A 225606-nucleotide genomic window follows, 5' to 3' on the forward strand; every position below is an offset into this window, starting at 1 on the left:
GATGAGCCACATTTATTTTGAGGACAGTGGATCAAAGGTCAGGTTGGTGGTAACCTTACGCTAAAAATCGGTTTCCGATCAACATCTGAAGAACGCTATAGTCCAAACTTTGAAGGCAGGCAGGTCTTGACCAGCAGATGAACCCTCTTGTTTTTGAGGTCATTGGACAAATGTCAAGTTCTTTGTGGTCGTAAGCTAAAAGTACACAAATAGTTCACATCAACAAACTGAAAAAGGCTTAGGACTAGAGACCTCGAACTTGGAAGAGGTCCCTCAAACATGACCAGCATTCTAACTATTTTGTCGTCAGCTGGTCAAATGTCAAGTTCGTAGTGACCTTCAGCTGAAAATTCGATTCCCCTCCATAAATAAAGAATGTTTGAATCCAGGTATCTCAAACTTGGTATGCTTGTGAGCTGCAACTGCTTCCTTAAAGTCGTGTTTCAAAAACATTCGCGGCGTATCTAATGCTTTGATCAAAATTGGTCGTGTTGCATTATTGAATGTAAGCCTCTTCTCGAAAAAGCTTTTTATTATAAACACAGTGAGATTCTTTTGGTTCCATATTTGCTTTAGAAATACCCCTTCATGATTAATTGGACGATGATGCTTACTTGTTATTGAATGTAAGCCTCTTCTCGAAAAAGCTTTTTATTATAAACACAGTGAGATTCTTTTGGTTCCATATTTGCTTTAGAAATACCCCTTCATGATTAATTGGACGATGATGCTTACTTGTCACCAGAGGGGTAATAACTCCGCACTAAAGTGTTTTAATAGCCTTTTTCAGCAGAATACATTATGACAAGACCACACTATGATATAGCTGAGCACTTGCCAGATATTTCATAACGCCTACATGATCAAATAGGCGCCGGATGGACTAAAGTGTAACAAAAATAAGTATGCTTTTCTGAACACTTGATTGGTTTTAGCTAAAGAACTTTAGCGAACATGTTATATATTACCTTTTGGGACTTGTTCGCCGAAGAGAACGCCGAATTCAAACCCAACCAGAATTCGTGACATTTATATGTTCATGTCACGCTGTCATTTCACTTGTATGCATTGTACCGAAAAAACTAACCATATTATCGGGTAAATGAAATAAAATGTAGTTCACAAACACATTTTCTAAACCAGAAAACGCTTAATAGGTGTTTTACCTTTATAATAAATCCGATTATAAACAGTCCTTAATTAGGTCATACTTATGTTCAAATTTAATCAAGTGATAACAAGATTTTCAGAAAATACCCACGTGACCTACATTTGATCTCACAAATGTAAAGTTGATTTTACTGTTATTTTTAAATCATGAATGATAAGAAATCTAACAGATAACAATTTTGGAATAGATTAATTGTTTTTATCAATTAATATTTATTTTCAACCTACTGCAATTGGTTTCAACTAAATGAACAATGTGAAGCCGATGCTAAAATTAAAACCAATCGTCGACATCATGATGGCCATGTGATTGCCGAGTCATTTAATTGGATCATCGTAGTCAGTCGATTCTGGTTGACTTTGGTATGGGGGTTAACATAAAAATTATCTACATTAAAGTTATGGAAGCCAGAACTAGATTGGTTTTGCGTTGGCTTAGAAGGCTTTAGTTAAACGCTAATTACACCATGATTTTTCTTGACCATGGGTTTACAACGCTTACATTTCTTGGAATCTTGGTGGAATTAAATTGAGAGATTTAGCCGGAAACTTTTCGAGCCTGCTATTACAACATCTGAACATTGCGATCACTGTACTGGCATCATTATCCAGCTAATGTTGACACTGGATGGTTATTTGGCAAAATGGTCATTCTAGGGTGGACTGGACACCGATACGTTTTCTTTAGATAGACTTTCTCCAAAAACAGTTTGTAAATGTAAGGCGTTTGTAACAAATTTATTAATGACACAAACATTTTCCAAATGTACCAATTGTACATTCTAAAGAAAAACGTAATAAAACCATTCATGGTGTCTGTTATACACAACATGTTGCATTAACAGACATTATAAACATGGTATAAGGATCGCTTTTTAAAATTGTTTATTCTAAGGTAGGAAAATATATCAAAGTAATTTGATTGAAATACAATTATTATAATTAATTGAGCAAAATTGTCATTTATAGTAAAACAATCTAAACAGATAATGTCCAGATTTCATTTGAAATATTTATTTCATTTCTGTTTTGTTTTAGATTTCATTTGTAACAACTTCTTTTGTTTTTATATTTTGATTTTTAGCTACGTGAATTATACCTTATTGTCATCAAACTTTCAGAAAATAATTCTAAAAATCTGCTTTTAAAAAACCCAATTTCAACTAAAACGAAAATACGTGTCACAAAATCCATGAACAAAAATGCAGAGTTTCTGTAAAACACAACAAGTATACATATATAATTATTATTTTAACCCCGACTGCTTTCTTCATGACGTAGTGTCTAATCAAGAATCAGAAAACAGTTCATAATTAAACCAATAGCTAGTTTCTTTCTATTAGATTCGTCCTACTTGCGGAGCTGGAAGACAACTCAAATACGGTTTGATTCAAATTTAATAAAATTTGAAGAAAACAATTCAAAAACATGTTGCTTCTTAAAATTATTGACTGAATTTATTGTTATTCTTCTTAAAACTGTACAATTAACCTTTTTATCATATTTGAGGTGAACACGTATGTTTTCGCTTAATATCGCAATAAAATTCATATGTTTTTAACCTGTTTTCATTTGTAATGGCTTACTGCTCTCCCTACTCTACAGTTTGATATTTGATAACGTAAAGCTACGTAAACTACATCCAAAAAGCATCTCACTCACTGAAAACATTTCTGTTACATTTTAAAACAAATATGTCAATAGAAAATACAATATCCAAGGCTACATATTAGGTAAGGTGGTGTTTAAGCATCTACAATTAGTATTTACTTAAAATAATGAAAAACACTTACTGTCAATATTGAATGTAGAAAACTACCATCGGTATTATTGTAAAGTGCATTCTAATATTGGTATTTCCGATCAATAATGATGAAAGTCGGTGTTAAAACAATAGTCTGACCTTGAGTTTATTGGAAAACCTTCAAATATATACAATACAGAGCTGAACACCGTATCAGTCAAGGCAATTTTTGCTATTTTTTTCTACCAGAAAATTTCAGACACGGGTTGATTATATAAAGCAATTTAAAACAATATTGTTTAAACAAGTATTTCTAGAAGAAATTTCAACAGAATGAAACCACCTTTTATTTTGAAATCAAGGGATAACGTAAAATAAATGCTTTATCTCATCAACACCACAACGGACAAATGGCAGATAATAGCAAACAAAAAATTGTTCGATAGACTTTGTACATACAGAAACAATTTTTTTTTATACATTTATATATAAATTTAGGAAAACATAAAACTCCCGCTATAGATAAACAATTTTTATTTGTCGTATGTTTAATCCTTTAGATTAGTTATTTATCATTATTATAATTATATAACAATATATATTATTATTATTTTTGTTGTTGTTGTTATTATTATTATTATTATTATTATTATTATTATTATTATTATTATTATTATTATTATTATAGTAGTAGTAGTAGTAGTAGTAGTAGTAGTAGTAGTAGTAGTAGTAGTAGTATATTTTTTTTATTTTTTTATTTATTATTATAATTATTTTATTTTTTTTATTATTTATTTTTATTTTCATTATCATTACTTGTATTACTATTCTTATTGTCTGGCTCGTAGCCTGATTTTCTACTTATTTGTCTACGACCATGTCAAGTTCCAGATGACGCTCAGTGTTGGTATTGATACGTAACAGTTTAGAATTTTCATTAGCAGCTTTAGAACATGATCGATTATTATCTTTGTATGATTTGTACATAACATAACGTTTCAGGGTAAAACTGTTATATTTGCACCATCAATACTTCATTGTACATTCTACTGTACGTGAATAGGAGAAGGTCTTTTATTGTTTCCTCGCTCTAGTGAAAACAAGGACCGGGGACAGAGTATCGGAATTATCTGGAAGACCTAAAATATGGGACTTTGGCCTCCGATAGCAGCACGGTAGGCGAGTGTCGGATCACCGCCGCCTGGCTTCATAACGGAGCATTACTGAGTTACGTGTACTGTGACTGCTCGCTGGATTGTTATATCCCACGGGAAATAAAGAACAACACTGACATCGACACTGAAACGGATATATAGAACATCAAGTGCATTGGTATGTATACTGTTCGATGTAAGAGGATAATAGGTGAACTTTATACAAAGCTGAAAGTGTAAGTTATGATTGTACACTTAAAATAAACATGCGTTCGTAGACTATTCCATATTGTAGAATAATACTATGTAAAGTATTTTATATAGGGTTTTTAGCTTTGTTTTCTTGGCAAACACTTAGCCTAAAGCAATTCTCTCTGGATGTTTGTTTTGCTATGACATTCATGACTTACCCACTGTCTGTTGTTTTCTCAATTAATCAAGAGTGTTCATCGCTCGGGAAAAAAATGTTTTCATTTATTAATCGGTAATCTAGAAACTACGTGAGAACTTTGTTAAGCTCGATCAAACATTTCTGGTAACTTGGACTTCTAGCTTTGTAGTAATGAAACAGTGTTTGCTGCCGTAATTTTCATACAATAGCATAACATTGAAAGAACTGCTCCCTTAATAAAGATAGCTGTATTCCTGCAAGACTGTTAAAAAATGTAAGGACGCTTAGCCACTAACCGGAATCGTTCAAGGAAGGTGACTTTAATTCGTTGCATGTGCTTGACTTATACTAAATTAATCAGTGATTCGTATTGCTTGGTGTAATAGTATAGAAAAGTCGCTGCAACTAGTATTAATAAGTGGTCAGCATAATATTGTGTCCAATGAGAATGCAGTATGTTTCAAATTGGCCAATACATTTATTTCTGTAATAAGCATTCAGCCGCTATTGACTGTAATGAGATGAAGCGGTAGGTTTTAACAGTGTAAGTTGGTAGTTTACAAAATATCATGTAGACCACTAAATAGTTAAAGAGTGTTAGTATGTTCTTACAACATCGCATCAAGCCATTTATTTGTGTACGTATGTACTAATAACCTTTTACCATTACTAAATGTTTCTTTCTGTAACAGGGATGAAAACGAGCTTTCTTAATATAAAAAACGGCATTAACGAAAAAGAATAGATAAAAAAATCGAAAATCCGTGCGCTAGTCGTAGTAATTTCCATCTCCTAAAAATAGGAAACTGTTTTTTCCTAATTCATTCAAAAAATTTATATTTTTTCTACAAAAAATATTTAGCGTTCAACCAAACCTTATTATTTAAGCATTAAACGAACTACAATGGACACAATGGTCATTTTCATCCATTGCGCTGTCTCGGTTTGGCCTCTTGTGATTGTCTACCTATCCTCGTCTTTCATGTTCCAATAACAGATTCAATTCATATTCTGATAAATACTTTATGATACGGCTCCGATGACGTAAAAAGAAAAAAACCGTCGATAAAAGAATTCTGTAATATATACCCACACTAATCGGGGCTGTTAAATGGTATGAGGATGGATGAGAAAGTTGCCATATAATGAAGTATTGACTCTTATTTCACACGTTTTTATATAATCAATAGTTATGTGTAATTGGTATGTTAACCCCAAATAAACAGCTACACAGAACTGTCAAAATTTATTTAGATTATTTTTCCATGCAGTTTTACAAGGCCTAAAAAACATTACTCGTGTGCCCAAAGACGCTTTACACAGACCTGCAGGATAAGTGTCTCTCACTTAAGCGTCGTTTGTTAACGGTTTTGTTCCTATCCCTCTCGCATCGCAGCGTAAATCCTGCAAGCAGGGAGCCAAAATAGCAAGCTCTTTTTTAAAACGAAAGGATGGTGTTAAAAAAATGAATGTTGATTATTTTGTCACCTTTTTCCAGACTTGCACTTTTTCGTGCTCTTGTGCTTGAGGATATTTTGTTTCAATGATTCAATCTGTGTGAAACGTTGCCCGTTATGGTACGAAGCTTGCCCTTCTGGTGGTTACATATTTCAATACGCAAAGCATAGAAAACTTACGTAACCCCTACCACTACGAGTGCTTGGAAAGGTTGCCAAACAGTTAGACATGTGCTTCAAGCCACTGTACTTGAATTAGAGCAAGAAGTCCAGTTTTCAGGGCATTGAATCACTATAGAGTATGGTCACACCACCAAACTGTAGTCCATGTTGGCTTGCATATAAATTGTATATCTTCGAAAAGGATGACCAGTAATCTGATCGAAGCATCGTGATCATGTAATAACCAAGGTCTTTAGCGGACACACGGAAAGGGCAACTTCCGAGCAGCTGTAATACAGGAAAAAGACTAGAGCAGGTAGAGCAGGCAATAGCACAGAACATCTAGAGGGCTAAACCACTTACCTTACACACACTGTAACACCCTTCTTCTTACCTTACACACACTGTAACACCCTTCTACTTACCTTACACACACTGTAACACCCTTCTACTTACCGTACACACACTGTAACACTCTTCTACTTACCTTACACACACTGTAACACTCTTCTACTTACCTGACACAGACTGCAACACTCTTCTACTTACCTTACACACACTGTAACACCCTTTTACTTACCTTACACACACTGAAACACCCTTCTACTTACATTACACACACACTGTAAGGCCCTTCTACTTCCTTACACACACTGTAACACTCTACTTACCTTAGACACACTGTAACACCATTCTACTTACCTACGACACACTGTGACACCCTTCTACTTACCTTAGACACACATTGTAACACCCTTCTACTTTCATTACACATACTGTAACACTCCTACTTACCTTACACACACTGTAACACCCTTCTACTTACCTTAGACACACTGTAACACCCTTATACTTACCTTACGCACACTGTAACACCCTTACTTACCTTACACACACTGTAACACCCTTACTTACCTTAGACACACTGTAACACCCTTACTTACCTTACACACACTGTAACACCCTTCCTTACCTTACACACACTGTAACACCCTTATACTTACCTTACACACACTGTAACACCCTTACTTACCTTACACACACTGTAACAACCTTACTTACCTTACACACACTGTAACAACCTCACTTACCTTACACACACTGTAACACCCTTATACTTACCTTACACACACTGTAACACCCTTACTTACCTTACACACACTGTAACACCCTTACTTACCTTACACACACTGTAACACCCTTACTTACCTTACACACACTGTAACACCCTTACTTACCTTAGACACACTGTAACACCCTTACTTACCTTAGACACGCTGTAACACCCTTACTTACCTTACACACACTGTAACACCCTTATACTTACCTTACACACACTGTAACACCCTTACTTACCTTACACACACTGTAACAACCTTACTTACCTTACACACACTGTAACACCCTTACTTACCTTACACACACTGTAACAACCTTACTTACCTTACACACACTGTAACACCCTTACTTACCTTACACACACTGTAACAACCTTACTTACCTTACACACACTGTAACACCCTTATACTTACCTTACGCACACTGTAACACCCTTATACTTACCTTACACACACTGTAACACCCTTACTTACCTTACACACACTGTAACACCCTTACTTACCTTACACACACTGTAACACCCTTACTTACCTTACACATACTGTAACACCCTTATACTTACCTTACACACACTGTAACACTCCTACTTACCTTACACACACTGTAACACCCTTCTACTTACCTTAGACACACTGTAACACCCTTATACTTACCTTACGCACACTGTAACACCCTTACTTACCTTACACACACTGTAACACCCTTACTTACCTTAGACACACTGTAACAACCTTACTTACCTTAGACACACTGTAACACCCTTACTTACCTTACACACACTGTAACACCCTTATACTTACCTTACACACACTGTAACACTCCTACTTACCTTACACACACTGTAACACCCTTCTACTTACCTTAGACACACTGTAACACCCTTATACTTACCTTACGCACACTGTAACACCCTTACTTACCTTACACACACTGTAACACCCTTACTTACCTTACACACACTGTAACACCCTTCTACTTACCTTAGACACACTGTAACACCCTTACTTACCTTACACACACTGTAACACCCTTCTACTTACCTTAGACACACTGTAACACCCTTACTTACCTTACACACACTGTAACACCCTTACTTACCTTACACACACTGTAACACCCTTACTTACCTTACACACACTGTAACACCCTTATACTTACCTTACACACACTGTAACACCCTTACTTACCTTAGACACACTGTAACACCCTTACTTACCTTAGACACACTGTAACACCCTTACTTACCTTACACACACTGTAACACCCTTACTTACCTTAGACACACTGTAACACCCTTACTTACCTTACACACACTGTAACACCCTTCTACTTACCTTAGACACACTGTAACACCCTTACTTACCTTACACACACTGTAACACCCTTCTACTTACCTTAGACACACTGTAACACCCTTACTTACCTTACACACACTGTAACACCCTTACTTACCTTACACACACTGTAACACCCTTACTTACCTTACACACACTGTAACACCCTTACTTACCTTACACACACTGTAACACCCTTACTTACCTTAGACACACTGTAACACCCTTACTTACCTTACGCACACTGTAACACCCTTACTTACCTTAGACACACTGTAACACCCTTACTTACCTTAGACACACTGTAACACCCTTATACTTACCTTACGCACACTGTAACACCCTTACTTACCTTACGCACACTGTAACACCCTTACTTACCTTACACACACTGTAACACCCTTCTACTTACCTTAGACACACTGTAACACCCTTACTTACCTTACACACACTGTAACACCCTTACTTACCTTACACACACTGTAACACCCTTCTACTTACCTTAGACACACTGTAACACCCTTACTTACCTTACACACACTGTAACACCCTTACTTACCTTAAACACACTGTAACACCCTTACTTACCTTACACACACTGTAACACCCTTACTTACCTTACACACACTGTAACACCCTTACTTACCTTACACACACTGTAACACCCTTATACTTACCTTACACACACTGTAACACCCTTCTACTTACCTTACACACACTGTAACACCCTTACTTACCTTACACACACTGTAACACCCTTACTTACCTTACACACACTGTAACACCCTTACTTACCTTAGACACACTGTAACACTCTTCTACTTACCTTACACACACTGTAACACCCTTACTTACCTTACACACACTGTAACACCCTTACTTACCTTACACACACTGTAACACCCTTCTACTTACCTTAGACACACTGTAACACCCTTATACTTACCTTACGCACACTGTAACACCCTTACTTACCTTACACACACTGTAACAACCTTACTTACCTTACACACACTGTAACACCCTTATACTTACCTTACGCACACTGTAACACCCTTACTTACCTTAGACACACTGTAACAACCTTACTTACCTTAGACACACTGTAACACCCTTATACTTACCTTACACACACTGTAACAACCTTACTTACCTTAGACACACTGTAACACCCTTATACTTACCTTACGCACACTGTAACACCCTTACTTACCTTACACACACTGTAACACCCTTACTTACCTTAGACACACTGTAACACCCTTACTTACCTTACACACACTGTAACACCCTTACTTACCTTAGACACACTGTAACACCCTTATACTTACCTTACACACACTGTAACACCCTTACTTACCTTACACACACTGTAACACCCTTCTACTTACCTTAGACACACTGTAACACCCTTACTTACCTTACACACACTGTAACACCCTTATACTTACCTTACACACACTGTAACACCCTTACTTACCTTAGACACACTGTAACACCCTTATACTTACCTTACACACACTGTAACACCCTTACTTACCTTACACACACTGTAACACCCTTACTTACCTTACACACACTGTAACACCCTTACTTACCTTACACACACTGTAACACCCTTACTTACCTTACACACACTGTAACACCCTTACTTACCTTAAACACACTGTAACACCCTTACTTACCTTACACACACTGTAACACCCTTATACTTACCTTACACACACTGTAACACCCTTACTTACCTTACACACACTGTAACACCCTTATACTTACCTTACACACACTGTAACACCCTTACTTACCTTACACACACTGTAACACCCTTCTACTTACCTTACACACACTGTAACACCCTTATACTTACCTTACACACACTGTAACACCCTTACTTACCTTACACACACTGTAACACCCTTACTTACCTTACACACACTGTAACACCCTTCTACTTACCTTACACACACTGTAACACCCTTACTTACCTTACACACACTGTAACACCCTTATACTTACCTTACACACACTGTAACACCCTTACTTACCTTAGACACACTGTAACACCCTTATACTTACCTTACACACACTGTAACACCCTTACTTACCTTACACACACTGTAACAACCTTCTACTTACCTTACACACACTGTTACACCCATCTTCTTACCTTAGACACACACTAACACCCTTACGCTCCTTAAACGCCGACTAAATAGAATTCTAATTTAAAAACACAAACACGATCAAGTAAACTAATCAAACACGAACCAAGATTAAGATATTCTGGATTGCAGTTTATGTGGACAGTGACACGTTTAACTGTAGCATTGCATGATGACTGCGAACTACTTTGTATGCCTCAAGTTACGGGCCATAATAACTTCGATCTGCTGTGGCAATGTAGCATTGATAATTACTAAGCGAACTCAGTGTGGCAAAGCAGGCTACAATCACTTTAAAATCATCTGATGTTCTTTTGCAAGCAAATGTTTTTCGCTTGCATGGCCTAATCAATTGCCCATGTTGTACTGAATAGTTAATGAAAGCACTTGAAGTGCAAACATGCTGTAACATTGTCAAATAGTTTTTTTTTAAATTTACTGTTGCCACGTACATGTTAGCAGCATATGAAATACATTTTTTCGTTGCATATTTCAATATACTCGTGCATATCACGATATTTTCTTGCGTTTCTCTAGAACAAACTGTCCATCATATGCCCAATTTGTAAAATATGCCTGTGAGTATACATGATTTCTATTATAAATCTTTCCAATATGAATACCTAAAATAGCCTTTCAAAACGTTTGTGGTTATTATCCTATTCAGTGTTTCTTCAGCAAGTAAATATTGAATCTCAAATGTCATATTATATTTTTATTGCTACCATACTTGTAAAAGTATAGAAACACAGTGATTTTAATGATAAGATTTAAAGTCGACGTAAGTGAAGCAGGATGGTGCAGAGTTGCCGTGATATTTGCCATCCTGGAACTAGTTTACGCCGGAATAACATAGCATGTGTTTCCGGTCCAGGTAGAAACATCCAACCAGAGGGTACTTGCGAAAACAGTAATGTATGTTGCCCGTGACTCGGATTAGTTCATTCATATTTCTTGTATACCTTGATATATACATTTGTGTAACAGGCACGTGGAAAAACCATTTCGCCTTATAACGCGTGCAGCAATGTAGTGTGATGTCATATGTAACGCGTACTAACTTGGCGTCAAAAGGTTACTCTGAAATCGCGTTTTTAAAGATTATTATATACTCATTTTGCGATTCAGTTTCTTATTGAAATATAAGTTCGGTCGCGCTCTATTGAAATGTCTTACTTAACTTTCCATGATAGATACAGTAAAAGAAATGAGAAGTCTTGCATTGTTAAACATGACTCATCTAGCCCATAGGGGTTGCTAGATATAATCTTCCGACACGGACAAATTTACCGGGAAAGCGTGTTTTGTTTGCAAGAATCTGCTAGTAGTCATTCACACCTATCTCATTTTGAATGTGCACCAGCTATAAATTGACAAAAAAAATATGGAAACACAGGTGGTTGTTAAGGATTGGACCACGACATATGATGTTATGGTCCACACACAGAATGGTGACTTTGTATACGGTACTCCCTGTTATATATAACACCGTTACGAACCTTCGTAAGGAAATGCTTATTGCGAATAAAGCTTTCCTGATGACATTTTTTACGTTTTGGAATGATTAAATCTAGCAGTTAGAAAATGAAACTAAGGGGACATAATCGGGTGCAATGAATACCCATATACCTAGTCAGACTTGACGTTGTGATACAGGACTAGTAAAACACTGTCGTTGGAAAATCCGTTTGTTTTGCTTGTCGTTTACGCCCACTGATTATACTTCACAAAGTTATATTAATCTGAAACATCTTGTCCCTTTATATATCAACCACTATAATATACGCTGGAAATGCTCCGATATATAACCGAACTAATAGAAACGCAAATAACTCGCTAGAAGCGTGGTTTCTTACATCCAGATGCCATATCCCGTATTTTAGTAGGCTATAACTTAATTATGTTCACAAGGCGTCAAAGGACAGAACCTTTAGAAGTGTTATAATACACGTGGATGTCTGAATTGATTGGAAGGTAAATCTCTCACCAAGCAAATAGACAGGACACCAAATTTCTCTGTAAATAAAGTTGTGTCTTCATTTTGCATCATGGTCGTTGACGATTGAAAGGAATTATTTAGCCAGTTTCATTCAGTCAGTGATTGATAAGTGTAACATTCTACAAGTAAAGCGTGTCGTTTGATATATTTTGGTGCCCAATGCATAAACCATGCCTTTAAAAAGTGTTCCATTTATGAAATGTTGCGGCCTGGCAATTTTCTCTTTCATTCAAACTTTTTATTAAGCATTTTTATCAGTAGAATAAAGCGTTATACCATATTGTAGCCGTGTCATGGCTCTTGTCCATGTCGCTTCCTTTGTACGGTCAATGTTGGTACAAAACTCGTACATACCGTACAGAGCAATCGGAGTTTTATTTCCAAGCAGCTACAGGATGGCAAACAGAAACAATCAGACAGTTGACACCGGATATGGATTAACTTGTTTGTCCATGACTCTTTAAACACTAAACCCAGTGTGAAATCGTTTTCCAATTTAGAACTGTAAAACCCGTACAATGCAACGTAGTGGAAGATTTATGCTTGCGATGTTTCTAGATACCCACTTCTTTCTGTTTTGAATATCTAGACGAAGCGGGGGAGTGCTCTCGAATGCAATTACATTACATGTGACGTCACCAGCCGCTCGATCGCCGTATCTTTCCTTTGAAACCAGGGGCGACACATTGAACACGACAGAGACGCCGAAAAAGCTCTTCAAAGGTGAAGAATGCCAATACATGCCTGGAAATATGTCCATGACGTTGTTTGTTGTATCTTTGGGGTATATGGCAAATGGGAGCTATTTTGGTGTTAAACAAATGAAAATACCCTTTGAACTGGCAATGCAATTTCGTCTCTTTCACGGTATATAGATAAAAGATAAGCAAGTCGGACGGATATCAAAATCACACGCGTCTTATGGTATCTCAGGAGTGACGGTGAATATCAACGAAATGGGCGTTTCGATTTGAGTGTTAAACATTGACACATATAATACAGAAAATAACAACTTACACAACCTTTGGTAACTGTGTTGACTGCTGTTACAGAGATAACCAATAAATAATGAATAAAATCACACAATCATCTTATATGTTGGTCTTTGCTTAACACGTTTATAACTATTTTTAAGAGATAACGTTTGACAATGAAATGTAAACCATAAATACAGATAGCAGGGTATGGCAGTTCCAATTTACAGTCCCTGTAAGAGATATTTAAATTCATATAACTCATAATAGTCATATTGTATCGTATTTTAGATAACTTTTGAGCAAAGATTCTAGTCTTAACACATACATTTATAATAACAGGCCAATTTAGAACCGCTTTTCTTTAATACTTTTATCGTTTGATTATAGCTTTGTGAGTTTCTGTAAACACATTTCTTTATTTTCAATTAAATAGGTGGCTCCGCATTTGCAATAACTAAATGCGAGGTAATAATCAATACCTCCGCGAAATAGATGCAATATTGGTGATGAATGCGCTCATTTAAGCTTTAAATCTTCTACAACACAACACTATTTCCTGAGGAGATTTCGTTGTTTAAAGGAAAATGCATCGTTACAAAATAAACCTTCATATGAACAAACAAATGGTTTTACAAACTTAAAAAAAAAACAAATAATAATAATAATAATAATAATAATAAAAAAAAAAAAAAATAATAAAAAAAAAAAAAAAAAAAAAATAATAATAATAATAATAATAATAATAATAATAATAATGATAATAAAAATAATAATAATAATAATAAAAAATAATAATAATAATAAAAATAATGATAGTAATAATGTAAAATTGTTTCTAAGCCCGTTCATTTGGTCTAACTTAGAACATATATCGTATATCTATTATATTTAGAGAGTTATTTAACATTCCTTTCTGTTTTATACCAAAATCGCCCGCTCTTATAACTTCAAGACTGTTTTAAGTCTTAAATTGACTAATGAAATCATGGTGTCAACGACAAGTTATTCTTTACTTTAAAAAAAAAGTTAGAACAGTTTAACATAGTAGTATCACATACACAAACTGTTCTATCTCAATTAGAACATTATGATAATCACTGAACTTAACGATTGCGTGACATGTCTGGTCATTTTCGTTTTTATAAAAGTAAATATTCTTAAAAAAAAGCGTGCTAATGACTTTTTATGTATCATCGAAACATTGTATTTTATATGATCTGTAAAAAAAATGGTGAAATTACGTTTACAATAAAAAAGGTATAACAACGTTAAACTATAAACTCAATTTTCTCAAAACACTAACAGATGCAGTTAGTACAGTCTGGAACAGTCTGGACAATGTGTTTATAATCAGATTGCAAATGTACATTGTCATGGATTTTATAAACATTCAATGTATGTATCGCTTTTAGCCCCAAGTGTTCCTCGATTGTGTCACCAATTTCCAATTGCTCTACCATCAAGGGCATCTAGGAGCAGACCTCACTCGTAAAACAGCCATAGAAAGTTCATGTGTACCTGAATGATGACGTTGTGGTTCTGCAAGTTATAGTGCCGGAAAGGACGATATTTCTATGGCAGATACCTCTATTGAACTATAATCAGACTTGCTAAAAATACAAGCAGATAATTATCCAGTTACTCAAAGAAGAATACAAAACACACATAATCCAGTAACTGGTATTAACCAGCGACCCAGGTTGCAGAACATATTCTGCATAGCAAAACCATAAAGCCCGTCGAAACAACCTAAAACATAATCATAAATGATGTGAACAACATCGCGGTTTCCATAAATAGCGTTTAAGAAGGTGAAAAATGACGTAATATAAGTGAACCCATTTACAAAGTGATTCGGTAGCGTCTAACAGCGATCTAGCATTGCTCTGGGTCGGTTATTTCCTCTCCGAACGTAGCTAACAGGTCTTACTGGAAGCTAAAGAGTCTGTTCTAGCACCAGGGTCAGTCATTGGCTTCCTGATGTTTTTTTTCCATCTCATCATCAAGTCTCCTTGCTGATGACAGCTTCCTCTACATGAAAACATACTCCAGAGAGGAATTGCGTGCTATACAATTAGGCGTTGATAAGACTTACTCAAGTCATTCAACCACTTAGAAAGCAAAGGTGATTTTATCAGCACAATGACTGCATCCAGCACAAGGCAAGATGGTCAGAGGATTTACTTGGAAGATATTGATGGGACGCGTACGTACACCAAATTGCCACTTGCTCTTCACATCCATTACCCACTGTTGAATCAGCTACCGGCAACCCTTTCCTACAGTTAATGCAACACCATAACTGTTTTACTTTGAGCAATTTTAAATGTGTTGCATGGACATTCTATCTTGTTATCCGCTTTGTTATCTTTTCCAAGTATTATGTTCCATGTCTAAACATCATACAGTCTCGTCAAAATGTATTCCTTACATGTCAGCATGATATGGTTCAATAAACAATATGGTCGTGTCAAGATATCTTGTCTCATCTTTGGTACCTCTGTGATTTGTAAGTTCAAAAACTACTCTATTTTTTCCCATCACCATGCTAATCTCTTTATTTGTCATGATGTTTCGTCAAACTATCATGTTGTTTTCTTGAGAATTTTTTTTTATATGTATTATTAAACAGTGTATTTCCTTTCTAAAATCTTAGTATTCTATGACAGACAAATACGATCTAGTCCACAATCAGAATGTCGCTAGACCCAACAATAAAGTGCACATGAACTGCATCTGATTGGGCTTTATAATATTACGTATCCTTAAAAAAATATGACAAGAAAATGACGGTTCATCTTGTTTATATTTGAGAGCTAGAATTCGTCCAAGATGAGCTGTCGATGTCCCTCCGCGACTTCTTCTAAAAATATAAATAGGAATCTAGAAGCCGAAAGAGGTGGGATGGAGGGATTTATCCTCATTATTAAAAGAAGATGCTCAGTGCGGGTCATCCCCGGTTGCATGAGGACCGACCAGGCCCGGTTCGGGTCATCCCCGGTTACATGAGGACCGACCAGGCTCGGTTCGGGTCATCTTCATTTACAAAGGGACCGACCAAACGCTGTGTGTGTTACCTTGGTTCGGTTGCAACGTTTCTGGAAATATCTTTGTGATTCCACCCTTTGAAGTCAAACTTCCACGATTAAAATGTATGGATTTTATCAACAATGGAATGAAAAAAAGATGGCAAATACATCTCTTAGTAAGGAAATCTCCATTAACGATAGCGTGTACACGGAAAATACGGAATTTATCAAGAATTAAATAGAATTTTTTTATTTGTTAAATTACCTCCCTTTGAAAGGAAACCTCCATGCAGTTAAATTTACGATACTTGAAACATTTTTGTTGTTTCTGACTAATATGTTTTTCTTTGTTTTTCTTTAACCACACAGTTAGAATGAATTAGCATTAATCTTTCATAAAGTTACAGTGTGCCATTGTCCAGTTTAGCAGCAATAATCATGAGCGTCCCGGGAAAGCATCTAAAAATACTTATTTAATCATTTACTATGTTTCAAACAATACTAATTTAAAATAACATTTTAAGGATACACAAAGTTAGAACATAATCAATAATAATTTTCTTTCTTAAAGTAGGTGATACTAGTCCAAATAACTGTACGTTGACAGATTATTTTTATGATTTTTGATATGGCAAATCCGGATTGGAAGAATCCCATATTACGCGTCTATTATTTTAGACTAGTTATGATACATGAGAGGTAAATAGGTGATATATGCACAAAACAAAATAAATCTCGACAGAAGTGAGAAGGAATCTTATTAGCTTACAGGGGCGTTCCCCTGTATTCATATGGATTCATAATTGTGCGAGGGGGTTTTGGGGGCATGCCCCCTCGGAAAATTTTGAAAACCATGGTGCATTCTTGGCGTTCTGAGGTTCTTTGCTATTTAGTACTGGAAAATGCACAGTTTTAGAATTATATAGTCAATTGCACACACTGCAACTTTGGCTGATCTCTTTTGATTGTTTTTGTCAGAATCATGTAGATTTAGCTGCATACCTGCTTATAGGCAGCTAAGCGCCTGGCTTATGGTATGCCTTGCTTTTGTAAATATTGGCAGAATGTTTCACAAAGGTTTTAGTGGAGTGTAAACCCACGCCAGTAAAGTCAATAAGAAATTTTAAAAAAAGACATGTTTTCGCCACTACTAAGGCCACCAGGAAATGTGATTGATATTTTGACCTTTTAACAAAACATTAATATCATCACATGATAATTTCAATCAATTGATTGAGCAACAACAAAGCTGTAAGTAAGTGACCATTAGCATTATGAACGCTGATGAAAATTGTGGTCTTCAAAAAAGATATTTGTTCAAATATCAACATTTGCTGCAGGGCTTCATCTTTTGGTATCTTAGTAATATATCACTCCTAATGATTTGCCACAATTTATATAGTCATACAAAAAAAAGTGCTTTTACATATACATGAGCGAGTCGCTTTAAACATATGGACTCTTTTAATAGGGTCCTTTGAAGTAGACTGTCACTATCACGTGTTATATGCCTCACCCCTATGGCCACACCCCCTCGATCATTTTCTAAAAAGGCAAAACCATTCCAAGGCTTATAAATAAGTGCTGATAATTAATATAAACGGGGACCCAGATAACAAGAATAGGGGGCGTGGCCATAGCCTATAGTGTGTGGCATAACAACAAACCCCGGCCTCTGTGGTCAGTTTGTGGTCAGTTTGTCCAGTGTGGATTGATTATAGGATATTTTTGTGAGAATAAACTATTTTTTGGATGCATTTATCAGTGGATACACACTGGTATTTATGTTCATTGCAAGCTTTTCATTATTCGTTGTTTTAAGTAATTTATTACATAAGAAGTATAAGTTTTTGGTTCCACTGGAAATAAGTTCTGTGTAAGCTTTCATGACATCAGTATAATTATAATGCTGCTTTTTGTCTTAATAATTGAAAAGTTTTTCATAAAATAGTACCACTATATTTCAGAGCGTGGGAGGAGTGCATATGTAAGCCAGAGAGCGGAAGACCGGTATGTCCCAGACGAGATATGCCTCCTATTCTGACCTGACAAACCCCACCCTTAAACATGCCATCAACCGGAACTGTCTCTCCACAATTCACCTTGCCTCCCTCGGTAAGCATTTTAAAATGTTTCTGCAAAAAATTCTGTCTTTAAGTCTTCTTTTCTGCAGCTCTCACAAAAAAAATGCATTTATCTTCTACGTCTAGAAGTATTTAAACAAAGTTACCGATAACATTCATATTGTTAAAATGTCTGTAAAAGTTAGAACATAAGGTGAAAAATAAATCTGTATGATTTAAAAGGGCAGAGCGAGCAAAATAGTTTCGCTTTCCTTCTCCATTATGATTTAACAAAATATTTCTAAACTGACTCAGATTAACACCATTTCAGCAAGAGGGGGACCAATAATGATGTCATGTTTGTAAAGGTGTTAAAATTCAATTCTTAAATTATTCTAAATGCCAGTACTTGTATGGAAGGCCAATAGGTAGTAAATGTAGGTTATAATCTAAGTAAAGGATAAAATCTTGCCTTTGAAGTCATTGTCTTTGAGCTGCTTTAGTAAGGAGATTGAAATAAAATTACTAGGATGCACTTCAACAGCTTACAATGCCTCAATACTATCAGGAATATTACATGATAATTACTGCATGGCTCACACTAAATCTGAAACAGGCTGTTTGCTTGAATATTGGTTAATATTGGAAAATATCAACATTAATTCTGAAAGAAACTGTTAAATATATTAATCTCAAATGTTAAATGTTGATTTAGCACATACATGCATGTTTCTGCCATTCCATAATACAGAATCCATTTAAATCGGCTAGCATGTAAAAATCTAAAATAAATGTTTTTGAATAAGAGATTGATTCAAATTGGTTTCGGACACATTATAGATGTACCTCAACGGAACAAATTTAAATCATAATTTTAATTTTAGCATCCCAATTCCCTCAATTAAGTAAAAAAGTTGAGCTCCAAGAACTTTCAACATTTTTTTATTGTTCTCTGATTCAATGTATGAAAACAGTCTATATCATGAAACAATGTTCAGGATTAATCACTTTTTTCTTGCACTTATGCTGTATGAACGCAATAGCGCAATCGAGAAAATTCCATGAAGCACTTATTGATCATTTGCTCCTTGCCCTACTTGCATTTACATTTTAAGCTATATTTTGTAATGTCATATATGGTAAAATGGTCAAATGGTGTCTCACTAATCCAATTGGAGCACAATATTGAAATATATAAATGACATCATATAACTCCTTGCATGTTATACAATTGAGTGTTAACTGTACATTGTCAGCCAATCAGGGGCGCTAGATTTTTAAGATGATTCGTTTCTTATTTATGAAGAAACGTTACTCTTCAGGATTAAGTAAATTGCTATTACTGCGCATGCGCATATAGGCTGCCCTCTCTTTGCATAAGCAAAGGCGCAATTTCAGTGTCAATGCTGATTTAAATGACGTCACAATATATTGAATTGATTGATAAGTCTTTTTGACAGGCACACGGCTTAATTTTAAAGCCGATTCAATTTGGGTTGGACTAGCACTAAGTCGGTTAGAATTTATTAAGTAATTTCTTTGTGAATAAGAAACCATGGTCCCTTCACTGGGCTCCGCTTCCTTAGGGTAATTGTAAATAAATTTAGATACACTTGACAGTATGAATGATACAGTCTGGTTTTGGAGACAAAAGTACAAGTGCCATGTACATGTAGGTATAGGCTGACTAACAATTTATGTGCTGATGGAGTGTTGAAGAACAAAGTATAGGAACTGTATAATGTCAATGTTATCTCTTAAAAGTGGGTTTAATTGAAGCCAACAGCCAATATCTGTTAGGCTTTCATTTATCATTTTGTCTCTGTTTAACTTTGACATTATCTTTTCTACCGGATTAATTGTTTGAAATACAATTGGATTTTTTGCTGTTATTTAATTCTTTTAAAGAGCCATTTGAAGGGAGCATTGAAGTTTGTGTATCAGTGAGTATATACCACATGATAAATTACGTCATATATGATATGTCCGAAGGCAACATTATTTGCTTAACATGAAGACTTAAAACCAAGATAATTTTTGTTTTTCTGCACCATTTTAAATTAAATAATTGGCAGTCTATGCCGCTTAAATAGCCTCGCCTTTGTTTCATTACCAGAGTTTGATTAGGTGATTATTTCCTCAAACCTTTCAACAAACCTGTTTCCAAACTAGTTTTTAAAGTGCTCCATTAGGCGGCCGTTTTGTGAAAAGGTGTGTCAAAGTGTTTTCAGAAACTAGACTCTGAATCAAACTCTGGTAAAAGACTGAAAGTGGTGCTCTGTAAGCGGTGTTGACTGTGCTATATTTCATTTAGAATGGTGAAGAAATAGTAAAGTTATCTTTGTTTAAAGTCTTCATTTAAAGCAAAATATTGCCTTATATATTCCGACGTAGCAGTTTTGATGTGATTTATCACGTGGTATACACACACTGTGTATGTATAGTCAGTATAATTATTAATTAATTAATACATTTCGATTGAAAATATAAGTCGAAATTAAAGAAATCTATTTTTATGAGATTTGAAAGTAGTAAATGATTATGTGAAAACATGTGTAGATTACCACATGAATAATATATTAAAACAAAAAGAATTTCAAATTTAAAAGTAATTGATTTCTATGAATATTCTGATGATTGTGCACAGTTGTGGTAATAATTTTAGTATAAATTTCCATTTATACAGACTTGTAAAATATAAATTAATATTGATATTTCATAATGTTTTCTTTTAACATTAAAACTACATAATGTGATATTGAAAAAAAAGTAATAAGACATTTTATAGGAGAAGGGTGGAGTGTGACTGCTACCCAGATTTCCAATGGATCCAACACCACGTTTCATTGTCATGTCGACCATTCTGCAGAAGTAATTAGCGAAGTTTACAGAAATCAATTTTGTCTGATCATTCCCGCTTAGGTCTTCTTGGTGACATTGATCCAGATCAAAGATTTCATGAGCTCAAGTCAATAAGGCGTATTTATTAGAGTACACTGTACTCTAAACAACATTCCAGAGAACTATTTGAGTGAAAACAAATTGTTTAAACATTTATAACATTTTCATGTCTCAAATTTTCATTTTTGTTACAATTTTGTCAAATATTTACTTGGCATTTAAGCTGCTTCGGAAAATTAGAGCAGAGTGAAAATAATAAACCTAAAAATAAGAAAGCTTAAAATGTACTTGATATATGAAATATATTAAATATGGCTTATTATTCATGTCGTTGGTACATTAAAGTATATGTTCTCAATCCCTGTTTTTATGTACAAATAGTTTGTATATAAGCTGAAGTTCTCATTTTGTGTAAGAATATTGAAGATGACAATTGAAGGTTAAGCGCCTACGGAGCTGGAGGTCATGGGTTCGATCCCTGGCTGCGTCACACCAAAAGACGTTAAAAGTTGGTACAAGTAGCTCACTTGCCTGGCGCTTGGCATTTAAAGGGTAGTGCTTGGAAAAGTGGTGTACTCAGTACTGGTTTAACCCAGGAAAGTTGTACCCTGTGTATCAGTGCTTTACACTGAGCACGTAAAAGAACCAAGGGGTCTCTCCTCGAAAAAGAGCTAGGGTGTAACACCCGGACTTCCTTGTAACCCACCACTGTCTTTTCAGTGTGCTGTCCCTTCAGTAAAAACAAAGGACCTCTTTGGAAATAAGTGCTTGCACTTTCACAGGCTATCCTTGACCGTATGGTCTAAATAAATACATACATGCAACAAGAAGCACGTAACGTTAGGGGTAACTGTTATTATTTAGGATTTGGTTTACTTGTTAGTGTAGAAAATGGGCACTTTATATCTTTTTTAGGCATATACCAAAGTGAAAAAAACCCTGTTTATTGCAGTGTAAGATTGCGATTTCTCCCTCATCAGATAAGTGGATCCAATAATTTAACCATGCTAGAAATTCTTATCTCGCCCATGGGCGAAGTAAAATGCCCGTATGGAACTCCTTTTTAATGGTCACCACATTGTAATTACCTCCCTTGTTGAAGACTGTCGTCTGTAGCATCATGGAAACCGTGTCTTGTGGCAATATTTAGAACGCTAATTAATTATTTCTCGCTTCAAATGTCACCAAAAAACAGTTTTCACGCAACTTTCAAGAAATAATGCTTTGAACACTCTCCTTAGAACTATTTAAAGACCTGTTTTACTATTAACATAACCTGAATCGCTGCGCGCATATCCATGACAACCATAAATTATCGCATATTTAACGCAATTATTTACACTAAGCACAAAAGAGTTCCAGCAAAAAAAACATTTTTACTTAATTTTGTTTAACTGAGGTGGGAGAAAAAGCATCTACCATAGCTGCTCGTGTAAGATAGGTTCATCCCGACCCTCGCACAGGGTGTTCTGCGGAAACTCGGTAAACCTCGTTTCCACCCTACGCTTGGGTTGGAATGAACCTGTCTTACATGAGCGGCTATGGTAGATACTTATAACATTTAACCTCGTGAACACCAAAAGTAAATATTTCACTTGATCTTACAATTCAACAATCAATTATCCTCTGTATGTATTCATTTAATATGTATGAAGCTGGTGTGAATGTTTTGCAGTGCATCTGAAAGTCAATCATGTTCTATTGCCAAACAGTTAGTCACTGATATAATGATAAACATCCATAGTTTTCATTAAGCATTACATAGAACTATTCCCTGAGAAAAGGATATTATGCACAGATATTTTCTGCGTACTGTTGTTTAATGGAAGCCCATCAAAATTCACTGAAAATATAAACAATGTGTAAATTGATTTTTAAGAAGATATGCCTATATCAAGAGTGCTTTTACATATCCTAAAACTCTAGCAATCTGTTTCTCCCATTATGTCCCATGGCCAACTGAGCAAAAACAGAAAAGCGTTGCCATACAATTGTGGGGATCTTGTTTTTAGCATTTATATTTTAGAAAAAATTGGATAATTATCTATTAACTTTGTGCCATGCACTTTTGGGACAATTCCAGAACTAGGGATGAAAAATAAGGTCTTAAAAGATCTTACATCATAGCATTTCTTTGCATTATGAGTGAGCTATTGCACTTAGCTGAGAAAGCATCTAATCTCATCTTGATTGCATCACTGATTTATTAGGCTTTAATACCCTAACACCATGCAACTTTATGTTTCCCTGATCATTATAGCCTGACAATTTATCAGACACACAAAATAAATGACTGTGAGCAGAAACCAACTTCCCAGGGCAGCCAGAAGAGGCTGAAGCCAAATATTGACAGAAATGTTTCTGTTAGGAGTCACTATTAAACTTGGAAAGATTTACTGTAATGGTTTCCAAATTTCATTTGTTAAAAGAATGTTTTGTTTTATGATCCTTAGTTGTTAAAAGTTGATAATACTGCTCTACAAGGCCAATATAAATTAATTGCTAGATCTTCATCCAAAATATTTTTGCAGTAGGGGGTGACAGGGGGTGACATTTTTTTCTTTCTTTCTTACTTATTTTAGATGACTGTTTCACCATTGAATATGGATGTTTTCATGCTCTTTCTTATTGCAAAAGGGACCATAATATATAAGATGGTAACATTTCTCCTTTTTTACACATGAATGTTATTCATAGACACCTACATATGAACAAACACAATTTCTGACAGTACTGGACAGATACGCAAATACAGACCCTACTTCATTATTTTTACTCGAGTCAATAAAATTAAAGTGGTGACAGAAAAAAGAGGGGGCTGGCGAGTGAAATCTAGCAATTCGATGTTCTAAAAAGTGTCTGATTTTACAAACAGTTTTATCACTTTTAATCTAATAAAAAATAGAACCTAGCGTGGTGTTTTGTGTGAAGCTTCCAGCTAGTAAATGGGGGATAATGAGACTGATGGTGCTATAGTTAACAGCTCTGAAGAAACTTCACAACATTATGTATATCATAGGTGCAATTATTATTGGCATCCAAATCATAATTCAGTCACACTGCATTACATGTTCTGAATTTGTCTATGAAAATAATGTTTTCTGGGAGGGCAGAAGACTCCCCACTGGTAATCAATAGCAGCTACTTTTCTCGGTTCTTGTCAACTGCGTTATCACATATGCTTCGGTCTCATCAATTATTAATCCAACTATTGTAGCTTTCGCCACCAGCCATTTAACTGTATGACATAATGTTTTATAGGCAGCATCCTGCAGGGAACCTCTCTCAAATTGGTAACAATTTGGCAAAAATTGTTTTTGTACAGGGCATATGATCCTTTTCGGAAAAAAAATGCATTGACATTATACCCGTTATATTTGTATTAAAGTCAAGTACATTGTATATACATACTTAAATTCGTTAAATATTTCAAGGTCAGTTAGATTATATAAAGCTTCTCTAGAAAGAAAGTTAATTATTAGTCTTTGAATCGTTGGCATATGCGATTCCGTCAACTGGCAATCATATGAACTGTGCAAGATATTTCAATGAAAGTGTACCTTTGTTGACAACAATTGTACATGAGAAGCAAATGATCACATTACTCTGTCCAAATTTTTCAATAAATCACACCCAACATCAACTGAGGATGAGGGAGTGGTGTTGGAATCAGCAGGTGGGGATCTTACTGAAAAAAAGGGCAGCATTGTTGGAATCATCAGTTGGTGATCTTACTGAGAAAAGGGCAGCATTGGTGGAATCAGCAGGTGGGGATCTTACTGAGAAAAGGGCATTATTAATTGTTGGAATCAGCAGTTGGTGATCTAACTGAGAAAAGGGCAGCATTGTTGGAATCAGCAGTTGGTGATTTTACTGAGAAAAGGGCAGCATTGTTGGAATCAGCAGTTGGTGACCTTACTGGAGAAAGGGCAGCATTGTTGGAATCAGAAGTTGGTGATCTAACCAAGAATAAGGAAGCAGTGTTGGAATCAGCAGTTGGTGATCTAACCTAGAATAAGGAAGCAGTGTTGGAATCAGAAGTTGGTGATCTTACTGAGAAAAGGGCAGCATTGTTGGAATCAGCAGTTGGTCATCTAACCAAGAAAAAGGAAGCATTGTTGAAATCAGCAGTTGGTGATCTAACCAAGAAAAAGGAAGCATTGTTGAAATCAGCAGTTGGTGACCTTACTGAGAAAAAGGAAGCAGTGTTGGATTCAGCAGTTGGTGATCTTCCTGACAAAAAAAATGAATTCTTGGAATCAGCAGATAGTGACCTTACTGAGAAAAAGGAAGCAGTGTTGGAATCAGCAGTGAATGATTCTCTTGCTACTGGTTTCAATGTTATGCCTGATTTTCTTAGTTTATGATCATGTTTGTAGTTATGATAATATTTTACTTAATAATATTGGCCTCTTTCATGAACTTGAGTGCCATTTCCATTGATCCACTGATAAATTATTATTAAATAAAACATAGAAACCGAAAGAATGTAATTAGAATTGTTTTAAAAAAAGTAATAAAATATATTGTGCTTGGATTCTAGAATAAACTTCATTGTATCAATCAGGCTTTCCAAGTTGAGCAGCTGAAGAACATATGTTTAAACTGTAAGCATAAGTTTCATAGGTAGAAAAAACTCCTTGGCGTTTATCCCGGTAATTTGATTTTGTAAGAAAATAATTTATTACCAGTTTATAATGTCTTACTGTTAAACTGTTTATTGCAATAATGAAATTCTTTAGTCATAAAAAGTACTAGTGTTTAATTACCTTTTATTACCATGTTTATGTTGCTTTTTGTAGAATGAATCATAGAAGAAGACATAGTGGAGGAGCAAGGCTGATGGTTAAGGCAATCAGTGTGAACAGTCAAATAACACACATTTTTTCAACTTTTTCTTCTTTTAGTCTATATGTAAGATTTGTTTATCTCAGTACATGTGTACATTAAATTGCCATTGTCGATAGATTGGTTCGCAGTAGCACACTATTTGTTAGGAAAGACATGGACCACATGATTATAATTTGGTTCACATATGTCAGTGACATGCATTGCTCCATTCCTTGTTGTTTGTAACTGCAGGAATGTCAGTGAGTATGACAGTACAGAGGAACAATTACGTCACTCACCTGGCAGTCACTTAACTGGTGCAGATTATCTTGGTTCTAGAACAAGACTTACCTGTCAGCAAGAGAAAAATTTACTCAATGAAACTTGGATAACCAAATACAGGGCCAAATCCGGAGTTTGATGTTAGAGGAGGCACACAACAAGACGGCGGTTATTTAAATATGTGTTTGATAGACGAATTTACTCAATGAAATTTGGATATTCAGATTCATTGACAGATAAAGAATTTGACATTAGAGGAGAAGCACTTAAGTTTATTGGTGTGTAAAGTACATTTTAGTGGTGCCTCTCTTCCACAGAAATCAAAAATGAGATACCAAAGTGGTAAAGGGGTTTAAGGGATCTCCCCAAGAAAAATTAGGAGATTTTTAGTCTGAAAATGTGCATTCCAGTGTACTTAATGCTTATTACATTTATATGTACATGCATGCTTGGGTTTGTGTGCTTGTGTGTGGTATGTGTGTGTGCGTGTGTGTGTGTGTGTGTGTGCGTGTGTGTGATAATACAATCATTTTTTCAACAGTATGTTAAGCTTGGTGACTTCAGGTTGCACTACTCTCTGTGTCAACCACTTGTTCCACTGTTAACACATTCCCTGCTGCCACTCTTCCAATTTCCAGTACTTTATTACAACAGCTATTTTTTGTGTGCAGGTTGTAATAACAATAAGTTTGCATTGAGCATTTGACATGGAAACATAAATCAAGAAGAAAATAACACTTCCTTTGAGTGTTTTTTACCAGTAAATGTTTGAGGTTACCTTACGTAAGGACTTTTTAAGAGGTTTTTATGTGCATATTTGACTGTTGGTAATCATTATGTAAGTGTTCGACAATAATGAGGTTGTTATTTGTTACAAAAGAATATGTTGCAATTAGCCTTCATCCTTCTTTCATTAAGGTTCAAGCTCAGTTCAGGTACTGTTCTACTCAGGGGATAGCATATGGCAGATTTCACAAAAAAGGCAATTATTTGGCCCATTTGCTTTCATTTATTGTTATTGCATGTCAACGTCATATATACAGCAATTGCCTTTCCCAACCCAATAAGAACACCTAATAGAAGTGATTTGTATTAAAATAATGAAAATATTGTGTTAAATAAGGTAAAAAAATGTAAAAATATGCCGATATTTAGGACAAAAAAGACAGAAAATCTTCCCGGTACCAATATACCACTTTTTTGAGGATGCTTTTCAGTAACATCTGGTAAGTATTTTATTCTTGTCTGTTGAATAATGTTTGCAAGAAATGTTAATTAAAACAATAATATATCTAAAATGATTGCATTTCGTTCGTAATATACTTAAATTTTCGGTAATTGCGCATGGTGATAACGTTACGGTAATCTGTCCTCGAATTGTTGTGTAACATTAGCAGACATGATCCACTGCTAACTGTTTTAAGCCTAAACACACCTTTATTAAATCACTGAAAACAAAGACTACGTGTCGGATAAAAACAGTATTGCATGTAACAAGAAATTGGTCATTCCCGATCATAAAGTTTTTTAGGTCTAAAAATGTGTTAATGTTACTCAAAATCGATTCTGTCCCATTTTAGCATGACGATAGCACCTTTTCTATTCGTGAATAATTTTCACCGACTGAGGGTTAACATCCGGGTAGCGATTACTTTTATATTGGACTGGTTCACAGTTGACATTGAAATGATAAAAATAGTGGTGAATACCGTTGATAAAAACTTAATCCAAGTTTGGCTCATTCTGTCCTTCGATGTAACGTTAACATTATGTCACGCTAGCATTAAGACAAGTGCTTAATAAAGCAAGAAAATCGTTGAAATTTGATGACTTTCCCAGAGTCAATTATTCAAACATAACAATGTCGTCTGTAAACTATCGTTTGTAAGTATTCATTCATTAGGTACGTAGTTTATATTGAATTCATACGGCTTTCGTGTTTGATATCGTTATTTATTGGACAGAATTAAGAATTTTTGTGATTATCAATTGACCGTGTTTATCAATCATTTATATAGTTTGTTTTATACTGCATCAAGCTCAAACAGTCTGTGGTAGGTCTGTATTTTAATTTGTTGTGAAACATTTTGTCCAACTGCTAATGTGACATACTGCTAATGTTACTCATTCTGTTTTGTGGTAACACTAGCACATACTCACAATTAGCAATTTATAATATATATGTTTAATATCAAAGGTAATGATAATTGCACCATACTAGAGACATTTATATTAACACAACAAAACATTTATGTTTATAGCTTATCTGATCTGATATAAAAAGAAAACCTATGTTTGCAGAAAACATTTTCTGTCTTGTTGTCCAATTAGGGTTTGTTTCAATAAATTTATTTGAGAAAAACGAAACAATCTTTATTTTTTGTCTGTACAATCTGTTTTATAGATAAATGAACCATTTAGTGCAAGACAAAGTACTTCTTTGGATCAAAATATTAAAAAAAAACAAGTTTTTACCGGCAATATTGTAACACTAGCACAAATGGTATGGTGATACAAAATTCTTTTTTTTTATAAAAATGCATGAATAAATCATTGCAAATGTTCTAAAATATGATAGATAAGAAATTGCTGTAAAAGATTATGTTGAAATTACAAATCTGCAATAAATTTTAAAAATCAATATTCGCCGGGAACTTTTTGGTCACCAAAACGTGAAATCTGCCATATGTATTAATGACCAACAATACATGCATGTCAATGTTTTGTCAACAATTTTATATTTTCCCCACCACATTCATATACCTTAGTCAACATAAATAGACACTCGTCAGTCTTTTTTAAGATTTAAGATTTAAAAGACTCTTACATAAATACTCACTGCCGATAATTCAGTGTTGAATGCAGCACTGTAAATTTAAGTACCGCCATAGTTACAATATCAGAAGCTGTTCAAAGTTAGAATTAATATCACTTGTCTTACCCTTTGGCTAAATGGTTCTTCAGGAAAAAAACATTAAAAATTAAAATCAAAATCTAGTATTAAATAGGTGCTAGTCTGACAGTGCCTTCCTGTTATGAAGTTCACTCTACATGGTGTAAACGATGAACACATGTTTGAAAAAGGTCTTTTTTATAACAAACTGTATTTATAATTATGTTTATCTGTATCTGAAAATAATTTATTACTGTTTGTGAAATTGATATTAAACTTATTTATGACTGAATATTGTAGGCATAGCTTTTACAGTCGAGAATTGTCACAATACAGGGAAACATAAAAATGGCCAAATTATCAGTTTCTCTGCCCGCCCATTATTGTGGCTATCATGTACTTTATTATCCAGTTTGGTCATAAACTTGTTTAATCATGATACCTATTGTAATGCTACAACTAATAAATCTTTCTTTCTATTTTGGAAACATGAACATTATAAATTTCAGAAACGGAATTGCCTTACAATTTTTGTCTGGTATAGGACAATTATCTGCAAAATTATGGATGATAAAATGAAGTAATGTTTGAGTTAATTGTTCCGCCAGGGATTTTCCTAGCTTCTTGGACATGATAATTAAATAACAGATCTGATTTAGGTATGATTCTGTCAGTTATAGACCCCTTATTGGCTTGTATTGAGGCCTGGAGATTTATTTTATTATCAGACATTGAGAGAGTTTCAGAAAGTTCTTGTTACTGCTCACTACGTCCAGACGTCACGAATGTTTAAAAAAAGTTCCAGTCATTCAATCTGAAAGCCTCGAAATTTTGTCAGTATGAATTTAACGTTGTTATTCTTTAACTGACTCGTAATAAAAACTGTAATTGGTCCATTTTGAGACAATGTGTATTTCTCAGACCATACCTGTAACTGTTGAGCATGTTCCAAAATATAAGATCGGAGTTTGGAACATTTGAAAATACCATAAAAACCTGCCAATTCTTATCGCCAAAGTTCGGAATTAAATTTTTTAGCGTTTCAAAATGTCGTTCAATATCCAGTGGTAACTTTGTAAACGTACTGCAAAGGGAGGTATACATTGCTTGATGTTTGTCTAGTGCGGTACACATTCTGACATCTTGGCTTTACCAAATATGACATCAGGATACGTAGTAAACAAAAAGTTATCTGATAAAACTAGTGAGGAAAATGCAGTTTTTAAAAAAAAAAGTCAATTATTCTCACTTATAAGCATTGTTTAATAATTGATGAATATTGCATCTTCATTATTGTTTTTACCTACAGTTTCCGCAATGTCTACTCGCCATTTAACATGTGTTATGCACCAGTCAATTGTAACCACGGCCCCCCCAGGTCAGGGGAATAATGGGGACTTTGCCAGCCAAGCCCGGGTAAAATCTTCACCCTGCGGGGACGATCTGCTGGTAAAATCCCTGCCAAATGCCCCTGCACCCCAGGGATCCTAGATGAGGCCCATTCCCTGCTATTTTTGACGTGAAAACAAAACCACCGCATGCACCCCGCACTGCGGGGCCTGGAAGGTAAAAACACGGCCCATTTCCCCGGCTATCCTCGGTATACCCCCAGACCTGAGGTGGTTGCAATTGACTGGTGCATTAATTGGTACTAAAATTATCAATTTTACTTGGATCCTGCAGACCAGCCAATAACACATAATGTCTTTATGAGTGTACAGACTATATTGAATATTAGTTCTCATTTCTTTGATCTGACATTCACTGAAATCATTTCCAACATTAGTGAAACAAGTAATTTCCCCCTTGTCAGGAAAAGTGACAAAAATCGGGAAGGCTTTATCAACATTCTTTGATGGTATTTATGTCAAGTTCCTGTATACTATATTGGAATATCTTATTCATTTGATAATGCAATCAAGAAACATGTCGAAGGCGTAGAGCTTCCTAGGCTTGTGAGGCTCCAATTATTAATCTGATATTAAATTTCTTCCTGCTAATGGAACCTAATATTCTTCTTCACCATCTTATATCTCAATAAAATTTTGATCTAATTACATTGACAGTTTTGTCATGAAGTAAATTAGTTTGTTCCTGCTTAACCTGCATCTTAAATACTGAAATACATTTCTATGACTTTCAAGTTGTTTCCGCATGCATTATACATTTCATGTTATTTTTAAATTCAAATTACTGGTAAACTTTGAGTTGTAGCAAATTGAAAGTCATCCCAATTTACCAGTGTTATTTTTGTGTATTACAGTGGCGGAATTTGCGGAAGAGATGGCCAGTGCCTACGACAATTTTGCAAGGGAAGTACAGAGAGTTGTGGGACAGTTTCGCGAGAGAAGCCATCACCTGAAGACCGAATGGTAACTTGATTCTATCGTTTGCTTCTTTCAGCTTTAGTTCTAAAATAAGAATATCAGATACAAAATTGGAGACTTGCATTTTAATGCAATTATCAACTAAGCCATCTTTCCGCAAATGTGACTTTCATCAGCTTAAAGGACAGTGATGATCGATTGTCTCTCCATAAATACAATGTCTGTTTTTTCTGAATAAATACATTGTGGAAGAGACATCCTTTGCGAGCAGAAAATACTCTCCAAGTCTCTGTTTGAGACTGTTTATAGACAATAACGATGATTGGAAGTCTGTCAAAAACCATTTCACTCGCTTAATAAGGCTGTATTCTATATCCATTAAGCTCAAAAATATGTATTTGAATGATCCTGGACCAGAAAAATACAATATAATCTGGTAATTGAAAATATAATATAGACAATGTAATATTTAACTGAAATTTCTAGGTTCAATGTACTTTGAAATTGCAATGGTTTCCATTTTAGTGTTTGGTGTTAATTTACCGGCATGTAATATGTCAGACTGATTGTAACCCAGCATTTTTTCTCCCATCTATCCTGACAGAGAGTATTGGGGATGCAGAATTATTTCCTGATTTTCATCAAAACCAATTGTTATTTAGAGGTTGCTAGGACACACAAAATGTTTTCACAGGAAATGGAAGCAAACTCATTGAATAATTGATGTGGCCAAGAAAGCCATGGTATTTTCATATTTCTTGGCTTAATGTTTGTTATTTTCTTTGTGAAATTGTTTTGTTAAGTCTTCACCTTTACTCCAGGAACAGTTATAATACTCCACAGAAATTTCTACCTATTAGAGTACCATATATAAAGTTATAATACTCCACATTAATTTTTTCTTATAAGTGTATAATATCTTGACCTTTTCTTGATTGATATAATTATAATGGCAAACGAGAATGAATTTTAAATTTATTGAGATATGAATGGAAAAGAATGAAAAAGTGAGGTAAAAAGTTTATCAGATGGATGTTTAAAATCTATCTTATATTTCAAATAACAATTTTTTAACATGACATGCCTTATTAACAATATTCCATATCGTTTTTAAATTATTAATATGTTCCTTCAAATATTGAACAGAATATATAATGAATTGAGCTAACGAAGTGTCTGTGAATATGCCTGTTTCTCTTTCTCAACCAAGCACCCATGAAATAAAAGCACAATTTACTTTGAACATAGAATTTTGTAGAATAATCAAGGGCATTTTGCAATTTCTTTCATTATGACAAACTTAACTATGGGCATTCATGATTATACCCCCACAAACGAAGTTTGAGGGGGTATATAGGAGTGAGCTTGTCTGTCAGTCTGTCTGTTGGTCGGTCTGTCTGTCCGTCGGTCTGTCGGTTTTCATGGTTTCCGGACTTATACCCCCACAAACCAAGTTTGAGGGGGTATACAGGAGTGAGCTTGTCGGTCGGTCGGTCAGTCGGTCGGTCGGTCTGTATGTCGGTCGTTCTGTCGGTTTTCATGGTTTCCGGACGATAACTCATGAAAGGCTAGACAGATTTGAAAAATTTTTGGTACACAGGTGTAACATCAGAAGATACAGGTCAAGTTCGATATTGTGGCTGGTGGGGCCAAGGTCAAGGTCACTGTTACTAAAAATAGAAAAACGGTTTCCGGACGATAACTCATGAAAGGCTTGACAGATTTGAAAATTTTTTGGTACACAGGTGTAACATCAGAAGATACAGGTCAAGTTCGATATTGGGGCTGGTGGGGCCAAGGTCAAGGTCACTGTTACTTAAAAAAGAAAAACGGTTTCAGGGCGATAACTCATGAAAGGCTTGACAGATTTGGAAATATTTTTGGTACACATGTGTAACATCAGAAGATACAGGTCAAGTTCGATATTGGGACTGGTGGGGCCAAGGTCAAGGTCACTGTTATTAAAAATAGAAAAACAGTTTCCGGACGATAACTCATGAAAGGCTTGACAGATTTGAAAATATTTTGGTACACAGGTGTAACATCAGAAGATACAGGTCAAGTTCGATATTGGGGCTGGTGGGGCCAAGGTCAAGGTCACTGTTACTAAAAATAGAAAAACGGTTTCTGGACGATAACTCATGAAAGGCTTAACGGATTTGAACAATTTTTGGTACACAGGTGTAACATCAGAAGATACAGATCAAGTTCGATATTGGGGCTGGTGGGGTCAAGGTCACTGTTACTTAAAATAGAAAAATGGTTTCCGGACAATAACTCATGAAAAGCTTGACAGATTTGAACATTTTTTGGTACACAGGTGTAACATCAGAAGATACAGGTCAAGTTCGATATTGGGGCTGGTGGGGCCTAGGTCAAGGTCACTGTTACTAAAAATAGAAAAATGGTTTCTGCTTCATAACTTTAATTGGGCATGAGATATTGTGATGAAACTTGCTGTATAGGCAGCCTCTGTGAAGACAATGCTTGTGATTGAAAATGGGGCCAGTGGAGTAAAGGTTTTTGTGCACTGTTACGAAAATAGAAAAACGGTTTCCGGACAAACAATACATGCATGATAAAAGAAGATGCAGTGTGCAGTTACCTTGGAGTTATGGCCTCTTTTCAAAGGAATGGTTTACCATTCCTGTGTCCAGGCGGCATTTTGGGGTATTCATCACTCCTGTGACAGCTCTAGTTTAAATAAAATCCAATAACTGATTTCATTTTTTGTTACTTTTTTACACAGGTTTCTGAAGCTGAAAATGTGTCAATTAAATGAATTTTGAATAAAAATACTATTATAACTGTCTTGTTCACTTTTTCCAATGATTTTATTTATATGTCAGACTAAAAACTGAAATTGGGAGACCCAGGTACTGAAAAGAGAAGTCTGAAGAGGGCGCCTTTTAAGGACTCTGTTTCTAGTATGTTAATTGAAACTGAAAAGGTAAAACTTCTAGCCCTATGTTTCAGGTATGTGGACACTCCATCCACCATCTACAATGCCTGGGAGAACCTTGTCAAGGAGACAGAGACAGATGCACAGGTAAACACAGCAATATGCAGCGGCCACTAAATTGCAGTAGTTAAAATTGAAACGTCACATTTAATGTAGCTTGCATCAGTACTAAATACCATATTATACTATGTATAGAAAACACTTTTTTACCCCAGAATGTTGGTGAAAATTTGCTTGCGTCATATCTTATGTATTAGGTTGTTTTTTGCTACTCATAAAAACTTGATGTGAGACAAGCGCTTTAAACGGATCGAGTTATAACGGCAATGAAAAATCGGCGTATACGGTAAATATCAATTAAACCTTGTTCATGATTTTAAAGTTTCGATCTGTTACAAAATATTTTGTCGTATGTTACCGTTTTAAAATAATAATAAAGGAATGTGCATACCGCAAAGTAGCATTATTGTCACTATCAAAGCTTTTGAAATGTGATAAGGTGTGAAAACCGCCCGCTGTCTGTCATTTGAAAAACATCAATAGAACCAACTATAGCGATGGTATGGTTGTTTGTTTGCACTTTTCCACATGTTTTAATACTTAGCTGAGGGTGTTGACATTTTGAGAACATTCACACATGCTATAAGACTGATATCATTTTTCTTTACGAAATACCATCAGATTGACGATGAAGGTGAATTGGAGAAAAGCATCATCAAGATGACAGAATATTTGTTTTTTTACCTGTGCTTTTATTTGTGCTACTGTTACTTTTCGTGCGCATTGTGTCTTATAGCATGTATAAATTAACATAAAATAAACAAAGAAACACAAATTTGTTTGCTATAAACTTTAATATCGCATGGTTTATATTGACCTTTGCCATTTTCATGATCCCAAAAAATAAATTGTCTAAACAAATATGAAGCATACTGGGCTTACCGAAATACATTAAATCACCGAAATACGAACATACATACGGAATTACACAAGAAAGATATTGAAATAGGCCTAATATTCAAACAAATTTATTGTTTTTGATTTAATTAATATATGTTAAACATGCCTCACCAACCTAAATTTTTCAGTTCCGATTTTGACATTTTTCGGCTGCATCCTATCTTATGTATTTAGGGTTTTTACCCTTTTTCTCACCATTTTTTTGCCTGCCTCCTATCTATGCTATTGTCCTATACATAGTATAATACGGTATTGATGTTATCAGTGCAGGCTTGCTCAGTTAATAAGAGTTCCTGACATGCAAGCAGACGGTCCCTGGTTTGATGAACTGACCAGTGACAAAACACTTCTAAACAGCATCTTAATTTCAAATTGCATCTATTCCTCAATCAACAATTTTCGCACTGTTTAATATCACAGGAAGAAAGTGGTATGCTTTTGTCTTGCTATTAAACTAATATATAGAAACTGTATTTTATAACAAAACAATGCAACATTTTAAAGCACATTTTTTAAAATGTGATACCATTACAAACTATTGCACTAGGTTAAAAATAGGTGTTTGTGTAATATTATTATTATTATTATTATTAATATTATTATTATTATTATTATTATACCAGATTTGTTGAGCACCCTTTTCATAAAAAATACGTTCAAGGGCGCTTTACAATTAAACATGTGACATATTGCAGATATGTGGAAATCACAAAAAATGACATATTTTAACATATTAAACCAATTCAAGTGAAACTCATATGTTGTAAAAACACACACACATAAAGTGTCTTAAAATGCTATATTCAATAAAATAAGCATAAAAAAGTAAAATAAGAATAAGAAATCTACAACATGAAACCAAATATATATATATATATATATATATATATATATATACATATATAGTTACTGTAGTTCTGTATCGTAAAAATAAGTAGGGATAAAAACAGTCACAGTTGTTATCTATACGTTGTAGGAAGTTTTGAAAAGTTGTGTATTGAGAGCTCTTTTGAATGAATTAAGTGATGATTCTTTTCTGAGAGTGTCCGGGAGAGACTTTCATAGTTTTGCGGCAACAACTTTGAAACTCCTATCACCGTAAGAGACCGGTCATTATTTTTGTGGCACAAGGGTGGTTGCTGCACTTGCTGATCTCAGGTTTCTAGTTGGCACGTAAACCTCTACTAAGTCGCTCATGTAAACCGGCGACTGACCATGCAAGGTCTTGAAAGTTTGAATGATAATTTCATATTTAATTCTATCTTGTATTTGAAGCCAGTGAAGATCTTTAAGGATTGGTGTTATGTGTTCAAAACGGCTTGTTTTCGTTATGATACGTGCAGCTGTGTTTTGAACAGTTTGCAGTTTGTTTGTTGTTGATTTCGGCACGCCATACAAAAAAATCTAACCGTGATGTCACAAGCTAGTTTATGAGAGTCTTGGTGGCATCAGCGGTCAAATATGGCCGAATGTGACCAATCTGGGGTATCTGACCATAGCATGTTCGAGTCACCGAATTAACATGCTGGTCCATGTGCATGTTTGAATCAAGCGTAACACCAAGGTTTCGAACAGTTTTTGATGGTTTTATGCTCAAATCGCCAATTTCCAGTTCTAGATTTTCAACAAGTTTTGAGTGTTTTTGACTTGAAAAAAGAATTAATTCAGTTTTGTCTGCATTCAATTTTAACATGTTTGAATTCATCCATGATATGATTTCTTTTAGGCATTGTTCAACTCGCTCGATTGTGACTACCTATGATGCTAGGTCAGTTGGTTTAAAAGATAGATAGAGTTGGGAGTCATCTGCATAAAAATGGTGGTTTTGACGATGGTTTTTACAGATAGACCCGACCGGCTTGGTGTACATCGTGTAGAATTTTGGGCCCAGTACTGATCCTTGAGGAACACTGAATTTCATAAGGACCGGTTCAGAGAGTGTGTCGTCGATGCATACCGTTTGGAAGCGGTCTGTTTGGTATGATGCGACCCATTGACGAGGTTTATCTGCATACATGCCATAACCCCCGGTGGGGGGAAAAATCCCCCGGAATTTCGATCCATCCCCCGGTCTCCCGGCGGGAGAAAAAAATCCCCCGGAATTTAAAAAAAAAAAAAGTAATAATTTTTTTTTTGTAGAAATTTTACATCAGGCAGTAATGACAAAGTAAGTGAAACCACAGTATGTGAGTGAAACTGAATGTAAAGAAACAACTCCACAAGGGTGAAATGCCAAAAGGAAACTTTTACAACATATGATCAATTAATTTGTAGTAATTATCAAAGGCAAAGAAATATTAATATTTTGGAAGGAAGAAATTAATAATATTTATTCTATTCTCTTATTGTCTGAAAGTCATCAAGCTGATAGAATTAAGTACAATTTTTTAAAAGACTTTGGAGGAAGGTAAATTTAATTTAATTGTCTCGAAAACATATTTTTCCAATGACATATTTTGTTCTGCAAGTGCATTACAGTATAACATGACAGTGTATCATAAGAATATGATAAATCATGACATAAAATAATTCTGTATAATGAAAAAGTTAAGAGGTTTTCAAAGCAAACTATATGTGAATACATTTTTTCGTACTTGCATCTAAAAATACCTTAAAATTTCGTCAACTTAGACCTGTTAAAAAAATCCCCCTGAATACAATCAAAATCCCCCTGAATTTTCAGCCTTTTGAACAAATCCCCCTGAATGGTCTCCAGAAAATATGGCATGTATGTATCTGCAAATCCAAAGTCAGATTCGAGTCTTTGAAGAAGGGTGTTATGGTCAATGGTGTCAAATGCAGCCGACAGGTCCAGCATCACGAGTACTGTAACATCACCTGTGTCTAATGATTCGAGAATGTCGTTTTGAACTTTTACCAATGCCGTTTCAGTTGAATGAAATTTCCTGTATGCTGACTGGTTTATTTCATGTAATTGATTGTTTGTCAAATGTTCCTCAATTCTTCTGTTTACCACTTTTTCGAGGATTTTTGAGAGATATGGCAAATTTGATACTAGTCTGTAGTTCTTGAGTATGTTTTTGTCAAGACTAGGCTTTTTTAACAATGGCCTTATTCGTGATGCTTTAAATGATTTAGGCACGATTGAACTTTGTAGTGAGCTGTTAACATTTTTCAGCAAAATTGGTAGAAGTTTGTTTATACACAATTTCAAGAGCCATGTAGGAAGAGGGTCTAGTTCACAAGACTTGTTAGCCGACTGTTGAACAAGCTTTTTCACCTCCTCCTCTGTTGCTGGAATGAAATTATCCATTCGCGCAATATCAGGAACTTCTGTGCGTCTATCTTCTGGTACTGATTCACTCTGATGCTGAGATGAAATCCTGTGCTAGAACTTCTTGTTTCTTACCCGGTGGAAGTGCAACTTCGCTTGGGCCATTCAATAAATGTTTCGTTAATTTGAACAAACTTTTTTGGTCCCGTTCACTTGATTCTACTTTCTCTGAGTAATAATCAATTCTTGCCTTTTTTAACATTTTGTTAACGATTGCGCATTGGTTCCTATACATTAAATGGTCAACATTAAGTCTTGAAATCTGCCATTTACGTTCTCGCTTACGCTTCACATGTTTGGCACCGTGAAGCTCCTCCGTGAACCAGGGACAAGATGGTCTCAAAGTGATGGTTTTTAAACACAATGGCACGTGATTGTCTATTATAGCTGAAAGTTCACTATTGTATGATGAGACAAGAGTGTCTGCATCTGACATGCTCTGAGACAATTTCAAAAGATCGGATGATAGAATATCAGCTTTGAATGAATCAACGTCAATCGACCGAAGTTTCCTGTATGTTACAGTTTTCTTTACCGGAGGGGGCTTCGCAGCAAGCGCATTGAACATTACTGCGAAATGATCCTTAGCTATTTTGCCAGAGCTATCTGATAATCCAGGATCAGTCACTACGAATGCAGATACTATGTTTTCAATGTCTCTGGTGATGACCACGTCTAAGCTATGACCGTGGACGTGGGTTGGCCCTTTCACATGTTGATACATGCCACAGGATTGAAGCATACTGTTAAATTTGATAGTGTCGCAATCAGAAAGATTGTCCAAATGAAAATTCAGATCGCCGGTGATAATGACACTGTTGTCAATTGTGGCAAATTTTGATAAGAAATCTGGCCATTCGGTAATTTGATATGACCTGAGATTTTGGTTGTTAACTGCTCTTTGTCTATGTCCATGTGCTGTCCTTTAAGAACTGATCACTTCCCTAAAATCAGAAGGTCACAATATGGGTTTTATATTCAACCTCTCCGTAAACATGTTGTTAGTTGATGGTATTTTTATTCAGCTTCCTTTTGGCCAAAGCTGAAAGCTTAAAGGATCACACTTGATCTTCTGTTTCTTGTGTAAAAACCAGCACTTGTGTTCATTTTGAGAAGCCAAGTGAACCTGCCTTTTGTTTGAGTTGATCAAACCCACATACCTTGGGTGAGAGGTGGACACATATACCACCAGCACAACTAACAGAAGTGGACAAATATACCACCAGCACAACTGATAGATGAGGACACACCAGCACTACAAACAGAAGTGGACACTTATACCAACAGCACAATTAGCAGAGATGGACACATCACCACCAGCACAACTAACAGAAGTGGACACATATACCACCAGCACAACTAACAGATGAGGACACATATACCCCCAGCACAACTAACAGAGGTTGACACATATACCATCAGAACAGCAAACAGAGGTGGACTCATATACCACCAGAATAACTTACAGAGGTGGACACATATACCACCAGAACAACTAACAGAGGTGGACACATATACCACCAGAATAACTTACAGAGGTGGACACATATACCACCAGAACAACAAACAGAGGTGGACACATATACCACCAGAATAACTTACAGAGGTGGACACATATACCACCCGCACAACTAACAGAGGTGGACACATATACCACCCGCACAACTAACAGAGGTGGACACATATACCACCAGAATAACTTACAGAGGTGGACACATATACCACCAGAACAACAAACAGAGGTGGACACATATACCACCAGAATAACTAACAGAGGTGGACACATATACCACCAGAAAAACTTACAGAGGTGGACACATATACCACCAGAACAACTAACAGGAGGCGGACACATATACCACCAGAATAACTTACCTCGGTGGACACATATACCACCAGAACAACTTACAGAGGTGGACACATATACCACCAGAATAACTTACAGAGGTGGACACATATACCACCAGAACAACTAACAGAGGTGGACACATATACCACCAGAACAACTAACAGGAGGCGGACGCATATACCACCAGAACAACAAACAGAGGTGGACACATATACCACCAGAATAACTAACAGAGGTGGACACATATACCACCAGAACAACTAACAGAGGTGGACACATATACCACCAGAACAACTAACAGGAGGCGGACACATATACCACCAGAACAACTTACCTCTGTGGACACATATACCACCAGAACAACTAACAGGAGGCGGACACATATACCACCAGAACAACTTACCTCTGTGGACACATATACCACCAGAACAACTAACAGAGGTGGATACATATACCACCAGAACAACTTACAGGAGGCGGACACATATACCACCAGAACAACTTACAGGAGGCGGACACATATACCACCAGAACAACTTACCTCTGTGGACACATATACCACCAGAACAACTAACAGGAGGCGGACACATATACCACCAGAACAACTTACAGAGGTGGACACATATACCACCAGAACAACTAACAGGAGGCGGACACATATACCACCAGAACAACTAACCTCTGTGGACACATATACCACCAGAATAACTAACAGAGGTGGACACATATACCACCAGAACAACTTACAGAGGTGGACACATATACCACCAGAACAACTAACAGGAGGCGGACACATATACCACCAGAACAACTTACCTCTGTGGACACATATACCACCAGAACATTTTACAGAGGTGAAACATTTACCACCAGAACAACTAACAAAGGCAGACACATATACCACCAGAACAACTAACAGAGGTGGACACATATACCACCAGAACAACTAACAAAGGCAGACACATATACTACTGGAACAACAAACAGAGGTGGACACATATACTGCTAGAACAACAAACAGAGGTGGACACATATACCACCAGAACAACTAACAGAGGTGGACACATATACCACCAGAACAACTAACAGGAGGCGGACACATATACCACCAAAACAACTTACAGAGGTGGACACATATACCACCAGAACATTTTACAGAGGTGGACACATTTACCACCAGAACTACTAACAAAGGCAGACACATATACTACTGGAACAACAAACAGAGGTGGACACATATACTGCTAGAACAACAAACAGAGGTGGACATACATACCACCAAAACAACTAACAGAGGTGAACACATATACCACCAGAACAACTAAGATTGGTGGACACATATACCACCAAAAAACTAATAGAGGTGGACACATATACCACCAAAACAACTTACAGAGGTGGACACATATACCACCAGAACAACTAACAGAGGTGGACACATAAACCACCAGAACAACTAACAGAGGTGGACACATATACCACCAGAACAACAAACAGAGGTGGACACATATACCACCAGAACAACTAACAGAGGTGGACACATATACCACCAGAACAACTAACAGGAGGTGGACACATATACAACCAGAACAACTAACAAAGGTGACACATATTCCTCAAGAACAACAAACAGAGGTGAACACATATACCACCAGAACAACTAACAGGAGGCGGACGCATATACCACCAGAACAACTTATAGAGGTGGACAGACATACCACCAGAACAACTAACAGGAGGCGGACACATATACCACCAGAACAACTTCAGAGGTGGACACATATACCACCAGAACAACTAACAGAGGTGGACACATATACCACCAGAATAACTTACAGAGGTTGACACATATACCACCAGAACAACTTACAGAGGTGAACACATATACCACCAGAACAACTAACAGAGGTTGACACATATACCATCAGAACAGCAAACAGAGGTGGACACATATACCACCCGCACAACTAACAGAGGTGGACACATAAACCACCAGAACAACTAACAGAGGTGGACACATATACCATCAGAACAGCAAACAGAGGTGGACATACATACCACCAAAACAACTAACAGAGGTGGACACATATACCACCAGAACAACTAACAGGAGGTGGACACATATACAACCAGAACAACTAACAAAGGTGACACATATTCCTCAAGAACAACAAACAGAGGTGAACACATATACCACCAGAATAACTTACAGAGGTGGACACATATACCACCCGCACAACTAACAGAGGTGGACACATATACCACCCGCACAACTAACAGAGGTGGACACATATACCACCAGAATAACTTACAGAGGTGGACACATATACCACCAGAACAACAAACAGAGGTGGACACATATACCACCAGAATAACTAACAGAGGTGGACACATATACCACCAGAAAAACTTACAGAGGTGGACACATATACCACCAGAACAACTAACAGGAGGCGGACACATATACCACCAGAATAACTTACCTCGGTGGACACATATACCACCAGAACAACTTACAGAGGTGGACACATATACCACCAGAATAACTTACAGAGGTGGACACATATACCACCAGAACAACTAACAGAGGTGGACACATATACCACCAGAACAACTAACAGGAGGCGGACGCATATACCACCAGAACAACAAACAGAGGTGGACACATATACCACCAGAATAACTAACAGAGGTGGACACATATACCACCAGAACAACTAACAGAGGTGGACACATATACCACCAGAACAACTAACAGGAGGCGGACACATATACCACCAGAACAACTTACCTCTGTGGACACATATACCACCAGAACAACTAACAGGAGGCGGACACATATACCACCAGAACAACTTACCTCTGTGGACACATATACCACCAGAACAACTAACAGAGGTGGATACATATACCACCAGAACAACTTACAGGAGGCGGACACATATACCACCAGAACAACTTACAGGAGGCGGACACATATACCACCAGAACAACTTACCTCTGTGGACACATATACCACCAGAACAACTAACAGGAGGCGGACACATATACCACCAGAACAACTAACAGAGGTGGACACATATACCACCAGAACAACTAACAGGAGGCGGACACATATACCACCAGAACAACTTACCTCTGTGGACACATATACCACCAGAATAACTAACAGAGGTGGACACATATACCACCAGAACAACTTACAGAGGTGGACACATATACCACCAGAACAACTAACAGGAGGCGGACACATATACCACCAGAACAACTTACCTCTGTGGACACATATACCACCAGAACATTTTACAGAGGTGAAACATTTACCACCAGAACAACTTACAGAGGTGAAACATATACCACCAGAACAACTAACAGAGGTGGATACATTTACCACCAGAACTACTAACAAAGGCAGACACATATACTACTGGAACAACAAACAGAGGTGGACACATATACTGCTAGAACAACAAACAGAGGTGGACACATATACCACCAGAACAACTAACAGTGGTGGACACATATACCACCAGAACAACTAACAGGAGGCGGACACATATACCACCAAAACAACTTACAGAGGTGGACACATATACCACCAGAACATTTTACAGAGGTGGACACATTTACCACCAGAACTACTAACAAAGGCAGACACATATACTACTGGAACAACAAACAGAGGTGGACACATATACTGCTAGAACAACAAACAGAGGTGGACATACATACCACCAAAACAACTAACAGAGGTGAACACATATACCACCAGAACAACTAAGATTGGTGGACACATATACCACCAAAAAACTAATAGAGGTGGACACATATACCACCAAAACAACTTACAGAGGTGGACACATATACCACCAGAACAACTAACAGAGGTGGACACATAAACCACCAGAACAACTAACAGAGGTGGACACATATACCATCAGAACAACAAACAGAGGTGGACATACATACCACCAAAACAACTAACAGAGGTGGACACATATACCACCAGAACAACTAACAGGAGGTGGACACATATACAACCAGAACAACTAACAAAGGTGACACATATTCCTCAAGAACAACAAACAGAGGTGAACACATATACCACCAGAACAACTAACAGGAGGCGGACGCATATACCACCAGAACAACTTATAGAGGTGGACAGACATACCACCAGAACAACTAACAGGAGGCGGACACATATACCACCAGAACAACTTCAGAGGTGGACACATATACCACCAGAACAACTAACAGAGGTGGACACATATACCACCAGAATAACTTACAGAGGTTGACACATATACCACCAGAACAACTTACAGAGGTGAACACATATACCACCAGAACAACTAACAGAGGTTGACACATATACCATCAGAACAGCAAACAGAGGTGGACACATATACCACCCGCACAACTAACAGAGGTGGACACATAAACCACCAGAACAACTAACAGAGGTGGACACATATACCATCAGAACAGCAAACAGAGGTGGACATACATACCACCAAAACAACTAACAGAGGTGGACACATATACCACCAGAACAACTAACAGGAGGTGGACACATATACAACCAGAACAACTAACAAAGGTGACACATATTCCTCAAGAACAACAAACAGAGGTGAACACATATACCACCAGAACAACTAACAGGAGGCGGACGCATATACCACCAGAACAACTTATAGAGGTGGACAGACATACCACCAGAACAACTAACAGGAGGCGGACACATATACCACCAGAACAACTTACAGAGGTGGACATGTATATACCCCCAGAACAACTAACAAAGGTGGACACATATACCACGGAAACAACTAACAAGAGGTGAACACATATACCACGGAAACAACTAACAGAGGTGTTCATACATAACATCAAAAAAACTAACAGGTGGACACATATACCACCAGAATAACTTACAGAGGTGGACACATATACCACCAGAACAACTAACAGAGGTGGACACATATACCACCAGAATAACTTACAAAGGTGGACACATATACCACCAGAACAACTTACAAAGGTGGACACATATACCACCAGAACAACTAACAGAGGTTGACAGACATACCACCAGATCAAATAACAGGAGGCGGACACATATACCACCAACACAACTAACTGAAGTAGACACATATTCCACCAGCACTACTAACAGAGGTGGACACATATACCCCCAGAACAACTAACAAAACACATATACCACCGGAACAACTTACAGAGGTGGACACCTATACCACCAGAACAACTTACAGAGGTGGACACATATACCACCAGAACAACTAACAGAGGTTGACAGACATACCACCAGATCAAATAACAGGAGGCGGACACATATACCACCAACACAACTAACTGAAGTAGACACATATTCCACCAGCACTACTAACAGAGGTGGACACATATACCCCCAGAACAACTAACAAAACACATATACCACCGGAACAACTTACAGAGGTGGACACCTATACCACCAGAACAACTTACAGAGGTGGACACATATACCACCAGAACAACTTACAGGAGGCTGACACATATACCACCAGAACAACTTACAGGAGGCTGACACATATACCACCAGAACAACTTACAGGAGGCTGACACATATACCACCAGAACAACTTACAGAGGTGGACACATATACCACCAGAACAACTTACAGAGGTGGACACATATACCACCAGAACAACTTACAGAGGTGGACACCTATACCAGCAGAACAACAAACAGAGGTGGACACATATACCACCAGAACAACTTATAGGAGGCTGACACATATACCACCAGAACAACTTACAGAGGTGGACACCTATACCACCAGAACAACTTACAGGAGGCTGACACATATACCACCAGAACAACTTACAGAGGTGGACACCTATACCACCAGAACAACTTACAGGAGGCTGACACATATACCACCAGAACAACTTACAGAGGTGGACACCTATACCACCAGAACAACTTACAGGAGGTGGACACCTATACCACCAGAACAACTTACAGGAGGCTGACACATATACCACCAGAACAACTTACAGAGGTGGATACATTTACCACCAGAACAACTTACAGGAGGCTGACACATATACCACCAGAACAACTTACAGAGGTGGACACCTATACCACCAGAACAACTTACAGAGGTGGACACCTATACCACCAGAACAACTTACAAAGGTGGACACATATACCACCAGAACAACTTACAGAGGTGGACACCTATACCACCAGAACAACTTACAGGAGGCTGACACATATACCACCAGAACAACTTACAGAGGTGGACACATATACCACCAGAACAACTTACAGGAGGCTGACACATATACCACCAGAACAACTTACAGAGGTGGACACCTATACCAGCAGAACAACAAACAGAGGTGGACACACCGGAACAACTAACAGAGATGGACACATATACCACCAGAACAACAAACAGAGGTGGACACATATACCACGAGAAAAACTAACAAAGGTGACACATATAACACCAGAACAACTAACAGAGATGACACATAAACCACCAGAACTACCAACAGAGGCAGACACATATACTATGAGAAAAACTAACAGAGGTGGACACATAGACCACTAGAACAACTTATAGAGGTGGACACATATACCACCAGAACAACTTACAGAGGTGACACCAAGTTTACAGTTGACCTCAGGGGTATTTAGTTAACAGTTGACCTTAGGAATACCAAGGGGACCTCAGGGATTCCAACAATTGACACTAGGGGCATGAAATAACTTCAGGGCGACCAAGTTAACAGTTGACCTCAAAAGTGCCAATTTGACTTCAAAGATGCCCAGTTAAAAGTCACAGGGGTACAGAGTAAACAGTTGGCCTCAAGGTGACCAACTTAACAGTTGACCACAGAAATGCCAAGTTGACGACAATAATACCAATTTAACAGTTGATCACAGGGGTACAAAGTTAACAGTTAACATCAGTGGTACAATTTAAACAGTTGACATTAGGGGTACCAAGTAAATTAGTTGACCACAGGGAGACCAAGTTAATGGTTGGCCTTAGAGGTACCATGTTAAAAGTTCTCAGGGATACCTTGTTGACCTCAGGGTACAAGATTGATATCTGGACACTCTTTTTCTCATTCATTTTAACATGGAAACAGATTGTCACTTAAATACTAGAATGTTACATAATCAGCTACTGTAAATTACTAGGCTGTGTGAAAGCTGATGTACTGTTTCCATTTGCTTTAATCACTCCGTCAGTCTGGGTTAGATCCCACCTGATATTATGTGTCACAATCACTGGAATTAGGCATTACCATATTGATTTGGACAATTGCAAGGTTCCACAAGCAAGACACTATTAGAAAACAAATTTCAATGCCTCCAAAAAAGTCCAACAAAAATTATCCTTTACTAGTTGGTTTAAAGTTTTCTTACTGAATCTACTGGTCCTTTTATTGATATTACGTAAACAACAACAAAGACTTGCATACTGGCAGACAATCTGTGGTAATTGTATTTATTGCATATTTGCTTCCCACAACTTTTGGCTGCTATCATAGATTCTCATTTTCAAAGTGATAGTGTTTGCTGGCTGCAGTTTTGTTTTCTAAAGACTTCTATTTCTCCGAAATTAACCCTGCTGGCACTTAGCAGTCTGCTTTCCATAGAATTCTAAAAGCTGTTAAACAGTTGTGTGGATTTGATGTTTGATCATAATTACAATGAGGTTTTGTAGTTTATTTTAGGGAGTAATTAAAAAATGATAAATTTAACTTGTATTTACCTAAAGCCAATCATTTAGCATGATAAAATAGGGCCTTAAAACAATATTTTTGTTTTATTTAAGGAAGCTGAATGCTGAAAATGTCGTGATGATTTCTTTAAAATTTGGAATGGTATGTGCTTACAACCAATGACCATTGAGTGCAAATTTTGACTGCTAAATTTGATGTCTCACAAAACCTCACAGAGAAAGAACTTGATTGAAACAACACACAAAATGATGGTACTGGCTTCCATTGTGAGATCTAGTTTTTATCCTAAAATTGAACTATTATTGAACATAAATGTAGAACATTTTGATGATTCATTTAAAAAAACAAAAACAATTAATACGTTTGAAAGGACAGTAAAACAGTTTTCTGAATATGTTGTAACATTAAAGAACTTGGTTACTTTGGAAATATTGGTAACATCATTGCTATAGATCCATAAGAAAATCATGCGACAATACCTTTCCGTTCAAATAAAGAAGTTTCTAAGCAATAATGATACATGAAAAAAATCTAACCAATTTATACCAATTGTTAGTATTATGTTCAAAGACCAAAAATCACGCTTGGTTTTAATTAAGCCTCAACATGCAAAGCTAAATGTTTGTTGGCAATTATTTCTCCTCATTTCTACTCACATGTAAAATGCCCTGTTTAGGTGCATCAACATGGAAAGGCATAGGAAATTGTTCTAAATTTGGATGTCTCACAGAAACAAGTCCTCTGTTCATCCTCTTGTCAATACACTTTCTCAAAATCTCCGGTTGTTCCGGATATAATGTTTTTCAAAGGAAATGTATCAGGAGTGTTTCCTTTTTTATAAGAATTTTGTTAAATATAACATTATTTCCTTTGTTTTGACCTGCTTCTCTACATTTAAGGCTCACCTTGATGCCAGTGGTCTCCTGGTGAAGAATGTCAGTGAGCCTCTAAAGGAAGTGGCCAAGTACAAGATGAGCCAGGCACAGAAACTGCAAGCATTCCGTGAAAACTTTGAAGACATTCTTCACCAGTCAGAACTACAGCTTCAGGAGGTAGGTGTGAATGATGGCCCTGGAATATACAAGTACAGGAGGTAGGTGTTGATGATGGCCTGGAATATACAAGTACAGGAGGTAGGTGTTGATGATGATCTGGAATATACAAGTACAGGAGTTAGGTGTTGATGATGGCCTGGAATATACAAGTACAGGAGGTTGGTGTTGATGATGATCTGGAATATACAAGTACATGAGGTAGGTGTTGATGATGGCCTGGAATATACAAGTACAGGAGGTTGGTGTTGATGATGATCTGGAATATACAAGTACAGGAGGTAGGTGTTGATAATGGCCTGGAATATACAAGTACAGGAGGTTGGTGTTGATGATGGCCTGGAATATACAAGTACAGGAGGTTGGTGTTGATGATGGCCTGGAATATACAAGTACAGGAGGTAGGTGTTGATGATGACCGTGGAAAATACAAGTACAGGAGGTAGATGTTGATGATGACCGTGGAATATACAAGTGCAGGAGGTTGGTGTTGATGATGGTCTGGGAATATACAAGTGCAGGAGGTAGGTGTTGATGATGACCGTGGAATATACAAGTACAGGAGGTAGGTGTTGATGATGGTCTGGGAATATACAAGTTCAGGAGGTAGGTGTTGATGATGACCGTGGAAAATACAAGTACAGGAGGTAGATGTTGATGATGACCGTGGAATATACAAGTGCAGGAGGTTGGTGTTGATGATGGCCCTGGAATATACAAGTACAGGAGTTAGGTTTTGATGATGGTCCTGGAAAATACAAGTACAGGAGGTTGGTGTTGATGATGGTCTTGGAATATATAAGTTCAGGAGGTTGGTGTTGATGATGACCGTGGAAAATACAAGTACAGGAGGTAGGTGTAGATGATGACCGTGGAATATACAAGTGCAGGAGGTTGGTGTTGATGATGGCCCTGGAATATACAAGTACAGGAGTTAGGTGTTGATGATGGTCCTGGAAAATAAAAGTACAGGAGGTAGGTGTTGATGATGACCATGGAAAATACAAGTACAAGAGGTTGGTGTTGTTGATGGTCTTGGAATATACAAGTACAGGAGGTAGGTGTTGATGATGGTCTTGGAATATACAAGTAGAGGAGGTAGGTGTTGATGATGGCCTGGAATATACAAGTAGAGGAGGTAGGTGTTGTTGATGGTCTTGGAATATACAAGTACAGGAGGTTGGTGTTGATAATGGCCTGGAATATACAAGTAAAGGAGGTAGGTGTTGATGATGGCTTGGAATATACAAGTCACGAAGTTGGTGTTGATGATGGCCTGGAATATACAAGTACAGGAGGTAGGTGTTGTTGATGGTCCTTGAATATGCAAGTACAGGAGGTAGGTGTTATTGATGGTCCTTGAATATGCAAGTACAGGAGGTAGGTGTTGTTGATGGTCCTTGATTATGCAAGTGCAGGAGGTAGGTGTTGATGATGGTCTGGAATATACAAGTACAGGAGGTAGGTGTTGATGATGGTCCTGGAATATACAAGTACAGGAGGTAGGTGTTGATGATGGCCCTGGAATATACAAGTACAGGAGGTAGGTGTTGATGATGGTCTGGAATATACAAGTACAGGAGGTAGGTGTTGATGATGGCCTGGAATATACAAGTACAGGAGGTAGGTGTTGATGATGGCCTGGAATATACAAGTCACGAAGTTGGTGTTGATGATGGCCTGGAATATACAAGTACAGGAGGTAGGTGTTGATGATGGCACTGGAATATACAAGGACAGGAGGTAGATGTTGATGATGGCCCTGGAATATTCAAGTACAGGAGGTAGGTGTTGATGATGGCCCTGGAATATTCAAGTACAGGAGGTAGGTGTTGATGATGGCCTGGAATATACAAGTGCAGGAGGTAGGTGTTGATGATGGCCTGGAAAATACAAGTACAAGAGGTAGGTGTTGTTGATGGTCTTGGAATATACAAGTACAGGAGGAAGGTGTTGATGATGTTCCTGGAATATACAAGTACAGGAGGTAGGTGTATTTGATGGCCTGGAATATACAAGTACAGGAGGTTGGTGTTGATGATGGCCTGAAATATACAAGTACAGGAGGTAGGTCAGCATAACACAAAAACCATCATGTTTTGTTGAAGTAGTGTTGCGTTTCAAACTCGACCATATGACAATTAGAATGCACAAACATTTCTAGCAGGAAGCTGTCAATGTAAATGATTTACTCAGGGTGAAATTCCCATGCCAGACACACAATAGTGACTTACTTATTTATAGTGTTTGATTTTAAGGCTGTCAATAACTCCATTTTTAGTATATATATAGTAGTGTTTTATTACTGTTATTTGTCCAGAGAATATTTGTAGTTTACTGAGACAAGTGTTGCACAATATCGTATATCATGTCTCGAGTGTTGACTGTCACCAATGTCAGGTCTAGTTAGAAAGCTGTTGAAGGAAATATTCTGTGAAGCATTAATTTTCTCTAGATATATATATATGGAAAATTTTATTATATCTTTCAAAATCGAATATTTTAGTCAGCAAAACATCTATCAAGTGTTCAGGTTAAACAAATATAACATTTTATGTACATATTGACTTCTAGTAAATTTATTGGAAGTCTAAGGTTTCCACTTTCTTTACATATCTTTGTCACAATACATTCTCCTAGCAGGTTTAATATTTCATGATCCATTTTTCCAACCTTTAGATGGCTTCATGTTACTTACAGAAAGAGCAAACCTACATGGATGCGTATGGGTCATTCAAAAATTGTGGCAGCCTTGACAACCGGGAAGGCTTCCGACATGAGTTCCATAATTGCCATAACGAATACATTCTGCAACTACGGGCTTCCAACAGAACCATTGATGACTTTCAAATAACCATTCCACAAGTTTTAGAGGTATAAAATGTGAAATACCAGTGATACCTTTAAACAATCAGCTTCAATTAACATTAGTTTTGCCTCTTTTTTTTAAGCAATGTAAATAAAATATAATAATGTGAATTGATCAGTGCATTTATAATTCATTAATATATTATTTCAATTATTCATGTACATGGGACGTTTGGCCTATAAAATTTATATGGAAATATATGGAAATTATTATACAAGTTTTTTCGATTGATGAAATAAAGCTATAACTTACTAATGGTCTTGCCACAGCAGAGCTTTATATGATGTATTGTACCATTGTTATAATTTTAATCAGATTTTCGGGAGAATAACTGCATACTACCTTCAGTGAAATTCAGAAGGCTTCATGTTTCTCAGATAATGCTGTCAGTTTCTCAGATAATGCTGTCACAGATATTGGAAACTGACATGTTTTTCATAAACCTTGAACAACTCTGTCACAAAAAGATATCACTTTAACATTGCTTTCATTTACATAAATATCATAAATATTCTGTTGCATTTATCTGGTATAAGACTTGTGTGATACATTTTTCATGAATATTTTTAGCTCAAAATCAGCTATCAATTGTTCAGCTGGCATTTAAATCTTGTGAACTGGAGAATTTTATCCTTACCATAAATTGGTTGAGAAAGTTAACCAGAATCCATGTGTGATAAAATAGTTTATGTAAGGGTGAAATGTGACATGTATGTTTCTGAGAATAAATCTAACATCATTGTGGTCTACTGAGCTACAAAACTTAATTTCTGCCACCAATGTTTCATCTTAATTTGGAAAAAAATACACAAATGTAAATATTAGACCTGAGGCTTTGTGATTCACTAAATTTGATTTTATTAAGTGGGTATTAAGTTGTTTTTTTCCATGAAACAGCTCCCATTTGTCTGCTGTGGATTTATTTACTTCAAAATTCCATGTGAAGTTGGAAATAAAGGATACATTTTAATTAAAATGCAATGTTCCCTTGACATTTGGAGTGATGAATTTAGGCTGTATCTGTGTAAGATTTCATTAGAAACAATATCTATTTCCTATTCTATGAGGTAATATAAGCATAGTGCATCAGGACACACGATACCAATAAATCCTGTTGTTTTGTATTGTCTACCGTCACAAACGTTAAGAAACAATACTGTGAATTACTCTCTCCCTGAAGGCCAATTTCTTATAAAGCGTACCCAAAGTTCCCTTTTTCTCATTGCATTTTCATTATAAACATTTAAATTGGAGTATCTTAGTTTTGCAAATTGAACATCTGTCTGAACTGTATTTGTATCCAGTACTTGGAAAATTATTAAATAATTCAAAATACTGTAGTTGTATGAATTTATAAATAGATTGTTTTTAAAGATTTTCTTGTATGAATTGAATGACTAGTCTGCGGAAGGGACGAAATATACAGACTTTTCTTTAAAATACAGCTTGACCAAAGTTAATGAACTAGTTTTACAACCAATAAAACTTGCAATAAAAACAAACCAAAATTTATGATATCAGGACAGCGCTGTCTATCACAGGTTATTACAAACAATGTCATTATCAGAGAAGCCTATGTACATTGGACAATACTAAGAAATTGGAGAATTGAGTTGTTGTTGGCTTTTAAAGTACAGCAGAACTAAGGGCAGACAGGGGAGTTTGATCTAACTCAATACTGTTTGTGAATCACTTAGCAAAAAATACTGTCAATCAATTAAACAAAGCCTGATTGCAGTGCAATTTTGTACTGGAGAGACAGTCAATTTGTTCTGCCCCGACTGCTGCTTTGAACAGTAAGTTTAGGCACTTCAAAGAGCTTTGTTTGTCACTGCCTTGTTGTACTTGCAGTGTAATTTAAGGCTGTTTTAATTGGTTGGTTGAAGTGAAACCCATGCAAACTGAACATGGATGCTTTGCAGGGCTATAAGCCCGCCTCTTCAGTAATTAGTTCCTGATGATACCAAATTCCTGATGGTGGCAGTCAATTTCTTTGATATGTGATGGTGATTGACATGCTATATATATTGCACCTCAAATTTACTTGACAGATTCAGGCGGATGTAAAGCAATAATCATTTAATGCTTTAAAATTTTGAAATGTTCATTTGCAAACCGTGGTAATACAACAAATTAAATTTTGAATATGTAACATCACAGCACAACAAAATCTTTTATCAACACAAAAGCCATCAAAAGGACCTTGGGAATGTTAAAAAAATCAGCAGCTTTACATTCCAATAATCTAAAGGCTATTATACTAAATTACTTACACATCTAAAATCCTCCAGATAAAAGCTTTAGTAAGAAAAAGATGTAATTATGCATGCTCTTTAGAACATGTTTGTCTGTCCTGAAGTCTGCTGAATTAAAGGGAAATTAGGTTTAAAATGTTTCTGTCCCCAAGGGAAGAATTTTTTTGAACAACGATCCATGATCTAATTACTATTCTGTTCTCTTTTTCTTATGTCATGTCTCTTTTTTCAGCCAAGTCTTTTTTCTATTGATTTTGACATTTACCCTATTCTTGCAATTCCTGTAATTGGGAAAGGATGTAAAAGACCACAAAATTTGTCTCTAATTACAACTTTACTGTGTGGCCTGTTAAATGAGATCTCTGAAGTTGATAAGATGAAGGTGCTTAACCTACAAGACCTCATTTCTTGGTGAGTTGTTTAAAATAAAAAAAACGCAGATTCCAAAGTCTCTGATCAGTTTTTACATTGTTTTATAGTTTGTAATATTTCATAGAAATTATCAAGTGTGGTGCCCTTGTACGACAGGGTAAACCAGAGTGTAGTGCCCTTGTTTGGTAGGGTAAACCAGACTGTGGTACCATTGTATGGTAGGGTGAAGCAGAGTGTGGTGTCCTTGTATGGTAGGGTTAACCAGAGTTTGGTGCCCTTGTATGGTAGGGTAAACCAGAGTATGGTGTCCTTGTATGTTAGGGTAAACCAGTGTGGTACCCTTGTATGGTAGGGTTAACCAGAGTATGGTGCCCTAGCTTGTATGGTAGGTTAGACCAGAGTTTGGTGCCCTTCTATGGTAGGGTGAAGCAGAGTGTGGTGTCCTTGTATGGTAGGGTAAAGCAGAGTGTGGTGTCCTTGTATGGTAGGGTAAAGCAGAGTGTGGTGTCCTTGTATGGTAGGGTGAAGCAGAGTGTGGTGCCCTTGTATGGTAGGGTAAAGCAGAGTGTGGTGTCCTTGTATGATAGGGTGAAACAGAGTGTTGTGTCCTTGTATGGTAGGGTAAAGCAGAGTGCGGTGTCCTTGAATGGTAGGGGGAAGCAGAGTGCGGTGCCCTTGTATGGTAGGGTAAAGCAGAGTGCGGTGTCCTTGTATGGTAGGGTAAAGCAGAGTGTGGTGTCCTTGTATGGTAGGGTGAAGCAGAGTGTGGTGTCCTTGTATGGTAGGGTGAAGCAGAGTGTGGTGTCCTTGTATGGTAGGGTGAAGCAGAGTGTGGTGCCCTTGTATGGTAGGGTGAAGCAGAGTGTGGTGCCCTTGTATGGTAGGGTGAAGCAGAGTGTGGTGTCCTTGTATGGTAGGGTGAAGCAGAGTGTGGTGTCCTTGTATGGTAGGGTGAAGCAGAGTGTGGTGTCCTTGTATGGTAGGGTGAAGCAGAGTGTGGTGCCCTTGTATGGTAGGGTGAAGCAGAGTGTGGTGTCCTTGTATGGTAGGGTGAAGCAGAGTGTGGTGTCCTTGTATGGTAGGGTGAAGCAGAGTGTGGTGTCCTTGTATGGTAGGGTGAAGCAGAGTGTGGTGTCCTTGTATGGGAGGGTAAAGCTGAGTGTGGTGTCCTTGTATGGTAGGGGGAAGCAGAGTGTGATGCCCTTGTATGGTAGGGTGAAGCAGAGTGTGGTGTCCTTGTATGGTAGGGTGAAGCAGAGTGTGGTGCCCTTGTATGGTAGGGTGAAGCAGAGTGTGGTGTCCTTGTATGTTAGGGTGAAGCAGAGTGTGGTGTCCTTGTATGGTAGGGTGAAGCAGAGTGTGGTGTCCTTGTATGGTAGGGTAAAGCAGAGTGTGGTGTCCTTGTATGGTAGGGTGAAGCAGAGTGTGGTGTCCTTGTATGGTAGGGTGAAGCAGAGTGTGGTGCCCTTGTATGGTAGGGTGAAGCAGAGTGTGGTGTCCTTGTATGGTAGGGTGAAGCAGAGTGTGGTGTCCTTGTATGGTAGGGTGAAGCAGAGTGTGGTGTCCTTGTATGGTAGGGTGAAGCAGAGTGTGGTGTCCTTGTAAGGTAGGGTGAAGCAGAGTGTGGTGTCCTTGTATGGTAGGGTAAAGCTGAGTGTGGTGTCCTTGTATGGTAGGGTGAAACAGAGTGTGGTGTCCTTGTATGGTAGGGTAAAGCAGAGTGTGATGCCCTTGTATGGTAGGGTAAAGCAGAGTGTGGTGTCCTTGTATGGTAGGGTAAAGCAGAGTGTGGTGTCCTTGTATGGTAGGGTGAAGCAGAGTGTGGTGTCCTTGTATGGTAGGGTGAAGCAGAGTGTGGTGCTCTTGTATGGTAGGGTAAAACAGAGTGTGGTGTCCTTGTATGGTAGGGTAAACCAGAGTGTGGTACCATTGTATGATAGGGTGAAGCAGAGTGTGGTGTCCTTGTATGGTAGGGTGAAGCAGAGTGTAGTGCCATTGTATGGTAGGGTGAAGCAGAGTGTGGTGTCATTGTATGGTAGGGTAAAGCAGAGTGTGGTGCCCTTGTATGGTAGGGTGAAGCAGAGTGTGGTGTACTTGTATGGTAGGGTAAAGCAGAGTGTGGTGCCCTTGTATGGTAGGGTAAAACAGAGTGTGGTGCCCTTGTATGGTAGGGTGAAGCAGAGTGTGGTGCCCTTGTATGGTAGGGTAAAGCAGAGTGTGGTGTCCTTGTATGGTAGGGTAAAGCAGAGTGTGGTGCCCTTGTATGGTAGGGTAAAGCAGAGTGTGGTGCCCTTGTATGGTAGGGTAAAGCAGAATATTGTGCCATTGTTTGGAAGGGTGAAGCAGAGTGTGGTGCCCTTGTATGGTAGGGTAAAGCAGAGTGTGGTGCCCTTGTATGGTAGGGTGAAGCAGAGTGTGATGCCCTTGTATGGTAGGGTAAAACAGAGTGTGGTGCCCTTGTGTGGTAGGGTAAAGCAGAGTGTGGTGCCCTTGTGTAGTAGGGTAAAGCAGAAGGTGGTGCACTTGTGTGGTATGGTAAAGCAGAGTGTGGTGCCCTTGTATGGTAGGGTGAAGCAGAGTGTGGTGTCCTTGTATGGTAGGGTAAAGCAGAGTGTGGTGTCATTGTATGGTAGGGTAAAGCAGAGTGTGGTGCCCTTGTATGGTAGGGTAAAGCAGAATATTGTGCCATTGTTTGGAAGGGTGAAGCAGAGTGTGGTGCCCTTGTATGGTAGGGTAAAGCAGAGTGTGGTGCCCTTGTGTGGTAGGGTGAAGCAGACTGTGGTGTCCTTGTATGGTAGGGTAAAACAGAGTGTGGTGCCCTTGTGTGGTAGGGTAAAGCAGAGTGTGGTGCCCTTGTGTGGTAGGGTAAAGCAGAGTGTGGTGCCCTTGTGTGGTAGGGTAAAGCAGACTGTGGTGCCCTTGTATGGTAGGGTAAACTAGAGTTTGGTGCCCTTGTATGGAAGGGTAAACCAGAGTATGGTGCCCTTGTGTGGTAGAGTAAACCAGAGTGTGGTGCCCTTGTATGGTAGGGTAAACCAGAGTACCAAAAACAAAACTCAGTGAAACATTAATAAACTCAATCATTATACATGCAGGGTGAGAATTAAGCCCATGGCCCCTTAGTGAGAAAGTTGTGTTCTTACCACATTGCTAACTGCACAATTATACTTGATGTATCATAATATAAAAAAAAAAATTATTAGACTTTATGTGAGGAAGGGGGAGGTACTGAACATCTACTAAAGCTCATGGCATTCATTCATGTAATTCTTCCACCATTGCCAAACCGGTAAGACTCGGGTCTTACGTAGGTCTTCATCATTGCCATTGCATCCATACTCATAGGAGAATTACTTCTTCAGACCTTAAACTACCAACCTTGGCCCATGTTGTAGATCATGATTTTGTTTGACTGGGTTGACTAAGGTCCAATATTAGTTTTGGTCACTATAAAATCCATTATCGCTTTGAAAGTGATAGAATGGCAGTGAATAAAAATGCTTTAGCAAATAGGTTTTTGATAATATTCAGAAGTAGTGAATGTATTAAATAGATATGGAGAGGACTGTGGCATACATGTGCCATCATATATATGACATAATGGTCACAATTATTCTGTCAACAATACTAGTGACAGTTATTTATTGAAGTGCTAGCTTTTTATAGTCAGAGCGCATGGAAGTTGTTACCAGAAATGGCTCAAATCAATAATGCATTGATTGTCATTACTTAACTTATGATATTGTTATGTGATCTCTGCCAAATAGGTCTTCATCACTTCTGATGGTATTGTACTATGATGCCCTTCACAAAGGCCCTTCCTTATTGGTGGCCATCACTTCTAATGGTATTGTTCTGTGATCCCTTTACAAAGGCTCTTCCGCATTGGTGGTCATCACTTCTAATGATATTGTTCTATGATCCCTCCACAAAGGCCCTTCCCGATTGGTGGCCATCACTTCTAATGGTATTGTACTATGATCCCTTTACAAAGGCTCTTCAGCATTGGTGGTCATCACTTCTAATGATATTGTTCTATGATCCCTCCACAAAGGCCCTTCTCGATTGGTGGCCATCACTTCTAATGGTATTGTACTATGATCCTCTCAACAAAGGCCCTTCCCCATTAGTGGTCATCACTTCTAATGGTATTGTACTATACCCCTTTACAATGGTCCTTACCCATTGGTGGTCAACACTTCTAATTGTATTGTTATATGATCCCTTCCCAAAGGCATTCCCTAGTGGTGGCCATCACTTCTAATTGTATTGTACTATGATCCCCTTCCCAAAGGCATTCCCTAGTGGTGGCCATCACATCTAATGGTATTGTACTATGATCCCCTTCTCAAAGGCCCTTCCCCATTGGTGGTCATCACTTCTAATGGTATTGTTCTATGATCCCCTTCTCAAAGGCCCTTCCCCATTGGTGGCCATCACTTCTAATTGTATTGTATTATGATCCCCTTCCCAAAGGCATTCCCTAGTGGTGGCCATCACTTCTAATGGTATTTTACTATGATCCTCTTCCCAAAGGCCCTTCCTCATTGGTGGTCATCACTTCGGATGTTATTGTACTATGATGCCTTCCCAAAGGTACTTCCTCATTGGTGGTCATCACTTCTGATGTTATTGTACTATGATCCCCTTCCAAAAGGCCCTTCCCCATTGGTGGTCAACACTTCTAATTGTATTGTTATATGATCCCTTCCCAAAGGCATTCCTTAGTGGTGGCCATCACTTCTAATTGTATTGTACTATGATCCCCTTCCCAAAGGCATTCCCTAGTGGTGGCCATCACATCTAATGGTATTGTACTATGATCCCCTTCTCAAAGGCCCTTCCCCATTGGTGGTCATCACTTCTAATGGTATTGTTCTATGATCCCCTTCTCAAAGGCCCTTCCCCATTGGTGGCCATCACTTCTAATTGTATTGTACTATGATCCCCTTCCCAAAGGCATTCCCTAGTGGTGGCCATCACTTCTAATGGTATTTTACTATGATCCTCTTCCCAAAGGCCCTTCCCCATTGGTGGTCAACACTTCTAATTGTATTGTTATATGATCCCTTCCCAAAGGCATTCCTTAAGGGTGGCCATCACTTCTAATTGTATTGTACTATGATCCCCTTCCCAAAGGCATTCCCTAGTGGTGGCCATCACTTCTAATTGTATTGTACTATGATCCCCTTCCCAAAGGCATTCCTAGTGGTGGCCATCACTTCTAATTGTATTGCACTATGATCCCCTTCCCAAAGGCCCTTCCTCATTGGTGGTCATCACTTCTAATGGTATTGTTCAACGATTCCTTCACAAAGGCCCTTCCCCATTGGTGGCCATCACTTCTAATGGTATTGTTCTACGATCCCTTCACAAAAGCCCTTCCCCATATGGGTGGCCATCACTTCTAATGGTATTGTTCTATGATCCCTTCACAAAGGCCCTTCCCCATTGGTGGTCATCACTTCTAATAGTATTGTTCTATGATCACTTCACAAAGGCCCTTCCCCATATGGGTGGCTATCACATCTAATGGTATTGTTCTATGATCCCTTCACAAAGGCTCTTCCCCATTGGTTTTCATCACTTCTAATGATATTGTACTATGATCCTCTCCACAAAGGCCTTTTCCCATTGGTGGCCATCACTTCTAATGGTATTGTTCTATGATCACTTCACAAAGGCCCTTCCTCATTGGTGGTCATCACTTCTAATAGTATTGTTCTATGATCACTTCACAAAGGCCCTTCCCCATATGGGTGGCTATCACATCTAATGGTATTGTTCTACGATCCCTTCACAAAGGCTCTTCCCCATTGGTTTTCATCACTTCTAATGGTATTGTACTATGATCCTCTCCACAAAGGCCCTTCCCCATTGGTTTTCATCATTTCTAATGGTATTGTACTATGATCCTCTCCACAAAGGCTCTTCCCCATTGGTTTTCATCACTTCTAATGGTATTGTACTATGATCCTCTCCACAAAGGCCCTTCCCCATTGGTTTTCATCATTTCTAATGGTATTGTACTATGATCCTCTCCACAAAGGCTCTTCCCCATTGGTTTTCATCACTTCTAATGGTATTGTACTATGATCCTCTCCACAAAGGCCTTTTCCCATTGGTTGTCATTACTGCAAATGGTTTCATACCAAGAGTTGTAGTATAAAGTCTCTTTGTCACGTGGAAAATAGTTATTTTCTCTCTATGCTTGCATCTAATTACAATTTCCCTTTGCTTCATTTTTCTCAGTTCATATGGGTTTCCTTATAGGCAATAGACAGAAGTTGTTTGATAGTATCAGCTCTCTTAACTAGGGATGTAATTTGTTTGATCTCAGGATAGAAAACTCTGTGATCACCATTTAGTTCAGACAAAGGTTATTATCAGCTCATTTTTTACACAGAATAGAACCAAAAGCAATTCATCATATTAAGCACTGGAAAATGAAGAATTTGCAATGTATTATCAAACAAGAAATCATAAAAGCCACAAAACTAATGAAGCTTTGGCTTTGTGAAACTTATTGTTTCATATTTGTAATATCTTTATGAATAATGCCGATAAGGCGGCTATAAATTAATTATTAGATTTTCATCCCGGCCCACCCCCTCTTTTCACCGCCACCCCATAAGTTTTATTGGCTCTAATAGAAACATTGAACTGGGCTCTGTATTTGTGTATCGATCTGGTACTGTCAGGGAACAGCATTTATCCATACTATTTGGGGTCAATGTTAACATTCACCTGTTAAAAAAAGGAGAAGTGTAATGATGGTGTTCATGGCTTGTCTAGAAAAGCATTCATATGGTGCTTAGTGCAATAAGAAAGGCATAAACACATATTCAATGTTGAAAGAGTCATCTAAGAAAAATAAAATGTCACCCCCGCCATGATTTAAAAAATCAGATGAAAATTTAGCAATTAATTTAAATTGGCCTAATGAACAACAATCTTTCAGTGTATGTTTACTTAAAGGAAATGATGACAGCAAAAAATCAGATGAAAATTTAGCAATTAATTTAAATTGGCCTAATGAACAACAATTTTTCACTGTATGTTTGCTTAAAGGAAATGATGACAGCAAATTATGATATTTCAAACTTGAAAATATCAGTTTCCTTAAATTCAGTTTCCTGTGAAATGCCAACATCGGTAATGCCAATACATTATTAAATTTTTGCGCTAGGTTAACAGTAATCATATCTATTTTAAGAACCTTGTGGGCAAATAACCAAGTAATAAAATAGCAAGCCCAGGAAAAAGGTAAAGGTGATTTAACATTTAGTTTTCATCCCAATGATAAATAAACAATATTATGAACGGGATGGACCAATTGTATTATATAATTTAACATTTGCCATTTGAATGTCTGCCTGCCTGGTCATGTTTGTCTGTCTGTGTATTTGTCTGTGTGTTTGTTTGTTTATTTGTATGTCTGTCTGTCCGTTCAGATTTCCTGCAATTCATCCTTATAACTCCCTATGGGGTTTGAGATTCAGAAGTAATTCACAGCTGTTTTTGCTACCTAGCTTACTTTGATATTTCATTGGTAAACTTTGGCTTACCTTCCTTATTTCACAACTAGGGAAATGGGAAGGTGAAAAAAAGAGTTCCAATAAAATTTAAGGTCATGAGGAACTGTTCAGAATGTTTGTTTACTTTCAGGAGTTGGATGAGATATGTATAGACACCAGTAACACAGTAAATGTTGCCATTGAGAGTCACTCCCTCCTGCTCTTAACAAAGGTAAGAAAGACAATGTCAAACAGTGAACTGCAGTCACTCACATGGTGAATAATGCCACCAAGAGTCACATTAGCCTGCGCCTAACCAGGGTAAGGGTAGCAACCTCACATGGTGAATAATGCCATCAAGAGTCTCTTCTGCCTGCTCCTAACCAAGGTAAGGGAAGCAACCTCACATTGTGAATTATTTCATAAAGAGTCTCTTCTGCCTGCTCCTAACCAAGGTAAGGGAAGCAACCTCACATGGTGAATGATTTCATAGAGTCTCTTCTGCCTGCTCCTAACTAAGGTAAGTGAAGCAACCTCAAATGGTGAATGATTTCATAAAGAGTCTCTTCTGCCTGCTCCTCACCAAGGTAAGTGAAGCAACCTCACATGGTGAATGATTTCATTTTATAAAGAGTCTCTTCTGCCTGCTCCTAACCAAGGTAAGGGAAGCAACCTCACATGGTGAATAATGCCATCAAGAGTCTCTTCTGCCTGCTCCTAACCAAGGTAAGGGAAGCAACCTCACATGGTGAATAATGCCACCAAGAGTCACATTAGCCTGCTCCTAACCAAGGTAAGGGAAGCAACCTCACATGGTGAATAATGCCATCAAGAGTTTCTTCCGCCTGCTCCTAACCAAGGTAAGGGAAGCAACCTCACATGGTGAATAATGCCAACAAGAGTCACATTAGCCTGCCCCTAACCAGGGTAAGGGTAGCAACCTCACATGGTGAATAATGCCATCAAGAGTCTCTTCTGCCTGCTCCTAACCAAGGTAAGGGAAGCAACCTCACATGGTGAATGATTTCATAAAGAGTCTCTTCTGCCTGCTCCTAACCAAGGTAAGGGAAGCAACCTCACATGGTGAATAATACCAACAAGAGTCAAACTTGTATGGCAAATGTTGCCATCAGGAGGTAAGGGAGGCAAACTTACATGGTGAATGTTGCCATTTGGAGGAAAGGGAGGCAAACTCACATGGTGAATGTTGCCATTTGGAGGAAAGGGAGGCAAACTTGCATGGTAAATGTTTCCATCAGAAGGGAAGGGAGGCAAACTTGCATAGTGAATGTTGCCATCAGGAGGTAAGGGAGGCAAACTCGCATAGTGAATGTTGCCATCAGGAGGAAAGGGAGGTAAACTCGCATGATGAATGTTGCCATCAAGAGGTAAAGGAGGCAAACTTGTATGGCGAATGTTGCCATCAGGAGGTAAGGGAGGCAAACTTGCGTGGTGAATGTTGCCATTCGGAGGAAAGGGAGGCAATCTCGCATGGTGAATGTTGCCATCAGGAGGAAAAGGAGGCTAACTTGCATGGTGAATGATTCCATCAGGAGGTAAGGGAGGCAAATTTGCCTGGTGAATGTTGCCATCAGGATGTAAGGGAGGCAAACTCAAATAGTAAATGTTGCCATCAAGAGGTAAGGGAGGCTAACTTGCATGGTGAATGATTCCATCCGGAGTTAAGGGAGGCAAACTTGCATGGTGAATGTTGCCATCAGGAGGTAAGGGAGGCAAACTCACATAGTAAATGTTGCCATCAGGAGGTAAGGGAGGCAAACTTGCATAGTGAATGTTGCCATCAGGAGGTAAGGGAGGCAAACTCGCATGGTGAATGTTGCCATCAGGAGTCAAGGAAGGTAAACTCGCATGATGAATGTTGCCATCAGGAGGTAAGGGAGGCAAACTCACATATTAAATGTTGCCATCAGGAGGTAAGGGAGGCTAACTTGCATGGTAAAAGTTTCCATCAGGAGGTAAGGGAGGTAATCTCGCATGGTGAATGATTCCATCAGGAGGTAAGGGAGGCAAACTTGCATAGTGAATGATTCCATCAAGAGGTAAGAGAGGAAGACTATGCATAGTGAATGTTGCCATCAAGAGGTACGGGAGGCAAATAAGGCATAGTAAAAGTTGCCATCAAGAGGTAAGGGAGGCAAACTTGCATAGTGAATGATTCCATCAAGAGGTAAGGGAGTCAAACAGGCATAGTAAATGTTGCCATCAAGAGGTAAGGGAGGCAAACTCACATAGTGAATGATTCCACCAAGAGGCTAGGTGGGCAAACTCCCATAGTGAATGATTCCATCAAGATGAAAGAGAGGCAAACTCTTAAAGTAAATGTTGCCATCAAGAGGTAAGGGAGGCAAACAGGCATAGTAAATGTTGCCATCAAGAGGTTAAGGGAGGCAAACTAGGCATAGTGCAAGTTGCCATCAAGAGTTAAGGGAGGCAAACTTGCATAGTGAATGATTCCATCAAGAGGTAAGGGAGGCAAACAGGCATAGTAAATGTTGCCATCAATAGGTAAAGGAGGCAAACTCGCATAGTGAATGATTCCATCAAGAGTTAAGGGAGGCAAACTAGGCATAGTGAAAGTTGCCATCAAGAGTTAAGGGAGGCAAACTTGCATAGTGAATGATTCCATCAAGAGGTAAGTGAGGCAAACAGGCATAGTAAATGTTGCCATCAATAGGTAAGGTGGGCAAACTCGCATAGTGAATGATTCCATCAAGAGTTAAGGGAGGTAAACTTGCAAAGTGAATGATTCCATCAAGAGGTAAGGGAGGCAAACTCACATAGTGAATGATTCCATCAAGAGTTAAGGGAGGTAAACTTGCAAAGTGAATGATTCCATCAAGAGGTAAGGGAGGCAAACTCACATAGTGAATGATTCCATCAAGAGGTAAGGGAGGCAAACTCACATAGTGAATGATTCCATCAAGAGGTAAGGGAGGCAAACTCGCATGGTGAATGATTCCATCAAGAGGTAAGGGAGGCAAACTCACATAGTGAATGATTCCATCTAGAGGTAAGGGAGGCAAACTCACATAGTGAATAATTCCTTCAAGAGGTAAGGGAGGTAAACTCCTATAGTGAATGATTCCATCAAGAGTTAAGGGAGGTAAACTTGCAAAGTGAATGATTCCATCAAGAGGTAAGGGAGGCAAACTCACATAGTGAATGATTCCATCAAGAGGTAAGGGAGGCAAACTCACATAGTGAATGATTCCATCAAGAGGTAAGGGAGGCAAACTCGCATGGTGAATGATTCCATCAAGAGGTAAGGGAGGCAAACTCACATAGTGAATGATTCCATCTAGAGGTAAGGGAGGCAAACTCACATAGTGAATAATTCCTTCAAGAGGTAAGGGAGGCAAACTCGCATAGTGAATAATTCCTTCAAGAGGTGGTGAATGTATTCGCATAGTAAATGATTCCATCAAGAGTTAAGGGAGGTAAACTTGCAAAGTGAATGATTCCATCAAGAGGTACGGGAGGTAAACTCCTATAGTGAATGATTCCATCAAGAGGTAAGGGAGGCAAACTCCCATAGTGAATGATTCCATCAAGAGGTAAGGGAGGTAAACTCGCATAGTGAATAATTCCTTCAAGAGGTAAGGGAGGTAAACTTGCATAGTGAATGATTCCATCATGAGGTAAGGGAGTTAAACTCCCATAGTGAATGATTCCATCAAGAGGTAAGGGAGGTAAACTCGCATAGTGAATGATTCTATCAAGATGAAAGGTAGGCAAACTTGTATAGTGAATGATTCCATCAAGAGGTAAGGGAGGCAAACTCGCATAGTTGATTCCATCAAGAGGTATGGGAGGCAAACTCGCATGGTGAATTATTCCATCGCATAGTGAATGATTCCATCAAGAGGTAAGGGAGGCAAACTCACATAGTGAATGATTCCATCAAGAGGTAAGGGAGGCAAACTCACATAGTGAATGATTCCATCAAGAGGTAAGGGAGGCAAACTCACATAGTGAATGATTCCATCAAGAGGTAAGGGAGGCAAACTCACATAGTGAATGATTCCATCAAGAGGTAAGGGAGGCAAACTCGCATGGTGAATGATTCCATCAAGAGGTAAGGGAGGCAAACTCACATAGTGAATGATTCCATCTAGAGGTAAGGGAGGCAAACTCACATAGTGAATAATTCCTTCAAGAGGTAAGGGAGGCAAACTCGCATAGTGAATAATTCCTTCAAGAGGTAAGGGAGGCAAACTCGCATAGTGAATGTTGCCATCAGGAGGTAAGGGAGGCAAACTCGCATAGTGAATGTGACCACCAAGAGGTAAAGGGAGTCAAACTCGCATAGTGAATGATTCCATCAAGAGTCAATTCATCATTCTCCTGTCCAAGGTAAGTGAGGCAATCAATGTTAGTGAATTGACTCACTTGCTTCAAAAGGCACATGTTTGCTACCAAGTATAAGGAGACAACCTAACTTGAGCAGATTCAATCCCTATGTTTGTATTTGCTTCCCTTACACAAGCTCCGAAACCTGTTGTAGAATATATACTTAAGCTCTATTTAACAGGGTTCAGGACATATGTGAACGTTTGATTTTTGCTTAAATATTATATTTTATCTATGGAATAAAAGAAAAAAAAAATGTTCATTGACAAACATATTGTTATATTTCTAGATTTATTAAGTAAACATGGACCAAGGCATACTCCTTTTTGCACTGTTGTACAAATCAATTTTGGTCCCCCTGAAATGGTCAATGTTAAAATCTCAAGATCAGTTATAATAAATAAAAGGCTTTAGGATGTATATACATGTAACTATTAAAAGTTTGAAGTTTTAAGTAAACCAACTGAATGTTCAAGAACTCCTAGGGCAACCCTCCCCTCCCACCCTGTATAATTGTGTCACCATAACATATTGAGACCAATCTAATGAAAAGACCTTCATAGCTTGCTCATGTGTATGTGCTCACATGTCAAAATGCTACAGGCACGTCCTAGATGGTTAAGTGTTTATTTGTTGGAAACAAAGCAGTTTTTTTTAAATAAAGTTTTGTCTATAAAACATATAAAAAAGGCACAATGAAATGAAACTGTTTGAAATTATATTGTTTTCTCCCACTTACTGTTGCAAATTGTATGTGATCCATTATTCACTGTTGTAGTAATGATTAAAGATTGAATTTTTGAACACTTAAGTATTTTATATCAACTTGTGTAATTATCAATTTCTTGCAATCTTTTCTTTAGCAATTATTGTATTATAAAATAAAGAATGCCTGAATTACCATTTCATCTCTTTTTCTTCAATTTAGAAAAGTTTCAAACATTACAATTACAGTGTTGTTGTTATTATAGCAGTAATTTATTTACTGCTAATTTATATAAAATTTAAATTGTGTGTTTTTGCTGTTTGAAATTATTTTATTTTCTAAATTCAATTATTTTAATGATTATGGTATTCTTTTATTAACATTCAACATATTAACATGTCTGCAGATGATGATTCAATTACTAGAGATAATATCTCTTCAAAATTTCAAAGTGGAAACAGATATGATTCGATGAGAATCACCTTAGATTGTTGTAAAATAAATAAGTAACTTAATTAATATTAAAGTATGCTCAAGTTGTATTACGCTGTACTACTTAAAAGAAATGTGACTGTTTTTCACCGTTATCAAATTAACATTCTTACGCAAATATTGTTCCAACTAAAAAAATATAATCCTCATATTAGGAAGGCAGTAATTTGATTTTGATGAGAAACATTACAATAACAAAATCGCAGAGAAAAATCTGACTTCAAGCAGTGCTTATGATTTGGAAGCCAGACAGAATAAGATGGTTATATTTCATTGTTTCAGGCAAATGAGCAGCAGCGTCGACTGGAAAATATGCTCAAGATGTGCCGACAGGTGAACCCAATGTTGGACATCTCATACTTTGTTAAGGCGGTGAACATTGAAGGTGCCACTGCTACTCTACAACGACATAAGTTCTGTCCAGCCGACCCAGCTTCCAACATTGCAGAGGTATACATTGCCCTAGATCCATGTAGCACAGAAGTCTTTGTGTAAATTAAAGACAATATGACAGCTACTTTTGCATGAACTTGTTATTTGTTATTATTCACAATTTTACACTGCATTTAGGCAGGTAATAAAGCTTCATATAAAAAATATGCAGTTCCATAGACATATCTAAATAGAACAGAAAATTAACTTCAAGATTGATTTATCTTATGCGCAGAAACCCTTGCTGGTAATAATTTATGTTATCACCTATGATTTACTTACAATTGATAAACATTCATTCAGGTTAGTTTTTCTAAGTGTATTTTCTACCTAACCTTTCTGATACATTGTCATTTTTATAGGTCATGCCTATTCAGACAAGGTCATAAGGTCAAACATTAAGGAGTTTGCAGTCTTCATCAAATTTGGTCAGAGTGTTTACCTCTTGTTTTGCAATATCTGAAGTCCATACGATTGTGTAAAACTGTTGTTTTTTGTTTGGTCAAAGTTAGCCAAATTGTTTATTGATTGGTCAATATTTATCCAATCATCCCAGCAGGCACACAACGTTGTATTAATGTTGAAATTTAGTTGAATATTGGTCACATCGTTGATCAACAATATTTCAACGTTGAAACAACGTTGAAGCTTCAACGTTGAAAAATTGTCGACATTTTGACGTTGAAACAACGTTGAAATACGGTCGATACCTCAACATTGAGGATGGTTGAAAAATGGTTGTCATATTGATGTTGTCATGACATTCGAATATAGATCGATATTCTGTTCTGATTATATTATTAATATCTGTCATGTGTTTCCGTTCCGGATAGAAAAATCCGACCCGAGGGCACCTGCGTTTCAATTTTTTATTGAGGGCCATTCATGCTTGACGAGTAGACTTCTTTTTTTAGGCTGAATGGCCATCTACCTCAATACAGAGTTACCCCGATTGGAAAGTTTGAAACGAGTTGCGCCCCTAGCGTATTGCGTAGTTCCGGTCAGTTTTCAAAAAATATCGATTGTGCAGATCATCAGTAACAGCAGAGCTTTAAAATTATCGTAAATTCCATAAGTTCAAGCTAACTACGAGTGGGAAGTGACAGTCGGTTCAATTCGAGTAAGTACGTTTGGTATTTATTTACAAAATGTCAGAAAATTATGTTTTTGAACGAATTATTTGTTGAAATTCATGCATTTCGGATACGACGGGATTTCGGATACGATTTCCATTGTTCAAATTATGGCGAAAAATGTTCAAATCAAGCGGTGATCTTGCATTGTTATTAACAATACTCTTCTTTGCATCTATTATTTTTATAAAGGATGGTTTATTTACATTTATTGTTTTAATCTTTTACATTTCAGCATGGATGAAGAAGAGGTGGATCATCGCATTGTTGATGGGGCAGTTTTTACCATTAACATGTACATACTGTATAAATGTAATCCAAACAAAACTGTGTTCTTTATAGTTTTCACCTTACCTTAACCCTTCAGTGGTTTAACTGCAACGTCTATTTAATGTTGAAACTGCAACTCTGGTTCAACCTCATTTCAACGTTGTTTCAACCTCATTTCAACGTTGTTTCAATGTTTAAACCGCAACGTTGTTTCAACGTTGAAATCGCAACGTCAATACATCTTTCAAATACAACCATATTTCAACCTTTTCTCAACGTTGAAGGATGACTGTTGTTTCAACATTGCTTCAACGTTGTTGTGCCTGCTGGGACTACTTACTAACCAATCATATCATTTAAATGTGAAAACTAGATAACCTGTGGACAACTCATCCAAATGTTATTGGATTCCAGTGCAAAACAATCTAAATCTCTAACGCTTGCACTGTTTAGCTATCAAACATCATATTTTGTATTTGTGCAAATAATCTATGGTAATAAAGAAAAGAAGCAAACCCATAAAATCAAACAAACGATGTAAAACATCAGGCAGGTTTTTGCACAGGCTGCCTAGGCTTAATTCATCACACATAATCTATGTAAAAACTTCAAATGATCTATATATTTTCATTTATCAGGACCAGTTGATAAGTTGGAGGTTTTTTTCTGATGGCAATGCCTACATTTTTTTCTGCATAATTTAGTAGGTGCAATTTAGAATGTAGGTTGCTGTTTGATTGTTGGTTGAGGTCAGTTCATGTCATATTATTATGTCCCTATGCCTTACCTTAATTCTTTTTGACAGTTGAATCTAGGTGTAATACCATTGCTATAGCTGAATTAGTGTTAGATACAAGATACAAGATAATTTATTCCACGTCAGATATACATAAATTACATCACTAGCTCTCAGAGCTATTTTCCGACAAAATGCAAATCAAATAACATATTGATAATGCAACACAGAGCCTGGAAGATAATACACAAATGCATTCAAATATGATTAGAGTTTAATTAATAAGTATTAGCATTTAAGACATAATAATTATATCATATTAAATGATTATAAATACATCAACTTTAAATGTATAAAACATGATACACATTGTCTGATTTAAATATTGAAAACATAGTTTGAACTTAAACCCCAAAACGCAAATAATATTGATACAAAAGCAGATTTAAAAAGATAAAGTACAAAAAGCAGCGCAAAACATGTGGTATTGTAGACATATCAAAGGAAAATGTGACAAATGAAAAGGAAAATGCACTTGTAGAATACTAAGCAAAACAACATTAAATTTTTACCAGTCTAAGAAACAAATTAAAACTACTTAAGAATAAAGATACATATTGCACAAAATGTTAATTCTACAAGAAATGCAACTGATATAATTATAACAAAATACATTAAAGTGATAAAGATGAGCATCAAATGTAAAACACTAGTGGCTTATAAAACTAAGTACAGAGTTATTTAAAACGACACATGGAAGGAACCCTTGCATTTTGGTCCTAACCAGGTGGTATCATTCATTGTGGCACAACCATTGTAGTCATTGAAATCTTTCTGTACGACATATCTGTAAAATGAAACTTGGTATCCATATATAACAAGATTTTTCATTCCTGCTTAAATGTACTATGAGTTATGCCCCTTGCTTCATTGAGGAAATTTACTGGCAGGATTTTTTCAGAATCAATACTGTATCTTTTTTTCTAATCAAGTTTTATATGACTTGCTATGTTCTGTTATGTATTCATCATGCAAGTATTCCTATTACAAAATGAAAATAAAAACAGAACTGAAAACAATACACTGACAATATGAGAACTTCACTTCTATTTTATAGAAGACAATAACTATAATTTGCTTTGAGCAACAATAAAATGCTGCATTCCTGTATAGAATGGAAATACTAAGACATTTAGTGCTTTCAATCACGATGACTGACGTCACTGGTGCGTTTTACAATATGTTTTTCTTTGAAAATAAATCTAGCCACGATGTCTATACCATTTAAAATCGGAAGAGATTTATTTGATGCTTCCTCATGCTGACTTATTTTCAAGTTTTTCTAATTGGTTATTTAATAAAATCAGCAGTATATAAATTTACTTGGCTGTAAAAATGATGACAACTACTTGGCAGCCATTCCAGCAAGCCTGATTGAAAATCATCCACATCTAAGAAGTCAGACACATAAATGAACACCATTTCAAATTGTCTGTTACATTATGTCGAGAGATAAAAAAAGAAAAGTACTAGTTTATCAGAGCGGAAAAAAACTCCTACACAAGTTCATTTAGTAGATGGTAATTTCTGTCCATTTTAATTAGCAGACCTTAGAGATAACCTGAGGGAAGATTAAAAGCACCGAAAAATTGATTATTTGCACTTACAGTTTCTGCAGGATGATTAACTACAAACTTTTTTTTGTTTCTCAGCCAAACATTTGGAGACTAACTGTTTAATGGGAAATAGGTTATTGTAACAATATGTGTCTCCCTATATGATGGCAGTGCACAAGGTTGATCATAATTGAAGTGTTTTTACATGTACATACTTTCATCTCTTAATCCCTAGTATATTCTGCAGAGAAAAATTGACATTCATTTGGCATGTGGATGATGTCAGTGTTGTTGTTTTTTCCTGTCTTCTGATTGGACAAACATGATGTCATTTGACCAATTGTAAATGACGTTTAAACCATCTACTATTCCTTTTCTCATGTGTGAAATGCCATTAACAGATTTCTGTCATTAATTTTATACATTTTTTTGTAATCTTAAATTAATAACAGACAGAAAAAATGTCAATATAAAGACTGATTTTTTATGCGCTTTTGTAATATGTATATCTAAATGAACACTTAGGCACAATTTTGCAATTTCCCAAGCAACACTTAAGTGATTCGTGGATTTACAAAAGAGATCATCTGAGTTACTGTTCGATTTTAATGAAAACAAGAACAGATTATAATCTCTTATTTATATAGCAGGATTCTGTGAAGAACCACCTGATCATCGACCGTGTTACAGAGGTGGTGTTACGAGAGCGACGAGCCGCCCTGCAGCGGGAGGCGCTAGAACTCACCTCATACATGCAGCAGAACCAGGACGTCACGTATTCCCTAGTCAACATGTGCCAAAGGTGCGGTATATAAACATGGTTGTGTCTCCTTTCTAAGTCGATAAAGGGACTTATTTTTTTATTTCTATGAAACCCAATATAATAAAGGTGATTAGATTGAGATATTGTATAGCATTTTAGAATTTCTTCACAAATATTTAAAAGATAAAAGAATACAAACTTTATCTTCTAATTTGGTAATGATACTTTAATATTAACAACAATGATTTTACTGCTTAATACTAACATTTTTTATCCTTGATATGTTTTTTTAGTATACGGTAATTGAAAGATCTAATGAGAAGGAGTTCACTAAGGAGTTCACTAAGAGTTGAGGGGAAGGCATAGAAGTCAATTAAGGAGTTCACTAGTTGTTAAGGGGATGGCAATAAGTTTACTAAGGAGTTCACTAGGTGTTGAGGGGATGGCAAGGGAGTTCATTAGGGAGTTCACTAGGTGTTGAGGGAATGGCAAGGAAGTTAACTCAGGAGTTCACTAGGCGTTGAGTGGATGACAAGGGAGTTCACTAGGGAGTTCACTAGGTGTTGAGGGAATGGCAAGGGTTTTAACTAAGGAGTTCACTAGGTGTTGAGGGGATGGCAAGGAAGTTCACTAGGGAGTTCACTTGGTGTTGAGGGAATGGCAAGGGAGTTAAATAAGGAGTTCACTTGGTGTTGAGGGAATGGGAAGGGAGTTCTTTAGGTGTTGAGGGAATGGCAAGGGAGTTAACTAAGGAGTTCACTAGGTGTTGAATGGATGACAAGGGAGTTTACTAAGGAGTTCACTAGGTGTTGAGGTGATGGCAAGGGAGTTAACTAAGGAGTTCACTAGGTATTGAGGGAATGGCAAGGGAGCTCACTAGGAAGTTCACTTGGTGTTGAGGGAATGGCAAGGGAGTTAACTAAGGAGTTCATTAGGTGTTGAGTGGATGACAAGGGAGTTCACTAGGTGTCGAGGGAATGGCAAGGGAGTTAACTAATGAGTTCACTAGGTGTTGAGTGGATGACAAGGGAGTTTACTAAGGAGTGCACTAGGTGTTGAGAGGATGGCAAGGGAGTTAACTAAGGAGTTCACTAGGTATTGAGGGAATGGCAAGGGAGTTAACTAAGGGGTTCACTAGGTTTTAAAGGGATGGCAGTGGGATTCTCTAGGAAGTTTACTAGGTGTTGACAGGATGGCTAGAAGTTCACTAAGGAACTCAGTAGGTGTTGATAGGATGAACTTAGGAGTTCACCAGGTGTTAAGGGGATTGCAAGAAGCTCACTTGGGAGTTCACCAGGTGTTAAGGGGATTGCAAGAAGCTCACTTAGGAGTTCACCAGGTGTTAAGGGGATTACAAGAAGCACACTTAGGAGTTCACCAGGTGTTAAGGGGATTGCAAGAAGCTCACTTAGGAGTTCACCAGGTGTTGAGGGGGTGGCAAGAGGTTAACTAAGGAGTTCACTAGGTGTTGAGGGGATGGCAAGAAGCACACTTAGGAGTTCACCAGGTGTTGAGGGGATGGCAAGAAGTTAACTAAGGAGTTCACTAGGTGTTGAGGGGATGGCAAGAAGTTAACTAAGGAGTTCACTAGGTGTTGAGGGGATTGCAAGAAGCACACTTAGGAGTTCACTAGGTGTTGAGGGGATGGCAAGAAGTTAACTTAGGAGTTCACTAAGTGTTGAGGGGATGGCAAGAAGTTCACCAAGGAGTTCATTAGGTGTTGAGAGGTTGGCAAGAAGTTAACTCAGGAGTTCACTAAGTGTTGAGGGGATGGCAAGAAGTTCACCAAGGAGTTCACTAGGTGTTGACATGACTGCAAGAAGTTCACTAAGGAGTGTACAAGGCAAGGAGTTAACTAAGAATTCAGTAATATATTCATCTCTAAGCATAATACCTGGGCATTTGTTGGAGAGGTCTTAGTACAAAAATATGTGAACAAATTAGCCAAAAGGTCTTAGAAATACCATCTGGTTCAAATGAACCGGGATCTGAATTGAATAAAAGAAGACTGTTAAAGTATGAAAGTTGCAGAAAATATTCCCACATGAAGAATCAAAAGAGAACCATTCAATATGAAAAACAAGATGAATTTATGAGTAAAATTGTAGACCAACAGTTATAATTATCATATGTGAAAGAAATGGAATCTTTACAGTTAGTTAATGAGGATTAAATTAAAGTGCAATAAAGTTTGTAGCTAAATAAAGAAATGGAAGGTGGTACAACAATATTGTGCAAAGCCCTCAAATAGTAATGGCAGGCGGCAGTCAGATATGAATGACTTACTAATAAGTAACTTGAGAGTGAAGTGAGAGCAATTCACCATTTGATGGGAAACTTGTGTTGGAAATGAATTGAAACAGGCAGAAATGCATGAAAACAAGTCGTAAACATGGTTGTCCTAGAACATTCACAACAGAGTTGATACAACCCAGAAAGAGTCATATGATTGCAAGAAAATCAACAGTGATAAGTGTAAAACCAGAGAAGAACTATTTTGAGATTCCTTACCCCACTTCCCCTCATAACAATGTTCCATATGTGACACAAAATCAACCCTTTGATAGACATGGTATAATGGTAGGGGCACTGCTCAAAATGTTTGTGGTGCCAATAAATGTCAGTAAACATAAACAACAAAAAATAGATTCCACAAATCTGCACCAATTAAAAGTTTTAGAGATCTGGTTGAGGTTCTGAAAAAACACTATCTGGCCTATATTAGCAAGGCGTGGTTACAACATTGAAATCACGTGGAAGTATACATGTAGGAATATGGTGATAACAATTCTGAAAGATATATTGAATATATAAGAGCTACTCTGTAGTTAAGCACAAAGTCATAAAAATTGAGATGAATGGTGCCTTGATATTTCTTTTAAAGCTGCACTCTCACAGATTGACAGTTTGATATTTTTTAGTTTTTGTCTCAGAATCAGTGGAAAACAGCAGAAAAACTCCTTTCTTCCTAAAGTGTTAGGAACGTTTTCAGCCATAATATATCAATTTTTGAATGTAAATATGAAAAACTGAAATCTGATCTTTTGTCGGCAATCTTGTATCACTGCATGGTTTCCAGACATTTACACAAAAATTGGCTCATTCCAAGACAGAAAATTAAAAATGTTGTCAAAACGGTCAATCTGTTAGAGGGCAGCTTTAAGAAATTGATACATTTCCAGAAGGCTTTTTGCTGACTTAAGATGCATAATACAGAAGAAACATACCATTTGTCTGCCATTTCCAGGGAATTGGCTGACAATTTTGCTTATTAATGAATGTCATACATATTTTCTAGCTTTTCATTTGCAGATTTAGATATGATAAAGTACCTGTCTACTACTGGTCTAATTGTGAAAAGGTCATGCCTGCAGAGGATTGTCATTTTATCATCAGAGGACAAGCTACAGTTTGATATTGGCAGCGAATATGACTTTGGTTTTGAATGAAAAGTACAAGGTTCCAGTTAAATACTTCACAGGCGAACTTTTGTATTTGTTTTTCTTTCTAAAGTAATAAAAAAAAGTAATAGGTTTTCCTTTTAGTATTTGTTGGTGAATATCATATCTTGAAACAGATCCCCCACTTTAAAATAGTACTTGAAACAGACTTAGTGGTAGTTGACTGGTAATATTATTGTGAGAAAGTCTGTGGAATAATTTGTCTGCTTGGCCTTCAAAGAAGACTTCATTTATATTTATTGCAAATTCATATCTAGTGCTGTACTGTTATTGAACACTAGCATATATTACTTTGCACTATCTCTGAAACAAGATGACATTAAAGTTCACCTACATAATTGCAGAAATTTTCACCAATCAAAAAGCATTTCGCCTTCATGAATTTTATATTTTAGGTCATACATAATTTTCAGGGGAATTCAAAGGCTCCTTTTTAATCATTTGATGATTTGATTAGTGTTTGTTGAGAAATGATCCCACTGTGTCTGAAAGCTTTATGCTATAAAATTGATTCCATGAAGCTGTTTTTGAATCTAATCCTCTTTTTTTAATAGAAAATAATTGAAGTTTAGCATGTTTAAATGATGTCAACATTAAAGTTTATTTCTGAACATTTTCATTGCCCATTTAAACAAACAATTTGTCAGTTTGGATCTATTTATTTATGTTTACTGTAGACATATATTATGCATCTTAATGAGATTTTAATTGCACAAATTTACTTATATATTATTTGACAGCTTTGCTAACATAAATGATATTGAATTTACAGATAATTCAAAATAATTTGCATGTCTCTATTTTTTTATTCATTGATTTTTGTTTATTATTCTAACGTATAACTTATGGTTTGGTTATCTACTTCCCATTAGGGTAATGAAGTTAAGAATTACCATATTTCTTGTGCTAATGTGGTTTAACAAAGAACTGCTTTCAAACAAAAAGTGATTGCGCCCATTTACCAACAGTTAATGTTGTTGTTTTGTTGTAATACTAATAGCAAAACCCACCTTATTGCGTAACCAGCCAGAGTTTTGATGTAATCATGATCTTACCACAGACATAATAGGATAATGCCATTTCCATTAAAACGGCTTGCTCAGTGGGTTTATGTAACATAAAACTATGTATTTTATTTGTTTCTTCATCAATATGCACACATGATTTGGCAGTCGTCAACAGATCAGCCCACTACAAGTCTCATTCCCTGAATTGCTTGACATTCTGATGTGGGCAACAAATGCTATCTTGGCCTGTATTATTTTGTTAGAATGATATTTGCCTCAATGGAAAGAAGCAGAAAAGCGTTCTGTTATTATAACTCAATCAGAAGCTAAATGTCTAGATGAATGGAATCAAGGAATATTACTTCTAGTCAGATTCATTTGATTTATAATATGTATCATGGGGGAATAAAAAACTAAGTCAACAAAGTCAGTGTGGTAAAATATAGAATTCATGTCTGAGCATGCATGACTGAAGACTATGTAAAATTGAACCATTTTTTTCTGAGGGACGTCATCTAAACACCTAATTTGATGTTTGAAGCTCATATGTTTCCGAATCTGGGAAAAGGGGGGCACATCATCTGAAAAATTGACCCCTCTTAGCCAAAACCATGACCCGCACATGTATAGCCTTTACCTGAAAGGTAAAATATTTTGTCAGGCCTAGCAGAATGGTTATACTGTATTCATAGTCTACAAGACATTAGTCTAGGTACCTGTTCATGTTCAGTTAAGTGAATAATTTAATAAAAAAGGGTATGATATTAAACATCTTATAGTTCCATTTTAACTACAAAAATCCAGACATACTTGTCATTCTTTCTAATTAAGGACTGGACTTGATGTCACATGTTATAAGGCATACCAATGGTAGATTTAACTTGCATTTATATTCAACATTTTGAGGAAAGTGCAGTTTTTTCTTAGGTTTGTATTGGGCCAGAAATCAAATAATGGCCACAACTGGTGCCTAGCAAAAACTCATTTGCAACTTGAATAATGATAAATGTCTCTCTTAATTGTAGATGCATCTGTAGGCTTCCACTCCAATTTTGTTGTTTAAACAAAAGCATTCTTGTAATTCCTCAAGAAATAACACTTTATGATATAATTATATGTGTATTATAATAGCAATAATTTTACTCGCTTTACAGTGGATTTTTTTTTATATCAAATCCAAGTTAACATGACTGTATTAAATTTGCTGAAGGGCAATAACCATGTTTTCATTTGTTTATAGGGTTATTAATATTCAAATCTGGACAGCTTGGTGTCATTTGGACAGAAATTCAAAAGAAATTGATTAGAAATAGTCAAACATAATAAATTAAAAACTTTTTGATGTAAAAGGGAAATTTTCAAACATATCACAGAAATTATGTGAGAGAGAACAGATATCAAACAAATATCACAGAAATTATGTTAGAGGGAACAATTATATCAAACAAATATCACAGAAATTATCTAAGAGGGAACAGATATCAAACAAATATCACAGAAATTATCTAAGAGGGATCAAATATCAAACAAATATCATGGAAATCATGTTGGAGGGAATATATATCAAACAAATATCACAAAAATCATGTTAGAGGGAACATATATCAAACAAATATCACAGAAATCATTTTTGAGGGAACATGTATCAAACAAATGTCACAGAAATCATGTTAGATGAGGAACAAATATCAACAAAATATCACATATCATTTGAGAGGAAACAGATATCAAACAAGTATCAAAGAAATAGTAGTGTGCTATTTAATTATTTCACAGGCATTTGTTCTGAGCTCACCATCAAAGAGGCCTAATTACTTTGCCTTTGTTCCACTTATGAAAATATCTTTCACATTTTCTCAGAAATAAATTTATTAATGTAATTGTTTCTTCCAAGTATTAATTAATTTTTACTTCTGTATATTTGCCAGACTGCATTTTCTTCATTCTGCCAAACAATTACTACCCTAAGTTTCAATACATATTTATGATATTTTAATGAATCAGGAAATAACATTAGTTCAAATGAGCATTGGGGCATTGTATGGAATCATAACATATATTCTAACAAAATTAATGGGTTAAGACATATATTTGTAACTTAGGTAAAAAATGTCTGATCATTTGTTTGTGGAACAAAAACAGCACCAGACTAAAATTTAGAGTTTGTTGTTGTGCTGACTTTATCATTTATCAGATATAGGGGTTACTTTACCTTAAAATAAAGCTCTTGCCTTGCAACATAATGTGACATTTTCTTTACTTTAATATAAAGCTCTTGCCTTGCAACAAATTGAGATTTTTGTTATACCTTTGCTCCACCTTAAAATATTACTCTCGCCTTTCAACATAATGTGACCTTTTTCCACCCAAAAATATAACTCTTGCCTTGCAACATAATGTGACCTTTTCTCCAGCCTAAAAATGACTCTTGCCTAGCAACATAATGTGACCTTTGCTCCACCTTAAAAGATAACTCTTGCTTTGCAACATAATGTGACCTTTTCTCCACCCTAAAACATAACTCTTGCCTTGCAACATAATGTGACCTTTGCTCCACCTTGAAATATAATTCTTGCTTTGCAACATAATGTGACCTTTTCTCCACCCTAAAATATAACTCTTGCCTTGCAATATAATGTGACCTTTTCTCCACCTTACATTATACCTCTTCCGTTGCAACATAATGCAACCTTTGTTTCACTTACAAACATTTAGCTCTGGCCTTGCAACATACTGTGATTTATGCATTACCTAAAATATAACTCTTGTCTTGCAACATAATGTCACCTTAAAATATATCTCTTGCTTTACAACATAAGGTACCATTTGCTTTATTTAAAAATCTAGCTCTTGCCTTGCAACTTTGATTTGACCTTTGGTTTACCTAAAAATTAAGCTCTTGTCTTGCAACATAATGTGACATTTCCTTTACCTAAAAATATAGCCCTTTCCTTGCAACTTAATGTGACCTTTGCTGCACCTTGAAATATACCTTTTGCTTTGCAACAAAATGTGACCTTTGCTTTACCTTAAGATATAGTTTTTCCCTTTCAATAAAATGTGACCTTTCCTTGATGTGAAAATAAAGCTTTTGTAACCTTGCAACATGATATGACTTTTGTTTCACCTAAGATATAGCTCTTCCCTTGCAGCATAATGTTACCTTTGTTTTGCTTTAAAGCTGCACTCTCACAGATATACCATTTTTACAACTTTTTAATTTTTTGTCTTAGAAAGAGCAAATTTTTGCATAAATATCTACAAACCAGTGATATAAGACTGCTGACAAAAAGTCAGATCATAGATTTTCATATTTCCGTTCGAAAATTAATGTTTTTTGGCTTAAACCATTACTAACGGTTTAAGAAAAATGCATAAAACAAACTTTTGAACTTAAATATAAAAATATGCGATCTGATCTTTTGTCAGCAGTCTAATATATCACTGGTTTCCATGGATTTTCGCAAAAATTGGCTCGTTCCAAGACAAAAAAATAAAAAAAGTTGTCAAAGCTTGCAATCTGTGAGAGTGCAGCTTTAAGGTAGCACATCCCTAATGGGCACCATTTCAAACTATGTTCGATCAGCTTGATAATTTCTTAATGTGTATCATTTCCTGGATTCAAAAACAAAATTGAAAAGAAATTTATCGTCAAATAACAATTTTATTTTAATTTGAATTACCCTACCCCCATTTCAGAATTGTCTATAAAAACAACTTCACCCGAGAGACAAGAAAAATCCTTTATTTCATTTATTTTTCAACATTTGGTTAACAAGAAATATATTTGCTTTCAGAAATAATACATTATTGATCACATCACCAACAAATATAATCATACTGTACTGCAATAGCCATATGGTATTTCACTTTTAACATACTGTTTTGACTGCATAAAATTTGAATGTTTAAAAGCAAAATCAATAAGTTCTATAAATACTCATGACCTGTTCTTTATTAATAATTATCTCTAATCTTTTGAGAAAATTATGCCAAAAAATTTACCGTCTCATTTAAACAAAAAAATAAAGTTTGTAATTCCCGCCACCTATTTCAGCCATGCCTGCAAGTCATAAAATCTTCACGGAAGCTAATATGTATATGTAGAAATGTATTTAATTACTTTTTAATGAAAATACTATATTAACTTCTGTGAAAAATGTTAGCTAATCATACATGCCATATTCCTGAGAGGCTTCCCAGGGGATTTTGGTCTGAATTCCTGGGGATTTTGATATTACACCAGGGGATTTTTACGCAGCGAAATTTTGCACAATATCTACAGTTATGATATAAGAATAAATACAGAAACACACTCTAATTTCAATAATTTTTGGACTAAGTCATCATGGTACTTCATGGATTTTCACACTCATAATATTATAGATGCTTTCCACTGTCAACCTTGAACTTAAGTTTTCAAAAAAAAAAGAAATAATGTTTTTATTCCAGGGGACATAGATCCCCTGGCGGGAGACAGGGGGATGAGTCGGAATTCAGGCGGACCCCCCCCCCCGCCGGGAGATATGGCATGTATGGCTAACGAAAACAAAAAAAAATAAAAAAAATAAAAAAAATTGTGCTTCTGGCTGGATTCGAACCACTAACTTGAAACCCTCAAAAGATCTGTAGTCCTGTGCTTAACAACATACGCTAGCTAAAGCATTTAAATTTCAGAGTTTCAAGTGTAGGTTTTCATTAGGGGTGTGCTACCTTAAAATGACATTTACAAAGGTTGCTTTACCTTTAAATGTAGTTGTTCTTTCACTTCAAAACTTCTCTGTAGATTTACATTTGATGTTTGCTGTTGCTATGCATATATCAGAATGAAGTTACTTTACCCCAAAAGTTGTTTGTCAGATACCCCGATACACTACTGTGCTATGCTTCATTGTGTACTGTGGACGATTTGGCTAAAAAAATAAATAAAAAAATAATGAGTTAGTTTTATTGGTTCCGCAAGGTACCATTGCAAAAATACGTACATACACTCATACTAATGTTTTCCAGCTTATTATTGCAGTATCATTTGAAGGGTTTATGCATAGCAACTGAGTATATAAAGCTTATTTAAAAAACAAGAATCCCCCAAGTCGGATGTGTCACTTGACAAATTATTTACTGTCAACATATAGCTGTTATATTGGCATTTTATTACGGTTCTTGTGCACTGCACTTGCCCTCAATGAGATCTATCTACCTATTAAGTTTCAGGTTGAAACCTCTCATAGTATACGATATCTGCCCCTGACAAAATTTAAGCTTGAAAAATAACAAAGGGCAATAACTCTTATCATATAGATGCAAGAGTTACGGTTCTTGTGCACTGCACTTGCCCTCAATGCGATCTATCTAGCTATGATGTTTCAAGTTGATACCTCTTATATTCTTCAAGATATGCCCTGGACAAATCTTTAAGCATGTAAATTAACAAAGTGCAATTATTCTAAAACTAAGAAAGCAAGAGTTACTTTTTTGTGCACTGCACTTGCCCTCCATGAGATCTATCTACATTTGAAGGTTCAAGTTGATAACTCTTATATTCTACAAGATATGCCCCGGACAAAACTTGAAGCATGAAAGTTAACAAAGGGCAATTACTCTAAAAATATGAAAGCAAGAGTAACAGTTCTTGTGCACTGCACTTGCCCTCATTGAGATCTATCTACATATGAAATTTCAAGTTGATACCACTAATAGTTTAAGAGATATGCCCCGGACAAGTGAAAACGGGGTGTGGACGCCTTAAAATGTAGCATTTGCTCAACCCAAAAGTATAGCATTAGATCTATCTCAAAATGTAGCATTTGCTTTCCTTTATATGATAGCTTATGCCTTATCTCAAAGTATAGCATTTGCTCTATCTCCAAATGTAGCATTTGCTTTCCTTTATATGATAACTTATGCCTTATCTCAAAGTATAGCATTTGCTCTATCTCAAAATGTAGCATTTGCTTTCCTTTATATGATAACTTATGCCTTATCTCAAAGTATAGCATTTGCTCTATCTCAAAATGTAGCATTTGCTTTCCTTTATATGATAACTTATGCCTTATCTCAAAGTATAGCATTTGCTCTATCTCAAAATGTAGCATTTGCTCCATGTACCTTATAAGGAAGCATTTGCGCTACTTAAAATATAGCGTTTGCTGCTTAAAAAGTAGCTGTTGTTCTACCTTAAAATATAGCTTTTGCTCTACCTCAAAATTTAGCATTTGCTCTACCTCAAAATGAAGTGTTTGCTCTCCCTTAAAATATTTAGCATTTGCTCTACCTCAAAATGTGGCATTTGCTTAATCTCAAAATGTAGCTTTTGTTAACACAAAGTTTAGCTGTTGCTGTACCTCAAAATGAAGATGTTAATATAATGTTAATGTGTCTATTGATATTCCGAATATTACGGTTTTAATTTTGGTTTGAAGTAGAGGTACTCATTGGGATAACTTTTTTGCTATGAGCTGAAGTTTAAAGCCATTACTAAAAGAACAGCTTTTAATATTCTTAGATATTTCCACTGAAGTATTCTGCATTGTAGTGGAGTACTGCAACAGTGTGTATTAGTCATCCAGGTACAGCTTGCAGCCTCTGAAACTAGTGTCAGCCAGTGGCTTATCAATGTAATGATTTGCAGGCTCTTGGCATTCATATCAGTTTGGTGAAAACATATTTTACTTTTCTTGATTGTTCTTTCCAGCAAAAAGACACAGAACTTTAAGCACTAAGTCTTGAGAAGAGGCTATAACACATTCAGCACTGGTGTAATATAACACGACATTGATGTCATTTCATCCTACATGTCAAGCTTTTACAGAAAATAAAATAAAATCTTCATTTTGGGCGACAAATGTGGCATTAATTGATAGAACAAATTTCAACAAATTATAAAACTGATTTAGGACTTGTTTTAACTCTTCATTATTAACAAGCTGCGTAATTGTTTTTTATTAAATTGAAACACTGTAAAATAGCATATTTATTGGTATGTTCCTTGATGAAGGGTTATGACTATAACCTGGCTGATACACCAGGACTGACCATAGAACACTAATCAATTTTTGGTTCATAAAATGGAAAGTGTTCATAAACTCCAAAAGGGATGAAATTTAACGGCTTGTTAAAAATGAGCTCACGTATACACATTTTATTTTTTTACTCGTTAAACTGTGTTGCGAATAAAATGCTTAAATATTAAGTTGAACGTTTGCTCATTTGTCTGCAAATGTTTATCATAATATACTTTTGTCGAGTACAATTAATAAGAAAGTGGCCCTGTGACAAGTCTGATATGTCTGCTTCCTCACCCCCTCCCCCTTAATGTACAATTAAAAAATTATAAATGCGTGAGGTGAAGGTTTTATTGCACTGTGTTAAAGATTTACTTATTCCTAAATATTTACCTGTCTCCTTTATATTTTACTTAATGTCAGATAATTTTGTTTTGAGGGTAGATTAGTTCAAGTAATTATTTTTCTACCTAAACATTTCTTGTGTTATAAAAATTATTCTTGCAAAATGAATCAGTCATTTAGATGTGATTAGTTTTCATATTGATTCAATAGAACCATGATTCTATTGAATTGACAATAGAAAATAAAGTTCCAAGAGAAAGTAATTGCATGAAGGCAGGATCAACTGGAATGATTTCAGTCATCTGGGAATATTTGGCTTCATCCTGCAGGCTACATTATCTGTCAATGTTGCAATCACTGGAACTCAACCAAGTGAGTGGGAAGAAAGTCGAAATGCAAAACATTTTAATAAGACAGGTAGTTCTTGCACTGAAGTGCACAGTTGAAAATCGCTTCTTACAGCAGATTAATGTATTGCACACCGGGAATGATAAGATCTAAATCTGATATCATATACAAATTTCTGGAATTGTCTGAAAAACCTGTTATATATTTATCTGATACATTGAAAAGTGATTATATGATTCTTGAAATATCTGGTATCATTGTGAATAATGGACAGATTCTCACTTCTAAATCTCTAAAAGTAAATGGAAATATTTGCACCCCTGTCTAAAGCAGCTTATTTATAACAATGTTAAAATACCTGCAAATGAATAATGAAAACAAAGAACATCTAAATATTGAAGTCAATCTTCTTGGACTATTTAAGGCTACCATGTGAATAGGAAATAAATCAACTAATATTAAAATCTCATGTCATTTGAAGCTTCTGTTCTTTTAGAAAAACAGAGATCTAACCTAGCAATTTTTCTGACAATACCGTGCCAGAACCTTTCTTGTTTTCTTTCTGATAGTAAATGAACCATACAGCTTATAGAAAAAGATTCTTAATTACCTCTTGTACCATGCAAACTCTTGATAGAGGTTACACAGATAAGTTTAAAAAAAGAAAGTTTAGTAGTTGTTCTATTGCAGATTAAGATATAATGTAAGATATTGGTGGTGAAGAGAACAATAGTGGGCTGTGTTCCAGTGGAGGCTTGTTGACTGTGGGATACAGCTGCATGGCATTACCTTCAGTATAATTGGAGCTTCTCTAGTGATATTGGGCTTTATTTTGGATATATTGTTTAAGACTCATGAAGACTCTGTAGAGATATTGTGGTGTCTGTGCATGTGTCAGATCCTCTTCAATAGCAGTTATTGCAAGCATAAACTTGTGGCATTCATTAATTGCCGGAGAAGAAATTGGAAGAAATCGGCAGAGAAATGTGCAGGTGCTTAGTGCGATGTTGCAGTTCCATAGAAAGTGCAGGCAACCTATGAGAGATGACTGTAAAGCAGCCTAATTATTCTCAGAGCATCAAAATACTGTCGCAACTGTAACATGATCTAATTATTACGTCTAGCTGATACCAATGGGCTTGGGCTTGTTGACTTCACCTTTGAAGTATTGAGATTTGACTTTACTGGTGACAGTGAGACAAAATATTTAGAGAAATGTTAAATGAGGATGTATTGATATTACAAAGTTGTCACCTCTGATTGAGACTTGTTTAAGGAAAATAAATTTTACCAAAAAAGTGAACACAAAGATTTATTTCTTGGAAAATTTGATTTACATGTGTTTGAATGTAACCTATACTTATGACAAGGAAGTGAAAGTGATTTCATATTGTTTCATTACAATGCCCCTCTCAGAAAGTTCCCCTGGGTCGGATAGGAGACAGAATATAGATGAAATTGGTGGAGGGCTGATGAAAAAACCATCCAGCAAATCAAGCTTTAAAAAACTGTCTAAACAACCAAACGTGGAAAATGAAAAAAGACGAGAAATGTTGAAACAAGAAAGTAAAGACAGTGGTATAGTGACAGAAATGGCTGTTAGGCCAAAAGATGCCCAAAAGGAATACCAAAGGTCAGAAACTTCCACCTCCATCAAAAACAGACGTAGCCTCAAATCAAAGAACCAAAGTGCTAAGATTAAGAGATCCCAAAGTGTGAAAGAAAAGCGTGTGGTGAAAGAAGGAGACCTGGGAAAGGAGAGATCACATGATGACCTGGAGGTAATGTCATTCTTTACCATTCTTTCCTTGTTTTCAGGAATCTAGCCAACCACTTGTATGCCAAAGTGTATGAAACCCAAGAAGACCTTTGTCGGAAAAGGAATGAAATACGGGTAGCTAATCTGCAGTTGGGGGCAGTCCGAGCACAAGTAAGGTTTTGTCTATTAGGGCCTAATGTAAAAAAGGTCACAGTCCATTTGTCTGTCGCTCCATTTTTTTTTACGTTGTTGTTTTTTTGTCACTGTAAGACCGTTAAAGATATTAATTTAAAACTTGATAAGTTTTAGCACATTATCAATATGGTCTTTTATTACAAGTTTGTAACTCAAACTGATAGGGCTCCATTTTGAGCCTGGTGGGGCTTCTTATGCCTGGTGGGGCTCCATTTGTGCCTGGTGGGCTCCATTTGTGCCTGATGGGGATCCATTAGTGCCTGGTGGGGGTCCATTTGTGCCTGGTGTGGGTCCATTTGTGCCTGGTGGGGCTCCATTTGTGCCTGGTGGGGCTCCATTTGTGCCTGGTGGGGCTCCATTTGTGCCTTGTGTGGCTCCATTTATGCCTTGTGGGGCTCCATTTGTGCCTTTTAATGCTCAATTTGTGCCTTGTGGGTCTCAATGTGTGCCTTGTGGGGCTTCATTTGTGCCTTGTGGAGCGTCAGTTGTGCCTGGTGTGGCTCCATTTATGCCTTGCTGGGCTCTATTTGTTCCTGGTGGTGCTTCATTTGTGCCTGATGTTGGCTCCAATTGTTCCTGTTGGGCTCCACATATGCCTGGTGGGGCTCCATTTGTGCCTTGTGGGGCTCCAGTTGTGCCTTGTGGGGCTCCAGTTGTGCCTTGTGGGGCTCCATTTGTGCCTTGTGGGGCTCCATTTGTGCCTTGTGGGGCTCCAGTTGTGCCTTGTGGGGCTCCATTTGTGCCTTGTGGGGCTCCAGTTGTGCCTTGTGGGGCTCCAGTTGTGCCTTGTGGGGCTCCATTTGTGCCTTGTGGGGCTCCAGTTGTGCCTTGTGGGGCTCCAGTTGTGCCTTGTGGGGCTCCATTTGTGCCTTGTGGGGCTCCAGTTGTGCCTTGTGGGGCTCCAGTTGTGCCTTGTGGGGCTCCATTTGTGCCTGGTGGGGCTCCATTTGTGCCTTGTGGGGCTCCATTTGTGCCTTGTGGGGCTCCATTTGTGCCTTGTGGGGCTCCATTTGTGCCTTGTGGGGCTCCATTTGTGCCTTGTGGGGCTCCATTTGTGCCTTGTGGGGCTTCAGTTGTGCCTTGTGGGGCTCCAGTTGTGCCTTGTGGGGCTCCATTTGTGCCTTGTGGGGCTCCAGTTGTGCCTTGTGGGGCTCCATTTGTGCCTTGTGGGGCTCCAGTTGTGCCTTGTGGGGCTCCATTTGTGCCTTGTGGAGCGTCAGTTGTGCCTTGTGGGGCTCCAGTTGTGCCTTGTGGGGCTCCATTTGTGCCTGGTGGTGCTTCATTTGTGCCTGATGTGGGCTCCATTTGTTCCTGGTGGGCTCCACATATGCCAGGTGGGGCTCCATTTGTGCCTGGTGGGCTCCTCATATGCCAGGTGGGGCTCCGTTTGTGCCTGATGGGCTCCACATATGCCAGGTGGGGCTCCGCGTGTGCCTGGCGGGCTCCACATATGCCTTGTGGGGCTCCATTTGTGCCTGGTCGGGCTCCATTTGAACCTGATGTCGGCTCATGATGTGACTGCTTTGTTGAACTCTATGCTGTAGTATGAAGGACTAATGTCATGCACTATTTAAGAACTATATTAACGTTTTACAAGCTTTACCCAACCCAATGTCTTGGTTATGTCCAACTCTGTCATCTTGAATTTCTCATTATGTTAAACTTTCTTATGGCCCCTTATTTTTACCTTTTTTATATAAAACAAATCCATTTATGTTGATTTCTTTTAAACAAAATTTTTGCTATATCAAGAGTTATAATTAAATTTCACACAATCTTTTCATCCCTTATGTGGAAATGAAAAGATGCCAAATTTAAATGATATACTTTTAACTAGTGCACGTGTCAAGAATAATAAACTTAATAATAAATAAGTGGTTAGTTCAAGTAAGTTAAAACAAAAAGTTCTTTAATTGTAAATTATTAAGGAACAGGGGTATGTTGAAAAAGCGTGAAACAGAAATAGTGATTTTATGGTTATGTAGAAAATAGGGAGATTTTACAGACTGTCACAATTCCGTTATGGGCTATGCTTTTGTTATTGCAAAATATAAATGCATATATTTATCAATATAATTGCTGTAAATAAATTTTTTATTCGATTTTTTCAATAAAAACTTTGCTATTCAAACAACAAAAAAATATGTCAAGACCAGTGCATTGTTGGATTGAGATGTATACTGTGGTCCATTTTCCGATATATTCAATAATCATTTCTCAAGGTCCCTTTGACTTGCTATGAAATCAGTCTGTCCTATATTCATCCCAATTTTAACTCAAACCATGTGATGTTAATCATATAATCATAAAGTTATATGATATAATAATGCTTTAATGTAATTAAACTTCCCTTACAAATTAAAACAAAAATTAATGTTGAAATCTTAGAATTATTTCGGCAAAATATACAATTTGATTGCATTTCTGTCAGCGGTAGAGAGAAAATCCGAATTTATTTCTTCTTATTTCCATAAAGAAGAGTAAACAGATAGAAGTGTAGGTTTTAAAGAAATGATAATTTAAGACAGAATCATGACTCTAGTGTGAGGAAAAATCCCCCCACTCCTTCCTTCGTTCAGGGAAATATATTCAATAGAAATATATTGTAGCCAACTACTTCAGAGGTTTTATACCCAGTATAGCTCATACTTTTGTTTTTGGTTGGAAAATATTAGACTAATCTGGCTTATCTGTTGTGTTTTTTGTGGCTATTAAAATTGTCCTTCTTTGTGTCCTGTTACAACTTCAAAATTGGCAGTAACTATGATTTAGGGTTAACATATTTACACTTTGTACACATTAGTCACAGATGAGTTATGCTTCTGGCAAAAATGAAAGTGGCCATATAAGTGTATTGTATTTCTTGTGGTTTATTCATTTCAGATTTTTTATTAAATAAAGGTATGTGTTAATTTTCTGCTGATGTTTTTGGTTATGGAAAAGAAATAACTTGAGATAAGCCTTTTCAATCATAAACTTGAAAAATTGTGATCTTAGTGACATTGATACATTATTATTTAATTATTTTTTTATGCATATTATGTTTTGTCAACAAACTGTTAAACATGAGATTGGCAATAAACAATTCTGTTTGTCTGTCTTACAAAACAGATCAATGAAACTATTTGTTTATTTGGTCATAATTATGACATGCATTTTTAGCTCATCGGTTTTTCAAAGGAAAAAATATGAGAAATAATGTGATGGCATTGCATTGTCAGTGATGGCAGCATTCAAAGTCTTTAACCATTGCCATTACTCAAATATCGTTAGATATTCACAAGAAACCAGTAAAACACATGTTGCCACTATAATACACAGTGTGTTAAGCAGAGTACATAACTTTAATAGTTGTTCAGCTATCACCAGGCCCTTTTTGTCAGAAAAAGTAGCAGACAAGCGATTAGGCGTCGGGTTGCGGTGCCATTTCTTTTACTGTTGTATAAATACTCTGATTTGTTTGTATGAGAAAATTGCCAAAAATTGGCAATTATTATCATTCAAACCTGTCAGACAATTTTATATAGACTAAAAACATTCCCTCTTATATAGTGGTATATTGGTGTTGTTATATTGGTGTTATTTTCATGAATAAATCATCACCAGGAACCAGAAGTGTCCATGACCAGACAAATTACTGGCAAGCAAATAACAAAGAAAATATTCCAATTAGCACCCAGCCAGTAAGTTAACTAGATCTAGTGAACTACATCTATTTCTAGTTTGTTATTTTTAGATGTTTTCTTGGACATTCCGAAGAGTTCCATCAATATTTTGGCAATTTGGTATAATGGTCAGCTTGTTTAGTCTCAGATCTTGTTTTGTCAGTATGTTGGTAACAAAAGTCTATGAGATAGGGGCATACTTGAACAAAATTTCAAGTCTGAAATACTTGGCCTGTCTTTTAAAAGCCTAAAAGGTGAAGAAGTATATTGAAACCCTGAAGATCCTGCGTTTCATAATTATTTTCTTTTAGGAGCCTGCGATTCTTTCTCTTCACAATGTTCACATTTGTTCAGTTAAGCTTCGTCCCTTATTCATCTGTCTGTAAGTTTATCAAACCATATATGTCTCTCTACTTGTCATACTTAATGTCCCAAAATGAAGCATCCCTTAATGATACACAAGAATACATTTACATAAGCTTTTCTGACTGTCCAGAGACAGACATTATAATCACCACTGACTTTGCATACAGGGGAAGCTTGTCCTCAACTCAATCATGCTTAATGACATCTAAGAAATCTTTTGGTTGGTTCCACATACATACATGAGGAATTGGCTTCCATGCATTAAACACATAATTTAAAAGAAAGAAAGTCAAAGTATTGTAGCGCATTCAGGTGTCATTGGCATTCAGGTGTCAATTTGCGTTGGCGTTCAGGTGTCATTGGCATGGGGTTCAGGTGTAATTGGCTTTTGCGTTCAGGTGTCATTGACGTTGGCGTTGAGGTGTCATTGGCATTGGCGTTCAGGTGTAATTGGCATTCAGGTGTCATTGGCATTGGCGTTCAGATGTCGTTAGCATTGGCTTTCAGGTGTCATTGGCGTTTGCGTTCAGGTGTCATTGGCATTTGCGTTCAGGTGTCATTTGCGTTGGCGTTAAGGTGTCATTGTTGTTGGTGGCATTTGCATTCAGGTATCATTGGCATTCAGGTATCATTGGCATTCAGGTGTCATTTGCATTCAGGTATCATTGGCATTCAGGTATCATTGGTATTCAGGTATCATTGGCATTCAGGTGTCATTTGCATTCAGGTATCATTGGCATTCAGGTATCATTGGCATTCAGGTATCATTGGCATTCAGGTATCATTGGCATTCAGGTATCATTGGCATTCAGGTGTCATTGGCATTGGTGTTCAGATGTCATTGGCATTGGCATTCAGGTGTCATTGGCGTTTGCGTTCAGGTGTCATTGGCATTTGCGTTCAGGTGTCATTTGCTTTGGCGTTAAGGTGTCATTGTTGTTGGTGGCATTTGCATTCAGGTATCATTGGCATTCAGGTGTCATTTGCATTCAGGTGTCATTGGCATTCAGGTATCATTTGCATTCAGGTATCATTGGCATTCAGGTGTCATTTGCATTCAGGTATCATTTGCATTCAGGTGTCGTTGGCATTCAGGTGTCATTTGCATTCAGGTATCATTTGCATTCAGATATCATTGGCATTCAGGTGTCATTTGCATTCAGGTATCATTGACATTCAGGTGTCATTTGCATTCAGGTATCATTGGCATTCAGGTGGCATTTGCATTCAGGTGGCATTGGCGTTCAGGTGGCATTGGGGTTGGCAGTCAGTTGGCATTTGCATTCAGGTATTATTGGCATTCAGGTGGCATTTGCATTCAGGTATCATTGGCATTCAGGTGGCATTTGCATTCAGGTGGCATTGGCGTTCAGGTGGCATTTACGTTCAGATGTCATTGGTGTTCAGGTGTCATTGGCGGTCAGGTGGCATTGGAGTTCAGGTGGCATTGGCGGTCAGGTGGCATTTACGTTCAGGTGTCATTGGCGGTCAGGTGGCATTGGAGTTCAGGTGTCATTGGCGGTTAGATGGCATTGGAGTTCAGGTGGCATTGACGGTCAGGCGTCATTGGCGGTCAGGTGTCATTAGCGTTCAGGTGTCATTAGCGATCAGGTGGCATTTACGTTCAGGTGTCATTGGCGTTCAGGTGGCATTTACGTTCAGGAGTCATTGGCGGTCAGGTTTCATTGGCGGTCAGGTGGCATTGGAGTTCAGGTGGCATTGGCGTTCAGGTGGCATTTACTTTCAGGTGGCATTGGAGTTCAGGTGTCATTGGCGGTTAGATGGCTTTGGCGGTTAGATGGCTTTGGAGTTCAGGTGGCATTGGCGGTCAAGTGTCATTGGCGGTCAGGTGTCATTAGCGTTCAGGTGTCATTGGCGATCAGGTGGCATTTACGTTCTGGTGTCATTGGCGTACAGGTGGCATTTACGTTCAGGAGTCATTGGCGGTCAGGTTTCATTGGCGGTCAGGTGGCATTTACGTTCAGGTGTCATTGGCGTTCAGGTGTCATTTACGTTCAGGAGTCATTGGTGTTCAGGTGTCATTGGCGGTCAGGTGGCATTTACGTTCAGATGTCATTGGCGTTCAGATGTCATTGGCGTTCAGGTGTCATTGGGGTCGGCATTCAGGTGGCCTTTATGTTCAGGTGTAATTGGCGGTCAGGTGTCATTACGTTCAGGTGTCATTGGGGTCGGCATTCAGGTGGCCTTTATGTTCAGGTGTTATTGGCGGTCAGGTGTCATTACGTTCAGGTGTCATTTACATTCAGGCGTCATTTGCGTCTAGGTGTCATTTACGTTTAGGTGTTATTGGCATCCAGGTGTCATTGGGGTTGGCCTTCAGGTGGCATTGGGGTCGGCATTCAGGTGTCATTGGCATTGTTATCATTGGCTTCAATTGAATAATGTACGTATTCAATATTTATAACTTATGAAGCATAGTTGTATTGAGTGTAGAAGCTTATTAGACTATCTGCGCATGCGCGCAGATAGTCTTAAGACCACAAACTCCAAAGAACTACTTCTATTTATGTCATTTTAACCCATTTTTTTGTCTCAATGCGCTCTATGTTTAGCAGAATGACGTCGAAACCATACAAATGGATTTGTCGTGTTGCAGTCCAAGTATGAGTTTTTGCTTGTTTGGCTATTTCCACACTTTTATTATGTATCCTGGCGTTTTATTTTTAGCAGAATAAAATTATAACTATTTTTAGATCGTTATATTTATCATATTAATGAGGGTCAAGATAATGGAGGCTTTGGTAGGAAGATAACATATCGATATTCACTCTGAGTTTAGACCATGATGTTTCAGAAATGATTACCAACTGCAAGTGTCCCATCGCCTGCAGGATTTGTTATTATAACCTGACGTGACCCTGAAGCACGCTTATTTGTAATGGTGCTTTTTTATTTGACTTTTATGAGATAAGAAACAAAAATAATTGTCTAAGTGTTAAAATAGTTGTATCTCAGGGATACGTCGACTGAAGTGACAACCTGTGCATTTTGAATGGAATTATTGAAGTTGTTTGTAAAAAAATGATTTTCCCTAAACAAAACGTGTATGTTAATAAAAGGAAATGATATATATATATATATGATGTATTGTATTTTCCTATCGTATGATATCTAATTAAAGCAACGAAAAGCCTTTAGAAACGATTGAAATGGGGCATGCATTGTAACACTTAATAAATGGGGATGGGGGATTACGACGATTGAAGTGACATTTACAATAAGAAAATTAACACAAGACGCCATAAAGATATATATATGTTTGTTTCATCGCCCAGTGTGGGCACAAGCGCTTTCGGCACATTTTTCACTTTTATTTATGTGCCCTTCACCCATTCCCATAGTTCAAATAAAATTTGCAACTCTCACATATTTGCCCGCAGATAGTCTTTCAGTGCCTCGCGCTTTGATTTTCAGATTAGTTGTAGCCATTTATTGGAAGGCAGGGTTGACTAGCTTGTAGGATTACGGAGATGACATTAGACAAATTCATTTCCAACCTGTTGTTGATGATATTTTATTACTTTGGCATTGTTTTGGAACAATGGGCAATAATGTATTCTACATTATGCTTAAGACCTCTGGCATCCTATCAAAAGAAAGGGATATTAACACATTTATTACTAAACTAACCCAGATTAATGGATATCTTTATATCATACTAATTGTTTCTGGAAGTTACAGTATATTTCCAATGTAATGATTGCTGTTTGATGTAACTGCCCCACTTGTAGGAACATCCAGTGGATCACTCTCTTATCATGGTCATTTCATCACTTACTGCCATTCCCTGGGTGTGTATCTAGACCAGATTTGAATTGCATGCAGGGTTGGTCTGCTAGTTGGGTTCGGTGGCATGCTCACTCTGCAATTCTTTCTAATGCAGTATGAGCCTCAGTGCATTATAAGTTTTAATGAAAAACAAAATCAAGCAAACGTTTTAAATACATTTTGAGATTTTATAGAAATACCTTTTTTGAAAATCATGCCCTGCAGGCCTGGGCCTAAAGTGAATTATGTCTGAGCCCAGATTTGCCTCAAACCTAACCCTATTTGACTGTTCTCATGTCACTTGATATCAATCAGTTGGTAGGAATGTGTAGCTTAATATTGTCCTGATGTCATGTGTTTTTTGGCAAAGGGTTAATGTTTTAAGTCTTGTTAGGAAAGAAGTTCCCCCAAGAAAGGATCCTTTAGTTCTGGCAAAGGGTAAATGGTCTATAGGTTTTGTTTGAAATAAAGGATCCTCAGAAATGGATCCATTAGTTCTGGCAAAGGGTAAAATGGTCTAGGTATTGTTAGGAATGAAGCACCCAAGACCTGCAGAGCTTGAACCCGATCTCCAGCAGGGTAGTTCCATAACTTTCAATTACCAGATTCCTCTTCTGTGTTTTTAGTTAGTCTGCTGTTATTATGGTTTTATGGGTAATAATAAGTGTGGTAATAGCTGTGAGATATTGCTGGTTCCTGGACAGGTTGCTGGGATGGTAAGTGCCGGGCTGCCATGTTATTATAACCTTTCAAGCAAGCTGCTTTGATCCCCACTCTAGATGGAACCAATGGGGAGATTGAACTAGAGGAAGAAAATAACTGGTATCTGAAGGGGGATGATTGTCATTTTATGCAATCAATCATATCGAACAGTTCAATATTATATTAAATCAAATTATTTCCTTTGATGTTAGTCATACTTCTGTTCCTGTATAGAAATATTTTGACTGTGATGCTCTAACCTTATCCTAAGCATTCAATTTGAAATCAATTATTTTCCTGTTAATATTAATCATCTTCATTGGCAAATATGAGCAGTTAATTGAAACCGACAAACTTTTCATTATACCAGTGTAGGTCAAAATTTGTTTTGTAGGCATATGCATTAGATATAAAGAAATTTAGGACTACATTGAGTTTCCTCAGGTAAAATATTAATCACCATTAATCATAATGCCCCATGCTGGAAATACATCATTGTGATGAGCCTTCAGGATGGAAGCTTGTACTTGCATACAGAGCTACCAGATAATCGCCTCCTAGTGAAATGGAAGAACCAATTAAAAACCAGTTTTATAAAGATTGTCATAAAGCACAAATATTTGTAGAAGTTCTCAAAAGAAATCTTCCATACTTCCATAAATATATATGATGTGTAAACAATGTATCTGTGATTAACATTTTAGAGGGACGTCTTTTTCCTTTAACTTCATAATACAATGCAATCTATAGGGACACACCCACAAAACATTAGACCACAACAGGCTAACGCCATTCCGGCAATGCAAGCCTCATTAACTCCAAAAAGAGTTAAGATATTGTCATGTGTTTGTGTCATCATCAATGTAAATGACGTAGCTTTCCAAATGTAGGGATATGATTTGTCTCCAGGAACCAAATTCTCTAACTGGTTGCTTTTGGTTGCGACTTTATGTTTTGTTTAATAGTATTGGCACTTCAGCTTCATATTTAAAGTAAGGGGACCCCTAATAAGGATTTATATGAAGTCAATTTTGCATCTACGGAAGGGTGCTTCACCCCCTTTGACCTCGATTGGGGGCTTAAAGCACCGCCCAAACTCATCGCCAAAATGATTTGTAATCACACCTGTGCTTTAGCATCATGTCAAAATTCTAATTGGTCATAACATTAATTCACATGAAATTTTGTACATGTTTATAATGATAATGTGCACATATGAATGAAGTTCCATCTTTATGGCTGTGATAGTTTTTGAGTTTTGTCCCTTGGTCAAGTGAGAGAGAAAATACATTGTCATCCATCTTCTTGCAATTTTATGTTACATATTTGATGAATTATATGAATATAATGATAAAAAATGACCATTGATATCATGACTTATATATTTTACTGTTAGAAGGTAACTTGTTTACTGTAAATGATGACATTGCTTCAGTCTTAACTTTGAAATGGACAAAATACCGGGCCTTTCACACATGAAGAAAATGTGTGTGTTATCAACACGAGGTTGTTTATGCCAAAAATATATATATACTTCATTATTGTTTCTTCACCAAACTTGACTGGCATTAATTTATCTCCACTTGCCTTAATTATTATTTATTGACCACTTTATGTTTGTTTTATAACTTCCTGAGGTGTATCATATCTGATATGTTGCCATAGTTCAGCATTGAGCTCATCTAATATCCAAGTAAAAACAATTATTCTGTTTTATGTAATATTAATGATACTAAGAGCCATTTTCGTCATCATTATAGCAAGTTAAGAACGTGTTTTTGATAGTTTTCAACATATAAATTATTTTGTTATCATTGGTGTTATAAGTTTTATAGAGTCGAAGGAATTCAGTGCTTTTCATATGTGCCAGAAAGTCATGAATTTTGAAATATTTGTTTGTATGATTTGAAGTAGGTTTTGCCATCATGATTGAGAACAGCCAGCCTTCGGATTGTCCTTGACAGTGAAAAAAGTGCAATAAAACATATATTTTAACCATACTGTTATGTAATAATGTGATTTTACTGATGTCATAGAACATAAAAAAACCAGAGTACCAGCACCAAGTGGGAACACACTCCATCCATCTGTACTACACAACACTAAGCAGCCTCATAATCTATGAGACATGGTAATTGATTCAGACACCTAGAAATGTTCCTAAATAAAAGATCTGTCAGTGTGATTGGCTGTAAGATGGAGCTTATCAGCATGGATGACAGTTTCATGCCCACGTCTTGGACAGTAGTCAAAGCGCTCCACTCCGGTTGCATCCAAGTATTATGCAAAGGTGATGCTTGATATGAAGGTTTTGCAGAATTCATTTTGTGTCCATCTGACGTTGAAATGAAAAATACTTCTGCCTTTCCTCTTCCTATTGTTATTCTATTAAAACAGATTGATTTTCAGTCTTTCAATCACTGCAAAAAGATAGAAAAGAGACCATTAACAGAAATATCACTCAAATTTGAAGATGATTATTATCCCCAAGGAACATGAACATTCTAACAACACTAGTCTTGAGGTTTGTCTTAGAGTAAAAATCTTGTGAAGTTTCTGAAATGTTGACCTGGTGTGGAAGTTCACTAAATGGCAGCAAATAGTTGTTTTTAGCACCCAGCAGGCATTAAAACATTAAAGAATTGACTTGATTGTGTATGAACCAAATAGCTGTGATAAAATACAGTGGAAGCTTTCAGGAAAACTCTCCAGAGTTCAATTTGCAGGTCGATGGTTTTGTACTTATCTTTTTCTATCATCCATCTTCTCTTTATTAAGTGTTTGATGAATTGTTGATGGAAGCTGTGATTGGCAAAGAGTGTTTTCACCTGGGATTTGTGTCAGCAATTCAGGTTCAGCTTTCTCATTACAAAGGCCAGCTGGACATACAAGTGTCTCATGACGTGTTGGTTAACTATTCTGTTGCTTCCTCTTGCGTCAATTCACCTGGTGATGAGAGAACATCACTCCTACCTGCAATCAACATCACATCCTCCTTGATGAAGCATAATTCGGTTAGTCTGCCAAAATTTAATTGTTTTGTTTACATAGAATTAGTACAGTTTGATGAATGGATGTAGTTTTGTCCATTTGATATGCATTTGTATTTTGAAGAGAAAAAAATCCAGGTATAGTTATCACCAGGTAATAGTTTCAAATTCTCATGTTTGCAATGATGATAACAAATTCATAAAACATTAGTTCCACCTCTGATTATAAAATATGAATTGAATTATGCCTGCCATCTTTATCAACTGGCCACTTTGACATCCAAGTGTATCACATTATAGATAGATCAGGACTTTTTAGCACAGAGTGGCCGTTGTTGTTGTGACACAGAGAAGCAAATTGGTTGTTACAAGTTTAAGGCTTTCTGATTATTGTTGTGCAAATATATGTTAGCTTCAAGCCAGTTTTCCATGCGCATGCTGTCTCTATTGACAGCTGTCCCAATACATTAAAATCTGACCAGTTAAGTACTTCCTAGTCTATTCCTTGTGGCTGTGTCCAATTGCACATCAATTCCAGTGCTTTGCCTGAAAAATAAGTAGAAATAATGGGAAAAGGTCTATTTTATGAATAACGAAAGAACTAAATAAACTTTTTCATAAAGCTTAGTTTAACATACAGACAATTAATTACTTCGATCTTAATTATCTGATGCTATTTCTGCATTAAATTATGATTTGCTGTATTCATGCATTGCGGACACATGGAGTTGTTGTGTTTCTGTTTTAAAACATGGATGCAGACGAGGGATGCCGATCAGGAAAGCAGACAGTGTGCACATGGAATATCAATCTAAAGAATATATTATGCAGCAAAAACAACTGAACAAGTCTACAATACAAGAGTCAACAACACATTTGTCATGTGACTTCCAGAACACGTTGACATTCCCTCAGTAATGTCTTAGAAGAGCTGGTAATGTATACCGTAAATGACTGGGTATAAGACGATAGGGTGTATTAGACGCAGGGAATAAAATCTGTGAAAAATCCGAGAAAAAAACTTTTAATCTATGTTTTTGGTTAAAAGACGCATAGAAAAAATGTCAAAATCGTCCGGCATTTTCAGCCACCATGTTTGTTGACAGTGACAAAAAAAAAAAAATTCGTGAAAATGGCGATGGTTATCTTTAAAACCATACAACCATACTGTCGAGAATGAAAAGTTATGTTATGCAAAAAATATTTTGACAGTGCCCAACTTTGCTTTTTTATATGTAAGTTTGATTATTGTTTAATTCAATTTATTATTCAAAATAATATTGAATACCGTAATTCACAAGAGTTCGGACACCATAAATTAATTATTTTTTTCGCTCTCCGAATACATAGAAAATTATCATTTTTACATTTTATTTACATGTTTGCTTAACCTGCCTTTTTTCTTCATGTTTGCTTTTTACCACTTATTAATTTATCCGTAGTAATCAATGGTCATAAACTTATTTTTTACGCCTATAAGTGTAAATCCTTCATGAAGTTAATTAAAACACCATTTTATACATGCACTGAATTGAATAAACACATTCTATCGGCTTCAGATCAAAGAGTCACACTGTGTGACGTCACATAACTTACAGTTATACCCACGAGGATCTCGTGGAGAGCATGGACATTGCTATGCAGGATTAATGTATAACTGTACGATTATTGATTCTTACAGTCTATAAGTGAGGTACAAGTTTAAAAGCTTATTGGCAGATCGTTTTACAAACATGCCATGTCGATGTTTTCTTAATCCCTTGATTGCCCATGTTGTTTGTTTAATCCTCAAATAAATATATCACACTTCCTTTTCAACAGGCAATAAATCGTTTAGGATGGGTAGTAACTAATTAAATTGTCTCAGTGGTGTATACGGTTAGGTAATCTAGCCAGGCATTGTAAAGATAAAAATCAATAATCTTCGTCTGTGAAACTTGGTAACTATAAAAGTTATGATTGATGTCCTTTGGGTGCCCGAAAATTAGGTACGCAAAATAAATTATTTTGGGAAATAATTATGGGTGTCCAAATATTTAGAGTGTCCGAACTCTTAGGTGAATTACGGTAACTTTAATCGAAAAAAAAATTTGTTGAAATTATAAACGTCTTACGATATACCGTATCCCGATCTTCTACTGCCGTTTTAACCCGTATATACTCGATCAATATGACGCGAGTAACATCCCTTTCTACATAAATCTAAACAAACTCTCGGCTTGAAATTGACCTCAGAAAAAAAGTTCAAAAAATTGTTACTGGGTATTATACGCAGGCATTTTTTTGCATCAAAATCTGAGGAAAAAAAGTGCGTCTAATACCCAGTCATTTACGGTACTTAATTATGGTACATAGTGAATGGTTTTTTAAGTCAGTGTCATCATGGTGTGAGGGCTAGGCATGGTATCACAGGCATGGTAGGTGTGCTTTCCTCATTTGCAAAACAATAATTACAGCTACTGGAGTGGCTAATTACAGCTAAAAATGTAAAGGTGTATCAATTAGTTTTACCAGGAAACATTCTGTTCTGAACGAAATTAAATCTTGTGTCTTGTAACTTCTCATTGTTTCTGAACTGTATCATTCTCCAGTAGACAATTCAGCATAATTATATAGGCCAATGGCATATTTTATTCTTGTCCCTCATTACATAGTGAACAGGATGGAAACTATGGTAAAGTCAAGGCTTCTCATTCTCTGATCGAGTTTGGAAGTGTTGCTTTTTTAATTTTGATATATGGCATATATTTTATTGGATTCATACCTAATCTATGCTTGTTGTGCAAGATACTTTTTTATGTATGAAAGTTAAACAGATAGTTTTAACTCACTCCAACTTGTTCTGGCAGCCATTTTAACTGTCTTAAGTTTGTTGTTTTTGCAATGCACCAATAGCCATTCACTGGTAGCCGTGCACCAATATCATTATGCACCAATAACCATGCACCTTATTAATCTAATAACTTAAATTTAGGAGTTGAAATTGAATGGCTTGATTGGACCGTAAAAATAATTGACCACTACCCTGAATGGAATGAGGCAGCTCTAAGGATAAGGATAAGATTTATATTGAATGTGGCCCAATGGTCAGTATTCAATATTGATCTTATCCTTATCCTTGGACATGCCACAGTAATTCCACTCAGCCTATTGGTCAACTAAATATACAAGGCCAATCAAAACACTCGGACTCTAATCTTATATTTAAGTTTAATCTAAGTTGATTATTGAATACAGCCACCTCCAGACCAGTGTGCAACATGGTGCAGTAATTATAGATCCAGTTAACTGGAACTAAGGTTCAGTTAATTGGAACTAACATTGAATGTTATACTATTCAAGTAAATTAATTGTTGTTGCTCTTTTTAATGAGCTTTATAAAAAAATACCACACATCTACCGAGTTTGCTGAGGTGCTCTAGGTCAGAAATCTTTTCGTATATTCGTATAAGTGGGTATGCCTACAGTCTATGTTACATTTCTTCTGTTGAAAAGTGTTTGGTCTAGGGTTTGATGTGATTTTAAAAATCGAAATGTTGGCACTTTGATGCAGCAAATTTCCCAATCATCAGCAAATGGCTTCTCTCCAAGAGCTGCTTGCAGCCTGTACCAGATGCTACTTCTTCAGTTGAACTCATTAGAAAACACTAAATCTAATCAGAACTCTGTGGCTATGCATTAGGTGTTTAAATGTGATAGTATTTCCTGCTGTTTCATTTTATTGAAACTGGGTTGGAAAATATAAAGATTAATTGAGTTTTGAAAATCAATGACATTCCTGTGATAAATAAATTACATTAAGGGTTTCAATGGTGCATGTGTTAATTGTCAAAGTGAAGAACATTCGTGACTTGTGTGCACATTTATTTACAATTACCTTATTCCCATACAGCATTATTTTTGCTTCTGCGACTCAGCAGCATGAGGTAACTTAAGCCAATAGCTGTAAGAAGGTATATTTTATCAAGTCTGCAAGGGATCACTACAGAAACTTTCACAACATCACACTGGTGCCCACCTGTAGGAAGTTACATCGCCTGGGATTATTGTGCTGCACATGGTTAAAACATACATGGTAATTAGTGGTTGAACATGGTTGAAATATACATGTGTTATTCTAGACTACACATGTTTGTAACATACTTTGTTAGCTTCCTTTTAAAAACAGGTGTTGGTTGCTAAGGTGTTGTGGGTTTCATCACTTCTTTCATGGCATGCATACCAAGGCTGGTCTCCTTATGTCTCTGATCACAGTTTCTTTGCTTTGGCACTGCTGCCTTTGTTCCTTGTCATGGTTTGCTGAGCATCTGGATTTGCGTGTCTCCTCTACTCCCTGGTCATTGTGTGCTTGGGCTTTAGCTGGCTCTGATACAATTTTGTATGTTCCTCAATAAGTTTTTTTTTTCAGGCCTCTGGCTCTGATGCTATTTTGTATGTTCCAAGCTATGGTACTCTGAGCCTTGATTTGCTTGTCTCCTCTTGTACCTGCGCTCATGGTTTGCTTGGCCTCTGACCCTGATGCTATTTTGTTTGTTCCAGGCCATGGTTTGCTTGGCCTCTGGATTTGCTTGTCTCCTCTTGTCCGTGGTCATGGTTAACTTGGTGTCTGGCTTTGCTGCTATTGTCTCTGATCATGATCATGGATTTCATGGCCTCTGCTGCTATTGATCTGTGTCATGGTCTGCTTGGCTCTGCTGCTATGGGTCCTTGTTATGGTTTTGCTTGGCCTCAAGCTTTGTTGCTATTATTCCTGGTCATGGTTTGTTCAGCCCTTTGCTATTGTCTAGCTCTGCTGCTGATGTATTTAATAAGGTTTGCTGGACCTCTGGCTCTGCTGCTATTGTCTCTGGTCATGGTTTGCTTGGCCTCTGACTCTGCTGCTATTGTCTCTGATCATGGTTTGCTAGGCCTCAGGCTCTGCTGCTGTTGTCTCTGATCATGGTTTGCTAGGCCTCAGGCTCTGCTACTATTGGCTCTGATCATAGTTTGTTGGACCTCTGACTCTGCTGATTTTGTCTCTTATCATGATTTACTGGGTCTGTGGCTCTGCTGCTTTTGACTCTGCTTATAGTTTTTTGGACCTCTGGCTCTGCTGGTTTTGGCTCTGGTTGTGGTTTGCTGAACCTTTCGATCTGTTGCTTTTTTCTGATCAATGTTTGTTGGGCTGTTGGCTCTGCTGCTATTGGCTATGATCATACGTTGTTGGACATCTGGCTCTGCTGGTATTGGCTCTGATCATGGTTTACTGGGTCTATGACTCTGCTGCTATTGGCTATGATTATAGTTTGTTGGACATCTGGCTCTGCTGCTTTTGGCTCTGATCATGGTTTACTGGGTCTGTGGCACTGCTGGTATTGGCTCTGATCATAGTTTACTGGGTCTGTGGCTCTCCTGCTATTGGCTCTGCTTATAGTTTTTTGAACCTCAGGTTCTGCTGCTTTTGGCTCTGATTGTGGTTATCTGAACCTTTGGATTTGTTGCTTTTTTCTCTGATCATTGTTTGTTGGGCCGTTGGCTCTGCTGCTATTGGCTCTAATCATGGTTTACTGGGTCTGTGGCTCTGCTGCTATTGGTTCTAATCATGGTTTGCTGGGTCTGATGCTCTGCTGCTTTTGGCTCTGGTCATGGTTTGCTGGGTCTGTGGCTCTGCTGCTATTGGCTCTGGTCATGGTTTGCTGGACCTCTGACTCTGCTGCTATTGGCTCTGATCATGGTTTGCTGGACCTCTGACTTTGCTGCTATTGGCTCTAATCATGGTTTGCTGGACCTCTGACTATGCTGCTATTGGCTCTGGTCATGGTTTGCTGGACCTCTGACTCTGCTGCTATTGGCTCTGATCATGGTTGGCTGGGTCTGTGGCTCTGCTGCTATTGGCTCTGATCATGGTTTACTGGGTCTGTGGCTCTGCTGCTATTGGTTCTAATCATGGTTTGCTGGGTCTGATGCTCTGCTGCTATTGGCTCTGGTCATGGTTTGCTGGGTCTGTGGCTCTGCTGCTATTGGCTCTGATCATGGTTTGCTGGACCTCTGACTTTGCTGCTATTGGCTCTGATCATGGTTTGCTTGACCTCTGACTTTGCTGCTTTTGGCTCTAATCTTGGTTTGCTGGACCTCTGACTATGCTGCTATTGGCTCTAATCATGGTTTGCTGGACCTCGGACTCTGCTGCTATTGGCTCTGGTCATGGTTTGCTGGGTCTGTGGCTCTGCTGCTATTGACTCTTATCATGGTTTGCTGGGTCTGTGGCTCTGCTGCTATTGGTTCTAATCATGGTTTGCTGGGTCTGATGCTCTGCTGCTATTGGCTCTGGTCATGGTTTGCTGGGTCTGTGGCTCTGCTGCTATTGGCTCTAATCATGGTTTGCTGGACCTCTGACTTTGCTGCTATTGGCACTCAGATTAAGATTAACACCAAAAATCACTAGTGAGGCTCATATAACTGGTGCGAAAAAAAAAAAAAATGAATTTCTAAATATATAGACAATTTGCATTCGTTTCAAAAGTTGAACATGTCTAAATCAAACATGCGAAATTTCAACCATGAATATTTTCTCTGTTGAATGTTATGGTTTCTTATATATAACCACCACTTTATTAAATAAAATATCAAAATACATACGTGATAACTACACTGTTTTAAAGTATACAGTTGTTTTTAAACAGTGGTGTAAATGAATGTCCCAAACTTATTCAGGGGGATAGATAAAATGTACCTGTATCGAAACTAAGTATTGATTTCGCCCAAAATTGATATATTTTCCTGGCAACATTATTCAAACAAACACGATAAATTGAAACCAACTTTTATTATACCCCCACAAACAAAGTTTGAGGGGGTATATAGGAGTGAGCTTGTCGGTCGGTCGGTCTGTCTGTCGGTTGGTCGGTCTGTCGGTTTTCATGGTTTCCGGACGATAACTCATGAAAGGCTTGACAGATTTGAAAAAATTTTGGTACACAGGTGTTACATCAGAAGATACAGGTCAAGTTCGATATTGGGGCTGGTGGGGCCAAGGTCATGGTCACTGTTACTAAAAATAGAAAAACGGTTTCCGGATGATAACTCATGAAAGGCTTGACAGATTTGAACAATTTTTGGTACTCAGGTGTAACATCAGAAGATTCAGGTCAAGTTCGATATTGGAGCTGGTGGGGCCAAAGTCAAGGTCACTGTTACTAAAAATAGAAAAACTGTTTCCGGACGATAACTCATTAAAGGCTGGACAGATTTTAACAATTTTTGGTACACAGGTGTAACTTCAGAAGATACTGGTCAAGTTCGATATTGGGGCTGGTGGGGCCAAGGTCAAGGTCACTGTTACTAAAAATAGAAAAATGGTTTCCGGACGATAACTCATGAAAGGCTAGACAGATTTGAACAATTTTTGGTACACAGGTGTAACATCAGAAGATACAGTTTGGTACACAGGTGTAACATCAGAAGATAAAGGTCAAGTTTGATATTGGGGCTGGTGGGGCCAAGGTCAAGGTCACTGTTACTAAAAATAGAAAAACGGTTTCCGGATGATAACTCATGAAAGGCTTGACAGATTTGAAAAAATTTTGGTACACAGGTGTAACATCAGAAGATACAGGTCAAGTTTGATATTGGGGCTGGTGGGGCCAAAGTCAAGGTCACTGTTACTAAAAATAGAAAAACGGTTTCACGACGATAAATCATGAAAGGCTTGACAGATTTGAACAATTTTTGGTACACAGGTGTAACATCAGAAGATACAGGTCAAGTTCGATATTGGGGCTGGTGGGGCCAAGGTCAAGGTCACTGTTACTAAAAATAGAAAAACGGTTTCCGGACGATAACTCATGAAAGGCTAGACAGATTTGAACAATTTTTGGTACACAGGTGTAACATCAGAAGATACAGGTCAAGTTCGATATTGGGGCTGGTGGGGCCAAGGTCAAGGTCACTGTTACTAAAAATAGAAAAACTGTTTCCGGACGATAACTCATGAAAGGCTAGTTTTTCTTGTCAGCAGTGTAACTTCTAAATTACTCAAGAGATTTAAATAAAACAATACATGCATGATAAAAGAAGATGCAGTGTGCAGTAACCTTGGAGTTATGGCCTCTTTTCAAAGGAATGGTTTGCCATTCCTGTGTCCAGGCGGCATTTGGGGGTATTCGTCACTCCTGTGACAGCTCTAGTTTGAAATATTTTAACCTAATGCAAAGAACAGTTTTGTTTCATACATTTATAATTCACCATCAACAACATTTTTATTTCTTAAGGAGAAGGTCAACTTATTTTTATATTTATTTTAATACCGTTATTTATATATTATCAATTATTCATTAAATATAGGACAAATCATGACATTCGTATACATGTAACTTGATGGTATCGCTTTAAGTATAGTAAGTATACGTAGGATATGCTTCTATATAACGTATATTAATATTAATGTGTAAAAATAGTTCTATGAGTATGTAATCGTGTATAAAATTGTACTGAAATTTGCATATGTCTTAAAATTCTTATAGGATGTACAGACGCCTAACACTAGGTTAAATCAGACATTCGAAGATGGTTTAAGAAAACTATCATGATACTAATTCACATCATGTTTATTGCAGACACAGTTTTGGTACATATGCAACAGGACTAAAACTTTAAGTTATCTGTGAATGGAGTTTGTTTAGTGTAACGTATGTATCGCTTTACATATATAGGGCATTGTCAACTTTTTAAACATTCATGAATTAAACGCAGTTACATTTATATGTTCAAAACATTATCTAATAGTTAAAGAATAAACATCAAACAAGCAAAAACATCCATAAAGTACACTTAACACATGTTCCAACGGGTGATAGTAACGTAAGTATCACCAACAGTAAATCATCAGCCTTACATCTTCTGAGATTGAAACAATACTTCGATGTTTTCTTTCTCATCAGGATTCAATTTAAAGAGCCGCATTGACTTTCCAGATGGCTGTAGTGTTTTCACTTCGCACAAGATGTCATCAGCATCGCACCAGACACAATCTTTTGTTTGAGGCCACTTGAACATCTGTTTGGCATTTTCCATGAAATTTATTTGAACGTCCCCGTCATCACCATCTTTGGCTTCAATTTTTCCAATGTACCACGCTTTTTCATACACCGCTGCCACAAAACTACCAACTTCTATATCATTTAGCACGGACATGTTCGCTTTGTTTGAATCAACTGCTCTGTAGAAATCTCTGCAACTCTTTCACAACTGCAATCACTTTAAACCTGTTCATTTTGGTTTTGTTGAAGTACATGGTGTCAAACTGTTAGTTCCCATATCAGTAATGCATTTGAACTCTTCCCTCTTCCATGTGTCACAATACGACCCAGATATACATACTTGGCAGTAGCATGATGTTTCTCTTGTCATAATCACATCAGCATCGCCAGAAGCGCCTACTGCGTGAAGTTTCATTGTGCCCTTCAGTGGTTTGGTTTTGATCAAGTTCATTTCATCATGCTTTCGTTTGGTCTCTTGCATGTTCACATACAGAAACTTCACCGACATACTGGAGTTCTTTCCCCATTTGTAAAAATCTTCGGCATTATGTATCTGAACATGACCTTGTCTTATGGCCATGTCCGCCATTCTCTTTGTAGTTCCACCAAGGCCGTCGCATGGTCCTTTTCCATGGCCCACCTCAAAATAGTTCCACCGCTTCCAAAGTGTAATGTGTTTGGTGTTTAGCCAGCGTGTAGAAGATGTAACGATCTAGAAATGCATGTACAGTGCTGGAACTATGCGCCATCTCATCACTGATGACAACATAACTTTTATGTTTCAACTCTCCATTTTCTTTGTAATATGCTACTGCTGGATGAATGGTCACCATTGTCTGAATCCAGTACGCCGTTTGTACTTCATTTAAAGACCTGCAACTATAGTTTTCTGCAAAATCCATTTGCAGCATAATTTCGTTTTCTGGAAGCTTTTCCTTCAACAACCTAACTTGCTGGTATTGTTGTCTAACTTGTTGAACATGCTGTTCAAACACGTCAGTATGTTTCTTTAGATCTTGTCTGAACTTTTGAACCTCTTCTTCCTTTTCAATGATTTTCATCTTTGTCTTTCCATTTCCAATATCAACCTTTTGCCATACACGGTATAACATTTTATCAGGCAGACTTTGCAAAAGCTGATCCATATCATCTTTGTGTAAAAGAAGGTTTTCTGGGTTTTCACTGATACGTACACCTACTTTTCTCAATGACTGCACTTTCAACGCCATGTTCTGACTTAGTGATTTAGCCATTCTGAAATGAGAAAAACAGATAACGTAGGTATCGATACATACGTTACTGCACAGTTACGTTTTTATCATCATCATGATTGATAAAGGTGATGATGCTTTGCTATGCAACCATAAACAAATCAATGCAAATAATATAAAATATATGATCTGATTATGCATAAAGGATAACGGCTTGTGGATATAAGTTACAACCTTATCAAAACAACAATTACCACAAACGACCAATAGGAGATGTGAAGAAAGGTACTAACTTAATATAAAACGTAATTTGAAGACACCTTCCATATTTATTTACCTTTTATATACTAAACATGCTGTTCAAATAATAGTATTAACATATAACGATTGCCACTATCAAAATCGGCTTTTAATTTAAAGCGATACATACGTTACTCGTGGTATATCAGCTATATCTACACTCGTGTACATATGCATGTATATTTTACAATTTGATTTAAAAATATGAAGCATATTCATATTTAAAAATAATAACACATGACAATTTACAACTAAGTGACAAAATTTACGTACCTTAAATGAAGCGTACAAATGCCCGAAATTGAATTTGTTTCAAATGTCTTCAGAGTGTTAAATCCTTCATCAAAATTTAAAAATGGCGGCATAAACAACTGTGTTCCAAGTAATGCATACGTCAATGATGACGTAGCCTGATGAGGAAGTTGATTTCGGATAGAGTTTAGTATTGTATGTATCGATCACGTTTGTATCATATCTATGTTTGATAGTCATAAATAGTTTGGTTTTGTAAATATTTCATACCTATGGAGTAATCAGCTATCAAAATATGACAACACTCTTCAAATTAAAGACATTTTAAAATTGTTACATTGATTTTATGATAGGTTAACGTATGTATCGCGCTGTTCTATACGCTATAGGGTTAGGTTTTCAAAACTGATATATTGTTAAAGATATACCAAATTTCGCAACCAAAATTACTCTAGAGGGAAGATAAATGCTTTAATATTATACGAGCCAACGAATCTTCAATGTTAGTTAGTTAGTTACACAGTGCAATAACGTGATATTAAACGATAGCATAACGTATGTATCAAGATTGCAGCGACATCCTCGTAAACAACGCCCAATGCCAAATGATACTGAATAATTCTGTATTTATATCTGAACACAAAAGAACTTGTCATGTTTAAGTTCTTAAAAGAATCTCATTGTGTTGCCTTTTGGTGAATTTTAAATACAGAAATGTTTTTTATGTACAAATACTTTTATTGCGACAGTAACGTACGTATCGTTTACGGGAGTTTAAAGTGTTGCAATTCAGTAATGGACAGAGCTATCAGGTAAAAACTTGGAATGAAAGCCCAGCCGGCTTATTTCTATATGATAAAAAAAGCATAACCAGTATTTTTAAAACTGGTTAAGAAGATGTTAGGGAGCGACATACATATGCGCCTCACTAGTGATTTAAGGTGTTAAGAAACATTACAATACAAAAGTTTTGTTATTGTGATAGCCTTTGTGCTGTCGTCTTTGCCATACAAAGACTTACCCTTGGCCATAATACAAACCATTCGAGATGTTTAATAGCAACTTTATGCACATGTATAGAAAGGCCCATAACTGTGGATTTTATTTGTTTTTAATTATGTCCTTGTTAATTATGAACTGAAAAAAGGAGTTTTGGCATTTGTTCCATGGTGCTCTTGTTTAACTCTTGACTAAAGGGTCATTAGTACAATTCTAGCCCAGAGTTTGCTTGGTGATTTGAATTTGTTACTAGACAGAAATTCACATGTCACTTAAGAGAAATTCACATGTCACTTAAGATAACCTCCTTCCCAGTTTCCAGACATTATCAGCTCTAATATCTTAGAAATATACTGTGGTTGTATAGCTTAATTGTGTTATTCATAAATGTCAAATAAATTGTTTTAATCATTAAAAATCATACTGGTATTTCCTTGTATGATAATGTTTTTTTCTATTTTAATATGGAATATATCAGTTGACTACTCTTGAAATGCTGATTGGGTGTCTTTATTTATGTTGATTGGGAGCAAATACCTGATAAAACTGGTCTGGTTTTGGTATTTTTGCTATTTTATGTTCAGGTATTAAACCATCAGGCTCCTGTGGCAAAACGTGCCTTGTAAAAAAGCCTGCTGATGATAAATACACTTGCTGATATGTTTGTTTTATTTTACACTTGTGTGAATGAAATGAATAAGAAAATAATCAAAAAGTGAATTTGCTAGTTTATGAAGCCAAATTAAATCGCGTGTTCCTTACAGTACAATATACTATTGTTCTGTTGTTATTGTTGTTTATGTTTTGGAGACTCCTGAGAAAAAAATGACTGAGAATTTGTGGTTTATAAACATGTGGTTGACATTATATCCATGTGCCAATTTATGTCGTATATTTAGAAACCGATACAAGTGTTACAGGTATTGCAATAATTGTGAGTCTGTGGGCTGACAAAGTGTCTTTTTGTTTGTCTATTTTGCCAGACAAAGACATTCCTGTCAGGAAATGACAATGTTCCCCAGTCTGAAGGTAAAACCTGCTGGTTTTGTAGTACTTTTACATGTTGATGTAATCATTGGCATATTGGTTGTGGCAATAAGAAGTGTCATCAATACGCATGCTGTCTGTTAACATACTATATGTCATAATTGTATTAAATGGCATAATTATTACAAACCTTATGCCACATATAAATGATGATCTCAATACTCTCTTAATGTCTATTTGGTGTTGTGGGCCAATGACAATTGAGGATTTACCCTATTTACTACAACTCCATATCATGTACAATAAACCAACCCAACAAAATAGTATGAAGCAATGATATATGCAAATTAACATTCATTTGACCATGTCTGATGTGCAACAGTAAGCCGGGCTACTGCTTGCATGTATGCAGGTCCAGCAGATCCAGGATGATGCAGATGCTGTGAATCTGTGAATTCTGAAACATCAATGGAGGAGGGCCCTTAAGTGTAGCTTTGGGTTTGACCATGGCTGGATGAGGGAATGGGTTTGCAGCTGGTCACAAACATTGGCTCATGCCTGAGGTGCAGTATAAGGACCCTGCCAGTTTTTCCAATTACCTCCGAGTGCCACCCGTTATGTTCAACAAGCTCCTAGACAGGCTGTGTATTACAATCACCAATAGAGACACATGGAGACATTGTTTTTATAGGTAGTGCAAATCAACTGGCCGTCTGCCCAGTGTGAGCGCCGTGAAAGCTCAGTGCACATGTCGTACGAGCGCTGTAACAACTCGATGCATGCAGTGAACGCGCTGTGAGAGCGCCATTATCATGCACTTTCAGGGGTTATCCTATAAGTCATCAACATTAAAAAAAAATCCCATATGCCATGAAATTTGAATCTGCTTCCTTAATCCCTTAACGAAGGAGACTGTACTTCTAATGTTTAACAATATATTTCACATAGATCTTGTTCTTTCACTATCAAATCATTATTTATGGTTTAGAAGTTTACACTAACTCAGTGTATAATTGTGCTTCATCAAAAGTTCTGAAACCAACTGTATAGTTGCAGGGTATTTGGGAGAGCAGACAAGTGAGTCGTCTAGGGTGTATTGCCCTTCTATGTCTGGGGACCAGCTGGCTTAGCATTCTGATCTTGGCACTGTCCAAGCTAAATATTTTCACAGAGCATTGATTGCATGGTCATTCTGGGAAATGTGCAAACCATTGCAAATTAAAACAGAGTTTTGGAAAGTATGCTGATATTTAGAAAGTTCCATGGAACAAAGAATAATGATTTTCAGGTCCCTTGCCTTTCTTGATAGAATTGCTTGTATTGGATATTTGTCATTGCAAAGTTTCAATCAATGTAATTGAAATAGGTAATGTATATCTAAGGTATGTAATAGAAAGAATATTGATATAAAACAGAATTCTGACACCTGAATGCATTGAAATAAAACAAATATTGTTCAATACAAAGCCAGGTTTTTTATCTATTAGTTTTCTGAAATATAACATAAGCAAATCCATATTGAGCTGTTTGAATTGTTAAAGGTTCCCTTTTTGTCCTGCGAAATGATTTTTGCCATTTTCTTCATGTTTGTTGCATCTTCGTACATTCTTTGAACTATTTTATTGGATATTTCTTCACATTTCACAGTATTTGACAATCAATGTACTTTAGTTAAAATAGAATATTAAAAGAGGTTTCTTATGACATGGTGTTGCATAAAATAAGTTCACTGTCACTGTGTTCAGAGGTAAACTGATCGGAGACAATTATACGGACCTCTCCCAAGGGAAAAAACACCAATTTTTGCGCTAATTATATATCAGTGAGGAATATAATGTTTGTTTTATACACACCATCTTACGTATGAAGATGTAGACAGAAGGAAAGTAGCGGGAGTAATTATGTAGGCGCAAGTTTGGTTTTTATATCACCTTCAGGTGTCTCCACTTGGAATGGCACACAATAGCAAGGGATTTAGTACTTTCGACCAGGTTGGTGGCTTCATATTTTGTCACAACAGTTGTTAGAAGCTGTTGTTCATTTCATCTTGGAATCTGGATGTGTAAAGAATTTCGATTTTTTATTAGTTTTTATATTGAAACTTCAATATTAATACTCAAAAGCAAAGTTACAAAACTGATTTCGGAACATTATAGTGTTATGAAATAGTAAATATCTTTGTAGATCATATGGACGATTACAACAATGTGTATGTTGAATTTTGTTTTATTTTATGATTGGGTTTAGTACCGTAAATTCACATGATGAAAACTAGATGGTAGTTATTATGATAACTCTCAATGTATGATGTATTCCAGAAACGTTGACAGGCATAGTATGCAGTTGTTACTTTCAGGACAGGATATGTCTCATACCAAGAATATAATATATATCAAGTCTAAGTTAGTTGTAATGCCCCTAAAGATGAATATAGAAGGTGCTGTCTGTCCGTCTCTATGTTAATTTAGTCACTCTTAATCAAATTTCAATTAAACTTCACAGAATCGGAGAGCAACATCAGAAGGTGTATGGTGAATTGATTCATGTTTTCAATCTATTCACCACATAAGGTCATGGTTGCACTAAGTAGTTGATAAAGCCCTAAAGTGATTTCATAGCAATGAATTGTGTCTCAGTTGTAACAGTATTACAATTGTGTTAATATTAATCAGAATTTGATTAAACTTCATAGAATTGTAAAGGTACATGAATAATATCGGACAATTAATGGCCCCTGACCAACTAAAGTTTGGCTTTAATACCGTTCAAGTTATTGCCTCTGAATAATTGAGACTTTGGCTTTAATACAGGAAAAGTAAAGTCTGACTATCTGAGACTTTGGCTTAATTTGACAAGTTATGGCCCCTGATTAACTGAGACTTTGGTTCAAATGCCAGATGAGTTATGGCCACTGACTATGTGAGACTTTAGCTTAAAAAGTTATGACCCCCTGACTCACTAAGAGAAATTGACAAAATATCAGGCATCAGCTTTCAGTGTATGCTCATAATAAACCATTCTGTCAGAGATTTATTAACTGGATTGTTCTGCAGTTTGGTTTTATTGTTCGTCTTTAAGAAAAATAAGGTGACTATTCTACCCGCCCTGGAGTTGGTGTCCCTTTATGGTTTTATAGGAAGTTGCCATTTTAACTTATAACTCCAAAACCCTTCATTCAATTCACATGATACTTCACACAGTTGTTCAGATGCAACACACAATGAGGTTGCATAACTCCATCATATCCTAAATATAAACTATGGCCCTTGATTGACTTAGGAGTTTTTATTCTAAATACAAATTATGGCTCCTGATTGAATTAGGAACTTTAAGGTGCAAGTTTTAGGGCAAGCGAGATTTTCACTTAAAACTTCTATACTCTATATTCGATTGACTTAATACTCAACACATTTGTTAATGGCCATCACACAATTAGGTTACATAAAACCATATTATCTTAAATACAGAGCTTAAATGCTATTCATCCAATGGCCTTCATTCTTTACACAGAACACCATATTACCCCTTTGTACAAATTATGTCCCTTGATTGATTTTTTCTTTTATTTTTATTGCTTTTGACAGGCACATTTTCATATTTTTAACCTGGTTTTCACAAAGTGGAACATAGTTATTAGAGTTGATGTATGTCATGTTCGGGCAGGCTGGCAGGAGGGTGATGTCAAACTCACATATCAATATTTTTTAGTTCAGTTTGAATTATAGAGACCAAACTTGGTATATAGGAAGAGTTTATGGAGACCTTTCAATGGATTGCCTTTGGGGCCCCGAGAGTCTTGGTCAAGGACAAGGTCACTGTTACTAACGATAGAAAAATGGTAAGTTAAGTACTTAAAAACTTAAGTTATGGTTGACATTTTGTGACCAAACTTGGTACATGTATATAGGAAGACATTATGGAGACCTTTCATGGGATTGCATTTGGGGCCCCTAGGGTCAGGTTTGCTGTTACTTAAAATAAAAAAAACGGTTGGTATTGCAATCAAACTTGGTTTTTAGAAAGAGTTAATGAACATCTTTCATGCAATTGCATTTTGGCCCTTAGGGTCAAGGTCATTGTCACTGTTTCTAAAAATAGAAAACTGTTTGATACTGAAAAACTTTAGTTAGGGTTAGGGTTGACATATTGTGACAAAATGTGGAAGGAGTTTATGGAGGACTTCCATGGAATTATATTTAGGGCCACTTATGTCAAACTCAAGGTCACCGTCTCTTTGAATAGAAGAAAAACAGTAGAAACTGAATCTCACAATGAAGGCTGAAGTTCTTCTGTCAATTATTGATAACCTCTTTTTGTGGCAATTTGCGCGCTCGCCTTTGCAGCGTTTCTTGTTTACTTTTTAATTTGATCTGAATTCATTTCCAAGACATTAAGCGGCATGTAGTTGGGTGTACTGTTTTGTTATATTCAGAGGGTATAATTGCAAGGTATTGATTGCAGTGTTGTCTTGTTTCATCTATCTTATAACTGGACTCATCATCTGTTTAAAGCAGCATGTTTTGTATTGTTATCAATTGTGAGAGACTATAGATCAAATGTAACTATGTAGAAACCCATGATATAGCAGTTGTAATCCAGGTATCACTCGCAGGCTTCAGCAATCACCTAGGCTGTTCTGTTCTGGTTGCCTACTGGTTCATATCCCATATCAGTTGGTAGTTCACATACCTTTACTGCTTATGATTCAGACACCCTGACATTTGCTGGTTCATATCCTTAGACAACTGGTGGTTCACATGTCTTGATGACTGGTAGTTCACATGACATGACAGCTGACTGCTCACATGACATGACAGCTGACTGTTCACATGCCATGGCAAATGGCATTTCACATGCCATGACAGTTGGCGGTTCTCATGCCACAGCTGACTCTTCACATGACATGACAGCTGACTGTTCTAATGCCACAGCTGACTGTTCACATGTCACAGCTGACTGTTCACACAACATGACAGCTGACTTTTCACATGCCATGACAGCCGACTGTTCACATGCCATGGCAATTGGAGGTTCATGACAGTTGGCGGTTCACATGCCATGACAGTTGGTGGTTCACATGCCATGACAGTTGGCGGTTCACATGCCTTGACAACTGGTGACTAACATGCCCTGACAAGTGGTGGTACACATGCCATGACAGCTGGCTGTTCATATGCCTTGACAAGTGGTGGTACACATGCAATGACAGCTGGCTGTTCACATGCCTTGACAAGTGGTGGTACACATGCCATGACAGCTGGCTGTTCACATGCCTTGACAAGTGGTGGTACACATGCCATGACAGCTGGCTGTTCACATGCCTTGACAAGTGGTGGTACACATGCCATGAAAGTTGGCGGTTCACATGCCTTGACAACTGGTGACTAACATGCCCTGACAAGTAGTGGTACACATGCCATGACAGTTGGTGGTTCACATGCCATGACAGTTTGTGGTTCACATGCCTTGACAACTGGTTACTTACATGCCATGACAAGTGGTGGTTCACATGCCATGACAGTTTGTGGTTCACATGCCTTGACAATTGGTGACTAACATACCCTGACAAGTGGTGGTACACATGCCATGACAGTTGGTGGTTCACATGTCATGACAGTTTGTGGTTCACATGCCTTGACAACTGGTGACTTACATGCCCTGACAAGTGGTGGTTCACATGCCATGACAGCTGGCTGTTCACATGCCTTGACAAGTGGTGGTACACATGCCATGACAGCTGGCTGTTCACATGCCTTGACAAGTGGTGGTACACATGCCATGACAGCTAGCTGTTTACATGCCTTGACAAGTGGTGGTACACATGCCATGACAGTTGGCGGTTCACAAGCCTTGACAACTGGTGACTAACATGCCCTGACAAGTGGTGGTACACATGCCATGACAGTTGGTGGTTCACATGCCATGACAGTTTGTGGTTCACATGCCTTGACAACTGGTGACTTACATGCCATGACAAGTGGTGGTTCACATGCCATGACAGTTTGTGGTTCACATGCCTTGACAATTGGTGACTAACATACCCTGACAAGTGGTGGTACACATGCCATGACAGATGGCTGTTCACATGCCTTGACAATTGGTGACTAACATGCCTTGACAACTGGTGACTAACATGCCCTGACAACTGGTGACTTACATGCCCTGACAAGTGGTGGTTCACATGCCATGACAGCTGGCTGTTCACATGCCTTGACAATTGGTGACTAACATGCCCTGACAAGTGGTGGTTTACATGCCAAAACAGTTGACGGTTCACATGCCTTGACAACTGGTGGCTAACATGCCATGACAGTTGGCGGTTCACATGCCTTGACAACTGGTGACTTACATGCCCTGACAAGTGGTGGTTCACATGCTATGACAGTTGGCTGTTCACATGCCTTGACAATTGGTGACTTACATGCCCTGACAAGTGGTGGTTCATATGCCATGACAGTTGGCTGTTCACATGTCTTGACAATTGGTGACTTACATGCCCTGACAAGTGGTGGTTCATATGTCATGACAGTTGGTGGTTTACATGCCATGACAGCTGGCTGTTCACATGCCTTGACAATTGGTGACTTACATGCCCTGACAAGTGGTGGTTCATATGCCATGACAGTTGGTGGTTCACATGCCATGACAGTTGGCGGTTTACATGCCTTGACAATTGGTGACTTTCATGCCCTGACAAGTGGTGGTTCACATGCCATGACAGTTGGCTGTTCACACGCCTTGACAATTGGTGACTAAAATGCCCTGACAACTGGTGACTAACATGCCATGACAGTTGGCTGTTCACACGCCTTGACAATTGGTGACTAAAATGCCCTGACAACTGGTGACTAACATGCCATGACAGTTGGCCGTTCACATGCCTTGACAACTGGTGACTTACATGCCCTGACAAGTGGCGGTTCACATGCCATGACAAGTGGTGGTTCACATGCCACAACAAGTAGTGGTTCACATGCCCTGACAAGTGGTGGTTCACATGCCATGACAAGTGGTGGTTCACATGCCCTGACAAGTGGTGGTTCACATGCCACAACAAGTAGTGGTTCACATGCCCTGACAAGTGGTGGTTCACATGCCTTGACAACTAGTGGTTTACATGCCATGACAACTGGTGGTTCACATGCCTTGACAAAAAGTGGTGGTTCACATGCCATGACAAGTGGTGGTTCACATGCCATGACAACTAGTGGTTCACATGCCCTGACAAGTGGTGGTTCACATGCCATGATAAGTAGTGGTTCACATGCCATGACAAGTGGTGGTTCACATGCCATGTCAAGTGGTGGTTCACATGCCCTAACAAGTGGTGGTTCACATGCCATGACAACTAGTGGTTCACATGCCATGACAACTAGTGGTTCACATGCCATGACAACTGGTGGTTCACATGTCATGACAACTGGTGGTTCACATGCCATGACAAGTAGTGGTTCACATGCCATGACAAGTGGTGGTTCACATGCCATGACAAGTAGTGGTTCAAATGCCATGACAAGTGGCGGTTCACATGCCATGACAAGTGGTGGTTCACATGCCATGACAAGTGGTGGTTCACATGCCATGCCAACTGGTGGTTCACATGCCACTACAACTAGTGGTTCACATGCCATGACAACTGGTGGTTCACATGCCATGACAAGTGGTGGTTCACATGCCACAACAAGTGGTGGTTCACATGCCATGACAAGTGGTGGTTCACATGCCATGACAACTAGTGGTTCACATGCCATGACAACTGGTGGTTCACATGCCATGACAAGTGGTGGTTCACATGCCCTGACAAGTGGTTGTTCACATGCCACAACAAGTGGTGGTTCACATGCCCGAACAAGTAGTGGTTCACATGCCATGACAAGTGGTGGTTCACATGCCCTGACAACTGGTGCTTCACATGCCACAACAAGTAGTGGTTCACATGCCATGACAAGTAGTGGTTCACATGCCATGACAAGTGGTGGTTCACATGCCCTGACAAGTGGTGGTTCATATGCCACAACAAGTAGTGGTTCACATGCCATGACAAGTGAATGTTTCCATGACAAGTGATTGTTTCCATGCCATGACAGCTGACAGTTCACATATATTGATAGCTGATGGTTTACATATCATGAAAGGCGTCAGTTCACATGCCACTACAGCTGGCTGTTCACATATCTTGACAGCTGATGAAGTGGTTTAACTGTCCTTACAGTTGGTGATTTGTATGTTATAACAGTAAGTGGTTCATATATTCTTATAGGGGGTAGTTCACATGTTATGAAAGTAAGTGGTTCACATATTCTGACAGCTGGTAGTTCACATGTTCTGACAGATGGTGGTTTACATGTCCTGACAGATGGTGTTTCACATGTCCTGACAGCTGGTGGTGCACATATAGCAGTTTACTGCCATGACAGGTTCACAGGTCATGGCAGTTGTTGGTTCACTTGCCATAATAGTTAGTGGTTCACATGCCATGACAGTTGGTGGTTCACATATTCTGACAGCTGGTGGATCACATACAATGACAGTTGGTGCTCGTATTAGGACAGTTTGTAGTTCACATATCCAGACAGCTGGTGATGCTAATAATATGACAGTTTGTAGTTCACATATCCAGACAGTTGGTGGGGCTCATATTAGGACAATTTGTAGTTCACATATCCAGACAGTTGGTGAGGCTCTATTGAGGACAGTTTGTGGTTCACATATCCAGACAGTTGGTGAGGCTAATATTAGGACAGTTTGTAGTTCACATATCCAGACAGCTGGTGAGGCACATATTAGGACAGTTTGTAGTTCACATATCTTGACAGCTGGTGAGGCACATATTAGGACAGTTTGTAGTTCACATATCTTGACAGCTGGTGAGGCACATATTAGGACAGTTTGTAGTTCACATATCCAGACAGTTGGTGAGGCTAATATAAGGACAGTTTGTAGTTCAAATATCTTGACAGTTGGTGAGGCTAATATAAGGACAGTTTGTAGTTCAAATATCCAGACAGTTGGTGGGGCTCATATTAGGACAGTTTGTAGTTCACATATCTTGACAGTTGGTGGGGCTCATATAAGGACAGTTTGTAGTTCACATATCTTGACAGTTGGTGAGGCACATATAAGGACAGTTTGTAGTTCACATATCTTGACAGTTGGTGGGGCTCATATAAGGACAGTTTGTAGTTCACATATCTTGACAGTTGGTGGGGCTCATATTAGGACAGTTTGTAGTTCACATATCCAGACAGTTGGTGGGGCTCATATTAGGACAGTTTGTAGTTCACATATCTTGACAGTTGGTGGGGCTCATATAAGGACAATTTGTAGTTCACATATCTTGACAGCTGGTGAGGCACATATTAGGACAGTTTGTAGTTCACATATCCAGACAGTTGGTGAGGCTAATATAAGGACAGTTTGTAGTTCAAATATCTTGACAGTTGGTGAGGCTAATATAAGGACAGTTTGTAGTTCAAATATCCAGACAGTTGGTGGGGCTCATATTAGGACAGTTTGTAGTTCACATATCTTGACAGTTGGTGGGGCTCATATAAGGACAGTTTGTAGTTCACATATCCAGACAGGTGGTGGGGCTCATATTAGGACAGTTTGTAGTTCACATATCCAGACAGTTGGTGGGGCTCATATTAGGACAGTTTGTAGTTCACATATCCAGACAGTTGGTGGGGCACATATTAGGACAGTTTGTAGTTCAAATATCTTGACAGTTGGTGGGGCTCATATTAGGACAGTTTGTAGTTCACATATCTTGACAGCTGGTGAGGCACATATTAGGACAGTTTGTAGTTCACATATCCAGACAGTTGGTGAGGCTAATATAAGGACAGTTTGTAGTTCAAATATCTTGACAGTTGGTGAGGCACATATTAGGACAGTTTGTAGTTCACATATCTTGACAGTTGGTGGGGCTCATATTAGGACAGTTTGTAGTTCACATATCCAGACAGTTGGTGGGGCTCATATAAGGACAGTTTGTAGTTCACATATCCAGACAGTTGGTGAGGCTAATATTAGGACAGTTTGTAGTTCAAATATCCAGACAGTTGATGGGGCTCATATTAGGACAGTTTGTAGTTCAAATATCCAGACAGTTGGTGGGGCTCATATAAGGACAGTTTGTAGTTCACATATCCAGACAGTTGGTGGGGCTCATATTAGGACAGTTTGTAGTTCACATATCCAGACAGTTGGTGGGGCACATATTAGGACAGTTTGTAGTTCACATATCTTGACAGTTGGTGGGGCTCATATTAGGACAGTTTGTAGTTCACATATCCAGACAGTTGGTGAGGCACATATTAGGACAGTTTGTAGTTCACATATCTTGACAGTTGGTGGGGCTCATATAAGGACAGTTTGTAGTTCACATATCCAGACAGTTGGTGGGGCTCATATTAGGACAGTTTGTAGTTCACATATCCAGACAGTTGGTAGGGCACATATTAGGACAGTTTGTAGTTCACATATCTTGACAGTTGGTGGGGCTCATATTAGGACAGTTTGTAGTTCACATATCTTGACAGCTGGTGAGGCACATATTAGGATAGTTTGTAGTTCACATATCCAGACAGTTGGTGAGGCTAATATAAGGATAGTTTGTAGTTCAAATATCTTGACAGTTGGTGAGGCACATATTAGGACAGTTTGTAGTTCACATATCTTGACAGTTGGTGGGGCTCATATAAGGACAGTTTGTAGTTCACATATCCAGACAGTTGGTGGGGCTCATATTAGGACAGTTTGTAGTTCACATATCCAGACAGTTGGTGGGGCTCATATTAGGACAGTTTGTAGTTCACATATCCAGACAGTTGGTAGGGCACATATTAGGACAGTTTGTAGTTCACATATCTTGCCAGTTGGTGGGGCTCATATTAGGACAGTTTGTAGTTCTCATATCCAGACAGTTGGTGAGGCTAATATAAGGACAGTTTGTAGTTTAAATATCTTGACATCTGGTGAGGCACATATTAGGACAGATTGTAGTTCAAATATCAAGACAGTTGGTGAGGCACGTATTAGGACAGTTTGTAGTTCACATATCTTGACAGTTGGTGAGGCACGTATTAGGACAGTTTGTAGTTCACATATCTTGACAGCTGGTTAGGCACATATTAGGACAGTTTGTAAATCAAATATCCAGACAGTTGGTGGGGCTCATAAAAGGACAGTTTGTAAATCAAATATCCAGACAGTTGATGGGGCTCATATTAGGACAGTTTTTAGTTCACTTATCCAGACAGTTGGTGAGGCTAATTTAAGGACAGTTTGTAGTTCAAATATCCAGACAGTTGGTGGGGCTAATATAAGGACAGTTTGTAGTTCAAATATCCAGACAGTTCGTGGGGCTCATATTAGGACAGTTTGTAGTTCAAATATCCAGACAGTTGGTGAGGCTAATATGAGGACAGTTTGTAGTTCAAATATCCATACAGTTGGTGAGGCTAATATATGGGCAGTTTGTAGTTCAAATATCCAGACAGTTGGTGGGGCTCATATTAGGACAGTTTGTAGTTCAAATATCCAGACAGGTGGTGGGGCTCATATTAGGACAGTTTGTAGTTCACATATCCAGACAGTTGGTGGGTCTCATATTAGGACAGTTTGTAGTTCAAATATCCAGACAGTTGATGGGGCTCATATAAGGACAGTTTGTAGTTCACATATCCAGACAGTTGGTGAGGCTAATATTAGGACAGTTTGTAGTTCAAATATCCAGACAGTTGGTGGGGCTCATATTAGGACAGTTTGTAGTTCAAATATCCAGACAGTTGGTGAGGCTAATATAAGGACAGTTTGTAGTTCAAATATCCAGACAGTTGGTGGGGCTCATATGAGGACAGTTTGTAGTTCAAATATCCAGACAGTTGGTGAGGCTAATATAAGGACAGTTTGTAGTTCAAATATCCAGACATTTGGTGGGGCTCATATTAGGACAGTTTGTAGTTCACATATCCAGACAGTTGGTGGGGCTCATATTAGGACAGTTTGTAGTTCAAATATCCAGACAGTTGGTGAGGCTTATATAAGGACAGTTTGTAGTTCACATATCCAGACAGTTGGTGGGGCTAATATAAGGACAGTTTGTATACAAATATTCAGACAGTTGGTGGGGCTCATATTAGAACAGTTTGTAGTTCACATATCCAGACAGTTGGTGGGGCTCATATTAGGACAGTTTGTATACAAATATTCAGACAGTTGGTGGGGCTCATATTAGGACAGTTTGTAGTTCACATATCCAGACAGTTGGTGAGGCTAATATAAGGACAGTTTGTAGTTGAAATATCCAGACAGTTGGTGGGGCTCATATTAAGACAGTTTGTAGTTCACATATCCAGACAGGTGGTGAGGCTAATATAAGGACAGTTTGTAGTTGAAATATCCGGACAGTTGGTGGGGCTCATATTAGGACAGTTTGTAGTTCACATATCCAGACAGGTGGTGAGGCTCATATTAGGACATTTTGTAGTTCACATATCCAGACAGGTGGTGAGGCTAATATAAGGACAGTTTGTAGTTGAAATATCCGGACAGTTGGTGGGGCTCATATTAGGACAGTTTGTAGTTCACATATCCAGACAGGTGGTGAGGCTCATAGTAGCACAATTTGTATTGTTCACATATCTTGACAGTTGGTGGTTTACATGTCAGAACTGCTGGTTGTTCAAAATTTAATGCTTTAGTAGCTGGTGGTTCACATCTTATGATAGTTGGTTGTGTTTATGTCTTTATAGCTTTTTGCTCATATGACCTGACAGTTGGTTGTTCATATGACATAACAGTCAAGACAGTTGGTTATATTCACATGCCATGACAGTCAAACACAGTTTGTGGTTCTCATACCTTGATATGACATATTGCAGTTCATGTACTGTAGCAGTTTGAGCTTCACCAACCCAGGCAGCTGGTGGTTCATGATGTAAATGGTTCCTTTCATTCATACTTAAGATATTGCTTTAATGACAGCACATACTACTAACATGATTATGTCATAGTTAGTGAGAAGATGAGTTGAACAAGCTTTTTAAGTAATATTTGCTTCAAGGTTAAAATTTAGCTGACCTACAATATTAATTATGTTTGTTTTTCTTTTTCCCTGATGGAACTTGTATGTGGATTCATGTAGCTTTTCCCTCAGTAGGTTCCATAATTTAGACGATATTACAGTCAGAACCTTGCGGTAACAATGCAACATAATTGTCATTTACTCTCACTATTTGAAGTTCTAGAGATCTAGAGAAAAATGTTGTATGTTGTCATACAGGTGATTCAGTCTACTGATTTACCTGTGAGTTGATTATGGCTTAGAGCAGGGTGACACAGCTTGTTTCTGGCACAGCCTTTGGCAATTCTATGGTGTGGAAATAAACATTCCTTAATTTAATTAATGAAAGTTTGTACACATTTTCCATGCAGTGTTTATACTTGTATTACAGTTGAGAATTCTTCCTTCCTAAAATTTACTCAGAAGCGCCAAAAACCCACAATTCCAATGACAGGCACGCAGCGCAACGTAACAAAAAGATGTCCACCTTACAGACTGATCTAGTAACTGTGTATCTTTCAAAGCAAATTCACAAAATAAAACATTAAAAGGTTTGAATATTAAACTAAAATGATACTGCCATGAGTTTGTCAGAAACTTGAAAACTCTCAATTTTGACAACCTATTAATTTTGATGAATTCCTGCCCTGTTAATTTAAGAAATATAACATTTGTGGCCTCGTTTCTTCTCAAAACCTTGTAATGTATGTTGCAACCATCCATGGTGATAATGTTAGGTATAGCTGTGCTGTGTTATTGAGCATCAAGCAAGTGTTCTGGATCAGGCTCCATAGGACACTTTAACAGTTTTCACATTAACAGCTAAACATAGGTTTGAGAGGCCTGGGAAAGTCATCAGGGACACCCACTTGTGGTGCCTCTACCTGGCAGTCTCCGGACCTGCCGCTGATCCCATCCCAGATATTGTCAACCTCTCAGCCTTCTTATAAGTAACTGCTCTAACAGATCATGTATTTTCTGCTTACCTAAAAGTGTTGTTATATGTTGCACTGCTGTATTAGTTCGGTTGTACTTTGCTGTTACAGAGTATGTGAACTTGGAAACACATTAAAGACAGTGAATTTCTAGCTTAAAGGTGCTAAATTATATACAATGCCCATCACAATCATGTATGTGATTTTAAAAGTACAAATATAATAACAATGTTTCTTGAAATCTTGATGCCCTTGTTTTAATTAAAGCAACTATGGAAGCATTAAGTGGACATCAAAATGTCCTATTTTATTTTATCAATTTTGTTTTATTTACAATTTGTATGTTGAAAAACTATGCAAAATGCAGGTGTATGTGTGCAATTTTTTTATTTATACACTGAGGACAATATTCTTTGGCATAATTGTGTTTTTAGACGAAAAGTTTAATTAAAAGAATTGGATAGTTCCTAAATGTTTCCATACAATTAAAAGGAAATGAAAAAATATTCAACTCATTATCTATGGCATGGTTTCTGGAAAAGCTTTTTTGAAAGCATTTAAAAGTATTTTTGTTTGACACAATGCAATACCTGAAAACTCACTCAAACCAACTACTTATGAACATGAAAACACCATGTTTTTTTACTATAAAATATGTAAAAAGACATATTTTCTCACATTGCTGTATGCTAGTGGAACAAACATGTGAACAACAGTCTTTGGAGTTTGCAGTTTATGTATATGTAATCATTCTTAAGAACAATGCCATAAATATTCGGTTTGAATGCACTTTCGATGACTTGCACTTTTCCTATTAATTTCTCTGTCTTTGTATAGCTTCATAATGGCTGAAAATTATACTATGAATTTGTTCTTTATTTTGTCAGTGTCATGTTTCATATCTTAATGTTACCTATTTATGTTTTGTACTTGCAGATAGAGTTGTTAACGCCAAAGCAGAATGGTGCTGTTGAGGATGACCAGGAGAAGAAGAACCCCTCGACAATCCGCGGCATGTGGAAGAAGGCATTCAAAACACTGAAGAGCTCCCCGTCAGTAGAAAAACTGGTATGTTTTTCACAGTGGAATTCTCATCATTTTGTAATGCATGATTGTGTAGAGAGCTTGGAATTTTGTCTTTAGTTTTGATCTGTTAGTTTAAGCTTGTTAACAGGCAGCATTATAGAATGGCCTTGGTATTGTGTTGCTGTGGATGTTGGTGTCAAGTAAAAAATGATGACCGTTACTTGCTGACAGTTGTACAGTTTCAATTAAAACTTGATTCAAAAGTATGCATTGACATTGCTCATATACGGTCGAACTCCGTTGGCCCAAACTCACAGGGACTTCCAAAAATACCTTGAGGCTCGGAAAATACAAGCCAAACAGGAATGATAACCTTCATAAGAAAGAAACCGGACCTTTAAATCTAGTTTGAGCCTAAGAGGAAATCGAGCCAAGCCAGTTGGAGCCGATGGGGCTCGACTGTCTGTGTGGAAAAAATAAATTATTTGCGGTAGATTCTAACTGTTTTTAGATGTCATTGAGTTCTGAAATAGATGTCCACCCAGTGATTGTTGATTTTTTGTAAAAAGTGTTCATTTCATAAAATATTGGAATTGTTTTCAAATTTTTCAAATTATGCTTATCTTTCTAAATTAAGATGCTGTTTGTCAATAGTGACTATATGATGTGGGAAATCAATATGTACATTCACTCAGGCATACTTACCTTGTAGGTAGACTCGGTAGAAAAGTGTTTTGCTATGTGAAGCTGAGCAATTTCATGAGAATTTTTTATTTAATTACTTTTTTATGCGATTAAATGTTTAGTAAACGAAAGAATGTAGCTGATTGTTTCAAACAAAAGAACTGCATTAGTGCAAGATTTAGTGTTTCCCAGCAAAGAAATGAAGTGGTAAGAAATTGGTCCTATTAGTAAACTGCATGGTCTTTCAAATTACCATATTAATTACATATATTGGACTACTGTCAGTTGCATGTCTAATATGACATTTGTGTCTTTTCCAGACTTTCTGGCTTCTTAAAATTGGCAGATTATTTTCTGTTATGAGTTACAAAACAATATTGGACATGTGACTTTCAGAGTGAAGTTGTTAGCAGTGTGTGTGCACGCTGTTTCTTGGATCTTTGTGTTTTATGTTTTAATATATGTGAAATTATTATGTAAGGCAATTAAACTTCATAAATTATTATAATTGAGACAAAATGGATAGTTTTAACAAAAGTGTCTGCTCGGTACATGTTAGCCAAGAAGATGATGCAGAAAATTATCTGGCATGTTCGTCAAGTTTTGATGAGGAAAATGATGATAATGGGATGCTCTACTTACACCCTGCCAGGCGGGATTTCAGGACCAATAGTTGGTCGGACGGGCATGTATTAGACAAGAAAATGTTGTCACCTATTGTTGAACGCAGAACTAGAACTCACTCCGACAGCAGTTTGGAAGCACTTCAGCCAAAGTCAAACCTTAAATATATGGACACTGGTCATCAGCTAAAATCAAATCTTCAAGATATGTCAGAAATGGGAAGCAGTCATTGTGATGATCTTGAAAAGGCATCTAAACCTTCTGGAATGTCAACCTCCAATATTGAGAGAATGATGCGGGATCTTTTCATTAAAAAGACCCCAGATGAAAATGTTTTTCATGGAATTGATCCTATGGAGTTGGAAAAGAAAATATTGTCAGTATGTACTAACCAGAGGCTTTCCAAGCTTCATATAAGGTCCCAGTCAGACAGTGGAGAAAACGGAAGATTTGGAAGCATCAAAAATGTTTTCTATCCACTAGTCTCCAAGCTAAAACCTACCTCCAGTGGGTCCAAGCTTCAAAAATACTGCCGTTCGTCAGGACAGATCGACAGAACTAGAACATTCAGTGATGAGTTAAGTAATGTAAAGATGGTTATAGATGATGTTTCAGATGAAGAAGATGAATGGAATGATGTTTGTTATGCTCCAAGAGTTGATAAACAGATAAAGGAAAGGAGAAAACTAGACTTTAGGAGAAACAGTTCTCCAGAGGCCTTGCCTTTGTTTGATCATTTCAAAAGTCTCATTGGAAAAGGCCAGAATCAGATCATAAGTGGTAGTGATAAGCTTGAAAGAAAGAAAACTACTAGGTTATCCAACTCATCCAGTAAAGATAAGGGTTTATCATCCCCATGGGGTTCCAAGAAAGGCAGCAGGAAAAGCAGCATGGCTTCACCATTTGGGTCAGAGAAAGGCACACCAAAGTTAAGCCCCAAGTTAAGCAGGGAGAATAGTCTCCAGTCACCAAGCTCCAAAAAGTCTTTTTTTTACTTGGAATCTCCTTTTGGGTCACGTAAAAGTACTCCAAAACTACGGAGAAAAAGCAGTGTTAGTTCAACAGGTGTACTGAGAAAAGACGTTTTAGACCTGAAAAGAGCTGAAAGTTTGAATTCGTTTTATTCTAGGATAGGTTTGTCTAAGTCTGAATATGATAGTAACAACAGTTCACCTCTGTGTAAAACCAGACAGGCAATGCCAAAGGTAACAAGCATGCCTTTGTTGATTTATTCAAGGAAAGGTACAAAATTAGAACAGGAAAGTGATACCCTAAAACTGAAGAGATCAAGCACACCAAAACTGAAGAGGAGGCGATGTCGGTCAATGGAGGATAGGCGGAATGATAAAAAATCAGCGGCAAGCGGAGAACGAAATTCGTCAAGAAGTAAAAGCACAGTCAGAACAAATAGAAATGCATCAGCATCAGTAGAAAGAAGACAAAGAGTTCCGAATAACCGAAGACAAAGGATTTTATCTGATGATTATGAGAGAGAGCCCAGAAAAAAGACGGCTTTTGTCCGAAGTGTAAGTGAGTCTGCTGTGATAGGACCTGGCAGTGCACATCATTTACATGGCAACAAGCAACACCCACAGCGGAGGAGAAGCAGGAAGGACCTCTTTGAGGTCAGTACTGAGGAGCAGACAAAAAAGGTGGAACGATGGCTCAACCAAATCTCAATCTTTGTAGGTATTCCTGTCAGTTCTCCCGATAATGGTGTTAATGTTTTGTTTGTAGTTGATGTGTGATGTGCTAAGGTTAATTGTCATTAGAATGTAAGTCATGCCGAGGGTTAAGTATTATTGCCTAATAAGAATCTGAAGAGTGTATATCACAATATTTTACTTGTATGTCTTGATTAATAAAACAATATATTTTTGATTGCCAAGTCTTGTGTATAGTGATAAATTGACGTTCATATAGGGGTTATGAATTCATTGTTTATTTCAGTATTGCCCTCTAATTGGATTAGCGCGATATAATTAAGCCATTTGTTTACAACTTTATAATTATTGGCTACTGTTTCATTTATACAAGCATATGTTGTTGATGACCTTTCTTCAACAATTAATACTCAGCTGCAGAATATTTCACTTACTGTGAATCATTTATATTTGTTGGCATGAAATTTCGTGGTTTGCCGAAAAATTACTCGTGGGTACTTGAATTCGTGGTTTTTCAATTTTGAAAAAAAAAATAAAAGCTGCGATCATTCTAGATCGTCTGCATTATCTCCACGCGCTGGTCCGTGATTTCCGTCTTCTACGTCACTCGGTTTATGACACTCACTAAAGTGCAGTACGACATGTCTATTTGTGCATATACCCATGTCAATTATTGATTTAATTGGAAATTAAGGTCATAAAAGAAGATGTACACTGATCATAAATACAGATAGGTGAAGCCATTGAATGCCAACTAAGAATTTTGCAAACTGTGAAAACACCGAGAAGGTCAATAATTTTGAGTAAACAATCCCTAAAGATTGCTGATGTCTTCAATTTCAGTCACTTTTGAATATCATCTCATTTCAATATTTATTAACGTGTTTTTGTTTAATAAATATATTGAACACGTTGTTTTGTGCATTGTCACATTAGGTGCTCAGTAACCTCCAATGTCATTGATTAATTATTTCATTAAAGAAAAAAATCGAGAACCGACACTCATCACTCACATCTTGTAAACTTGGAGATTTTCATGGACAGCACATGTTTAGGCACATGCTTCAGTCATTTGGTTCATAAAAACACATTAAAATGATTTGGTTAATTATTTGTTAAAGGCTGATATAATATATTAACAAAACAATGATGGTCAGATATGCAGTGAGACGGATATTTACGCTGTATACTGTATACATGTACATAACATGGCAATTGAAAAAGCCAATAAAGGGTTTATATTTCGTGGGATCTTGAATTCGTGGATCACCTAACCCACGAAAACCACAAACATTAATGCCCCACGAACATTAATGATTTCACAGTATTCTAAATTGTGATGAACATTACTGTTTAAAATGTTTATATAAAGATTGATGTAATTTTTTCATGTGTTCATGCTGTATGAACGCAGGGGGGCACGGTAGCAACACACTAAAAAATATTATCAATTTTTCAATATTTGAAATAAAAAAATGTATATTCTATGGTAATTAAGTTATCATCACCTTTATGCTTTCTTTTTTAATGACCTGAAAAATAAAAACATTAGTAAATGCATTCATTTGTCCTTGTTTTCTTTGCAATTTTGTAATGTTTTGACTCTAATTAAAGATGTAAGCATGACCATAATCATTAAAATGTTCCACTGTTTTACTAAAATATACAGTATATGTAGTATTATTCTATACTTAATTTATACGTCGAATCATAGACGCTTTTTTGAACCATGTGACCGTACAATATATTTCCGTATTTGGACTCAATTGCGTACAAAAATCCCATATTTTTTCCATATTGTACAAATTATACATCCCATGTTAAACCTTTGATAAAGACTGAAACCCGTGAAAAGGTTCTGAATGAAAATCCGAATCAACAGGCGCTGTTGATAAAGCGTTACGAAAAAGCTTCTGTTATTATCAGATCAATATTGTCGTTTGTAAACACGGATATTTTTATTAGCATTATTATTATTATCATTATTATTATTATTATTATTATTATTATTATAATTAATATGTTTATTATTATTATTATTATTTGGAATCGAACACAGCTGGGAAATCCATATTGGACGAGCCGCTTTCCAAGCTGTGTACACATACAAATAAATATCCGTATTGTACAGAACAATGTAAAAATAACCATACATAAGGTCTATAACACCAATTAAGAAATATTTCACACCACTGAGGTTCATAATTATGGCATTATAAGGAATGGCTAGCCCTTATAATACCATATGACCAGGTGTGTTATATTTCTTATATCAAACATTTTATATAACCATTCAATATTCTTAAAGCACTTTGATATGTTTAATTGATGGGGGATTGGGGGGAGGGGGGGGGGCTAACTTACACTAGCTGGTAATTTTACACTGGTGGGTCATCTTGCACTAGGGGACCATCTTAAACTAGGGGGGACATCTTACACTAGCAGGTAATCTTACACTGGTGGGTCATCTAACACCAGGGGACCATCTTAAACTAGGGCGCCCATCTTACACTAGCAGGTAATCTTACACTGGTGGGTCATCTTACACTAGGGAACCATCTTAAACTAAGGGGCCATCTTAAACTTGGGGGCCATCTTACACTCGGGGGAGCCATCTTACTCAAGGGGTGCGATCATACACTTGCAGGTCATCTTACACTAGGGGGGAAGGATCATACTTTTGCAGGCAATCTTACACTAGCGGGCCATATTACACAAGCAGGTCAGCTTACACTAGGGGGTTGATCTTACACGAGGGGGTCATCTTACACTAGGGGGACCATCTTACGCTAGCAGGCAATCTTACATTTCGGGGGCCATCTTACACCAGAAGGGCCATCTTACACTTGTGGTCCATACAACACTAGCAGGTTATTTTACACAAGGGGTCATCTTACACTAGCAAGTCATCTTATACTAGGAAACCATCTTACACTATTACAATAGCAGGTCATTTTACACCTGCGGGTCTATTTACACAAGCAGGTCATCTTACACTAACAGGTCATATTACACTAGCAGGTCATCTTACACAAGGGGGTCAACTTACACTAGTGGATCATATTGCACTATAACAGTTCATATTACACTAGCGGGTAATCTTTCACTAGCACGTCATATCACACAAGGAGGTCCTCTTCCACTAGCGGTTCATATTGCACAAGCAGGTCATATTGCACCAGTAGGTCATATTACACTAGGGGGTCATCTTACACTCATTGGTCTATTACACTAGCAGGTCATCTTTCACTAGCGGGTCATATTGTACTAGCAGGTCATCTTACACTAAGGGGTCATATTACACTAGCAGGTCTTCTTACACTAGCGTGTCATATTGCACTAGCAGGTCATAATACATAAGCAGGTCATCTGACACTAGGGGGTCATCTTACACTAGCGGGTCATATTGCACTAGCGAGTCATATTACACATGCAGGTCATCTTACACTTAGGGCCCATCTTACACTAGGGGCTATCTTACACTAGCAGGCCATCTTACACTAGGGTATCATCTCACACAAGTAAGCCATGTTACACTAGAGGACCACCTTACACTCAAGTGGGCCATCCTTTACTTGGGGGCCTTCTTACACTAGGTGGATATCTAATAAAGACTTTTAAAGTGAATATATCTGAGTTATGTTATAATATTGGTTTATAAACGTAAAATTTGAGATGGACACATTATGCATTAGTAATATACACAATAATAAGGATATATCCTTTTCCTGCTTACTTGTAACATGCTGATATATTAACATCATATGAATAAATACTGTTTAATCCAAAAGGAGAAACTGAACCAGAAAAGAATCAAGCCAAATTATGGAAATCGACCATCAATCACCATCGTGGATTATGATAATCCTCCTCGAGAGAATGCTAAGAAAATCTGGAAACGAGTCTTCAATGTTGTCTCTGCAATCAATGGACTGAACAAATTGGTTCTTGAATTTATTTAAACCCCTATAAATATAGCCGTCTTGTAACAATTATAATAAGTGTTGGTGATGCCACAGTTGGGAAATTCACGTCATGATGTAAACTGTTCACATCATTCTTCTGTCTTCTAAGTGCAAAAAAAGACTTCAATACATATACAGACACTTTTGACATTATCCTTCACGTCATTTCTTGATTATCGTAATTTATAACTCACATTGTCACTTTGTATAAATATGTTCTTCATGTTCACTACTACAAAAATCATATTGAATTGAGAACATACATAGTCTACTGGTATTAGTATGGTGTAATGCTCAAAAGACTTCAATAGAATACTTACTTTGACATAGTTATTAGAAATAAATCATACAAAAGGTTACAATTTAATAGCCAGGCATTCTATTTTGGTAAAAGAAAAAATAAACAAAATTCTTCGAAAAAGATGCATCTATATTGTGCAAAATCATGTTTCAGTCTATTTTATCCTCTGAATACCTGTACCAAAACTGTTGTCTGTTTCTCTATTGCAGTCAAAGAAGAGCAGTTTCAGCAAGAAGAAGCAGAACTCGAAGGAGGCGGACGATGAGGTGGAGCAGGTCAATGGTGAGTGCAGAGTGGTCTGGAAATGGGATAACTATTTTAGAATTCAAGGAGTGCATGTTAGACTGTGCTTACTATTGGACTAGCTACAATCAGGCAGGCGCATCTAGTATCTTATCTTAATTTTGAATGGAAATTTATGATATATTTACTGGTTTGAAGTTTAAAGTTTAACTTTTCTCAGGCTCCATTTTGTTGAGCCCTTTGTGGTGCGCCATAGTTGTCACAATGCCAGCTGTGTGTATTTGCGTCCATGGGTGCGTTAGTCCATATTACTAAACCTTGTCCGTGCTGTATCATGACCATGCATGATGGGATTTTCAAACTTGCTGTGAAGGTTCACCATGATGAGGCTGCCTGTTGCTCACATGACCCAGGTCTTTACCCTTAAACGTTAAGGTCACATTTACAGGTCAAAAGTTGAAATGAGTACTCTTGATAGGGCTGTACCTTGTCTAGGCCCCCTCTTAACCAAGCTTTCTAAGAAACTTGACATGATTGCTTATGAAGATGAAGTGGCTTGTCGCATACAAGTCCCAGGTTTGTACCGTGAAAGGTCAAGGTTATACTAATAGGGGCTGTACTCCGTATGATGAAATAGCGGAAAAAAGAAGAAAATTGTCGAAAACTGTCATAAACTTGGTATCGATGTGTACAATGTATTGAAACTTACTAACTGAAGTACCACATTGTTTACCTTTAATTTATTTTTCGCATTTTTTTTATATTATTTTTCCATTAAAAAAGATTACTAGGTATGACTACCTAGTAGAATTCACTCCTTATGTTTGATTGGCTAGTCGATGTTATCATGATATTACCAAGTTAGGTATATAGCTGAAATATTCCAACGTTAAGGGTAAGCCTTCGTATCACAGTGGATATAACACTGGACTTCAATTTTGGCGACCCCGGTGGGAACCCAGTCTCCGACTCTATTTTTTTTTTACATTTTGGTATTATTATTTTTTTGATTTTGCCATTTTTTGTTACAATTATGATATCAAAGAGTAAAACATTTTATTAAATAATTGTCCTGAGATTCATTACAGAAAAAAATAATTTTTAGTGCCAATCTGGTGTACAGTCCCTTTAGAGGTTAAATGTCATAATGAGTACTGTTGATAGGACAGGTCTGGACTGAACCTTGTCCGGGCTGTATCTTTAGCATGCATTTTAGTACTTTCAAAGGACATGCAATGGAAGTGCACCATAGTAAGCTGTATTGTCACAGGAACCACATATTGATCAACTCCATGTAATTCTGTATTGCAATAACATGAAAGTGTCTGTGTCAAAAGCTTTTTCAACAGGCTTGCCATGTGGTCATTTTGGCTCCTAGTTTAGGTTTCCAATAAAATTAGGCCCATTATGTGGAATCATGTTTCATTTGCAAACTTATAACTTTATTTTGGTTGATTGTCTATGCAGGCCCAGTGGACCCTGTGTACAGCTTGTTAAAGTGTGCGGCAGACCTGCCTCGCTCAGGCGGGAAATCTCCATGCCTAGTGCACCCTCACTGCAGTGGTCAACACACCCCTGGATACTCACGCTACCCAAGCGGAGGGGACAGTTCTGGAAACACATCAAAAACCTCCAGCCCTTCATCGTCAGGTAAGTCGATCTAGAAAGGGAATCAATGTTTTTAACTTCAAATAATTGAAAACGTTTTGTAATTTAAGCCTTGACAAAGGCACCTTTTAATGAATATAAAATGATATATTTTGTTGTAGTACTGTATTAGTATTGTAAAATGTACTTGAGTCTTCTGTAAATTGTATTATTGTATGACAACAGTAACTGTATATTTATTGTCCAATTATAACATATAGTGTATAATTGCAATTTTTCGGACATGTATATGGCTTTATCTCGCTCTTTTATCTCTAAAGTTTTCTTGCTTGTAGAATCTTTTATGAATAAAATATTGTAACACATTTTTATGATCCTAATATGGTTTTTTGATACACAATATTGTCTGTGCTCCTTTTTCTTACAAATTTAAAATTGTATTGCTTCAAAAGTGTTGTCATTGTTCATTGTGTATCGCGTTTGTGATTGTTACCCTGCTCTTTGTGTAGAATAGTGTTTTCAAATTTCACAAGTGTTTTGCACTTTTTGTCTTACACTATTCTTTCCCTCACATAAGCATTTAGGATTACACAATTTCAGATGTGCTCCATATAGTCCTTCACTCTAAAATATCATAAAAGAAGCAGATTTCATAACAATATCAAAGACTTTCGACAATTGATTGAATCATAAACTGTTTCAGCATTTTATCTTGGAAGAAATTTGGTTTGCACCTGTCCATTGCGTGGCTCAGTCAATGACCAAAGCCCCAGCCATTTCTCCTTTGAGCTTGCCGAGCAGGCCCCCGTGACCAATGAACAGCACACCACAGCATGCTGCAATGCTTCTGGGCCTCACAGTCATCATATCAATATAAATCTAGACAAAATATACAGTCGCATTCAGAGAACCTCGCCTCTAAGTTCCCCGGTGCAGCAGGATGATGAGGCCCCATCGTTCAAGGGAAACATGCGCAGTGAGAGTGTGCTTTCATCATAAACACTCGCTTACTCGCTGCCTGGCGCACAATCTGTTGCTGACTAAACTGTTAATCTATTTATTTGTTTGACAGATAAAAGGTTGTACATAGTTGTTATACTTTGTCTGTGGTGGACTTTCTCCCAAACAAAAAATTTGAACTGTGATAAAATGATATTTAGTTGTGTCCTCAGTTATTATTCCTTTTGATTGTTGAGTTTGATAATGGAATATTTAAACAATATAAGATGTCACAAAATTTTGGATCAAAATTTTGTTGCAGTGCTTTCAAATGAGTTAATTTACCACCGGAGATACATGTTTCTGCGGTAACAGCATGGTGTTCCCACTTTTCCTCCATCATTGGATTGTTCCCAGACCCATCTCAAAATTTCTATTTCTCATGCTATTTTTTATCTCTGGAACCCAGAACACATTTCCATGATCCCTCCAACAATCTTTATTTCTTTTGTTTATCATAAAATTGCTTTCTTACTATTTTAATGGAATTTTGAAAAATAAATTGCAAGGAATTCTGTCTTATTTCTGTTCTGATTTTTGACCATGAGTGTGCTTGGTTTATATGCTCCACAGTTTCCTTCCTTCAACTAACATCATCTACTAACGTGATTGTACTTGTTGGATATTTGCCGCCAGTCACCCGCCACTCTCTGATTGTAGATCCCCCTGGCAGATCGGAGCCCCCCATCTCCCCATCAAATCCTGGACACGACTTCAAGAGAGTCTACAAACTCACAAGCCCTCCGACAAAGAAGGCTTTTGCACCATTTGACACTGTGCCGCCTCTATAGGCGAACATTTTCAAAACATTTTACCTTTGTTGCAGTAACCCTTCGTTATTCTGCTTGATGTTCAGAGAGTCTCTGTTATAAGTTTTTCATTGTTCATGTATGCCCTCCTGGTTTTAGAAAATAGTGCTCATTATAGTATAACTTCTTGTTGCGATGAAAAATATATACAACATGACTTCCCTGCATACAGGTTGGACTTTCATGAAAACACAGTGGTTGCCTTTAATGATTTCTAGTTGCTGTTCCTTGATATGCATGTTAAGCATGTACATTTTAAACTCCTTTGTTTTGGTACAGTGATATGCTTTGTTTTCTGATATTGACCACACTTTTGGAGCTGATATATCCATGTACCATAAGAAGTTGAAAAACATTTAATGTGACAATAAAAGATGCGGCCTTACTTTAGTTTTTTACCATTTTAAGATTGTAAGTGTGCAAGCGAGTTTTTTTTAATTCCCATGTAACAGCTCAGGATGAGTGAAGAGTGGTCTAACCTCTGACTGTCATGAGCAACCATCTTTGCTTTCTAGGCCAGCAGCCACCAGCTAAACCAGAGAAAGACACCAAGAAGGGGAAAACCAAGGCTGTCAAATAACACCATGTCTTGATTTGTGTTCACATATTTATGCATCTAAGTGTGAGTTCATTTCCGGTGGTGAATTACTGCAGTAAGTCAGTCTCAATTACAACATTGATCCCATAACAGTGTACCTGCAAGGAAGCTGGCCCGTATGTTGCCTTAAACAGCGACATTGATGCATGATGTTGAAGGTCGTGAATGGTGTACATGTAGTGGAACAGAGACTGTGTTTATAGAGTAATGGACCTTCACACTGTTTTGGACACTTAGAAACAAACTTGTTTTTTACTTTCTGGTAGTGTTTGATATGTTTTATAAGACTATAAACTCTGTACATTTAGTATTGAATTCAAACATGTTCTTTCTTACTAAAGTAAGAAAATTAATAACCGTAAGTGTTACAGATATAGATTTGGTTATTTTGTACCTCTTCACAGAAATAGTGCACATCGAAATCATTTTCACATTTATATTGATATAGCTCAAGTCTGTTTCTTAGATATTGCATTATATTTGTAATGTTATCATCATTGCGACATCTACCAACTGCTCCAACCCATTCCCTGGTTAACCCCCACATATTCCATGTTGTGAAGAATGGTACACTGTACCTCGCAGAATAAATGAGAAGTTTACATCATTATTGGTCTCATGTTTTATGCCCATGACCATTTCTATCCATCTGTGTAGATGCTTAATGCTCGTTTCTTACCCTGTGATTATTTTTATAGACATTAGTATCTTATCCTTAAAAGATTGTTAATATAGAAGTGACTGTAATATTTACACCAGTGAAAGGACAGCTTTGCTCTCATGCATGTGAAGATTCAGACCAATGAAAGGGAAGTAAGATATCACAAGTATCATTTTAATCTGAACACAGTGGGGGAGGGGGGGGGTCTGAACATTAAAATTTGCTAGCAACTTTAAGATGAAATTAAAGAGATTATATTCCTGTTTTGTGAATATTTTCAATTGAATAATATAATCTATATTAAAACAGAATTGGACCCCAAACACAATATCTTGGTATGAAAAAGATGGTTTATTCTTACAAAATATTATTTTATCTGTTCTGTCTATTTTTTAAACATTCTTGTTCATTTCTAGACAAAATTTGAGTTCCCCAATTTTAGCAAAAATGATCAGAAAGGCCCCAGTCCCATTACAAAAAAAAACAGTGGTGCAAGTTTGTATTTAATTGTTATTTACTCAGAAGCAGCATTGACAACATAACATTTGCCAGAAAGTGTTTTGTTAAGATGTAATTGAAGAGAATATGCTTGTGTTTCATGAATAGTTTCAATTGAAATTACAAGTTATAAATAATTTCTATAACACAGCAATCTGTCTTCTGTAAGTCTGAACTAGTATTTTATACAGGTGATTGCTTGTTAATGCTCTATTGGCAGATAGTAATTTTAGCATGATATTTGTGAGATATTTTTCTTGTTAATGCTCTTATGGCCACATTTTGTACACACACTATGAGTTACAAGCAGTTGATTTTGATGAAATGCTGTCAACAACATTAAATTAAGCAATGCCATACTCCATAATGTTCAGCAAAGTTTGTTAAATATGGAACTGGCAACAAAAATGGCCAACATTTTGTAAACAATATAGAGGCCACATTTTCTACCCAATCTTTCTAACTTTGTCAGAATGTTTGTCTTCATGTACTCTATGCCAAGCTTGAGTTATAGTCATGTCCAATCAAAAAGTAGGTCACAAACAAATGTGAAAACACAAGAAATGGTGCATCATTGCCCTCTTGTTTTGCCAATGTTCTCTAATTTGTTTTGTACCTCCTTAAGAAAATCTTATGTTTATTTAACAGTGTTATGGAATTATGTGTAAGTTCTGTTAAACGAAGTAAAGTAATTTTGTGAGCGATGACTTCATTTTTCGACTTTAAATAGGAGATTGAGTTTATTTAAGTGTTGAGTTCATGTAGGTGTATATTCCTTGTGATGTTGAATACCACTGTCCATGTTCTTGAGCCATACTCTTCACTCAAAGCTAATGGCCTTATAATGCTTGTGATTTTTTTTCTTCAAAATAATGTCCCAAATGAATTGCATTGTTTATATCATGTTTTTACAGACTTGCTGAGCTTTCATTTGTTGCTATCATTATCATTCACATTCAGTCTCATAGTATTATTTTGTTAAACATGTTGTTGTTGTTGTTGTTTTATTTCTTTACATATTAATTGATGTTTAAGTGTGTTGTCCTTTATTGACACATGTATCTATGATGAATAAAATGGAATTTCAGCAAACGGCTTTTCTCCTTTATACACTGTATTTTTGCCATCAAAGATACAGTTGCTGTTTATTCATCTATTGGTGATCTTACATGATATATATATGAAAATTACTCTAACTTTTCTTCTATATTTCGAGATCTATTTCAACTAGAAAGATTGAATGTTCTGTTGACAAATTGCATGTTTGTATGGTTATAGCTGGCTTCCGTCTCCATAGCTCGAGTATTTCACTCTCTGCATTGGTAAAGCCAATGTTATTAACACCTGTTTCAAATGTAATCATAATTGTAGTAGCAGTAAGATGATATCATTTGATAGTCAAAGCATGTGAGCATGTGTGTATGTTTGTTAGATATATCTTCCTAACAGCCTTTAGATATGGGTAGATTTGTTTCCTGAACACATTTTGCACCCTTTCACAAAAAGGCTTGATTTCGCAGAGAAAGTGGAAAACATGTTGCAAAACTATTTGTTTGTGTTTTAAAAACTTTTGTTTTTTTATGCATTATTGAAAATAAAATAAATGCTTTTGTTCTTTATTTGATAACATTGTATTATCTGCGACTAAGGCCAAGCAATTCATGTATACACACACTGCAGTCTTTTCTGCTTATACAATAGCTGCAAGTTTCCCTTACGTTTCTTTTTCTTTTCTTTTTTGTTTATTTGCGTATTAGTTGATTATTTTGCACTTTTTTAACAGTTTCACATAGCCCCAAAACTCGACGAAAGAAGCTGAACGCTCGCATGAAAAGTTTTTCCTTGGACACCCCGGATCCCCCAAAACAGCTCTTGGCAATTGACGAAACAACCAAGAAAAAGAGCAGCTCTTTCACTAACACATGTTTTGGAGGTAACAAAGGTTTTGTTTGTGTAAATGTATCTCACATCATGATCTCCATGCACAAAAGTCCTAATAACCCCAAAGCCCTCAACCTCATACGAAAGGCTGTTCCAAGACCAGTTTACCAGTCTTGTACAGTGGTACAATTATGCCTGTACTTCCTAACCATGCATGGAACTCAGTTATATTCCCAAAGCCAAGCATAATGATAGTTATTGCAAGTTTTAGAGGGGTAGTTGTTATGTTGTTGTGGCATGGTTAAGAAGGAAAATATGTGTTCATTGGTGATTGTACAGTGGTAAGTGAATGTACAGTGGTAAGTGTACAGTGGTAAGATAATGTACAATGTGAGCGTACAGTGGTAAGAGAATGTACAATGTGAGTGTACAGTGGTAAATGAATGCACAGCGGTAGGTGTACAGTGACAGTGATAATTGAGTGTTAGAAATGTTGTACAGATATTGCATGACCACTAATATTAACTAGAAGTCCTTAGAGTTGAAAATGTGCTCCAACAGCCATACCAAGGTAAGCTCACTTTGAAAAATATGTAAAAAATTAAAATTCTAATAACTGAAATAACCCATAACTTAAAAAAAATTGAATGCACATTTTTTAGTACACATTTTGTTCACATTATCACAACACAGTTTATTCTAAAAACACCGTACAGATATGAAATACTGCTTGTAGTGAAATGTAGCTTGTAGGTTAGCACTGAAAACCACTAAATGAACTCAATACTTTCATATAATGCCCTTAACATTATGTTGTTTGTCCTTTCTTGTAGGCAAGGAGAGCCCCGAAGACCGTTTGTCATACTCTGCATCAACCCTTCGGAAAAAGTTTGCCCTGGCCAAGGCAAGCTCTCTCGAGATGGAGGAGAAGAAGACCCGCAGCTTCTCCCCATCACCCAAATGTTCACCGGTATGGCTATTACAATTGGTGTCAATTCTATTTGGTTGATAAATTTTACATTGCCCAGTGTTGATATTTTTGATTACCTAGTGAAGCATGTTGTTCAAATTGTTCATTTTGATATGTTTTCATTACCTTGTAAGACCGCTTCATTACCAGTTAAATCTCTTGTTGATAATTTTCTGTTGCAAAGTATTAAAATGTCTCTCACCAATGTACAAAGCTGACATGTTGGCAAAGCTGGCGTCTTACCTATGGAAATCTGATGTACTGGTTTAAAGGGTGAAGAGTCAAATTATATCAATCACAATTGCACTCTATTTTAAATGGGAAAGGTATGTGTTGTCTGAGAAAAATTATGCAATTTTGTTGGAGATTATGTACACATTAAGTTGGGCGCTACATCTTTGTAAAAATGTTTGTTTTACTTCCAGAAATCTCAACGAAAAGATATTAAGAATTTGTATGTAGCATTATACAACTTTAAAGCCAAGGAGAAGGATGATATTGATCTGAGGTACTTATTATTTGTTATTTTATCTTAAGTGTATTCATCCCATGGTGTGCATTCATTTTTTTATAAGCCAAGTTCAAAAGCAATAATTGTCAATGATTGACAGTTGGCAGATTTCACGTTTTGGTGACCAAAAAGTTCCCGGCGAATATTGATTTTTAAAATTTATTGCAGATTTGTGATTTCAACATAATCTTTTACAGCAATTTCTTATCTATCATATTTTAGAACATTTGCAATGATTTATTCATGCATTTTTATAAAAAAAAGAATTTTGTATCGCCATACCATTTGTGCTAGTGTTACAATATTGCCGGTAAAAACTTGTTATGCCCCCTTTTGAAAAAAGTGGGGTATATTGTTTTGCACATGTCGGTCGGTCGGTCGGTCGGTCGGTCGGTCGGTCGGTCTGTCTGTCTGTCGGTCGGTCGGTCGGAATACCAAATGGTTTCCGATCAATAACTTGAGAACGCTTTGACCGAGGGACCTCATACTTGGTATGTGTATTGGTCATCACCAGCAGATGAACCCTATTGATTTTGAGGTCAGTGGGTCAAAGGTCAAGGTCAGTGTGACCTTTACATGAAAAACGGTTTCCGATCAATAACTTGAGAACGCTTTGACCCAGGAACCTCATACTTGGTAGGTGTATTGGTCATGACCAGCAGATGAACCCTATTGATTTTGAGGTCAGTGGGTCAAAGGTCAAGGTCAGTGTGACCTTAACATGAAAAACGGTTTCCGATCAATAACTTGAGAACGCTTTGACCCAGGGACCTCATACTAGGTAGGCTTATTGGTCATGACCAGCAGATGAACCCTATTGATTTTGAGGTCAGTGGGTCAAAGGTCAAGGTCAGTGTGACCTTTACATGAAAAACGGTTTCCGATCAATAACTTGAGAACGCTTTGACCCAGGAACCTCATACTTGGTAGGTGTATTGGTCATGACCAGCAGATGAACCCTATTGATTTTGAGGTCAAAGGTCAAGGTCAGTGTGACCTTAACATGAAAAACGGTTTCCGATCAATAACTTGAGAACGCTTTGACCCAGGGACCTCATACTAGGTAGGCTTATTGGTCATGACCAGCAGATGAACCCTATTGATTTTGAGGTCAGTGGGTCAAAGGTCAAGGTCAGTGTGACTGTAAGCTGAAAAAAGGTTTTCTGATTGTCCATATTTTATTTTCTTATATAGTAGACAGTAGAAATTTATATGTCACTAAATGCATGAGTTGAAGTATCAGTTTTCAGTGAACATCTAGTTTAATTATGCCCCCCTTCGAAGCAGAGGGGTTATATAATTGCTTTGCACATGTCGGTCGGTCTGTTGGAAGACCAAAGCTTGTCCGAGTGATAACTCAACAATTCCCGGACCTATGGTCATCAAACTTGACATGAAGATTAGGTATGACCAGTAGATGACCTGCCTCATATGCATCCAATGACAAATCAGCTGTCATTTCAGTCCATGCATATTTCATTCAATTGTCCAAATATTTCTGGCAACTTGGCGCTCAGGGGGCATAATGTTTGACAAACATCTCTTGTTTTTAATATTTTGATCCAAAGAAGTATTTTGTCTTGCACTAAATGGTTCATTTATCTATAAAACAGATTGTACTGACAAAAAATAAAAATTGTTTCGTTTTTCTCAAATAAATTTATTGAAACAAACCCTAATTGGACAACAAGACAGAAAATGTTTTCTGCAAACATAGGTTTTCTTTTTATATCAGATCAGATAAGCTATAAACATAAATGTTTTGTTGTGGTAATATAAATGTCTCTAGTATGGTGCAATTATCATTACCTTTGATATTAAACATATATATTATAAATTGCTAATTGCGAGTATGTGCTAGTGTTACCACAAAACAGAATGAGTAACATTAGCAGTATGTCACATTAGCAGTTGGACAGAATGTTTCACAACAAATTAAATACAGACCTACCACAGACTGTTTGAGCTTGATACAGTATAAAACAAACTATATAAATGATTGATAAACACGGTCAATTGATAATCACAAAAATTCTTAATTCTGTCCAATAAATAACGATATCAAACACAAAAGCAGTATGAATTCAATATAAACTACGTACCTAATGAATGAATACTTACAAACGATAGTTTACAGACGACATTGTTATGTTCGAATAATTAACTCTGGGAAAGTCATCAAATTTCAACGATTTTCTTGCTTTATTAAGCGCTTGTCTTAATGCTAGCGTGACATAATGTTAACGTTACATCGAAGGACAGAATAAGCCAAACTTGGATTAAGTTTTTATCAACGGTATTCACCACTATTTTTATCATTTCAATGTCAACTGTGAACCAGTCCAATATAAAAGTAATCGCTACCCGGATGTTATCCCTCAGTCGGTGTAAATTATTCACGAATAGAAAAGGTGCTATCGTCATGCTAAAATGGGACAGAATCGATTTTGAGTAACATTAACACATTTTTAGACCTAAAAAACTTTATGATCGGGAATGACCAATTTCTTGTTACATGCAATACTGTTTTTATCCGACACGTAGTCTTTGTTTTCAGTGATTTAATAAAGGTGTGTTTAGGCTTAAAACAGTTAGCAGTGGATCACGTCTGCTAATGTTACACAACAATTCGAGGACAGATTACCGTAACGTTATCACCATGCGCAATTACCGAAAATTTAAGTATATTACGAACGAAATGCAATCATTTTAGATATATTATTGTTTTAATTAACATTTCTTGCAAACATTATTCAACAGACAAGAATAAAATACTTACCAGATGTTACTGAAAAGCATCCTCAAAAAAGTGGTATATTGGTACCGGGAAGATTTTCTGTCTTTTTTGTCCTAAATATCGGCATATTTTTACATTTTTTTACCTTATTTAACACAATATTTTCATTATTTTAATACAAATCACTTCTATTAGGTGTTCTTATTGGGTTGGGAAAGGCAATTGCTGTATATATGACGTTGACATGCAATAACAATAAATGAAAGCAAATGGGCCAAATAATTGCCTTTTTTGTGAAATCTGCCAGTTGCAAAATCTACTGTAAAAGAAGCTCCTGATGATACACTGCAGATTTCAAAATGCTCTCATGTTTTTTTAATTAGAACATTGGATCTTACAGAGTCATTAAACATACTTAAAATATATAATTGTAATGGATGGGAACATTGTATCTTGGAGATAGAGTTCCCATATTGAAATCACAATGAAAAAATAATGTATGATGTTGGATGTGATTGAGTTTTATATGTTAATGATGATGTCTAAAACATAGTCATCATTTTACAGACTTAAAATACTTGTATGTCTTCGATATCACAAACACAATACTTTATACATGCATAATTTGCAGTATATCTGTATACATGTATCCAATGTCCTTGTGATTGTTACAGAGCTGGCTGGAGGGTGTCTGTCACTGACAGCTCGAAGAAGGACTGGTGGAAGGTATGTCCTATGTATGAAGCCTGGCCTTGTATGGCATGTATATGACATGCACAGTAGCAGGCCTATTTCCAATGCAATCCTAACTTTCTGCCAAGAATGGCAAAATATCTGTTTTCATGATGATAGGAATACATGTAAAGATTATTAGAATGTTCTGCATGTGAAAATGGAGTTTCAGGAGGTGTCCTTGGTTATGTTTACGACAGTGCGACTGTGTATAAAATAAGTAATTTATCTATGTATGTGTTATGAATTCTATTTAAAGGGACTATACACCAAATTGGCACCAAACGAAGTTTGTTTCTGTAACCAATCTCAGGACAATTATTTAATAAAATGTTTTACTCTTTGATATCATGATTGTAATTTTTTTTTACCAAAATGTAAACATAAAATCGAGTCAAAATTGCAGTCCAGTGTTGTATCCACTGTGCTACTAAGGTTAACACTTAACATCTGGAATATTTAAGCTATATACCTAACTTGGTAATATCACGTGATAACATCGACTAGCCAATCACGCACAAGAATGAATTATTGGTATACATACCTAGTAATCTTTTTTAATGGAAAATACGAAAAAACTGGTGTATAGCCCCTTTAATTTGTCGACTAACAAAGAAAATAAAAATTCTGTGTAATGTAATCCACTATGATGATGTGTTGCAGGGCAAGTGTCGTGGGCGTAGTGGGTATTTCCCGGCGACATACGTGATCCCACTCCAGCCTGACCAGCGGGTGTTCCAGGTCCAGCAAGCTCTTAACCTCAGCGATGGCCAGTTTTCCATCAAGTTCCACAAAGACCAGGTAATGACCAACTCCTATTTCTGGGGCTAGTTGCATGCATCTACGGACAGCTATAAGCTGAGACCACAAAATGGCAATAGCATATTGAGCAACAAGCTGTGAGTGAAGTTAACCAACAATAATGACCTATGAAGGATTGATCATGCTTCCCTGAACGTGATTTTTACTTATCATTTTTACTTATCATTTTAACTTATCATTTTAACTTATCATTTTAAGTAATCTGTCCCACAGATAAGCTTGTACTCTGATAGCTCCATTAACCGTAATGTAAAAATGTTGATGTCTGATGACACCCATATACCGGTAATGTTGTTATCATTTGAAAGGTATTTGCCTGCTTATACTAAATGTAATAAATGACCTGAATACATCAAACATAAAACTAGAACAGTTTGTATATTTGCTCTTTTATTCAATTGAAATCAGGCTTAAAATTACGTGTCTAGCAGCCGAGAAAATGTTTATATTATAATAATTTGGATAAATGTTTAATATGATCTTTTTATCTTGATATTTTTATCATTCTATCATAAAAGTTTGGTTCTAGATTGTGGTATTGATTGTTTCAGATAGTGCTGCAGGTTGGTGAGGAGGTTGACGGGATGGTCCTGGTGCGGGCTGCAAACAACAGGCAGGCCCTCTGTCCCTACATCTACCTCCAAGAGTTGTGACACACCTAGTGACTTTCCCCTTTGACAACGTTCATTTGCTAGTCCCCTTGTTACCTACAGGGGAATAATTAATGACCTAAGGAGTACCACTGAGGCACTGACTATTGTGACTTGTGTGTGATCCACATTCACCACCTTGATGTACCCATGCACAGCGTTATTTCATATTGAAATAAGACTTAATATGTGGACAATCATTGTGAACACTTAGAACTTTGTTGATGCGCGTACTTCCCAGAATGTGACCTACAATCTCCAGCCACCTTGCCTACATGTAGTTGTAATATACATGATACACGTACCAGTGGTCAAAATTGACAAATTGACAAGTACAATAAGATCATTGTCGAACTCCTTGCTAACTATTTAAATTGCGTCTACACTGAAAATCTTTATGTTATATCACTGGTAAAGTTTTTTTGATTATGACTATGCACTAAAATGTTGATTAAACTATTTTCAAATTGTTATGATTACAATTCATTTTGCAATACAAAATATTCCATCATTAATCCAGGTAAAGTTTATACTGATATTTGATTTGTTATAATCCATTTCTACATTAAAATGAAGAAGTGATATATGTAGAATATATTCTGCAGTACAATAATGTCTTAATTAATCCAGTATACCTCCCCATATTGTCTTAACTATGCTAGATGTGCAGAAGTTTGGCGGTTTACCTTGATCAGTTTTATTTAACATACCATTCAATTATCTGTTATTTGGAAAACAGTTGGCAATCTGGAAAAAATGCAATCTAAATACAATGTTCACTTTCTGTTTTGCAAGAGGTAATCCATTTGTTGTGAAAATGTCTGTAAGTATCATTGGTACCAAGTATTTTTGATTGTCTGCCAAATATTGTTTTCTCGATTGTTTCAGATGCTTCAGGGATTTTAGAAATTATGAAGCACATTTTAAGAATGCCTTTTCCAATAGTAATGGGTGTGTGTTTGTTATCTTCAATTTCATTTCTAATTATTCAAAATAATTCTGATGGTCCATTTTATGTAATTGCTATGACAACAACAGCTCCATCATTGGTTATGTGATGTTATGCAAAACTTTACAGGCGTTGGCTTCAAGTCAGTGTGCAAGAAATTATACAAAATTTACCATTGTTTTCTTTGTTTGATGGCTCATCATGATTTTCTTAATTTTGTTCAGAATAGCCTTTTCTATCTTTGGCTATATGATTATTAATCATTAGTGGATTAATCATTAGTGGAATGAAGTGAATGCCCCTTGTATAGAACTTGTATCATGCGTATGGCTAAGTCAGTGCATAATTACATGTATAACTTAATGTTATTATTGTTGGCTTCTGTTGAGCCATTTGTACAAGGTATTCCTTGGTAAACAGCACTTAAATGTAGACTTTTAGGTTATGGATGGATGGAGAACTATTTTTGATTTGTCTGTGATGTGAATATATTGTCAATAAGTAATTGTGTGTTGTATGCAGAATACCAGTACCTGCGTGTTGTATACAGAATACCAGTACCTGCGTGTTGTATACAGAATACCAGTACCTGTGTGTTGTATACAGAATATCAGTACCTGTGTGTTTTTTGGAGAATACTATTACCTGTGTATTGTATACAGAATACCAGTACCTGTGTATTGTATGCAGAATACCAGTACCTGTGTGTTGTATACAGAATATCAGTACCTGTGTGTTGTTTGGAGAATACTATTACCTGTGTATTGTATGCAGAATACCAGTACCTGTGTATTGTATGCAGAATACCAGTACCTGTGTATTGTATGCAGAATACCAGTGCCTGTGTATTGTATGCAGAATACCAGTACCCATTTGTTTTATGCAGAATACCAGTACTGGTGTGTTGTATGCAAAATACCAGTATCTGTGTATTGTATGTAGAATACCACTACCTGTGTGTTGTATGCAGAATACCAGTACCGTAGTGTATTGTATGCAGAATACCAGTACCGTAGTGTATTGTATGCAGAATACCAGTACCTGTGTGTTGTATGCAGAATACCAATACAGGTGTGTTGTATGCAGAATACCAGTACCTGTGTGTTGTATGCAGAATACCAGTACCTGTGTGTTGTATGCAGAATACCAGTAACGTAGTGTATTGTATGCAGAATACCAGTACATGTGTATTGTATGCAGAATACCAGTGCGTGTGTATTGTATGCAGAATACCAGTACCTGTGTGTTGTATGCAGAATACCAGTACGTGTGTATTGTATGCAGAATACCAGTGCGTGTGTATTGTATGCAGAATACCAGTACCGGTGTGTTGTATGCAGAATACCAGTACGTGTGTATTGTATGCAGAATACCAGTGCGTGTGTATTGTATGCAGAATACCAGTGCCTGTGTATTGTATGCAGAATACCAGTACCCATTTGTTTTATGCAGAATACCAGTACTGGTGTGTTGTATGCAAAATACCAGTATCTGTGTATTGTATGTAGAATACCAGTACCTGTGTGTTGTATGCAGAATACCAGTACCGTAGTGTATTGTATGCAGAATACCAGTACCGTAGTGTATTGTATGCAGAATACCAGTATCTGTGTGTTGTATGCAGAATACCAATACAGGTGTGTTGTATGCAGAATACCACTACCTGTGTGTTGTATGCAGAATACCAGTACCTGTGTGTTGTATGCAGAATACCAGTACGGTAGTGTATTGTATGCAGAATACCAGTACATGTGTATTGTATGCAGAATACCAGTGCGTGTGTATTGTATGCAGAATACCAGTACCTGTGTGTTGTATGCAGAATACCAGTACGTGTGTATTGTATGCAGAATACCAGTACCGTAGTGTATTGTATGCAGAATACCAGTACCTGTGTGTTGTATGCAGAATACCAATACAGGTGTGTTGTATGCAGAATACCAGTACCTGTGTGTTGTATGCAGAATACCAGTACCTGTGTGTTGTATGCAGAATACCAGTACCTGTGTGTTGTATGCAGAATACCAGTACCTGTGTGTTGTATGCAGAATACCAGTGCGTGTGTATTGTATGCAGAATACCAGTACGGTGTGTTGTATGCAGAATACCAGTACTGGTGTGTTGTATGCAGAATACCAGTACCTGTGTGTTGTATGTAGAATACCAGTACGTGTGTGTTGTATGTAGAATACCAGTACCTGTGTGTTGTATGTAGAATACCAATACCTGTGTGTTCTATGTAGAATACCAGTACGTGTGTGTTGTATGTAGAATACCAGTACGTGTGTATTGTATGCAGAATACCAGTACCGGTGTGTTGTATGCAGAATACCAGTACCTGTGTGTTGTATGTAGAATACCAGTACCTGTGTATTGTATGTAGAATACCAGTACCTGTGTATTGTATGTAGAATACCAGTACGTGTGTATTGTATGCAGAATACCAGTACCGGTGTGTTGTATGCAGAATACCAGTACGTGTGTATTGTATGCAGAATACCAGTACCGGTGTATTGTATGCAGAATACCAGTACCTGTGTGTTGTATGCAGAATACCAGTACCTGTGTGTTGTATGTAGAATACCAGTACCTGTGTGTTGTATGTAGAATACCAGTACCTGTGTGTTGTATGCAGAATACCAATACCTGTGTGTTGTATGCAGAATACCAGTATGTGTGTATTGTATGTAGAATACCAGTACCTGTGTGTTGTATGCAGAATACCAGTACCTGTGTGTTGTATGTAGAATACCAATACCGGTGTGATTTAATTATGCAGAATACCAGTACCTGTGTGTTGTATGCAGAATACCAATACCTGTGTGTTGTATGCGGAATACCAGTATGTGTGGATTGTATGCAGAATACCAGTACCTGTGTGTTGTATGCGGAATACACGTACCATTGTGTTGTATGCAGGATACACTTACCATTGTGTTGTATGCGGAATACCAGTACCTGTGTATGTATGCAGAATATAAGTACCAGTGTGTTGTATGCGGAATACACGTACCATTGTGTTGTATGCGGAATACCAGTACTTGTGTATTGTATGCGGAATAAACGTACCATTGTGTTATAGTTATGTTTGCTCTCTATCACTTACTAGTATAAGCACACATGTGTACATACATTGTTTATTGTTTGTATATGGTTACATGTTGGTCAGATGACTGTTTGTAGCTGACTATGTGATTAAACCGTTTTTGTTACACTGTGTCATCATTTCTTCCTTCCGCTGCATTCGAGTCGAGTCGGTTGGGTAGAGAACCAGCGTTCCTCAAACGTCAAAGAATATCTACTGTGCGCTGTGTGTGACGGGTGAAGGCGTCTGCGTGTGCGTGTATGTGTATGTTACAACTTGGCCAAACATTAAAACATTGTCAAAGAAAAAGACTAACCAACACGTTTTAGGAGAAGAAGTATTTCATCAACCGATTTCATGCTGTGGACATGCATACTCTGATGTGTGCAAACCCTGCATAGTTCCTGTGTAGGATCTAATTAACCAACTACAAATGAAACTAATTTTGGTTGCAACTTGGTCTTCATCGGATTGGACAAGGCCTCTAGTTGTCTTGTACCGCAACAATTCAAGACTAGAACTATCACAAAATGTGATGAATACACCCGCACGTTCGACATACATTGTATGTTGGAAATTCTGCATTGAAGAAATCAAGTCGAACGTAAACGAGCCAAAATATTGTCAATAATGTAGAGGCATGAGAAAGATTGGAACATATTGGTTTTGTTATGTGACCCAAACTATCACCGGTAAGCTTTGTATAGCAAAACATACTAAGTTCAGAAGGTTGCTATGACCTTGACCTCGTATAAACACGGTTTCCTTGTGCACGACACGACCCCAAGGTGGACACTCCTGCCAAATTATTTGAAAATCCGACATTGTGTAATAAAAATACGGATCAGACACGAATTATTATCAGTAAGGCTTACATTGTATATAGCAAAATATACTAAGTTCAAAAGGTTGCCTCGACCTCGCAGATAGGGAAGCCGGTCTTAAGGGCGACATTTCCTCGTACATACGATGGTTATCACTCCTGCCAAATGATTAAAATCGAATCAAGATGGCAAAATGTATTACCCGGAACTATTAACAGTTAGGCTATATATAGCAAAACATATTAAGTTCAGGTTGCTGTGACCTTCACGTTGAAGGTTGGACAAGAGTCTTGTGTGCAACACGTCCTCGTTTATAGTTAACAATGCTGCCAATAATTTTTAAACCCGCCCATGAACGAGAAAGATATGGACTGGAGATTACTATGTTCAGAAGGTTGATGTGACCTTGAAGGTAGGGACATGGGTCTTGTGCGCTACACATGCTAATCCTATGGTGGACACTTCTGCTAAATAATTTTAAGATTCGGCCATGAATAGGAAAGATGTGTATCGGGCCAAAACGGGACGGACTGATGAAATATACCAAATCCAGCAGGTTTCTCTGACCTTGAACTTGAAGGTAGGGACACGGATCTTGTGCGCGGCGCATCCTCCTGCTATGGCGGTCACCTCTGTCAAATGATTTTAAGATCAAACCATGACTGTAAAAGATGTGGACCGGACAGAAACGGGACGGCTTGACAAACCATAGCCAAGTTCAGAAGGCTTGTGGGACCTTGAAATTTAAATTAGGGACACGGGTCTTGTGCGCGACATATCTTCATGCTATGGTGGTCACTTCTGCTAAATAATTTCAAAATCCAACATAATATAGCAAAGACTGACGGACGGACGGCTGTTATGACGAGCGTAATTCCTATATAGCCCCCTCCCCCTCTTTTTACTTTGTGAACCGGGAGTATGATAAGGATAATGTAATAATAATTTGTCTCTAGTCCAATGCTCTAAAGGAGTTTTTTTGCAGTTGTCAACTTGAAACATTCATTGAGATGGGGTTTCGTCTTACCTTCAAAAATAATCAGGGGAATTCGTATGATCGGGTTTATCATCATTTAATAATAAAAGTATTCAGATTGGTTCATTCACAAGGTGATGTGTAAATGATACAGTAAGAAAACAAATTAAATTTATTCTTTTAATTGTTTTGGTAAAAATAAAACATTGAGCAATAAATGTACAGTGAAATATAACAAAAATACATTTTGTATAAGTAAATATACATGGAAATATACAGAATGCCATTTTTGAAGTTTAAACAAAAAGACCTTGTGCTCCTAAACTTCTCTAAAATATTTAGAAACAGGCCATCTAGCCCGCGTCATCTTGCCACGTTCCGACGTCTCTCTCCATATTTCATTGCAGATCTGGTCAGATTGAGCTATGATTATGGTCGATGCCTTCCAAGACGCCAAGCCCACGTCGGACAAATGTCGAACTTTGTTTTGATTTCTAATGACTAGGACTAAAATACTACAGTCTGGTCCAATTTAAGGGTTCGAGCTACACGGGCCATCTGCAACATTTTGTTACGACTATAATGCAGGTAAGTAACAATAAGGTCGGCGATGGATAGTTTGAATGATTTGTTGGAGCTCGAACTGCCATTACAACGTATGGCTCATTGTAGTGAACTCCTGTTGCCTCGACCACGTCGTCAAGCTGGCCATCGGTCACTCCGGGATCGCCGTTATATGTGTAGTAGTAGTCTAGTGGCACCATTATGGCCTTGTGTTCTGAAAAAGCGAAGACCTTTTGTACATTGGTGAATTCGCGGTGTCAATAACACTAGGCTGGTAAATAAGTGAAAGTGTTGTGGAATAATAATCTGCATTATATGTACATGTACATGTTTTTATTCAAGCATTTTTAATGTTGGTTGTACATAGTTTTCTCAATGCGCCAATCAATTCACGCTATTGAAGTGTTTTGCTGTGACTTCATGTACTTGAATGTACTCACTGTTAAAGCAGTTGATATATTCCATAACCGGTTCGATTTCAGCCCGGAGAAGTAGTTTGAAAAATAGCCTAGCCTTCCCGGGGCAATAGGCCCTCAAATTCCGGTCAATACACCCAGACAACTCCCGGAACACACTGAAACAATTTGACAGGTATATGAATGCTATTGATCTGTGGCTTTGTGCATATAGCTGTAGAACAGGTCAAATGGTGGCAAACTACAAGAAAAAATATATCGTCTTCCATGGGTTTTTTTCAAGAAAAATGAGGTTAATGTTGTCGGGATCGATCCACAAATAGAATATAATGTTGAATTAAAACAAAGATAAAGACTATACGACTGTTGCGACGTACAGGCATCTATGTGGGTTTCTCTGGTGCATACTGTGGTTGAACCGGAGCATGCAATCGTCGTACGCTTCCGGGTATAACGACTGCCGACACGACGAGTAGTCCACGAACTCTGTGGGAGGTAATCAAGTCGGGGTTAATTTTGGTCAGTTCATAGCAGGGCATTTATTTTGACCTACGTCTTAATTTAAAGTAGAATCAAATGTAAACATATATTAACATGTCTCTGTTGGCCTGTTCGTTGTTTTGTTTCTTGTTTGAAGCCAAACGTGGTGTTTGCTTTTGACTTAGTGTCGGCGGGTATAAAGTAAGTGAGATCATTATGATTCCAGTCGTTTCTGTTGTGATGCGTGTAGTCTGGAAAGCCTTCACCGACAAACGTTATAAATAAAGAATTTTATGCTCTAATTGAATTTTGTGATTTAATCCTCCGACTGGCCGTTGACACATATATACAACATTTGATCAAATATATCATGGATTTGATTGGATTAAACCATTTATTACGTGCCGGCTAGACGTTTGGGCCCATTCTGCCCAAGTGATACTTAGGGTCGTACCTTTCCTGTGTTTACAGAGGAGTTGGAGCATGAGGTGGAAGCCGTCCCAGGACGTCCGGATATTGTCGCACATGCCGCTCACCCGTCGCTTCACACACTGATCAAGCCGCTCAACGCCCCGTCCATCGTCTGACCTGCATTTACAATCTTTGTTATTTGAAAAATACTAATAGGTGCTTTGACAATGTTCCCGACCATCGAATACACCTTGTGCAAATATTCGTCCCCCTACGACCGTCAGCGAAGTCATATACATTACCCGCGCACCCGCGTTATGTTGTTATCAATAGTACGATGTGGCGTATCAATGCTCCTCCTTCAATCACTTTTAAAATATAATTTTACAAAAAGAACTAAGTGTCAGTCGTAAAAATGAAACGTAGGGGGATATTGAATGGCTTTGACATTTAAAAGCAGACTGAATACAAACAAGGGCCATTGTAAAGTAAATAACCCATTCAGAATGACTAACACGGAAGTCTTTCACGTCATCCAATGGGGCCGAGGACACCGGACACTATATATATATATATATATCTGTTCAAAGTTTCTGTTTTACAATGTTCATTTTTTAAGCGATATATACACTTTTTGGTAACATTATCTGTATTCATACCCAAACGAGTAATTAGTATTTTTGTAAAAAAAAAAAATATTTTGCATGTATGCAACAACCTCAATTGGTTTTGAAGGCGCACAATACAGGTTGATGCCAAAACTAGGCTTAATATTGTTGAATTATCATGTTCAACTCATTTGACTTTAATGATCAAAACAAAACAAAAAAGGACATGATGAAAAAATATTACCGATATGTTGACATTAAATAAATGATAAAGGCTAACTTTTTATCTCTACACAAATCATATGGTTTTTATTAGTTGTTGTTTTATATCATTATGGTCAAATATGTTTGAAATGATAATGCATTGAAAAAAAATCATCATTCTATACAGAGGGCCTTTAAATAATTCAAACACACCGTAAATGGAAATAATCTCAATTTTCATAAAAATACACAGCTGTATGGAATAAAACACAAATGTACATTAATTGAAGAGTTAATATCATTAAAGTGTCTATATTTTTATATAGGGATGTAAATAGAAGCTAAACCGAATAATTTGATTGTAAGCCCCAGTTATCAAAAAATAAAAATGTTTTATGTTAAGATAAAACATTGTTAAGGTTTTTTTATTAATAGGTACGTGGCCACAAATTTTCCAATTGAAAAAGCGCAAAACTTCGCTAATACGTTTTTTAATCTGTACACATCATTTTTTTTTGTTCTAATCATTAAAGTCCCCCTTCAACTAGTTAAATGCGTAGTTATGAAGAAGACCATGAACAGAATTCTGGATGAAAAATATCTATACCGAGCTACTAAATAACATAAAACTAGAAAAACTTGGAAAAGAGAAGCGATGCTCTTTTCTTCGTGCTTCAGATACTGCTACAACAAATACTGCTGCTACAACAACTAGTGTTGCTAAAACAACTACTAAAAGTGCTTCTTGAAGCGCAAATGATTATAAAAAATTTATCATTATTATTATAATTATCATTATATATCGATATTATCCTCATCATCATCATCATCATAATCATCATCATCATCAGCAGCAGCAGCAGCAGCAGCAGCAGCAGCAGCAGCAGCAGCAGCAGCAGCATCATCATCATCATCATCAGCAGCAGCAGCAGCAGCAGCAGCAGCAGGAGCAGCAGCAGCAGCAGCATCATCATCATCATCATCATATCATCATCATCATCGTTTTTATTATTATCATTATTATTATTATTATTATTATTATTATTATTATTATTTATTTATTTTTTTATTACTAAAATTAAATATTAGAATTGTAATTATTATTATTAACATCATTATCAGTACCATTATTATTATTATTATTATTATTATTATTATTATAATAATTATTATTATTATTATAATAATTATTATTATTATTATCATTATTCTATTTTATTATTATTATTATTATTATTATTATTATTATTATTATTATTATTATTAATATTATTTATTTATTTATTTTATTTATTTTATTATCGATTTTAATAGTGATGATATATCAGTCATAAATTAAATATATCCGTAAAGAATTTAATCAACCAATCAATAATTTAATAAACTTATCAATCAACTTATATATCAATCAATCAATCAATCAATCAATCAATCAATCAATCAATCAATCAATCAATCAATCAATCAATCAATCAATCAATCAATCAATCCATCAATTAGTCAATCAATCAACCAATCGATCGATCAATCAATCAATCAATCAATCAATCAATCAATCAATCAATCAATAAGACTTCAATAGCTTACAAACAAATATCGTCGACTAGTTGCGGGTTCCTAAGGAAGGCGGATGGTTGTTTCTTGTTTTCCCGAACCAATGCCCACTGGTCAATACAGGAATGATAGTGGATCAGGTTTGACTGCATGTCACAGGCACACCGGACCATGGTCACCAGGATCGAACAAATACCTGTACACATACAGTTTACATTGCATTCTAAATGTATAAAATGTGAGAAGAGAAAAATATGGAAATATTTTCGACTCAGTATAAACAAAAAAGTATATAGTATATATATACTAATACATTGCCATATTCTTTACTAACACATTCTTTTTAAGGTAAACAAAAATATAATATGCAAAAAATATAATATGCAAAATAAACAACAGTACCTGAGCATTTCAAAACTTTCCATATTCCATATCATTTAATAAATACACCTTAATGGACTTCAAATCTTCGAGTGACAATAATAGATTGCAAAATACGTTTTTATAAAAAGAGTACTTACAACAAAGTGCTAAAATAGCCATGATGAAATATTCAAACTCCTCTGATAGATTTTTATGGAAACACTGATGAAGATGTCAATGGGTCCTTACTTTTAAAGGGGCGCAATATTTACACTTGAGCTAAGTATGTCGAGGAGTGACATCCTGATCTTTTGTTTTGGGGCGTTCACTTTTCAACTATACATACTGAGTATCTGGCGCGTATGGATAAACTTTGTTTAGGCCTTTCGTAAACAAACTAAATGTTCTTTAAAGAACTAATTACCCTTAAATTGCCAAGGTCGTGCCATGAAAGACTCAACTAGCGTCTGTTTTTGTTTCACTTGTGATCCCATCCGGGTAGGGCTTTCACGATCTAATAGTTCGCATTACACTCTTTATGGTGAGGTTGTTTGGCTTGCTCAATGAGTGCCACTGATAATGGTGCAAAGTACTAATACACTATACTTATTATAATAGTCTGAAGAATGCGTGATACAGGCGATGTTGTTGGGTGTAATGCTAATACGCGGTGTTTCTAGGAAATGTCATACAAATTTAAAGATGCACTTTTACACCCAAATAAGATTTACCACAATTAATACAATTGTTTTAAAGTGACTCGCTCATGGTTTGTAAAATGTACTTTTTTTATTACGAAATTAAGTGTAACAAATCATAAGGAGTGTTCAAACAAAAATACCAAAATGTTGATATTTGCTCAAATATCGTCTTAGAAGACCACAATTTTCATTGGCGTTTATATACGATTGAAAATTGATTACGGCTGTGGTGTTGCGTGATTGGTTGATTGGCATTATCACGTGATGTTATCAAGAGGTCAACATATCAACCACTTATGTTAATGTGCCGGTGGCCGTGTGGACTAACCGGCTCTGTCCTAATTAATGTGTTCTTGACTGTACCAGCGTAGGTTCAAACCCCACTAAAAAAAATATGCTATTACTGTTTTTTTCTGCAATTTCGATATGATAGAGTCAAATAATGATAAAATAAGTGTGTTCAGCTGCATTACCAGGAAAACGTTTTTCGGTCCACAAACATCAAAAAAGATTGACAAAGGTTAAATACAATGGTTCTAATGAAGGATACAGAGTTTAATTTGATAGAGAGGTGACGAAACCCTTATGAGTTGATAGTAGATCACAGTAAATCTTTAAGCACTCACCTATCATTAAATATTCTTGCGTTTTCAGCTATTAAATACACGGTTACAATCTTTTTATCAGTGATTAATATTTTGCCATAAATACATTATTTAGTTAGTAGTTAAAGGTTTATTACTTAAAATTCATGTTTGGTTTACATGTGCATGTATTGATTTTGAATATGAGTGTCATTTTAAACCTTAGCTCCATCGAGTATTGACTGCTACCCACGGGTGTATGCTAGTTAACAAGGACCATTATCTTTCCGACTCTAAAATGGGAAAGATGGACACATTTTTTTAAACGTAGAAATAAGTTATTTTGTTAAGTTTTTCTCCTCTGCTTCCATTGCAACAGGCTTGACAGATTTCGTGGTAATGTTATTTTTCAGATAAAACTAGGCAAAACGCCATAATGTCTTCGTTCTGACGCCAGCGACAAAACAATTTGTCGTTTTAGAGAAACTGCTTGAAATAATCAACTAGATCTAGCTAATGTTGAAATTGGTATAATGTCTAAGTAGCTTTCGGCTTTCAAAACTATTTTGCATTTACAGAATACGAATAATTGTACACTCGGTTCACCCGAATACGTACAGACAGTATTTACAGATTTTATTACGCATCTCGAAATGGGGGTGTGTCAAATACTGCTCTGATTTCTTACAATGAATTGTTTGGTGTGTAAATAAATACACAAAGGACTCTCAACGATAACTTCCGAATATCCTTTCGCGTGAAGATGGTTGTACCTTATTCTTAAATGATAATCTCTTATCAAATCAGCCCAGTCAAAAAAACGCTTCTGAAATAATGACATCTTCAAATACTGTGTCCCTTAATTTAACGGTCAAGTGGGGGTGATCAACAACTTTATTTACATTTCTAAGTACTTTCTATTTCCATAGCAATTCGGTAATGAACGTGGACTGAGTCGGAGCATTTCTCCCCTCGCCACAAGATTCTGGAAATGTTTATGGAATTCTGCAAATGTTCTTTAGTATAGAGAGAAACAGTTTTTTTAGTCAAACTATTTAGAAGTATTGCTTTTATAGTCTATTGCAAGAAAGAGAATCAACGTAATGGCCAAAAAAAATGCAATTACAAAAGCATTGGTTAAATTGGTTTCAGTATGCATGCAGTTTTCGCTGATGCATGCAAACCATATGTGTTATTAGGTAAAGAATCGGCTCGATAAATATTTAAACATTTTCAGTTTAAATTTGGTTGCAAAAACAACAACAATATTTCTAAACTATTAACATCCAGATAATCATATAAAAGGCTAGTATTGAGGGGAAACGGTTGAAGGTGTAGGGTGTTTTCCATCTGTCACCAGAGCTAATCGCTGGTCCACACATGTCACGGTAGACCCCTCTGGTCGTACAAGCTGGTACAATCATATTCTGGCCAAGCAACCGTCCTTGCTTACACTCACTGTTGAATCTGGTTTGAGTTTTACATTTGCAGTATTTGAAGCGCTCTGCTGCCTCGTTAAACATTGCCCCTGAAAGAGCTTGTAATCACGTGTTAAACCAAATTGCACTTTGAATTTTATTGAGTTGAAAAAGATGCACGATTGGTTTAAAAAAAAAATATTATTGTTGTTTTTAAGTATAGTATCAACTTAACAACAACCTATTTTATATGATAAAGAAGAATGAGGGATCAATTAAGGTACCCCCACATCTCAACGCCCTCCCCACCTCCCCAACCAAAGGGAAAAAAACAAGACAGAAATACGCTTACGGAACATTTATTTCCATAATGTAAGCATTTTTAACAATTAACTGTTGTGCCAGTGTCGGTGTGACCATTACACTTTTGATGAACGCCATGCGGTCATATACTTTGCATATAGTAATTATGTAATTTCAATGCTCATTTTGCACGCGGGTTACCGTCGCCCATCATTGCATTCTTGTAGAACATCGCACATTGTGCTGAATTGCCGCGCGGGCATACACGATATAATACTACTAAAATAACAAAACTAATAATAACTATCCATAGCAGCTGTTGTAGCACTGTCATGGAAAGGTCACCGTGAAAACTATTTAATGAATTAGGAGATTCCTAGTGACTGAGTTGCCAGTACGTTCACCTCTGGCTTCTACTGAGTCAAAACGTAAGTACGAGTATATGTTCACGTTCACGTATCTTGATTCTATTTAATATTTGAATTAATGTTAAGCATAACAAAACCACCTGGTTACACAATTAGTGTCATATGGGGGTGTTTAGGATTTTTACAGGATTTGCTGGAAATGGCTGCTCGTGTGATCCGCGTTTTGGCTGTCTTCGCTGCGCTGACGGCCGCCGTGCTGGCGGGAGACGAGTCATGGACATTCGACAAAGGTGAGTAGGGCCGGAAAGGTCATGGTGTTGAAATATAGCGTGTGCTCTGAATGGAATTGTCCTAATAAAAAAATATATGTTTTTGTTATGAGCAAGCTAAATGTTGGTTGAATAACATCTCGAGTGTTCATAACATTATACAGACATGCTCGTAGAGTAGATTATGTTAGTAACAATATGTTATGCCTGTTAAAATTGAGTTATTTTAATATTTTTTGAATGAAGGGAAATATGAACAGGCAGTAGCAAACAATGATGCTCGTACATTCAAGCACAAATCGTTCAACTTCATGTTTGTAACTAACTGAAGTACCGGCTCTATAAAGAGTGGTCTGCTATCGTTTCCAAATGCTTGTGAAAGAATGAACAATATTCAATAGTGAGTTGTTTTTATTTCTGATGACGAAAAACGGTTGTTACAAGTATTTACAGTGGGCACCATTTTTTTTATATCTTACCTAAAAAAGAAAAATGCATGTCGATGTGTTTTAACAGTTGACCCCTACTGCATGACGGCCCCGCCCACACGTGCGGCTCCGTGCAACCCGCGGACCATCTGGACGTTTGATGGCGACAACAGGCAGTGCGTAGAGACGACAGGCTGCTTCATGGAAGGCGGCCCGGAGTACAACGAGTTTCCCTCGAAGCAGGGCTGCCAGAGGTGGTGTGCAATGGTCTACGAGAAATAACAAGCTGTCTAACGTGCCTTTATGTACCGCTGTTTACATGAAAAGCGAAACTATTATAGTGTTACACTTCTTTTACAGAAATTAAATGTGTACATCGAAAAAGTGTGTTGTTATATGTCCAAAGCAATAAATGACAAAGAGAAGAATATATTTTTTAAATAATTCGTTATATAATTTTATATATTATTCTATTATAGATATACTCGAAAATGTCCGACTGGTTATCATCGGTGCATATAAAGCATGACCTGAAACACTATGTGGGGATTTGTTAGATTATCCGAAAAAATATATCGTACAAATTGTGTTTACCGACTAAAATGGTTGCATTTAAAGACTTAATGTCAGTGTTGGAAATAAAAAAGGTCCAACACTCAACAGTCACCTGAAGTTGGCATAGAGTGTACGTGATATTGAACTATGACAGAAAATACGCACATAATATATACTATCGTACATGCAAGGGAAGTATGTTTTCTGAATTATGTATACTGAATACAAATAAATCAGTATTATGAGTAGGATAGTTATTGGTCAAAGATTCATCAATACTCAAATACCCGAACTTCAAACAACTGTGCCACCGTATCATTTAGGTTGACCTTTCATGCGTTATCATGATACATTTACCTCTATCTTCACTGTAAAGTAAAGGTACTTTCGGTTTAAACTAGGATGTGTTATCAAGTCATATGACTTTTCAAAATACTGATTTAGTTGCATGTTTACAATCAAATAGATTAACAAATAACCAAATGTGATGGCTCGAACACTGTGGTCGTAGTATGGGGAATTGCTGTGGCACCGAGGTTTGTCAATCTTTAATTTATTGTGTCTTAATTTGTTTTATGCGAGCCAATGTGTGCTATAGAAAGTACTGATATTAATATTGAATACTAGCATACGGTTTCTTCTATATCTCAATTTGTATATATATATATATATATATATATATATATATATATATATATATTTCCTGCGTGCGCAAGGTATGTAGAACGTGGCTCATATGTGTATTACTTTGTCATGACTTCTTGCAGGAGGAGCAGAAGCCGCTCTTGGTTTCCGGTCGCGTTGGTGTGCGGTCAGGGACGCTCTCGCAGCCTCCGGCCGGTCCCGTGCTCGCCCAGCCCGCCCCTATTATCGCAAGAAGTCCCGGCCCTACATCCGCCAGGCTGCACAATCCAATCAAACAGAAGGACTTTGGTGTGGAACTGTTTCTCAAATGTTTATTGAATTCATCAGTTTTGTTGTCTAAGCAACAGCGTTCATTGAACAATACCAAAGAAATATTCTTCAATAGTTAATTTTATATTAGTGTAATTGTTCAAGTCATTCCTGCATTTTGTGGTAAATACAGAGTCTGTATATACTTGCAATGTAATGTTCGTGAGTATGAATCAAGTACATGGGATGGATAGAATAATTAGCATTAGATTGATAATTTGGGAGCGATACACTGAAAATCCGTGTTTGGTTGACCTATGTGTTATTAATCTTGCTCCAGAGAAGTCTATACAGCTGATAGCCACGGTGCAGCTGCTGTCACTTCCGCTCACCTCCCTCGACAAGACTTTCCAGGTTTGTAATACTTGTGTAGATAAAAAAAGAAAAGAATTTGATCAGTCATGTTGATCTACTATCTTCAAACAAAAACGATAAAGTAAATGTATGTACATGTGGCTCATTTCCTCATAGCCATAAACATTAATAGGCCATGCTTAGTTTAATATGGTGATTAATCTATGGCCAGGATCTAGGCCGGCTGTACAACGAAGTTGTGGGTAACTTCCGGTCACTTGAGGAGGAGATACGCAAGTTCAAGGAATATTTCCTGGAGGAAACTTCCGGTATCCCCGTGCTCGAGGAGTGTGTGGCGCATCTCGTCAACCGAGTCGGTATACACGTGTAATTTTCTGCATTCATATTTTGTTGAAACATTGTTAAATTTCCACAATGGACCATTAATTCAATGTAGGGACGTATCATATCTTTACATCTAATCTGTTGTGTACATGTTTGAACAGGTACGGCCAAAATAACAGTTGAGCGGAGATCGAAAACGTTTATAGAGATAACTTATGACAAAGAGGACATTTCGAAAAACTGCAAAGGAGAGGCGGATCAGTCACTGCGGCCACTTGAACACTTCTCGCGTGCGTGTCGTCACATCCGGGAGGTCCTGGAACATGCACCGCAGGTGGAGCGGAACGTAAAGATCATCCTGGCGGACGAGGACCGGCAGGGAAAGGATATTATGAAATCAGAGCTGTCTGCGGACGCCATGCAGCGCGCCACTCACGATTTCCACGAGAACGTGTCCAAACTGCGGGTCGTGGCAGCCGGCACCGACACCATCAGGAGAGACGTGGAGAAAAAGTTTAAGGAGTTTGCTAATGCCAGCAAGGGATTCTTCAAGGAGGAATCATAGAAAGCTGTTTAGTTCTGTACTATATTTTGTAAATGCTGCTGCTCTTTGTGATTAAAATTCTTTCATTTCGCTGGTGTCATCGACAGTCCTCTGTACAGTCATACGTCGAGAAAAGTGTTGGAGAAAGGGTGGCACATATTTTTAGAAACATTTTTGGGGGGCAACAAAGGACACTTGTGATTCTCTGCCTTCTGTTGAAAGATATGTAGATTTTTTTTTTGTCAAATTGTTTTCTTTCAGTATTGTTTCCAAAAGAATGAGTCAAAGAATTGGGTGCTGTGTTGTTTGCATAATGGGACTTCGCCATTTAATAAATTGTTTGTATAAATGTATCTGTGTTTAATTCTCAACCAAGTTGTTGAAACAACATTTTGAGTTTCTCGTAAACAAAAGTCATATCCATTATAAACATCATCCCCTGCCATGTGATCACCATTATAGTCCTATCCCATGGTCACCATTATAGTCCTATCCCCTGCCATGTGATCACCATTATAGTCCTATCCCCTGCCATGTGATCACCATTATAGTCCTATCCCCTGCCATGTGATCACCATTATAGTCATATCCCCTGCCATGTGATCACCATTATAGTCCTATCCCCTGTCATGTGATCACCATTATAGTCCTATCCCCTGTCATGCGATCACCATTATAGTCCTATCCCCTGCCATGCGATCACCATTATAGCCCTATCCCCTGCCATGTGATCACCATTATATTCCTATCCCCTGCCATGTGATCACCATTATATTCCTATCCCCTGTCATGTGATCACCATTTTAGTCCTATCCCCTGTCATGTGATCACCATTATGGTCCTATCCCCTGTCATGTGATCACCATTATATTCCCATCCCCTGTCATGTGATCACCATTATAGTCCTATCCCCTGTCACGTGATCACCATTATAGTCCTATCCCCTGCCACGTGATCATTATAGTCCTATCCCCTGTCATGTGATCACCATTATATTCCTATCCCGTGTCACGTGATTACCATTATATTCATATCCCGTCACGTGATCATTATAGTCCTATCCCCTGTCATGTGATCACCATTATATTCCTATCCCCTGTCATGTGATCACCATTATATTCCTATCCCCTGTCACGTGATCACCATTATATTCCTATCCCCTGCCACGTGATCATTATAGTCCTATCAATAGAGCATGTGCTTACCTCCCTAACATACATGTTATTACAACTACAAAGTCCCTTCAGATTTAAGGCGCACGATATAGGTTGATGCTAAAAATGTGGTTAAATTTGAATGAGTTTTTGTGTTTAACTAATTTAACTTTAATGATAAAAAAAAAAAAACGCACATGATTTAGGTACAGAAAAAAAATACTATCGGTGGTTGTTTTTGTTTTTAAATAATAGCTACATGGCCACATATTTCCCAGTTAAAATAGTACCAATATATGGCTAATATTTTTTTTTTTATCTGTACCTTAATCATAGGCATTTTCTATTTGTTTTAGTCATTAAAGAGTTTAACATGATACTGCTAATGCATTAAAATAAAAAAATAAAACATTTGTTTTGCATCCACCTATTGTGAGCCTTGAATACTCTAGAACAACAATATTCTTATATGGCAACACAGCCTGTCTGTGTTTATATTATGTTTATTTACAAAAGAATTAAAAACAAATATAGAAGTCCTACACAGCATGGTAACTTTAATTTACAATCAACAATATGAAAGTCCTAACCACCTTGGTAGAGAACATAAACATACTATTAGCAAAAAACAGCTTCAAGTCACAATTTTTTTTCTTTCATTATCTGAAACTCTCTATCACATCAGAAACCATAAAGATTAACAATCATTTACACAAGATAATACAGTAAATGAGTAAATTATCTGCACATTTACATTGGAGAGCCTGACATGATAGTTCAAAACAATACAAAACACTCATAACAATTTCAAACAATAGTATGTTGTATGTACACTTTCTGTTTGTATGTCTCATAAATAAAAGATAATGTCCACCATTTAAATCCTCATTATGTGCTTGTCCACCATAAAAATCTTCATTCCGAGCATATCCGAAGTGTATTAGCAGTAAACAGTGTTCACAATTCAGGTGAAATACCCATTCATGCCACTATCAGTTTAGTCATGTGAGAGGTGAATCAGCCTCAGCTCTTTGTGGACACGTCTCTTGACCGATACGGAATGCCCTTGTTTTTTAAGTTGCGTACAATACCAGGTGGAAGCCTGCCAGTCACAGATAATGCATAGCAGCCTTTTGTGAATCTCTCTGAAATGATAGGAGCAGAAAAATAGATCATATCTAGTATGGTACAAGTGGCATTTCCTTTTATTATTTTAAAGATTTATCACAAACACACAAGATTTTTTTACTAAAAAATGAAAGTTAGATGCAAGTTATAATTATGTCCGGTCAGAATTGAAGATGAGTAGGTGTAGATGTAAGAAATTGATGAAAAAAGGACCACAATACCACATATAAGAACAAGTAATATATATTGAAGTCTTTTAGAGTTATCCCCAAGGTCCAGACTCTTTTTCAGACTATCAAGGGGCATAACAGACATAACATACAAGCTGAAAATCTGTGTAAACTCCAAAATCATATTCTATAACAAGTACAATAATTATAAATGTACAGTCATCTTTTAAAGAAAAAAAACTTGATACTCACCAACTCTCTGCCATTTTGCTACCCAGCTGTCCTCTGGACCCATCATTGCCACCATTCTGGGGAGAAATAACACAATAAATAACAATAATAAGTATGTTAATTTAGTAAATAACAACTTTATTTTAATAATGTCTGTTAAAACAGGACATACATCGCCCTAACAGATTTTATTGATTTAGTTTAATAGTACAAGGGGGATGATTTAGTAGTTTTAGTAGTTGCTTCCCCTAGACCATATATTCTCACAAATGTGTAATGCGTGTGTCATTATGACCAGATTATGTGAGCTCCTTTTGTTTGTAGTATGTGTGTTCTTGTTCTCTGAAGGCAATCAGATAACCTGGAAGGAAGCCTCCAATTCGACTCGGTGACCACCAACCAAACTCAAACCCAGGATGCCTTGGTGAAAGGCATTAAATCGATCTTTGGTTGGTCATCAACCAAATATCACCTAGGTGTCTCAGGTGACAAATATTAATAACTAATTAACAAACATTACCTTCATGCTGCTTTATTTAATTCATTAACATTATCAAGCTAGATACTTAAAAGTTTAAAGTTTACCCATCAAAATTGGAGCTGGTGCAATCATAGACAGCATCGGTGCTGTTTTTCATGTGGAGATATTCATCACAGTTATCACAACCATCCATCTCAAACTGCTCAAATGTCTGAAAATACATACAATCAACTTAAGATTAATTTATATATTCATGTATTAAAATCTATTGACATCTTATAGTGAGTAGGTTAGCCTCATCGTGAAACCACTCAATTATACATTACAAAGTCGTATTTCAATAGAAATAATCCCATATGTTCTGGACAGCCTATTTTCAATGCCCTATTTCCTAACACCAATGACTAACATTCAATGCCCTGCTGATTGTGTTTCATTGTAAAAAGGAACTGATATAAGGATGATATTGTGCGGCCAACATAGCATTTTTGCAGGTGGTAGGTGCCTATGCCCTTTAGATAATTCAGTAAATTTGTTTTCCTAACAGGGGAATTTTTATCTTCAATAGATGTAAAAAAATACATACAATATATGCAGTGCACATAACATTTATTTGTGTGTGTTTAAAATTAGAAACAAAGGTGATTAAGGGTTAACAAACAAACATTATTTGATGATGGCATTACAAAATACATAAATACACAGATGACAGTTCGAGAAGAAGCCAAATTATGTGTTTGTATTAAATCCATTTGTCGAATCGACAAAAATATATAAAATAGTGTTGTCCTTTTCTTCAAACTAAATTTAATCAAAGTCGCTATGGCTTCCATGAACACAGATTTTTGTTAAGGTGTACATGGACATAAAAAACGAAATGATGCCGTCTATAAATTGTTGTAGTAAATAAATACTGCCTTTTATGCTCATATAAATTAGATATCTTATGTACCGTACATGTTTCATTAATCTGTTTTACAAGTTGTATGGATGAATAAACTTCTGCTTATCTGCATGTATTAATAGTTAGTATCTATATTTAACTTTCTATTTACTTGTATATAATAAATCTTTGCACATATTAATCCAATTTTATTTTTTTTCCCAATCGTTCTCGACAACTTTTTCATTTTTTGTCTTGGAAGGAGCCAATTTTTGCGAAAATCAATGGACACCTGTTATATAAGACTGTTGACAAAAAAAAAAAGATCGCAGAGTTTTTTTTATTTAAGTTCAAAAATTGATGTTTTATGCATTTTTCTGAAATGTTAGTCACGGTTTAAGCCATAAAACATTAATTTTCGAACGGAAAAACGAAAATCTGCGATCTGATCTTTTGTCAGCAATCTTTTAGCATTGGTTTGCAGACATATGTACGCAAAAATTTGCTCTTTCCAAGACAAAAAATTAAAAGTTGTAAAAATGGTAAAATTGTGAGAGTGCAGCTTTAATCATAAAATGAGATTTGACAAAGTTCAGAATTACCATATACTGTAATATAAAACAAGTAAAGAAAGTTTGCCCTGCGAAAATGTAAACAAAGACTTATTCTCCTTGAAAATTATTACTTCTTCATAAGCTACAAACAAAATACCTGGCTCATAGATGCAGAGAATTTGTCTTTGTTTACATTTTCGCAGGGCGAACATTCTTCATTTGTTTCACTTGGTCCGATATTCTTGTGGGGGTGCAGGACGAAGTGAACCATTAACCAAGTGAACCACTGCCTAAGTGAACCATTTGGTTACCCAAGTGAACCACCTATACATTGCGAATTACACCTATTAAAGAAGTGTGAATGACTCCTATGAAGGAAGTGACAAACTGGACAATAGACAATAGGTGGTGTTATAAATAAGGTCATTACCGGTAAATGAACACATAAAACATTAAATTGTCAGTCAAATATATAATAATAATAAATGATAATAATTGTTACGTAAACTAATATGAAAACGAAGCACTATAAAAAATAAGGGATAATAAAGCACATGAAATTGAAACAAATAAGAAATAATACTAGTGTACATGAAAGTGAAACAAAAAATAAATAATAACAAAGCAAATACACACATAAAATTGGCAAAGTAATACATGGTATATATGCACATGATAATGAAACTAAAAAGAAATAATACTAGTGTACATGAAAGTGAAACAAAAAATAAATAATAACAAAGCAAATACACACATAAAATTGGCAAAGTAATACATGATATATAAGAACATGAAAATGCACGCATAATGTTCACAGAAATCATTCGCCGTCCTCGCCAAAGTCCTGTATGGAAGATGGGATCGGCCCAAGTACGATGAGATTGCTAGATTCCCTCCGTAGTTGCGATGTTGTATAGCTGTCATCATCCTTATACTTGTCCCACATATCGAAGAGTCGTCCATGGATGTTCTTGTATTTCTGGCGTTGATTCCTACTTACCAGTTTTTCTGAGACGAGTCGCATGGTGATGCTGTTTTACACACAGTTCAAAGTGTTAATAACAAATAGAAACCAATTTTAAATAAATAAATTAGTAGATACATGCATAAACAAAAAATGTGTTTCATAATGTGTGTATTTTATTTCAAAACTTTATACATGGTATATTATGGTAGGACATTGGATTATATCATCACTGGATTATCACAAAAACAAAGGTAAAAATTAAAAATGTCTTCAATAAAATTACACAAATACAATTGTATAATATAATTTGTTATGCTTTAGTTTTAAAATAATTTAAAAGATATTAAACATTATCAATATGTTAACATTCCCTATATTATTTATAGATGGTTCACTTCATCCCACTAAATGGTTCGCTTAGACCTGGTTCACTTCGGCAGTGGTTTACTTGGTCAGACATTCTTATAGGTAGTCCAAATAATTGTATGTTGACGGATTTTTTTTAGATTTTTGATATGGCAAATCCTTCACGTACAAATTGTTTAGTATCAAAAGTGGGTAGTTGTTCCGATCAGGATTCCGGGTTAAAGCATATAGCGTCTATAAAATATCATGAAAACAAGAAATATTACCAGATAATGTTATTTTATATTAGTTCCGTACACAAAAAATAAATATCCAACTTATAATTATGAGTTTGACGGCTTTTCTTCATTTCATTCTGTCAAAACATAACGATATATACATGAAGGGCACCTGCAAGGCTTTAGGGCACAGTTTTAAATCGCTCGGAACATTTCGGCCATGGCCGAGTTGTTACGATTGTATAACGAGGTCTATCTCGAAGCTTTGTCGGAGGAGGCCGAGCTATTACGATTGTATCGAGTTGTTCCCCTTCGCATAATTGTTGTCTGTGTCAGTCAACTTTCGTTTTATTGGAAAAGTAAACAACTTGTTTTAATGCATTTAATGCTTGTTTAGTGAAAAATAACATTTCACTTACATGGTAAAATATGAATATAACTCTTTATGATCAATTTCAACCATAAAATACTTCACTTAAAACAATTTCAATATTTTTAAAACACCCCCGTTTTTTGCACATTCCCGTGTAGACGTTAGGGATTGGAAGAATCCTGTATAACACGTCTATTATTTTAGACTATCTTATAGGGTACTTTTCAATTTTGTCAAATCTCATCTTATAATTAAGCCGATGTATTATATTGATGATATAAATGTTCAAATATGTGTAAAATATAATTTTGGCTAGTTGAACTGATTCATTATGACTCAAATGGGCCTTTGTCATCAAGCCACTGTGTGTGATTCTACGCAACTCTTCCCCAATCGAAAAATATCTCAATTTCTACATTTACGTTTTAGGAAACAAGAATACAACAAACCTTTACTAAAGAACATAAAAGACAGGCTCTTAGATTTCTTAAATCTTTTGGTACCGTTTCAACAGACATATTTTGACGGTCGACGTATTTTGACAGTATCTCGAGACTAAAACAAACGAGCCAAATATCAAAATCGAAAACTCGTAAGCCACTAAGGACGTCCAAACGTGTAACAGGTTACAGACAACTTGTTTTTGTTATGAATACGCAGTGACGTCCCTTAAAACTGTACCGTGTCTTGCTGAACTTTGCGTTTACATTTAATCAATGTAACTCGATTTGATTGCATATGTTATTTATCTGAAGGATTTTGTAACTAGTTAATTTGATTTTTTCATAAAAATGAGTTATCAAAATCATGTTCGAAATACCAACCTACTACATCACAGGTAGTGGGCAGGTGTCACACTTTCATGACCACTGACTATTGTATAGAAATTACAATAAAGGTAGAGAAGTACCTAACTAAGTTAGCTATATTAATAACCATGTGGAACTGTTATATACCTTTAAAATCAAGTACTATAAAATTATGTTTAACTATAGTGTATGTTCTGACATAAAGCATTAGTAATGCATTAGTGCAATGTCATCTTGACTATGCTTCATCATCTTGGTACTGTGGCCTTACCATGAAGTCTAAAAATAGACTCCAGGAGGCACAAAATAAAATTGTTCGTTTTATTAATATTTTTTTTATTGTAGAACCTCGCTTTCAGTGGCAAGTTTTGCTGATCTTGGTTTTTTAAATGTCGAACAAAGATGTAGACAACTTGGGCTAAATCATGTACACAAAATATCTTATGACAAGTGTCCAAGTTATATGAAGGATAATTTTGCCAAATGTAATGAAGTTCACTCATATTGCAGTAGATCCAACTTAAAATTTTATGTCCCACATAATGGTGGTTTTACAGCAGCTTCTTTTTATTCTAATGGTATACAGGATTGGAACATGCTTCCAAATAACATCAAAGACACAGAATCAAAGTATGTTTTTAAGAAGTTAGTCAAAACTCACCTCTTAAATGAGATGGAGAAGTTTTAGAAGTCTGTATTTTTGTATTCATATTTTTTTATGTATCAGATAAAAATAAGTGCGCTTTCTAAGAATACGCACAATTTTTATATAGTTGCTTTGGTAATTTTTAAATATTCCTTAACTATTTGTATAATTGTGTGGTATATTATATAATTATGTGATACTGATAGTAGTTTATTTGTGATGAATGTCATATATTAATTTAATTCATCTGAGTATATGATATAATATTATATAATACTGTTCACTAAATCATTAAATGCCAACTTTAATACCTTAGACATGGACCCCGTTGGAAATAAGCTGTTGTACTTGTGCAAATATTTACGGATAATCCTGTGCAATGTCATTTATTATGTTAAACTTTATTTGGTAAAACTTTATTTGGTAATAAATTAGATAGCTTTATCATCAACACCAGAAGTAATACTTGTTTTAGTAGATCTAGTATTATGTATTTCATGTTAAACTTTCTGTGATATAACTTATTAGGACTCTAAATATCATGCAAATACAATATGTGATATATCTTATATTAATGTAAAATGTACGGTTATTGACATAATGCACGAATAAAACTATTACTACTTCTACTACTACTACTACTACTACTGACTTGTATAAATGTGACGTCAACAAACACCAGCAGATCCCTTCAGAGAAAAGCATGCTCGACACTGGGGGGCCTTTGGTCTTTATATACAGTAAATTCTCAATCCACACAGAGCCCAGAATTTGCTAATTTGTATATTACCAACCAAGTTTACATACAATGTACGCACTTTGAACGTACTTCCGTCTATAACGGAATACTATACTATGAACGCACATCCGCCGCCTACAGCGGACCGTTACATTACTTTCCCCTCCGAGAAGACTCGTCCCGAGTCTTGGTCTGGGAATCTTATGGGTAAGGCAACTCCATTCCGGCAGTTGTCAATATCCCACCGCTGGCACCAAATTTGTTACGTGCGAGACCAATAAACACCAACAGATCCCTCCAGAGAAAAGCATGCTCGACCCTGAAGGGGTCTTTATACATGTATACAGTAAATTCTCAATCCACACAGAGCCCAGGATTTGCTAATTTGCATATTACCAACCAAGTTAACATACGTACTTCCGTCTATAACGGAATGCTATACTATGAACGCACATCCGCCGCCTACAGCGGACCGTTACATTACTTTCCCCTCCGAGAGGACTCGTCTGGAATCTTATGGGTAAGGCAACTCCGTTCCGGCAGTTGTCAATATCCCAACGCTGCCATCAATTTGTAACGTGCGAGACCAATAAACAGCAACAGATCCCTTTAGAGAAAAGCATGCTCGACCCTGAAGGGGTCCTCTGGTCTTTATATACAGTAAATTCTCAATCCACACAGAGCCCAGGATCTGCTAATTTGCATATTACCAACCAAGTTAACATGTTAACATACGTACTTTGAACGTACTTCCGTCTATAACGGAATGTTATACTATGAACGCACATCCGCCGCCTACAGCGGACCGTTATAGGTAATTCAAGCTCAAAAAGTTGGCATAATTAAATTTACTACGTTGATTAAACAATAATCTTATTGATTAATTGATAGCAATTAAATGGTTAGATGGTATTATCATTGATAATAAATTCACGGAGGATCAGACACTCTCTGGAGTAAGACGAGCACTAAGGGGAAAAGCAAGTGAGCATTTAAGGAGAGCTGGAACTGGGTTAACACTTGATGCAGCCATACGGAAGCTGGAAAGTGAATTTGGGAGTATTGAGAGACCCGAGATTGTTATGCAGAAGTTTTACTCTGTTGAACAGAAGGTTAAGGAAGATGTATCTGTATATTAAGCCAGGGTAGAAGATTTGTATCAGCTTGCTGTTAAGTTTGAGGTCATTCGTAGAGGTAATACAGATATGTTAAAGATAGACATCGACCTTACGTGAATGAAGCATTTTTCACATATCTCCTAACTTGACTCGAAGGCACTAAATGTGAAATTACTTTTTGGCTGTCATAAGGGTGGTGGTGGATACATGTTTTATTTAATCTTTAACATGTTCCTAAAAATGCAGACTGCGAGTTGGGGACAGGGCGTACAAAAGATTAGGGACTTGTATGCTGACATGACCTGGTAGCCTTGGTCCTGGGAAGATCATCCGGAGCATGTATGACAAAGGTACCCCAAACAACTAAAAACTATGATTTGAACATTGATAAACTTCTTGCAAAAAATCTCTAGGCACAAAAGGACCCGAGCATAAATCTGATGAATTTAAAGGTGGAGGACTTGTCCAAACTTAAGACGCTGTGCTTTCGAGCTCTCATACTTGCCTTGAAAAACTTCTACACAAAATAGTCGAAAATACCCTGTCGACCGTGGCGTAGTGTATCTTACCGTGAGCGCACACAAGTGTGAAAAACACTGTGCTGCAGACAAAAACACACACTCGTACACACTGAACGTAACTACTAGTCGATTCTTGGTTGATGGAAAATGCATAGAAAAGTTTGTTAATAAGTAATTGATTGACATTTATGATCGAGATGGTCCGTACTATAACGTGCGAGCCAAACAAACACCAACAGATCCCTTCAGAGAAAAACATGCTCAACCCTGATGGGGTCCGTTGGTCTTTATATACAGTAAATTCTCGATCCACACAGAGCCCGGGCTTTGCAAATTTGCATATTACCAACCAAGTTAACATCCATTCTATGCCTACAGCGGACCGTTACACTATGAACGCACATCCGCCGCCTACAGCGGACCGTTACACTAATCCGCCGCCTACAGCGGACCGTTACAGTACTATTTGTAATGCTCACAGTCTAAGCCTACTCTCCTTGAACAATATGATTTGCTTAAGTCTTAGAGTATGTCATTAGAAATAGGCAAAGCCAATCTGCTTGCACCTCTGACACCACTGATGGCGAGTCGGTGGTTGCCAAAATGTAAACGTAACTGCAAGTATCGCGATGCTTTCTGTAAAGTGGATCAGTATTGGATACACAACAGGTGTGGCAAACATACTATAGAAGAAATAAAAGCAGAATAAAAGAAAGGAACCCGAAAGTAATATATCTGTACATTATGCCATCGAAGTGGTGTTTACCAAGTTTCGCTACAATCAATGAGGACACGGCCATAAACGTCGTTCATGGATCGTCTGAATGAGGAACCGAGCCCCAGAACAGACCAGACAAGTATACAGACAGGGGATAACAGCGGAACCGCTCAGGAAACTAGCCTGAAAACGGTGGTCAGTGCTAAGTCCATAACTGAACACTCCCAAAACTTAATCCCTTGTGAACCACTAAATCTAAAGTTAACAACCGTACAACACCACATGATCTAGTCAGCAACCATTAATAATGAATCATCACAAAACACCTCTCTAAACTACATGATCGCGAGCTGAAGTGTAAGAAGAAAGGCTTCCTCTTAAAGAGAAGAAATCTTGAATTCATCTTTACAAACGCGCTATACTGTAAAGTGATACATGTAACATTTTCTGAAAGCTCGTTGTTCCTTCTTTACAATAATACCAAAACTTAAAAAAAATATCAAGAATTAAAAAAAGGTAGACCATAGGGCCGTGTTTTTCATACCTGTTTCTCTGTGCGAAATTACGCGATTTTCAACGATGATAATATTAGTATATTTTTAATACTATAAATTAAAAACCTAAAAAACATTTTCTGAAAGCGGTTGTTTCTTCTTTACAACAATACCAAAATTTATTAAATTTGTAAATAATTAAAAAAAGTTAGACCCTAGGGCCGTGTTTTTCTTACCTATGCCGCTGTAGAGGCATTATAGGGCTGGATTTTATACTCACACTAAATTGCAATCGTAACAATTCGGCCATGTCCTGCAAGCTTCGAGATAGACCTGAATCAATCGTAACAACTAAATTGTTGTCTGTCACGTTTTAGTCGTTTCGTTGTGTTTAGTCATATTGAAGAGTATTTGCGTATTAATTTAGGTTTACAATTATAAATATGAAAACATATTAATAACATTATCCCAGTCCGTTAAATCATATTTTGGGTCAAATTAACATATTTTCACTCAAATACTACATCATTGATTTATATCTCCATTTTCTTATTGTGTATACAAGAATTGTTTCTCAAACTACTTCTTACTAAAAAAACCTTAAATTGTAGGTGTTGTTAGGTCACAACTGATTATTTTGACAATCGCGTTTGCTGGTATGATTCCGCTGCGATTACACCAAGATACCAATCATTAAAATTCCTTAGAAAAGCAAAGGGAAATGCCAATAGATTTCAATCTATATTTACACTACTAGTATATTCACTTTTCACTCTGATGTACCTCTAAAGTCTATCTACTTCCAAGATCTGTCATGACAATGTTCCTTCATTTATCAGTGGTACTGTGATTCATTTGCATGAAGAACTACAAGATGTAACATTAAATATATATATATATGACTTCTTGAAGTGACTGACGTTTATTGCCAAAATGAGCTTTTGCGGTTCAAGATCTGGCTCCCTAAGTGTAAGGGAAGGTGTTCTGAAAAACAAATGTTTTGTGGATGTTATGAATATCATTCCTCATGGAATGCTGATAATTATCAGTGCTGTTATTCTAATAGTATGGAGAGAATCTGTGATGGGGCAGTTGAAAGCAAAAACATGGGTACATTTCAAGTGTCATTCAATCAGATGGATTGTAAGCATGGTACTTGTATTAATCTATGCTCTTGATATCGTTGAAGGATTTGTTTCTGACTATATTGATCCCGACAGTATTAACTTTCATGTAATTATTCCACCAATTGTTGCATTTATAAGTACAATGCTATCATTAGTGCTTTACCATAATATTGAAATGTGGAATTCTCCAAGGTTTTTGTTAATTCTAATTGCATACTGGACAAGTGCCTGTGGATTAAAACTTCTAAAAGCATTTTCTCTGTATAAAACTGGTATTCTAGTTATTCATTTAAGACTTTGGATATGTTGGTCTGCAGTTGCACTATATGGAGTTCTACTTCTGATTGAGCTCTATACACTGATACATCATGTAAGTGTGATTCTATTTATTAGATTTTTGTTTGAGCTTTATAAAAAAATGAATTTACCAATTTATCAGCTGTACAAGTTTAATCAATAATCGCTAAAAATCATGATGTAGACATTTGGGTTTATTGCATAGTATTATATACTTCCAGTGGGATTTAAGTGAAATTATATCAGTTTTGTAAGAGACATTATTGAAATCTATTATATATGTTTATATATTGCTAATTGGAACTAAACTGTTAAAAAAAATCATTTTTCTGCAAGATTTGATGCATGGTTTTTGTTACAGAGATATGCATTTTTCAAAAAACCCAAGAAAATACATCCATCACCTGGTCTTGAACGAACAAGATATTATGCGAATTATGCCAGCTTCATTTCAAGAATCACTTTTGCCTGGGTGAGAGACATCGTTATTCAAGGATTTAAGGCACCTCTCACATGCGAACAGCTGGGAAAACTACCACATGTAAGTATATAAATCCAGGTTTTTGTTTTGATCAAATTGTGTGTATTTGTAGGTAAAAGTGTTATAAATAACAAAATATCCTTTTTCTTCTTCATTTGTTATTTTTTATTTACAAGTTCATTTGCGTTTCTTGTCAACATCCTATCAGTTGAAACCTGTTGAAAAGTGTTGACAATTATACATGTGTTATTTACATTACAGGATGAAAAGACGGTCACAAATTACAAGAAGCTCTTGCATGCATTTGAAATTGAAAAGGTAATATGAATGTAAAGACTTAGCCAATGATTCTTTTGTTGAATATCTGATAAATTTATTTATAAAATACCAATCATCAATCTGCTAGCAATATTTTGCAAGCACAAATATACATTTGTTCCTGTTTGATGTGGCCTTATATTAAGAATAAATGCTTCATTTTGATGTCATTTTATTTTTTAACCACTTGATCAGAATGTTTTTATGAATAAAATGTAACATAAAAACATAATTTAACTAGTTAGTTTGTTATGATAACAAAGTATCAAATGATATCTTATGCTTTCTAATTTAAGTCAAAAGCTGAGGCCAAAAACAAGCTACCCTCTTTACACCGTGTTTACTTGCGTGCATTTTGGCCATATCTTGCCCTTGGCGGCCTTTGTCGACTATTTGGAGATCTTCTGGCATTTGTGGGCCCATGGTGCATAGAAAGTATTGTCAACTATGCTTATGAAGCTTTGGAAAAGAACAGCACAATTGTAGATCCTCAACTTCTGTCTTTGGCAAAAACATATTTACCAAGCAATGGAAGCAGTGTTAATGTGACCCTTGATGACACAGGGTCACCAGAAGTAAGTACCCCCTGTAGATCAGTTTTTTAGTTCTGATTTGAAAAAAAAATGCTTTTCTCTTGATAAGGGATTAAGTCAATTATTAAAATCCAAACTTTAGCAAAATAACATACATTGTGCTTAAATTGAGAACAAATAATGTAGGTTTAGTGATATTCCTGGTGTCGTCATTGTCAGCGTAGTGCAATAACTTGGCTGTATTGAAATTGGAAGTATGAACTTCCTTGCCATCAATTTTGGGAGTTTTCTTCCAAACATGGAAGTTCAAGGCTCTCTAACACCCTTATTTCTCAATTATTGTACAACTTTTCTGATGGAAAGTGAAATAATTTGCTACTTAAAATGCAAACTCAACAAGATATGAATATAAGTCATTAGTTTAATCAAAGAATTATTGAAGATGTGGCCTTAATGTAACTTTGACATCAGGTTTTAATTCTTTGAACTTTCAAGCTTTTATATTAGGAAGCTGTATTTGAAATGTTGGGAGTTTCTGTAAATCTAGGGACTAAATGAGTAAAATACTTTAAAACTTAATGGAAGCCCTGTTAATAATGTCGAGTTATTCCCCTTTTTCAACAAAAATCAACAGACGAGTGTTTTGAGTTCACTCCCCAATGCTCTTATTATTGTATCTTGTTTATCATCTTAAAAGCACCTACCTGGGTACATGTATTAATTGGCTTGTGGGAAAATAAGTTTTTGACAACTGTTTCTCAGTATTCTTCCTTATTTCCTTCTATAATGTCTCCTCTAATTCCCGTTTTCTAGCACAAGGAGGTGTATGTGTCAGTGTATGCGTTTGTAAGCAATGGGTACAGTCTATGTGCAGTGTTGTTCCTGGCCACCCTCCTCCAGCACACGCTCCTACAGAACCATCATTACTTTGTCATCAGGCAGGGAATCAGGCTGAAGGCAGCAGTACAGGTGGGCTCTATGATTAGTGATGCTTTGTCACAAAAACAAAAAATAATGTTATCCACTTATTGATTGTATTTACTCTTTTGAATGACAAAATACATGTACACTGGAGACATCATGGTTAAGATCACTGTTGGGACATGAAATGATAAATCTAATGAAATGTTGTAATGATCTCATATTGTTGTTGATATGACTAGTAAAGCTCAACTACCATACTACATACCTACTAGTTTTTTATATTCCATTATTCCTTTCTCAGGCGATGGTGTACACCAAGGCCCTGCGCTTGTCCAGTCTGGCAATCACGGGTGGTCAAACCACCATTGGTCAGATCATCAACCACATGTCCATGGACGCCAACTTCCTCATGATGCAGCTCTTTTTTATTCATTATATCTGGGCTACACCTCTACAGGTTGGGGTTGTTTTTTGGAAGCAATTAGCATTTGGTATTTGAAATAAATGGCAACGAAATTACAACTATATTGCAAGTCATTAAAGGTCTTGCTTGTTTTTTTTTGGACACAGAGATTTGTTGAACTGAAACATAGTTAGTGGAAAGCTTACCAAAAAAGCGTATGAAGTTTCAAGCTACTAGTATATTGATTTCTCCCGCCAAACTGAAGGTTTCATTTGGGGGAAGTTGCTCGGTCTGTCCATCTGTCCGGTTTTTCTCCATCACTTGGTAGCGATTGGTCAGATTTTGGAAATCCTTGAAGCTATCACACTTCTTTAGAAATTTGCAAACTTGCGCCCTAGGTTCAGTACTGCATAAACGTGGACAAAACATCAATTCTTACATTCATAGTTTTCTCTTTGTTTTATTTGTTTTGAATTTTTTATGTTAATTGTTTCAAGTAGAAATAAATCTATTGTCTCTTAAAAGTAACAGCAGATATTCAAAATAACATTTACAATTTGATAAATGCTGTCGCGCTTGTACAATCAGTGTACAGCAATAAAATGAATACAACAAAGAGTTGCTCATGCAAAATGAAAGCAGTTTTTCACAAAAGAAATGTTATTGAAAAAACACATGCTTGTCAATTTGTTATATGAACCTGTTGAATTAAGAATTATTTATTTCTGTTGTAATAATAACTTTTAGTTTGCCTGTTCAGGTGGTGCTGTGTATGGTAGTGATGTACTTCAAGCTGGGTGTGAGCGCTGTGATAGGGGCCCTTGTCATCGTCCTGTCTGCCCCACTCCAAATCATTGTTGGCAGAGGCATGTCCATCATGCAGAAAAAATGCATGGTACGTCTATTTCTACTAGACTGTTAAGCTGTCAAGTACAACTTGTATACTTGGAAATTAAATTTATTGTTCTGATCATGTTTAAATTCACTTCATTAGCCACAGAATGTAAAAAATGATGATATCTATGACCAAAAATACACTATTGTATATGTTTGTATACCACCTGGCACCATATCTAATGCAGCAACACTCTGACGCTCGTGTGAAGAAGTGCAACGAGATGGTTCAGGGAATCAAGGTAATCAAGCTGCTTGCCTGGGAATCGTACATCGCCCGGGGTATCACTGAGTCACGCAAGAAGGAGCTACGTGCTGTCATGCTCAATGCCATCTTCAGATCTCTCTTCTGTGAGTAAACATTTACATGTGTGTGAAAAACATGATACCTTCTGTAAAGTCTGCATTTAAATAAAAAATTGTTGAAGGGTTAATTGAATTGTTTGTAAAAAATACATGTTGTTATTGTTATTGAATCATTTTATCATCCAACTTTCAGCTTTTATTGGCACGGCAGCACCTGTATTGGCAACATTCTTGGTAAGATAGACATCATTCTTGATATCGCTCATACATTTGAAAACTATCTTGCTGAAATAAAAGAAAATCTGTGTTTTGGGTAACTGATCTTTCAAACCAGACCCGCTCCCCCATTTTTCGAACCTGAAAAACATATTTGAAAACAATGTGGCTCTGATGTTGGTATGGATGAATTCCACAGGCATCTGTCATTGAAAATGAGTTGATTGAAATAAAAAAGAAAAACTTTTTTTGGGAGGGGGGGCTTTTTCTCCCTACCCTACTTATCATTTTTGCCCTAAACACAAATAAAATTTATTGAGACCAAAACATTTCAGTACTAACAGTTGAAAAAAAAGGTCTTATTTTGTATAAAATTGTCATGTTTTCTTGGACTGTCGAGATAACACTTTTTCTGTATTTTTCTCCAGACATTTGTGCTGTATCCAATCATGGAAAACCAGCCATTAACAGCGGGGAAGGCTTTATCCACACTTGCCCTGTTCAACATCATGGCCATCCCACTGGTCCTCTTCTCTCTGATGACGTCCACAATGATAATGGCACACGTGAGCGCACAACGTCTCGTCCCGTACTTCCTGCTGCCAGAAGTTGAGTCCAGCCAAGGATTCACAGATACCATGAAGACAGAAGGCGACGAAAGCCTTCATGGAGAGGAGGCCACCACTGATGTATGTTAAATGAGAGAGTATTTAAATAATTATGAATATACAACAGCACGTTGTACATATAGGTTTTTGTACATCTAGGTTTTATTGCAATTCCGAACATTCTGAAACAGTCATCAATATTTTTAAGTTTATTAAGTGTTTTTTTCCTATGAGATTTAATAAAATAGGTTTCGGGAGTGAAATTTCTAAATCCAACTCTGTTATATCACAATGGTCAGGGTGTGCCAATGCAGGTGTTGTCATCTCGTGACCTGTATGTGAGCACGTGTAGCCTGGCCTCCCACCAATCCCACATGACACCCCGACATTCACGCCAGAACTCGAGCTCCTCCCTGCTAGACTTCACCACTGATCACCATGTCAACTCAGGTAATCTACATACGTAGATATTTGCGTAAGGTTTTCCACACAGGTGTTTTCTTACATACAAGAAAAAGTTTTAATGTTTTTTTATAGCATTTCTGACTAACTTTATACATGTAAAGTATATGTTATTTGTTATTTGTTACTTGTTATATGTTAGTAATTGATATTAACCTTAATAATATGTTAATGCCCCTCAAAGGGAGACGTCTTGTAGTCACACTGTACATCCATTCTGTCCATACCCAATTCCAGCTGTCCATAAACATAGTGTTTCAGCCATAACTTTGACACTTTTACTTGTATTTTAATCAAATTTCACCAAATTGTGGATGAGCATGGGAAGGTGTGTTGCTCCTACCATTCATGCAATCATCTCGAATGTCAAGGCCACACTTGGTCAGTGGAGCTCAATAGGAATTACATAGTAAATAGTATGTGTCCCTTCTATAAATTTGTCATATTTAACTGGATTTCTATAATGACTTTTTTGAGCAGCATGTAAAATGTTACATTGAGTGGTCAATGGAGCCTCATGGTAATACTTCATGGCTCAGCTGTAACTTTATTACAATAAATGGGATTTCAATCTAATTTCACATAATTGTTGATCAGTGTGGGAAAGTGTGTCATCATAAAATCCATGCTCTAATCTCATTGGTCACACTTACCTAACTTAGATATCACTGCAATAATTGGTGTAAATTTTATCACTATTGATCAAAAATTTAATCAAACTTCAAAAATTGTAGAAATTCTTAGGGATAAAACAATGATTGTTGAAAGTCTACCATTCGCAATCGATGTTGCTGAAAGTCGATTACATAGTCTCAAAATCATTCAGCTAAAAACACAAAGCTAATCATTGAAAAATTTCCAAATAACAAAAAAACGCATTTATTTGTAAAATTTGATTTCATGCTCATTAATTATTAACATTTATTACACTTTTATATGACTGAAGTTTTAACATTTTAAGGAACTTTTGATTTTATTACATACCGGTAACCGAAAATGTATCAAAATGGCTTGACTGATTACTTCCAATGATAAAGATTAGAGACTGATTTACAATCCCTAGTCATGCTTACCTCCCATCTGAAAGGTCACTGTTTGAGCTCAATGTTGCACAATATGGATTGGATAATAGCTTATAATGTTTATCTTATACCAATGGCCATCAACCAGTGACAAGACCCATTCAGGGGCATTTGTCACATTCATGTGATCCCTCTTGTTCATTATTAAAGTGTAATGTTAGCTAAATATACACATATGATATAATTTGGTTTTGCATGCTCTTTCTGTAAAATATACACAGCCCAATTTCAAATTAATTTCATGGTTTAATTTTGTCTCTTTGTATCTAGTTTTATGCTATGTTCATTTTGTTTTACATTATGTACATGTGATTTTATGTAAATCTTGACCTAACATAGACAGAATTCTACACACTTGTCTTGTATGTCAATGTTCAGTTTAAGAACAGCATGAAATCTCTTTTACAAGTTTTTTTTTTGTTAAATTCATGTCGGTTTTATAAATACATAAACAAATTGTATATTTGTGCAGTTTTTCTTAAAGAATATAACGTACAAGCTAAAGATTCACCAATGAATGGGGACAAGAGTTTTGTCGCCATGACCAGCATGTCCATATACATTCTATGTTTTGTATATTTACAAGCCTAACATATATACATGTATACACCATGTAATGTTTTAGGGTTGCCACGACGACATTCTGGTAAGAATATGGATTTGAACAAACAAATGTCACTAGCTTAGAGTAAAACACATGGCGTACGTTCTCAATGTGCAGGCCATGTGTTTTATCAAGTTTTTTAAACCCTTCTTTCTAATAAGATGTGATTGTTGCTGTGAATGACTGATATTCACATTTTTGTCTAATTCTTACTGTGTTGTGTCTCTCTTGCATGATTTGATTTTTCTGTCCCTCACATTTCTATTTTTTTCTAAATCAAGTTAATTTAATGACATATCACTTGAATATATAAGATTTAATGACATATCACTTGAATATATAAGATGGTTGGTAGATAAATTTGACTATATTAAAAATAGTTTTTTTAAGTCTCGTATGCATAACGATTATCACAATAGTATTGCTTTCACTTTATCATTGAAATCTATTTTATTGTATTTCACAATCATGTTTAATTTTGACAAAGTTTATGATTCAAAATGATTATGAATCTCGTTGGTGTTTGATCTTATTGTGAAAGTAAAGTTGCTTTCAGTAAACATGTATGTACAGTACTTGTATGCAAAGATATTTAAGATATATGCAACAACATAAGTATGCAACTTCCTTTCTATTTTTAGAAATGTCTCCGTAAGTGTGATGACATATTCATAACTACATTCAATGAAACTTTCAATTTGTCAAGCAGAAATTCTTCTAGTAATAGCTCAGATGTTTGACATGGTTAATTTATGACTTTGGACAAGTTCAATGTAGTATAAATTGTTATAAGAAGACTTATTTCTGTATTCATAAAGTATATGTTGAAAAAGACTGAGCTATTACAGTCTTGTATTGCTAGAATGAACGCTAACCATTTCAACTCCTCCTTCCACTCATCATCCTAAAGCCGCACTCTCACACATTGAACATTTTGACAACTTTTTTATTTTTTTGTCTTGGAACGAGCCAAATTTTGCGAAAATCCATGGAAACCAGTTATATAAGACTGCTGACAAAAAATTAGATTGCAGATTTTTATTTTAAGTTCAAAAATTGATGTTTAATGCATTTTTCTTAAACCATTTATAACAGTTTAAGCCATAAAAATTTAAGCCATAAAACATTAATTTTCGAATGGAAATATGAAAATCTGCGATTTCATCTTTTGTCAGCAATCTTTTATCATTGGTTTGCAGATATTTACGCAAAAATTTGCTCTTTCCAAGACAAAAAAAAAAAGTTGTAAAAATGGTATATATCTGTGAGAGTGCCGCTTTAACTATCAATACAGTGTAATCAGAACCAACGTTTTGATGTATAAACTATGCAGACATGGCCAGATATTCTTGTAGCTAGAATGTATAAAATGTTGTGTGTTTGTCTTCTCAGGCTAAAAATATATATATTCATCAGATTTGTATGTACACTGTATATGTTTGTTTAAAATGTTGGCTCATGTCCCTTTTCCTTGTAGATACTTATTTTAAGTTATGTCTTTGCAGTTTTCACCATTTTGTTACTAGTAATAGAAATGCATTTAGATTAAGTGGGAAATATATCTTGTAAACCTAGCCAGTACAATGTTGTGATCAATTAACCATATCCCCAGCATTGAGCTTTGTTTTTACAGCGGTGGTATTGTCAGTAAACAGTGACCACTACCAACCACGACGTCGACACATGAGCGGGGTTTCGATAGAAGAGCTAGGTAACGACTTAACGGAGAATGCAGTGGAGGTGGAAAATGGATCGTTCACCTGGGACCTCAAAAAGCAGGAGCCCACCATTAGCAACATCAACCTCCAAATACCTAAAGGTTTGTGGCTGGATGCTTTTCCTTCCTACTGTTCCACATACTGGACTTTCTACAGGAGATATGATTATAACAAATTTAATATTTCTGAGCTATTTGTAGAAATTGATATGTTTTAAATAATCTCAGGCAAAACAAAAAACAACAACAATTAAACCATAACAAAATACCAGAGTAATAACGAAGGAAAATTACTTGTTAAAGATTCCTTTTGACTCTGAACATGGCATTTGATTACTGTTTTAGAGGTTATCAGCAATACATGGTATACACCCATATACGATGTGTCTTATAAGCTAGGTATCTGTGTCTAAATTCAATATGCAACTGTCACTGTGCAAGGAGATATAAGAACAATGATTGCCTGATTGTTCAGAATTTAGATCAAAACGTTATCAACAACATCAATGTTAACTTTAAAAGGTGAAATATTTTATGTTGTCCTAGTATATTTAGAATTAAACAAGTACAACCGAAACAGTTGCCTCAAATCTTGTTAGCGAAAACTGCATATGTCTGTCAATGTATCAATGAAACTTCCAGAGTAGTAATATGATCTTAAAAGTTTACAATAAATGATAGCGTTAACAGTTTTGATAACCTGAACAAATATTTGAACAATCAGGTAAATATACACTTGATTACATCTCACTTTTACTTTCATTTTAATGTCATAATTTGTCTGGAAGTAAAAACAATGACTACCGTATGCATAATGGTTTGGACGCATCTTGATATTTAATTAATCTGTGCTAATGATAAGTATATTTGTATGGTGTGTGTTGTTAGGGAAGCTGGTGATGATTGTTGGGACAGTAGGAAGTGGGAAGACATCCCTGATCTCGGCCCTCCTGGGAGAGATGGTCACATGCACAGGACGGGTTACATGGCCTAGGTAAGCACAATTATGGTACTTTAGAAAAAGCTCAAATAAACATTGTTTTAATACCAATAATGACGTTTTTTCGTGGGATCTAATAGATAACTTTAAAACAAAGAATCATCGGGTGAAGGGGCAAAGAATTCTCTATGTTTACAGTTAGATGATGGATGTATTTTTTCAAAAATTAAGACAAAGCCAGGGGTAGGAGTTCTATTTACATTGACATATAGACAGTCTTTGTCATAGGAGTTGATAAAATGATCTTAGACATATATTGTTAAATTTTAATGTTATGTAGTGTTGCTTGTAAAAAAATCAGTTAACAACAATATTCTGCTTTATACTTGGGAGTAAAGGTGCTTAATTTTAAAAGAGTCATGTGTTATAATAGTGTGTAATGTGACAGGAGCCCGTCTGTTGCCCTTGTGTCCCAGAAGCCCTGGCTGCTCAATAAAACCCTCCGAGACAACATCCTGTTTGGAGCTGCGTATTCATGGAGAAGGTAGTATCGTAGGCTGTTGATTGGATTTTTTTATTCAAAGTCTATCAGATGTTTTTAATTCTTTATATCAAAATATATGAATGTATAAACACAACATAAAAAGGGTTTCAATCAATTTCAAGCTAGTTTGGCAATAACTTTCTATGCACCCTTGAGGAAATTAAAATTTGTTTCACTATCAAAATTGTAAACTTATTAGTGCATCTGATATGATGATTTTCAGGATTGTATGCAGAACCCATAATTTTCTTCACTCTTCACTGCCTTACCGTACTTTACCTACAGGTACCAGAAGGTTCTGGAATGTTGTGCACTACAGCCGGACATAGACCAGCTGCCTGCTGGCGACCAAACGGAAATAGGGGAAAAGGTACCTCAGCGGTGGCTAATTGGTAGAAATTGTGCATTTTGTAAATTTTGTGAATCAGCTGTAAAACCATATTTCTGTGATACATGATATTTATTAATTTAAAAGTCAGTTCTTGCTTGGCTTAACTGCCTGCTTGGTTGTTTTGACTGTTGGTTGGACTTGCCAGTTAGGAACGGTTGTACTGAGGTAATTGTAGGGATTGAACTTTGGTCTTAAATCATAACATCATTGGGAAAAAAATGGATAAGCGATTTTAATTTATGATCGATTATGAAATAAAAAGTTGAAATTTACAGACATGGTAAAACTCAGTGGTATAAGTCATTTAAAACTACATTGCAGTTTAGCCTTTGAATATATGGAACAATACCTAAAGTCATGTTAAATTTATTTATTTTAGGAATAAAATTTTAGTAAGAAGTGAGTGTTTTTAGGTAAGTTTCAGATAAGAGACTATTTAGTCATGAAAATACCTTTCATGGCTATATTTAAAGATTACAACCGCATTGCAATAATAAATTCCGTATATATGCAAATGATTATAGGTGACCTAGGACATAAACAATTGTTTTTTAACAGTACTCGGTTATTGGTTTATCCCTAAGTAATAAATTAAATGCTTTGAAGGCCTACAATCATTAATTTATATGTTTTGCTCACCTTTTTTAGGGAGTAAATATGAGCGGAGGTCAGAAGCAGAGAGTGTGTATCGCCAGAGCGCTGTATTCTTCGGCAGATACCTTCATCATGGTAGGTAAATATTGACCAGTGTGGCATTTCATGGCCTTTCCTGGTTTGCTGGAGTAGTTTAAGGTCATATGGTTGAAATTTGCTTCCTTACAAGTCAGTTGTGCAATGCATATGTTTTGGAGAATAATTATATCTCCAATGAATGGAAGAGACATAAATTGTTTTTGTCCTGTCCATCAGTCAGTCAGTTTGTCTGTCACACTTCGTTTTCACACAATAACTTTAGAACGCTTAGACACAGGAACTTCATACTTGATATGCATTTTGGTCATGACGAGTAGATGACCACTATTGATTTTGAGATCAGAAGGTCTTAGGTCAAGGTTGCAGCGACCTTGAGTCGAATAAACAGTTTCCGCTCAATAACTGAAGATAGTTGGGGTCAAGGAACTTTATACTTCAGGCCAGTAGGTCAAAGGTCAAGGTGCATGTAAGGTCAAATAAAGGTGTCTGCTGAAATACTAAACAATGCTTGGGCCCAGGAACTTCATACTTGGTTTGCTAGTAGGTCTTAAAAAGTAGATGACCCTATTGATTTTGAGATCAGTAGGTCAAGGTCACAGTGACCTTCAGGTGAAAACAATTAGCTGATCACAAGTCTGTAAGTCACACTTCTTTATGCTCAATAACTAAAGAACGCTTGGACCCAGGAAGTTCAAACTTGGACCATGGAACATTATCCTTTGTATGCAGCTTGGTCATGACCAGTAGATGACCCTTATATTTGTTCGTCTCAAGTCCAAAAATACAAATTTCATGTCTATCATTGATTATTTCTCACCTACGACCACTCAATTGGAGAGAAGAGCACTTTTTAAAAAAATCTCTAAATTCATCCTGCCAGTAAAATGAATTAATTTCATGTTGGTGTTGAATACTATTCTTTATATTTACTTCATTCACTTGCTATTAAAATTTTACCTATGATATTATCTGTTAAATCAGGATGACCCATTGTCCGCACTGGACGCTCAAGTGGGTCGGCACGTTTTTGACGAGGTGATTCTTAAGAAACTGCTGCGACGAAAGAAGACTATCATCTTTGTCACCCACCAACTACAATACCTCAACTACGCTCACTCGGTAATGGATCTTTTTTGCAAACTTGAATGTTTACTTGAACTGTTTTTAAACATGAACATGTTTTCATGCCATGTATGTTACTGCATATTATGTAGCAAAACCATAATGAGATAGTCAAATTAATTTTCTAAAAATCATACAGATGTGTAAGTACCTATTATGTTTGTGCAAATCATGTGGGAATAAGTTATTGTTTTTTTTTCTAAAATAACTTGAACAAATAAAGTCTGACTGGCAATAAACTACACTTGTTTCAAATTAGTGATTACTTTGTGTACTCTGCTTGAACATTTTCCATGCTGCAATAACTCAACAACTATGCAAGATTGGTTTGTGAAACTTAGTATGTCAGTAAAGAGCCCATAAGGAAATTATGCACATCATTTTAAAAATATTGTTTCTATGGCAACTTAACAGGTATGGGACTATTGTATTGCTAGCAACACTCAGGTATTTGTAACTATAACTGAAATATTATTTGTAACTATAACTGAAATATTTGTATATTATCTATCCTTCCTTCAGGTTGTGGTGATGGTCGATGGTGAGGTTGAGTGCCAGGGGAAGCTAACAGAGCTGAAGCGTACACACCCAGACCTCTACGACTCTTGGAGAAAGGCACTCAAGGTCGCCAAGGCTGAGGAGAGCAAAAGGTTGGCTACTGATGATAACAACTTTATTTCAGCTGTTGCCTTATTTTACTGACTGTAACCTTTACTGATTATATACAAGTGTTTCTACCATTTGCTGTTGCGATTGTATCACATTGGTTGTTGTTGCTGCTACTGCTGTTGTTGTTGTTTGGGGGAACTTAAATATTGAATTCAATTTTAATTGTAAAAGTTTTCTGTAAATAATAATTTAGGATTTACTGAAATTTGTTTTACATCTTCTGAGCATGTAAATAAGACTGAAAATAGGATCAAAATGCTCATAATGAAAATTCAGCCACAAAACAGAGGAAGAGACTATAGATGCTCTTCCTGAGCGAGGCAACGAGCACCAGCTTGGTCGACAGATGAGTAACCTGACTGAGGCGAGCGGATCGTCAGATGGGGAGAAGACACCCACAGAGACCAATGGCAAGGTATATATGGTACATGTTTACTAATCAGATCCATGAAATATCTCATATAGACAGATTAATAGGCTTATTTGGTCATTCCTTTTCATTAAAAAAGATGGTGAGAGTGCTTATTATGGTACACCATGTGTTATATGATCACTTTGTAGTGTGAGTGAGGAAATAATTATGAACTTTAATGTTCTATAACAGCTTTAAGAGTTTTGCATCATTAATGTTGAATTGGTGTTTGTGTTACTGGTGCTATCAACTTTTATTAATTGCAGATGTCAGTCTTCAGCATGCCAGCAAGCCCAGAGAAGAAGGAGCCTAAAGATACACAGACACAAGAGGAGTTTGAAAAAGGTATATAGACTGAAAACGTGAGCTAGTTTATGGTTGCAATTGTATACATGTACTGCTAACAGAGGTGAACATTAAAAAAAACCATTACACAACAAAATCCTCATACTTGAATCCTTCCCCAGGTCTGGGTAGTGGGAGTGACATGGAAGCAGCGGGAAAGCTGGTGAAGCGCGAACATCGGGAGACTGGCTCTGTGAGCTGGCGGGTGTACATGAGTCACCTGGCAGCATGCGGCCCCATCTTCATCACCATCTCCGTCCTCCTCATGGTCACCTACCAGGGCCTCCTGGTCAGCACAAACATGTGGATTTCACATTGGGCCTCAAAGTCCACCATCTGGGCAAACACCCTGCCATCAAATTCAACTGAGGTGGGTACATAATGAGATTTATGGAATCTTTTCGCATCTAGAGTGATTTGCAGTATCATGGTGATGGTATACAAACTTTGTGATATGTTTATTCAAGTTGACTGTGTTTTTACTGTTTTTAGACCTCATGAATGTTCTCTGGACTATTTTAAGAAATTTCATTTGTAAATGTTCCTCTTAAATCTCTCCCCCATAGTTTGTGCATGTTATTATCTCGGTTGGAAGGTACACATTTCATATTTATTCAGGTGTTTGACAACAGTCGTTACATCCCTGTGTATGTGGCATTGTCGCTGAGTGCGGTGCTGGCAACACTATTTGGGGGCTTCCTCTTTCAGTTCACGGGGGTGAACGGTGCCAAAAACCTACACATAGACCTCCTCAACACTGTCATGAAAGTGCCCATGAGGTATAAACACAGGAAAACATGGTTCTGGTACTTCTGTGTTGTACATACTGTAAAACCATTATTATTTTTTCTTAAATTCTCCTTTGTTGTTCAGTTATTATCAATGAATTCAGAGAAAAACTGTGTTTTGTGACTTTCAAAAGTTTGTAACAGATAATCTAAAAACTGTTCTCATAGTCATACCTTGTAAACATCTTATTTCTAAGCAAAACCTCATTGAAATAGATGTGCAAGAAACTTTTGAAAATCCTTAAACTAAACCCAAGTCTTTTTACTCCATATAAAGCAGGATAAAGTCTTAAACATTTCAGTCAATTTGACTGTTTTTGGATTAAAGGCCGTCACTGTATTGAGACCAGCAATATTACGTTACAGTACATACCCTCTCTTCTATACATTCAGATTCTTTGACACAAACCCAAGTGGTCGTATAATCAACAGATTTTCTTCAGACATTGGTCAGATTGATCAGGTAAATATAACTCTTGGATTATTTTTATTGTATGCTTTCTGTTGGTTTATAGACATTTATCATTGACATATAAGTTGACGTTTTCACTTTTCAAACATTGAAAATATCCATTTGATATTACTCATTGTTTTAAAAAAACATTCTGTTTTCCAAATTGAATATCAGTACGCATAGGGCTGGAAGGCAATATCCAAAATAACTTCATTAGCATATAGTCTGGTATACTTTTCCAATAAAGTATTATTTACAATCGTTTATTTTTATAACAATTTTTTATATATTTGTTTTGATGGAAGGTATATACTTATCACCAGTATAGTTCAGGACCATTTCTGTTTAGTGTATCTCCTATATACTTGCCTCACCTGCCATCATTGGTTACCAAACCAGTACTTATATATTCCAGAAAATTCCTGGTACATGGGATGCCTTCCTGCGTGTTGCCTTGGCCACCATAGCTGCTGTGATTGTAAACTGTATCTCAACACCTTTCTTCATGATCGCAGCTGTAGCTGTAGCCATCCTTTACTTCATTCTACAGAGAATCTACATCTCCACGGCAAGGTATGATGGTACATGTATAATATGGTCATACCTTCATCACCACGGCAAGGTATGATGAAACATGTATAATAAGTTGTTGCCTTCATCTCCACAGCAAGGTATGATGGTACATGTTTAATATGGTCACACCTACATCTCCACGGCAAGGTATGATGAAACATGTATAATAAGGTCATACCTACATCTCATTGGCAAAGTATAATGAAACATGTATAATATGGTCATACCTACATCTCCTCGGCAACTTATGATGAAACATGTATAATAAAGTCACACCTACATCTCCACGGCAAGGTATGATGAAACATGTATAATAAAGTCATACCTACATCTCCTCGGCAACTTATGATGAAACATGTATAATAAAGTCACACCTACATCTCCACGGCAAGGTATGATGAAACATGTATAATAAAGTCATACCTACATCTCCAGGGCAGGGTGTGATGAAACATGTATAATTAAGTCATACCTACATCTCCAGAACAGGGTGTGATGAAACATGTATAATTAAGTCATACCTACATCTCCAGAACAGGGTGTGATGAAACATGTATAATTAAGTCATACCTACATCTCCAGGGCAGGGTGTGATGAAACATGTATAATTAAGTCATACCTACATCTCCAGAACAGGGTGTGATGAAACATGTATAATAAAGTCATACCTACATCTCCAGAACAGGGTGTGATGAAACATGTATAATAAAGTCATACCTACATCTCCAGAACAGGGTGTGATGAAACATGTATAATTAAGTCATACCTACATCTCCAGAACAGGGTGTGATGAAACATGTATAATAAAGTCATACCTACATCTCCAGAACAGGGTGTGATGAAACATGTATAATTAAGTCATACCTTCATCTCCAGGGCAGGGTGTGATGAAACATGTATAATTAAGTCATACCTACATCTCCAGAACAGGGTGTGATGAAACATGTATAATAAAGTCATACCTACATCTCCAGAACAGGGTGTGATGAAACATGTATAATTAAGTCATACCTTCATCTCCAGGGCAGGGTGTGATGAAACATGTATAATTAAGTCATACCTACATCTCCAGAACAGGGTGTGATGAAACATGTATAATAAAGTCATACCTACATCTCCAGGGCAGGGTGTGATGAAACATGTATAATAAAGTCATACCTACATCTCCAGAACAGGGTGTGATGAAACATGTATAATTAAGTCACACCTACATCTCCAGGGCAGGGTGTGATGAAACATGTATAATTAAGTCATACCTACATCTCCAGAACAGGGTGTGATGAAACATGTATAATAAAGTCATACCTACATCTCCAGGGCAGGGTGTGATGAAACATGTATAATAAAGTCATACCTACATCTCCAGAACAGGGTGTGATGAAACATAACAGTATAATAATATCATGCCTTTTAGTATGATAGTAAACCATATACGTGTAGTGAAGTGGATTTATTTATTTTTGTTTTAACTGTAGAAGATAATGGTCTTGAAATGTTTTCAGAGAGTTACAGCGACTTGACAGTGTAACCAAGTCTCCAGTGTTCACCCATTTCTCAGAAACTCTTAATGGTCTTCAGACAATCAGAGCCTACAAGTAAGGAACTCTGAATACAACTCATTCGAGTGCTGCTTTCACAGAAAATACTACTAATTCAAAAAGTTCCTTAGATTAGACATTTAATGGAATTAAATGTGTATGAAAAAATAGACAATGAATTACATGCTGTAACTCAGAAATTGCTTTTTAATAACAGTGATGTTTGACTAACTGTATCTACTTGTCCTTCCATTTAAAGGTTATCATTGTGTATAAATCTTATGAATAAATATATACATGTTTAAACAGGGCACAGAGCCGATTCCGGCAGATAGCCATCACATCTATAGACAACAATATCGTGCCATTTCTCTTCAACCAGACAGCTAACAGATGGCTGGGAGTCAGACTGGTAGGTCAATATGTGTGTTTTTAGCCAGATTATTCAATGAAAAATTACAGGTTAAGGAATGGCAAAAAACAGGTAGGCAGGCGGTTTAATGTCGTTAATAATTCTTTCATTAAGGTTTTTATTCCATGTCATTAGTAGTCACGCGACATACAATTACGTCATAATACAGTCATTTATGAAGTAATAATGTTCTCATCTTGTTCACTCTCGAGAGAGGATGTGTATTTGTTCAGTCAGGAAAATAAGTTTATTTTATAGACAATTATTCAGATGGAGGAACAGTTTCAGGAGTTTAAAGACTCTGTGAACGAAAGGATTATCGGCGTAGAACGAAATCCACAGACAGTGATTCAGAAACTTGATATTTCCTCCGGATTTGTAAATTCACCACGTGAAGGGTGCTTCTCGGTAAACGACCACCCAGAAAGAAGCCATGTGTTGGCTCCCGGTACCGCAGCTCTAACTGCCACCGGGTCTAATTCTGATATCCAGGGGGATTTTTCCGCACTGAAGGACAGTTTGGCACGGATTAAGCTGCCGACAGAGCTGCGACTCAACGAATCCCATCAAGGAATCAAGCATTCGGATGTTCCTGTATTGAACATTCTTTCAAAGTGTAGCCGTTAGGCCAGAGTTTTTTATCTTTAGATTTACGGGAGATTTTTCAAAAAGTTGGGTAAGGAGGAGGAAATAAAAATAAAAATAAAATGCATAAAATGTCCCAAAGGAGAAATAAATAAAAATAAAACGGATTTTTCTCCGATTTTTTTTATTTTTTAAATCTTCTTATATCATGAAGACAAAACACACCTTACTTGTGTCAGCTATTTCATAGGCTGAAAAAATGGTGATAGATCACCATAAAGTTTCAAAAGCATAATTAAAAGATCCTTTTAATGACTGAAAATATTGACCTCAACACTGTGAGTTCAAGGGCTCATTGAAATTAATTGTATATATTTGTTCGAATGCATCTATGCATATGAGGTGCATATATTATCAACCCATGGATTTTATGAAACATGTCAGTGTAATAAAGAAGTTTAAATGGCCAATTCTAACCTTTTGCCCACAATATAAGCATATCCTTTCCATTGTGAAGTAATCAAACATTGAACACAGTTTCAGACACGGTATAATAAGGAGGTCAAATGTGTTTTTCTGTCTTTAACGAAATAGCACCGTGACAATTTATCGTGATGTGGTTTTTATATAGAAAATATAACCAAATTAGTAGAAGCCCTGATGGAAATTCCTCTTCACTTCAAAGTTTGACAGGGCTTACGGATACACAGACAGTCAAAATCTACATTTATGTACTTCACCAAAGAAAATTCGGGAGCATTAAGATAAATTTTACAAGTGTTATATGTTTCAAAAAACCAGGTCTAAGAACTGATTTTAGAATCAGTCCTGAAAAATATCCTTCTAATTCCAGCTATGATCGTAAGTTATACAGTGAGACAGTTTTTAACATTGTATACTGCCACCTCTGTAAATAATATACTAGAGTATGTACGTAACAAGGCAATTGAAAAAGTGAATAAAGGGTTTATATTTCGTGGGATCTTGAATTCGTGGATCACCCAACCCACGAAAACCACGAACATTAATGCCCCACGAACATTAATGATTTCACAGTATGCCCGTTGGCAATAAGCAACAGATAAGTTTGACTTCTTGCACTGACTGCCAGATATCTTATGTTCAGATTTTTTTCTGTTTTATCGGAAACACACACTATGGTATTATTACATCATTTTCAGTATTCTATAACGATTTAAATACTAAATCATTATTAAACTAATTAACAACTACGAATATCACGATACCTTGTGTTTTTCTCTTCAAATATGTGATCGTGAAGCAGTGTGTTCAATGCTCCCCAGAGTCAAATTCAGACAAAAATATCCATTTTGACTATGATGAACACGATATCATTTTGCAGTTTGTGTTTGCCAGAAGCTATACATTTTTGCGCTGTAATCCAATTCATCCTTGTTAATATACGACGTGCGCCAACGACTTTTAATAGACAATACAACCCACGAATTTCTGTCTCCTTATTTTGACCGGAAGTTTCGCAATCATTCCACGAAACGCGAACAACATACTGAATCTACAAAAAAATCACAATAAACACGCTCTAAGTTCACCACGGTTTTATTTAAATAATGAAACATAAACATCGTACCGTTTTTGTAGTAAAACATTTCTATATAGCTGCAGAAATTGTGAGAAATAAGGGGTATGACAAAAAGTACTTTCACTTTTGACAGGACGTTGTTATGGTAACGGGTACCTGTTCTGTTTCCCCGCGTATTTCCGACTGGTTTACGTGGTTTGTGCAGTAAAAAGACCGATAATGAATGACAATTAGTACACCAGTTGGTTCTGAGATATTGGTTATAGAACACTAATTTTATTTTTTTCTTAACCTTGGAGCAACGTTCGTCGGAAAAAATAAAAATAAAACTACGAAAATTAATTTTATTTTTATTTGGGTTTTGCAATATTTAGGTACGGCGCTCCCGTAAATCTAAAGATATAAAAACTCTGGCCTTACAGTGAAACCACGGCAAAACTCCTATCGACAATTGAACCAGGATCTAGTGTAACCCAAGAAACATTGGACCAGTTGTTTCTTATTTGTCATGCCCAGTGTAAATATGTTCAGGACGAGTATGCGGCTATTCTTGTAAATGGACAGTTTGACCAATCAACATCAAGGATATTTCGTGCGTTACAAAAGAACACATCCGGGTTAAACGCAGACTCGCTCGATACTTTAAGGTCTGCAGCCACCTTATCGGCGGCCAGCCGTACGACAGCCCCAGCATGTGGTGCGTCAACATCATCGTACGAGTCAGGACGTGGCGGTTATCGTGGAGGTCAACGCGGAGGTTGTCGGGGAGACGTTTTCAATAGCTTCACATCGCGCCAGTTCCCGTCGTCGAGATACCGCAACAGTCACCAGAAGGACGAGGGTGCACCAAACACATACAATAAGGACGATTAGTTACGCATTGTGTGCTTACATTAAGCGTTGTTTTCATTCAGATTTCACTTAATTAAAATTTTGTTTCAATGTGTATTTCTAATCTCCAACGAAATATATCTGCATGGAAACAGATTGATGCGCCCGATCACATAATTGATTGAATTACTAATGGTATTACTATTCCCTTTGCGACAGAAGTACAGTCTTTCGAGTTAAAGAATCACGATCTTAGTGCAAAACAGTGTCAGTTTGTTAATCAGGAATTACATAGGTTGTTATTACTCGGATACATAGAACCTAGGGAAGAAAAACCAGTTTGTGTGAGCCCTTTAGGGGTTGTGCCTAAAAAGAACAATAAGTTACGTCTTATCACGGATTTAAGGAAGCTTAATGATAATTGTAATGTTCCAAAGTACAGAAATGAAGACATTCAAGATGCTGTGAAGTTAATAGAACCCGAAGACAGGTTTATTACGACTGATATCAAAGACGGATTTTTACATATACCTGTTCATGTATCACACAGAAAATTCTTAGGATTTAAATGGGATGGAGTTTATTATGTGTGGAATGTGTTAGTATTTGGTTTATGCTGTTCACCATATTTTTTCAATAAGATTTTGAGGCATGTTATAACGTATTTACGGTCTGTAGGGTTGAGAATTACAGTTTTTGTTGACGATTTTCTACTTTGTGCATCTGTGTCAAATATAACAGATCACAAAGATCAGTTACTGCATTCATTAGACGAGTTAGGGTTTGAAGTGAATTTTGAGAAATCAAACCTAGTGCCAACACAGCGTATTGCATATATTGGATATACAATATGTACTACCGACAGCAGAATAATCGTAAAAGTGCAGTTGAATCGCGTGCCCAGGCTAAAGAGGTCTATTCGGAGAGTTCTTGGTCAAGGGCTGGCAGCTGCCCATCAGTTAGCGAAAGTATTGGGGCAGTGTGTGTCAGTGGCCACACAATAGATCGGTTTGCAAATTGTCAGAACGCTCAGTTACCGAGGTTCAACAGTCGGTACTGGGATCCGTTGTCAGAAGCAGTGGACGCCCTATGGCAGGGCAACTGGGGGTGCGAAAACAACTTTGTAAACGCCCCGTTTTGTCTTATACCACAAATTTTAGACATAGTACAAATGCAAAAAGCGTATGCGACCATAATAGCTCCGCAGTGGAAGACACAAACATGGTATCAACGGTTGGCTTGTATGTCAATTTCCCCACCTCTAAAGTTACCGAACAACCCAAGAGTTTTTCGATCAATGGGGGCACTTCCGGAGCCGTGCCGGAACCGGAAGTGGCAAATAGTCGCCTGGAGAGTGTAAAGCGGGAAGAACTTGTAGCAAAAAATGGTCACAGTATAGTATTAGCAAGTTGAGATATAGCCTTGCTTAGGGCACTTTACGATCATATGATAACGCGCTCGAGAAATTGTTTAAGTTTCGTTCTGAAACAAAGTGTGATTTCCCGCCAAATGACACATGTTATCTGGCCGATTTTTTCTGCAACATGGCTTACGTGTCGTCTCGACCTAATTCGGTCATTAGAACAAACATTGCCGCTATAGGTCACTTATATCGAGCCAAGGGGCGTGTCAATCTTGTCGAAGATTCAGACGTAAGACTTCTCGTTAGCGGACTAGTCAAATCATGGACCAGTGAACCAATGAAGAGATCAAAGGTCATGCCTATAGAGGGTTTTCACAACTTATTTTTAAGTTGTTCGGACAACAAACCTTTGGATTTTAAGTATCTGAGGCTTAAAGCCATTATGTTATTAGCATTGATGTTAATGCTAAGACCATCAGACATGCACTTAATGGCATATTGTATTCACAAGCCGACGACGAGATATTAGTCAGGTTGAATTCCGTGAAACGTCTGCCAAAATAACATTTTTCGGAATCAAAAATGATACATCGCGGTCAGGGTTTGAGGTTGAGTTGCCACAGGCGAGCAATGTTAAGCTTGATCCTGTTCAGACATTACAGGACTACATTGAACGGACAGACAGGTTCCGGCCGCCAGGTGGTCCGGTATTCTTATCGCTTCGCGCGCCGTATAATGCAATTCAAGCATCGTCCGTTGCCAAGATTTTGGATGAAGCTATAAAACTGGCAGGTCTAGAGGGACAGGGTTACACGCCAAAGTCGTTTCGTCCAACGGGAGCTACTATAGCGATAGCTCAGAATATAAATCCCAAGATCGTACGTAAAGTCGGGCGATGGAAGAGTTCAGAGGTTTTCTTCGCACATTACGTGCATTCTCAGGCTCCTTCTGGCTTCACAGATGACATACTTAATCATGAGTAAATAAGTATTGGAGATTTTAGTTCATACATGGAGTTGGCACTCTGGTTTAGTACGCTTTAATTTGAGTACTTCATTCTATTTTGTGCATTTATCTCATCAGTATGGCATATGTGTTTAATTTTAATGTTTATTAAAATTAAGAAACAACAATGTATGTATTGTTTGTCGTAGTGACGTATATTTACCAAAATAGTAGTCACGCGACATACAATTACGTCATAATACAGTCATTTATGACGTAATAATGTTCTCATCTTGTTCAGTGGCATTTATTATAATTGTATTATGTATATTATATGAGCTAATATAGAAGAGTGAACCTGTATGGGAGTATGGCATATGTGTTTAATTTTAATGTTTAAAGTTTATTAAAATTAAGAAACAACAATGTATGTATTGTTTGTCGTAGTGACGTATATTTACCAAAATAGTTTGATTGTGTTGATCCAATTGTTATGAAAATTGGTCAGAATACTTGTCTGCATGTGTTCTTGAACAATTACAAATATGGTCACCTCAGGTCAAAATATACGTCTCAAGGTCAATATTATGTCATAAATTCAATATTTTTTATCCAATTGTTATGAAACTTGGTCAGAATACTGCCACAGGTCATAAAGTCAGTCACTAGGTCAAAAACTTAGAGAGAAAACAATCCCTCTTATGAAATAAACAATTTTGTTAAATTATATCATAAAACTTGTCAACTTCTTAATTACATGCTATAAACAGTTTTAACACAAACTCCAATGCAGAATTCAATTTTAATCTTTCATAAGAAAACCATTTTACCTTTTAAAAAGTTTTTAACTGCATGACTACAAGTCAGAGTACCGGTAGTTGAATCCAAGACAAAAAAAGTTCTGCTCCAAACTATGCATAAATGGTAGTTAAAAGCAATTTTAATTACTGCCCACTAACCATACATCCTATTGAGAAAAAAAACACCATTGTCAAAACGGAATTGGTCTCTAATGGGGCTTACCGCATCGCCTCGTGTTAATTGAATTCATTAGTAAAGATAAACATAATACTAGTAGCAGAGAAAGATGACTGATATCATTCTCATATTGTCCATTTCAAAATCAAATGGCTATTTTTCACAAGCAGAGTAACGTGGGTTTCTAGTTTTCCCCACGCAACTGTGCTTGGAATTCAGGGCTGATGTGCTTAAAATTTGATATTTTGTTTCAGGACTATTTTGGTGCAGTTTTAGTTCTAGTATCGTCTGTGACCAGTCTTTCATCCGGCCTTGCTGGAAAAACAGATCCGGCATTTGTCGGCCTATCCATTGCTTATGCTCTTATGGTAAGGCTGATGGTCACTATGATGTTGAATATTACCACTATCAAATAAAATGTATGAGAAAGTTACACTTAATCTAATTATTAATCTTTTTTCTCCACTTAAAAAGCTTTTGTCTTCAAAAGACTTCACAAAGTGATACGCTGTTATTAGTTTAGTATGGCTCTGGTATTATGATACTTTTATTCCAACAGCTTTACTTATCATTTCCATTTTCCTAAAGTGACTGTGCCTTACATGTCTATCATGAACCTTGGTGTTTGATATCAGGTGTCAAACTACTTGAACTGGATTGTTCGTAACAGCACAGAGTTGGAGATGATGATGAATTCGGTGGAGAGAGTTAATGAATACAAACACCTGGACACTGAGACCACACCTGCAGGTAATGTATTTTAATAAGCAGAGACAAAACACACAAATGTAGCAAGGAGCATAACTCTGGCTTTAATAATTATCAAGTCATGCCCCTTTTTGACTGACACAAAATCAACCTAACAGAAGCATTACCATGCAGTTGATATTCTCCGCTTGAGTAACTAGCTTTATCATACCTCAATAAACCTAACACTGCTCATATCTTGTTGTGTTTACAGAAGAGGTGAGCAAGCAGGCTGGGTGGCCAATGCGGGGGGAGATAGAGTTCCGCAATGTGAGCCTCATGTATGATATCTCCCAAGATCCGGTTGTCAGCAACCTCACATTCGCCATCAGTGATGGGGAAAAGGTAAGCAACTAAGTGTATACCCTTAACAATCCTTGAGAAACATAAAGGTAGTGTGACATTGCTGGCAACATAGGTAAACTGAGAAAATCATTATTATACCTGCTAGCATTTGACACTGTCACTAGGATGGTGCTTACTTGATGAAATACATTCATGTCAATGTCGTAAAATGTATTGATCTGACAAAATTAATTAACCAGATTATAAAATCACCACTGTATATTTTTTTGGATACCATAGGTCATTCACAGGATAACGATCTGGTTATGCGACAGCTTTTTTGGCTTTGTAGTGCAAGAACTTTAACCTTGGCTACCAGAAACACTGAACACATTTTTCCGGAGACAACACAGTCCGCATATACCGCATAGATCCAGCATTAATCACTATTAAGTTATGCTCCGTTTTAACTATAATAAGTCAGACTAAATAATATCATGAATACTTCACCTAGTTATTGTTTATTTTGTTTTCATTACTGTTGTATGTTTTCATTACTGTCCAGATTGGTATATGTGGGCGGACAGGCAGTGGCAAGTCATCTCTCACCCTGAGCTTGTTCCGAATGATCGAAATCTCCGGGGGCGAAATTCTCATTGATGGGCGGAACATTGCCCACATTGCCCTGCCCGAACTCCGCTCCAAGCTGGCCATCATACCTCAGGATCCCATACTCTTCACAGGCACAATCAGGTGTGGCAGAAAGGACAAAGATTGATATTAAGACCTTGTAAACATGTAAGAGCAAGGAAATCCATAACATGTTTCAAAGATCAACTAACAACATGGGAATTAGATTTAGTTATTTTTATACCCTGAAAAACAAAGTTTCAAAGGGTTATATTAGAGTCACCCTGTGGTTCGTCAGTTGGTCAGTCGGTCTGTTGCAATTCTTATTGTCCACTGGATAACTTGAAAACTACTGGATGTAATTTGATTAAACTTCATTTTATGGTAAGCACATTGACAGGAAGTGCAGTGTACAAGAACCATTACTCCATTACAGCCAATTACAAGAGTTTTTGCCCTTTGTTACTTTTTTCTTGTCCAGAGCATACCTTCAAAACTACTGGATGAAATTAAATAAAACTTCTTAAATTGCATTGATAGAAAATAATGAGATGAATCACAGTATTGCACTTTGTCACTTTTCCTTGTCCTGAACTGAAAAACTTCTGGTTGGAATTGTATTAAACTTCATACTTTGGTAAAGCACAATAGGAAAAAGTGCAGTTAGCAAGAAACATAACTCTATTTAAGCAAACTACAGAGTAATTGCCCTTTGTCACTTTCTCTTTTCTGGAGCATTTGTTGAAAACTATTGAATGGAATTTAATTTACCTTCATAAAATGGTAAAGCACAATGAGAGGAATGGCAGTGTTAATGAACCATAACTCTACTTTAGCTTATCACAGAGTTATTGCCCTTTGTTACTCTTTCTTGTCCGAAGCATAACTTAGAAACTAAAGGATGAATTTAATTAAACATCAGACAGTGGTAAAGCACAATGAGAGGAAGTGTTGTGTACATGAACAATAACTTTATGTCATCTAACTACAGAGTTATTGCCCTTTGATACTTTCTTGTTAGCAGCGTAATGTCTTAATTAATTAATGGATTTTAATTAAACAATACACATTGAGTAAGCATTATAACTGGAAATGCTTTTCAAAGAAATAGTTTGCCATTTCTGTGTCCAGGCGGCCTATTGTTGGTATTCGTAACTCTTGTGACAGCTTTAGTTTCATCTGTTTTCTTGTTTTGATTACATTGAGCAATAAATGTATACTGTTAATGCAATACTAAATTTAATGTTTTATATGTGTATTTTGATAAGCATCAATAATTGTGCACTATCCCAGGGACTGTAAATGTTGTTAACTGACCTGTCAATGTTGTACTACAGGTACAACCTGGACCCTGGTGGGGAGTTGGAAGATGGCAATTTGTGGACGGCCCTAGAGTCTGTGCAGCTCAAAGACACAATAGAGGCTCTCCCCGATAAACTAGGTATGGACCTTTTTTATCAGCACGGGTAAATGACAGATTATGCCTCATGAAGTTAATCTTTAGATTGATTGTATTGTGGGATAAGCATAATGATAATTGATATGATACCAAGCAATATTAAACTTTAAAGGTTATTATTTTCTTGCATTTTATGATGTTGTACAGTTTTAGGAACCTTTTTTGTTGATAGTAGACTTTGTGCTCAAATTGATTGTTTTAAAAAAACTTTAATTTATATTTATATAGATTCTAGAGTATCAGAAGGTGGTGAGAACTTCAGCATTGGCCAGAAGCAGCTGTTCTGTCTGGCACGAGCCTTCCTGCGGGAGAACCGTATCCTCGTGTTGGATGAGGCGACAGCCAGTATTGACCTTGAGACCGACAACAAGTTACAGACGGTCATTGGCACTGTGTTTAAGAATAGGACCGTGATCACTATTGCTGTGAGTTGGAACAAACAGGGCTTAAATTATTTGTTTTATGTATAAATTTCATATCAACTCTTTTGATCGAGTATTGTTTAGGTAGAAAAAATGCTGTTGTACTACTGCATCAGCTTGAACTAAAAAATACAAATATAGCCCACTCTCAAAAAAAACATAAAAATAAAATAATCTTCTTAAAAGTAATGTAGGCTGGTAATTTAATGCCATGTCCCTTAAGTCCTGAAATAGCGGCCATTTTTCAAACACATAACTATTTTTACTTAAGTTTCACATAGTGAAACCTGGTTATTTGAATGAAGTACATCGTTAAGGTGGATGGTTGGGTGTTGTCAAACTCAACTATGAAACTTTAGGTAGGGTAGACATATTAAAACTTGGTAAAATTAGGAAGAGTTTATGGAGACCTTCAATGAAAGGTCATTTGGGGTCCCTAGGGTCAAGGTCCCTGTTAATGAAAAAAATAAAAAAAGGTTGAAACTGAATATTTGAAGTTGAGGTTGAAATATTGTGACATAAACTTGGGTAATTGGGAAGAGTTTATGGAGACTTCTCATGGGATTCCATTTTGGAACCCTAGTCAAGATCAAGGTCACTGTTACTAAATATTGAAAAATAGGTGTCAAAACTAAATATTTTTAGTTACAGTTCATTTATTGTAACTTAAGCCTGTAACAGTTACTGTTCATATAATAGGAACATGAATTCTACTGAGTCATATTTTACTTTCTTCTTCATTGAAAAACTGGGTTTGTCGCATTACGGTGTTTCTTGTTTAAAATTGAAAAGCAAAATAAAAATACAACACCAACTTACCATAAAAGGGCTTATATGATTCAGGACAAAAACGAGCAAACAAGCAACTTTTTATTTAACTCCTGCCTCACACTCAAAGTCTTTGCATTCTTCTGATTGTGTCAATTCCACTTGAGATCATTGTCCATAACTTTGAAACATTGATACTTTATAACTTTGTCTAGCTAATAATAATGTTTTATTAATAACAGCATAGAATATCCACCATCATGAAGTATGATCGTGTAATGACGATGGACCATGGTCGTATGGTGGAGTTTGATTCTCCGACAACACTGATGGCTAACGAGGATAGCTACTTCGCCCGTCTTGTCAGACACTCCTATCGCTGAGTATCACATGGAATGAGGGAAGTGCCAGTTTGAAACAGTAATTGTTAACGACTGTGTGTCATCTTCATCATTTGACATTGGTTTATTTTGTTCAAGAATGTGTAATTGTTCACAATATATTATGATATGCATGAACTTACATCAAGGATAACTTGATTGGTAATTGTTGTCTTTTTTAAGCACATTGTATTTTTTATACAGACTTTTACAGTTGTGCCATGTGTTATACTTTTTATGTAAAATTATCTTAGTTCCCAAGACACACATTTTTTAGCTTGATACAATTGTCATTTTTACAACTGAACAAAAAGTTGATTAGACATTGGTCGTATGATGCTGTATACCTTAATATATTGGTATTTAACTTTCAATGAACTTGGCCTAATGGTACACTAGTTTTTCCAGGTAGGATTTTTATAATGCATTCTTTTTTACACAGCGTAACTTATGATGATAAGGAAGAAGTTTTTATTTGCATTCATCTATGGCCAGGTGCCAGTTTCGTTGGTGCTTCAGCTCTGAAGTCATCCTGGTATGGACTATTGTTGATGTATATGTTATATTACAATTATGTTTAACACTGTATAGGTATATCTTTCATTTGTTAAATTGTCAGGACATTTACTTTTACTTTATGTTGTACATAATATGTACTAAAGTCTAGTCTGATGTATTTATTGGTTTATACAGTTTCAGATTGACAAGACCAACTTGATCATCCTTAACTTCAGAGCTTTTTTATTTATTTTTGTGAATAACACTTAAACCGTGCCAATATTGTCATGGTACCCTTATCCATCTATAACATTTTGATTTGTATGCATGAGCGAGGGATCAATATGTGAAGGTCTTTTTTATTAGTTTGGTCTCAGTATGTTGTTTGCGTTGGAGGTGGGAAAGCTCTCCTCTTCATTAGAATCCTTTTGAAGAACACAGACATTCTGTTAAATTACGGGTAAAAGTTCAATGTATATACTTAGTTCCTTAGCCCTATATTTTTTATTCCTGATCAAGAATTAAGCATTTGCCATTTTAAGGAAAATTTAACAAAAATTGATTTGTAGGCCTGGTGCATTTGGGTATATCTAGGTACGCCCTTGTATGTGCACATATGCCTAGATATACCCCTGTATGTGCGCATATACCTAGGTACACCCTGTATGAGCACAAATACCTAGGTTTGCCCCTGTACGTGCACATATACCTAATCTCTATAACAGTCTTTAGTCAATTCTTAGAAAAGTGTGCATTCAGAATTGTCCACTTGAGAAATAGCACAGAATTAAGGAACTGAATTGGTGGAAACTTGAACGATATTCGAAACTACAAGAGCTTATCTGACAATTCCTTAAGTTGGTACCATTTAGTTATCTTAATACTTCCGCCAACATACTTTATAGAATGGAATACAATTACATCTTGATTGTAAGAATATACTAAATGTATTGATGGTGAGTAAGATTCATTCAAGTCATACCAATTCTGTTAGATGCTGTCAATAGATATTCAATAAGATGTTATTTATTGTTAAATCTGAGAGGGTGGTTTTTGTCAGTGTGTTGAGCCTTCCGCTGATCAAATAAGTCCGCCATTCCTCCTGTCTTTTGTTGTTAATATTTCTAAATTGGTTATTACATAATACAGTTAATCTGCGATACCTGTCATTGTTTATACATGTATGAATACCATTCTTGTGTGTTGTAAAATATGGTGCTGATGGTGTTGTCAATCATAAAGTATACATGTAGTCATTATGTTGAGCCTGGGACTTGAACAATTTTATTTGTTTTATTAAGTATTCATGGATACCACTTGTGTTAAATTGAACAATAAATGTCTGCCATGCATAATCCATGGGTTATTTGAATGGATCAAGCTAGTGAACAACAATGTTTTACAAGAATTTGTAGGAAGAAATTACAAGAGTTGGTAAAAACTGTGTTAACTATGTTTTGTTAAAGTTTGGAGTGTTTTGTTGGCCAAGTATCAAACATTTCACAGTCATGGCCATGTACGATGTATTTTGAGAAATTTCTAGTCAGCCTTATTAAGATGCACCACAAGAAGTCTGTAGGATTCATATTTTATATTACTAGTAGTATGTAGCATTCAGGTTGTTTATATTTTTACCATGCCCTTAAATGATGAGGGATTTTTTTTATACTTTAGGGGATTTTCGATTGGTTGTAACCTATTCAGTTTATTTATATTATCTAGGATTCTCTTTTCATCTTTAAGTTTTTGAGATCTGTGTAGTTTTTCAAAGTACAATATTTGTTGTATTTTATCTAAAAAAATCTCTTGTTCATGTATTTTTCTGGCTTCACCTTGAAAAGTTTACAAAAGTATCCTGTGTACAATTTTGTGAATTTCCGATGCCTGGTTACCTGTATTATTTTGGTAGCATTTATAAAGGGTATTAAAGCTGTGGAAAGAAAGCATATGTTAAAATAAAATATACACTGAAATATAAACCATATCCTTGGTTAAAATTACATCGAAAAATATAGTGCAAACATTTTTTTTTGAAAAATTGCATAATAGGTCATTTCACGGCCAATTGCAGCTTGAAGAATATGAAAATGACATAAATTTATTTTTATAAAAAAATAATCAGTCGCTAATTTTACAAGCTAGCCCTTCCAAATGATAGTACAACTGCAAGCGGTTACCAGGCTTCCAAATTGAATTTCATTTGCCAAACTCTTGCATGAACTGACAGGCTTATTTGCAGATCTAATACCTAAACACTTGCCATAAACTGGTGTGCATCTCGTAGAATGTAATCATGTTTGTATAACATAACATGCATACTGTTTTTGTTCTCATAATGCCTATATTGCTTTATATCAAAATTTAGCAAAATAAATTTACAACAATTCAAAATGTCTGGGTTTTTTAACAAAAGAACTGCAAAACCTTTTCGTTTGTCCTTCATGTATCTGTTACAGAAACTTTGCTATTGTGTCAAAATGAACAATAAACTCAAGAGAGTTGTATATATGGCTGTACAAGGGAGTTCGGCAAAACACCCTGAGAAATGATGGCGGTATTAAGCGGTGAAATGTAACAACAATAACATCAGAGCAACTGATGATCAAATCTCAACACTTTCATTTTCTGAGGAGTATATTTTGTGCTACAGTGTTCCCATGTGTCGGTATTGAGTGATCTGAAATACACATGCACCAATGTCAACTTAACAGTTACGTTGGGGGTAAACTGTGACACTTCACTTTGCTAATGCTACGAGTTCGCAGTCCTATCCATCCCACTCCATCGGTAGAAGTCACGTGATGGTGGTGTTGCCAGGAGTGATGGTAGTCTGGTTGGAGATGAGGTCCGTAAAGGCTGTCGGAAGTTCTTTTAACCCGAAATACTCGGCTCCCCACGTGTTCACACCCAGCGTCAGAATGAGTACAGATAAAATGTTCATCACAAACCCTGCCCGCATCTGTAACAAACAAAACCAGACTGTACACGAGCTGTCACAGACACGTGACAAATGCCCGATTTGGGCCTTGTTGTACTAATAGTTATTTTTATAATATGAAGGTTACTTGAATAGATTGTTGTAACTGACATATTGACCTGAAGTGGGACGATTTTTTTATTCTGTGATAAAAATACAAATGGGACATGAATTATTACTAAGAAAACCCTATCCATATTGTATAACGTTGACCTCCAAGTTTAATCTTGACCTTTCAGACAAGAGCAGGAATGTTATGCGCGGCACACCCCGTGTTGCTCTATAATTGTGTGGAAATTGATTGAGATCTACATTGATGAAATTCCATTAATAATAACACAGCTATTGCTTAAACGAAAGGACATACGAACAGTGCGTTTGCAATGTACCCACCCACCCTTCGTAGGCAAATGAACTCGGATACCACATACATGTATAGCTATATTGGCCTGTAGCGATTTTCTTGAAGTGCTTTAAAAGAAATGGAAAATAATGAGTCTTGTCACTTTTCACCAACATAATTAGATAATACTGTTATACATGTTATACACCGCTGAATAAACAATAGGTTACACTGACCATCTCTGTCATTGAGAAGTACCCCAGCACGTACACCATAGCGTTGGGCGGCGTTGCCACGGGCAACATGAAGGCATACGATGTCGCCACCGCCGTAGGAATCATCAGGTATAAAGGGTTAACGCCGATACTCAGCGCCTAAAGAGACGGTGTAAAAACAGTACTCACGTAATCTATATTCCGTCCAAGAGAAAAACATTAGCAAGGATGACCTTTGAACAATTAATGATAAAAAGTTTATACAATTTATGGTATGTAATAACAAACTTATAATATGGAAAGCAAACGTTTAGACCTTCCGATATATCCAACCCTACTCACCAATTCTGCTATGATCGGAAGAACTAAAGTGCACGTGGCAGTGTTTGTGACTACTTCGGTGACAAATGACGTCAACAGCGCCACGAGCAATGACATCAACCAAACCGGAAGATCCTGGAAAACCGACAGCGCCTCCCGAATAGACACCGACAGGCCTGACGTCTGGGAGAAGTAAAACATTTAATCTACGCCGTTTCTGTAATTGCACACCAACGACCGTAGTATTTGCAGCATGAATTATATCTATCAAGTTTACAAATAAGAGGTAAATATCATGCCTCCAACATGAAAGACGCAATGCGATTGGTCCAGGACTGGTCAGGCGGTGACCCCATATTTTTCCGTATTGGGTCACCAAATTTATATCGTACCATAATGGCGTCTATTTTCCGATTCCGATGAATAAATGAATCATTTAAACATGTTAACAGGTTGTGGAAGTGATATATACGTTACGGGGTTAGTAGGTGACCCGATATGGGATATACGGGGCGCAGGAAACCATATTCGGGCTAGAGCTTTGCTCTCATCCGATATGGTTTCCTTTGCCCGGTATATCCCATATTGGGTCACCTACTAGGGCGTATCTTGCAAGCCGCTGCAACGGCGAATCCTCCGCCGAACAGCAGGAAGAGACCCATTTGGCTTGCAATAGAATACATGTAACACCAAATTGCAACCGTAATGTGATGCCTTAAATGTGAGATGAACATCATCGGGGCGTCCGCATAACACAGAACACGTCAGAGTTTTTATTTCAACGTTATGCACCAGTCAATTGTAACCACGTCCCCAGGTCCAGGGGTATACCGGAGATAGCCGGGGAAATGGGCCGGGTTTTTACTATCAAGATGGCCCCGCAGTGCCGGGTGAATGCAGTGGTTTTGTCTTCGCGTCAAAAATAACGGGGAATGGGCCTTACCTAGGGTCCCTGGGATGCGGGTGGATTTTACCAGCAGTTCGTTTCCCGCAGGGCGGGGATTATACCCGGGCTTTGCTGGACCTAAAATTAAAGTCCCCGCTTTTCCGGACCTGGGGGGGGGGCGTGGTTACAATTTACTTGTTGCAGTATGATGCAACACCTACAGCGGCGTAAGGTTGTACCTTGCAAGCCGCTGCGAGGGCGAATCCTCCGCCGAACAGCAGGAACAAACCCCATGGCAGCCTGTCGTTGACGCTTCGCCACGTGAGCAAAGGTTTTACCGCCACCGGTCGATTTTCTGAAGGAGACGTTTATATACCTCAATAGTTGCTTAATTTAAAAAAAATCTGTTTAATGTTAACCATTTGTCTCCGACGAATGCTTTCATATAATTGACTGTTCTTGGTACGTGAGGAAATTTGTCGATTGAGCGTACGAGTGAAGGAATGGTCCTATTGATAGAGCGAGTGAGGAAATGTTTCGATTGATTGTACGAGTGAGGGAATGTACGAGTGTGGAAGAGTGGCTATTAAATGTACGAGTGAAAGAATGTGCATAGTGATTGTAATAGTGAGAGAATGTGTCTATTAATTGTACGAGTGCAGGAATGACTCTATTGATTGTCGGATTGCAGGAATGTGTCTATTAATTGTACGAGTGCAGGAATGTGTCTATTGATTGTCGAAGTGCAAGAATGTATCTTTTGATAGTACAAGTGAAGTTATGTGCCTATTGGTTTATAGTTTATAGTATATACTAATATACTTTTGCTCAATTGTGACGAAGGCTTTATAAGATCACTCTCGATTCCGTTACCTGGGCAGAAACTAACCTATTGATCGGGATGGAGTGTACGAGTGAAGGAATGAGCCTATGGATTGTATAAGTGAAGGAATGAGCCTATGGATTATACAAGTGAAGGAATGAGCCTATGGATTGTATAAGTGAAGGAATGAGCCTATGGATTGTACAAGTGAAGGAATGAGCCTATGGATTGTATAAGTGAAGGAATGAGCCTACGGATTGTACAAGTGAAGGAATGAGCCTATGAATTGTATAAGTGAAGGAGTGAGCCTACGGATTGTATAAGTGAAGGAATGAGCCTATGAATTGTATAAGTGAAGGAGTGAGCCTACGGATTGTATAAGTGAAGGAATGAGCCTATGGATTGTACAAGTGAAGGAATGAGCCTATGGATTGTACAAGTGAAGGAATGAGCCTACGGATTGTATAAGTGAAGGAATGAGCCTACGGATTGTATAAGTGAAGGAATGAGCCTACGGATTGTATAAGTGAAGGAATGAGCCTATGGATTGTACAAGTGAAGGAATGAACCTATGAATTGTATAAGTGAAGGAATGAGCCTATGGTTTGTATAAGTGAAGGAATGAGCCTACGGATTGTATAAGTGAAGGAATGAGCCTACGGATTGTACAAGTGAAGGAATGAGCCTATGAATTGTACAAGTGAAGGAATGAGCCTATGGATTGTATAAGTGAAGGAATGAGCCTATGGATTGTATAAGTGAAGGAATGAGCCTATGGATTGTATAAGTGAAGGAATGAGCCTATGGATTGTATAAGTGAAGGAATGAGCCTATGGATTGTACAAGTGAAGGAATGAGCCTATGAATTGTATAAGTGAAGGAATGAGCCTATGGATTGTATAAGTGAAGGAATGAGCCTATGGATTGTATAAGTGAAGGAATGAGCCTATGGATTGTATAAGTGAAGGAATGAGCCTATGGATTGTACAAGTGAAGGAATGAGCCTATGAATTGTACAAGTGAAGGAATGAGCCTATGAATTGTACAAGTGAAGGAATGAGCCTATGGATTGTACAAGTGAAGGAATGAGCCTATGAATTGTATAAGTGAAGGAATGAGCCTATGGATTGTATAAGTGAAGGAATGAGCCTATGGATTGTATAAGTGAAGGAATGAGCCTATGGATTGTATAAGTGAAGGAATGAGCCTATGGATTGTATAAGTGAAGGAATGAGCCTATGGATTGTATAAGTGAAGGAATGAGCCTATGAATTGTATAAGTGAAGGAATGAGCCTATGGATTTTATAAGTGAAGGAATGAGCCTATGAATTGTATGAGCAAGGGAATGTGTTTATTGATTGTACGAGTGAAGGAATAAGCCTATGTAATGTACGAGTGAGGAAGTGTGCCTATGGATTGTACGAGTGAGGGAGTGTGCCTATGGTTTGTATGAAGGAGGGAATGAGCCTATTGATTGTAAGAGCGAGGGAATGTGTTTATTGAGGGTACGAGTGAAGAAATTAACCTAATGATTGTACGAGTGAAGGAATTAGCCTATGGATTTTACGAGTGAGGGAATTAGCCTATGGATTGTACGAGCGAGGGAATGTGTCTATTGATTGTACAAACGAGTGAATGTGTATATTGATTGTACGAGTGAGGGGGGTGCCTATGGAGTGTACGAGTGAGGGGGTGAGCCTATTGATTGTACAAGTGAGGGGGTGTGCCTATGGAGTGTACGAGTGAGGGAGTGTGCCTATCGATTGTACGAGTTAAGGAATTAACCTATTGATTGTACGAGTAAAGGAATTAGCCTATTGATTGTACGAGTGAAGGAATTAACCGATTAATTGTACGAGTGAAGGAATTAACCTATAAATTGTACGAGTGAAGGAATTAACCGATTAATTGTACGGGTGAAGGAATTAGCCTATTGATTGTACGAGTGAAGGAATTAACCGATTAATTGTACGAGTGAAGGAATTAACCTATAAATTGTACGAGTGAAGGAATTAACCGATTAATTGTACGAGTGAAGGAATTAACCGATTAATTGTACGGGTGAAGGAATTAACCGATTAATTGTACGAGTGAAGGAATTAACGGATTAATTGTACGAGTGAAGGAATTAACCGATTAATTGTACGGGTGAAGGAATTAACGGATTAATTGTACGAGTGAAGGAATTAACCGATTAATTGTACGAGTGAAGGAATTAACGGATTAATTGTACGGGTGAAGGAATTAACCTATTGATTGTACGAGTGAAGGAATTAACCGATTAATTGTACGGGTGAAGGAATTAACCGATTAATTGTACGGGTGAAGGAATTAACCCATTGATTGTACGAGTGAAGGAATTATCCTATTGATTGTATGAGTGAAGGAATTAACGTATTGATTGTACGAGTGAATAAATTAGCCTATGGATTGTACAGTGAGGGAATGTGCCTATGGATTGTATTAGTGAGTGAATTTGACTATTGATTGTACGAGTGACGGAACATGTCTATGGATTGTACTATTGAGTGAATGTGGGTATGGATTGTACTATTGAGTGAATGTGTGTATGGATTGTACGAGTGAGTGCATGTGTATATGGATTGTACGAGTAAGTGAATATGTCTTTTGATTGTACGGAATAGGTATTGTGTCTATATTGAGTGTACGAGTGAGGGAATGTGTCATTTGATTGTACGATTAAAGAAATGTGCCTATGGCATGTACCAGTGAGGGAATGCGTCATTTGATTGCTTGAGTTAGGGAATGTGCCTATATGGATGGTACGAGTGAGGGAATGTGCCTATGGATTGTACGCGTTAGGGAATGTGCCTATGGATTGTACGAGTTAGAAAATGTGCCTATGGATATTGTACGAGTGAGGGAGTGTGTCTATTGATTATACAAGTGAGGCCGTACTTATAGTAAAAAAGTCTGGGAGGTTAGCGGGGATAAGGAACAGCAGTGCCGTCACCAACGTGGGTGCCGCCGAGTCTGTCACGTAACTGAAGCATAAAGTTAAACAAGTCATTTCTTTAAGTGCCTTTGTGCGCATGGTCACCAAACTTTCAATTTAGAAACCACAAGGTCGACCTTGACACAGGCGAGGGCGAGTGTAAAACTTGAAAGAGAAATATAGTTAATTAAACTTTACCGATATTACTGTGCTCGAATATGTCGTATTTGTATAAAATCAGGAAGTAAAGTATATGCATACCCATTTGGAAAGGCGTTTCCCCAGCCACCGGCGCCGCCAAGGTCGCGTGATACCCAGAGGACTATGAGTAGCCCGAATAACATCAAAACCGTCACTTCCGGGAACCTGTCAAACAGTAGCGAAACAAATAACATTGGCTTTTAGAAAATAGGCAGACATATAAAGCAACAAAATACGGAATCATTATTTCAGGTTTGAAACACAGGAAGGCTTAGTTGTTTAGAATAATGAACCATATTTGCATTCTTAACATAAACATAAACATAAATGAGTTTGGTACCTGACTGGTCCAAGAGACTTGTATTCTTCTTCGATATAGCTACGAACCCTCGACATGGATTTTGGCCTCATTTTGAAACAACTGTAAAGAAAGACAGATAGCTATTCTTATATCACGATGTCGTCAGTGTGCATTATATTTTTTTAGAGCGTCAAGAGATGCTTTATTGTTCAGTAAAACTGCATCAACGGATGTTTAAGCTTCTAATATATAATCTGAACGTCCGGCATTTATGGATATCATACCAGAATAACTACATGTACATGGTGTTAATAGTGTAGTCCTATGCCATCATTTGCTTAAGGGGCGGGCATACCTGCATCCCCGGAAGTGTAGTGAAAGCCAGAGGAAGAGTGTGAGGAAGACGAGCAGGGACACGGGGAAGCCCAACACCAGCCACGTGTTGAACGTCAGTCCGGAATCCACGCCCCGCTCTCGGAATATCCTAAATCAAAATGAATCAATCCACCATGCAACTGTGAGCAGTGAAACGTTTAATACAAAACACGTAGATGTGGAGTAGACCTGCTGACAGAAGACACATATTTTGAATATAATGTTTTATTATGTATCCTTCAATACGATAAGTGCACCCATATTCTAATTCTTTATTTCATCAATACTCACTGGTCGGCCTGTCCCTTGAGGATGATGTTGGAGGAGCATCCGGTGAGGGTGGTGGTGCCACCGATGCTGGCTGCGTACGCAATGCTGATGGTCATCGCCTTGGCCAGCTGTCGGTGTTCCCTGTCCGCCTTCCCGGTCCGGTTGTTCTCACTGTCGCTGCTATCGTCCTCAGTCTGGCGGTAACTTGTGTTGTCCGGCCTTTATAAAAATACAATGAACAGTCAAGAAAAAAAGATATTTGTCAAAACTTTAATAAAATAATATCGTTGTGTAAAACGCATTGAATCTTACTTACTGATGTATCACATTGCTTTTCGTTTATGTATTTTCCGCAGTTTTTGCGTATTTTTCCAATTCGAAATTTACTGGGTTTGCCAACACGTAAATTTCAGTAAATTTGAAACAAGCGTCGGTATATATTTTAGCTGTAATAATCACGTAAGTTTAGTAAAGACGGCGGGCTATAAATGTATCTTGATAATACAGTTACATGATGGTATCGATTCGCGATAAATCATGAGAATACGCGATCGCATGATACGAGCCATAATGTTAATTTTATAATAATATGATTTTGTTAGAACACTGTTCGGGATTTTCAAAATTTCCGTTTAGCATCTGCAGGTTAACAAAAAATACATCGAATGCCAGAGGAAATACATCATAGGTAAGCAGTTTCGTTCTATGGTTTATTACTCAAAACTATGAACTTGAAATAAATCATTTCAGGTTTTGATTAACACAAACAAAACCCTGACTTATCATATATCGAATATGTTTTTAATGCCATTCAATGATAATACAGGCTTAGTAAAAAGTTCATTATGTTTTCATGATATACCCATTTGGTGCCTCTCCTCTTAAAATATATTAAAATATAAATTACCAATCCAAAACTTTGATTGACTTTGTATTTAATTACACCATTTAAATGATTCCAAATTCTGGTAAAAACACAGTATAATAATAAATCACGACGAAAACACATTTATTGTGCTTGAGGAATTACCGAGCCTACCTTACCTTTCAGCATGGATGACGAGCTCCGTGTCCACCTGGGCCTCCACCAGGCTGAGATTGTTGGGCGGCTGCAGGGAGTGCTCCTCCTCTACAACCAGAAATACACACATACACACGCGCACCTAATAATAGTCCGTCATTCCCGTAACAATAACTTGGTTTCAAGGCAAGCGAGATGACATGCTTCAGCCATTGTAATAAAAAAGTTAAAAACGGTTAATGTCAATGGATTGCATTTTGCACAGGTTTATAGAGAGTGACTGTTGATTTGGTGACACGTTCAACGGCAGAAACGTTAAAACGTTCCGTTAATGTGAATCATATTGACTAGGAGTACTAACATTAAATTATGAACTGCCGGATAACTTTCAAATCAATTTACAAACTGCCTACTGTACGTTTTACATGCCGCAGGCACATTGCTTACACCACATGCACCATAGCCGTTTACTGGATACCTCGTCTCTGAAACAACAGTTGTGCTTTTTCAAACAAGCAAGACATTGATATATAGATCAACAGAACAAACATATCTCCAATGTGTTATGTGATTTATAATTTTCAGAGAGAATAAAATATGCCAAAAAAGCGACCAGAGTAAGCATGTTCCTAGACCACACGCCATGACAATACAACAACGTACAAATAAACATTCAACACCGACGTCATGCTGGAAACACAATTGTACTGGACTTTAATATAGCTGTCATGCGTGTACAAATCATGCACTATCACCAACATCACTACCAAGCACGAACCACTGGTGTGTAGCGGGTTGTCGTCACTTTCCTTGGCTAGCTCGTGCAGCAGAGCGTCGGCGATTGGCGTCATCATAGCCGTCGTTGCGATGTTGGACGTCCACATGGACAGGAACCAGCTAGGCAGCATCATCCCGACCATCAACCTGTATGGATGGTGCTAGCGGTCAGATACGGTTGTAGAAACACAGTACATAAACACCAGCTTGACAGCATCATGGTCAGCCTGCAGTTGCGGGGCTAGCGGTTTTACAGTAGTGTACACACATAATTTAGTGGTATAAACATAGATTACGAACCAGCTTGACAGCACCATTGCCAACATCAATCTGCAGTTGCGGTGCCAGCAGTCAGTCATACAGTAGTGTACACACAAAACATTTTTGTAATGGTAAAACATAGAACAGGAATTAGCTTGACGGCATAATAATGTTGGTGTCCGCACTTATTTGACCCACCAGCTCCTCCCTTTTTGTAAACCTTTTTGTTAAAAGTCCAGGCGTTAGTTTCATTAAATGAGTGTCGGGCGATGGTTATTTTTTTCCGGCTTTCTCGATTGTCATTGGCCCACAAATATGTGCGAACCCCAAAGTACAAACAAAGCCATACACCAGATAGGCAGCATCATACCCAACATCCACTTGCATCTGTGTGACGTTATTGAGGTTAAACGTGTGACGTGACGGAATAACTACACACTGTAGTATATTTCAACCCAAAAAAATCAGCGTGGTGCTACGAAATATTATAACAACATTGACTACAATACATAGACTGAGGTTGTTAGACACATTACTGACATGTAAGCTAAAATCCAAGGAAAAAAAGTGACTCACGTAAACAGTGTTTTGCAATAAAATTCAGCTATCCGTGCAATAGTGCCCTAGACCTGGGACAAATAACAAATCCTAATCCCAGCCTAGACAGTCTGGTTGGAAATAGTAGATGATGTAAAATGATAACAGGAGACATCGAGAAAGTCTTGAAACGTTATTTTTATTGTATAATAAATCTTGATGCCAATCATATACATAGGTGGTGGCGGCCGTCGAAAGCTCCCCGCCCCTTTTGGCATACTGTGCTATTGAATTGGGGTTATGTGAAACAAAAATTGTAAACAAAAATGGAGTTCATGTGTGTATACTTTGAACCTTTCGATATGGTTTACCTTATCCTGTATACCAAAATAAATAATAAATTTAATATCAAATAGATAAGTGAGTGCTAAGGGACCTGGGGCGGGCTGGGGATATTATCTGGTAATGTGTAGATGCCAAAACCATCAGGATATCGTTAAAGCACTAGCAGATTCAGGCAACCACACCCTCCCAAATTGACAGTGGAATTTTTATGTCAATATTCAATTTAGTCGAGAAATTATGCATACAATTACCCCAAACAAAACCATTTTATATTAGTATTAGAAAGGTATTGACATGTTTACGCCCGTGTAAATGTCGGTGCTTTTGTTGGTAGAGGAAACGTCCACTGACCTGGTTGGCTGGGTTCCAATGACGAGGAGCAATTTGAGGGCGATCCGCTTATGAATGTTCCAGTGCTCCACCGCCACCGCCATGATCAACCCACCAACAAACAACATCGATGAGTCCTGTTCAAACGACATAGTTATTCGTGCTAAAAAGAATCGGCAAAAAGATTACTGTCGATGTCAGGTTAAATTGGTGGATATATATTTACCGGCTTATAATACCGAAGTTACTGAAGGAGGCCTTTTTCGGTGCCTCTCATACCACCACTACCTAGATAGCATGCAGATGTTGGGCGAACGTCGAATATTGGTAGGCCTGTTGGCTTATGTTGCCGTTGGCTAGAATGCATCGGGCCTGTATTAGAGAAATGACGCAAACTATTTAACATCGCAGTTGGTTTGTCGATGTCGGGCTAACGTTAGGCCAACATTGCAGTCAACATAACTTCACTAGTTATTTAACATTATAAAAATGATCATAAAACTATCATGTTTTTTCCGTATAAATCATAATTTCTTGAAAAAAGTGTCCTTAAGTGTTCGATTTATTATCATGGGTTTAAATATGTTTTAAAGTTAATTTATTCAAATTGATATTTGTACTACGGTGGCACAGTGGTAACATATATACTAGTATGTGATTTGTTTAATCTCGGGACACGCCTTACTAATTCCTCCCCGCGACATGGTATGTTGTGACAATGAAAACGTTAGACCGAGGCAACGACTTACTAACTCGTTACCATGACTGAGTAAGTCGTGACCTCGACTTTGAGATCACCAAGCATGGGAACGAGTTGGATAGTAGTGGCCATGACATAACTTAGTCGTTGCCGCGAAATAACCAAGTCTCGGGAACTGATAAGTAAGTCGTGGCCACGAGAATTAAAATAATATATACGTTGGACCATTATTTAATAACCCAAGTATATGTGTCTTAAATATATATATCTTAAAAATAGTTTAAAACAAAGTTTGGAAATCTTGCGCTAAATTCTTTTCCTCAGAGTTTTATAGTTTAATTTACAAAAAAACTCCTTTTTGTCCGGAAACACAAAGATATACATCCTGTAATGATACAGAAGCTTTAAATGGAACAAAACAACATAACTATAGCGCAAAACTCCGACGAATCGTCAACGTGTGGTCAATTTATGTTGGACCAACACTGGTAATGTCATAACGCCGACAATAATGCAGACGTCGGCCCGAGGCCTGGAACCAACTGTGACTCGATTTGCATCATGATATTGGGCTAACGTTGAACAAATACATTGGGGCAACATCATTTCGTAACCGTAGATTTCTTCCCACTGAATATGAAATAGACTATTCGGTCAAGAACAAGCTCAAATAAATTGGTAAGAAGTATAAACTTAAAAACGTTACCGGCATGCCGGAATTTATGTATGACTCAGAAAATCAACTTACGTTAATATATGCAGATGAGACCTTTTTGCCTGTCATGACACCTGTGAGTGGAAATATCAAAACCGGAAGAAGGGCGGTGACGGCGATCGGAAACGCCTCCGTGGCCCAGTACACCGCCATTAGCAACAAACAGAAACCCGCCGCCGATTGCTGCAAGATGGAGACAAAACCGGTGAAGTGTTAGTAGAGAATCAGATATATCACAACGTCGCCTAGGGCGACCAGCACACACATACACACAGATCGAACACCCGCCGTTGGGTCAAGCAGTGCATGGTTTTTATTCGAAATTGCTCCTGTCAAGTAGTTCCTAGATGAGGTGGCTGATTGACGTGTACGTACCTTTGTCCCTTGGCGTGTACGTACGTTTGTCCATTGACGTGTACGTACTTTCATCCCTTGGCGTGTTCGTACCTTTGTCTCTTGGTGTGAGCGTACCTTTGTCCCTTGACGTGAATGTACCTTTGCCCATTGGCGAGTACGTTCCTTCGTCCCTTGGCGTGTACGTACCTTTGTCCCTTGGCGTGAATGTACCTTTGCCCATTGGCGAGTATGTTCCTTCGTCCCTTGGCGTGTACGTACCTTCGTCCCATATCGTTTACGTACCTACGTCCCATATCGTTTACGTACCTTCGTCCCTTGGCGTGTACGTACCTTTGTCACTTGGCGTGAATGTACCTTTGCCCATTGGCGAGTACGTTCCTTCGTCACTTGGCGTGTACGTACCATTGTCACTTGGCGTGAATGTACCTTTGTCCATTGGCGAGTACGTTCCTTCGTCACTTGGCGTGTACGTACCTTTGTCCCTTGGCGTGAATGTACCTTTGCCCATTGGCGAGTACGTTCCTTCGTCCCTTGGCGTGTACGTACCTTTGTCCCTTGGCGTGAATGTACCTTTGCCCATTGGCGAGTACGTTCCTTCGTCCCTTGGCGTGTACGTACCTTTGTCACTTGGCGTGAATGTACCTTTGCCCATTGGCGAGTACGTTCCTTCGTCCCTTGGCGTGTACGTACCTTTGTCCCTTGGCGTGAATGTACCTTTGCCCATTGGCGAGTACGTTCCTTCGTCCCTTGGCGTGTACGTACCTTTGTCACTTGGCGTGAATGTACCTTTGCCCATTGGCGAGTACGTTCCTTCGTCCCTTGGCGTGTACGTACCTTTGTCACTTGGCGTGAATGTACCTTTGCCCATTGGCGAGTACTTACCTTTTACACTTAGCTTGTACGTACCTTTGTCCCTTGGCGTGTACGTTCCTTCGTCCCTTGGCGTGTACGTACCCTCGTCTCTTGGCGTGAACGTACCATTGTCAATTGGCGTGTACGTTCCCTTGTCCCTTTACGTGTACGTACCTTTGTCCCTTGGCGTGTACGTACCTTTTACCCTTGGCGTGTACGTACCATCGTCCCAAAGCGTGTACGTACCTTCGTCCCATATCGTGTACGTACCTTCGTCCCTTGGCGTGTACGTACCTTTGTCCATTGGCGTCTTTGCGTGTACGTACCTTTGACCATTAGCGTTTAGATACTTGTAGACATTTTTTGCCTTGGCTTATGTGTGAAGTTGTCCTTATAAAATGCGTGTACGAACCTGTGTTCCTTGGATAAGTAGCGGAAGCAGCAGCAGCGGTGTCAGTACAATCACCAACACGCTACGTAACGTCCACAGCGTCCTTACTACGTGCTTCATTGCGTCACGTCAGCTTTCCGCAACAAAGTGTAGGCAATGATAGTCTGTTAAGACAATAACACGTTTAGTTCAATGAATGAGAATAATTGCATTTCGTACAGTATTTAGTGTGTGAAAGACTTCGAAAACGGAAATAGTTCTGAACTCCTGGTCATCTACGATGGTGCCAGTCACACGTTATGTGGATTCAGTCATTTATAACTTGATATCATTCTGCACACTTCTATCCCGCATACGTTTTCTTAAGCTACAAAGCTATGTCCAACGTTATATTTTTTATATCTTTGATCCTACCAGGACTACGTTTAAAAGATAAACATGTCCTTTTCCACCAAATCCATAGTTTTACGAATTATTTTATTTTATTGTTGTTAAAGTTATTTTAAGAATCAGAAAACCGCAACTGATTAGTAAATCCATTCACAAAACTTCAGCAATATCACTTATGAAACTTCACATATACCTTGGAACGTTCTGACACTTTAGTACGGCAGGTATGAAAGATAGTAGCGATAAAAATGTCGTATTTCAAAGATTTAACTATGTTAATTGGTCGTAAATCACAAGTTATAAGTAGATTTTATCCTGGAAGTATATCCAGGTTCGTGTACAGCTGTATCTGGGAAATATTCCTGAGAGGAATGCCATTGTTTATAAACCGAAAGCAAATCTTCACACAAATATCTGAACAGCTTGAAATGATCAAATAGTGCTAAACATGAAAAATCTCACGTTATTAATTAAATGTCAACTTAACAGGGAGCGTCACCTCGCTTTAATAGAGCACCCCTTACTTAACTATACAAGCTATATCCAACAGTTGGGTGAGGGCAACACGTTGTCATTTCTTGCCAAGATGTATATAAGAAATTTAATAATTAAAATACTCACCTTTTAATATGAAATCCAGAATAAATTTGTATAAATTTAAACCAAAACTGTTTGCTGATGAATACCGCTATGAAAGTGTGCTGCACCCCCCTGCATACATGGTGTAATGGAAAGGTTATGACCATGCATGTGAACACACTAATTAATCTTTTCTTTGCTATTAAATAATGGCTTAAGGCCATTAGTATGCATTTTACCAGAATGAATGGACATGGAGTGTCACATGCATACTAATAACCACTTAACCAACTAAGTGTTTGAAGCTATGTTTTTGTTTAATGACCCAGGCTATTTAAATATACCGGTTCACCTGATTCAGATCAATACCTCCTGCATGCTAATGAACCAAACATTATGTAATGGCATATTTGGAAAATACTGCCATCCCATAAACAAAATATAATTTCGAACACTATAGTAGTGTAGAGAAGTTCATAATTATACATGTAATTAAGCTATAATTAAGTAGTTTCAATGTAGGTGTAAGGATGACCATAAATTCTGCAAAGTATCTAAAGCAGAACTTACAACAGAATCATATCAAATCCATGGTGTCTATATGCAATACATTTGACCGCTCAATGAGATGCTTAGCTATGTCAACTGGGTCTGGGGCAAGATACATCTTTTTAAAACTTTGCCTCAGCAGGACAGAATAACACACTGGATGTGAAAAACAAAAGTCTACATTTTTTTGCAGGACCTTTGACCATAAAATGGAACTTCTAATTTTTGTCTTGCACATGACACTGTCACCAGTTTAAATGATGAACATACTTTTTTGCCATTTTTTTTCACATTCATACTGTTGTTGTTTTTAAGTCACGAATACAAATAATGGGAATGCATGCTTTGGATGGGCCTTGACACCTGAAGGACTTCAAACACATTTCCACATTGTGTTATTATTGTACCATAAGTAATTTCATTCTTCCACACCTGCCGGAGCAGTCCACTCACATGAAATAATGCAAACTAAATAGGACAACAGGCAATGCCATACTTTACAAATAACATGACTTCCTATATATTAAATGATAATCACCAGACACTAGTTTTTACTATACGGCCAGTCGAGAGTTTGGTAGCAGGTCAATAGTTACGAGTGTTCTTTCCTTATAAATACTTGCTTTTTATGTATTGCATATTCTTTTATTTTGCTTTATTTAATAACACTAATGGCGGAGACAAATTAAAGTAATTATATTGAATTACTCTTGACAGTTTGCTTCTAAGTATGACTGGAAATAACATAACCTTTCATGTGGTGCCTTCGATGGGGTATCAAACGACTATGCTTCTATTTTAGGTGGTTTGTTCTTTATATGTGGTGTCTGTTGACTGTTGCTAAGGAACAAGGAGAGCCACTGAAATGTTGTACAGTACTAGTTGCCTGCACCAATTACATTTTAAACTTCACCATGGCATTTGTATGATTGCATGTTATAGTAAATAAAGTTTACGAATTGATATCTAATGTCACGTAATAAAACACTTATTGATGGGCTTGTCAGTTAGTTCTCAAAACCATTTGCCCTCTGTTGGGGAAGGACCAAGTGAACTAATATATTGCCCTGGGCTGATCACTGAACTATTTACCTAGGTAAAAAAGCCAGGGAAATAGTCCACTTGGTCCTTCCCCGACCCAAAGCCAAGCAGTATTGGGTATTGACAGACAAGCTATTCAAAAAGTGTAGAAACTAAAGTGATTCCAATATCATAATAAGCCAAGCTATGCAGGAGTAATAAGAATAATGAAATCATCATTTGG

At 37.0% G+C, this 225606-nt stretch overlaps 6 protein-coding genes across 10 annotated transcripts; 3 read left to right on the forward strand and 3 right to left on the reverse strand.

Annotated features, from left to right (window-relative positions):
- The first annotated feature begins 3992 nt into the window (after positions 1-3992).
- LOC128231321 (uncharacterized) lies at positions 3993-148379 on the forward strand. 3 transcript variants are annotated; one of them, XM_052943981.1, is made up of 19 exons: positions 3993-4246; positions 18666-18813; positions 31931-32039; positions 34971-35043; positions 49729-49881; positions 52582-52755; positions 63046-63126; positions 68746-68913; positions 73301-73452; positions 87397-87508; positions 126751-126882; positions 134288-134360; positions 135789-135971; positions 141278-141427; positions 142209-142345; positions 142771-142853; positions 146268-146319; positions 146989-147126; positions 147699-148379. In XM_052943981.1, the coding sequence occupies exons 2-19, from the start codon at positions 18711-18713 to the stop codon at positions 147798-147800; spliced, it is 2175 nt and encodes a 724-aa protein (XP_052799941.1). In that variant the 5' UTR covers positions 3993-4246; positions 18666-18710; the 3' UTR covers positions 147801-148379. The 3 variants fall into 3 exon arrangements, with proteins under 3 accessions (XP_052799941.1, XP_052799940.1, XP_052799939.1); XM_052943980.1 differs by lacking the exons at positions 141278-141427; positions 142209-142345; positions 142771-142853; ... (1 more) ...; positions 146989-147126; positions 147699-148379 and adding an exon at positions 136633-140586 and having other exon boundaries at positions 4001-4246; XM_052943979.1 differs by lacking the exons at positions 141278-141427; positions 142209-142345; positions 142771-142853; ... (1 more) ...; positions 146989-147126; positions 147699-148379 and adding an exon at positions 136633-140586 and having other exon boundaries at positions 4002-4246; positions 73298-73452.
- A 5418-nt stretch (positions 148380-153797) lies between these two features.
- Positions 153798-158510, reverse strand: LOC128230136 (uncharacterized). 2 transcript variants are annotated; one of them, XM_052942174.1, is made up of 6 exons: positions 158390-158510; positions 157902-158064; positions 155546-155679; positions 154989-155097; positions 154636-154769; positions 153798-154409 (listed from the first exon to the last, which is right to left on the reverse strand). In XM_052942174.1, the coding sequence occupies exons 1-6, from the start codon at positions 158409-158411 to the stop codon at positions 154177-154179; spliced, it is 795 nt and encodes a 264-aa protein (XP_052798134.1). In that variant the 5' UTR covers positions 158412-158510; the 3' UTR covers positions 153798-154176. The 2 variants fall into 2 exon arrangements, with proteins under 2 accessions (XP_052798134.1, XP_052798135.1); XM_052942175.1 differs by lacking the exon at positions 158390-158510 and adding an exon at positions 158271-158373.
- Positions 158511-163235: 4725 nt separating this feature from the next.
- LOC128232603 (uncharacterized) lies at positions 163236-165347 on the forward strand. The gene is made up of 5 exons (XM_052946264.1): positions 163236-163393; positions 163625-163790; positions 164092-164165; positions 164338-164482; positions 164612-165347. The coding sequence occupies exons 1-5, from the start codon at positions 163370-163372 to the stop codon at positions 165013-165015; spliced, it is 813 nt and encodes a 270-aa protein (XP_052802224.1). The 5' UTR covers positions 163236-163369; the 3' UTR covers positions 165016-165347.
- A 1286-nt stretch (positions 165348-166633) lies between these two features.
- On the reverse strand, positions 166634-172132 carry LOC128232604 (transcription elongation factor SPT4-A-like). Its single transcript, XM_052946265.1, has 4 exons — positions 171969-172132; positions 168263-168369; positions 167699-167754; positions 166634-167293 (listed from the first exon to the last, which is right to left on the reverse strand). Exons 1-4 carry the CDS (start codon positions 172035-172037, stop codon positions 167172-167174), a joined length of 354 nt encoding a protein of 117 aa, XP_052802225.1. The 5' UTR covers positions 172038-172132; the 3' UTR covers positions 166634-167171.
- A 4883-nt stretch (positions 172133-177015) lies between these two features.
- Positions 177016-209261, forward strand: LOC128231303 (ATP-binding cassette sub-family C member 9-like). Of its 2 annotated transcripts, XM_052943943.1 has the most exons (34): positions 177016-178061; positions 178350-178529; positions 178731-178787; positions 179084-179362; positions 180134-180289; positions 180546-180701; positions 181408-181542; positions 181730-181892; positions 182041-182081; positions 182492-182752; positions 182971-183121; positions 184841-184861; positions 186453-186638; positions 187425-187530; positions 187925-188020; positions 188306-188390; positions 189060-189140; positions 190086-190223; positions 190749-190876; positions 191172-191310; positions 191574-191652; positions 191775-192022; positions 192271-192431; positions 192834-192903; positions 193310-193467; positions 194970-195062; positions 195315-195417; positions 201935-202048; positions 202316-202430; positions 202642-202772; positions 203278-203465; positions 204680-204783; positions 205030-205226; positions 206234-209261. In XM_052943943.1, exons 1-34 carry the CDS (start codon positions 177498-177500, stop codon positions 206372-206374), a joined length of 5025 nt encoding a protein of 1674 aa, XP_052799903.1. In that variant the 5' UTR covers positions 177016-177497; the 3' UTR covers positions 206375-209261. The 2 variants fall into 2 exon arrangements, with proteins under 2 accessions (XP_052799903.1, XP_052799904.1); XM_052943944.1 differs by lacking the exon at positions 184841-184861.
- Positions 209262-209439: 178 nt separating this feature from the next.
- LOC128231055 (Na(+)/dicarboxylate cotransporter 3-like) lies at positions 209440-221850 on the reverse strand. The gene is made up of 14 exons (XM_052943475.1): positions 221740-221850; positions 221258-221407; positions 219831-219946; positions 218338-218483; positions 217583-217667; positions 216560-216757; positions 216249-216377; positions 215933-216013; positions 215653-215757; positions 215355-215440; positions 211851-211966; positions 210747-210908; positions 210426-210563; positions 209440-209828 (listed from the first exon to the last, which is right to left on the reverse strand). Exons 1-14 carry the CDS (start codon positions 221848-221850, stop codon positions 209664-209666), a joined length of 1788 nt encoding a protein of 595 aa, XP_052799435.1. The 3' UTR covers positions 209440-209663.
- Between the last annotated feature and the right edge of the window lie 3756 nt (positions 221851-225606).

Source organism: Mya arenaria, chromosome 4 (assembly GCF_026914265.1).
Source record: "Mya arenaria isolate MELC-2E11 chromosome 4, ASM2691426v1".
NCBI lineage: Eukaryota > Metazoa > Mollusca > Bivalvia > Myida > Myidae > Mya > Mya arenaria.

What these genes read in the sequence shown, in the direction of transcription:
- LOC128231321 (XM_052943981.1), top strand. Translation starts at nt 18,711, where the DNA reads ATGTCCCAGACGAGATATGCCTCCTATTCTGACCTGACAAACCCCACC. An exon ending in CAGAACTACAGCTTCAGGAG is followed by an intron (nt 49,882 to 52,581) that starts GTAGGTGTGAAT and finishes TGTTACTTACAG; the next exon opens with AAAGAGCAAACCTACATGGA. An exon ending in TGAGGTGGAGCAGGTCAATG is followed by an intron (nt 134,361 to 135,788) that starts GTGAGTGCAGAG and finishes TTGTCTATGCAG; the next exon opens with GCCCAGTGGACCCTGTGTAC.
- LOC128230136 (XM_052942174.1), bottom strand. Translation starts at nt 158,411, where the DNA reads ATGGCTATTTTAGCACTTTGTT. An exon ending in GGCTATTTTAGCACTTTGTT is followed by an intron (nt 158,065 to 158,389) that starts GTAAGTACTCTT and finishes GTATGTGTACAG; the next exon opens with GTATTTGTTCGATCCTGGTG. An exon ending in CTAGTCGACGATATTTGTTT is followed by an intron (nt 155,680 to 157,901) that starts GTAAGCTATTGA and finishes TTGTAAATGCAG; the next exon opens with GTCAGACGATGGACGGGGCG.
- LOC128232603 (XM_052946264.1), top strand. Translation starts at nt 163,370, where the DNA reads ATGGGGAATTGCTGTGGCACCGAG. An exon ending in AATCAAACAGAAGGACTTTG is followed by an intron (nt 163,791 to 164,091) that starts GTGTGGAACTGT and finishes ATCTTGCTCCAG; the next exon opens with AGAAGTCTATACAGCTGATA. An exon ending in GCATCTCGTCAACCGAGTCG is followed by an intron (nt 164,483 to 164,611) that starts GTATACACGTGT and finishes ATGTTTGAACAG; the next exon opens with GTACGGCCAAAATAACAGTT.
- LOC128232604 (XM_052946265.1), bottom strand. Translation starts at nt 172,037, where the DNA reads ATGTCTGTTGAAACGGTACCAAAAGATTTAAGAAATCTAAGAGCCTGT. An exon ending in TTTTATGTTCTTTAGTAAAG is followed by an intron (nt 168,370 to 171,968) that starts GTTTGTTGTATT and finishes ATGTATTTTCAG; the next exon opens with ACATTTGAGCAGTTTGAGAT. An exon ending in ACCAGCTCCAATTTTGATGG is followed by an intron (nt 167,755 to 168,262) that starts GTAAACTTTAAA and finishes ATTTCTCCCCAG; the next exon opens with AATGGTGGCAATGATGGGTC.
- LOC128231303 (XM_052943943.1), top strand. Translation starts at nt 177,498, where the DNA reads ATGAGCTTTTGCGGTTCAAGATCTGGCTCCCTAAGTGTAAGGGAAGGT. An exon ending in GATGGCTGGGAGTCAGACTG is followed by an intron (nt 195,418 to 201,934) that starts GTAGGTCAATAT and finishes ATTTTGTTTCAG; the next exon opens with GACTATTTTGGTGCAGTTTT. An exon ending in GGCTCTCCCCGATAAACTAG is followed by an intron (nt 204,784 to 205,029) that starts GTATGGACCTTT and finishes ATATTTATATAG; the next exon opens with ATTCTAGAGTATCAGAAGGT.
- LOC128231055 (XM_052943475.1), bottom strand. Translation starts at nt 221,850, where the DNA reads ATGGGACGAAGGTACGTACACGCCAAGGGACGAAGGAACATACTCGCC. An exon ending in CAACCCGCTACACACCAGTG is followed by an intron (nt 217,668 to 218,337) that starts GTTCGTGCTTGG and finishes TTCTGGTTGTAG; the next exon opens with AGGAGGAGCACTCCCTGCAG. An exon ending in TTCCGATCATAGCAGAATTG is followed by an intron (nt 210,564 to 210,746) that starts GTGAGTAGGGTT and finishes CCGTCTCTTTAG; the next exon opens with GCGCTGAGTATCGGCGTTAA.